The sequence below is a fragment of the Calypte anna genome, chromosome 2 (assembly GCF_003957555.1).
Source record: "Calypte anna isolate BGI_N300 chromosome 2, bCalAnn1_v1.p, whole genome shotgun sequence".
NCBI classification, from domain to species: domain Eukaryota; kingdom Metazoa; phylum Chordata; class Aves; order Apodiformes; family Trochilidae; genus Calypte; species Calypte anna.
In genome coordinates, this window is record NC_044245.1 from 122,315,326 (window position 1) to 122,603,683 (window position 288,358).

At 41.5% G+C, this 288,358-nt stretch overlaps 3 protein-coding genes across 5 annotated transcripts; 1 reads left to right on the plus strand and 2 right to left on the minus strand.

Moving 5' to 3' along the window:
- Window positions 1-30,860: 30,860 nt before the first annotated feature.
- MRPS28 (mitochondrial ribosomal protein S28) lies at window positions 30,861-118,298 on the minus strand. The gene is made up of 3 exons (XM_030445267.1): window positions 118,108-118,298; window positions 100,156-100,337; window positions 30,861-31,152 (listed from the first exon to the last, which is right to left on the minus strand). The coding sequence occupies exons 1-3, from the start codon at window positions 118,279-118,281 to the stop codon at window positions 31,002-31,004; spliced, it is 507 nt and encodes a 168-aa protein (XP_030301127.1). The 5' UTR covers window positions 118,282-118,298; the 3' UTR covers window positions 30,861-31,001.
- A 1,048-nt stretch (window positions 118,299-119,346) lies between these two features.
- Window positions 119,347-158,964, minus strand: TPD52 (tumor protein D52). Of its 3 annotated transcripts, none has more exons than XM_030445265.1 (6): window positions 158,853-158,964; window positions 131,783-131,898; window positions 130,037-130,185; window positions 128,976-129,077; window positions 121,834-121,882; window positions 119,347-120,806 (listed from the first exon to the last, which is right to left on the minus strand). In XM_030445265.1, exons 1-6 carry the CDS (start codon window positions 158,872-158,874, stop codon window positions 120,690-120,692), a joined length of 555 nt encoding a protein of 184 aa, XP_030301125.1. In that variant the 5' UTR covers window positions 158,875-158,964; the 3' UTR covers window positions 119,347-120,689. The 3 variants fall into 3 exon arrangements, with proteins under 3 accessions (XP_030301125.1, XP_008491736.1, XP_030301126.1); XM_008493514.2 differs by lacking the exon at window positions 158,853-158,964 and adding an exon at window positions 137,366-137,835; XM_030445266.1 differs by lacking the exons at window positions 119,347-120,806; window positions 121,834-121,882; window positions 158,853-158,964 and adding an exon at window positions 137,366-137,835 and having other exon boundaries at window positions 128,972-129,077.
- Window positions 158,965-245,474: 86,510 nt separating this feature from the next.
- ZBTB10 (zinc finger and BTB domain containing 10) lies at window positions 245,475-275,275 on the plus strand. The gene is made up of 5 exons (XM_030445940.1): window positions 245,475-246,425; window positions 253,511-254,408; window positions 267,806-267,979; window positions 270,062-270,237; window positions 272,531-275,275. The coding sequence occupies exons 1-5, from the start codon at window positions 245,475-245,477 to the stop codon at window positions 272,834-272,836; spliced, it is 2,505 nt and encodes an 834-aa protein (XP_030301800.1). The 3' UTR covers window positions 272,837-275,275.
- Window positions 275,276-288,358: the final 13,083 nt, after the last annotated feature.

Genomic DNA, 288,358 nt, shown 5'->3' on the forward strand with positions numbered 1-288,358 from the left:
TCAATCATGCTTTGTACAAAAGGCACAAATCAGTTTTCCTTGCGGAAGGTTTGGCTGAGCACTGTGATACTCACTACAGATAGCAGCAAAGACTTTCTTTTTGCTTTCTTCTCCTCTTCCTGCAGTCACCAACAGCACTAATTTCTAGAAGATCGTGGGGGCCATTTCTTGAGAGCTACACCAAAAAACAGAACCCACAGTAAGACCCATTCTGCATGTTGCATCTGTGGTCTGGGACACTGTCTGAGCTGCTGGAGAGCAGTGGTGGTTTCTGAGCTTCATTTTGGGAATCACCAGCCAGCATCACTTGGTTGACCCTTCAGCTGGAACCATCCAGCTTCTGTACTGCCCCATGGAAGTGATGGTGGCTCTTCAGCCCACTCACAACTCCAGTATCATTTTTTTTTATTTTTTAACAAGAATTTCTGAGTTTCACTGGTACCAGGAGAGGGTTTTTTTAAAAAGTGCTTTTCCTACTGTTCTCCTATAATGGAGGCTCAAAACAAAACAAACCTAGAAACACTACCATAAGAAGAGCCACGTCAATTATTTTCCTTCCATGAATAATGACTCATCATAGTTTTTTCACATTCTGAGCTTTGAAACCATCTGGAAGTGGTAAAGCCTATTTAATTTCTGTCATACAGGACTTCTTCTGAAACCCCTATGTTTTCTCTGTTTGGGGATGGAGATAAAAGAGGAAAGTCCTCTAACAGCAAAACAAAGAGTCTTCAACTTGTGGCTGTGCCTCCGCTCTCCCACGTATGCACCTGTGTTCCCAAGCCTCTAACAACAGCATCAGAGTTTTAAAAAGCTTTGCTGTGCTCAAAGGAAAATAAGAAATGTCACCATCCAGCCTGGAAGGGAGAAAACTTCTAACTAGAGGTCATGCCCCAAATCAATATTCATAGAGCACAAGCTACTGGAAAGGCCTCCAGAGAAGAAAAAAAACAGTGATAAAAAGTAGAAGTGTCATAAAATGGAAATGGAAGCCTCTATTTTTTCCCAGTTTTGTGACAGGCATTTTCTGCTGAACTTCCTCCCAGCACCTGACTCACACCCAGCAAGTGACTGCAGATGCCAGTATTTTACCCCACAGTTTGCACATACATGAGAGAATTCAACTTGAACCAAAGGGGCAGAAAAAACAAATGTTTCCCACAGCTGCCAGTGCTGTGGGTTCCTGTCCATCAACAAACACCCAGAACCAGTGAGAAAAGGCTTGGCATGCAGGCAGCTGCTCCCTGGTAGGACAGGGTACCCACCACACAGCCCCGTGTCCAGCAGCCACTGTGAGACTGGGGCTCAGCCCAGGTCTTGGCCCCTCCTGTCCTCATTTTGCTGAGGGGGCTGCAGCTCCTCTGGCTTTGTGCAGACAGCATCTCAGGGCCAAGAGCAAGGGGGCACAAGATTTTACTGCTTCTTCAGTGGGAGGCCAGGTAGAGCTCAGCCTAACTCCCTCTACTCCCATCATCTCTGCCTCAGCCTGCAGATTAACACCATCACCCTAAACCCACAAACTGAAAATAGTTTTTATTTTAAGGCAACATTAAAAAACCTATTAAAAAGGTTAAAGGCCCCATATTATTATCTTATATTATTTTCAGTCCCGTGTTATTAATTAAAAAAAAAATTTACCCAGCTTGAGAATTTGATTCCTCCTGCATGATAGGGGGAAGGAAAAGAATCTCTCTTGAGAAAGGTCTCCAGAGTCCTTAATCACCATTTAGGGGCCCTGCTCTTTGAAGGGCCATAGAGGAACAAAGTGGTTTGGGGATTAGCGCATGGCTTTTATTTCTTCCCTAATGATGAGAAAAGTGCAACGAATGCCTAGGGCAGATGATAAATTGAGTCAGAAAATGTTGCACGAGTGCCCTTTGCTAAGCTAGAGGATCAGTGTCAACAATATAAAAAAATGCCTCTGTTTGCTCATAAGAAATAATGTTTGAATCATTAAACAGTAGAGATGGTATTGGTCATATTTAACCTCCTGGTACCTGCAGCCCCTTTGCAAACAACCCCTTTGAAGTGACTTCAAAGGGTCTGTGCTCATAAGGAGAGGCTGCAGTATCAGTCACTTCATTGGTTACTCTGGGGACTGCCAAGCAGAGCACAACAGAGCTGAGCTGACTCTACCCAACAACCTCATTCAGAGATGGGAGTGAAAAGGAAGGCTATTCAAAAGCCCTTGAGAATATTTTACTCCAAAGAAGAGAGAGAAGAAAATACAGTATGTTCCCTTTGACATTGTCCCCCAAGCCACTTTGAGGTGGGATTTCCTTCAGCCGTGGGGGAAAAAATAAATAAAAAATTAGAAGCTAACTCCAGGTGGAAAAAAAAAAAGTTAAATAGAGTCATGAAGATTTGTAGAATGTGGTGAGAGTGAGGAATCCAGGATGGAGCCAACATCGTCAGAAATCACTGGAAGGACTCCCTGGTTTTAGATAGTGCCAAGGCAGGCTTGAGCCAAGGCTAGCAGGTAGCATGAGTCAGAAAGCTCTGCTGGCAAGAGAGGTACAGGTCAGGAGCTGACTTAAGAGAAAACAACCAAATCTGCAAACCAGACTAATTTTTTTTCCTTTCATATGGCTGAGTTACAGCTCCATCTCAGAGTGCTGGCTCTTCAATACATCAGGACTTGTGGACTTGCCTTTTCTTCTTTGCTTCTTCTTATAAACAATTTTTCCCTCTTTGAAAACACCACATGAGTCTTAGAATTCAGGCTGTCTGTGCCATAGGTAAAGATGCTATCATTGTGGTTTGTTTTTTTTTTTAACTTGGAAGAATGATCCAAGTAACTTGCTTAGTTCTGGAGCTCAGATCACCTTCTTTGAAAACTAGTGAGATTCTGACAGGAGGTGGATTTCATGGGCTCATTTTACCTACCCATTCACTAAAGAGGAAGCCTACAAAGATAAAATGTGCAAAAGTGCAGTGGTTTTATGTCTGCGGTTATATACTTCAGTGATACATGATGTCCTGCTGCTTATTATGTTTATTAAAAGGTTAAAGACACAAGGAAAAGGAGGAAGACACAATAGGAGGAAAGACACAATATATATTCATACTACATTATTTTATTCTCTGAGACATTCTTAGTAAGTAACTCTTACCAGAGATATGTAAACATTCTCCCCTTTCAAAATATCTGAATCCAGCTTTTAGGTTTTTATATTTAGAGGATTCTATAAAGATCTTGAGCAGGATGAGGACTTCAGCAAGAACTTCAGGATTTCTGAAATAATTGGTGTTTTTAATGATGAAACAGCACGAAAGAAAGTGCCAACAGTTTATCTCCATGGAGACAAATAAATTACCTGCTCCTACAGAAAAGCAACCTGGTTAGCACCTTAGATATTTGTGAGGAATGAAAAAATAATGATGGGGAAAGTGCTCCTCAGTTAGCAGTTGGCAGAGAAAGAAAATACGTTCCATGAAGAATGAAGACTAGCAGCATGCTTTACTACATGTTAGCTGAACATATAAAATAAATGCTGAGCTAGCACTATTGTCTTCCTTAAAATACCTACACTGTGGGGGTGACATAAATTGTTGAAGTGGCAAAATTACTGAGAATTTTTAAATATAAGGAGTCAGAGAGTTTGTGCTTGCCTCTCTTGTGTAAAAATAAACAGATGGGACAGAAATGGCTCTGTTAAGGTTGAAATCAGAAGAAAATACTTTTACTAAGTCAAGGAAGCACAGATATTAGGAAAACATTGTGGTCAAGAAATGTAAGGATGGATGTTACCTAGACCTCCGAAGAAGCTGAGGAAAGAAATTTAGGAGATGTTTTTCACATTTGCCAAGAATGTAACACTGCCAGCCTTTGCATCTGTGGAAAGGAAAAGTAGAAACATGTATCAGGTTTAAAAGGGTTGCTGAGAGAAAGAAAAAAAAAGGAATAAAATTAAAAAAAAAAAAACAACCACAACAAAAAACAACCAAACCAAACAAAACCAAACAAAAAAAAACAAAAACCAAACAAAAAACCCAGGTTCAAACTGCTGTGACTAGAGGGAGAAAGAGAGAAGCAGGAGTTCCAGATGAAAAACAGTGCCATGACTTGTGAAACCATTCAGTCAAGGGAGGGCAAGGAATGGAGACCTGATTCCCAGGGACCAGTTTCAGTGTGGTCTCCTCATGGGCCAAAAAAAGGGCCCTTAATCAGCAGCAAACTGGAGAATGTCTGTTTCAGACACAAGAGTGTTGGGCAGCCCAAGAGGCATAGCAAGAGACTGCTTCAGCTTTGGAGACAGTCTTATGACATGAGATCCTTCTGCAAGAGAAGAGTTAACACTTGTAAGCATGTTTGTGATGCTGGAAACTGCAAACACATTGTGAAGAGACAGAAGAGCCAAATACACAAAGAGAGAGCATCCACCAAAAAAAAAAAAAAAAAAAAAAAAAGCAAAATCAATTGTACTAAAGCAGAGAGAGAGGGAGGAGAGCAATAGGTTCTGAGTTGCTAAGTAAAGAAGCAAGAGATTAGGATGAGCAATAAGCAGGTCTCCCAACTGAAAATGAGCTGGGAAAGTTATACAAATAAGCAGAACTGACTTAAATAGGTATTTAGAGGAGCAAAAATTAGTCTTGAACATAGTCCTTCTGAGAGTACTTCACATCAGTGCTGTCAGGTGGCACCAGGAGCTCAGGGACAGGCACTGCCCCCCCAGCACACTCTCTCTGCCAGTGCTCTCCATGGGGCCAGGCTATGTCCTAGCATCCATACAGAGAAGAATGAGCTTTAGATCTCATTTCTGCAGATGCTGGAGGTTGTGTGAGCTCTTAAGGAATAAATACTGGAAACATTTGGCTAAAGAAGGATGGCGTAGGATAGAGAAGCTTCCTGAGCAGTCAGGTTTTTTTATTTCATCTGAATGGAAGGCAAGAGTGCAATAGAAAAAGTAGACAAACCAAATTTATATTTTATCAGTATTTTTGAATGTTTTTTATACTGAGTCAGTGAACAGCATAATAGATGACAAGCTGGGATATGAAGCTTTAATCTCTAGAAACCAGTATTTCACAGACAACTTTTCAGCTCTACAAGTAATGATATTTCATGTATTTCCATAAGTAAATATGAAGTAGAAAATCCTGGTAATTTTAATCTGCTTATAGCCTGAATTGCTACAGAGAGAGAGAAAAAAAGAAAAAAGAAAAGAAAAAAAAAGTTGCTTTTTCATTATTTCCTTTTGAGAGAAAATCAGATACCATATGGTCATAAATTGAAAGCGATAGATAACAAGTCCCCTTTCCCAAAGAGCTTACAATGTGGAGAGGAGAAAAAAAATGTGGTTCTGTGTGTAGAGAGGATAAATGGTCTTTTTATATCCAGAAATGCTTTATTTTACCATGAGTCATAGCGGGTTTGAGTAAGTCCTTCAAAATGCCTCACATTTTGGCTCTGAGCATGGAAAGCTTCTGTCAGAAATCAAGTTTCTCAAAGTCACTGGAGGGATGTATATGAGCCAGGGAAACTCAGAGCAGCTTCTGTCACTGCAGACCTTGTCCCAGGTCACTGTCTGTGGCCGTGCTGGTGACCCAGCAGCCACTGCCACCACAGGAGCTGCAACACGTGCATGAGAGCCTGACTAGAGCACATCAAAGTGATGTGGCTTTCAGATGTGAGCAGGAACATGCAAGCCCCTTTGTGAATGTGGAGGCTAACTGGTGCTAGCAATCAGTTTTGGGGTGTTTGGGTGTTTGGGTTTTTTTTCTGTCCGTTGTATTTTTGTCTAGAAAGCATCCCAGGGATGGTGAGGGTAGCTCCTATCAGGGAAGTCTTTTGTGAAAGCATTTAAACAGGATCTGTTCAGGATGCTCACACTTATTTCATTTTTTAGAGCATTTTTCAGTCCTTTCACCTAAGCCTGAAAGCTTCCAATTGTTCCCTCAGGGTTTCAAAATTGGAATCAGCTCAGGTCCCTGGGTGGAGATATCCTCTGGGCCACAGTATTGTTGCCCTGTCCCCTCACAAGTGTCCCTGTGCTCAGGCACCAAGCAGGCCTCCTGGAGCCACACAAGCGCCACCATAGATGTCCTGAACTTAGGTACATCCCACCATCTGAAGGCACTTCCCCAGACATGTCCCTCGAAGAGACAGGGAAAAGATGAGGGAAAAGGCTCCAGGAGCACAGGTATCTGCCACAGATCTCGTTAGAGAGTTTCTGGATCACTTCACTTGTTTCTCTTTGATCATCACCAGTGGCCATACCTGAGGCACGGAGAAGCCCCCACAGAAAACCTGCTCTGAGTGGCTTTCCTTCTTCAGTCGGGTTTGCTCTGATTTATTTGAGGGACAGGAGGGGGTTTTCAAGCAGAAACTTTGGACACAGCATTTCAGATGATGAAAATAATTTCCTTACCCACTGAAAGAACTTTGCACCTCCCTTTTGGCCTGTTTGGCCTCTTTAAAGGCTGAATAAGAGTCATTAAAACTTCTGGCAGTGTTCTGCGAGCCAGACCTAGTGTCTAAGCAAGGCTATCCCTGAGGATTTTATTGAACTACATATAAAAATAAGGGATACAGTCAGTACAATAGGCCTGCATGCCTGTTTTATACTAAAATCAGCTTTGTCCCTTTTGTCCCCAGTGCAGTTTGAATACATCTAATGAGAGATTTCCACCATGGAAATGATCCACAGAGGCTGTCCTGTTGCTCAGATACCTTTCTCTCATTGCAGCCTCCAGCTTATGGCTTGATTTGTTCCTGACATCTTTGGTGCCACGTTTACCACATATTCACAACCACTAATGAGCCTCTCTTCTATTCTGAATGTTACTTGTCACATGAAGAAGGTGAATCTATTATAAGGTGAGTCACAGAACAGTCAAGACCAAGAAGGAAAAGCCACAGACGTTCCCATTGCCTTAACAAGCCATGGTCACAGGACACAGCCAACAGAAGACAGTCTTCAGCAATTATAATGAAAAATCACAGCCAAGACACCACTCAGATCTGAATTTGTCTCTTCTTAACTCACTGCATGGCTCTGCAGCCATGTCATCACCTCATTTAGTTAAGTCCATCATCACCCTGCCATTGGGTGCTGGCAAGGAGCTACGAGCATGCTGCAGGGCTCAGTACAGCCAAGAAGGAAACCTCTGAGGTTGCATTTTCACTCCCCTCAATCAAACAACTTTGCTGCCAGATCAACATGTGACACACTTAAAACCCTTTCAACCTGCATGCCTTAAGAAAACAGCTCCTGAGTTTATAAAGACATGGCATGGCCCAGGCCTGCTGGGTTGCCAGCATCCTCTGCAGCTGCTGCACATACCACAGCCACTGTTCTCACCTGTCAGGATAATGCCAAAACAAACACCAGAGCTGCTCATCCCACAGGGCATCACACCAGAAAATGTCCAACCTGAGGAAGAAAACTGCAGTTCAAACTGGGGGCTCCTGTGGCTGCAGCTGGTAAGGAGCACTGCCCAATCTGCCTCTCTTGGTAAAGAAATTTCTCAGCCTCCAGACATGTCAGTAGGGTCAGGTAAGTCTCTAAATTGTTTCAGGAAACAAGAAATCTACTGCAATTTGGAGATGAGATTTGCCAGGAATACGAGAAGAAAAAAAGCAGCCTAAAAGAAGCTAGAACACCATCAGGTTTTAGAAATAGCCCAGCATGCTCTGAGCATCTGGTGGATCCTCAACAGCACAGGTAGTTTCCAACCCAACTCCCTCAAATGCCTTTTTCACAAAGATGCATGAAAATGTCAGTGCAAGCCATGACCTCAGGCTGCAAATGCCACTCTTTTGTCTTGGGCCCTTGTCAGAGTGCTGTGAAGGAATTTGCCCTTTCTCAGACTGTCTTCTGCTCATCTCACCATGATACAACTGAGGCTAAGGCTGGGCTGGGTTCAAAGCAGCGTGGCCAGGCATACTTAATTTTTTTATACCTTAGAAACATATCTTCTGATTTGAGTGCATCCTTGCATCTTTTGTTTTTGTTTTTTTTCTGTGTTAAAGAAAGATTTACTTGATCCAGCTCTAGAAATTTCTCATTTTGAAACCTTTCCAGTTGGTACTTCTGAAAATTATAGTCCTTGCTTTTTATCTCAAGAATAACCCTGACATGAAACCAGCATTCTGGGTTCCCCAAAGTAGGACCACATTGTACTCTTATTTAATTCCAGTGACCAGATCCAGATTTCCCTCCAAGAAGACTCAAGGATGTCTGTCATCCTTCACAAAGAAAACATCAGTAGATTACTTTTCTTCTGAGAACAATGTGTACTATTGACGTGCATGTTTGTATCTGCTCCAGTCTGTGTGTGTGTACAGCTGAGAGAAAGGGGAGGGCAGATCCAGAAGAAACCATGGAAGGCAGGGCAAGTCTGAGAGGACTCTCTCCCCCATAGCATCACCTTATCACATTAACATCACCTCCCTTGCATCTGCCTTAGCAACAGTACCTCACTCTCCACCTTTAAACACCCCCTTTGAATAAGAGACCACCAGCCAAAGCTGGAGTTTGAGGTAAAAAGTGGTGAGTAGGTTGTTTCAGCTCCTGCTGGACTGCTGTAGTCTGGAGATGTTGGCTGTGGTGGTGGCCATGGTGCAGGGCTGCATGCAGTTAGGCATGGTGAGATCCCAGGACTGGTGCAAATTCCAAAGGTGACAAGAAGTAGTGAAGTAACCAGCAAAGTCTGTGGGAGAGCTGGTCGCTCCTGTCATGTCTGAAGAGCAGCTGTGGGATTTGTTTTGGTGTCTGTAGAGAGGAAAAGACAAAGACAGCTATGTGAGAGCAGGATCAGCCACACCAAGGAGTGGGAAGGAGAAAGGGATGCTGCCTGAGCCAGGTCACTGCTGGAGCTTTTTGTACTTTCTTCCAGCTCTTGGGCACATCCAAGAGAAATCTTTCTCCAGATCCTGCAGGTTGCCATACAACTCAAGTTCCTTTCCATCCAGTTGCTGACATGCACAATTAGAAGTTTCAGAAACTTGATGTAGACCAGAGCCATATTTTCTACAAACCTCCCACAAAACTTTAACCTAAACTTAATGTTTCCAGTTCCCCTGAGATCTTTTTTTTTCTTGTCTTGTGAAAATGGGTGTTTTTTGTAAAGCCGCAGCTCCCAAATGGAAATCATTACGTGAGAATCTCAGCTTTCATTTAAAAGTACGTTTCTGTCCCTCAGGGCCATGAAAGAAAGCACAAAACTGAATGAAGCAAATCACACTAGCTTAGAAAACAGAAGACAAACAAAAATAAGCCTGTGATAACTGCCTTGCTCACAGCTCAACCTAGGCCCTGGTCTGAGGTGGCTGGAGAAGTCACAACAGGGCCATGATCCCACTCTAGGGTGAACTGCCCTATGCCACCATGCACTGCAAAATAAAGGTGTAAAAACTTTTGTTTGATAGTTGTTGGCTGATTGGATACCTTCACTATGTTTTACTTTGAAGTGCATAGTGGCAGAAAGAGATTCACCAGTGTAGTGCTCAGAATCATCATTTCAGTTACATCAATGTAAAACCCAGAAAAAATCATCAGACTGACAAGAATCCCACTCCAGATATCCTTCAGTTATGAGGTTGCAAAAATAGTCCAGATTCTTAGTTTTCTGATGACAATATTGGGAATAAATGTTACACAGAGAAAAAAGAAAAGTGCTTACATGTTGCTGCCTGACTTCTCTAACTAAACTCCTCTGAGTACAAAACAGGATAAAGAAAGAAACAATTAAATCCTTGTGCTTACGTGGAAACACATTCAAAAGAAGCAGGAAAATTAGGACCTGCATCTTTAGCTTGGCATCTCTGTTGGTCTTTTATATACAGATATCACTTCAATGGATCCTTAAAATGCAATATATTAATTTTGAGAACATAAATTATTTTCTGTACAAAAAGAGTTGATTGTTCCCAGTCATGAATACTTCAGTGATTCCTTTCTGCCAGTGAAGGACAGCATTTTTCAGAGCAAGTACATGACTGACTGCTGCCCAGACACAGCGAAATGCAGAGGTAGGTGCTGCACTCCTGCATTGGTATTGTTCTTTTCAGGACTGAAGAGAATGGTTAGAGAAAAGGAGCAGGGATAGAAATTTCAAATTGATTAAAAGGGCAAAATGTTCTGTGACCTTTGAAACAGCGCTGCAGCAATCCAGCCATCTCTTGAGCAAGCATTAACACAGCAGCATTAAGCTTTGCATCAGGGGGCTCAGTCTAAAGGTTTGCTTGGAGGGGAAAGTGCTGGTTTAAAGGTTTTTAAAAGCAGAGCTCAGATGTGTGCACACCCTGCTCAACAAAATATATTCTGAGCCTTTTCTCTTAACACTTCTTATTTTCTAACTAAGATAATTGAATGACTCAGTGAACACGGCTGGCATTAAAATCTCGGGGGAGGGAAAAGCAGAGGTAGCAAGCTCTAAATCCTCTGCCAAATCCCCTTTTCATAATTTATAGTCTGTCACCAGTTTATCACTGAGAACTGTCCCTCTTTTTCTCATTCTCCCGGCTCCTTTCCCAGTGGACAGTCCATGCCAGCTGTCTCGGCAGCAGGAACGTCCTTTTTTTCCCAAGCCCCGACCTGTGGGAAAATCTTCATTGGCCAGTAATTGATTCCACCCTGCCAGCTCCATTACTTTAGTCTACAGTCAAACTGCCAGCAAGCTGGAGACAGGCAGCCCCAGCCCTCCCCTGCTCCCACTATTGAAGTCCGCTCCTACCCGGCCCGTTGGCTACCAGGGCCCTGAGCTGATGTGTCAGCCTGCCCTGCAATTAGCACTAATCTGAAAATTGGCCTTTGCTAGCAAAGCCAAGCACCTGACAGCTAATTGTTGATGTCAGATTGATGTGTATTTAATATGGAAAGGTTATTTATCAAAGGGTACATTTTTTTTTTTCTTTTTTCCTTTTTTCCTGTTGGTTTTGGTTTGTCTCTGGATCGCCACAGGCGCTTACAGCCCACAAACGAATAAAGGTCTTATACTTCATTTAACTTAAGGAGCCTTCTAAATACCCCTTTCAAAATTTCAGTGTAGGGAATCACAGTACTCATCTATTTATATTGTTTATAAAGAAACTGCTGCTAACCAAGCAGTTATTGTTTTTGGTCTCTTTTTTGGGAATCAAAATATTGGGGGCCAAAGAAGGGTTGATAACAGAATTGCAACTGCCAGACGTCCCTGGGATTAAAAATGAATTAAGCTTTGACTCATCCCCAGAGTCTTGCCAGCCTTTCTTTGTGCCAGGCTACTGTATTACAGAATCACAGAATGGCAGGGCTTGGGAGAGACCTTTGGAGATCATCTAGTCCACCCTCCCTGCTAGAGCAGGATCCCCTAGAGCAGATTACACAGGAACATATCTGAGTGGATTTTGAATGCCTTCAGGGATGAAGACTCCACAGCCTCCCAGGGCAATTTGTTCCAGTGCTGTTACCCTCAGAGTAAAGAAGTATATTCTCACATTCAGGTTAAATTTCCTGTGTGCCAGTTTGTGACCATTACCCCTTGTTCTGTAACTGGACACTCCAAAGAAGAGTCTGGCCCCATTCTCCTGACATCTGCCCATTAGATATTTATAAACATCAATGAGATCTCCTCTCAGCCTTCTTTTCTGTTAGCTAAACAGCCCAAGCTCTCTTACCCTTTCCCCATAGGGCAGATGATCCAGTCCCTTAATAACCTTAGTGCCCCTGTTCTGGGCTCTCTTTGGTAGCTCCTTGTCCTTCTGGAACTGGGGAGCCCAGAACTGCACATGGGCAGAGTAGAGGGGGAGTATTATCTACATTTTTTCTCTCTGCATGCATCACAGAAAACACACAGGGAAAAATATTGGCTCTGTTAATTGTAACACAGGCTTTGCCAATCATTACAACAGAGCAGGGACTTCCCTGGTGCCCTTATGGAGATAAAAGGGGACATTCCTTCAGGTCCTCATCCTGTGATGGATGCCAGAAGGCAAAGACTTGCGTGCACGGAGACCCCTGCACACTATGCTAAAGTTGGCTGGCATCTATCTACCATAAAATGGGATCTCTTGCAGACAGTGGCCATATCTAAATGTTTTCCAAGAGCATAATGCAACCTCTAGACTGAAAACAGGCTGTCCTACCAGCATGAGCATTGGGAGCAGCTGCCTGGTGCTGCACAGGTTACCACGTAGCAACCTGTCATTAGTGAAATAAAAAAACAAAGCCACCACGTATTTAAACAGAATCAATGTTTGTGCAGATTTCAAGCTGTGCTGAAGTCCTGCAAAAAGAACAGTAAGGTTTTGCACTTGCTCTGAGGAAATTAATATATCCTACAAAGCCTAGGAGTGCAGCAAAGATAATTAGTGGCACACATAAAACTTTGGCACACAAGCTGCAGGAAGGAAAAAAGTTGATGGTTTTAAATGAAGCAGGAGAGAAGACAGTCTCCAGGATGGAAAGCATGTTATTAAAAGTGGTAAATCAGATAGGAAACAAATACAACAACTGTTTGATACAAATCATACCCTGACAGGGAAACAAAAAGTACCAGCTTGATATGTATGAAGCAGTTGCTCCTATTTATTCCACAGGTGGAGAAAAACATTTTTTCATGTATATTGAATGTATCTAATTTTTGAATGAGGGTGGTCAAATATTTCACAGAGCCCCTGTCCTCTAAATACCATGGGGTTTTTAAATGTAAAAGTATGTCACTTGTATTCCTGTACTAATTTTATACTGCAAAAATTTAAGTGGAAAATATCCAACTCTGCAAGATCTAGGAAAAAAAACTCCAAAAAAAAATTGAAAAGAAAGTATTAATCCACATTTCATCATTCGTTAGGCTTTGCCTGGATAACAACATCTGTGCATTACTTTCAGTATTAAATTTTATCCTCTGTAGTGAGGTGTTTAATAAATTTGACAAATTAAAAATTTGCAGATGAGTTTAAAACACAGTGGAGTTTACTCAGAGCAATGACTGGAGTGATGTGAGGAGAAGGTATCTGTCTTACTGGGGCTGGGAAGGATGGGAGCATCCATAAGACCTGATGGCAAAGTCCTGCGTGTCCCAGTGGTTGCCAGACAGCCAACAGAAAAAACTTCCCTGTGCATAAGGGCTGCCACTTCCTCAGCCCCACTGTGCTCCACTGAGATCAGAAAGCACACCACTTGCCCTGGCAGGTTCCAAGCACATTCATCCTCTTGGGCAGAAACTCCAGGCCACTGAGGTTTCTAGACAGAGCAGCCCAAGCCCCAGGCTGCACTTCTCAGCCACATGGGGCAATGAGCTGCTGGCAAAGGCTGGGTGCATCCTTCACAGGTTGTCTGTGGCTTTTCCTCCTGCCAGGTGTGCACCTACCCTGATTGTGTGACTCCCTGTCTGGCACCCTTGCAAGTATCATGTAAACTAATTAAATCCTTCATTTTACATACGTGCTTAAACCCCTCCGGGCTTGCCCTCGGCTGGGATTTTAAGTTGTGTTGGAAAGTTTTGGCAGCATTGGTTTCAACTTGGCCAGCAAGGAGATGTTGAAAGCTACTCAACTGCATCCACACTGGAGTTCTGAAATGTGTTAATTAAGACATTCTGTTACCAGCCCTTTCCTTCCTACACAAGACAGATCCCACTGGGTGATAAACGTGTCTGAAATTATTCGTATGTTTTAATGCTTTCCTGAATATGGATCAATTTTAACACTTTTTATAACACATGTATCCTGGCCAAGACAAAGCCGATGACTCCGCTCTGATCGGAGCAAACATTTAACACCCTCCACTGAGTAGGTCCTAGGAGAAGAGTGAGTTCAAGAAGTCACTGAGCTCACTCCCCTGCTCAGGGCCAGAGAGTGGCCAGGTAGATGTTCATCTGAGCTGTTGTATGAGATTTCCAGTTACAAAAGCTGCACAAATTTCCTCATGCAATTTCTCTTCCTCCTTCAGTCTTCTTGCTGATAGAAATTATTTTATGGAGTCTAATGCAATGTTCCCCTGCTGCAATTGCTTTCCTTTCCTGTCTTCCACAGACATGGAGAACACTGCTCCATGCAGTGGAAGCCCTCCATATTTGTCCAAACAATGCTAATTTTCCAGTGTTTCCTCAGAAACACATCCCAGGCTGTGAACACATCCCAGGAGAAAACAGATCACTTTTTTCTCCTGCATTCTCAACTACTGACTTGCCTTGTTTTTGCAGTACTGAAAATAAAACTGGAACAGGGAATCTGGTGCAAGCCACCAGTGTGAGCAGTGGAAGGATGATGTCATAGGCCCTGCCAAGCTATCCTCACATTACATATCCCAGTAGGACACTCACCTTCCCTGCTACAGCATGGAAATGCTGAACTGTTGCCCTTGGCAATGCTGGTTTTGCAAAACTGTTTTCTCCTCATTGCTTCACACATTAGGATTGCTGTTGGGCCCAGGTGCTTCCTCATCCCCTTTCTGTAGCACTGAGGTTTTTAGGCAGGATTCCTTCGAAACTCCTGTTTCTGAGGGGCAGCCTCTTCTCAGCAGTCATTCCCCAACCCAGACATCTCTTCACACATCATCTCTCATCACAGGGACCTCCTTCTCTCCTGCAAAAATGAAATTCCCACCCAGGCTGACCCCTTCTATAGAAGTGCCCCTGGCATCCTCCAGCTTCCAGGTTGCTCTCCCTCCTGGAAGGGCAGGATGGAGCTGATGCAGAGAGGATGTATGTGTGGTGTGGCAGTCCCACAAAGATGTCCTGCATGTGTCCAAGCATCCCTAATGCCACAGAGGGGTTCTTTGGGAAGGAGCAGCTCTGTGAAGGTATCAGTCCCTCCACTGATGACAGTACAGGAGCACTGTCTTGAAGAACATCCTCCTTATGCAGAGCTGAGACCCATGGGACAACCATCAGACTAGAGAGAACTTGTCTTCAATTTATGTAATATAAACATTATTTAGGTACCGATCAGCATGAATCCTGATATAGCACACAACAGATGCTAGTTCAGTAAAGAAAAAAATAAAGGGGGGGTGGGGAAAATTTAAATTATATAAAGTTCTCTCTTACTTAAGTATTAATATCACTAGATAATACAAATCTCTCTAATCTGGAACAAGGGTTTACTTCTTAGGATGTAAAAGCCTCTATCAGATTGGAACACATGTGTGTCTTGGTTAGCTTACAGCTTGGGTTACTTAAAAAAGAAAGGGAAAAAATGCAACCATTTCATCATCTAAAATGAGGAAAAGATCTTGACCTGTCCAACCAAAACAATGACCTGATGCAAAACTCAAGTCTATCAGGTAATGCTCAAGGGAACTTTTTAAATAAGGAAAAAAAGAGTGGAAGTGGGAAAAAAAAAGATCATCATTGTATTCTGATTCAGTAATGTTCCTCTACTAGCATTAACAGCTTATCTTGCCATCTAAGCACTTCTAGATAACAGACTGGGTTTTATGTTGAGTACAGGCTGTACCAAGTCACTAAACCCCTTCTATTGTTAAAGATTATGTAAAATGGTCAATCAAAGTGTCACTTCTTCCTGCCCATCCCCCAGGCTGTTGTGTTGCATAGTTCCTTATAAAAGCCAAGCATAAAGAGGGAAGGCTGGGAGCAAAGAGCTAAGACAGAAAATGGCACACTGCAGAGCTGGCAGGCACACTAGAGATCCCACCACCACAGGGAGAGACTTCAGAAGGTCACACTGCAAGGTCACCTAAGCAAAAAGAGAAATAATATCCAAATTCAACCTGTTGAGTGAATTTGTCCTTGTAAAAAGCATTTCTGTTTATCATCCTGTGCGCCTGCAGAGCTGCTGAGGAGCTTTCCATGCCTTGGCCAGTGGTACAACAGGTCCCAGCAGAATACAGACACAGATGAAGCTGAAATAGGCTTGAGAAAAGTTCATTTTTCCAGCATTTCAAATGAGATTTCTAGATATTAATGCCACGTCCATTGTTCTGAAATAAACTGTGTCAGATTAAAATTATGAGAAATTATGAAATTCGACAACTGAGTTCAGAAAAATGCTCGTGGCTGTTTTGCTGTTTGGTTGGTGTCTTTTTACACAAATAGCAAATTGCAATTCTGCAATTTTGAGGGTGCTTTCTGAGGAGGCATTAACTGATAAAAGGTGGTGGCTGCAGTTTGGAACTCCCTGGATAGTGTTTGTGTGATGGGAAACAGCTCCTCTGAGCCAGAGCAACCCCACAGGCATCACAAGCAGCAGGGATCTGGGGAATCACTCCTCCTCCAAGGGCAAAGCAATCACTTCAGCCATGGAAATACTTGCAGACCTTTGAGCAGCTTTGACTGAGGGAAGATTGCTCAGAAGAGATGTGATTACCAGGCCCCAGAGAGGTGGGAGGTCTAGGAAAACAGGACATCAAACTCAAATCTTACCTCTTTTTTTTTTTTTTAAAAAATCAGCCCCCTAGGTTAAACACAGGTAGGCACTGATAAATGCCTTGGAAGAGAGCCTATCCAGAGGAATGGTGGTGTTAGATCAATGTCATGGATGAAGCTCAGTTTTAGACAACCACAAATGGTCGTTGCAGCACATCGGATGTGACTCAGACACCTCATCCAAAAGCAGACCTCCTGTTTAGGTCAGATGACTGGAACAAGAACAGCTGGACTGGGTCAGACCAACATTGTCCAGCTTCCAACTGCTGGCAAATTTGCCTCAGCCAGCAGTGGCTTCCATGCATTTAGCAGCTCTTGACAGCTTTCCTCTTCTTTGTTTTGTGGAGTGTCCCCTTCAATCTGTGCATGTTTCCAGCCTCCCCACCATCTCCACAGCAAGGAGTCAGCTACTGTTTTGCTTCTTGTTATCACTGGATGTCCAGTGCACTGGAAGAACACTCAATCCCTACCATAAAATGAAGTTAGAGATCTCTATCTCACCTTCCCTCAGTAATCTCTTTTTGCCAGCAGCAGGACACAAACCAGTTGCATATCACCCCTAATTCTCATGTTCCGGGAACAGCTGAGTGGACAGGAGAGCTGCACACTTTATGCAGGCTTGAAATAAGACTTTGTTAAGTATTTGCTTCACATACAAATGCCTTTCAGGTTTCAAGGCAGATAAATCAAGCATACATTCTAGTTAAGGAAGAGATCAAATGATGAGTGTTCCACCCAGCAGAAATTTTCCGAAATTTTTTCCTGATTCAGCTGTATATTCTAAGCACATGCATTGACAGGGAGGGGACATGGATAACTGAGGGCTAGTGCTATTTATCATTTGTGCTAGAGAGTACATAAAGAAAAGGAACAAGAAGTGTAATTCCTTCTTCTCAAATGTCCAAGAACTGATCCAGTCTAAATACAGTTTGTATGAACAGAAGCAGCAAACCATGAGAACTTCTTATTTTTATCTGACACATGGGGGCCTGACATGATAACTCTAGAGGAAATCTGTATATCCCTGCACCAGGATATATGTTCCCTTATATACAGCATGCACACGCACCCAGGCATAGCTGTATCATGTGCTGGCAAGTAACAGAGACGTTCAGCAAACATACCTGAAATAGCTCACATACTTACAGATGTCAAACAGGCTCATTACACCATTTCCAGAGGGTTTTTTCCCTGGACCTCTCCACATCCCCCAGCCAGTCAAGCAACAGTTGTTCATGTGGGTCTGCACTCTCAGCAGTCATCAATTACAAGGCTTCAACTTGAAAAACTATCATTTGTCATTGCAAGGCAAAACAAACTGCCCTGCTCCTTCATGCCCAGCTCTGACAGGAGCTTTCCCAGGCCCAGGCTTGCTCTGGTCCAGTTCTGGTCCCTCAACTGCTTCCTCTTCCTTTTCTTCCTCCTCCTCTTCTTCCTCCTCCTCTTCCTCCTCCTCCTCTTCCTCCTCCTATGCTTCCTGTCTCCTACCCCTGTTGTCATCCACTCTCCCTTCTCTCCCAGGCTTTTGCAAGCAGTAAAGCTTTTTCTCCTCTTTTCTGACTCTCCCCCTTGCTCCAACAGAGGTGATGAAGCTGAGGGGCAGATCTATTTTGTAGAAGAACCTGAAGGCTTTGCAATTCAGAGAGGGTAACTGAGCAGTGCAGAGAGGGTGTCTGAGCAATTGTAGGGGATGGCCCAGCTAAAGATAGGCTGGAATCATAAAATCATAGAAAGTTAGGGGTTGGAAGGGGCCTTGCAATTTCCTCTAGTCCAACACCCCTGCCAAAGCAGGGTCACCTATAGCAGGTCACACAGGAACACATCCAGGTGGGCTTTGAATGTCTCCAGGGAAGGAGACTCCACAACCTCCCTGGGCAGCCTGCTCCAGTGCTCTGTCACCCTCATAGTGAAAAAATTCTTCCTAATGTTTATATAGAACTGCCTATGCTCCAGTTTATAACCATTGCCCCTTGTCCTACTGTTAGTCACCCCTGAGAAAAGCTTGACTCTGTCCTCTTGGCACTTGCCCCTTACATATTTATAAACATTGAAGAGGTTGCCCCTCATTCTCCTCTTCTCCAAGCTGAAGAGCCCCAGGTCCCTCAGCCTTTCCTCATAACGGGAGATGTTCCCATTCCCTCAGTCATTTTGGTCACTCTGCACTGGACTCTCTCAAGCAGTTCCCAGTCCTTCTGGAACTGAGGGGCCCAGAACAGGGCACAATATTCCAGATGTGACCTCACTGGGGAAGAGTACGGGGGGAGGACAACCTCTCTTGACCCATTAACCACCCTCCTTGGCCTTCTTGGCCACAAGGACACATTGTTGGCTCATGGTCATCCTTCCATCCACCAAATAGCAAAGAAAGGCTGGAAATGGCAAAGAAAAGAGGAAAATGGAAATTGGGCTGTAATGAAGCTTCTGGGTGAAAAAAGTGAAGAGACAAGGCAGGGAGGGGATGCTCCTTTGCTTTAGTTGTTAAAAACTGGGCTGAGGAGCGTGCTGGATGTTGCACTGCAAAGATGTGAGGAGACCCTGGAGGACAAATCCCCTGTGAGGCAAATGGGGCTGGTGGCTCTGACACCCTGCAGTGGGACTTGTGCAGGGGAACCTCTTCTCCTGCAAGTACACAGTGTCCTGCAAACCTCCGGGCAGCCCTGAAAACCCCCACAGGCACCAATTAGTCCTAAAGGCAACCAGAATCCCCTGGGGCCTTCTCCTGCACTGCTTGGGGGACACAGCATATGGGAGTCACTGGGTTTGGCTTTGCAGTTCAAAAAAATGGGGGGGAAAGAAGAAAAAAGAAAACAAAACCAAAAAGCAACCCACAAGAGAGATAAAAGACATATCCCCAGGAGGGTTGCAAGGAGGGGGGTGGCCTCATCACTCAGAGGGCCGGGGCCCTGCTCCTGTCAGCACAAGCCAGCAATTAGGATTAATGGGCTGTGGCAAACGGAGCCGGCACTAAGGGAGCCGGCAGGTCCCACCATTTGCATGCAGTAAATTATTCAGGCTGTCAGCTGCTGGGATGGGAGCCGGTAATGTCCCGGCTAAACGCTGGCCACATGGCTCATCTGAGGTGTGCCCACCAGCACCGGCACCAGGGAGAATTGGGTCTGGGCTGCGACAGGCAGAACAGCTGTGCCAGCGGCAGGGCCCCAGCCAGACACCGGCTGTCAGAGCACACACACGGGTAATGACAGCTCCTTCTGGGAGAAAAGAGCACCAGGAGAAGCCCAACGAGGCCTCGTTTAGTTTAAGTTTCAAACAACTGTGGGCTCAAGAAGATGGGGAGAGTTGGGTGCTGGAGAGGATGCCCCAGGGGCTACACCCACCTGTGCCTGTAGAGTTTGGTAGGAATCAGATACGTGTCTGGACTCAAAATCAGAGAACGTCTTCAATAAAAAGGAAGCATCCTATAAGAAACTCAGGGATTGCCAGCTAAACCTGATTTTTAAGAAGCCAAGGGTGGTACTCCAGAAGAGCCTTTGTTCAGGTGGGCCATCAGCAAGTACCAGGCATGAGCACCCACCCCTCACCCTGGGTGAGCTAGAAGTGCACTGCCAGCATCCCCTTCTGCCTATCCAGCTGTGAGAGATGTGCTTTAAGGTACCCACCCTCATGCAGAAAATAATTCTTTTGAACACTCTGAAGCTCAGCTACTATGTTTAAGGAGCATAGCACAAAGAATAGCAAACATGGGGCAGAAGGGAGAGAGAACTTTAGAAAGCAACAGGAAAAAAAAACAGGTGGGGGCATTTTGTCCGCTCATACATCCACCAAGTCCTTCATCACTCTTTTCCCACGATGAGAAGGGACAGTGAAAGATCTGACACAAGCACAAAACCAAGCTCAGAAAGACCAAGCCATGACTCCACTAGCACCTCAGTGTGGACAACTGAAGCAAAGTCCCAGAGTTGCCTTATACAGTGGTCTGCCCTCATTCACTGGTACACAGATTGAGGGGACCTATATTTCATGTCAGGACCTTGAAACACTTTAGAGTTGTCCCTCAGCACCCCGTAAGTCCCTGCACTCTTGCTAGGCATCATCCCCCAGCAGTACTGTCAGCTTTATTGGGAGTACTTGCTTCTCTTTTGCCAAATACACAAGCGGTTTAGTACAAAGGAAACTTTTGATTGAGAAGCATAATGAGTGACAGGCACTCTTCTGAGGACAAGAAAAAAACCCCATAGATCAATACTCCGAGTTTGAAATTAAAAATTAAGATAAATAAAAGTGGGATGGCAAATAGTAAAACTCAGTCTAAGCACAGTAGCAGAAATTGGTAGAAAGTCATGATAATGAATAGGAAAACATATATTTAAGGGCACAAGGTCACTTTGCTAAACAAGTACCTGCCTCTGAACAAATGGGCAGACCAAGGTGCCTGTGCTGGCCCAATCTCTTCAGTGCTGAGCTCACATCTATTTGAAAATGTCTGGGCATAGCCTGTTCAGGCTGTCTGCATTTAGGATAAGTAATTAAGGCAGTTTGATTGTCAGAAGGTCAAGCTATTTCAGATCTACAAAGACTTAAAATCCATTCATGTGCTCAGATGTATGCACTGAGTAGCTCCATCATGACCGAGGGCCACGTAGCAATGTGGAAATTTGGGCAGCAGTATGGGTTTTTTGCATGAGAGCCATATTTTTATCCTCATTGAGGCCCAAAGTACTTACGCACATATACACTAGCAGTAAAACAAAAGTGTTCTTTTATGACAGGATGCCCATACTTGACGAATGCAATTGTCAGCATCCCTGAAAGTAAATTGTAACTACACTCCTTTGGCTAAATCCTGAGCCCTTTCAAATAACAAAACAAAGAGCTCTCTCCCAAGAGTTGTGTTGTCTGCATTGTGTTTTCTGCCATGCTTTCTCACCATCAACCTTTCATCCCAGTGAACTTTCATTGTGAGTGGAGGAAGGCAGGGAGGATAACTCTTGGTAACTTCAGACTGGCAAAGCACACGCCTGCCCAGAGGAAAGGTGACAGAGGGAAACATCCTTGGGAGGGCCAGCTGCCAAGCCCTGTGCCAAAGAGCTTAAATGGGGTAATATGTACATACAACTGTGCTTTTCTACAAATACTGGGTAATGGGAGCTGGGGCAAATGTCTGGGAATTGGTGCTCGTCAGCTGCTCGTGTGGTTCCTCTGTGGGTTGCACCAGTGGAGCATCACAGTGAGTAGCTGCAGCCCTTCTAGCCTGGTGCTCTCACTGACACCAGCAAACAAGGCACCCAAAGCAAGGTCAGAGATGTTGCAATTGGTCCTTTTATAGGAGGGACTTGCCTGAGCTCTGGGTCTTACCACAAGACTGAAGGGAGATGCAGTGAGGTGCTGCCAGAAGCAGTGCTGCAGCACAGCCAGAAGCAAGCTTCTTTATTTCTGTGTCTGTTAAATGAAATATGCCTTTTTCTTTGTATTTTGTCCACCCAGCTTTTTTTTTTTTCATCTTATTTTCTCCAGGCCAGGCTTTGCTCTCCAGCAGGAGTGAAATGGCAGTGATGTTCTCAGGAAGATGCAGGTGCATTACTGCAGGGAGACTTCCTGTGCAACACTACACACCTGCAGGGAGAGCTGATAAAGCCTGAGTTGAGCAGGAGTTTTGTTTGCTGTTTTCACTTTGTTTTCTGTATTTTCTATACCCTAAAGGTTTTGGTTTTCACCTGTAAAAATCCAACTTTTGCTTCCCTTCTGTTCTGTGCGTCAGTCACAACAATGTGTGAAGCTGTATTGACATTAGTATAACTCACAGAAAATTTAGTTCCAGAGCCTAATGAAGGTTGTCTGGGCTGTCACAGCTTGGATGGATGGGCTACTTCAAGGAAAATCATTCTTATAAATTGGTGGTGGTAATTCATTAGGTGAATTCCCTTCTTACTGCACTAAAGCTGAGTCTCAGCCCCAGCCTGTGTGTGGTGAGTTTTAGGAAAGGAAAAGGCTTGCTGTCTTGCTCTCACATATAGCTTGCTTCAACAAGAGGAAGGCTGAACCTGCCAAACCCTAACCCTGAGATTTCAACCTGCCCTTAAGCTGTGCTTAGTGCCCAAGGCTGGGCATCCTCTGCCCCAGTGCTCAGCAGCACTGTTCTCTCAAAGGTGGAAAGGCAACTGCCCTTAAAACCTGCCTTAAAACTTTCCTCCTTCCCAGTTCCAGCCCCTCTGAACACATTTGCCTACACAAACAACCAGAAAGCCTTGAACTGTTCAAACAGCAGGGTCAGAGTTGGTTGGGAACTCACCCAGGAATGGATTTCAGGGGTGGGAAGTGGCAGAGCAGCTGCACAAGAGCAGCTTCCTCTCCAGAAGCTTCAGTGGGAGCCCAAGGAGGATATGTCCATGGCATTAGCAGACTGCATCTATCTTCAGGTATGTGTGTTGTGCATGCAGCTTTCAGCAACACAATAAAAATCCTGTTTATTAAATATCATCAAGTCATGCTTTGGTCCCTGCTGTACATGTCAGCCACTCCCATCACTTCCAAGAGACACCTTTAGAGAGTTTGTAAGTCCTCCAGCTTCCAGCATGGCCAACTGCTGGAGCCTGTGGTGAGAGCAAGGGTAGCACCCTGCTGCACTGTCTCCACAAGCACAGATCCCACCTGGAGGGGACGAGTAGGAGTCACCTGAAATCCTTCTTCTTTACCCTGCCAGCTGAGGCTAAATGTGCGTAGCCACTGCTGCCTTTCCCCTATCAGGGGTCTCAGATGGACAATATCCAGGCACAGAGAGGAGAACTTCACCATGTCGTCTAAACAGAGTCCAAAACAGAGATGTCAAAGACATAGACCACATCTAACTGGATGTAGTTAACTTGAGACTGAGCTCTGATCAAAGTCAGGAAGGATTCAACAGCTTGGCCTGATCCTGCACATCATCTCAGGTAACCTGGGATTGGTGGTGGCCACAGACACAGCGTGCTGTGGGGGGAAAGGTTTACACCTGCAAGGAAGATTCTGCTCCTTGCTGCTTTCAGTGCCTCAGCAGATAGAAAATAGCATAGAAAATAGCTCCAAGATAAGACCATAACACACTGTAAATTAAAATATGCTCAGCTCTCTGCATACAAACAAAGAATGAAGGCTGGAAAACGATGGGGGCTCACATTCATCTCTAGGTGATCATTCATGGGATGCACAACAATGCAATTTCACTCACAGAAATCAAAGAATCTCTGAAATGAAAGATGTGCTCTTTCCAAGTGCTGTTTTTTGGTGTGGGTTTTGTTGTTGTTGTTGTTTTTCAATAAAGATTTCCAGTGTGCTGAAACTGTTTATAACAATAATTGCGGAAAAAAAAAAAGTCTCTGGGAAATTATTGGCATGAACTTCCAGGGCTCTAAATTAAGGCCAGCCTAATTTTCCAATTAAGCAGCTTGATAGGCAAGATGACATGTGAGGAGTAGAAGAGCAGGCTTTAAATGGCATTTTTATGAACATTTCTCATGCCTGCAGCAGCCTTTCTATACCCAACAGCTGAGGAGAGCACTTTCCCATGCCGTCAGGGGTGAGGAGGTTACGACTCCAGCATTGTGCCCCTTGTTTTTCACACAAGAACCCGGCGCGACACAGATCGCTTGAAAGGGTCCAGCGCCCTGGAGAGGGGCGGCCGCCCCCAACCCTCCCCGACCCCCCCCAGGGCTGCTCTCTCGCCCCTGCGTGCTGCCCGCTCCCTGCCCGCTCCCAGCCAGATCCATGCCCGATCCATGCCCGCACATCCATCCCCCCTGCCCGCACCCCATCCCCCGAGCCCCGCGCCCACCCCTTGGGCAGGCAGCTGAGGCGGGCGGCTGGCAAGGCTAATTGGGACGGGGATGGAGGGATGGGGGAGGACGTTCCCCTTTTTCAGAGTCGTTCAGTCGGCAAATGAAACTTCAGCTCCCCGGAGATCCAGCGCCTGCACAGGAGCCGCATCCCGAGGTGCAAAGGGCACATGAGGGAGGCTGCGAGCCGCCGCTGCTCTTTCACAGCTCCGCCGGCCCCGGCACTCGCCGCCCGCGGCTCTCCAGAGCGGGAAACCTGGAGCACTGGGGCAACCCATCCATCCTGCCGGAGCTCGCCGAAGGCCCTGCCACTCCAAACGCCACTGGGAACGTGGCAGCGTGGCTTCTGGGAGCAAATGGGAACCCAAATTAAGTCCAAAGAAGGGCAACAAAGCTGGTGAAGGGTCTGGAGAACAAGTCTTGCATGGAGCAACTGAGGGAACCAGGGTTGCTTGGTGTGGAGAAAAGGAGGCTGAGGGGAGACCTTATCACTCTCTACAGCCACCTGAAGCTGTAGCAAGGTGGGTATTGGTCTCTTCTCCCATGTAACAAGTGATAGGATGAGACGGAACAGCCAGCAATGTGCTCAGGTGGCCAAGAAGGCCAATGGCATCCTGGTCTGTATCAGGAAAAGTGTGGCTAGCATGTCCAGGGAAGGGATTCTGCCCCTGTACTCAGCACTGGTGAGGCCACACCTTGAGTACTGTGTCCAGTTCTGGGCCCCTCAGTTCAGGAAGGAGATTGAGGTGCTGGAGCAGATCCAGAGAAGGGCAAGGAGGGTGTGAAGGGATCCAGCACAAGTCCTGTGAGGTAGGGCTGAGGGATCTGGGGCTGTTCAGCCTGGAGCAGAGGAGGCTGAGGGAGACCTCATCACTCTCTACAACTCCCTGAAAGGAGGTTGTAGCCAGGGGGGGTGTTGGTCTCTTCTCCCAGGCAGCCATCAGTAAGACAAGAGGGCATGGACTTAAGCTCTACCAGAGGAGGTTTAGGTTTGATATTAGGAAGAAATTATTCACAGAGAGGGTGATCAGGCATTGGAATGGGCTGCCCCGGGAAGTGGTGGATTCTCCAACCTTGGAGCTTTTTAAGATGAGACTGGATGTGGCACTCAGTGCCATGGTCTGGTAACCATGGCAGTAGGTCCTTGGAGTTCCTTTCCAACCCAGGGGATTCTTAAAAAAAAAAAAAAAAAAAAAAAGGACAGGTTTAGATCAGATATTAGAAGAAACTTTTTCACTGAAAGGGTTATCAAACACTGGAAGAGGCTGCCACAGATACGGTTGAATCACCATCCCTGAAGACCTTTCCAAACATGGAGATGTTGTGCTTAGGGAATATGGTTCAGCACTTCGGTAGAATTAGGTGAATGGCTGTAGTCTGTGATCTTAAAGGTTCTTTCTGACCAAAATAATTCTGTGATTCTATGATTGTAATCACAGACAGCAAAGTCTGGCCCTCAAGAGACACTGAAATCACATGCCAGTGCCTGCTCAGCACTTCCATGACCTGAGAAAACCATGCTAGGCCTATTTGAACACCCTTCTCTGGGTGAAACAATTGAACAGCTAGATCCATGCTATCTTGCAACAAGCCAGGGGACCTCACTCAAGGGCGCTAGGTTGAGGCAGGAGTTAGCAGGGACACTGGAGATAAGACATTTAAACACGGAGGTCCACGGACCACCAGCACTTTGGAAAACCTTCTTTGAAGAGCAGCTGTGCCAGCTGCAAGAAGCTTCTGGCAGCCACACTGCCAGAATTGCCCTTTAGCTTGGTGAGGCTGATACCAAACTCTGAGCATATGAACACCCTTACCAACCTGCACAGGAGCAGTACATGCACTGGGAATAAAGCAGCAGGAATGATACCTTTATCATTCAGTAGGAGAGGGCAGTAGCCACAAGCAGTAGCCAGTCTCCTTTCTACTGCAGGCTATGCTGAACAAAGAGTAAGCCAGCCTCAAGGATAGGGAGAAGGTACCAATTTCCACCTTTGCCACTTCTGGGGAACCTCAATTCCCTGCAGCCCTTAAGCAATTAGATTCTGAAATGAAGGCCATACCTACCCAGGTAGGGTAGATCTGCTCAGGAGCAGATCTACACATGGAAGAAGCTCTTAGCTTTCAAAAACTTAAAAAGAAGCAATGTTCAAACATAGTGGCATCTGAAATAAGATGCCAACATATATTGCAGAATCACAAGATGGCTGAAGTTGGAAAGGACCTCTGGAAGTTATCTGGTTTGACCCCTCTGCTCAAGCAGGACCACCTGCTCACTGACCAGTTCTATGTCCAAATGGCTTTTGAATGTCTCCAAGGAGGGAGGATCCACAACCTCTCTGGGCAACCAGTACCAGTGCTCAGTCACTCTCACTGTGAAAAAGTGTTTCCTGATGTTCAGAGGGAACCTCCTGTGTTTCAGTGTGTGCCCAGTGCCTCTGGTCCTGGCACTGGACACCACTGAGGTCCTCCTTCAGGCCCTTTTTGAAGATAGGAGTGACATTTACTTTCTTCCAGCCCTCAGAATTCTTTCGTGGTCACCATGACCATTCAAAGATGCTCAACCTGATGCCCATATGCTCATTTGTGTGGCAGATCAGGACGTATCCTGAACACTCATTTTTGATGTCTCTGTTTGCATTTTTTGATGATTGGCACATTAGTATGTGGCCTTCAACTTCAGTTATTTTAGTGTTTTATTTGTATTGATTTAGTAATTTTGACAAGAAAATGACAATTCCTTTCCCTGCAAAGAGAACTATTAAGCCCTTAAGTCTTCCCCATCCTACTGGACTGAGACCATGAAATGGTCCTAAGTTTAGGAAACACCTAAGTTTCCACACATCCTGGCTTAAGCACAAAGCAGGTTTGAAGCTGATAAGGAAAGACTGATCTAACTGAGCTGCTGTTATGTGAAGGAAAGGCAATCAAAGGGGAACTGCTATCTAACAGAGCTCATTATTTTAGCAGTTCTTTGATTTCTCATTAAAGTGTAGAGGAAAAAAAAATCAACAAAACAAAAAACAACCAACCAAAAAAAAACCCAAAAAACCCACAACAAATCCCCCAAGCCCCCAACCACTCCCCCCCCTTTTCCACTACTTTAAGTGTCAACATTTAAAAACTAATTTAAATAGATCTCCACTTTCAGAAGCTAACTCAAAGCTGTCGAGTGACTACAGCAGCTACACCAGAGGGTGCCTCGGATGGATTAACCAGTTTGGGAGGTGTAAGTCTTGGCTGCACTGGACACCCAGCCTGCTGCACTGGGGCACCAACACTAACAAGTGTTCAGTGGCCTCCTTATAGCTGCTGTGCAGAGAGACATCCATCCCATCAGACTGCTTAACTCTGCTGGAACAAGACACAACCCAGAAGGAAACAAGAACACTTAACTGATGTTAGTCTAATGCAGTCACACCAGGGATAATATTTCATTTGGGTTATGGCCAGATGACGATGTAACAGCCTCATTTGGGCAGTCTAGATCCCTACATAAGTGATAAACACTTCCCAAAATGCACAGTATTCTAAGAAACACATGTGAAGTACATGCTTGTACCTACCAGAAATGCTTTCTAGCCAAAACAGATTACTTGAAAAGATTTTCCAGTATAATGGAGGACACTAGGAAAAAAAAAAGCTTGAACAATAATTTGCCTGATCTACAAATGTAAAAGATTAAGAAATGAGGAAGAACCCAAACTTTCCAGAGTGCCTTGAAGAAAAATAAAATCCTAAGTATTCTTTTCTTTAGAAATGAGCTCAGTGCCAAAGCTTTGGTGGCAAGATGCTAATTTGCTCTTAATAGGCAAGCCTGATTTCTTCAGCATTTCCATTTTTCCCCTTCTCATCACCTAAAGGCCTGGAATATGAAAGGGCAGACAAGCCCAGGGGATTTACCAGGTCCTGTTATAGCACATCAGTCATCAAAGGAACACTGAACTATTTCCATTTTTCTTCCAACTCCACATCATGATAAAGCTATTTTGCTTTCCAAGTATGTAAGAAGTCGTCTTAACATTCTGTTTGTAAAATAAAAGGTAGAATTTTTGGAAAACTTAAAGCCTTCAAAACAGGAGCCAAGTAACACAAAAGCCAGCTACAACCCAAATCAGCTCTGATTCAGTTTTTAGGAAACTTTGGTTTGCTTATCAGCCCCTCTGTAAAAGTAGCAAGCACTACAGACATTCAGGTATGGTATTTGAGTGGAGTAAGAAGTGGAGATGGGGTAGGGTGAAGTTCATGGGCATTTCAGTTTCTGGCCTAGAAAGTATCCTTCAAGGAGAATGTGTGGAAATTCTTCTTGTTTGTAAAGAAGAAACAATTTTTACCTGCCCACAGGTACTTGCTAGTAAGCCACCCAGCAGAATAATTAGTATTCATTTGGTTAATATTAGTAACATATGTAGTACATGTAAGAGATGAAGAGCATTACAGGTGGTGGTGTGGGCCAGGTACAATGCTGCAAGAACTGGTGTGGTGGCTTTACCCCTCCTTTATATTCCCAGGAACAACCAACCCCCCACACAAATGGTCTTATGCTACCCCTAAGAGAGGCATGGAACAGCCCTTGTCTTAACAGTGTAGAGGTTCAACAAATAACTGCTTTGAAGGTCTCCAAAGATGAGATTGTTGGTTACAACTGGTTGGAACAACTGGTTCTCCTAAGGCCAGAACAGCAGCAGCAGCCTAAAGCCACTGAAGGTTCAACCACACAATTTGTAAGACTGTATTAGTTGGTGTGAACCTGTGGGTTTCCAAACAAAACACTAAGCTGGATTTGAAACAGCAAACACAACAGTCTCTAAAAGCCACTTCTCTTAAGGTTATCTAGGGGAAGATTTGAAAAAAATCAGTATTTGGTACTCTACTATGAAATAACTTCTAGCCTGCCCCCAAAACATTACTGCAGCTATTTTGTCCCAAATCACTTTTATTTAAGGTTTATCAAGTGTATAGGATGAGTTACATTCAACAGTCAGGAATTCTGTGCTATTTTAAATCCATTCTGGCTTCTTAAAATGGGCACCTTTTCCTACTCCAATGCTAGGTTAACTCTTGACCAGGAAGCTAACACCCAATCAAATTCCTGTTCAAACTCCCCTAATTAAGATCACTGAGATGAATGAAAAAACTAAAGCAACAAAATAAGCTCACATTGCTTATTTTATCCCTCTTGCTTAGATCCTCAATAATTTCAGAAAGAAAACTTCAGTTTGCAAAACTATGAAAGGATCTGCTAAAACATGCCCATTCCCTTCAGGAAGATTATGCCTTTTCCATGTGATTCCTCCCAGTATTTTGGGCAAATAAATACCATATAAAAAAAAATACTCTCCCTGACATATCATGCACAAGATGTATTTCGAAGACTACTTGTAGCAGCTGATGCCTGCACTATACCTCTTCTCTCAGTATTACAAAAGAACATAGGTAGGAAAGTTTTCTTTTACTTTTTTTTGTTAAATTTTAACAGAGGAGTAAGAAAGAACCAATCCATTATGTCACAGGGCTGTGGCTCCAGGGAAAAAGGTACTTCAGCTTTCCTTTCACATTTCTTTCTATAAGCTCTCAAACAAAGGAATAAAAGACAACCTCTAAAAGAGAAAGAAATGGCAATGGTTTTGGAAAAGACCTCAAAAAAGGTGAAAGCTTTTATATCCTGTTCAAAATTAATTTTGTTGGACCATATTTGGAGAATCGGGGTGGCAATCTGAGCCACCAGACAGCTGCAATCCAAGAGAACTGCTCACAGTTTCTGTTCTCTGATGCCATCTCACCCAAGTACCCCTCAGATGCTGGCAAGTAAAAGGATGTGTGAGCTGTGGCAGCCTGGAGCTGGCTCCCTGGTTCCCTGCTTGTTTGGGGTTCCTTGATCTCCTCTTCCCTCGCATGTCTGAAACAGCAACACAATTCCAGTCAGGAGAGGAAGAAGGAGCTATCCCATCCTTTGGTGGCTCCACCACTGCTCTCATGGGCTACTCTCTCCAGCAGAGAGGTGTCTGTAAGTTTGAGTAATTCATGCTTAAGCCTGTGCACATTTTGCTCAATTAGTACAAAAAGTGAGAAACACATAGTCACTGGACAGAGACTGCAAACAAACGAGGCACATCACCTTAAAAAAACTTTATTGCAACATTTTAAAAAGTATTTTAAGATTAAACAGGCTTCCTTTTGTAATTCTGTGGCATAATTGGCGAATTTCACCTGCCAGGCACTATGCAGACTGCAATGACAGTGCAGAATTCAGACTTGGATATATACCAAAAATCAAAATAAATGCTCAAAAAAGACACTGGAAACACCACAACATGATTCTTTGGTTGCTCACTCAAACACCCATGACATTTACTTTAAATGTACGATGATTTACACTTGGCCTGCTACATTGAAATAGTTTCTTTTGATTTATATTATCAACCAGAAAAAAATTTATTAACATGCATTGGAAATGAGAGATCATATTAAAGCAAAGAATAATCTCTAGTTTTTTGTGCAGATCGAGATAAGAGCATGATGTATTACAACAGAGATTAAAACATAAGCATTCTGAACTGCACCCTGGGGTATCAGGAACCCTGGAAGAAGCACCACAAGAGCAGGTTTTGGACTTCCCTTATGGAAGTATAATGTCTTAGATCAACCATCCTTTGGGATGGAAAGATGAACTCTGGAATTCATATGCAAATACTCAATATTACCTACAGATGGCCACTTTTCACATTTAAACCCAAAGGCAAAGAGCTAGAAGATGGGTGAATAAAAATAGAGAAAAAAATCAGGTATGATGTGCTTATTGTCTTTTATTCATCTCATTATTTCCATAACCAAGCAGACAGAAACTTTTCATTTATTTCCTGAGGAAATATTTCATTTGTGTAATTTGCTATAGAGCACAAAGTGCGTTTATTTACATGAAATTCACTCCTTTTGCTTTGTTTGCTTGTCCACCAGGCCTAGAAGCACTGCATCAGCATCCAGCAATGTTGTATCAGTTGTTGCACCCAAGAACCTGGATGTGAGTTCAAGGTCCAGCAGTTTCAGGCGTACACGGGTTCCTCTCTGGTATTTTCTGTGAAGGAAAAGGAAGAAGAAGGTAAGTTCTGTCAAGCCATGATCTTGCACCTCCTGAGGCTGCTCTCTTCTCTGCAGACAGAAGCAGCAGTCCCATAAAAACCAAGCTGCTGCAAGGGAAGTCCAACACTGCTGTAACATCAGCACTACAACTTCTGGGACATACTCTGTGACACCACAGAGCCAACCTCTGTTGATTGAATCCTGCCCACTGAAGAGCAGACACCACCAAGACTGCACCAAGGGAACGTGGGCTCTACAGAAAAGCAGTATATTATATAGGAAATTCCTTGTGTCTTCCACCAAAACATTTTATTGGGCCATCTGCTATGATGCACACAATTATCTGCAGGACAGCGTATCATTAAAGGGGAGGACAAGTTGTCATTAGATCGCTGGTGACATTGCTATTATCAAAAAAGTATAATGCCAGCTCACTATGGTTTGTATTTCCAAATCTGGGCCTCAGGCAAGGGAACTTGTCTTGTTCTACCCCCTCTTCCAAAGGGTACGGATCATCTGCTATTTTTTTACTACATATAATTAAAAGAAACCCCACAACTATTGTACTGAAACATTCTGACTGCAGGGCTGGGTTTTATTGTTTTATGCTCATTTTTGCTCTTTTTTCCTTTTAAGTCAGAAGAAGATGCCACTGTTCAAAATGTATTAAAAACAGACTTGTGTCAAGGTGACCATGCCAAATAAGCAAGAATTGTTAAAATACTTCTGCTTTTGAAATCTTCTATAATGCACCTGGAGAACTGCTCATCAAAGTCCAGCAATAAAACTGAGACTTATTCTTCCTTTGAAAGTTGAAGCCATTGAAGAAGAGAGTGGATCAGGCCAAACTGTTTGTGTGAATTTACTTTATGTAGAATTAGAACTTGTAATATGTTAATGAATTTGTGTTCATAACCAGTAGAATTCAGGGATAAACTAAGAAAGAAGTGACCAAAAGCAGATGAGACATGTCAAGACCCTAACAGGATTAACTTCTGTCTTGGAGATAATTAGAAGTGTAAGTCCTGGCACCACTGAGACAGCTGGGCACTGGGGGAGTGTAAACACCAGCACAAAAGGCAGGATGAGGCTGCCAGAACTAGCAGATAAGGGGAAGTTTTATTGCAAGGGTCCAATTATCCTCTATAACAAGGGGATGAAGTCATCAAGAGCAAGAAAGGTAAAAAGTTCAACCCTGAGGAAGACTTTGTTACTTCATCTGAAGACCCCCAAAGACCCCCGAACACATCCCCAAAAAGACAACTCCGCCCAGACTCCACCTGTTATGAATATGTATGTCAGGATGATGTAACCTACCCTTTTACTGTATAAATATCCTAACCCTTTCCCTTAACCCTTGGAACTCCTTGTCCAGCGTTAGCTGGGGTTTTCCCCGGATCCGAAAATAAATACCTTTGCTGTTTAAAGACTCAAACTCTGTCTCTAAACAGTTTTGCTTGGCCTTTTTCGGCTTCATTTTGGCGACCGCGGCAGGACTGGACTCCGTCGTGCCGTGATCCAGGGGGGCCCGGGGACGCTTTTGGGGCCCCCCGACGAATTCTGTCGGATAAGCCTCCCCTACTCCCTTGGCTCCACGCGCGGATGGACACCAGACCTACCTCATACTGAAAAGGTATTTATATATATTTGTTTGTTTGGGTTTCGAGGCCTCTAGGAAAGAGGGGGTTAGAGTCCCCCAGGGGGTTAGAGTCCCCCAGGGGGTTAGAGTCCCCCAGGAGGTTTGAGCTCTTAGGATTCACAGGGACGCGGGGGACGCCCCCAGGCTGACGGATTGGAGTCCTGTCTAGCGCTGAGTTCGTCCCTCTCCGGGGTGCAATTCCCCAGGAGAACTGAAGATCACAGCAGTGGGAAAATACACTTGGTGTTGTATTGTGTTGGTAAAGGGTTTTTGGTAAAGCTGTGGTTCATATGGTTATATGGTGATTGATGATCATGTTGTATTACTTGCGAGTAATATAGGTGTTTTGAGTGTTTGGTGTTAATTCTCTCTTTAAGAGAATTAAGTGTGTTGGGTAATTACGCGTCCCCATCAAAGAAAAGTTTTATAGCTTTATCTTTGGGGGGGGGGTCGCGGGGGCAGCCGCAACACCGGCAGGTATTCGAGGTTTATAGCGGCATTTTGTGATCGTAGGTGGTAAAGCAACATATGAGGTTTTGGTGTAAAAGTTTACCCGTGCAGAGTTCCGACTGAAAGTGTGTGTGTGTGCGTGAAAGTGAGTGACTGAGACGCAATTTAATTGCGAAGCGAGTGCGGAGTCCCGATTTGCGGTTCCGTGTCACCCGCGAGGGGGCCGGCCAGAGACGGACGAAGCGACTGGTGTGAATGTGGATTGTGGAAACAAAAATAAGAAGTGCGCTTGAATGCTAGAATAAGTTGAGTAAGGTTTTGAAATTGTAAGTTGCTGAAATTTGAATAGAATTTGGTAATCCAGAAAGGGTTCTAATAGTTGTAACCTCGTGATTAGGCATAATGGGGACTGAACAGAGTAAGGAAATTGATGCTAAAACCCCCTTGAGATGCATTTTAAAACATTGGAAAGAACTTGGTGGAATCCTGGGGGGAAATATAAGGAAAAAGACACTTGTGAAATATTGTCAGGATTGGTGGCCGTTGTATAAACTAAATGAGGGGGAAAGGTGGCCACAGGAGGGAAGTTTAAATTAAAATATCATTCAACAACTTATGTTGTTTCTCCATAGAAGAGGAAAGTGGGATGAAGTGATATATGCAGACATGTTTTTCATTTTAAGGGATAAGCCAGAATGGCAAAAGGATTGTGGAGCAAATGTATCACCCCAAGATCCCTTGGTTTTAGCCCTGTAACGGGATCAGAAGAACAGTGAAGTTAAGGAATGCTGTGGTGATGCTTGTAGTGCAGGGAAACGATGCCTTAAGTCGAAAGAAAAAGCAGTGATGCAGAAAGTACCATTAGCCTCCAAGAATATCAGCCTCTTGTGCTAGGATGTGGAGTACCGCTGCCAAAGTCACAACAAGAAAGCAGCAGTAGCTTTGCAGAATTGGAAAGTGAGAAAAGAAAGGAGTTGGAAAGTGAGGAGAGAGAGGAATTGGAATGTGTTCCGCAAAAATTGGCAGGGAAAGACAAAGACGAGGAGAAAGCCCCGAAGGAGACAGGGAAAAAGGTGAAGAAAGAGAATAGAGCAGGCACCGAAAACCTGAGAGATGATCCCGGAGAAGGAACTAGCCATTCATATTACACAAGGGCGACCGAGTGAAAGGAAAAGGAAAGGGAGGCAGAAATGGCAAAGATAGAAGAAAGAGCAAAATTGGAATTAGAGGAAGCGAGATTAGAAGCAAAGATAGCTAAGGTAGAAGCCAAAGCTGAGGCAGAGAGAGCAAGGCTAGAAGCAGCATGACTAGAAGCAGAGAAAGCTAGGATAGAGGCTAAAACTGAAGCAAATAGGGCAAAAATAGAAGCAGAGAAAGCGAGATTGAAGGCAGAAAAAGCTGAAGCAGAAAGAGCAAAAGCTCAGACCAGAGACGGTGAAAGAGAGGGAGAAAAAGAAATCCCAGAGGGCTATACAATAGCCCCTCTTCGGCAAGTAATGCCCAAATTAGGAGAACAAGCACGGATAAAAGTGCCATTTACCACAAGTGACCTTAATAATTGGAGAGAGGATGTGAAAAATTTAAGGAGAGACCCAGAAGGAGTAGCTAGGAGGTTTGAATTAACTGCAAAGAATTTAGACGTTGACTGGGGAGATATTGATCTAATGCTATCTGAATTATCAGAGACAGAAAAGGAACTTGTTTTAAAAACTGGAAGGGAACGGGCTGAACTGCTACAGGAGCCTGTGGATGTCGTATTTCCGACCAGTAATCCAAACTGGGATCCAAACAACCCACGCCAATATGATTTATTGCTGCAATACAGAAGGTTAGTTGCACAGGGCTTGCGAAGAGCAATACCGAAAGCAGTAAACTGGGCAGCCCTGTTTGAAGTGAGACAAGGACAGAATGAAACACCAACAGACTTTTTAGAAAGGCTTAGAGCGGCAATGAGACAATATACCCCCTTAGACCCTTACCTAAGATGTAGGTAAACAACAACTGCTGGGATTGGTAATGGGGCAGTGTTGTGCAGATATCAGAAAGAAATGCAAAAACTTGAATATCCTGCAAATAGAGATCTGAAAATGTTAATGAATGAGGCTTGGAATGTGTATAACAACAGGGAACAAGAAAGAGACAAGAAAGAGGGTAAGAAACTTGCCAGAATTATAGCAGCAGTAAACGCATGCCCAAAGCCTCCAAGTGCTAGAGGTAGAGGGCGTGGTTATTCTATGAGAGGAAGAGGAAGGTTTCAGCAAAATAAGGTGGACCCGAATAAATGCTTTTATTGCCACCAAATGGGACACTGGCAACGAGAATGCCCTAAACTAAAAAGAGAACTTGGAGGGGCATCTGTTCCAGTTGCTCATGACACTGATAACTGAAGAGGACCGGTGAGTCATTCCCTAGCAGACCCACTGGTTAAAATAGAGCTAGGGGAAGATAAAGAGGAACTGGATTTTTTAATTGACACTGGAGCTACCTATTCAGTCTTAAATCAGGAATTAATACCAAAATCTGATGAATTTGTACATGTTGTGGGGGCGACAGGCCAAGCAGAAAAGGCTTTCTTCCTGAAACCTCTTAAATACAAAATTGGGAAACAGATGGGGATTCATCAATTCTTATACTTACCTAATTCTCCAAAACTTCTGCTAGGGAGAGACCTATTAGAGAATTTAGGAGCTGTAATAAAATTTGATAAAAACAAACTTGAACTCCAGGTAAATGAAGAACAATTCATAACTGCCCTAAGTCTGACTATCAGTTGTGTTAAACCGGAATCTGATAATCATAACATCACCCGAATCACAAACGGAACATATCCGTCCGTGTGGGCAACTGATGTACCTGGAAAATCAAAACAGGCTGCTCCCGTCGTTATCGAATTAATACCAGGGGCTAAACCAGTAAATAGAAAGCAATACCCCCTGAGGCTAGAAGACAGGAAGGGAATAGAGCCATTGATAGAAAGGTTTTTAGAATTGGGGCTATTGATAGAATGTGAATCAGATTTCAATACACCAATATTACCAGTCAAGAAACCAAATGGGACTTACAGACTGGTACAGGATTTAAGGGCTGTAAATGATATTACAAAGACTCTACATCCAGTGGTAGCCAATCCTTATACACTTTTGACCAAACTCAAAGATAATCTGATCTGGTTTACAGTGTTAGATTTGAAAGATGCATTTTTCTGCCTTACCTTAGCCCCAGACAGCCAAAAGATTTTTGCCTTTGAATGGGAATCTGTTGGTAAAGGGAGGAAAACACAACTAACCTGGACGGTGTTACCTCAAGGTTATAAAAATAGCCCTACAATATTTGGAAATCAATTGGCCAAAGAACTGGAGCAGTGGGAGCGGCCACAGGGAGAAGGCACCCTTCTGCAATATGTGGATGATTTACTGATAGCAACTGAAACAGAAGAACAATGTGTTGAGTGGACAATCTCGTTGTTAAATTTCTTGGGTTTAAATGGTTATCGAGTCTCCCAACAGAAAGCACAGCTGGTGCAAGAAAAGGTGTTCTACCTTGGATACGAGATCTCTGGAGGACAGCGATCCCTAGGAACAGCGAGGAAAGAAGCCATCTGCCAGATGCCCAGGCCTGAAACGGTGAGAGACCTGCGAGCCTTCCTGGGAATGACAGGTTGGTGTCGCCAGTGGATATACCAGTACGGCATACTTGCTAAACCCCTCTATGGTTTGCTGAAAGAGTCTAAAAATATTCTAGTCTGGACTCCTGAGGCAGAAACAGCCTTTAAAAGACTGAAACAAGAACTAATGAAAGCCCCGGCATTAGGCCTACCCAATGTAACAAAACCATTTTGGCTGTTCTCACATGAGCGCCAGGGAATGGCCCTGGGAGTCCTAGCTCAACAATTGGGACCATACAAAAGGGCTGTGGCTTACTTCTCTAAGCAACTAGACGAAGTAAGTAAAGGATGGCCCACATGCTTGAAGGCAGTGGCTGCAGTAATCATAAACATAGAAGAGGCCAGAAAATTTACTATGGGCCAGAAAATGACTGTATTGGTGTCCCACACTGTATCAGTGGTGCTGGAACAGAAAGGTGGCCATTGGCTGTCACCTTCTCGGTTCCTGAAGTACCAGGCAATTTTAGTTGAATCAGATGACATAACCATTCAAGTCACTAATGTTGTCAACCCAGCATCATTCCTAGAAGGAAGAGTGTCAGCAGAGCTAATTGAGCATGATTGTCTAGAAACCATCGAGGCTGTGTATTCCAGTCGTCCTGATCTCAAGGAGGAGCCACTCGAAGGAGCAGATGACTGGTTCTCGGATGGCAGTAGCTTCATAAAGCAGGGAGTAAGGATGGCTGGCTACGCAGTAACTACAACAGAGCAGGTAATCGAATCAAATCCCTTGCCTGTGGGAACTTCAGCACAGAAGGCCGAACTAATAGCTCTTACCCGAGCTCTCGAGCTGGCAAAAGGGAAAAGAATTAATATATGGACGGACTCTAAGTATGCTTTCTCCATCGTACATGCCCATGGAGCGATCTGGAAGGAGAGAGGACTGCTGACTGCCCAGGGAAGACCCATAAAATATGCAACAGAAATCCTACAGTTGCTGGAGGCTGTTCAGCTCCCAACCCAAGTGGCCATAATGCATTGCAAGGGGCACCTGAAAGGTAACACTGTTCCAGAAATAGGTAATAGAGCAGCAGATGCAGAAGCTAAATTAGCTGCTGCAAGAGCCAATGATTTAGTATTGGCCCTGGTACCAGAAGAATTGGACACTAATTTTCAACCAGAGTACCAGGAATCAGACCATAAGTGGATACAAAGAAACAAAGGTAAAATGTTAGATAGTGGATGGGGTCAGCTAGAAACAGGACAACTATTGCTGCCAGAGAAATTAGTATGGCAATTTGTAAAGACAGAACATGACAAGGCCCATTGGGGATTGGATCCCCTTTATCAGCATTTAAAAGTTAGAATAGCAGGGCCAAAGCTGTTTACAGCAGTGAAACAGGTCACATCCCAATGTGAACGCTGTTTGAAAAATAATCCAAACACGGGAACAAAAGTACACCAGGGAGTAATTGGTAGAGGAAAATTCCCAGGGGAAGTGTGGCAGATTGATTTCTCTGAACTTCCAAGGAAAGGGGGGTATAAGTACCTCTTGGTTTTGACTGATACATTTTCTGGGTGGCCTGAAGCGTTCCCATGCAGAACAAACAAAGAAAGAGAAGTAACTAAAGTCTTGTTTAATGATATTATTCCGAGGTTTGGGGTGCCTAGGAGCATCTCCTCGGACAGGGGCTCGCACTTTTGTGCTAAGATTGTGCGAGCAATAAGTAAGGCACTGCAAATCAAATGGCAATTGCATACGCCCTATAGACTACAAGCTAGTGGGCAAGTGGAAAAGATGAATCATCTTATAAAACAACAAATTGCAAAAATATGCCAAGAAACTAATTTGCACTGGTACCAAGCCTTACCTATTGCTCTAATCAGACTAAGGGTGAAGCCCCGCTCAAAAGAAAAATTGAGCCCGTTTGAAATTTTATATGGGAGACCTTATGCCATGCAGACTGTACATAGTGAGGCTGTAGATCAAATAGGTAATCAATATGTGTATGATTATGTTATAGCTGTGGGGAAACACTTTGATAAAAATGCCACAGTGGTGGTGGATCACCAACCTAAGCAACCTGATTGTAAACTGCATCCTTTTAATCCTGGTGATTGGGTATATGTTCAGAATCTTTTAGGGATACCTCTGCAAGAGAAATGGGGAGGACCCTTTCGAGTGTTGCTCACCACCTTCACTGCAGTCCGAATTAAGGAGCGACCCACCTGGATCCACTACTCCCGAGTCAAGAGGACCCCTGAACAATGCCAAGAACATTCCTGAACATCCGAGTACTGTGGACAATGGTTCAAAGGCATGAGAACCTTCCCTTGGAACTTGACGAAGGATTTCGTAAGTTCTAAGGAAAGGGGGGAATGAAGAAGAGAGTGGATCAGGCCAAACTGTTTGTGTGAATTTACTTTATGTAGAATTAGAACTTGTAATATGTTAATGAATTTGTGTTCATAACCAGTAGAATTCAGGGATAAACTAAGAAAGAAGTGACCAAAAGCAGATGAGACATGTCAAGACCCTAACAGGATTAACTTCTGTCTTGGAGATAATTAGAAGTGTAAGTCCTGGCACCACTGAGACAGCTGGGCACTGGGGGAGTGTAAACACCAGCACAAAAGGCAGGATGAGGCTGCCAGAACTAGCAGATAAGGGGAAGTTTTATTGCAAGGGTCCAATTATCCTCTATAACAAGGGGATGAAGTCATCAAGAGCAAGAAAGGTAAAAAGTTCAACCCTGAGGAAGACTTTGTTACTTCATCTGAAGACCCCCAAAGACCCCCGAACACATCCCCAAAAAGACAACTCCGCCCAGACTCCACCTGTTATGAATATGTATGTCAGGATGATGTAACCTACCCTTTTACTGTATAAATATCCTAACCCTTTCCCTTAACCCTTGGAACTCCTTGTCCAGCGTTAGCTGGGGTTTTCCCCGGATCCGAAAATAAATACCTTTGCTGTTTAAAGACTCAAACTCTGTCTCTAAACAGTTTTGCTTGGCCTTTTTCGGCTTCATCATACCCATTTTTTTCTCTACTCAAAGAATAATGAGCTGAAGCTACCAAAGCTTGACCACTTTGAGCAAAAGCAAAAGATAACTGGAAACTTTCTAGTTACAGAACAGAGAAAACCTAACAGGGAAGTTTGGTTGGAGGCATTTCCACCTTGTTCATTTTCACCTTCAGCCTGTGCAGTCTCAGCTGACTGACAACTGTTGGCAAGCATGGAGCAAAACTGAGCTGGTTTTCAACTTTCTTTGGAGTATCAAACCAAAATCCTTTTGGAAAACTAAACATCTTAAGAATAAGATGCTGGACTTGCTTTTTTTTTTCTGTTTTCTGTCAGTTCTATCTTACATTAACTTCCTGTGGCTCTTGGTTAATCCTGGGTAGTAACTTGGTTATGTTCCAGGCTGCAAAGGAAGATGGAGGCGTCTGCTCTGAACAAGTTGCTCGCACAGGCTACTTCAGTGAGCAAGGCTTCTGCCAACACTTGTCCCAGTGAACCCTGTGATGAATGTGGGAATCAACACAGTGGAAACAGTGCACACTTCCTTAAAAACATGAAATTGAAGCCTTTCATCTGCCCCAAATGCAAGTCAGTGCTGTTGCAGTGAAGAGTCTGGCAGAGCTATCAAAGGAGAGAACAGTTCATGTGAGGCTGCTACCTGAGTAGTTGGAAAAGGTGAATTCTGCCACCTTCTATGGTAAATATTTGCATTTCAAAACACAACAGCTTCACAACTGATGATGGTAAAGCTAAGGTACAACACTTCAGAGGAGTGTGACGAGGGGAAAAAAAAAAATTAAAAGACAACGCATAAAACGGATGTTTCCTGGGATTTGTTAAGACTTTCTTAAATAAAAAAGTTCTCTAAAGAATCCAGTTCTCCAAAGTTTTAATATAAGAGGGGCAATGAAGAGGAAATCTCCTGACTCCTCCCAGCAGCCAACAGCTTAAATGAAGATGTCAGCTGACTAGGGATTGTAACCATTTTAACCATTAACCATTTGGGTATAATGGAGAAACCTACAAAAAATTCTTCAGCATGAACCCAACCTCTATATTGTTGACAGCTACAGTCTAGACAGGTTGCCTTAACATTCAGTCATAAAGGTTATCCTGATACCTAGTACTATCTTTGCCATAAATTATCAAACTTTTCTGCCTTAATATCAATGAGTGTGAGGTGTGGATGGGTGTGAGAAAAGATAAAATCTTTAAAAAACAGAGATAAATTAATTCTTGATAAAAGGCAAAAGAAAAGGCAGAGAAAGATATCTGAGAAGGAGAAGAGAGGGAGACGATACCTCACAAGGAGCAAAAAAAGGCTTGGGAATACACAAAAGAGATGATGACAAGAAAGCATTGAAAACACTGTGGGCAAATAATGTAGAAATTAAGGAAAGAGTATGGACTAAAGTCATAGAAGAGGAAGAAGTCACTGAAAAGTTAAGATTGCATTAAACAAATTCTGATGACACTAAACTCAGATCTGGGAACTAGCACATTTTGTGCTGTTGTTAAAAATATGTTTTTAACCTAATAAACTTCATACTACAAAAAAAGGTTCCATGATAAATTTTGAAGACCAGCAATCCCTCTGCCTTTTACTTCCCTCCTTTCTCCTGAATGGAAATGCAGCTGACCAGAAATGGAAAGCAGGATGCTACTGTGAAAACTGGGTTCAGAGTCCAACACTTCCCTACAGAAGATCCAACTGAACGAGGTTTATATTGATTCAGAACTCCTCTCCCAACTTGAGAGCACAGAGTCCTTTTGGACTACAGTGGTAAGAGTTTTGCAAGTGAGAACATGAAACTTATTTTTTTCTAATCAAACCCTTAAAAGTGCGATTTAGAACCAGGAAAACCCACAAGGAAAATCTGTGAAGAAAATGTACTTCTCATGATTAATACTCCTAATTTGATAACAAATCAATAATCCTAACCATTACTGCCCCCATTTTAGCATTATGAAGACCCTGTTCCTTGTATAACCTGCAGAGAGCTTTGCTCAAATTTCCAGACACCTCTATCATATACTTGTAAAACAAAATCTAAGCAATTGTATTTTCAGAAAAAGCACCACAATCTTGAATCCTGCTTCAGTAACTGAAAGAGATTCCAAGCACTTTAACAGTACTTAAACATTAAAGAAGGTTTTCCAGTCACAGCACATCTGCTTACAAAGAGATCCTGAAGAAAATCGCTTTAAGGAGCTGACACAACTGCCAATTTGTGTGAATATAAACCTTGGGGTTTGTGACAGATGTTTCCTAGAGCTAAAACACTTAAGAATAAATGAGAAGTGGAAGATGTAGAAAAAGTAGAAACATGAACACAACATGCAGCAGTGGTCTACCCACCACCTTCAGAGCAAGAGGCAGTGAGGTTGTTCTATGCATAGTAACCATATCCTTTCCACAAAGGTATTTATCCTTAAATTAAAACCATCCTGTGGTTAAAGAACCTTGAATCAGAAACAAAGCTGGCATTTTATTATTTTTAGGAATGGTGTCCTAGGAGACACAGAACACCAGTGTAGAAGGAAAGAAACCATCTACTCCATTTTGCATAAGGGCTTGCTTTATTTTTATGTAATAATGTGGGTATTCAAGATCATCCTGTCTCATGACTATCATCAGGAACCATTAACCCCCACTCAACACCCAACCTCTGTGTCTGCCAAGGATGCATGTGCTTTCCTCCTACTTCCTATTACCAGGTAAGAGAATTAAATTCACTTTAAAGTAGATGAAGGTAGTTTAAGTTGCATATGTAAGAGAAAGTATAGAAATATTCTACAGAACTTTGAAAACGTATTTTGCAAGTAGAGTCAAAGCTTTCCCCACTCTCTCGAATTTGTTTACAAGAGCTATCAATTTTATCCACTTGGGAAGAACATGGAAGGACTCCACCTAACACCCAGCTTCAGAGGTGGGGATTCACCAGCTGAGCTGTGACCCCATCTCAGGCCACTGTGAATGGAGCACCTACAGAAGTACCCACCAGAAACCTCTGCCTGAACTTCAGACGAGGTTCAATGGTCTTCAAAAAGCTTTCTCTAGTTTGAACATGACCTTTCAGGCTTCTCTGCATCTCTTCTGGAGTGGGCAAAGTGCCTGATACAGGTGCACTTAGCCTCAAATGTTTGCTTCCATCAGACGGCTTCAAGTTAGGTTGGTTGCAACCTGAATAATGGTTTCAGCACTCTGGTAATTTTTGGACTGCCTTGGAAAACAATTTGAAAAGAAGCAAAACGAAAATCTTTTTTCATATTTGAACCTTTACACAGTCTGTGAGAGCACAAAGAAATCATGCATTACAGCCCTGCTGATGTTGCTTCAAGAAATAAAGCAAATACAAAAATTACAGTTTATGTCCTCTTATTCCATTAAAATCAGGCATTTTATCTTTGCATGCAAACAGCAAACTGCTGTGTCAGTACTGACATGAAGTCAGCCTCCTCTGTGCTGAATGCACATAAATAGCACAGCTTCCAGTTCCAAAATTAAGGAACTTTGAAGCTTTCTTCTGATTGACAATATCCTTTTTACTGCAAGTTGGTCCCTGTCCCAATCATTTCACTTTTGCACTGGAGCTTTAAATCTCTCAGAATCTTAATGGTAAACTAAAGGAAATGGACCCAAACTCCAAAGCTCTTCAGTCAAAATTTTAAACCTGTTATTTTTTAAGAAGCAAGGAATTTTACTATATTCCCTTAAAACATGTATAAACAAAACCCTCCAGTATTCACTACATAAGAAAATTGGAGGGGGAGGATACAGAATGATGTTTTTCAGCTCTTGCTAACTTTTAAGAAAGCTGGGGCGGAAATGTTATTTTTTAATTTAAAAGTCATTTCAGGCTACAGCAAAAGGTTTGCAAAGGGAGTTAACCTGAAAAGCAATGAGCATGTAAAAAAAAAAAAAAAAGTTTTTTTGATCCTAATTATACCGTTTGCTAGCAAGAAAATAGGACAGTAGTTTTGCAGGTGTGCAGTTTCAAATATAGAGGAAGCATTCTGTATTATTACATGGCATAAAAAAATTATTCAAACTCTAAAATATAGATGTAAACATTAAAGCATTTTGGTAAACTATCCACTATTTAAAACTGCTTCTATTAAATCACAGATGAGGAAGTAGTCCTTTTTCTATTAAAACTGTTCAGGTTATTATCCTAAAATTTAAAGCTAGAAACCCTCAATTCTTGGAAACAGTGCTAAAAAAATATCAGTGTAATTACAGAAATAGCTGAGCCTCACCAGGTCTTGGCTGGTATCTCCCAATCATTTTAAAACTGCATTTGTAGGTTCTCTCTGTCCCATAATATAAAAATTCAGGACTTCTGTTTGAGACAAATGGAGTATTTTAGCTGACATTCCCTGGAGTTTGTCACTGGTTTTTAGTCTCCATTTTTTCCTTTGGAATGATGACCTCTGCAAGGCAAAGCTGCATGAACTGCCTACGGCTGACTATGAACACTCTCACCCAACATTCATTCCTCCATTCCATCAGTCCCACCCCTCAAAAACATGCATCGCTGAATGGAGGAGGAAGGCAACTATTAAACCTGAGTTTTAATTCCTATACTACTCAGGGTGACACTTAGAGAATTTAATTTTAAACACTTTTTGCAGCATATTTTTTAATGTCTCCCAAAACATTCTAGTGATGGTTTTCAAAACCTGCAATAAAAGCAATCCCTGGATTATGTCACATAAAAATACATTAATATAAGACACTTCAAAGAAAGGGTTAGAGCTGAGCCATGGTATGCTCAGAGAATGCCAGGAGAAATCTTAAGTTCTTCCATTTTTGTGCTGTGAGAACATCAAAGTGTGTGTTTCAAATCTATTATTCACAAGGTTTTGTTTTGGCCCCTAAACAGAGTTTAAGATTCTTAATGGTTTCATTTTCTTGATTTATTACGTGGAAGACATCACATTATCAACCTTGGGGAAAAAAATGCAACTCAAAACGTACTGAAGTAAATTTGACTATAACTTTTTCTCCATGCTTTTTGTTCACCACTCTCACCACCAAGCCCACCCCTTCTCAAAAGTGTTTTGAAGCATTCACAGATGCTGCCTGGGCCCACACTGGTCTCAACTGTCTCAGCAAAGAGAGGCCATACACCCCTCTTAAGCAGCTACAGATCTATACGATTTTGGTACAGGTCACCTTCTGATGCCCTACAGGGAAGGAGCACAGCAGAAGCACAACACTTCCCAACAACCCTCCACTCATTGCCAGTATGAATCAAATTCTCATTCAGAAAAAATACAGGTGAGAAGGAGAAGAGCAGATTGCTGGCAGGTTGGAGGCAGTGTGGTTTTACTCAATAATCTACACCTTGCTCAGGTGGCCTCTTCTAGCAGGGTACACACTGCACATCCAGTGATGGGGGAATGGTGATCTTGCTTCCAGCAGCTCAGTACAGCAGTCAGGACACACACTCCTCTCCCAGAAAGAGGTGTCAGGCAATGCTGGGCCAAAAAGATCAAATCCTAGTTTTTTAGGTACAAGCAAGATGGAGGCAAGTGGCAGTAAAAAGGAAGTGTGAATTCTGCACAGAGAACACAGGATGGTAAAGAGAGATACTAGGAGAGTGTGCAGTGTCCTGCTGCCTATCTTTCTTTAAAGATTATTAAAGAGAGGACAAAGAACATGCATAAAACTGAATAATCACATAAAGATCTTGACCTGTCAACTGATTAAAATGATTGGGTTGTCTATACCTTAACAGAATTAAAATACTGGTATTAAAAGGTGCTTGCATTTATCTGGGAAACGCATGTAACAGCAGGAAACTGAGGTCCAACAAATGCAAATGCAAACCACAATTTTGCCAATAATATTGATGAACATCTAGAAAAAATTTTAAAGCACTGAGACTTTTCAGCCATTGATGGCTTCACACAAAGAGATGTCAAAACAGACACGTTAGTTCAGCACAGGGTAACCTGCAGAAATGTCATGTCTTGTGACACAGTGAAGTCCTGAGAGATGACCTGAAGGTCCCTTTTAGCTTAAATTTTATCCATCCATTATTAATTATCACAGCACACAGTCATTTAAACGAAGGGTGGGTGTTCAAAATAGGAGTTTGAAAGCATCCCTATTCTCTAAAATCAAACATTCACAAAAAAACACTCCAAGGTTGCTCTATGCATTTTCCATCAGAAAATTCATTCTTTCTTCCTGTGACTCATCAACCCATGGCCACTTCAGCTGTATTTGTTTCCCACTCAATTTGTTTTTCCTCTCTTCATGAACCAATAAGCAAGAAAACATACTCTCATTTCCTCTGAACATTTGCTGTTTGAGACACCTGCTTAATAATTCTTCAGAATATTTTTGCTCCTTGTGTCAAAGCCATCCTTTTACAATGAAAAAGGCCATAATCTACTAGATACAAGCAAGGATCTAGACAGTCTGCTAGATAAAAGCAGATAAAAGCCTCTCCTGCTCTTGAAAGCATTAGCAGAATGCTGTAAACCTTTATGAAACAGCTTAGACAACAGTCATTGTCACCTTGATGTTTTCAGACAACAGTGGAGAAGTAGAGCCTATGGAAACCATTAAAACCAAGAGGTACTTTGTGCACCTGAGAAAAGTCCAAAGCCAACCACAATTCTGCTCTGACCAGTGCTAAAGAAGAAATTTGGCATGAATACCACTAAAAGTTTGGGAAAAGTAGCTCAATCCTGAGATGTGAAAACCATTCCTAAACACTTGGAAATACCCCAGTCCACCCGGAACTTACAGAAGCATTGCACACACAGGGATCTCACGGCATGTACTGACACCAGGCAGGAAGGTAACTGTGGGACAGCTTGGTAAGAGGAGCAGAACTTGAGGGCCACTTGAGGGTAAAATATTATCTCCAATGATCCTTACAGAGCAGCCCCCACCACCACATATTGGTGAAGCTCTGGCATCTTCATTCTTTGGGACTCAGTTTCAGGGACCTTGCCAACCTTCCCTGTTTCTGCACTGCTGGTGGCCACCTGAGAGTGGCACAGATGGAGGTGAGTGAAACATGGAAGTTTTCATTCCTGTAGCTAAAAGAAGGCAAAGGCTGAAAAGAATTGTTTGATGATTGTCTCCGTGACATGTCTCCAAGCAAACCACTGAGAAGACACTGTCAAACTCTGCTAATCCAATGATATCAATAATCAAAAGCCAAAGATGCCAAACATTTACATCTAATGATATTCCAGTCAGTACAGATATTTGGGCCCGCAGCAGAACTTCTCAGTTGTGAAACGTTCATAAGAAGCTGCTTGCCTTCAATTCCAACAAAATTCAAGGTTCCCAATATTTACAAGAAAAGACAAAAAAAATCTTGCTGTAATTTTTGCTACAGTCTCCACAAGAATCAATTTGCATTCACTAAGACTTGTGGGACAGGATCATTCTCTTAAAAAAGAAACCACAGAATAATCTACCTTTTAAAATGTACTTCATTTCATATCAAAGATGAACATTATAACCTTTTCTCTATGGCATGGTGAGGTAAGCTCTGACAAACGAAACCTGCAATAGGTGGCTCCTGTCACCTAAGAACTTGTTTCAGATATAGTTATGTCACCATACAGTAACTTATGCCAGTTCTTTTCTCAGTCTGTAACATAAAACATATCCCTTGAATTGAGAGGAAACGTGACTAAAAGGAAAGAAATAAACCAAAACCAAGTCTTTAGCACAAATTGTTATTTTTTTTTCTGCTGTTTAAGCTATGTAATGAATTATTTTGATTAAATATTGCTTTGTAACTTACAAAATGCTAAAAAATAGAGATTACATACTTCAACACAGAAAAAATTAGCAAATTAGACTATGAAACCCACAGCCCTCCATGGTGACGAAAACTGATTAAAAGATGAAAGAAACTGTACCCAGTTGAAAAAAAAAACCAAAACCAACAAACTCTGGCAAAGCATGTTTTAGCATATACTCTTCTGTCCATCTTTCCACAAGTGATCTCTATCTCTTTGACCACACTTATCTCAGTGAGGTGCTTTTCAAGTACATAGCCCTAAACCTTCAGCCCTCCAAATTTCCAACAGTTTATACAATACTGTTCTGCTGTTCTTCTTAATACATGTGGTCTCAGATTTTACTCTCTCTACACTTACTCCATTTCCCTTATCACAACTCCTCCTCTAATCTCTGTCACCCTCGGATCTCTTAGGAGGCATTTTCAGCTTTCTTTACTGTCCTAACAAAAAAAATTGACTTTTTTTTCTTGTCCTGTCTTTCTACCTCCTCACCTATCCCAGCCCCAGCCCATATATTCAGCCCATCTTACTTTTCCCATTCTCCTTTCAATTTCTTGCCCAATTTCAATTTCTTTTATCAGCACCAAATAAATTCAATTGGTTTGGGGTTGGTTTGGTTTGGTTTTTCTCAGTGCTTCTCAGTTCTGTCTCTCAGTCAGATCCATTCCCTTTGCACCAGCACATCTTTTGCACCACCCTTTGCACTCTGCCACATCTCTTATGAGCAATTCAAAAAAAGAGGCTATGATAATCCAGATAGTTATTATCAAAATCAGATTGTTTCTCCCCCTTTCTGCCTAGATAATGACACCAGCTATGGGAATAATGACAAGGCATTTAAAAACCTGCCCAGCTTTGGTGCTCAACCCTCAAGCTCTGTACAGCTTGGAGAAGCTGTCATACAGGAAAAACTTCAGCAAATCAGGATAATTCATGTTATGTCAGCAGGTTTTTGCAGACATATCCTCTAACCCTGCTCTGATGCTCCCATCTGTGCCAAGGGTAAGTACTGTCCATGTCCTTTCTTTGTCTTTAAACCCCATCATAGCTATAAACTGGGTTTATTCTTCTCTTGGGAGGGCTGGATGCATAAGATGGGTGGGGAGACCAGACTGGCTAACCCAGTGAGTGCTGGTAATCACATTAATGCAAGGGCTGGCATATACCAACAGACAGAAAACAGAGATGCTGAAGAGCTGAAGCAGATGCCTGAATTCTCAGCTGCACGTGAATCCAACAGGAAAGAGACAGGGAAGGTGTTAAAGACAGGGAAGGCTGGGAACTAATGGTTTGGGGTCTCAGTGAAAGAATGGGAGTGAGGAGTGGGGTCTAGAGGAGATGCAATACTGAGCTGGTGTAAGTGGGTGGGCTCTAAAAGAAGAGGAGCTGGAGGTACCAAATGGTTCCACTTTATCAATCAACTAAGGGTGAGGGAGGACTGCTGAACAGCACCAGTCTCTGCCTTGAACCTTCCTATTCCCCTGCCTTTTCCCAATGCTCCTTTTGGCTGTTGGTGCCCTCTGGCTTGCACAGTCACTGTTCACCTGTGACAAAAGTTGAGTCACGTCGCATCTAACAGTTGGTTTATAGGATGCACCATGTGCAGATGGCTCAGATAACTGCAAGACACTCAGTGAAGTAATCAAAAAATTCAGGTAAGGATGTCTGACAGTATCAGTGCTATGGCTGAAGTCTGGCAAAGCTAAAAGAGGGTAAAATAGGATCTTGCAGGGAAAAAGCACCACTGTAGCAACAGATTATAAAAATAACTCTCTCCAGTGTACATACATCATCTTGAAGCATCACTGAGAGTGCATATCTATAATATATATCTGCATTTAAACACCAGGGAACATTACCTAACATTTTAAGGTATGTCAAACACTCCTTCTTTACATTTCAGCTACTTGTTAGTGTCCATTTAAATCTGAATGCACCACGAACAATCTCAACTACTTACATTATGAGTGAACAATACAGACTAATAATGAACAGACTTACTGATGAAAAGGAGGTCATGGTGCTCCTTTACAGGGACATTTTCAGATTTGGTCAAGAACATTTCTTTGCAAGCTAACACTTGCATTATTCATTCAAATGGCTTTCACAGTTAATGAAAGCCTATTCAGAGACAACATGAAAATCTTACTGGGGAGTGGCATGTTAAAAATACAACTGGTTTGACATTGTCAGTTTGATTTCAAGAAATGGCAAGAAACTGGCAACTGTGAGGTCTGGGGAAGGCTCACTTCTCTGCAGAATACCATGCATCTGTCTTTAAGAAAACCCAGTATTTGATGCTTTCACTTTCTCCTAATAATAACTGACATGAAGAGATCATAGCTGGAGAAGGACAGTTTTGCAAAAGGTGTGTTTCAGATTAAAAAAAAAATGTGTTTCACAACACACATGAGACAGAACAGGAAAATGCATCAAGAATATCCATGAAGAACACAGTGTTCAGAGGCAAGGAGTTAACAGTGAGACAGCTCACCCAGCAATGTTCACAGAATGATCCTCAGACTGCTAGGGCAACTTTTAGGGACATTAAAGGAAAGGAAAAAGCACACACACCAGCATGAAACAAGGTATTAACAGACATTATTAACACATTAGAAATTCCAAAGGTTATCCTGATGCTTTAATACTTGAGCTTAACGAAACAGGGACTATCACTGAACGTAACTATCAGAAGGAACATAGAATGTCAGAAAATTTAGTTTTGGAAGCAATAAAGAAGAAATGAACAGTTTGATATAAATGAAAAGAGACATGCAGGCAAAAATGGCCATGGCAGGTTGAAAGTGGACAAGGAGGGACCTCCAGGGAAACCCCAGAAAGGAACCGCACTTCTGAGAACAGCAGCACAACACATCCTGGGTTCCTGAAACCAAAGGCAGCAGAAGGGTAGGATGAGTTTCCAAAGGAAATTCTAATCAACAGACAGGGATATAGAAACAGGAGTATGCTTATAATTTTAAAAGAAAGACTGAAAGAACAGGGGGAAAAAAACCTAGAGTAAGTATAATTTAAGTAATTCAGTGAATGTGGAGTAATAAACAAGAAATAGGCCTCAGGGCTGAAAAAGGTTTATTTAAGAATAGTAAAAAGTAGGTGCATTCATGACTGTAAATCTGCATCCAGTATGTGAAGAATACCTGGAAATGAACTGGCAACAACTGGCATGACCTGGAGAACAACCATCTTCCTGATCTACTTGATCAGCCTATACACTCTTTAATAACTACTTTATTGTCTTCTAGTCAATAGAGAAACCCTGGTAAGTTCTCATTAAACATAATATACAAATATGGAGTGAGAAAACACATATCACAGGAGACTGGTTCTTTTTTTCTGTAAATATGGAAAAATGAAAGTTCCACAGAAAATTAATCATCACATTACCATTTCTCCATGGTAAGGAAACTAGGCATAGATAAAAACATCTGGGCAAAAAGGAAAGAAGAAAGCTTCTGTCATCAGAAAAACAAATTCAGAAACTAATTAATGGTTATCACAGAGAGTCAGAGAACTTTCTCCTTCATAGTCTCAACTCCAAATTATCCATACAAGTGGCTTCCTCAAGGAATTTTTCATCTGTAAGCTCTTTCTTGAGCCATTCTGAAATTAAGCCATACCCCACTTTCTGTGCAAACTTAAAACTGTATCTACATAAGCAGACCTTTCACATCAGAACATATTTACTGCGGTGATATGAAACTGTCAGCCAAAGGAGTTAAGGTAATTACAAAATCTGTGTGTATTTCAGAAGTGAAGATAAAAAGAACCCACGATATGGATAAAAGGAACTTAGTCTAGACCCCAGTGTACAGATCTGTGTTTCTCTTGCTCAATACCATCAACAGAAGAGATGGATTCAAAGCTTTAGGTTGGCAACATCATCAGCTGTTCCCAAAGAAGCACCATGTTCTCTGACAGGCTGTAGCACAACAAACAGTTTGAAAGAGCCACTTGCTTTTTGGTATGAAAGCTCAGCCAAGTACTTAAAGCTATTAGTTTCTAATTTTAAACTGATTTCTTAGAACCATTATATAGCAATCCCTATCAGAAGGAGGATTTAGAAGGTGGCATGTACTGTATCAGATCTTCATACAGTTAAAAAAATAAGAGCTGGAAGTAGGACAGATCTATCTTCACAGTCAGACCACTTTTGTTGGCTCACCAAACATGACTGGCAAGACTTCCACTCAGAGCAGCAGAGCTGCTGCACATGTCTGGGACAAACCTCATGATCATCCAAACTATGCCAACCATACCTTGCACGACTGCTTGCCAAGGAAAAAGTGTTATTAGCCAGGCTTGGCTCAAACAATTCACTGCCCACAAAGCTACTTTAATGTACTGTCTCTACTGGGTAAAAAAAAAACAGTAATCCAACAATACATTACGATACTTTCCCATCACTGCAGCAATTCCCACCACAGGCAACACTTTGTCTCCAACAAAGAAGCCTCACATTCTGTGCCTGCAAAAAAACCTATCCATACTGTAGGGATGCCAAGAGGAACATCTGTGTGCTCAGAAGGACACAAAACTGGCTTTTTGTGTGCGTGTGTGTGTGTGCCTGGGTGAAAGGGATGGGGGCAGGGAACTCACAGACAATAGTTTGTGTGACTGCCTGGTAAGGAAATGCTCTTTCAGTCCCTTCCTCCTTCCTTTAAATTCTTTTTTCAGTTTGAACAAGGGATTCAAACAGCCACAACAGCTATCAACTACTTCTCCAAGTCTACTGAAAAGGGTTAAGATTCTCCCACATTACCAGTATTAACCTGGATTTATTTTTTACCGGAAATTATTTCTTTAGGTGTAAAGCACATGTATCTACTTTTCATCAAATAATCTGAGGATTCCAGTTCTACTTCTCCCCTTAGCACAAATTATTATGACTCTAATGTAGATCTCATTCATTAAATACTGTACCCCAGTTAGCAAATTATCTCCTACAAGATGGATGAATCGTGGGCTTTGATTAGAAACAAAGTGAAGACTGAAGAGGGTAAAAAATCAGACAAAAAAAGTAAAAATACTGCTGCCTTTCTGAATGTTGGGTCAATCCACTTGGAGAGCAGCATAAGAGAATGTGAAGCAGGAACGTGCACTACCATGAACTTAAAGCTGTAAAGCAGGGAAAACCAGTAAAATGCAAGCAGGTGATTACTGCGAAGGCAAAGAGCATTGCCTACCAATGAATACTTAAATTTTGGTTTTATAAGACCTACTTAATCAGCTATTTAAACAATCCAACAATTCTTTACTGGTAGATAGAAAAGTACTGTTTTCTTCTCCACTTTAGAAGGTACCTTGTTGTGGTGGGACTGCCCTGGCATTTGAATATGTTCAAGTTCCTGGCAACATGCAAAAATCAGAAGAAACTAAGTTTTTTTTCTGGAGCTGTGCTTACTAATGCCATATTCTGCTTTTATTCCCTACCCATTCTACAGATGCTCCTTCCCAACCTATGTGGTGCAATCTGATCATCTGACAGAGACCATTTACTCAGACTGCTTTCATGCCTCATCTTTAATACCAGCATTACCCCTGCAACTGGGAACAAGCTGCCCAGGGAGTCAATTAGCAGAAACGTATCTGTTTCCCTAAATATTTGTAACTCTTTAACCAAGAGTCTGAAATTACATCCCCTTCCTTTGGGGAAAAAGGAGCCAGGAGATGTAAATCTGGGCCAGAGCTCAGCCTTTCAATCAGTCTCTCAAGCACTCACCTTGCTGGGAACGTGGTCGAGCAAAACAGGCAGGTTTTGACATATCTTTTGCACATCAGACAAAGAGTATGACATTTGCTGCTCACAGCATGCAGTGTTACCTTTGTGTGCCTTCTCCAGAGAGGAAATGGGAGTTACAGGAGCTCCTGCAACTCCTGCATATTGGGAAAGGGAACAAACCAGCTGCATCAACTAGGAGAGGTGTCTCAAATATTTTACTCTGGATTTGGAGACCTCAGTCCAGCACTTGATGCAGAGGGATGAACTCAGGCATGCAGAATCCATCTTTAGCAGGGCTCTCTGGGTGTGGAAGCACCTTTACTGGGCAGATCTTGACTATCAAATCATTCAGATATAAATTGCTTCTCTATGGTGCCAGATCTGATACAGCTGAACTAGGCTCCAAATATTGAGCTCCATGGGGTAGAGTTAAAGTCACTTTGCAGGGAGTCAGCTAAGGACAAGAAGGGTTCTTTTAGCTCCTGTTTAGCCCAGACCTTGCCAAATCTAGTCTGATTGCACATTTCTGCATGAGACTCAGATTTCCAGAAGGTCTTATTGACCCAGGTCTAATGCTACCGAAATGGGAAGAGCCAGCTTTAGTTCAGTGTTGCAATTAAGCTGTTACGTCCTGCTGCAACAGAGGACGCTAAGGGCTACCACAGAGGGCTGCAAGAAACCAGCCCATGATGATCCAAGGGTCCAAGGTGAGCACATGCCAACATCTCCCACTGACAGGGTGGGACAACTCAGGTGTCCTTCCTAATCTGTCTGGCAATACCCACGAGATCCTGTCAAATGGGTTAAACTGAGTATCTCCAACCCAAACACCTTGGAAAAGAGGTGACAGAAAATAAAGAAGTCCTCATTTGGACTTATTTAGATAAAATACAACTGAGTAAGTGAGTAAAGTTTAAGAGTATTTACTTGAACTTAACATTGTGTGAAAGAATAATGTTCCACCTCTTCTATGCACGAGTAAAATTACCAACATAATCACTTTGTATATACAGACACTATTTTTGCTCTTATTTGACAGTCTGCAGTGAAATGAGTTGATTTGAATGCTCAGGAAAACAAGTTGAAGTCACTCAAATCTCAAATGTAAGAAACATTATTTTTAGAGAATTTTCCCTTTTTTTCTGTGTTGTTATTACCAAATCCTCAACTCAGATGGAGACTGCGACTGTGACGCATGCAAACGTGTACAGACAGCAAATCCTGAAATATTTGAAAAGTGCTTGGATTCTCTAAGAGCTCTTGTCCATGTCATGGAAATGGACAAGCTTATTGATTTCTCTGGATGTGTATATACATAGATGTGCAATGTTCCTGCACAAGTGGTTGCTGAATTGAGGCTAAAAAAATCCACACAAGACAGGCAGACATAATAATGAAGAACAGACAGAGCAAAATACAGGGGCACAACTTCATTTGCTGGTCTTCAGAGCAGTGAGTGCTGTTTATGAATGCAATACTTGCATTTCTACTCTACTTTCATATTTACCTTCAAACTTCAGGCAGTTAAACTGAGACACACCATCTAATTTCCTTCACATCTCCTTACCAGCATTTATTTGATTTAAAAAAGAATCACCAAAAGTTTCTACAGCTGATGTCAGAGGATACAAGCATTTAGTGAGAATCTTTACTCCCAGCTAATGCTTCTGTGAAATCCAAGAAGGCCAAGCACCTTGGCCTGTATCCTGGACTACTGGAGTGAAAAAGGGAAGCTGTTCAATGCTGTCTCATTTTCTCTGTCACTGTGCAAGGGTTTTATACTCAACACTTGATAGCATGCAAAAATATTCAAACTCTGTATCATGATCTCCTTAATTCATCACTGCAGCTCCTCTGTAGTGCCTTCAAGTTGTGATCCTCAAACCCTACTGCCAAACTACTAACTACTTAAGAAAATAAAAGTACTTTGTGTGCAGTAATTCTGCAAGGGTCTTCACTTTGTTCAATCAGAACTTAATTGCATTGAGACTCTGAAAGGCTTCCCCGGACTAACCACAAAATCACAGGAACAGACTTCAAGCCCCCTCTGCCATTTTTTTTTTTACTTGCAAAATATTCTTCTGACTGCTTATGCTTTTATTCTTAAAACCACTGAAAAGGTACTTGAAGACCCCAAGGATTTCAAACACTTACAAGATGCACTATGGCTTTCTATAAAAAAAGGAAAACATTCTACAACAAACTTAAATTGGATGTTTGGTATGTTCACCTTCAATATCTGATAATAAGAATGAGGTTTGCATTTTAATAGCTTTTAAAGCGCCTCAGAAATAAACTAAATACATCCTGCCAGTCAATTCCTGCAGAGTTAGAGTGGTGGCACATGTATGAAACAGAGTAGCTTTGGAAATATTTGCGAAACAGCCCAGCACATCTACACATCACCCTTCCATACACTTCTCCAGGTCACACATGCCTTTATTTTCCATTTTCACTCCCTTTCTGTTTACCCAAGTTGCCCTGAACCTCCTGACTGATTAACTTACCACCCTCAGACTCCTAGGAAATGCCATAGAAAGCTGTGGTAGAGCTGGGGCACGCACTGGCTTTGCTGCTGTGAATTATCTCAACAGAGCAGATGGAGAAGGTTGCACTCAGTTTTACTTCCTACTTTTGTTCTGCCCTGAATCACCATGGGGTCTATGATGCTGGGACTCCTGGCCATGCTCACCCTCTAAACCTGAGTTTCTGAAAGAGCAGTCTGAGCCTTCTTCTTTCAGTCTTACCCAACCACTCTTGATGCCATCATTGCAAAAAGGTAAGCCCTCTGGCTGCCAACCTGACAGGAACTGGATCCATTTGAAGATTAATCAAAACAAAACAAAAAAAAGGGCAGTTTTCTTCTGCACTGGCTTCCTGATGTAGCTCTAAATGCAGCTGCACAAGGGGGATGGCCAACATAAACAGCTGAGGATAATGGCAATGTAGACCCTGCCAGCTTCTGCTCTTAGCAGAAGACAAGGCCATAAAAAATTATTTGGGATCCCTCCATGCCTGTCTCTTGCTAACCCATGTCAAGAGTAGATGGAGATGGAGAATACAACAAAAGAAAACAGGCTTTGCCAGTGCTGGAGGGATTTTGTTAAAGGCAATTAAAACCAATGGAAAATTCATAGTTTATAAGAGTGGAATAAAAAAATGACACCCAAAATGTTAGAAACTAGTCTTGTGGTAAAGGTAGCCCTTGGTTCAAATACCAGCTTCATACTAAAGATTCAGTACTACTAATAAAACAAAGAATGTTTTTGTCCCAATCAATGTCCAAATAAGCTTGACCATTGAAAACTGACCTGCTTATCACTTCCATCTATCTCAGAAGTCAGAGCTTGTGGTTATATTTGCTATCAAAAGTAAGAGAGATCTGAAGCCTGCTTCCCTTCCTTTCACTTGTTTGGCTTTTCATTCAATCACTCAAGAATTTCAGCTCCTGCTACTGCTTACTTTCTGGTGGAGTATAGTAAGACAGAATTAATCACGATAACAAAATCCTATTCTGGTTTGTGAGTAAAACTAATTGTAGTACAGTATTTCTTTTCCACCACCTTAGAAGGTGCCTTGCAGCTTTCCCACAGTATCAAGTTCCCGATAGAGTCACACGCAGAGAGCGTCTAGATGACAACTCATTCCAGCTTAACCTACCTTTTCAAACAAACTTCTCCAAACAATGTATTATCTGCATTTTAAATGGAGGGTGAAATTCTACCACTCTCTCTATAAAAAGGACAGGGAGGTTTATTGTACTCCACAAAAGATTTAAGGAAACTATTGATGGTTCAAGCAATCCATAATACTCTTGGGGTGGAAAGAATCATTTGGAAAGTTTTCTCACACAGGAAAAACTAAGAAAAAAAAAAACTTACACATAAACAGTTTTGTCTATTAATGCCATTAGAATATTTTATCAGTTCTAGAAGAGTTTACTTCTGAAGCCAATGGTGCTGCTTATAATAATAATGACTATACAAGACAAAAACAGGCATTCAGTCACCCACGTCAAATTCAGCTTCTGTTATACTTGGGAATAAACTCAGATTACCTGGGTGATAAAACACCCACAGAGCCCAGGGCATGACTGAGCACTGGGAGGCAGCTACAATTTTACCTTGTTTCAGACCTGATCTCCAGTACCTGTTTGGCTGTTTATCACCTGAAGAAATTTAACCTGCAACCAGGATGCAAGGTGTACATCCTTCCACAGAGATGACTGTTCATCACTTCTACCACCCCTGTACCACTGTGCTTATGGACCAAAATCTTAAATTTAACCCCTTAATCTCAGCACCTCATCCATCTACCATATTCTTTAAGCACACTGGACTTAGACCCTTTCAGACCCTGTCTTAGGCACATCTCACACTGTTCCTTTACAGCATTAATCACACTTGTGAAATTAAATGAACTGTTAGAAGAAAATTAGAAGAAAGCATGCTGGTTGAGGTAAAGTTATTCAACCCCACTATTGATGGATGCACACAACTAACACACAAAGAAAAGTATTTCTGTCAAAAAGTCACTATTTACTCATTACTGTAATTAAAAAGTCTTAAATTGAAATGTTTAAGTGCTTGAATTAACTTTTCTTTCACAGTATGTGATTGATTTGATCAAATAAAATAATTCCAATAATATGCCATGACAAAATAGGATTAATTAACTAAACCCTAAAATACCACTTTTTACTATATGAAAAGTCATGTTGTTTAGAATAGATAAATAAAACATATAAGTATACATAAAATTTCATATATAAAAAGTCATTTATTTACCATAGGACTTAGGGAACAGGCAACACTTAACATCCAGTAGAACAGCAAATGAATGCAAGAATGACAGATTTGCTTCATCAGCTGCAGTAAAAATCAGAAACCACAGAAGTTTTACAGTTCAGCTAGCACAGCAATTACTGTTAGATGGGATTTGGAAATCCCTGGCAGGGGACTTGGATTTGTCTGTGCATTGGATTCTCTGCCCAAACAGCAATTTTTCTGGCCAAGAGAAGCACCAGCAGCATTTCTGAGAGGCATGGGGGGCAGCAGTCAGGCTGGGACGGTAACAAAAAGCAGCTACCATAACCTTGCTGCTGCAGTGGTGACAGTGAAGTGGCTCAGCAAAGTCCAAGGGTTCCCCTTCACTATGTGAACATTTAATTCCTCAGAGAACACACTGAGCTTGAAATAATTGTTTAAGTGGTTTTATTCCAGCTTTATCAGGTGCAATAACAATATTTCAGACTTACTTCAGATACCAAATTAATTTTGCTGGAGGGACTGGAAAAAACTTCGGGGAAGTATTTACTGAATGTTCCTGGAATACTATCATCATCATAACCTCCTTGTCAAATAAACACTTACCCATCTTTGTGACAGAAAAAAGGGCAATTCATAACACTTGTGTCATTTAATATTGACTCTAACTACAGCCTACATTTTTCATTCACGTGTAATGGTAACCCTTGATTTATATCAAAGTGTATCAATGATAACCTGTGATTTATAATACTAATATTTTGTAGAAATTTGGAGAAAGATTTTTTTTTTAAAAGGGGGATTAATAGTTATGGAATTTAATATTCAAATACATGGCTTTTTTCCTTAGTTCATGCCTTGGATGTTGCAAGAGGATGTTTCACAGCAAACTGCTTTGTGCTGTAATTGTGCAGGCTGTGCAGCAGTATCTAGGTTAGCAGTGTGATTTCAAATGCAGGTAACTAAACTGCAACCCCCAAGACCAAAAATACTTAGATTTTTTTGTATAGTAGCCTTGAAGAATACAAGGGAGTGAGACTGCAGTATCTCAGGCAGCTAGAGTTTGTCCTAAGTGACAGGAAAAAAACCAATATTAAGTTAATAACTCTTCAGAATTTTCAACACTTATTTCTTAATTTCAAAATCTAAGTAACTTCTGTGAAATGACTGATTAACACATACAGCACCTTCTTAAAGGGTTTCCCTTTTAGGAATCAACTGGTTTGTGCATGCAAGCACACGCACGCAGTCATGCAATGACTGAATTAATTAAACTGTAAATGGTGTGTGTAAACTTGTACTAAATACTGCTTTTTGATGGTGATTCTGGAGGCTGACGTGTTTGTGTTTTTCATTTATTTTTTCCTAACATTTTCTAGCTTAAGCAGAAAAAAAGCCCAGCTACAAAGCTGTAAGCAGTATATTCATTTTTCAGAAAAGGAAGCCCAAACCAGGACAGAAGCATATATGAAAATTCTTCACAACATATATAAGAAACACATGAAAACAGAGGGCCAGAACTCGAGGAGAATAATTGTAAGGTTATTTCTTGTCAAACAGTGCTCATGTTGAGCCAGAAAATATATATTTACCTAAGTTACAGTTCAGCAAAAACAGCTAGTAAATGTTTTCAGCAATTTTTTGAGGAACTGGTGCCATGGTCGAGCAGATGTGATAGTTTGGGACAAAGGCTGGGCTTGATAATCACAGAGGTCTTTTCCAGCCTCAATAATTCTGTGATAAGGCCATATGACTGACTACCTCAGCTTCTTCCAGCTATCACCTAGCAAATGGAAAAGCATAAGAGTTCAGAAAATGCACTAAATGAAATAGAAGTGGCAGAATCAATTCTGAGTAATAATTGTATCAGTATGTCAAAGCTTCCTATGTCACTCCTAATTATTTTATGGTCATTTAGAAAAAAAACTGAGTGAGTTACTTTGAGATTGTATTTATGAGTATTTGTCATCCATCTGCATCACTTGTATGGGAACATAAAACCTTGGAAATAAAGACAGTATTTTACATGCAGCATGCAGAAATATTTATTGCAAGAAGTGTTACTGGCACCTACTGTATTTGAAAGCTGGATTTTATACTGTACTTGCCTTGAAGTATCTCAAAAGCAAGTCTTCTTTAATGCCTAGCCATTTTTTAAATGCTTCACCAAAACCAGAAAAATTAAGTAATTAGAAGAGATTTCCACTCTTACCTTTTACACTGAAGGAGGTTACCCCTGACAAGTATTTATCTAACTAATTTTTAAGAAACCTCTGCAAAGGAAAGGTTCTTTTAAACAGCCCCCTGGGTAAGCCCTCTCAGAGTTTTACCATCCTAACAGTTGAACTTGTTTACCTACTATCTAAGCTAATTGTCTTAACCAAGCCAGCTTTTTCTGTTTTTCCTCTAGCAAAGATCAAAAGATATGACTGAATCATTTTCTATACTGGAAATAGGGTTTGAATACATGCACAAATTATTTTCATATTAAAATGATTTTAAAAGAAATAATGAAACAAGATGAGTTAGTTTGTTGTTATTTATGACATGGAGGAAAGCTGTAAGAAAGATGAGGTGGCAAAAATAAGCTTTCAAAAGTTAAATATTAAATTAAGTTTCTCCAACCATGTCAATTCAGTCCCTTAGGCATACATTCAAGTTTTATTCGACATTAAGCATTGTTAAGGTTGTAAGCATTTCATAGGGCAGGAAAATGAGCCTAATATCTTTTCAATCCAAGTTCAGTTTTCAGTCTTCTCTTCTTCCCCAAGGTGATCAGCACTACTACTGTTACTGTTGTCACTATGAGAAATCACCCCATGCAAACTGTCCATTAGCCAACACAAAAACCAATACTTGATTCTCTAGTCATAAGAGTGATGACTGGCACAGTGATCAAGGCACTGTGAAATGCAAATAATTATTTTCTTCTGTACGGCAGAAATAAAACAAGAAGTCTAGAAATCACCGTTTCTTCCTGATCCCTATTCATCCTCCTTCCCTGGGCTGCAGGACAGATGCCTGTGCTGTCAGTGCTTGTGTTGCCTTTGGCCTGGGAGAAGAACCAGTAGATACTAAAGGGTACACACTAAAGATTGTGGCACTCAGTGCCATGGTCTGGTAACCACAGTGGTAATGGATTACAGGTTGGACTTGATGATCTCAGAGGTCCTTTCCAACCTGGATGATTTTGTGTACCGAGAGTTGTCTGGAAATGACCACTGCTCAAAGAAGCTGATGCATTTGAACATCCTTACCAGAAGCACCTATGAAATGCCTGTGTGTGTCCAAACACTGACTATCTCAGCTCAGTCTATGTGGATTGCACATAGGCACCTCCCCAATGAAGGTTACCCCTCTGAAATTTCAAGGTTGCCCATAAGCAAGGCAGGATAAATACTCCATAAAAACCATCCACAGCAATGTACTTCCAGAAATGCTTGAAACATTCCTGCGATACAAAAAGTAAAATAAACAAGCAGCATACAGAAGGCAAAATGAGGATGGGTAATTTAATGCCAAGCATTCAAAATCCAACAGAATTGAGCACACTGAGTGACAGGAGATACAAAACACTATGTATGAGCAAGCTTGCTTAGGTAGCATCACGATCAGCTTTGCCAACATAGCATAAGCAAAAGTATACTTTTAACAATCCCTTGCTAATAATGAATTGTACTGAACAGTTGCTTTGCTATGGGAACAACTGCCCCACATCAAAAGAACTTCATTTGTACATCAAAGGAGAAATTACGCTCAATAAAATCTTTCTTTGAATTGTCACTTAAAAATAGCATAGGACAAACTCAACTTTTGGTCTGAAGACTTTTAAGAGGAGCAGAGATGTTCATTATGGCAAAAAAAAAACCTGCCCGAGAACGCTTTCACTCTGCATGCTTCAAATATCATAGGAAAGAACAGAAACTATGTGGTGTGAGGAGGTGGGTGTGAAAAAGAGGAAGACTATTTCTTCCATGTACTGCAAAGCCTCTCAGCAACATCAAAGGCAAGCACAGCACGTTCTTCTAAGAGGTGTTTGTTTATGCTCCAAGAGGAGCTTATGGTGCGTAGGACTCCCAGTTGGATGGTGGAATGCACTCCCATCAATACCAAGATCCTCTCACACTTCCTATTTACTCCTCAAACACCCCCTTTATTCCACTAGCCCTATGTGAAAACTTGCTAGAGACTCAAGAGGTGCCTAGTACTGTGCCTGTGAAGCCTGCTTTGCCCACTCACAACATAATATTAAATATTGCCTTGCTTGCTCTCTCCCTGCTGCTTTTCTCTTTCAAGAAATTCTTTGGTGCTCTCTGCAGAATTTTGCAACTTCATTCAACACTGTTCACAAAGTCTGAAGTAGCTTAGTGCTGGGGCTTTATGTCATTTACTGGTGATGGCATGGGTTTATGTCACACACAGCACTTTCAGGCTTTTCACTAATCCGCATTCTTCTTTTCTTCTAAGCCTTATGATACTTGAGAATTTGACAGGAGGAAGTTTCATATGGTCAAGGCCTTCCAAAACCAAGCTGCCACAGGCTGTTGTTGACCAGATGAAATGCAGCAGAGTGGAGCTTTCATCTGTCAAAGGCTGCACAAACCGCAATGCAAGCTCTTATTCTTTTTCTCTGCAGAAGGGCAGAAGTAAAAGCTGCAGGTTCAAACTCATTTGAGACTTTAAAGCCCACAGAAGTACTCAGAACAAAGGGCCAAGTGCTACAAGCAAGGATGGCCCTGCACTGCTTTTAATTTTAGCTCTGTAAGAAAATCTCCCCAAAATGTTAAACTTTTATGACTAGATCCTAATTGCAAAATGGAAAGAGATAATGTTAAAAGATTTTAAATTCAGTACAAAACTGAAACCAAACTAAACCACTACTGCTTTAAAAAAATAACCACATCACACAGTGGCTTTCTCATCAGTCTAAACCCATAAAATGCAGAAGAAAAACTGGTAGGTAACTTCGATGTACTCAATTACTTCCATTAATTGTTTACATTTCCTAATGAAATCAAACAGTTTCACTGCCCTAAGCAATGTAGCTTTGAGATGAAAAAGAAGGCCATATCCTCCTTGTTTTGAAGTCTCTCCACTCATGAGATGTTCCTAGTAGGAAACACCCTTCCTCCAGCTGTAAGGACAGTTGAGCAGCTGCCTTAATAACCAATGCCAGCTCCACATTAATACATAAAAGCAGCTGCCTGCCTGCCTATGCAGCTGAAGGAAAAGTGCTGTAGGCACAGGCCAGTATCTAATACTGGCACTGATTGCAAAGGCAGCTGCTTAGTTCATGCAGCTGCAGCAGGAGTGCTAGGTGTCAAAGTCACAATGAGAAATGGAAGATGGAATGGCTCAAAATATGTAATCAGAATTCCCAGACTTTATAACAGATACTTGCATCCTTAATCTCTGATCCTTAGATGCCCATTTGTGAACTGGGATAAATATGGGAGAAATATGCCTCTCTACTCATGGGATCTTGAAAAACGAAATTCACTTGTGACTGTGAAGCATATTAATATCATGATATCATATCAATGCCAAAACCAGGGAATTCTATCTTCTCTGCAAACTATTCAAAGCATGGCATAGCTGTTCCTTACATAAAAACAACTTGTTCTATCACATTAAACAATAGCAGAGACTTAGAAAAATTTAAAATTAAAATTAGGCACAGATAGGCAGCTTAAGCCCTCTTCAACTTCCAAGTACCTAGATTTTGTAAACAGCTGTAAGGATCTTTCCTCTTCGATTGCTTTTCAAGGAGTGCATGTACATACAGTGCATATATACCAGAGAAACACATCCTGGTTTCCTTGCTCTGACTCTGTAGGCATACCTAGCAATCTGTGTTTCACTGTGTAACATAAAAACTGTATGAAGCTTATGTCACTTTTGGAAAACACCATCTCTCTCCATGGATATTCTGCAGCTGACAAGAGACACTGACCAGGCCATATTCTCAAACTACTACAGAAATTGCCTGTAATTACTAGCACGAGATGCTTTCAGATCCCCTTCCATGCTGAAAGGGCAAAAACATGGCCAGCAGAATGGACCAGACACTTTGAGTTGGAAGTGGGAAGGAAAGTACAGAACAGGCAAATAGATGGAAGTCTTTTAGAAACAAGGACCTACACTGGAGAGGATCTCAGTACATGAGGCGTAAAGGAGGGACTAAACACTGGGCAATAATCAGAAGTGGAAGGAAATCTAGGGACAGAAGATGGGATGAGGAGCTTTGTAAAGCACAGGTTCTTGCCTATGCATCACCTCTTAACTTTGGGTTTTATTTCCAGAGATCAAGGGGATGCTCTTGGCTTAGAAAGCCCTGATTCAGACACAGAGAATCTCCAGAGCCTCTGTGGGAACCAGCTAAGGGCTGGCACAACTGAGAGGTTTCCATGCAGTTACCTCTAGTGCAGGCCCACAGTGCACTCCACAGTACTAACACCACCTCTCCTGTTCTCCAGAACATCCTAGACTTCATTTAGCTTAAGCTGAAATTACTTCCCTTCCTGTCATTCTGGCTTGATTTCTAACCAAATGTCTGGAAAAAGGAAAAAAATAAAAACCTCATCCATTTGGCTACTACCATTTCTATTTTCAACTAGTCATATATAGCTACTGGATATACAATGGTATAAATGCAATTAAATAGCTACTATGACTCCTAACAGCATAGAGTAATAGCAAATATCTGTATACTGACTTATAAGAAACTGTGCCTTTCAAAAGTTCACAGGAGAAAGAAATAGATGAGATCCAACAGAAACTGCTTACCTTTAAATCACCAGAAGTACTATATATCTTCTTGGATTATTCCACACAGCATTACTAAAAAAAACAATTTATCTAATAGATTTTCAGATGAAGCATCTAAAAGTTTCTGTTGGGACAGAAGTCATCTGTTTGGGTTTTTTTTTTCCTAACACATAACTAAAGAGAAGCAGAAGAAAAATATAAAGAAAATGAAATCTCAGGGTTCAACTAATTACCCCTCCTCAACCAGTGGGTACTTGATGACCCATCACGTAAGCTTTGGAATCCTCTTGCTCATCTGCTGACAGCAGTGTCCTCAGGTCAGGTCCCATGAGACAGTAGGTTTCTTCCCAGTGCTCCCAGCACAACTGTAAGGCTTCAGAGATGTGCTATTGCTGCAAGATGCCATATTTCAAAGGAAATATCACTATCCACTTGCCTACATCCTGCTCAAGATTACTGTTAATGCAGATGGATTGGCACTAACATATTAACAGCTGTATACAAGATGTTAGTAGGCAGATAACCATCTCATGAGCAGCCACTGCCCAAATGTGGTGCAATTCATCCCACTGAAAAGCACTCTCCATCAAAATCTCTCAAAGAACACAGACCAGGCAGAAGTAGCACACAACATAACCAGCACGTAGCACAATCAAAGAAGCTCAGGTGGGCTTTTTTGGTTTCAGTATCCTTCATCCATCTTTTGTCCCCCTCCTAATCTGAGGATGTAACTACGTATATATTGTATAAAATATACACTTAAATGAGGGACACAGTTATGCATGCCTGCAAATTGCTTGTCTTTTAATATCAAAAAAAGTTTTAACATTGGAACCAAACTGCATGAACTTATGAGGACAGCTCTTCAGTGTGCTGCTGTCTGGTTTTATACTTCAGAACTGAAGCATACAGTAAACAAATCACTCACACTTCTCATTATAGGTCCAATTATACATAAAACTCCAGCTGATAATTAGTGCTTCCTACTTAATTCCCTGTCATTCATGCAACACTTCTAGTGGGAGGGAGTACATCTGTGTGACATGCTGTATTTTTATCAATACCTTATTTATGCATAGGTAAAATTAATCCAGTACCAATACTGTTATCTTCCACTGCTCTATTAGTCATGAACTCCCTTGCCCCCTCTCCAAGTCTCTGCTAAATGAAGAGACTCTTGCAGTTTCTTCCCAAAATGATAACACCATTTGCCTATTTCTGGGAAACATCTGCTGTGTTGAATGCTAATGTGCAGTCAAATAGCTGAGGAAATCAAGCACAAACTTTCAGAATATCTTCAAAACCAAAGATTCAGCACGGAAGAGGAATGGTGGGCTATACAAGCTAAAAGACAACATCAACCATGGCCAGCAGGTCTAGGGAGGTAATTCTCCCCATCCCTTCTGCTCTCATAAGACTCTACCTGGAGCAGTACTACATTCAGCCCTGGGGTCCCCAGCACAAGACACATGGACCAGGTCCAAGTGAGGGCCATTATAATGATCAGAGGACTGGAACATTGCTTCTATGAAGACAGACTGAGAGAGTGGGAGTTGTTTAGACTGGAGAAGAGAAGGCTCAAGAGGGACCTTATTGCATCTTTCAACATATAAAGGGAACATACTAGAAAGATGGGGACTGGTTTTTTACCAAGGCCTGCAAGGGACAGAACAAAGGCCAATGGTTTAAAACTTAGAGTATAGATTTAGATTTAACATAAGGAACAAATGCTTTATGATAAGGGTGGTGAGACACTGGAATGGCTTGCCCAGAGAAACTGTGGGTGCACCATCACTGTAAATGTTCAAGGTAAGGCTGGATGGGGCTTTCAGTAACCTGAGCTGGTAAAAGATGTCCCTGCACACAGCATAGGGGTGGGATTAGGTGATATTTAAAGGCCCATTCTGTGATTCTCCTAGCTGAAACCAAACATGACAGCCAACACACACCAGTGCTATGAAAAAGATGACTTCCATCTTTAGCTCAGAGCAGCAGTGGATTTTTAGCACATTTTAGGATTTCTTTAGTTTAGTTAGATTTATAGAAATAATGGCTAACATCCTGCTGTTAGGCACTTTCCTTCTTGCCTAAAGACTAGGCATTTGATTGCTATCCCATAGGTCATGGACGATCTTACCTACAGTACCAGAGGCACATCAGGAAGAGTGGATGATGTGGAACTGAAGGATGTGCAGGACAGGGAAGAAAGAACAAAACTCTCTCCCACCTATTTCTGAAATTACTGCCAGCAGAACAGACAGCCCTAGACAGTAAAATCTCATCTAAGAAATACTTCCAGATGCACTGCAGACATGGCCCAAATCCCCAGCAACAGTGTACACAAGCAGTATGTGGAGAAGGTTGACAGCATTAAGCTGCTACTCCCCTGTTCATAGCATAATTCCTATGCAGTTTCATACAGGTTGTTTTTGTTATATTCTACAAGTGGCAAATCCAGTCTGTACACAGACTGGGAAAACAATCTTTCCCCATTTTCTTTCCCTGGATGCTGTGTGTTTCTACGTATCTCAGAGGAGTTCAATATTCATATTTAGCTTTCTCTTCACTGAAATGAAAGCAATTAAGGTTTAACAGGAATCTTTTCCCGTAAGCAAGTCTTAAATAGAAAAAGTCCACTAAAGAATTGCACTAGACAATGGACAATAAACACTGGGATTAAAGCAGAATCCATATTTTTTTTAAATGTGCAATCCTCTGTACATCTTTATCCATAACATAAGAAAACATCTGTTTACAGGACCATACACAGCATTTTTATCCTAGCATTCAAAAATATGTTATATCAAGCAAAACATCAATGTTTAGCAACTGGCTAAGGGATGATGATATGACTACATGTTTTTATGTAGCATGTTACACATATAAACCATTAGCCCTCCTAATTTATTCTTGCAAATCTCAAGTAAGTGAAATAGTAATCTCAGCATTAAGCAAGAGGCAGTGTTGAGTTTTTCTTTTTGCTGCAGAGAAAAATCCTACTGACAACCCCCATTAATGAGCTCTGAAACTGGCACAAGCAGAGGTAGAGGCTCCCTAGCTCCAAGCTGCTCTGTAGTCAGACTGCCAGAAAACAGAGGCTACGAAGCCATAGCAACATTTATGCCATGTACCAAAACAGTCCTTTTCAAATATGACGTGAATCAATGAATTTCAGCCAGGAAGAGTAACATCTCCTGGCTAAAACACAGAAATACTCAATTCAGTGACTTCCTACTCCTGCCAGTCCATTCATGCTCTCCATGCTCTAATTTTTTTTCTTTACTAAAATGGGGATAATAATTTATTATGGCAGTGGGATGCTGAAAATCATGTTTCATTAATATATACAACATTCTTCTGAAGGATTCCAATGCCAGTGGCAGAAATGGAGAGAAGGTTCCGAGGAGACCTTATTGCAGCCTCCTAGTATCTGAAGGGAAGAAAGCTACAAGAAAGCTGGAGATGGTCTTTTTAGGATGTCAGAGAGTGATAGGACTAAGGGGAATGGATTCAAACCAGAGGAGGTCAGATTTAGATTAGATATTAGGAAGAAGTTCTTCACCATGAGGGTAGTGAAATACTGGAACAGGTTGCCCAGAGAGGTGGTGGAAGCCCCATCCCTGAAGTTTTTAAGGCCAGGCTGGATGGGGCTCTGAGCAACCTGATCTAGTGGGAGGTGTCCCTGCACATGGCAGGGACGCTGGAAGATGATCTTAAAGGTCCCTTCCAACCCTGAAAATTCTAAATTAGTAATCTTGATAAAACAAACTGTTCAGAGACACATCTTATTAACACTTATTCATATTAGAGTTTGTACATGTAACAGGCTGTTTCCCTGTCAACTCTTCACATGAGCCTAAGATCGCAAATAGGAATGGGCATTTTATTACAGGGATGCACCAAACAGGCAAGATGGCACAATTCCTTCCCCAAAAAGCATGTAAATAAATTTTTAATGAAAAGCAATTGAGTTTAAAAGACCAGGAAGGAAGGACACATGAAAACGAAAAATGGAAATGAAAAAGAGCCTTGAGGTTACCCAGGACATATTTTTAAAAGTAAAGATCCTAATAATTCAGAAAAATCTTGCACAAAATAAACACAGACTGAGGTTTGTTGTAGGGATTATCCATACTACAAGGAGGTTACAATTAAAATTATAGGAAAAACCCCAAACATTCCTAAGACCAATCAGTAAAAGAAAAGCAGAAAACAGATGAGAGAGACAGGGACAAAAAAAAAAAGCAAGTTTATTCTCCAGTCAGGGTAGCTGGGCATATGTCTATAGGATCCTATGAATGTGTCCCTCATGGGAAGGGAACTTCTACAAGGGCATGTAGTGATAGGACAAGGGGTAATGGCTATAAACTGTAAGAGGGTAGGTTTAGCTTAGGCATTAGGAAGAAATTCTTCACTATCAGGGTGGTGAGACACTGGAACAGGCTACTCAGGGAAGCTGTGGCTGCTCCCTCCCTGCAAGTGTTCGAAGCCAGGTTGGATGGGGCTCTGAGCAACCTGATGTAATGCAAGGTGTCCTTGCCCATGCAGGGGTTTGGAACTAGATGATCTTTAAGGTCCCTTCTAACTCAAATCATTCTATGATTCAATGATATAATTCTGTACTGTAGTCTTTGCTGGTGTTACGTTACCAAAATATTCGGCAACTCTCCCTGTAGGCCAGTGCTCTGTCCTTAGCCCCCTCCCTATCTCCTGGTGGGAAAAAGACCTTGGACAGAAGCAGCACTCTCAGGGGGTTTGGCTGAGTGGAAGCAGTGGCTGCAGGTTCTATCTTGCACACAGACATGAAATCCAGAGAGTACTGCTGCCACATTCCCCCTTCCACTGAAAGGCACACAGCCAAACATTTAAGCAAGTGAAAAAGTTTTTATCTTTCAAATGTGGTTTGCATTCTTACAGAAAACCTACACAGAAGAGGATGCAGATATATTTAGTACTGTGTTGAAAGCTACTTGGAAAATAACTGGGTTTTCAGGAATTATTTCACGAGGGAGCCACAATTTACAGCGAGGCACCGGATGGTCCCAGGGGAAAGCAGAAGAGATCCAACACTTTTTTCTACAACAAAGAAACACTTTTTTCACTCAGTTTGGCTTGTGCTGGCAGCATGATGGCTCTCCTCACACAGCAGCACTTGTGTCCTCCCAAAGCTCCTCAAGTTCCCACCACCCTCTCACTCCTCAGGAGAGAGCAGCAGTGTACTTGTTCCCTCGGGTATGCTTTTTTATTAAGGAAGAAATGTTGATTTCAGAAGATGTCTCCAAAATAATTACATAGGACAAAAGCCTGTCTCCAGGTTGAGATTACTACCTATGGAAATTTTAAATTTTATTTCCACATGCCAAAACACAGACCATGCAGGTTATGGTAATACCAGATACAATGCTTAGATTACAATTCAAATCATAAAAATTACATCTCTGAAAACAGCAGTGGTTTGCTGCAAACTTTAATCCTGAAGAAGCTGAACTTTAATAAATCAATCAATCAATCAATCAATAAAGTACTAAAAGACACAATACCAAGTTCAGAATCAAAGTGTATCAGCCTATATAAAAAAATATTCATAATGTTTTGGATGCCACCCTTCACCAGCCCCTCTACTATGTCTTCTCCAATTCCAACATATGTTTGTGTCTCTGCTTGAGATAATTTTTGATAGCAGGCAAACTAATTAAACATTCTTTAGGAGCCATAGGGCTGAAGTCACTGCGCGGTGACTAAACTCTGCAGCTGTCAGGAGAGGCAAAGTGGGTTCCCATCCTAATCCCACCCTGACCTCGGAGCTGAGCCTGAGAACCTGTCAGAAAGGTGCTCTCACAACACAAGACAGCGAGCAGCAGCTGCTTATGCTCAGCAGGCTGCAGCCAGTCTTTTTTTTTTTTTTTCCCTTTCTGTTTTTTTTCTTTAATGTCACTCTGGATACACACTGCACAACATTCGTGCATGCACGTCCCAGCTCCCGGTAAGAAGGAGCTGCCTGTGAGCTCTGCTTTTCAGTGCTCAAAAGCTGCTCCAGCCCAAGTTGATCCAAACCCCAGTGTCCTCTGGTCAAAACACAGGCAGAAAACCCACCCTTGAGAGTGGCACAAGAAGCCTGAAAGATGTATTTAAAAATATTGCCAAATCCACTTAAATGAAGGTATTTTAATAATACCTTCATAATACCTTAATAATTAACAATGCTAATTCTTTAACATAATTAATGAAAGTATTAGAGTGAGATTTTTCCTTTAAAATAAAGGAAATTCATTTAAAGAGTACATGATATAAGCAAAAGTGGAAAAAAGCTTTTTTATTCATACTAAATTAGTCACTAAAACATAAATATGTGGCAGAGTATCTAACCTACCTTTATTCTGAAGGAGTGATTTATTTTTTAAAAAAGCACAAGGTAAAAGGCAGATAGAAAGCATACTTTTTAATGTAATTTAATTGAGATGCAATGAAGGCAGTAATCACAGAATCACAGAATTGCTCTGGCAAGAAAAGACCTTTAAGATCATTGAATCCATTCATTAACCTAACTCTACCAAGTCCAGCTCCATATTATCTCACAGTAAAAGTACTGACAAACAACAGACCCAAAAGAGATAGAAAACATGACTAATGCTTTTGATTTAGCCATTCATTCCAACAAATCAATCTCAGCAATTCAACCACATACAGTCTCAAAGACTCAAACTACTAAACTGACTGGAGGACAGCAGTACTTCAGAAAAGGAGGAGTTTATCAGTGGTGACAATGGACAACATGTTACTCATCCCAATGAACTCCTCGTGGCACCTTAGGGCAGTCTGATTTTCTAAAATAAAAAAGAATGTGATCACTGTTCATGGACTACTAATTCTAAAATCAAGGGACTGGAGAAGGACACTTTTTCTCATATTAATTACTAAAACACTGTTTAAAGAATTACTTAGCATCTCAGCATTATCCAGCACTGCCTCATCAGTTCTGCTTACAGCTCACTACAGGGTGTAGCCCAATGCATTGCAAAGACGTATCCTCATCACAGGTACCCAGAATCTTCCTTTGGTACCAGGAGCCCATCCTGCTACCACAAAGTAACCAATTTGCCAAACTGCCTCCAGTTTAATCCTTGCATGCATAAGGAAATACTGAACGATCCCTAAACAAGTGATTTCGATCCCAATTTTGCAAATTTGACCCATGTGTTTCCTGGTTTTGTACATGTGGTGCATTTCCCAGCTGGGAGAGTCAATATTGGTTTCAGTGAAGAAAAGCTTGATGACAGGTACAGAAGTCAAAAATCCACTAGGGTGTCCCACAGAATGTATCATAATATATAGTTATCTCCATGACCAGATATTTTTTTAAAAATGTCATGTTATGACATGTCAGGAAAAAACCCATCTTAAACTAGGAAAGTGGGATTACTGCTTTTTTCTGAAGTAATTTTCAGACACTTTTCTTTCTCACTGCTTCTCAAAGGTACCAGTGCTTAGATGACAAAATGGTTAGACTTTCTCTACGTGGTGGGAATTGAGAACACTTAAATTCCACCTTCTCCTGTGAAAAGCATTTTCCTGGTAATTTCTGAGACTGCATCAAAACACCCAAAGGCTCGGGTTCCCAGCTGTCAGGGCAACAGGAGAGAGGTGAGTATCAGGCATTTAGACAACAGCACTGTCACTTTTCCAGGCATCAAGCCACTCTTGAAGAAATAAAAGATAGAAGTTTCTCTGCAAAACAGGTTACCAGGAGCAGAGAGCACATCAAACCCCTCCTTTGATCAGCACACTGACTTATAAAAAACAACACTGTATTACAGGATTTTCATTCTTTGGACTTAGAGGTAGTTCAAGACATAAAGGTCCCAGAGACAGAAGATCTTCTAGAGGGCAGCTTTCTATTATTTAAAGATATTTTTGGCTCTGAAGCCTGTGAAATTATTTACTCACAAATTGAAACCTCAGCCTTCAAGACACAGGCTCTAAAAAGAGTGCTTGCCTACGTGAGAGCCACCTCATGGCACACCTTTGTGTTTCAAGTACACGCTGCATTCCTTCAGCTGGGGCACCTTCTAGGAAGCAAACTAAACAAATGAGATATGAATTAAAATCTGGAAAACAAAATTCCATATGAAACTTTACCCCTGGGAAAAGGAAAGAGAAACAAAGAGTGGATTGCAGGCAACAGATGTTAGCCATGCCTTTCACGGCATTGCTGGAACGTGCACGCATCCCTGGCAATGAGTGCAGGAGCAGGGACCTAACCAGAATAGAACTCCACTTTCCCTCATCTACAGAAGAACGTGGAGAAAACTTGGCTCATAATGTCCCAAATGCAGTTGGGATCATTACCCCACTGTACTTAACTAATACTCAAAGTCACTAAAACCTTAAAGGAACAGATTTATAAACTATAAGAGACTGAGCTGACTATATGACACAAGGTTCACTGCTAAGAACAGCCCATAAAATACTCATTAAAACCCTCTGTGAGAAGTTTGGTGATTGATAAGAAGGGTGAGCACAGATGAGCTCTGTGAAGTAAAAAATTGCTCTCATCATTAAGTGAGAACCTTGAATAAGTATATACACCATTTGTTTTCAACCAGGGATTTTTAACAGCCTCATTATTACCTGAATTAAACTATGTTTTTCTCATGAATTGAAGTTTTGACTGTAAAATTATACTTTTTTATTATCCCAGAAGTTCCCTCATCTATTGACACGAATAGTGGGGAAAGATTTTATAGTATTGTCAGTACATGTCACAGAACTGTCTATAATTAATGCTTTCTGCTGTGGCTAGTTAGCTTCAAAGCAACCTTCCACAAAATTACTAAAAGTGTACTTTCAAATCAAGGCAGAAGCAGTTCCAGAAGTGAAGATACTTTGTTAGAGATTGATTGATTGATTGATTGATTGATAAAATGGTGTATCTGCTATACTGCCAGCTGGTCCAGGTGATCGTCTTCAGAGAGAGGCTGTACCAGTATTCACATCAATGTAATAATTTGCCAATGCATACCTGACAGGTGCCAATTTCAAGCCCAGTTAAAACAAAAGCATTCTTATGATCATTCTTCTGCAATCACATCCTTCTACCAGCTGCAGGCCTGAAAAAGCTAAAACAAACTATTCAGGTAAAAGCCAGTCATATTGCTAGATTGCATGTTAGGTTCACTAACTCTAAACTTGCCAAGTCAGAAAGTTTTGAGTAGATTTCATATATGAAAGGGGAAATAACTAACTTGGAGGGGAAATGGAGCTGTGCAATACCAGAGGGGATGGTGTCTTTCTCAAACACAGCCTTCTGAAATCTGATTTTCTATTAATGGTATTGATTGGCCAATTAAATTTTACACACACACCCCTCCTTGTCAAATAGTGACTTCTTATTTCATATTCACATAAAAGTAGTGTTCTTGTTCTCCATCTGCTGGCTCTGCAGGAGCAATTGACCATGATTTCCAGAACCCTCCCACTGCTGATAAGGCAGCAGGAATAGAAAGGAACCAGATGCAAAGGTTTCATTCTACACCCCTTACTATTAATATTTGATGAAGCTGCATCTGTAGTGAAATGAAAATGGACATAACAAACCAGAAATAATCCAAGAACTAATCAGACTGAAAATATGAAGGTGATGACCTTGCGTTTATGACTTCAAAAAATTCACAGCTTTCATTGTACTCATTTCTTCCAAGTAATTCGCCTCACACCAGGGATCTCCTAAGAATTCTATTTATTTCTATTTACTACATCATTATAATTGTGATCATCATTGATTTATATCACTGATAGGACACTACTGATCTCACAGTTTATACTGTGCCATATCCTGGAGTCCTTCTCTTTATCCAACTGGCAATTTAATAGTTACCTTCAAAATAATCCCACACACAGAGCCCACCATGAGAGCTGGTATCTCATACTGCTCGTTTCTCATAACCAGTACACTAAGGTCAAGTTATTATTAAAAGCTACGAGCAAATTAAAAGTTGTAGATGTGTATTTGCACCCTTGCAAGTACATGAGAGAGAGGGATGTTCCAGCACATATGCTGGCACAGAGCAGGATGTTTGAGAATATGGACTTCTGGACAGACCAGTCTAAAATAGCAGCCAGCCCTTACGTAAGGTGGTTTCACTTACCCATCAGCCACTGATGTGCAGCATGATCAATCTTCCACTGGAGTAAACACGATTACACAAGAAAAAACCTTTCCAGCTTCCCCAAACATTCCTAGATCATGTAACACTGCTCAAACTGCAGACAAGAATGGTCCAGGTCCCATAATACTTTTAAAGAAGAATAAAAGAAATTGCCAGCATCCCATTTTTGTCCTTTTAAGTCCTCACATACCACACTTCCCACTTGTTGGATTTACCCCAAATTTTACTATCCTCTTCCCCTAGTCCAGGGTTACCCTGGAAAACTAGCACAGTCTGGTCTGGATGGGTACTCCAGCTTCCACAGGGAAGGAAAGGCAGTCCTTGGATTCTCTCCTGCCTCCCTTTTCAGTGGGAAACCCAAGAGAGACTAAGTAACTGGAAGGAGATGGTTCAGTGAGAAGCTGAAAAGAGCAAAACTACAGGCCTGAATTACTCCAAAAGAGTTTATTTTAATTTTTCAGGAGTTTTCAGAAGGTCTCTTCACAGAAGATCATAAAAACATCTCAGTAAAACTGTTCACTGTTACTTCTTACACAAAAATAATTGTGTGTTAAACAAAGCTGATGTGCCAGGCTAAGGAAAAGTAACTTAATTCATCACAAAGGCTCTGGCATAAGCTACTGCAGATGCTAAAACAGTTAAGAGAAGTTCAAGGGATGTTTTACTGAGGTGGAGATCAGTGAAGGGATGTTAGCCACGAGGATACCCACATCTTGCTCAAGAAAGCCCTGAACAAAAGCACCGCTCTGTTACTGCTCTGTCCTGAAAGCTTCCCCAGGCACTGGCTACTGCTGGAGACAGAGTACTGCAAGAGTCCTGCAAAACCTGCTGTTTTCTCAAAATAGCTGTTTTTACATTCTTGTTTCTGCCACCAGAAGCCACAGGCAACCACAACAAGAGACTCTGGGAGTAGATCATGCAGGCTGAAGAGAGGTGGATGCAAGAGGATTCTGGAGTCCTCAGCTGGGAAGTCATTTCAATGCCCTAAATTCTGTGTTCTGCATCCATTGAAAGCACCTTGAAAACCTCAATTAATTTCAAATATCCCCAGACATGAGTTTGATTAGAGGTGGTTAGAGGGAAGTTAAGTTTTCAAAAGCTGCTTTTATTCTTAAACCAAAATACTCAAAGGCGAGGAATCTCATAGCTTACCTGGAAGCAAAATTCAGCCACAAAAAAGGAAAACACAAGGTGACACGGAAACTTTATGCTGTTCAAACAAATACAAAAAGGTTTTTAAAATCATTGGTTTAAAAATTGATGCAAAAAATAAGTCTAAACCTAAACCTAAGGTAATTTTTCCTGAAAGTTGTCCTTACCAGGAATGAAACCTTGTTTTAATTGGTTTACATTCTTTACAATTTTTTATGCTTGTACCACCTCTTTCATTTGAAGTAATTAAAACCTAAGAAGTGACTGAAAATTGCACACTGAACTGTTAACCCTTTCATGTATGTATACCTACTAAAATGCAAGCAACTGCCTCAGCACTTGCATTAACATTGTTTTATCAAAACCAAGAGTTCTTGTATTAAAAATGTGTATTTTCCATCACTAAGTAGATGTAGACAAGAGTTTCTCCAGAGCTAATCCTTTTATATTGAGGGACACCCAGGACAAGATACTTCATCTACTGAAAAGGCAGCCACCTGACTTGGGAGGAGGTCACACATAGTGTCAGTGCTGCAATGAATTAAAAGCCACAAAGCAGCCTGAAAGCCACCAAAGTGACCAGTGACACTGCCTGTCCTACTCACTGGGTATGACAGGTATGCTATGATGATGGCAGCTCTGGGGCTCTCACTAACAAAGGCAGGATGATGCCACCTTCCCAATCCAATTTCCAGCATCCAGGGATCTGTCCCATCTCCAAGCTGAAGAAATCCTCTCAACCAAAGGAGAGACTCACAGGTTTCTCAGATGACTGGAGGTAGACGGGGAGGATGTTTAAAGGAAGCTGTATAGGTCAGCAATATGGAAGGGTGAAAAAAAGCACCATGGATTAAAATAATATTAACAAAAAAGACTTCCTTTTATTTATCTTGAAAACTTTTCCTTATTTTTTTTTTCCTAGAAGGGGGTAGGCAGATAGGGGGTGGAAGGAGAGAAAGACATGATTTTCTTGCTTCATATTTATCTACATCCAGATTTTGCTCTGCACAGCTACTGCCTAGCATTTGACCCCCATCTGCATAACCGGTTTCTGCCTATGTCCAACACTTCATAGCCAAACCTTTTGATGGCCATTTTTTTTTCTTTCAGACCTCTTCTCCAGCTTGTAAACTTAATTTTGAAACCTAAGGTCATATTACAGTCTAAAGGAATCTGAAAGACATGGATCTACTGGCCACAAAAAATGGCCATCCATCTGATGATGGATGGAACACCTCTCCTGTGAAGAGAGGCAGAGAAAAATGGAATTGTTCAGCCTACAGAAGAGAAGGTTCTGGGGAGACATTACTTTCAATACTTAAAGGGGGCTTATAAAAAAGGTATTGAGAGACATTTTACCAGGGCCTCTAAATGACAGGACAAGAGGCAATGAAGCAAGGCAGCATTAAAATCACAATACTAAGGCATGACTTCAAGTAATCAAGTTTGGTCAACCATGGTCTAGAGTGTTAAGTTACACTTCTAGACACACTTATGCCATTTGTCTCTGAACTTCATATAATAAAACACAATGTACAGAGGAACCATAAAATGCAAAAACACAATGCAGAAGATACAGAGGCTTTTTCCCAAGAAACATCTGCACACAGGATCTTCATCCCTGTTTCATTCTTGCAACCTGCTGGGCCCCATTTTACCATGTCAAAAGTAAAGATGTGTTCCTAACCCACCATCAAATTTCACAAACCCATATCACTGTACTTCTGTAAAAACAGAAATATGAAAATGTGCAGTGCCTATTACAAATTTATACTATAACTGACTTTCCTCTTAACAGGCAACAGTTTGACTGCCACCACTCTCTGTTTAACTAAGCTTAAAATAAAACACATTATCTAAGACACAGTATCTGAATTAAATACATTTATATATAAATATTAGTATTTTATATGTATATAGTACATGTATATATGTATACAGTACATGTACATATGTATACAATACATGTACATATGTATATAGTACATGTACATATTTATATGACAAGTATATGTAAAAAGCAAATACTTTTTGCAAACACTTCAGGACTTTTTTAAAAATTCAATCTCATTCTTTCACATATTTTACAAGATAAGGCTCAAATATGAACCTTTCTTCCTAGTTTAATCACAAGCAGAAGGGTTTTAATAAAGAAAACGACATTAAACACTGAAAGTATCAGTGAAATGTGCTATATACACCCAATTTTCAAATAATTTAGTTATGGAATTTTTTACATCCAGTATGTATTTTCTCATGGTAAACCTTAATGGTTCCTCAGCAGTTCTTTAAGGAAACAACTACTCTCTGATAACCACAAAGTTATTCTGACAAGTGTCTAAAGACAAATTTACACAGATCTGTTACATCCCTTAAAATAATCCAATACAAATGTAAACTGTCTACAGTAATATACGAGTACTGACTTTGCTTTTATATTTCTATTTCAAATAACTGCACAAACATTTGGTAAAGAGCAGCAGATTATTAACTACACAAATATTTATCCTAGAAAACATAAGAAAAAATGTAAACACAGAACTTCTTCAGTAAAATGAATCTGGCGGTACACAAGACCAGTCTGGTCAGAAAAAAATACTTCCATGCTCAAGGACATTGTCCATTTTCCTGTGTGGTTTCTTTGGAAGGAATAACCCATATCTTCACTAGGCAGGGAGACATTTCAACAACTACAACTACCCAACTTATACAACTAAGTGCCCACAAGAAGTGCTGGGTGTCTCAGAAGCATAATGCAGGCAGATAAATCCAAGAAGCTCAATTCCTTTGAGTCCCATCAGATACAATTATTGGGAAGTCTCCCATAGGACAGAGAAATTTTTGCTATAAATTAGGAGATACCACTTTTTCAAGCAGAAAGTAAAGCTTCTTCATGCAGAAAGACCTCAACAGGTGGTGTTCTGTGCAAAGAAGGTCCTTTTCTTCTGAAGCAGCCTGTGCTATGAGTGAGTGCTATGGGATCAAGTCCCTTTTTTCTGCTTTTCAAGGTGAACTTTCACGGCTGGCAGGTCCTGATGGATTCCTCTGAAGTGATGCATGGGCCCCAGGCAAAAAGTAGAAAGCATAAAACAGGAGACACTCTTTCTAGGGCCATTACTACCCTATTCCAAGTGAGTTTTTATCACAGCTAACAGCAGGTTGTAATTCAAAGCTGATTTTTCAGATTTGTGTCCATATAAACCTAGTCAAATCTAGCAGAACAGGACCATAACAGCACCCACCAGCCTGGAACACACAAATCCAACACTAGCACTGTCACTCTGCTGTCACTCAGTAGGCAAGAGGAGAGTTAAAAACTCTAGATAATGCTCCAGTCAGGGGTAAAAGTAACATATTGTTATGCCCACAACTGGCATGGATTAAATGACCATTCAGTGCCTTATTCATTAGCAGGATTTCCACACTGCAAGTCTCCTCTGATGAGATTTACTATGTAATGCAGAGTCCCACGGAAGTGATTAGGGTCTACCTCAGGATTTAAAGATACACACAAGTATGGTTTTGATTCGATCTTGTTACTTATTATTAAATCTTAATACTGGTAGAGACTATTTTTGGTACTGTGGTTCTGTAAAGTCAGACTGCAATGTATTATTCATGTTGTTGTACCTAAAAGGAGACGACTTTCAGGCCTTGACAGACTGGATTTAGGTGTTTAATTTCAACTGAAATTCAGTAAGACACACAAGAGCTTAACTAACTACTCATGGAGCCTCCAGAAACTGTCTCAAATTTACATCACATTTTTCTTCTCTTCAAATACAGGCATGGGACATTTTTGACATACACACAGACCCCAAGCTGCAGTCATACAAATACATTAATATTTGCCTCTATACATACAACATTAACAATTCAGTTTTATCACAAGTCTGTATCTCTGCATTTCACACTGCAAGATCCAGCAACCTAGTTCTGAAATTATAAGTAGTTTAATTGCTTCATTTTTAAGTAACAGCTTTGGTGTGTTTTACATTTAATCACTATCATCTATCCTGTGGCACTATTTGTTTCACTGGGCAACTTTATATCATATTTTTCCCACAAGGACTATAAACAGACCATAGTCTGGAGAAAGCAGTATCTATTAATAATTCTTACAAGTAAATCATTATAGTTCTTAAAATAAATGTAGTGATTCCCAGTTTAGAAAGCATCACCACAGGTCATCAATATTTTAGGGTCTTCTCAGCCTCAAAATTTTAAATTCTCCTATTTTCCCATTTTAAGGTAGATATTGCACTTATTCTCTACAGCAGGTAAATCCAGATTTACTCTGCAGTTTTAATTGCCCCTTCCTTCCACTGCAGGCCATGATGTGCAGCAAGCTGCTGCAAAAGCTACTTTTATTGACTTTATCCCCCTCTCTGCATCCCCACATCCTTTCTTTTTAAGGCTACAATGGTGAAGCTGGATGGGAAAATGTTTGGCTGCTTTGTCTGAGCTCTGGGCAGCATCTTGCTTTCCCACCACAGGTAGGCACAGGCTGAGAGTGCTGCTGAATGCAGGAGACTTCACCAGTGGCTGAAGCCACTGCTTATTGCTGCTATCTCAGGCACAGGGTATTTTCTACTGACTGTGGCTCTTTGCCAAGCTCTAATTAAGACACTTCAGTATGTCAGAGAGTTAACCCTCTGCTGCACCCACCTTCTCCTGAAGAAAGCAAAGGTATAAGCATCTTCTTTCTAGAAATATCCAAGCAGCTTTCCCAGTACCGGGTCTGTGAGGGGCTCCAAGCCCTCCACGTTTTTACTGCACCAATTCTATAAATTAAGATGAATTAATCAGGTAGTTGGCACTATAGATTTTAGAATTGCTGCTAAAAGTCAGTAAGTATTAGTCCTGCATCAACGTGGAGTGTGCTGCCATGTCTATTTGGCTTCAAAGAACAATGAATGGATCTCAAATTATCAAAGAGTAGAAATTCATTTAAAAAAATAAATGAGAAGAGGCTACTGAGAACTCTCAACTTTACAAACAGTTCGTTTCATTCTTGAGCAGCTATGATGTTATGAGGGAAATGAGGACTTCTGAAGGATACAGAGCTGCATTTTTGGTTTACAAGAGATCAAATATAAATGTAGTATTTGCTGATCTATCAATACTATTTATTGGTCTCACACAAAGAACAACCACCACCAAACTGAATGAGGGGAAGCTGTGACAATGGCCAAAGGGGGTAAAAGGAAGCCCACGTAGAGGCTGACTTGCAATCAATTGTAATCTGTATTTTCTTGTTCCAAAACCCTGTTAAACTGCTGCATCCTGTCAATACACAGAAATCTTCCCCAATGAAAAGCAACATAAGTAACAATGTGAGTGACTGATGAACCAAGTTACTTTCATCTAGTAACTGGGAAAGGGAAAACCCAACTTGAATAAGAGAAATTTCTGCATCCAATAAAACAGATAGGAAAAAGCAAATTGTTTGAACTTTTACAGTTACAAACCCAGAAAATGCAGTTTACTAGCCAACTGCCCTCATATTACAGAATATCACAGAGCATTTGTAATGGAGACTTTGATTACATTAGGGCAATAAATCTAGATTTTTGCACAGTCTAAATGAGGTAATTTGTAAACTAATCCCACTTCTTTGCTCTTACAGTGCATTAGCCCCCATGGAGGGAAAATCAGAGCTGCCTTCCAAAACAATTACTGATCTGATCTAGGTTGAGGACAGGTTTTCCTTTTTTAAAGTGAAATTCTCTGCTATAACATGCAAGGTTGCCCTCTGATTATATTGTTATTATTATTACTACCTTAATGCTCCAAACCACTGAGCACATAATTATTTCTACATCTAGTTTTCAACCTTTCAGTACCTTTCAGCACCACCTCCCAAAGGTACAAGAAAGCTGCAGTGGTTAATACCTATTTCACTAAGTTATGTGACATGTCTAAATACAGGAAGTCACCTTTGCCTCTTTGAAAAATATGTTCTTATGACTCCTTTTTAACTACCTAAAGGCAGAATTTCAGCTGAAATTTCACAGGATGCACATGGCATAAAAATAGGAGTACCCAAGTCAAAAATTTGCTCAAGTTTTACTTACTAGATAAAATCAGGGGAAAAAATCATTTAGCCAGGAAGCTTCTTGATCTCTGCTGGGAATTCCCATTTCAAGTTCTTCCTGACTTTTCTTATTTGCAGTGGAATAGTTCTCTTAGTTAAAGAACTAAAATTTTTAATGAATCTAAGGTATTTACACACTTCTATACGTTAAATCTTCACACTGATTTATCTCCTCTGCAGGTAACACAGTTGAGGAGAAAACACTGTTTTACATAACAGAGTCCTTTCAAAAAGTATTATTCTTTGCTATTCCCTTTACAGCAGAAAAACCAGCAGGTACTGAAGAGGATATACTCTGTTTGAATATTTTCTTTTTTTAAGCTGTGAACTGGACAGTTTAGGAGACAGCTACATAGGTGAGAAACAACAAATTTCTAAGACCACCTAGTACTGTTATGAAGTTAATAAATCTACAAGGCAATGCATGAATACAATTCTTTGCATATTTGGAAACAGTTGTATTGCTACATAGGCAAAGAGACTGTGTACAGCCCTGATACACCCTAGAGAAGTCCCCAAGTATATCTATTCCTTCTGACAGGAGTAAGTATGGATCTTACTGTATCTGATAACTGTGAAGATCTAATTTAACTGTCTTTTGTTGGTAGATGGACGTGGTCTTTCCTTGCTGTCCTCTGCCTGAAAAAAATGCTAATGCTAACACATTTCTAAATATATTTGAAAACTTTTGGGTTTGACTTTTTAACCCTTGCTTCTTGCATAATAGATTCAGTAAATTTTATCAAGGGCTGAAAGGTGTAGAGAAAGTCAGAAATCAAGCAAAAAAAAACTACAACCCACAGAAAAAGAGAAAAAACTAATTACATAACAGATGCCTGTATGAGACAATTTTAGAGTTCCACAACAGCAGCAGGTTCCCATGAGTCTGAGCAAACCAGCTTTTCTCCTTCCCAGCCTCTTCTCTGAAACAGCAGACGTGCCTTTGCAGGTGAAAGTTTCACACTTTCAGCAATTACAGTCCTCCCACAACTATGACGGAGTAACACATATTTTCCATACATAACACGTAGCACCTACTCTCCCTGTTGCATTACATTCCATGCTGCAACACCTCTTCAGAATAATGGGCTCCTACGGAGCAGCACTGGGATGCACGCGGAAGCAGCAGCGTGTAACCATTCATTCCTGCAAGAGATCCCTTAAAGCAAGGATGGATCAGCTGGATGCACTCCCCCCCTCCCACTCCCTGAGTGTGCTCCCGGCTCTGACACGCCATGGAAACCATCAAGGGCCATGTAACCTTCTCTCCTAATTTCCATAGTGGTTCCTTTCTACCTCATCACCGGCAGAAGCAGGTGGGTTTAATTATTATGTGTGTTATGCAGAAACCTCTCCCCTTCAAGCAGAAAAGGGGGGGGGCAGAGAGGGATGAGAGAGAGGATGTGTCAGACTAATTTACATGCTAATATTACACCTCAGTTCCAAAGTATATTAAAAGAAAAGGCAGTTGCCCTCAAATAATTTATGGATAGCAATATTTTACTATCCCTTTACAATCACCACTAAGTTTTGAAACACTGGGCTATTGATAATGAAGGTTTGTTCTCTGGAAGTCCTGGCAACCTGGCCTCTAGGGACCAGAGCCATTGTAAGCCGATTTGTATAGAAAAAAAGAAAAATATTAGTTAACGTGGTGGCTGTTTGCAGAGCTGTTCTGTGCAGACATTCTGCAAGACGGGTTGACAGAAGTATTTTGCAGCCTCTCCTGTCGAAAACTGCTAAATAATAACTGGATCTAGAGCCCAGCCAAGCCCGCAGCTAGGGGAAAAACGTGATGCATAAGGTAGAAGGAACACCCATGCAACCGCACTCGGACTTATCTCCTCCTAGACGGATGAAGTAACCACCTTGTTGACCTGTCAGTCTCGCTAATCCACCCTCTATTTTCAGTTAATATCATTAAAGTTCAGCGCCTGAGAGCCCGGAGGGAGAGGCAAGCGCCCCATCCCCTTTTTCCACGGGGCGGTAACCAGATGTCAATGGCTGCAGCTGTGACTACATAATTACCTGTTTGCATGAACGCCGACCGCAGTTTAGATTTAATAGGTCAGACGACAATGCAGCAAAACGCATTTAGCCCGCGATTACCCCTTTTCAAACATTCTCTCGCTCGCAACTTCGACCCTGGGAACATTGCGGGCACAGACTCGGGTCAATAAGAAACATTGGCCAGCACAATGGGGCTGGCCTCAAACAGCGCTGTTGACAGACACCGGCACAAAGGCGGTGAATAGAGTCCCCCTCAGTTCTCACACAGAGCGAAGAATGAGTCAGTGTACTGCCGCTTTGGTGCTCTGTTTGTACAGTGTATACAGCTTTTGTCCACCGCCACTGTTCCACCCTCAATGGGGGCTAAAGAGCCGAGGAAGTGAAGGCGGAAGAATGGCTCCGCGCTCGCCCCGGCAGCCAGTGGCGGATCCCCCTGCGCAGGAGGGCTCTGGTGGGAAGCCCCACGGTGGGAAGAAGTCCAAAGGGGGGAAGAAGCCCCGTGGTGGGAAGCCCTGTGCGGGGAAGAAGCCCCTTGGCTGGAAGAAGCCCCACGGTGGGAAGAAACTCCATGGGAGGGGAAGAAGCCCCTTGGCTGGAAGAAGCCCCACGGTGGCAAGAAACTCCATGGGGGGGGCAGAAGCCCCGTGGCTGGAAGAAGCCCAACAGCGGGAACAAGCCCCACGACAGGAAGAAGCCCCATGACGGGAAGAAGCCCCACAGTGGGAAGAAACTCCATGGGGGGGAAGAAGCCCCACGGCAGGAAAAAGCCCCATGGCAGGAAGAAGCCCCACGGCAGGAAGAAGCCCAAAGGGGGGAAGAAGCTCCACAATGGGAAGCCCCACATCAGGAAGAAGCCCCACAGTGGGAAGCAGCCCCACAGTGGGAAGCTGGTCAGGCAGCTCCCACCACCCAGTGCTGACACTTCCCATTTCTGTCTTCGTGTGACGACACTGCAGAGACCATGTGGTGGTTTTATGTAATATATTTCATCTCCTTCAAAACCAAAACCACAGTAAAGTGCTCCCCACACATAAGCCATCCCTCCCACCATGACCCAGTTCACGGCTGCGATTTAGGGGAAATGTTTTTAAACTGAAGAATAGGTTTAGATTGGATCTTGGGAAGAAATTCTTCAGTACGAGGGTGGTGAGACTCTGGAACAGACTGCCAGGGAAGCTGTGGATGCCCCCTCCCTGGAGGTGTTCAAGGCCTGGTTGGATGAGAGTTAGAGCAACCTTGTCTAGATGAAAGCATCCCTGCCCATGGCAGGGAGGCTGGAGTAGATGGTCTCTAAGGTCCCTTTCCAAACTAACTTAATCTATGATTCTGTGAACTTTGATCAGGAAGAAGAACTGAGCATGGGATATGGAATGACAATATCCTTATGTCCCTTCAAAAGGTACATCAACAATGATAACAATGTAGTCGACATTTTAAATCCCCAATACGAAGACTTTCAAAGGAATGGAGAAGAGTAACAGAAGACAACCACAGCTATACACCTGTATTTCACACAAAACATTTACACTGTGCAAATAAAGAGTCAAAGAAAAACCATCATATACACAACACTGCATTTGCAATTTTTATTAGTTACCTATAAGCAGAGAAAAAAATAAAAATACTTCATATAGACTACTACTACTCTTTAAGTAACTCTCCTCATCAAGTTTTCCTTTCTGGAAACCATACTTCTGCTATTTACATTATCATCCTTATACACACATTTTTTTTTAAAAAAAGTAGCCCCCCAGCATAAAAGCAAAACTGTTACCTTCACCTGCTTCACATACTGTGAGTACAAAACAAAATATACACTTTATTCTAAGGAGCAAAGTCTTTGCTTAAAAAGATATTTAGACTTTGGAATTATTGTCATAAAGGTAAAGAGCAGTTGCTAACTCCCTTATTAAATCCTGCATACTGTGTTACAGTCATACATGATAAAGATGAAGTGCAAGCACTTCTAACATGTTTTAAGACTGTGAATTGGTTTAAAAAACAGAAGGGAGAATAAGAAAATTGCCTTTTAGATTAAGCAAATCCCTAAGATTTTCATTAATGGAACACAAAGAACATTGTTTAGTTTATAACTAATAGCCAGGATACTATAAGCATGCTCTCTATTGCTTTTTCAATATTATTTTTAAGCTCAAAGTACTGGAATGTTATTAGAATCAAACACCTACAGAAAAAAATCTGCAAAATGCTAAAAAATTGATGTTTCATGCCAGAAAAAAATAATTCCAAAAAAATTTAAAGTTTCATTATGCTAAAGATTTGGGGTGTCTGAAGCCATGACTTTCACTCTTGGCAAATGAGTTGAGAGCACGTGGCTTAAAAGATATCACCTTATTCTCAGATACTTTATTTTAAAGGAGTACAGGAATTTCTACTCTTTATAGCTACGTGTGGCCTTATTTAAATAAAGCAGGCCTGTCTGCTTTGAACACTACCTATAAGACATATGACTTTACTTGAATATACTGGCACTTGGTATGTAAAGGAGGCAAACTTTTGCACAAATGCCAAAGGATGCCTGCGAGCCTGCCAAGGATCTGATCAATCACAATCCTAAACATACACTTCAAAGGAGGAAAATCCTCACCTTTCAACTACTATTAGGGTTATTACATACCCTGTGACTGGCATATCCATAGATCTAAAGGCTGAGCAACAAAGCTGGAAGTCTAGCACAATTTTTATTTTTTATTTTTTTAGAATAATGAATGGGAAATTCTGAGCAGAGAAAGACCTTCTAAGTTTGCTCTGTGATAAGAGAAAAAGTAAATGGAGAAATAAACTCTCCTCCGACAGAGTGATTTTAAATCACTGGAAAACTCCTTTTTCCTTTTTTCAAGCTTAAATCAGTGCTCAGCAAGTTAAACCTAGCCTCATCTACCCCAGCTATACATTATTCCTTTCCACTTTTAGCTTTAACTAAGCATACCAGTGGTGCATATGCAAGGCCAAAGCACACCATATTCTTGCAGAATCAGAGGAGTATTTCACAAATCTTCACATTACAGCAACGTGGGAGTCAAGTCACTGAAAGGCCCAGAAAGGGATATTGTATTTGCTGCCATGCATCACTGCTGCTCAGCATCCCCCCAAGGCAGGCAGTACTGCCTCCTGCCAAGCAGAGGATCACAGCTTGTTTACTGAGCTCTGTCTAAAGGAAGCAGAGTGGGATTCAGCCTCCTCTCCAGCAGCCCTGTCAAGCCAGCTGCCAAGAACAGTCTTGAAAAGCTTGGAAGAGAGCAAAATCCAGTAGTTAGGTGGTAAGTAGACCGGGCTGGCACTAGGGACCCAAAGACGAGTGAGGGGGAGCAGGCACTACCCAATCTGAAAGATTAAAACACTTTTAGGTAACTGCAAATGTCTAAAGTCATAGGAAAAGAAGTAACTGAACTCCCTAAGTGGAAAAGCAGATTAGTAATCATCTTATAATTACCACTCTGATTAAGATCTCTGTCTGAGTACTTGAAGTTAATTGAGTACAAATTGCAAATAAATTAAGCTGGTATGCTACTTACATTTCCTTGTGACATATGGGAAAGACCTGAAAAGTTTGATTTGGATTTCATGTTGCAGAAGACCATAATTTAAATATTTAAATTTTTTTATGTAAACACTCCATTACTTCCAGAAGATTTCAGAACATACGTGCTGTGCATTTCTTCAAATATACCCTTCCTATAGGTTTATACAAACCATTAACCTGGCTTATAAGATCTCATTGCCTTTGGAGGAGCCCGCTAACCACTAAGAAAACAAAGAACAAGAGGTATCACATAGAACAAGTAAGCAATCCTTCATTCCTTCGATTAAAATCATTAATCAAAGAAAAATTGCTTAAGCCCTTTTCCTCTTACCCTACTAGTGGGAAGTCACCAAAAACTAATAAGTGATAGGCATTTTTAATTGTACCCAATGGTTATTTCCCTGCCATCAGTCATCTCTCAATTTCTCGGTTAAGTGGGTACGTGCTCACACAGTGTGACCACATTATGTGGACTTTTCCATGTGATCAGAGCCTGCCAAGTCTCAAAGAAGATATTTTAAAATAGAGCTTCAGTATTTTTCAGAATAATCCCTGCAGGATTTGGAGGACTGAGGGGCAGTTATTATTTCTCACCCAAGCTGGGTGGTTGGATTTTGAGTTCTTTAGATAAAGTAATAAATTGTAAATGTTAAGACAGGAAAATAGAAAATGTGCCTTTCCTGACAGCTATCACAAAGAGAAAAAGTAAAAAGCTTTGGTTTTGTTAAAAAAAAAAAAAAAGCACCATGATTGACTATCATCATACTTCCTATTTCAGTGTCCACAAATCATGACTACTTTCAGCAAGTTCACAAAGCAAAAGACATCTGCAAACCCTGCTTGGCTGCTATCATGCCTAAAATGCTGACAGTGCCAAGGCAGCAGTGACCACACACAGGCTCCTAAATTTATTAAGGCAAGGTTTAACAGCTCTTAAAAGAGTAACACTTTTTTTTTCTTTTAAAATATATTAATTTTTATTTTCACTGCAGCTCTTCCAGCATAACAGCAATACCTGCCTAGGATTTAAAATTTAATCTTGAAAATGTAAAAAAAGATTAGGCCAGCAAATACAATAGCAAGGATTGCATGATCAGATGCTCCTTACTCAGTAAGGGCAATTATATACAATCCAAGTGATTTTTTTAGTTCTTTCTATTGCCTCTCCTTCTTCCTTCAAAACATTTGGTACAAAAATTCTACCCAATTGCTGCTCCCATCTTATTTCCCCACAAGCACATGTGAAAAGAGAGGTGGCAAGGTTGTTTTTGTTGGCACAGGAGTGAGCTGAAAAGGAAAGTAAATTACTCTTAAATAACAGACATGCAATAAAAAGTTATTTATTTTTGCCTCTTAACACCTTTTTTTTCTTTTTATTCAGATTTGCTAAGCTGCCTAATAACAGCAAAGCAGTTGAATCTTCTACACACAGCCTGAAAAAGCTCACCTTGCTGTGTAGGAATTTACCTGCTTTTGTGTCCTGGCTGGGTAACAGCATCTAAATAGGTTGAGGAATTACAGAAAGCGTCAGGGGAAGCAGAGCACACGTCAGGGGTTTGGTGTGTAGGAGTAACAGACCCAGTTTTATCAGTCTTTTGGGCCTATGCCAAGAGGCAGTCAACACCCACTCCTCCCTCTGATGAACCATCCCTCTCCACAGACAGTTGACTGCAAATACAAATGCGTGACTAAATCCTCAATGGCCACTGACAGCTTTTAAGTATCTCCAAGAAGAGAGATTCCACAACCTCCCTGGGCAACCAGTGCCAGTGCTCAGTAAAAAAATGTTTCCTTATGTTCAGGGGAGGCCTCCTGTGTCTCAGTGTGTGCTTTTTGCTGGTGGTCCTGTCACTGAGAAGAGCCTGACTGAATTCTCTTTGCAATCTCACTTCAGGTATTTCCATACATTGATGAGATCAAGATCAGCTCTCTCAGCCCTTCCTCACTGAAGAGATGCTGCAGCCTCTTTATTATCTTAGGGGCACCTTCACTGGACTGTCTGTTGAACTGGGGTGCCCAAAACTGGACACAGCACTTCAGGTCTGGCCTCACCAGTGCTGAGTAGAGAAGGATCACACCTTCCTCCAACTGCTGGCAATGCTTTGTTTCATGCAGCCCAAGACACCACCCATCTTCTTTGTCAGAAGGGCACATTGCTGACTCATGTTCAATTTGGTGTTCACCAGGACTCACAAGGCCTTTTCTGCCAAGCTGCTTTCTATCTGGGTGGCCCCAGCATGTAGTGGTGCCTGGGGTTACACCTCCCAGAGGGAAGGACTATGCACTTCTCCATTGAACTTCATGAGGTTCCTGTCAGCCCATTTCTCCAGTTTGTCAAGATCCCTCAATTGCCTTTTTAAAAAAGTTGGTTTAATTAAAAATTCCTATTCCGCCAAGTTTAAAAAAACTGATGTGAAGCACAATACTAAAGGATCCAACAATAAATATACACCAACTTTGTGAAAGGCTTGACCCATGCCTTGTGAAGAGCTTGAGATTGATATATGACCTGCAGAGTGTTTCCCTTGCTGTGTTAATTCTCTTCTAAGACTCGCTCACTGAAACTATTGCAGAGGGATGAATAATTACCACTCCAAGGTTATACGACAGCATTAATTCTCCTGAGTAAGATCTATGTTATATGAAGACTTGTAATTCACATTTGGTCCAAACCATCATTAATTCAGTTTCTCAGCCTAGAAACTAAATAGCTCCTGTCCCTGGGCAAGTCTACACCTCTCAGTGGATTGCCCACAAACTAGTTTAGACCAAGCTGGCTCCCAAACTGAAATTGGAGGCCACGTAAGCACAGCACTGCAGGTCAGCTCATTATGCTAAGGAGAGGGTTGAGCACTGTTACACCCAACCTAATAAAGCAATTATGCTGCTTCAGTAACCTGCACTGCTTTTTCACCCAGCCCTTACCTCTGTTACAGGAACAGGTCAAACTGCACAGACTAAGCCAGAAACACCTGCACCTTGCTCTGCTGTGTGGTTTGGTAAAGTCCAGTTCCCTGTACCCCATGAAAAGTACCTCAAACCTACACAAGTGGCATGTCCCTACCCCATCCACTGGCAGCCACAATCAGTGAAACACACTCATCAAGGTTTTCACTAAAAATCAGAATCTTCTGCATCTGGAATGGTTGAGATTCCTACAGCCTTTTCTAGCTATTACATAATTAATTATACTTTACTAGAAATACTTATGCAAGATAGCTCCTCCCCACATGCAAACCGCAAAGCTTTCTCCAAAAGAAGACGAAATTTCAAATATGGTGTATACAGAGATACAAGTCAATTATTCTCATTCTAAACAAAATACTGAAATTAATATTAACTCTTCTGCCAACTCAAGAGTTTATAACTCTAGTTTCTACAGTTCTTGACATCCCATATTTGAACTAGGGAGAAAGAATTAACCTTCCTCATCTTCGAAAGATAATACTCAAGCTTTTCAATGCAATAATAAGCTTCCCATGCCGTTTTTTTTTTTTTTTCTATCATGTATGTGTGCACGTCCACATATGAGAAAAAGTGTGGCTTAATGAGTATTTACAGACTTTGACACTGCCAAAAAAGCTCCAGGCCTCCTATGGACTGCTGTGTTTTCCCAAGACATTTGAAACAGCATATTCCATCTCCCATTTATCATGACACTCTGGGAAGACCGAGTTGGCACCAAAATTTCACTGGTAAGTGCTACTAGTTTCATGGGGTTTTTCTCCAAAGGCAATCAAATTTCACAACTCCCTGCTACTTTAAAATAATGAGAGAAATTAAAGAAAAAAGGATGAAAAAGTGACGTGCAGGCTTGCATGCACTGCCGCGGCTGTGATCCTAGGGCTACACTGGATACTTCATACTGAATACTGCATAGGGTACCTCATTAATATGGATTAATTGCACTTTTGATAACCAACACCTGTCCCCCAGGATTATTCTGTTCACTAAACCAAGGATCTATCTGTGATGAAAAATTTGCAGTGTAGTCCAAAAAAGTGTTTACAGACTTTGGGCTCCAGGAACTCTGGAAGCACAGCCTTGTGTATAACAGAACCACAAAAAGCCAACACCTTCATTTGTGGTTGAAAATAATCACTGAAGAACGATATACAGTGGGTGGCAAAAACAGTCACAATTGAAAAGTAACCAAGCAAATAATAAGCTGTGTCCATAGGGGATAAAAATGCTATAATTTCTAAAATGCACGGTGCTATAAATAAGTTAGAGGTTATTTGCTGAAGTACAAAGATTAAGTTTGCAATCACACAGCCATTCTGCATGCCTATTTAAAAAAAAAAAAAAAAAAAAAAGGGCTGAAATTGTTTGAGAGCAGACAGAGTGGCACCACGTGCATTGTTTGGGCTGGGAGCAATGGAGTTGTGCTATATGGAAGCTTTGTAGAAAAGGGAGTTTATGCCACACCTCCTTGAATTTAGCTGTCTTCAGTATAAACAGTAAGGCTTCCTTTTTAACTTGCAATGTTGGTATGTGGGAACATGAGGAGAAGATCAGTCCTGCTTTGATTTCTCCCAGGAATTTGGGCAGTTTGAGACCAAAGGTTGACCTGAGTGCCAAAACCCAAGTTTTCTGATGACTAGTGCAAACCACCTTAGTCCCCTGAGAATTTCAGCATGGCATTCTGGTAATTTTAATCACACAAAGAGACTGCTTTTACACTGCGTGGAGACCATTTGTCTGGTTATGTTTTCCATAAAAGTTACAAACTGGAAGATCTTCAAGGAAGCGTGGGTGCACACTTCGTTTCGCACTTCAGCAAAGTTGACCAGGTCATTAACTATTCAACAATTCAAAAATACTATGGTGTAAGTTAATCTTTCATAATGCAGAGGAATTTTTGCCCCCCCCCCCGCCCCGTAAATAGTTGCTTACCTTAATAGCACTACAACTTGGAAGCTAAAAAGGTTGAGGAAGGAGCAGGAAAGTACAAAGATTAATTTGATCTCAGAGAGCTCTTTAGTATTACAAACATTATTAGTCAGCAAAATGGCTCCTGATGGGCAGAAGCCATTTGAAGTTACAGGCACAAAGGAAATCATTGTCAGATACATTTCCCATATTCTCCCAGGTCACTTACTTATGCCACTACTTTTTTTTTTTTTTTTTTTTTTTTTTTTCCCCCCAAACAAAACTATTTAAAGCAGAGCTGATGACAAAAGAAAGGAACAGACCTTTTGTGTGAAAGGTCAAGTATGAGTCCATGCTGACTAAGATTACCTTAATAGGTATTTTTTGTACGTTATATATCTTCTGCTTTGATTATTTATAAGTGAGCAAAATTTATTTATAGAACTTTCCAAAAGCATTATTAGAAGAAACATATCATCTTTAAACCATGGTGACTGCTTAAAAACACACACAAATCTGCAAATTCTAATGGTTCTGCGACATAACATTGGCAAAGAGAAGAAAAATAATGTGACTTACTAACTCATATAATATCAAATAGATATATAGAAGTGTAATTAATTATAAAGTGTAATGAATGAAACCACACTATATTTATATTTAAAACATGTAGTAGCAATCAGTTTTGGTAAAAAAAGATAACAATCCTGGAAGGGGTATACATAGTTAATAGCAGAGCACATGAACAAGGCAATGGCAGCAAAATAAGATGAAAGGAAGGAAGATAACACATTCCAAGAGCCTGGTTACACATTTTCTCTGTCTTCCTTCCAAAGTTTTTCACAGTGTGGTTACTACTAGAAAGACTTGCAAGAAAAAGACTGATCTGTTGGTAATTAAAATTACAGAAGGCCATAAGCAGCAGAGGAAACCACTGATTTAATGCCAGTGAGCTATCAGCAACAGTTTTAACACATAAATAGAACGAAGAAATGCTGTTAATATAGTTACTGTGTTCATTCTCCTCATTTACCAAAAGTGAGTGCTAAAAACATTTTCCTCAGCAGAGTTTGGGCCTTTTCTAAGCAAGAACTACAGCCACAAAATCAAAAGCAATTTGCACAACAACTGAGCATGGTGGGCACTTTATCAGTACCTTCAACATGCATTAGTAGTCTTTAAAAGAGTAAGTTACTACAGGCTTTCAGCCTCTATTTCATACAACCCCTTTTCTGCATCTGCGTAAGTCTGAAAACTGTACTTGTAAAAGCATTATTTATCACTTGTACTGCTGGTTAGCAATTTCCTTCTTTCCCTTTGAGAACTACACAGTACAGAGAGATGTTATTTTGCTGTCAAGAGACAGTAAAAAGGAAGTAGACTGCTGGAAAAGCAAAGATGTAAAACTAAATTCAACATTACTACAGCAAGAAGTGTTCCCTTTACATATCACAACACTGCAGTCAGCAGCAGCACAGGATGGGAAATACAGAGCTACTCTACTAAGGTAAACGGCATTAGGTCTCTCCACTGCCAGCAGATCTGTATCCTAAAGGTCCAAACTACTACCCAGAGACCTTGCTCTGAGTTAGTCACAGACCACAGGTTAAGCATTAATTTAATTCATTGTGATTCCCCCAGCAATGAAAGAGAGAAGGCTCTGGGAAAAAGGAGTGAGGTGCTGGATGTCTCTATTACACCAAGCTCCTACAAGTTGTCTGGGCTTCATTTAATTTTTAAAGAGTTAGGAAGGTTATGTCTTTACCACCATCCCTCTAAACCTTTCCATAGTAGTCTTTCATCATTATATATACAACAGTCAAGGAAACGGGTTCAGTAAGCAAAGGGTGATTCACCACAGTCTGACATCTTCCCTTGTGCAAGCATTTTTGCCTAGAACAAGGTAGCTTGCTCTGTGTGAGGTAGCTCATTCTGGTTGAAGGATGCACTTACTGTTCAAAAAGCATTCAACTGGCACCAAAATGGAGTAGTTAACTCCAAACTTACCCTCCAGGTTAAAGCACAGGGACTCTGTTTAACACACAGACTGGAAATAAACCAAATGATTTCTTACTGAAATCCTCCTACCTACAGAGCGTCTCTCCTCCACAGGCCTCTGGGTTCTTTTTTTTCAGAAATTGATTTTTTTTAATCTTACAAGATCTTTTAAATAGTTTCACTTAAGACTGTTAACTTAAGACAGTCTGGTATGTGCTAGAAAATAACCACCCTTACTCACATTACCTAGTTAAAAAGATAGATTATTTTAATTGGATTACATTCTGACCTTATCTGTAGAACATTTTAAAAATACAACAAAAAGAGAAGAATTTGAAGTGTTTCCCCAATAAAATCCATCCTGGCAATGATTCAAACAGCATAAATATTTTGATAGAAGTTACAGAAACAGCATTAGGTAATGCTTTATAATGCTCATTAAGCTGTCATGTTCTAAATTACAATCAGCATCAAATGATTTCTTCCTTTCTCTACTATTTAAGTTTGGCAAATATGCACTTTATAAAAGGTGTCAAGTAAAATCACCACAGGATATACTGGAAATCCCTGCACCAGCTGCAAACTCAAACATAAAGGAAGTGTCTTTCTGATCCTACAGCCTGATAATACTGGAGTTGCTGGAGGGTTACAGCAGTCTTTGAAAAAAAGGTTCATTACACTGGCTTGGAGAGGTGCAGTTTAATCCTCTTTGGAAGCTGGTCCCACAATCCTACATTTCAGAAAATTGCTGAAAGCCATTGTGTTTTTGATGAGAATTGGTCATTAAGAGTACAGGTGCAGAACACACAACAGGCAGTGTCAGCACAACCCCTTCCCACATTTTCTAGTTCTTAGGAATTTCATCTGATAAAGGCAGAAGCAGGTTGTAACAGCACCTTTGTGCCATGGATTAAGTTGATGCTCGTTTGGGACCTAAGACAGACACTTTTTTTCCTCTTTAGGACTTCGTATCCTCTACATGTTAAAAGAAAGAAAGAAAAAAACCCAACCACTTTCTTCCTATAGCTGAAAACTTACTTTACTTTCCTACAAACCCTTTCTTATTTGTACAAACTCTGGGTGCTTTACAGAATTGCCATATGTTGTTGGCATAAAACATAAATTTAACACACCATTTAAGTCAGTGTATCAGGAAACATGTTTTTACTCATTATAGTATATACTAAGTAAGTACAGAACATATTGAATAAGACTCTGAAATCATAAGGATAATAAATGGTCCTGTAACATTAAATAAAATCCAAATAACAAAATTCTGTTGATATTTATAATACATTATTGTCTGACCCCAGTGAGATTGTACTAACATCATCTCATAAACTGATACATGCTTCCTATCTCAACACCATCTACATTGATAATGAAATGTATTTTTTACAGTCCTATGAAACAGCCTTCCCAAAGAGGATAGGAGTGAAAACCAACTGAAAACAGCTGGCAAGTTCTTCAAATGTTTATCCAATAAATTTTGTCTCATTACTGTTCTAAGGTTTATTTTTTCTTAAGGGTTTGTGGTGGTATATTTGGTTTTGGTTTGTGGTGTTGGGTTGGTTTTTTTTTCCAAACATTGATGTTTACTTTAGAAGGACTGATGGAAAAAAGTGCATTTTTGCAGCTACTTCAAATTTTCCAAGTGAAGGACACCTTTCTTGGTAGCTGCTCTTTACCAAAGAGTCTTGAGGGTGGAATTCCTTTCTTATGGCCACATGGTGGTAGCACTACAGGGTCTTTCACTTGGACATGCCAAGAAATTACAACTGTTAGGATAAGGACTGAGAAGCTTAAGAGAACCAGCTTTACAGCTAAGAACCTCTTGTAGGATTTTGGTTTCTTTTCAAGCAACTTCTAGTACTTCCAAAAGACCAAAGAACATTATATAAAGAAAAAGACAACTGTATTTCAGCATCACGAAAATAGTTGAGAAAAAAAGCCAAATTACCAAGGAAATATCAAAAGCACATGTCCTCATGGAGATATCTCTTTGCATAAATAGCAGGAGGAAGATTTTTTTTGTCTAAAGATGCTGAATTAATATTTTTGAGGAGCTGCCAAATACCTGAAGAGAAAATCACAGTAAAACCAAAGATAAACATCAGAATACAGGTATTAGGAGAGCCATGCTCTCAAAACTGACTTCATAAAATGGTATAATGGTTTTTAATGTCTGAAGGTCGATACAGTAAGTTTTGTCAGAAAGTGAATTAACATAAATAACAGTAACAGTCTTACTGCAATCAGCAGTGTAAGCTGGTACAGATCTAAATACACATTGCAAATTTGATAAGGCAAACTTTATAAAGCAATGTAAGCAGATCAAAGCAATTGTACAAGTAAAGGCATGTCTTCCCACTACTTCTTAATAATCTAAGAGATACAAACTCCACAGCACCTGAATGCTATCGATGACATACTCAGCTAGCTAAGATAGCAGCTTTCTATGTTCATTTTTCATTTCACAAGTACTTTGCAAATTTTGTGTTACAAATCCCAGATAGAAATGAACTGGTGTAACTATATTAAATGACACTGCACCTTATGACAAGCTAAACAACAAAATAAAGATTGCCTGTGACTGCAATTTTTTGAAAATGCAAGTAGGGTTTAGAAATTCCATGGAATTTCAAACTGAATTGGAAAAAAAATGGCATGATTTATTTAAATTATCTTTTTTCTTAAGCAAAAATTTTTATTTAGCAGACTAGGATCATGTATCATTTAAACACTTAAGAAGTCTGAGACAAATTCAGGTTTCTGGACTTAACTGAGGAGAAAGGGAATTTGAATTGGTAACCTACATCTCAAATGAATTCTTGAAGTTCATTAGATCTGAAGTATCCACACTACTACTTCCACTGCCCCTACAGCCTCAATGCTGTAAATGCTGTCTGTATCATTTTGTGAACTACAGCCTTCTTTTTTTAACAATGCCCAGGCTGTTAACTTCCATCTCTCCACTCCCACTCAAAAGCAGTGAGAAGGAAGTATAAACAAGCCTTATGTGGATCTGCTTGTTTTTATCATTGCAACAGGCAGCCAAAAGTGTAACTGGCCTAGATTCTCTCAGCCCCAGGCTCATGCTCCCAGCATTCAATGGACAACTAACTCACTCTGATGCATCTGTCCCAACACTCATTTCCTTGGGTCTCATTTCCTACTGTACAACCAAGACACGCACCAGAAGACAAGACATACAGTATTAGATGAAAGATGAGAGAAGGAGTGGACAGACATTTGTCTGCCTGTCAGTTTTTTCAGGAACAAGTATTTCATTACTTTCTCCCCCTCTCCATTGCCACTCAAGTATTCCAGAGTGGAATTGCCCACACAAGGACACGGCAAACGATGAGCTCAGCATTCCCAAGGTGAAAGAATCAGAGATTTGAAGGCAATACATGAAGTTGCCTGCTTCCCAAACCTGGCAGTAAGCACACAAGCAAACACAGGGCAAGCTAAAGAGGACTGCGCTGCAAGCAAGGAAGGGCATGAGTGCATGGAGCCTCCCTATGAACCATGCAAGGAGAGTGTTGAGAGCTACAGGTGAGAATCAGAGAGAAGATCAACAAAGACAGCATCACAGTAGATGTCTGCTAGGGGCTGTCTGGTCAGGAAGAAGCAGCCTCATTTGAACAAGAAGCCATCTCATGATTGCAGACCTTGATTCTCATGGGGGGCTTCAAATGTCCTGATGTCTGCTCAAGTAGAAACAAACATGATGGGAGTAAGCAATCCAGAGCAAGTGCCCTGGTGGCATTTTTTCTCCAGAGGTGCCAGGGCAGGTCTTCTGCTGGACATGTTACCCACAGGTAGGAAAGTACTGTTTGGGAACACAGTAGCTGATGGCAGCCTCAGCTTCAGTGACCACCGGTGTCAGAGCTTAAACACTGGAGGAAAGTCACAGAGGAGAGACCTGGGCTTCAGTACTGTGGCATTTAATTTATTTGGCGTAGACAAGAAGCTGTTCTGCAGTGAAAAGGTGTCTGGAAGGTCTCTAAGATCAAACTCTTAAATGCTCTAGAAAGCTCTTCCCCAGTGCACAGAAGTCACTGTCTGGAAAAAGGCAAGCTCAGCTGAACAGGTCTGACCTCCACCACAAAAACAAAATGAATGGTCATAGATTGAAATTAATATAGAAACACTCCTCAGGCATGCAAGGATGGGAGGGGGAGAGGCAAAGCTCACCTCCATTTTGAATCAGCAAGGGTTTCAAAGAGAAAGAAGGGCTTTATCATTGCACCAGCAGCAAAACACTAAGAAAATCTCTACGTGCTGCCAAATGTGATGGGCATAAAGGACACAGTTTACCCTGGGCCATCAATTACGTTTGGTTTCAAAGTCATAGGCCTGCCAATGGAAGTTGACTACACAATCTCTTGGATAAGATACTGTCACAAACTTGGATACAAACATGCAATTATTGCCGTTATTTCTTTTAAAAATCTATTATTTCAGAACTACTTATCACTGGAAATTAATTTAATCATTTAGAAATAATGATATTGCAGATTAACAAAGATGCTTCTCCTCTGTCAAGGAAAAAAGAGGGAAGAAAGATGGACAAAAATATTCTGATATCATGAATTCAAAAACTTTTTTTGCCTACATATAAAAAACTAAGTGTTAAAGCAACCTGGACACAAGTTAATTAGGAGAGATGTTTTCTGATAATATAGAATCATGAGATGCTAGAGGCTGGAAAGCTCATAGTGCAACTTCCACTGGAATTTGCTATTTGCTTATCTTTTTGCTCTTTAACTACTGCATTCCCTAGCACAAATGTCATAGTTCCACCACAGATCTAGTCCAGAACACAGAGTGAAACTTCCCACTGGAATATGTACAACATCTTCTTCTACAATATGAAATATTCAACATCAGCACTGATCTTCTATTCCTAACTTTATTATCACCAATAATGTGTAAACTCCTCAATATATCATCTCATGTATACACATGTAGCAGAGATAGGTTCCTGCCTGAGAAAGTTCACAGATTACTTAGGATTAAAGTACCCCATTCACAAAACTCCCAAGTATTTCCATAAATAGTGCTTGTTTTAACAACTCGGATTACTTCCCCTTTCCTCAGTGACAAAACAGTAACTTTGGTCATCAAAAGCTGATATAATATAGACAGCAATAGTGCATACCCATACCCTGCATTCAAGACAACAATGTCTGAGCTACATAGATCTGTTTGCAAACATACTTTCATTCTGCACAATATGGTAATTTCTACATTTTAAACTACAACATTCACACAAACCATCCAAGCTCCGTCCAGAAGATGGTCAAGTCCCATCAGCTAAGCATTTTAGTATGGCATTCATACATGTTAATTGCTTACCATAAGTTTATTACTTACTTTCCATCTACTTCTGGTCTTTTGCACACACAGTGAAACTTGCCACCAAAATCTATATACAGATCATCTTCTACGATATGGAATATTTGACCAATGACAATTTTATCTTTGGCAGGTCCCATCTGAATTAAAGGAGAGCGTCTCAACATGGATGCAAAGGATTCAGATTTTCCTGAAGCAACCTACAGATAAAGGAGAAAAAAAAAAAAGGATTTTACAAAACACGCTGTCTCAAGGATTTTATCTTGTAACACACAAAAAAAGCTTAATTCACTAAATTACAAGATTTTATGTGTTTGGTGCATTTTTAATGAGACTTTTAAGGAAGCATCTTATATTTCTCCAACCCCAAATATTGTACACATTAAGGGTAAAGCTTTCAGTAATTCAGTCACAGAAAACCACAACACACTCCATCTGTCAGTTATACTATACTACTACAGATATAAAAATGCATTTGCAGTATTAGAAGATACTCCAGAAAAAAACATTTCTCATCTCTTTGTTATCTCCTTGGTGAAATCCAAACCAGAATTACCACCTTGTAGCTACTTGTGCCACTATTTAATAATGAATAATAATTAAATCTTTATTTTAAAGGAAAAACAAACAAACAAAACATTTTGCAAAAGCATCAAAAGCAGAAAGCATGCACAGGACTGCTATAACACACTAAAAAAAGTGAACCACCACTTCTCTCATTTTTGACTCTACAGTATCAAAGTAAATATTTTAATTCAGCCACAAAATAAACAAAATACCAGTTTCCTCTCATAAAGCATTTGGAAAACAGGAAAACAAATCCTCCCATTCTTCATGGAAACATCTCTGGTTTGTGATCCAAGACACCTACCACAGGCTTCCCCATCATATGCCAGGTGAAGATACACAGCTACATTAAAGCAAAATTCATTCTAACACACACATTTTCCCTGACATACTAAGTTTGAGCCCTATTTAAGATTACTACCTTTGAAACACAATTGCTAAGAAAAGCCTTTTAGCCAGTAGTGAATGAAAAGGGAGATGCATTTTGGAAGCAATATGTTCCTGGAATCTGAAAGTAAATCTAAGGAAATAATATATAGATGGATAAACAGATTTTTAAAAGTGTGTTATTTCACATACCCCCATTTATCAGTAATTAACAGATACAATTATAACTTCATGCAAGATTTCTTTCTGACTACTTTTAAGCCAGCAAAAGAACTAAACAGAATATTCAAGCAATTAAAGGTTTACAGATCTCTTGGCTCAACAACACTTTCCCATTGACTACAAGTGGATACTCAAAATCATCTATATGTTATATGAAGAGAGAATAATGCCATTTTCCACTTGTACGTTTGAAACCTCTATTCTTGGGGAAGTCAAAAGAAGAAACTGTTTTGAATTTCAGCCCAATTGGAAGGCACAAACAGCACAGCTTGTTCTGAAGTGACAGAACCTCAGGAATTATAAACTAAAGATCTGACACCTGGTAAGTTCACCTCTTCAGAAAGAGAATCCTGTAAATGTAGCATCCCTAGGACAGGGGCTGAACCAATTGCAACACACACACACAGAAAGTGCACACACACCACAAAAAGACAGCAGGTGGTGATGGCAAACCACAAACAGAGCAGCAGGATTTTATATAGGAAAACTGGTATCAGATAAGGTTCCAAATACAGGACTGCTTAAATTGCACAATTCAAACTAAATTCAAATAGATGAAAATTAATTGCACAGGATGCATTTGTTGGTGTTCCAAGAATAAATGTGAAACAGTGGAAGAAATAAGAGAAAGTATTTAAATGAGATTGTATGAACTGAGAGGGCAGCACCAATATAGATGCAACTTCAAATTAAGGTGTAAGTCTAGAAGTAAACATTTCAAACATTTCAAAACTAATACTCCCTCAAAATGAATCCATCTGGACAGAAGATTATAAATTAATCCTCATACTGAAATGCCATAACCTGTTTCAGGGAACCTGAGATGCAATGAAGTGCAAAATCAGTGGTGTTCCACTGCCTGACTTACTATGGAATAGTTTGCAGAATCATTGGCCTTGGAATTCAACTACTTATCCCTGTAAAGTAACAAACACTTTTCCATCAATCCTGTATGCTCATATACATTGATCTCACAGATGACAGAGATGTCATCTTAGTTGTATGTTGTCACTCAATATGAAGTTAAAGCGGTCAAACACAAAACTCCAGAGTCAACTACTCTATCCATTGGGCTGACCATTTAATTCCCTACTTCACTGGATGGAGAAATGGGATTTCTCCATCCTTCATTCCTGACCTAAATAACTTGCCATGTCTGGGGAAGAAGATACCAATAGGAAAAAAACCCCAAACAACAGTATGTAGAATGTGATCGTAGAAACCCTCAGAGCAGAGTATTTCCAGCATGTGTTGAGTCTCTCAGACTGGTGCAGAGAAGTGCTATAAATGAAAACAATTTACCCAAGTAAGAATTAATATTACATCAAGGGTAGATGCCTACAGGGGCACATGATGCAAATACTCGGCAGCATTTATGACACTAAAGAGACAGACACAGTACCATCAATTGGCAGAGATGCTGGCTGTTCAGAAACCAGTGTTTTTGAATAGATCATCCTGCCAAATATTTTACTTGCTCCATCTGTGAGACTGAACAGCTGACAAAAATGTTTCTGGGGTCATCCAAAAACTGTTAAGTCTTCTTAATTTAGGATGCAGGTCTGTAAGTGTTAAAAATAACCAAGCTAGCACTACCATGCCTCACCCTGCCTTCTCCACTGCCCTCGAGTCTGAACTCCTGTCCCCTTATGCCACCATTTCAAGATGTGTAAGCCTGTTTCAGGAACATAAAAAAAAAAACTATTTACTTTCTTCTAAGGACAGTTTTCTGTTGTTCTAGTTACCAAACTAGATCACCAAAGGACTAAGTGAGTATAAGGATGAAAAAACAAGAGCTTCAGAGTGCCCACAGCCAAGGGCAAATATAAGACCCTGGCAGCAATATATAAACTCAAAATTTTAAGAACTCCTATAATTTCATCCCAGAATTATTTTGTTATCCTTCATAGTAATGCAAGCTAATGAGAAATCTGGACTAGGAAAAAACCCCACAAAACAACAAACAAACCACAGAGAAAGGCAGATGTTATCACTTGCAGGCTAACACATATATACTCCACAGCTAACTTCAAGTCTCGAGTAAAGAACAAGAATTCTTTTCATATTTCAACAGGATTTGAGGAGGTCCACCTATAGTTTGGCTTAATTTAATGAACAGCAGTGGAATCAGACAAAACATGTGATCCACTTCCAAAAGCTGAACTGCCTTTTCTTATATGCAGATCATCTGGAAAAAGCCTGAGCTCATAAAGGATCAAGAGAACTTCTGAGACTGGCTTGAAGGAGATTTTCATAAGTTATCTAGAAAGATGGCATTAGTTATGGCTATCAAACACACTGAGCAATATTGAGCTTTTTCTAAGAAGTAGTACTATTCACAGTAAAATCATAGAATGGTTTGGGTTGGAAGAAACCTTACCGACTAATTCCAGCCCCCTGCCATGAGCAGGGATACCTAACACCAGACCAGGTTGCATAAAGCCCAATCCAATCTGGCCTTCCTTTTTCCCTTGGCAAGTACACTCATTAAATAGTATTCACCTCATTCTTGTTGCCTTCATATGATGTCACACACAGTAGGCTACCTTAAAAAACATCTTGCATTGGAAATTTTCATCTCCACTTCATGAAGATGAGTACATCCTGGTTTCCTGTTTTTATCACCTATGAGTCATCCACTCCAGTTAATAACATCCTTCTGTTTTACCTCCATGGCAGGAATAGAAAAATTCTCCCATGTGCAATCTTGTCTGTGAAATTATCTCTGGAACATGACACATAAGTACTATCTTCACACACTGACAAAAGTGCTCATTCCTTACTAGGACAAAGATTAAACTCACTAAGATACAGATGCAAATGTACAAAGAAATCCTTGCCATTCTTTATTCTTGATAGTTTTCCAAGAAGCCACCAGGAGTCTGCACTGCAAAAAATATCTAATTTACATACTGGAAAATCCTCAGAACTTTCCTCTGCAATTTCAAAATCTCCTTAACTGGATTTACCACAATCACACTACAGAAAAACAGTCAGGCAAAAAGATAACAGGGCAACATGCTTTATTAAGCACTCTACATATTTGATTCTCAAGAAGTGTTGGCCATGCAGTTGTGATCAATAATTTATCAATAACATGTCAAGTTGCAAAAACTGGATAATATTACAAAATCCAGAAGCACAAAACACTTTTTTTTCCAAGTACCTGAAGTATAAGTTTTTTTCCTCCTCCTTCTTAAATGTCTAACCTGTTTGATTTTCCGTCTAATTTCTAGATTTAAAAGATTTTCAGATATATGGATGCCTTTCACTTCTCTGCATGTAGTTCAATGAAAAAACAGTAGCTCTTCCAATAACAGAATACTCTGCAAGATGATAATTATCAACCACGGAGGAGAAAAAGGCATAGATTTAAAAGCCTGTTACAAAAGAAGTAATTCCAGTACTGTTTCTAGAGCCCAGGCTATGACTATACAAGCAGGGTGGTCCAATCCCACCCACTGAGCAGTATGTCTTTCAAATCCTAGCTACATGTTTTATGTTTGCATGTAAAGGCAAGTAGCATGCATGTTGGAATATGAAAGATCCAAATGAAACATGGAGAAGTGAGATGGGATATTGGTAATTTGACTGCTAGAATAAAGGGGTGAATGACATATTACAATCAAGTAGCATGCAAAGGTTGCAATCCTCCTTAACTATCAAATTCAATTTCTTCAGCACTAGGTTGCATAGCTAGAAAGATTTTTCTATCCAAAGTTAGTTACATGAAACAACGAAGTGGGAAAATTAATTTGCAACAAGTTACTACGATGCCACAATAGCTAAAGGCCCAACTGCCTGAAGATACTCAAAATTTGACTGGAAAAGACCCTGAGCAACCTGACTAAGTCTGTTCTACTTGGAGCAGGAGTCTGAACAGATTACATCTTGAGATCACTTTCAGCATGCTGAGAAAGAGGGAAGACTAGAAGCCCACTATAAAGAATATTAAAGGACAACTCAATATGTTAAGCTAATGTCTGACCCAATGTATATTGATAAGGCACTTATTTCAACCAGCAACCTAAAAAATGTTAGCACTATCTACTAGCCCACCTGCCTTTAATTCTCCATACCTTGTAACTACTAAGAGTGTGCACTGTTGCTCAGATACAAACATAAAATCAAGGATTTTTTTTAAGTTGTTGTAGACATCACTTGGATAAGAGGTCATAGAGCTTCACACAGTTCATTTACCAAACTCCTCTCTAGTGTGCTTTTACTATTTTTTTACTCAGATGAATGCAAGAAGCTCTATTTAAGTCAGAACTCCATTGTGCAGAAGCACATCACCTTAAAGGCAGCTGAGACAACACACCACATAACCTGACATACAACAGTTAATGACTTTCTACTTATGAGTAGTGTAACGAGCACTACCAGTTCAAGACTTCTCCTAAATTTATCAGAGAACAAGCACTGAGATTGGCTTTCACCATTACAGATTCCCTGCACATTGAAGTTTTTCCTAGAAAAAAGGATGAAGACTCAGGCGGAGTGTGGAGAGGACTGATACACGACTACAGTGACTGAAATGTCACCATACAAGCAACCACAGCTCAAAGTAACTTCTCTGGGTGCCACTTTTTTTTAATACATTGAACTACTTGGTCTGAAGCTCTTTACTGAGTTTAATATATCTTATCCTGAACATAATCCCAGAATATAATCACTCAAATTTTATGCCTCATGCCTTTAACTCATCTCAGAGACACACAGCTCTAAGTCTCCCCTTGAACAAATACATTCAAATGCTTTCTACACATCCAACTTTGAATATGTTCATGATTTTGTGTGTTCAGTGACTTTTGAGCTTTCTCAAACCAAAAGCTTTGCTCCCTGTATTAGTAGAAATGTTTAGGAAAAAAATGTTTTAAAAGAGCTGACAATAACATTTATTAGTTATTTACTCATAAAATATTGTCATAGCCTCTATTGAGTACCTAATCTAGATTACTTAAAAACCAATCCAGGCTGACACCTTCAGGCTGATTTCACTGGACAGCTATTGCCTACCAAGATATCATTCCCACTAAACTTATAGAGCCCTCAAAACCTCCTTCAGTCACAGACTTCTTGTCTCCTCTTCTAAAGCAGCTCTGCACTAGGCAAAAAGCCCTGCACTGCCTGCCTAGGGTCTCTACCACTCACATCTCCACCCAAATGGGCAAACTGACAAAGAATTGTTCCTTTTCCTCCTTCAAGTTTTTCAAACACTGTCCCAGAGTTTATAGACACCCCAAGATGCAGAAAACACCATCAGTAATTGCTTCAATATATAGCCCTAACTACAATATTATGCATCCTACTCATTTGCAGAAGTCTTGTGCCTACCATTGTTTTTTCAGACAGCACAAACTGTAGCTCTGCAGGCCAGGGGATCACCTACTTGTTTATTAACAACAGAGATGTACACAATAAATAGAAACAAGATCTGATAAATACTTGTACTTGGCATATACAGTGTATAGCTTGCTTACATTTTGTAGTACTGGGAAAAGTCAGAAGTCTAAGACAAAACATGACCATGGAGCATCACCTGGACTTCCATGTGAACAGTACTGCAAAGACAGGAACCATCTCTGCAGTATGACAAATAACTCTTTTCCATCTCTTTTCTACTATTTGAGAAACATTTGCAAAAATTGACATTTGCAAAAAAAAAAAAAAACAAACACAAAAAAATCAAATTACTTGTTATTCTCTTATTTGCAAATAGCATTCATCTCAAGTAATATTAAAGCAGAAAATTTGCAAATTGCTACCTAATGTATTATTCACATATGGAGAATACATACTATAGACATCAGCTTGATGCTTCAGTGTCTAAGAGATGTACAAGGCTCTTTGACCCTTTTTTGAAGGCCAATAATTTATTCTGCAATGTGTACAAAGATAAATATTTAAATGCTGCTACTGGGAAAACCAAAAATGTTTATGGATAAAGCTGGGAAACTACACACAAAGTAGAAAACATGGAGACTATTCATATACAGCTCTGTACAAGGAAACCTAGGACATGAGTTTTAGCTAGAATATATAGATTTTCTATGGTTTCTTTCTATGAATTTCTATGATTCAATGGAATTCTATGATTCTATGAATTAAATAGTTGAATTTTGTGGCAGTTGTGTTAGGTCTCAAAGGAACAGCACTCCACCATTCCATCTAGGACACACAGTTACAACTGTCACGGTTTAACACTGGCCCGGCGATTAAACCGAATAACAGATGCTCTCTATTAATCTCTCTCTCCTTGATAGAGAAAGGAGAGAGAATAAGGGAGAGAGACTTATGGGTTGGAAACTAAACTACACAACTTTAATGAAACAGTAATGGTAAATAGGTAAAATTACTAAATATATACAAATATACAGGAAAATGGAAACCACATTCCTCCCCCCTCTCCCCCAATAACTCTCACGTCACCCCCGAGGCTGTAGGGCAGCCCTGGGAAAGTCCAGGCTGGACTCCTGGAGTCGGCAGCAGTCGGGAACCGGAGGCAGGAACACACAGATATGGGCTGGCACGGATCAGGACCACAGGCAGACGAACGGACGGGATCCTTCCAGGATGCCGAGAAGGAAGGGAAGCAGGAAATCAGGAAAAGATCTGGCTCGGCCCTCGTGATGCCTCAAATTTATACTGAGTGTGACGTATATGGGATGGAATACTCTGTTTGGTCAATTCTGGCATCTATCTTGTCCGTTCCTCCCTAAAGGAGGGCTCAGGTGGGACCTCTTTATCCTCCTGGACAGTAAAATGTTTTCTTCAGAGCTGAGCAGTGTCCTTGGCTCTGCATACCAGTCTCTAGCAGTAACTATAAACATCAAGTGTTATCAATCCTAGAAGCACACACTGTCTGAGAAACTTGCTGTTAATTTCAGCAAATGCAACTACTTACAAGAGACTTAGCTAAAAGTAAAAGTACAAAACAGAAAATCACCTTTATCCTGGCCCAAACCAGGACAACAACCAAAGTCAGTATGAACTCAGTTTGTTCTTCTGAAGTCCACCATCTGTTTTGCATTTTTTCCCCACCATAATATAACTTTCCTCCACAATTATTGGCCTGATGATTTGTCCTATTAAAAAAAATATCAAAAACTGAAGTTCATACTGTTCCCCAGCAGATTCAATTTACAATCCATGTGGGTTACCACGAAGATGCTCCTTATCTCTTCAGTTTCCTTTAAACAAAAGACTTTCACATTTTATTCCATGCCAACATACAGAAGTCAAAAACTAATATAAACTTCTTGCTAACAAAGGATTTTGAAAATTAATTACTGTATAAAGCTAAACAAAAGCAAGATTCGCATTATTTAATAAAACTACTGAAGGAAAAATGTGCAAAGAGAAAGCATAAAAGGAGGTTCTGTGATTCACAGGAGAAATAAAAACAGTTATTTAGGGAAAAATCTAACATTAATTACTGCAAAGACACAAAGTTGAGCCCTGAAAGCAGTCAAGGAGAAAACTGGAAGCTCTCCTGCTGGTAAGCAAGAAGTTATTTATAAGAAGCTCCATGTGAATCCATTCCTATGTGAAGATTGTCACAAGGTCCAATTTCTGTAAAGACAACACTTGCACATCAGCTTCCACTGGTGTGACTTGCATTCTTCATGGACATTGTTTTAGCTTTAAGGACTCTAATATGAATTATTTAACACCTGCAGTCCAGTAGAAAAAATATCTAAAAATTTCTACAGGTATTATATTCATCTTTGTCGGTCCATACCCAAGTAATGATTTGAAATGCACATTCAACAGCAGAAAACTCCAAATTATATAGTTCTGAAATAAACATAAATAGTGTACATACCCATTTTTTTTCCCAAGTTAAAACTTTAAAATTTGGAGGGAAAAACCTCTGATTTTAGAATCAGAAAACACAAAGGAAAACAGCTCCTTTTACCTAGAAAAGGATGCGTGAAATGGACAGCTATGTTTTCATTCTTACTTTTATTAAATCTTTATTAACTTTCATAAACCTTGCGTACTTCAGTGTTTAACTGTCCTGAGTTATTTCCCATCACAACCTTAAAACTACAAGCATCCCCAAAGAACTGACAGAAATTAAATCAAACTTCTGCTGTTCCAATCAGAAGGAACTTTCATACGTCCTTCTCAGCTCAGTGAAGAAATGGTTTCATTTTAGAAAGCAAACAAACAAAACTCTTCAGCCAAAAAGGCTGTAAGTAAAAAGCTGAAATTAGGCAGTTAAGCATCCCTTGGTGAGAAGCAGCTAGTAAGTGCTTGGCAAAGCATCATTTACATTTCTCTGTAGATATTAAGATTTCTGGTGACTAATTTCCTGTGCAGGTTTAATAATATTTTGTAAAGATCTCTTCATTACAACTCTGACTCTTGGGGTTTTTTTTCTTTTTTCTTTTATTAATACTGTAGGATTAGAATTTATGGAGCACAGGTACAGGAGTTGAGGTATCTCCATACCCACTTCTAACCTGAAGGTACAATCTTGCAGTGACTTTGCTGCATACAATGTGCTGGAAGCCTCAGTGTCCCTCTGTGACTTGGGAGCACACCTGAACCCAAGTCTCTAGAGAACAGCACCCCCTCCCCTATGAAATAACTGAGAGAGCATCATCTACTCTGTAAACCTTCTATGCAGCTTGGACAAAATTCCAGTACAATTCCTATTTACCAATCTTTCTCATCCCAAAATGAGAAAACCAAAGAAGGACTAAACTTTAGTTTTACTGAGAATAGCACTATTCATATCTTGTAGCATTATCCACAGGGAAACATAGTTACAGGAAGTTAAAACATCAATAGCTCTGCAAGAAGCACTGAAAGTCTGGTTGACTACAGTTAGTTTTTTAAGCCAACTTCACATGTTGAAACTACCCTTTTTTTAAAGTGTTTTAAGTCATATTTTAACTGAAGATGCGTTAAGGATTACACCTGTATGTTAAAAAACAATTAAATATTTGTCCCATGCTACTTGATATCAGTTTATAATCAACATCCTTCCATCGAGCTCCACATTCTGGTAGTCACTGCAACACTGACTGATGAATACAGTATACTTGAAACCTAATTTTGCATACAAAAAAAGTTTTGCATACAGAGTAACTTTTAATTAGAAGTATCTCTGCTGTGCAGAGAACATGTAACATACTTGTATGTATATGTTTGTATCTATATTGTCCCTGTAATAATGAACAATGTAATACTGGGAACTAAGCATAGTTTTTAAAAATGCAAGTAACAGCTAACCAAGAATTTAACCAGTAAAATCTGATGGTGAAAACAATCTTTGTCTCTCATAATTACATTTTTCAAGTAAGACCATGCAGACACTAAATAAAAAACCACAACCAAAACCCCCAAATCAACCACACCAAAAAACCCAGAAAACCCCACAGGACAGGATTTGAATGCTGTGCATAATAGGCACCAGGTTTTCTTGAACTGCACTTTTAACATCTAGAAGTCTTTCTATGTTGTTGTTAAGGCTATTTGAAGCTTTTTTCTAATAGAAGATGGATACTTCTTAGATTGTCACAGGAAAGCTGGGGATGGAACTTTTACAAGGGCATGGAGTGACAGGACAAGGGATAATGGCTTTAAACTGGAAGAGAGTTGATTTAGGTTAGACATTAGGAAGAAATTCTTTAGTATGAGGGTGGTGAGACACTGGAACAGGTGGACAAGGGAAATTATGGTTTCCCCTCCCTGGAAATGTTCAAAGCCAGGCTGGATGGGGCTCTGAGCAACATGGAATAGTTGGATGTATCCCTGCCCATGCAGAGGAGTTGGAACTAGATGATATTTAAGGTCCCTTCAAGCATAGCAACTTCAAAATTATTCTGTTGACTGAGCTAAGAATTTATTTCATAACATAAAATAGTACATAATTTGTTCAAAATAAAGCTGATTAATTTTCTTGACTTTATTTAATTTCTACATATAATTTAAAACAGAGTATTTATCTATAACTTTCTTTCAAGAATTATAGACAAGGAAACAAATTCAGATCTTACAGTTACCTCAGTATTCTTACTACTCTATGCAATGCAAGGAGAGAGACAAAAATAGCATAATTCTGAACAGAAAGCCCCTAGATTCTAAACTGGGGAAGCTGAACCTACTGCACACACCATGTCAAAACCAAAATTGTAAGAGATGAGCACACACAATCCTAAAAAAACCCACAATGCTCTGAGCCCAGCACCTGCCTGTGCACCTACACTACTTAGAACTCAGTATCATTTCCCTGAGCATCTCTGCCTGCATCCTCACATTTCAGGTTGCTGTATGGGGTTGCCATGCTTAAGTGGGACACAAGCAATCCCACACAACAGCACTGTCTGACCCCCAGCCTGACAGTTTCTCCATTTATCACCACCCTGCATTCCCAGGCTCTTTTTTCCAGGCTCTTGGAGGACAGGACACTGTTTCAACAGCCGTAGTTAAGAGAGTAACTGGGATCTCCCACAGCAACAGTGGATGTAAATATCCTGTTGGTAACAATAAGCACCAGGAAGGATTTCCATTCCTATTTTACATTATGGTTCCATGCACCTTCTTCCAAGCAGCCTGATCATGAGCAAGGAGCTGGCATTCATTTGCTTTTCTCCATGAAACTGGTGGTGCCAAGGCAGTCTGAATTTTGGGATTCCACCCTGACAGCCAGTCATCCAAGGTGTATCACATTAAGTCTACCACTCACAGACCTCCACCAATGCCAAAGCAATCACTTGCTGGCCCAGAACCATATGAAGGGGCAAACTGGAGAAGATAATTGAATCCTGATGCTCCTTGAGCACTGAGGCCTTCCACACACCAAGGACAGAGGACAGATTTCTTCCCACAGAAATCTGTGTTCCAGAGACACCACCACCTATCACAACCATGTACAATTTCACTTTACTGTAATGACTTCCTCGCAGGGGCAGCATGCATAGCTTGTCTGTTGTTGACCAAAACAATTCAAAATCCTGCCTACTTCATACCACGAGAGGGTTGCTCCACCACTACACAAATTCTAGAAAATCCCATCATGTGAAGCACTTTTGCCATAAGCAAAGCAGGTCATCCAACAGACCCAGCAGGGCTGACAGCTGGGGCAGGCCCAAGTCAGGGGAATCAAGTTTGGTGCCCCAGCAGAGTGTTATCAGGCTTAAACTGCTTCTTTGCAGAGGTGTCAAGGACAAAGGAGTTCATTCCCACTGTAATGGAATCCAGCTTTTCAAGCAGATCCAGCTGAGAGGATGCTAAAGAAGCCTGTGATACAGTCCTTATTTAGCACAAACATGGAAAGCACCAGGAGCTGTTCACAGTGCACCAGGAGCAAACACAACCCAAGTTTATCAAATGCAGCTGTACAAGATGGCAAAGTAAGCCAAGAGAAACTTTCAGGTAGAGAAAATTCCTTCCAGCTCATGCAAACCCCACAACTGGCCAGTCTGCTCCCAGTTACTCAGCAGTTCCTAGTACTTCAAAGCAGGACAGGAAAAGAGGACCTGAAAGAGTAACCCCTATGATTAAGGTACAGGTTTTATAAAATGCTGTTACATTTGTAATCAAGCAAAATAAGTTTTAAAGTCACTTATTAACACTTATGAACACTGGAAAAGCACCCCATCCACACAAATATAACAAGTGTTTGAAGAAACACTACACTATGAAAATTATAAGTGAAAATAGCACTAAATATAAATAAGCATTTTTGCTTTCAAGTAACTTCAGTAACAGTCTTCTAAATGTTAACCTAGGCGGGAAGACAGATTGGGAGAAATACTTCACATCAATAATTACATTAACAATAAATCTGACTTTTTTTCTAACGCTTGATTTCAAAACATTCAGTGCTACACATTATTTTACACTGGGGCTTTCAAGCAAGATAGATATACATCCCTTATCAAAGAATGCATGTACTTTTCAGAAGAAAAATGTAATACATTGCTTTAAAATTATCACTTCTGTGTTTTAGTTTTTAATCTCTCCTCTAAAACATCAATAGATGTGGCAACTCTGTATCCCATCTATTAAAACAGTTCTTATTTTACTATCTTTATTAATAGTGATATTTTATTTTTTAAAATAGTGACAAAAAATTTAAATACTCAGACATCCTCCTCAAATTTCTAAATCCTTTCACAAAAGAACCTCTGTCTCACTAAGCAAATTTTATTCTTCCAGAAACATATGTTTTAATTTCTAATATATTTTAGGCATTGGTTGCTATGATGTACAGATACCCACCCGGTCCCTTCCATCTGAACTTCAGAGACAGTCAATTATTTTTCTTCTTAACAAATGCCTTGCCTTAAAACGCATTATCCAAGGAACTAACTAGGAAATTCCTCAAATGTGCTCCTTTTCCTGTGACATCTAGAAACGAGCATTGCCCTCTGCTGTGCCGGGTGTGGAGGTTCACCCAAACTCCAGGGCAGGCTCCCTGCCTTGCTGCCCGGGGTGGATCCACACCTGGAGTTCTGAACACAGATTGTGCTTCTGCTCACACCACTGATGTCTGACACCCACCAGATGGTTTGAGCCCTGGGACTATCAAGTAAAAAGGTACTAACAGAAAAGTTTTCTCACATTGTGACACACACTGCAGCCCAGTAGCAAAGCTAATGTAGCAATAACCCATTTCTACCTAAAAATGTATTTGACCAACTTCACCAATCATTTAAAAAAAAAAAAAACTTTTAGACCATTTAGTTCACAATGCACTGAAGTATCCAATTTATTCTTTATCAGTCACTTCACTCTTATATTTTCTTCAAATATTGGTAACATAGCTCAACAACCACTTCTCTATCCATATGAACAATAATTATCACATCCTTCCTAAAAGGCAGGTGGCTTCAATCTGCAAATAACCCATTTCCTGTCCATTTAAAAGATTTCTTCATGCAATTCCACAGAGAAGAACAGAACTTGAAACTTGTCTTCAGTACATTTAAGAATGTAAAACTGAAATGTCGTAAAAACACAGAAGTAAAAAGCAGCAAGAAGCTGCCTGCTGCAGACAAGGTTATAGTCTACAGCTCAGAATACTTTCCTTAACATGTTGCCAACTTTTTAAAAATTTTAAGTAACATTTAAGTGCCTGCTCTGTAAGTTTCACTATTTGCAAAACAGTAAAAACACAACAGTGAACTGCAGGTGAAAAATAAAACATAAGCCCCTAAAAATTACCAAACACAGCCAAGAAGTACACCAAGCCACTACAAAGGAAGGTCAGCAGCACACATTTGCTGCTGGGCCCCAAAAAACTTAGAAAATTGCCTAGGAAAAATACAATCATTCTTTTTGAATGATATGCATGTCAGCACACTCATTTATCTATTTTCCTGCCATTCATACAAAAAAACCACTGCCTCATGCAGTTTCAAAACTGAGGGGAAAACAGCTGACATGGGAGACCAGTGCAGAAAATGAAACCTCCATATTTTTTTCTCCTAAAGAAACAGGAACTCTAAAGACCCAAATAACATCTCTACTCTCACAGGGCATAAGCACACCAGAAGCCTGACAACACTTTGCCCCTGTCTTTTTCCTGTCTTTTTGGCAGCAGAGATAAGAAATACAAGCTTTCCTCTGGCTGCAGCTCGGACAGGAGTCAGCATGACCACATCCCTCCTGCTTCTAAGTCCAGGTCCCAGACAGGAACAGCAGTTAGGGCCTTCGCACCCTCTCCTGAGGAGAGCACAGATTATTCCCCTTTGAAAGCTTTTCTCAAAAGGTCTTCTAATGCTTTGTGGTTTTGCAGCCACATCCAGTGTCTTTTCCCATGAGCATCACCCAGTTCAGGGCCGCTGCCAGTTCTGCAAAGTTTATTTATCAAATAACACACCTCTAACAATCAAAAATTAGTTAAAACTGTTGAAAATGTCATTTCAATAAAACTACACAGACCCAACAGATGACACTGCAAATCAGCCCCCTTTCATTTTCCTTCTTCCAGTAGCCCATCTTCCACTGCTAACTCGTTCTCACCAAAACCCATTTCCTCTTTGGCACACTCTTAAGAGCAAACAGAGAAGAACCATTGATCACACCTGGGCTCACAAAGTGCTGTGACAACTGGGACAAGAGCAGCATGAAAGCAGATGCATGACAATCTTACTTCACCTCATTGTTATGCTTTTAACATGACTGTGACACTGCCAAGCAAGCTACTGATCTTCTTCCTGTTGAAGTGAGAAAGTAAGTGAGCAGCGTGTAGAGAAATCCAGAGCTGTAGTCCAGTACTTCAGCTTACATTCCTAGTTTGATTTCTGTGTTGTGTTATTTACATTAGCATATACAATTCCACATGGAAATGATCTTGTGAATACTACATAACATTTGAGTTAATTAAGAATCTTTAAAGGCCTGAAGAACAAACAGGGAAAAAATTCTTTTCTAGCTTCTTACTTCAACAGAAAGAAAAAAAAAAAAAGCAACACCCCAGATCCCTGAAGCAGCATTCAGTATCTTCTACAGCCAGATCAAGTGAATCCACTTTTATGTGGACACTTCTCTTGGACAGCATCTGAGGCAGCAACTTCAGTTAGGCATCGCCCTGATCTCTGCACAGGCAGCCTTGCTACTGGGGATATTCAATGGAAAACAGTGTTAGAGATTATGATTTGGGATACCACATCTTAAATTCAGTAAGAGACATTTCTAGTTCTATGCTCCTGGTACTAAACCAGCTCTGCAATATTAACTCACAGCATTAATCTCTACATCATATGGGGCACACTCCAAATAATCCCAGCCCCCAATGTTGTTCAGCAGAATTTGACAAGCTAGAAAAAGAGCAGTGACAAGGATGAAGAACTGCAAAGAATCACTTCCACCTGAGGAAAAGTCAGAAATCATAGTTTTCCAGCCTAGAAGAGATATTCTGGAATACACTGCTAGATACACATACTGCATTTTTTTTGTGATTCCCTAGAAGTCCATTAAAGGCCATTGTAACAACAGACACTAGAAGAAAATCAGCAAAAATTACAAAAATCAACAAATGCAATACCCAGAGAAGATGATTTTAACAAAAGCTCCATATACATTTTACCCACTCACATTCATTCTTTCCCAAGTTTCATTCATTCACATTCTCATCCCCACAGGCTCACAAGAAGCACACAGCAGAGCAGTCTGGGCAGAACCATTTGAGTACAACACTAGCGACAAAGGATGGACCTCTCACCACACCTCTGAGATTCATCCTGTTTGACAACGATGAAACAGGTTTTGGAAAAGCCTTCTACATCCGTCAGGAATAAACAGTTGTTTAGAGAGTGGTTCTTTACTCCAAAAATCTCACTTACTGCAGCCTCAATATATAGCAGACTGCTGCTTGCTACCTGTCTCCCCGTTTACTTCCATGATGGAGTACAGGAAAACAAATGGCACATAAGATATGATACAAGCCTGTTGCCCTATTCCTGCTGTTCAGAAGCAGGATCTGCTCTTGACAAATCATCTATGCTCCAGGCTTATTCACAAAATCACAGAATGTTAGAGGTTGGAAGAAACCTCCAAGATGATCCAGTCCAACCTTTGATTAAACCCCACAGTCAGCTACTAAACCATGTCCTTAAGTACCAGGTCCAAACGCCTTTTAAATGCCTCCAGAGATGGTGACTCCACCACTGTCCTGGGCAGGACATTCCAATGCCTGACAGCCCTCTCAGTGAAAAAATGTTTCCTAAAATTATTAGAGCACAGGCCTTGACAAGAACATCATGATCCTCAACTTTACTCCCAAGACAAGTGTCACAGAATCATAGAACCATTTAGAGGTTAGAAAAGACCTTTAAGATCATCATGTCACACCATTATCCTAGCACCACCAAGTCCACCACTAAACCATGTCCCTAAGCACCACATCTACACCGCTTTTAAGCACCTCCAGGGATGGTGACTCCACCACTTCCCTGGGCAGCCTCTTCCAATGTTTAACAACCCTTCTTGTGAACAAATTTTTCCAAATATCCAACCTAAACCTCCCCTGGCACAACTCAAGGCCTCTTCCTCTCATCTTACCACTTGTTACTTGGGAGAAAAGCCCAACCCTCATTTAAATCCTCACTTTAACCTCCTTTCAGGTGGTTGTAGAGTGATAAGGTCTCCCTTCAAGCCTCCTTTTCTCCAAACTAAACCACCCCAGTTCCTTCAGGTGCTCCTCACAAGACTTGCTATGAGTTTTTGCACATTAATATACACAACTCTTTCAACCTTTGTCCTACTGTTTCTTCTGACACCTTCACACAGGTGCCTTTCAGTGTTTCACCAGAACAGCCTCCCACTACAAATCTCTGGAACACTGTCCAACAAACAGGTCTTTGATCTGAAATGTGAAAACTGTTTTAAAAGCTTTTCCACATACTCCCTGCTAGCCTGTGAACGCCAGAAAACAATTTTACCGGAAGGGTTGCACCATGCATACTACACATAAAAAACTATTTGCACATTTTTCATATTTTTGTAGGAATATGTTAAAAAAAAAATAAAAAAAGGCATGAAAACTGTCCGCATTTCTGCTGGGCATTTGCTACACGGGGTGCAGCGGTGAGACAAGCGACAGACACACCGGAGCAGCCCGGCTGCCAGACCCGGGGGCTGCGCGCGGAGCCGCCGCCTCATCAAGGCCAAAGCGATGCCGGCGGGCAGCTCCCCGCCCGCACCCGCCAAGCGGCAGAGGACGGCGGGGGCGTCACTGTGGAGCCGTTCCTGCCCGGGCATCCGGGTCAGAACCGCCCCCGGACACCACCCCGGCCCGGCCCCCGGCCCGGCCCCCCGCCTCGCCCTCACCTGCCGCTGGCTGGTGGCCGCCGTACCGCTGCCCGGCCGCTTCTCCGTCTGCTGCGTGAGGCTGCCGGCATCCCGCGCTTCGGCCGACGGGGCACCGCTGCACCGCCTCACCGCCAGCCGCCAAGGCCGAGCTGCCAGCCGGGCGGCGGCCACGGCCCAGCTCGGCGCCGCCATCGTTCCCGGGGGCGTGGGGGGGGAGGAGCGTCAACCCTGACCCCGCGACACGGGCGGGCGCAAGCGCCCCGGGCCCGGCTGAGGCGGGACCGCCATCTTGGCTGAGGGACTCGAGGTTCCACTTTGCGGGGCGGCTGTGCCTCGTCCCGCCGCCCCCAGGGGCCAGGCACAGCCGGACAGCTCTTGCTTGCCTCCTGGCAAAGCCGTCCACGGGCGTCCGCTCTGTCCCGGGCGGGCTCGGAGACGCTGTTCTGGCCGGTATGCGCCATGTGCCCGGTGACCGGGAAAGGCGAGCTCGGAGAAGGAGCGAGCCCAGCGCCTCGGGGCGGTGAGGAATGGGATGCGCAGCGGCCGGGGGAGGCGGCCGGGCAGGCCGGGCCTTAGGGAACTGGAAACAGGTGCAGCTTTCGACAGCAAAACGCCCTGCCCTGGAAATAAAGCTAAGATTGTGACAGGCACCCTAAGGATACGGGCGCTGGAGGAGAGAGTGCAGGCCCAGAGATGTTGCCACTTAGACTTAAAATCTTCCTTTATAACCCAGAAAGCCTAGGTAGCCCTTCTTGCTCTTCATTAGTTAGATAAAAAACCTGCACAACAAGGATCAGATCTCATCCCTGGAGATACTCAGGGTGAGGCTTGAGGAGGCTCTGAGCAACCTGATCGAGTTAAAGGAGTCTCTAATACTGCAGGGGGTTGGACCAGAGGATGTTTAGAAGTCCCTTCCAAGCTCAATTATTCCATTATTCTATTCCAGAAGGGCCTGTCCTACCTGCTGTTGACCCTACAGAGGAAGAGCCCGCTGTCAGTTCAGCCCACCATGCCTGTCAAGAGGCTGAGGGTGCATCTCAGCCCATTTTCTGAACTTCCCAATGCGAACAGGGTGGTTTAAGTTGTCAGCCACTGCAAATCAACCTCGGCCTTCCCCTCAGTAGAAATGCCAAGCTCATCCCTGCAGATTGCCCCCTAGAACAGTAGTATGTATCAGCACTGCTACTACTGTTTCAATTAGAAATAAATTTCTTACATAAATAATCTTCTCTATTCACAAGACAATAATTTCCTCACAGGTTTTTATTAAGTTTCTCACATGTAATTAAGCATATATACTACATCTGACATGCGAACAAGGTTGTCAGGAGCCAACTTTTTTTCCATCCAGACATCTGTGGCAGTTGAAGTTTCAGGAATTCACACTGATGATTCAAAACTTGTTTCCAGTTCTAAGCACGGTGATAAAATACTTGCCAAAAGCTCTAACCACACTGACACCATGTGCCATAAGCATACAAAATACAAGAAATTTGAAGCATACATCAGATAAAGCAAGATGTAGGAAAACAGATCTTGTACGAGAGCTATGACACTGTGCACCTCTCAAAACAGATTTCTGGGGTCTTAGACAGGAATAGGTATGCGAGTGATACAGGCCTTGGAACACTTAGAAAAAAAAGGTAAGGTGGTATAGCAGATGTTTTTGATGGTCAGCCTATAAGGGAAACAACATTAGCATTTGAGAGCAATTCTCTTGCTGCCTAAAGAAGAACCAATTTCATCCTCCAGCTTGTTATAGTCCATGCTTTGTTAGTGTAAATGTGTGTGAACTAAGACAAACCTATTTCACGACTGACTAGAAGTTCAGAAGAGTGTATCTTAGCCATTAACATCATGTGCAGAAAAACAAACTGCAAAATGTTACTGTAACTGAACCCAACCAGCAGTACTAGGCATCTTGCTTCCATTTGTGATGGGTCACAAGTTTCCTAGGTGGATAATCCACAGACAAAGCAGTAACTTTTAGATGTTATGTATTGCCTATCCACATCTGTTGAACAAGGAACATGGTAATAAAGCGATATACTTCTTAACCATATGTAATGCTGCTATGAGTAACTTTACAACCTGCTGAAACAGAAGTCCTTTCTTGAGCTGGGACTGATCCTCCTACTCCAGTGTCCCATGCAGGCAACACTTAAGCTGAAATGATCACAAGGGAGCGAAGTAGCAAGCTTCAGTTTGGCAGCAGCAGTATATTCACAACCATTAAGTTGAGCAGTAGTTATAGATTCAAAAGAAATTATGTATCCACAGTATATGTACAGTATAATTAACTTCTCAAAAGAGTTTTCTTCATTGCTATATTTTAAAGGTTGCCTTCAAATTACAGATAAGTCCTTCAAATGCTTGAAAGGCATAAAAATTCCCCTTCCCACATAAAACCCCAAACAATGTATTTTAGTTTCAAAAATATTTTGAACCCACAAACAAGCCTGGTATCAGTTAACCTGGTAAAACAGCTACGTGCTAAATAAAAGCACATCTGGTGGAGAGAGCGCAAAGAATGTTACAAGTGTGCTTAGTTCTTGCTTGCAGCATCTGGCAGTGGGTACAGCAGGACAGAGGCACGAATCTCAGTGGGTCTCCTCCTGTGTCTGTTCTGCAATAGTTTCTGTGGCACTGGCATTGGCAGCAGAGTTGAGAACTTCTCCAAAGTCTCCTCCAGCAGGTTTGCTTCCCCCAACTTTAGACTAGAACACAGAGAGAGCCTCAACATGAAATGGCAATTACTTGGCATGCCAAGTATGATTAACTGTATAAAACCAGAACTTCTGCATTAAAAAGTTTAATAACTTTTCAAAAGAGCAGCTTTTCCAGGACTGAGCAACCTCCACAATACTCAAAGACAAGTCTTGAGTATCATGCAGAAAACAATCACCAGCAGAATCTTAATGTAGCAGTCTCCCTTTGACTTCCAGGTACACACAGCATGAAGCAACCCTGATTCCAGGGAGCCTGGAGGTTGATACACCCTCAGTTCAAAATGGGTACAGATATGCTGCCCTCCCAGACATTTAGGCTTTCAAAGATCCAGAGAACCTTGAAAAGTTTCCAGTCTGAGCAGCAATTCTTGAGCTCTTCAGTGAAGCATAGCAACTATTTTGCTTTCTCCAGGAAAGGTATTTGCCTTTTCACTTTCCCCTATAGCATATATCCTGTGGGATGGCAGAAGTGTTAATGCCAATTAGTTTGCCTAGTTCCCCATGCTATCGCTCATGTGGTTTTCATCCAACCCAGTGTTCCCACAAAAACTGGCTCCAGTTCCATGTATTAGTTATTTTTTAAAGTGATTTTTTTACCTGGAGAAGCTATTAATGTTTGGTTCCGCACTTTAGGCTTTGATGAGCACATTTGAAATTAAGGTAGATAGACCTTGTCGCTTCTGTACCAAAATAAGAAACCTCACAAGCTATACTCCTGTGTAGAATACCAGTCCTTATGAAGGTATGGTAGTAAAAGCTTAGAGCATTTTGGGTATGTAATACTAGCTGTTAGTCCTTCTAGTTAAAGGCATCCTCTTCTAAGAGGTGCAGAAAGCCCATTTTTTACTCTCAAATCATTAGGCAGAGAAACCATTTCCGCAATACTTAGCAAGATGTCATCTAAGCACCATCAACAGTTTACTAGTAAGTAAAACACAGGCTACCCAGAGTCCACTTCAGTCTTCTCTCCACATCCACACTTCCCCAATCACCAAGGCATTTTAGTAATGCTTACCTTTAAGCTTTCAACTTTTTCCTCAAAGGATTTGAAAGTAGGAGAATTTCTATGAAAATAAAAAACAGAACCACAGAATTAAAACCGTATCTGTTTACTTTATAAATACCAGAAAACAGACAGACAGTTGTTTCTTCCAGTGTCAAGATGAATTTCTTTTCTTTGGGGCTCTTTCTTTGTTTTAAAAAAACAGTCTAAAAGTCGTTTATATCTCCCCAAGTACTACAAAACTAAAATTCAAACACACTCAAGTTGCAGCTCATTTGTATCCCTGGCAATGATTTTACAAGGCTCAGCAAGAGGATCTTTCATCACAACATGGAAGGGATAGCTAGCAGGTATTTTAAGTTTAGCTTATTACTCCCAGTGATTTCAAACACGTTCTGATTTAAAGGATTTGTTTAAAAAGCTTTAGTCATCACTTCTGGATAGCCTAGTACATTATTGCTGAAGAAAGCTTGCCATTAGAGTTTTTTCATCACAGGAAAACAAGTTTAATTTAATAGGCTACGTGTTCCATTAGCAAAACATTGTTTGCAGTGGCATTTTCTAGGAACATGTTAAATTTAAGGGAAACTGCCCCTTGCCTTTTAGGTGCTGGAGACAGCTACGATTACAAATCATTTTCCTGCATATGAAGAGCCAGACAGCTTGGGATTTTCAGTGCTGATGGCCAGTGTATTATTTATTAGGGTTTGAAGAGTGGCTTAATACTCTATCTGTCACTGCCATTTGAAAATTTGTGCAATAGCTTGTACCTGTTTCTGCCTTTAGGCAGGATAAAAAATGCTTGACTACAGTGGACCAGGACTGAGGATTCTTAGCAGGCTAAAAAAATAAATAAATTATATATTTATGATGAAAGACAGGAGTTTTTTTCCAAAAGAGATGTTAAGCTTCCTTTCCTCCTTTGCTTGGTATTTTTGTAAGTTACCCACATTTAGCAGCACTCTTTCATTTGGGAAAGCACACAGTGACATACATATATATATATATATATATATGTATATGTATCAAACCAGACTCTCTCAGGAGATGGAGGGACACAATGGCAAGCAAGAGCAGAGAAAAGGCAAGCACTCCCAGTCAGCAAGGGACTTTTTGAGAAACCACCTTCATTGCTCTAAACCAGATGCCAAGCTATTGTCTTTTGGCATCCTGGGGTGCATTAGAAAGGGTGTGGTTAGTAGGTCAAGAGAGGTTCTCCTCCCCCTCTATTCTGCATTGGTGAGGCTGCACCTGGAGTATTGTGTCCAGTTCTGGGCCCCTCAGTTCAAGAAGGACAGGGAAGTGCTTGAAAGAGTCCAGCGCAGAGCTACTAAGATGATTAAGGGAGTGGAACATCTCCCTTATGAGGAAAGGCTGAGGGAGCTGGGGCTCTTTAGTTTGGAGAAAAGGAGACTGAGGGGTGACCTCATCAATGTTTTCAAATATGTAAGGGGTGAGTGTCAGGGAGATGGAGTTAGGCTCTTCTCAGTAGTGACCAGTGATAGGACAAGGGGTAATGGGTGTAAATTGGAGCATAGGAGGTTCAAGTTGAATATCCGGAAAATTTTTTTTCCTGTAAGGGTGACAGAGCCCTGGAACAGGCTGCCCAGGGGGGTCGTGGAGTCTCCTTCACTGGAGACATTCAAAACCCGCCTGGACACGTTCCTATGCGAGGTTCTCTAAGTGGCCCTGCTCTGGCAGGGGGGGCTGGACTAGGTGATCTTTCGAGGTCCCTTCCAACCCCAAGGATTCTGTGATTCTATGATTCTTTTAAACTTGGAACCATTTAGTAGCATTACATTTCTAATGGCAGGGAAACTGTTATAGCTCTCCAAACAGCAGAAAAGTGCACTTGGTCACATTTCAGATGTGTGACAACCACTACCATAAAGCAGAAAAAGAAACCAAATTTTATACTGTATATGAGTACAGGAAACATTACAACATTATAAAGCTAGGTGAGGGCTTTTTTGTTGTTCTTTTCTTTTAAATCTACTTTAGTTGACTTAAGTTCAATTTTACTTGATTTCACACATGAAAATAAATAAACCCAACCATACATTACCTCATAATAGGCATGCTAATTGAATGTTGTATGGAGCGTATACTAAATGCCAGCATTAAGAGAAAAGAAAGCAAGAAGTTAGTTTAAGTGAAAGACTGAGAACAAATTGGCTTAGAAAGCTGACTTCTGGACACTATCCCTGAAGAAAAGCAAAACAGCCTTCTACGGTCTTACACAGTAACTGCTTGGTTTTGTTTTTTAAGTTGCTTAGCCATGCACACACACACACACCAATAAAACAGAGCAAAAGCTGCAACAACTTTTTTCCTTTTTAGAAAGGATCCAGTGCCATGCTTGTTAGTATTTATTTTGCTTAGCTGCAATAGTCTGTTTACTCATTAAGTTTCACAAGCAATGAGAATCATACTGCAATTAGTTTTGAGAATATCAAGTAGCAAGTGAACACTCAGGAGTCCTACCAATTAGTTCATCTCCCTACTGAAAGAGTTATAGCTCATCAATATAAGTTATCTAGCAAGAGCAGTCATATCAACCTATATTCAAGGTCAGGCTTATGCTGGGGACAGGGTCCTAATCTCAACCCTGTTCTGAAATTCACAGTGGACTTCTGTAATGTGACAGTGTTGCTGTACAGTTACTGTTTGTTGAGTGACAACACACACCTAATCCTAGAAGATAACCAGGCATAGGTTAAGGAGTTCCCAAAATAACTTTAAGACCATCTGGAGTCTAATTTAATTCCATATTCTAGAAAATCCCTGTTTACTCTTAACACAAACAAGGATGTTTCTTGTGAAATACCACAATAGTAAGTTAGGAAAAATTATCAACACAGCTTTTCCTAACTATCATTGGAATGTCAAATTTTGACTGGGCTTTATGTTGTCTTTTAATCAAGACTTTCAGACAACTGATTGGTGGGTGGCGCAAATCTCCCACATTTGATGCACCTTTAAAACTCCACTTAATATTTCAGCATAACGGAAGATACATTCCAAGAAGCAAAAAGGTTACATACTCATTGCAGAACAAGTTAAGAGAATCTTTCAGGAGGTTCATCAACAGAATACAGTGATAGGAAAAAAATCTCCATTTGCAAAATGTTCCCTTATGGATCCATTAAGGTGCACAACAGAAGGTTGGTTTGAAGGTACAGTGTACTGGAAATCAGATATGAAAAGGCCCAACATTGTCATAACACACATCAGTAATGGCCTTGCTTCATTCCCTTCCCAAGCCCCAGTTCTGTTTGGTTTGATCTTCATGGATGGTTTGGCTTCCACAAGCTCTTCCAGAGCACATAGGAGCCGATCATCTTCTGGATCTCTGTGGATTACCACAAGTCCTGGCCTTGCTCTGTGTCCAGTTTTATTGCAGAACTAGGATGACACTAACTGGTTCTCTTTGTCTGGTCATGCTCAGCTACTTCCCCTCATACTGCAAGAAGTTTATGGGTTAAAGAGTGTGAAAGTTACCTTCTTAGTCCTATATTTATTTACAAACTGTAGATTCTGCTCACACTGAAAAGCACCCATCTGTGGTGTATTGCAGATCTTTTAGAAGGTGTCTAGGGAAGTTTAGTTTAATCACATAGAGATCATTTAATGGAAGAGCTTTCTGTACATTTCTGAAGGATTTACTTGCTGTTCTATAATACACATACATATACTAAGTATCCATTTTGTAAAGTGTCACCATAAAATGGTATAGATTTTTGGCACAGTGCACAAGAGAACTGAATTAGATAAATCCAGTTGATGCTTTAATATCAAATTACCTTTTCTTCAAGTAGTGCAAATAAACCAAACTAAAAAAGAGATACAATAACTTGCTCTCCAGATTTCCACATATTTTGTGGTGCATTAAAAGCTTGATTATCATTTACATGATTTTTTTGTACAGCTACTACAGTGCCTCATGTTTTGAAAATGCACAAGGAGGTATGCCAGAGTCCCTACCAGGAAAATGTAACTGCATAAGCACTGGTTCCTTGCTTTTGATATTAGTTAGGTTTCCAGATGATATATTGATAAGCCATGATATTTATGAGTCTATGATCATAACAGATTTCCAATGCAAGTGAAGAAAGTTATTCTACTATCTCAGAACAGGGCAAAGAGAGGGACCTCTGCTCTACAATTTGAATGCAGTGCAAGAGGAGCTGAGTGGGAAGTCATGACTGCTCAGGAATTTTGCAGAACATTACATCTTGGTACTCTCCTGTTTTGCCAAAATACTGATGTTGCCCACACAAGGTTGGCTCATTGAAAATTCAAAACAACCTTATAAGGAAAATGAAGGTATTAAATCAGACCTAAAAAGGAATCAAGTTTATTTTCAGCACAACAAAAAGCAAACAAACACAAAAAGGAAGCAACAATACACTGACTTCACACTCCTAAGTCCTCTCTCTTCCACTCTGATTTTGTACTTTCCAAGTTCACAGCTCCACCAACTGCATTACTCCCTTTCACAACTCTCTCCAAAATCACTCTGCAGTGTAAGAATGAAATCATGCACGTGGTAGTTGCTGCACGGAACGTGGAAATAGTCCAACACAGATAAAGTAACACAATTACATCTGTGAAGTCCCTAAGCTAAAACAGTACAAGAAAAGCAAAACCACAATGAAGAAGCCATCTAAGAGTTTAAAAATAAAAATGTGCCTGCATATTCAGTATTTGTTCGAGTAAGTATCAGGTGCATCAGTTCTCAATTCCAGGAAAGAACTTGGGCATCGAAAACTTTCTCCAAAGTAGTCACATAACCCTGAGATCTGAATTCACTGATTGAATCCAAGATGAACTTGATACTCGTGAAAGCAAAAAACTCAAATGTTTCTAATCTCCATTCAAGTGCAACTAAGATCTTGAACAGCACTAATTCTTCTCATCTTCATTTTTTTAAACTCAACTGTTCCTGAATTTATAACTATACCTTGAATTTTCACTGCCATAATTCTCCCCAGGATGCACACCAACAGTGTGGACTCCTCTGGCCATATTACATTCCCTCCCAGTGGCACCATTTCTGATACAGAGCACTCAACATCCACTTAGTCACTAACAATTCATCAGGACACTCTTATTTTGAGGTATTAAATTCCTGAAGTGAGCTACAATGTGTGCTTGTCTTTATAAGTGGTCTAATAGTAGTAGGGGAGCACTATAGCCCAAAGGAAGAAAGGAGAACCTTGTGAAGTGAGCTGCTGAGCTCTGCATCAGAAAGGTATGGAGACATTTTCTAGGCTCATTTTGTCTTACTAATGCTAAGGGGGAGGGAGGTATTTCAGACAGGCTGCTGCTATTCTTAGACTTTAGCAAACTGAGGTCACTTCAGTCTGAGTTCTGGTAGCACCCTGTGCCACTCCCCATCTCCTTCCCAGGCATTCATTGCTCCTGGGGCTATAGCTCAGTCAGATCCCAAGCTCTATAGAGAGATCCTACAGATTCCCTTAGCTACTTGGTGGGAAAGTAAAGAAAAGATGAAGACTCAAGAGGTGTACATAGATGGGATGAGAGGCAATGGACAGAAGTTGCTACACAGGAATTCCTACTACTGAGGACTTAACATTGATTATTTGCTTAGACTGGGCAGATAAAAGGCAATGCAGACAAGGTAACTAAATACTCTGTCTGGAGTCACTGCTCATAAGGACTGTTTCACTGGACAAACTATGAACAGAGATGTAGAAATCATTTCAAATTTAAACTCCAGTGATTTGATTAGAGTCACAATGCTAAACAACTGTAATGGACACAAAAAAGGGAAAATTTCTACTCTCTCAGGGCATAGACACTGTACAGACAAAGAGAAGGAGGAATTCTGCATGCCATTGACCTCAAAACTATGTCCTGTCTCTTCAGAAAAAAACCTTTCAGAATCATTTTAACAGATTTCTTTCTTACAAGGAAAAGAAACTGATTGTTAAGTATTCTCAAGATTGCATGTTCTAGAATAGTTATCAGGTGAGCATGAAGAAACATCTTCCCTGACATTAAGCGAGCTTCAGTTTTACATTAACTAACACTGGAGAAAAAAAGAAATTACCTTTTACAGAGAAAACTTAAAAGATTTTAATGGAGACAGTCTGGCTACATGCTTAGTTTCACAAAAAATTCTTAAGCCCACCTTACCTAAAGGAATGTGAAAATGCCTGTAGTCTGCACAATGCCAGAGTAAGCATTAAAGAAAGAAAGGAAGTTCTGATAAATCTAAAGAAAAATATTTAACTGTGTGCCTACAGCTCAAAATGTTTTCTCACTAAACTTCAAAAAGCAAGAAAGAGGTTAATGGCAGCACTTTGAAACAGAGGGCTGATTTTATTACACTGGTTTCCAATGCAGCGATAATGCTGTGAGAATGTGTGAATTTTTATTTGTCCAATAATTGAAAAATAAGTTTGATTAACTATTCACAACAAGTTATAAGCAGAGATGAGTAGCTGTATACGTTCCAGTAGTAAAAATTATATAATCAAAGAATTTTAAGATGAGGATATGATTGTATTTTTGCACACAGCTCACAATGGAGCTTAAAATGACCAAACTTACCTAATTTGCATGAAGGGCTGTGTCATTTGACAAAAAGTCAAAATATGTTGTATTCCAGTATTTAAGAAATAAAAAGTGCCAATAGTCTGTTAAAAAGGTAATAAAACCAAGCCACTGCTATAAGGTAGAACAGCTTACAAAGAAATAAAACATAAAAGGATACACACACAAGACATTAAAAAAACAAACAAAAAACAAACCAAACAAACAACAACAAAGAAACAAACCACAAGCAGTTAAAGACATTACTTGTTTAAAGGTAGCATTCTAAAAGCTGAGAAAGTCAGAGAACAGAAAGAAAAATGCTGTGTGCAGACATGCTGCCACCTCCAACCTTACCAGAAAATTAAGAGTAGCAGTGGAGGTAAAAGCATATATTACTTCTCTTGCATATATAAAATACACACTACAGAACTCTTCTGCACCACTGAGGACATACAAGCAGATTTTGCAGCATCACTCATTACTCCCAAAACAGACACTTAAAGAGTTCTTGATAGACTTTTAGAAAGGCTGGCTGTGCTAACTGCTTAAATCATAAATGCAACTACTTGGGAAAAGCTGAAGAAACCTACCTGACATCCTCAAACTTCTTGGTTATGACTGAACCAACAGATGAAAACGCAGCAGAAGCCTTCTGGCCAGCCTGAGACAGGGTTTCTGATGTCCTCTTGTATCTGTGTTCAAAAAAAATTAAGTTTGTAGTTATTTTAATAGGAAACATAAGGAAATCTCTGGTGTGTGTAAATTTGTATTAAACCCAGAGGTATAATTCAACTTTGGAGTCAAATGGACAAGCTACTGAAGAGATTATTTATCACTGCAGTCTCTTCTGGCTACACCATCTCTGTGACCTCAGACTTCACATCAGGTTCACAAATATGCACCTACTGCCCCATCTCCAGAACAGATGCTCCCTGATTTTGTAGGACTTAAAAAAACAAACAAACAAAAAAACCACACAAACACACACACACACACACACACAAAAGAAACCAAACAAAAGAAAAAAAAAAAAAAGAAAAAAACCCAAAACAAGAAACACAAAAACCTAAGAAAAACACCACCAGGCAGACATCCTGAAAAAAAAAGAAAAGAGGTCTGGTTTTTAGTGCCAATCATCTAAGATCTTGTACTAAATGGTTTTATCAATAAACTTCACCATGAAATTTTTGAGGTACATCCTGTTACATTCTGCATAGTCATTAATCACGGAAAGCAGTTTGCTCTAAACCTGAAGCTAAAACTTGTTTGGCAAGAACATTTACTGTGAATTTGCATTCCTTCTGCATGATCTTAGTTTAGAACAACTTTTCAAACTGGAAAGGAAGAGGATTTTGTCAGATGTAGGACACCTGGGAATCTCAGTAATATATCTCAGGTAAAGTATCTCAGGTCTGTCAGACAAAAAGTGTATGAATTGCCCATATTATGGTCAAATCATTCTTATTTTGCACAAACACTATTTCCTAATAGTGACATTCTTGAAAGAGATCTATGATGATTTATCCACAGATTTTAGTGCAACTTAACTTTGTGTTATCTAACTCTTCTCATTTCACAAGAACAAAGATGATATAAGAACTACATGGTTTTTGTTTCAAAGTTGAGAGCATTATCATGAACTGGTACATACGCTGTGGTTGATGTAACATCTTGCCAGCCTTTGGTGATGTTCTGCTTTAGTTCCTGTAATGAGTTAATTCCCAGCTTTCTCTTTATTTCTGCCAGATGCTTCTCTTTGGCAGCTAGCACCTGTGAGAGTGTCTGGATTTCCTCTTCTACCTGTGGCAGGAGAGTTGATGAGATCAGTAATGGGAGGGCTGATGAGTTTTTAACACAGTTGTCTAAATGCTAAAAGGGAAATGCAACATAGTCTACAACAAGACTTAATGAGACAGTAATCTACCTGCAGCTTGCTCTATTACTGGAATAGACACAAAGAAGTTTGTAACTAAAACACTGCATATTTAGAAATCATTACCTTTAGACAACATTAACTTATGTGGAGCTTGAAGATTAGTCCAGCCTGGGACAACTGCCAAACCTGTATTCTCCTTCCACATCAGAAGAAGTATCAATGTATGACTAGTGTCAGAAAGCTCAAAGCATGTCTGCACCATACCCAAGTTTTGTCTTCTTGCTTGAACAGAAAGATTCTTTAGTGGCTTAAGCCAGCAGCTGCAAGCTGGATCCAGACACCGAAGTGCTCTCCAGAGAACAGAGTGGAAATGGTAGCAGACTGAACAGTTAATAACAAAACAACCAAAAAACCACCACTACAAAAATGCAGCACTTGTTCAGCAACTATTGAAAACTATTGTTTGTATACTTCCCTCTTTACACAGATGGTCACTTAAGCCTCTCAACAGAACCATGACCAGACCACAATCAGAGATGTCAAAACAGTTGTAGGATGCCATTCTGTGGGCTGTACAGATGTGGCAGAGACACTAAGGCCCTACATACAAAGGTGAAGGAATACACCCAACCCTACTTCCTCATCCAGACCTCACTCACCACCCTACTTGAGTGTCAGGCTGCCCACTCATTTAAGCTCCCTTGAGGAAATACCAACATCTTCAATGCACCTTTGTTCTGGATACCTGTCTGAAGTCCAGCATGGTAACACCCTAGCAGGATCAGATTTCATCACCATCTTCAGCTGGTGGGTTTGCCATGAAATAATATCCAAGACTACCAGAACTGATACTATATTAAATGTGCTTATTTTGTAGTTAATCTTCACCTGCCAATTCTAGGCTTATTCACCAGTGTCTTTTATTAGGGTTCTAAAGCCACAAAGAGCTACAAAAGAAAAAAGACTGGCAACTCAATAAAGCTTGATTTGATAAATTTTAAAATACATGTATCAGGCTTGAATATTTGGCTGTCCTTTAAACAGCCTTTATCTGGCTGTTAAAAAAAAGTTCTGCTGTATCAAGTATGGACAAGACCAGTTACATGGTTATCCATTAGCTAACCTACAGGACCTACATGGATATTACTGTGAAGCAGGAAAACAAGAGCTTTAGTTACTCCACACTATCTGAGACAATACTTGATTTTGGCTGCCAAACGTGTTCTCTTTGACAATTTATTTACCCCCCTTCTCACTTCTACTAAAATGAAGGGTCAGGCATTTATGCATCTTGGTTTAAGATCTGTACACTCAGCACTTCTAGCTTAGTTCCACGTAGCTAGAACTGGATGTTCTTTTCTCCTCAATGCCTTCCCTTTCCCTCCCCAGAACACATGGGAGTGCCCTGCACAGCTTTAGATACTCACAGAATAAATATGCAAAGCATTAACATTCAAAGACAGCATTATCCTAGATTTTCATTCGCAAAACCAGTTTAAGAGCTGTTTTCAAGAGATTTACCTTAGCAAGCTCTTTTCTTAGCTCATCCTGTTCTTCTTCTGAGAGTGTTTCTGCCATACCAACTGAAGCAGCAGCATCCTCTCCAACCTCAGGTATAGAGTCACTTCTCAGCAGCCCTAGAGGTAAATAAAACATTAAAAGTCAGATCATCAGATGTCTGCCCAGATAGAAGCTAAGATTAATATACAGCACTTTTGTGCTAGTGCATCAGGAAAACATGAAAGGACAACAAAGTCATGGTCCCTGAGTCCCTAACTATGATGTCTAGGAAACCAGAAGCATTTTACTGGCTGTTTCATTCTATCAACTTGTATTAAAGCTCAGTATGATTGCATTTGTGGATAGAATAGGACAACAATTTGCTGGGACAGAATTCTACAATAATTCTTCTGTTCAGAGAAACTGGAGTTTTAAGAGCTGCAGAATCCATCTCTGTGAGGACAAAAGGGATAAGATGCTCTGGTATGCAGGTTTCTGTAGTGACCAAGGGCAGTTTGAACCCTGCAGGTGCAGTGGGCTGGGAGTGGTGAAGCCCAGAGCAGCTGGCCCAAGCTGGCCAACCCATATATTCCATACCATGAACATTCTCCTGACTACAAATTTACAGGGGTGATTTTTATTCCTCTACCATGGCTGCCTTCTCAAGGGGGTCCTGTTCATCTCATTGGCATCCCATGCCTCAGCTCTACTCTGCTCACCATGAAAATCAAGATCCCCCTGGAGCTGCTGTGCTGGCAGGGTTGAGCCTTCAGCCCATACTGGTGGATGTACACAGCTTGTCACTTCTATCTGGGGCTGAGTATAACTTTGTATCTTGTTAGCACAGGGGTTAAGATTAGTTTGTTATTATTATTCTTTTAAATATGTTTTCACTTTAATGCACAGGTCTTCTTCCCTTTTCCCAACTCCCCACCTGGCAGGGCTGGTGATAGAGCAATATCCAAACCAGGACAAGGTGCCCCATTGACAGAATCCAAGGCATGGAACCCTAAACCACAACCAGTCCTTCCTACACAGCCTCTGCCCAAGAACCCTCTGCTCTCTTTTTCTTATGCAGCACAGAAATTCTGGAAGTGCTGCAGGAGCTCAAGACCAACTCAGAGCAAGAAGCTCTTTCCCTGCTCTGTACATCAGATCATGGCAACAAGCAAGCTCAGCAACAGCAGAGAAAAAGATCACACTGCAAATACAAACCCTTCCCCTTTAACCCTGCTCACCTCCTATGGACTGGGACATAGGAGATACTGTGGAACTAGAAGTATGCTGATGTTTTGTGCCTGCACTCTTACAAAAATGAGCAGCTCAGTGAAGGAACTTGGGAATAAAAGGCTTTCATTCTCATCTCAGAGGTAATGAGGGGGTGCATCCACTCACACTGATGCCTCTTCCCTTTCCAAAGCCAATAACCAAAACTCTGCCAAATTCCTCTGAATAGATGCTGAACATCCCTATGGTCTTTCTCAACTTTCACCTTCATAGTTTTAGGAAAGACAGTGACATTATTTACAATGTATTTATTGTAAAGTAAATTGTATTAATATCGTAGATTTTATTGTAAATATTAATATTGTAAAATAATATTGCAAATACAATACATTCTATTATTTACAATACAATGACATTGTATTATTATGATGCTCTCACTTTAAAGATTCATTTATTCTTAGACCTTAGTGCTTGCACTAATATAACTTCAAGCACTTCTAATGCAACAGTTTTACCAGCAAAATATTTCTCATTTTGGATCTTTGTGGCTAACACTTAAACATTGTTTGCCAGAAGTAAAGACTTCTGTTTTAATTTACAAAGAGATCAGTTTGCAAAGACACTACTTGCTAGAATTGTTGCAGTTCTGGAACTTTTTCTCTACGTAAGAGGTAAAATGGCTTACTACATAATAAAAAATAAATAAAGTAAAACTCTTAAAATATTTTTCTTTTAATGGGAGGGACTGTTTGTTTGTAAAGAAGTGTATATAAATACAAAATTTAGAAAGCTGAAGACATACTAAGTAATGTTTCCTTACTGGTCACTGTAGTAATTAACCAGATAAAAGTCCATTCTCATTTCAGCAGCTTCTGATGGCATTGCATAATACCATTTAATCTGGAATCCAAAAACTCATTTATGTGCAATCAGACCACCACAATTTCACCATGAGGCTTAATATATCAAATAGATAATCAACAGAAAAGTCAGGGGAAAAAGATCCTGCAAGTCTATAATTAGCTGTGGTATTCTATGAAATGTGCTCCTAAGAGCTGTCAAGCCTAAGAAAAGGAGAGGCCTTGTCCTCAGTCAAGTTACTGAACTCAGGTGAAGACCAATTCCACAAATTCTTTCCAAATCAGTAGGTTTTCTGCATGTATTTGTCTCCAGAACACTTGTCCTCCAATACAGTTACATGGGCAGAACATTTGTAAATTACAAGTTATATGAAGTACCCTAAGAAAGAAGCACACAGAAATGCAGAATGGGGTTTTTATTTATGAAATCTATAGCAAGTCTTCCCAGAGATTTACATCTATGTTCTACACAAACATAATGTAGTTCTTTCAAGTTTCTCAGCGAACCATTTTCTGTCAGGATATCTACAACAGAAAAAAAGTTCACCTCTAGTGCCCAAACCAAAGCACAGCACTACAGCACCACTAAAAAATTATGGCTCGTGTCTCACTATAAGATTTATGTGTTACACATCAACATACCTTTCTTTTTTAATATCAGATGGTTAAGAATGCCATGCCTTTTTGTTAACTTGCTATTTATCCTATTAATTACATACACCTATACTGAAAGAAAACTGACAATTTAAACTGCATTTTTCCTTGACACTCTATGACCCCCAAAACATTGTCTTCCTACTCCTGACCTTGTTCTCCATCTGTGGTGCATTCAGGGACTACAGAGCTTGCCACTGCAAAAGCCATTTCAGAAAGTTTACAAGCTCCAAACACTGACTGCAAGAGCATTAGCACATCTAGCTGAAAGTCTGTTCAATCTGGTTATGAAAAGTCATCTGGATTATCTCACCAAAAATAGCTCAAATGAATCCAGCAGTAGGAAAACATGCTGGATTGTCTCCTGCAGCAATAGCTTATGTTTGAGGAATACACTTTGTGGGAATCTGGTGTTGTAAGGGGGTCTGGGCTGCTTGTTGCCTACATTGAACTTCAGACACAACGCTAAGAAGTAAGGGAATGATCTCTCCTCCCCCTTTGCATTTCAAGATCTTTTGGGAAGACAGGAAATCTCACCTTCCCATCAGTCTTTATTCTGACACCACCTCTCACCCCCTGCTACTTATCACCTCTGTGCTCACTTTTGTCCCATCCCTCAGTTCCCTTCGATACCCACAGGACACAGGGTTCACCTCTGCTACAGGGAGGCCGTGCTGGGAAGCCTGACCAAGCAGCAGTTGTCTACAGTTACAACCACAGATCTCCAAAACCCAAATATACCCCATAAATTAGGGCTGGCAGACAGATCCTGGCTTTGAGCCAGCTTTGTAAGGAAAGGTGCACAGCCCACTTTAGATATTTTTGTGGGGTGCAGGCCACGAAACGAGGGAAGTCGTAGACAGCCAAGAGATGGAAATACTTTGGCTCTATCTGTTATTAAAAACACGTTTCTTGCTTTTGGTCTTCTCTGCTCACCAGCAGAACTGTTTTTTGGCTTCCAACTTGTTACCTGTCAATTGTATTAGTTCACTTGCATCTTCAGAGCTGCAAAGGACTTAAATCCCAGTCATTTAGTACTCTGGCTGCTATAACCAAGTTTAGGAGAGAACTGCATGTCTCTTAAACACAGTAAAAATTCTTCCAGGGGAAAAAAAATGTGAAGACCTATCTAGTATTGGGAAACCTTTTAAGTATTAAGGTCAATTTTTAGGTGTATTTCTAAGATTGAAATATGATCCCAGCAGTTTATTAGATCTACTGCAATGAAAAAAATAAAGACAAAAGCAAGTTAGTTGATTCAGGCTCCAGGGATCCTGTTCAGGATTTAAGTCCCTTTTATTGTGCCAGGGTGGGCAAAGCATTAGAGTCACTCAAGTTACACTCAGGTTTCCTGGCTTGGGGTTTGCTTTGGTTGGTTTCAACCCAAGTTCATGCCCTTTTTTTGCCCCAAAGTGCCAACCTTGTTCTGGCCTGAATTCAGAGATGAGCTGTAAACATGAGCTGGTTAAGGAAGTACTGTTCATTTTGGATGAGCAGGCTTTGGGCTGGGGGAGGGTTAGACTTCACAAAGCATTATCTTTAGACAGATATATTCTGTGTGACACTCAGAATGGGCATTTTGGCTACCACTATGTGTCTGGCAAAACTAAAGAAAAAAGGCACTTGTTAGAGCTCAGAACAAGATGTTACAAGATTTTAAGATCACTCCAATGTTTGACTAATATACAGCACAACAGAGAATACTTATTTTGATATGTATATGTGTGTCAATATATAGATAGACTTATATATAAATATATAAATCAGATTTAAGTGCTTCCCATTTATCGCAGTGGAAAAGCCAAAGCAAGGCATATTTCTTCAACCTGGGGAAGGAAGCTCTTGGGCTTCTCCCAAACACTAATCATACAATAATTCAAAGTGAATGAAAAAGAAAAAAAACCACAGCAAAGGCTGGTGCTGATGGTGATGCATCACTACCAGATACAAAGGACTGCTCCCCCCTGTTAGAAGAGGTGGGAGATGCAATAATTGCAGAAGTGAAAGCTGACCCCTGCACCCCAGAAGTCCCTACCCCATGTAGATCACAGAGGGGTTTGTTTTAGGTCACATGGAGGTTCCCCAAGGGATGCACATTTATAAGGTTGTAGAAAATAAGCCCCAAAAAAAAGTCAGCATTTTGTAACTTTTCCTTGCTCTGTCACACCTGAAGTAGGGCTAAGCTTTCCACATTTTAAATTACACTGGATGATTACATCTGGCAGGAAAGGTGGTAAAACCAGGTTAAGATGTGGTGGTAGGCATGGCTGTAGGTGTTCTGTACAACAGGTTATCAGCTAGAAATTAGTAGGATTAATCACTGGACAGATGCCACTACAACACACAACAGCTGCTTCCTCAGGGGAGTGCAAGTACATTAATTATCTACAGATGTAAGATCTACAGAAATCTAAATGCTAGATGGCACAGAGTAAAGGTTTTAGAAGGCATTTTTGCTAATCAGTGGTATTTTCTGCACTACAGCAAGAGCAGATGTTAGTATGACTTCAGAAGTCAGTGCCTGCCTTCGCCCTCCAACCCCTCCACAAAAAAACCCCAAACAAACAAAACAACTAATAGTCAACCTAGGCCATTTTTTTCCTCATTTTTTGCTCATTTAATTTTCTCACAAACTGCCTTTCTGCTGAGGTAAGAGTTACTCATATCTGCTGGTAAATGCATAGCACATGAGGTACATGACACACCAAAGCTAATACACTACCAGAGTCAACAGCAGGTCAGCTTCTGCCTTCATTTCAGGCAAATCTTACAAATACTTAAATTAGGATATTTTTTTTTTTACAGATATGCATCACTAAACTATCCACATAAAGGTTTTTAAAAAGAAAGAGCAGGATATTACCAGACTTTGCCAGTGTAGGAGATCCAGGTGGAGAAAGGTTTATGCTAGGCGACAGGTAAAGATAATTTCTGTTCACTCCAGCATTGAAATCAAAAGGTGATTTGTAATCCTCATACAGATCCATGCCAGAAAATTCAGAGTGTGCAGCCACCCTCTTCTTCCACCAAAGCATTCATCTTCACTTTCTGAGGCAACCCAGACAGCAGGATTCGGAAACCCTTCATTTCTTCACATGACATTTTCTGTACCTCCTCATAAAATTCAGCTCTCTTACTCCTCTGTTAGATTTGATAGAGCTGTCTGGCAAGTGATTTCTTAGCCATCTTGTAGCTGCTGCTGTTTACATGGCACAAAGTTAAGATCCTGTAAATTTATAACTGGGGCTGGACTTAAACAAACCCTTCCTTTAACAAACATTCACAGCTCACCATTTCGTGGTTTCTGGAAGAGCCTTGGTCCTCTGCAGAACTGCATCAAGATTTTTCAACCATTTAAATAAAAAAAGGTCAGCTGACTGCAGCTACACCAGGATATCCTTAAGCTTCTAGGACACAAAAGGATTACTAGCCATAATCTATCCTATACACCATCTGTGTAGGACTTTTTCCTCTGATTAATGGAAAATTCTGCGTATGTTAACTATTTCTCCAGCTGTTTGGACCAGTGCAAAAACCAGTAGCCAGAACCCAATCCCTGCTGCCCAGGTACCACACTGTAGAGTGGGCTTAGGATTTAAGAAAGCAGAACACCTAGTTTATTTATGAAAGGATGATGTGCATTATAATTTTTGCCCAGAGAGCTAAACATACCGGGGCATAAGGGTGGGTTTTGTTGGGGGTTTTTTAATTTAATAAAACAAAACAAAACCAGGTTTTTGAAGTGCTAGTGCTCAGTGCTATGTCATTGGTGCTTCAGAGAGAGTCATCTAGAGCAGTGAGTTATGCCAGGAATCATGGCATAACTGGAATGCATGGACCTTATGAAATGTTTAGGATTTATGTTTTGACACGTATACCACGAAGAAAGACCAACTTACGTCAGCCACCTGACTTAGCTCTGGGGGTTTTAAGACCTAGCTGTGGGAAGCAGAAGTGTTTCTTACCTAAGAGACACACTCAGCACAGTTCCTCCACGGTCAGCTTCTTTCACTGAAAAAACAAGCTCTCTGCCACTGTAAACCATCTTTACAGCTGAGCTGTAAACTCACACACCAACATCACACTTTCACCTGGGCTCTTCACTGCAGCCTGCACCCAGAGGAGCTTAATCAAATGGAAGTTAATCTTTCCCACCACCATAAGAATGATGCTTAAAGACAAAGCTGCTCAGATACATACACCACCTTCTGCATAAATCTGTAAAAAAGTGAAGGAGCATTGCAGCAAACCCAAGTCAAGCCTGGACAATGTATTCCCTGGGGACAGCAGAAAAGAGCGTACTGAAGTTTTAATTTTCCCTTTCCACTGCATTCAGGGGGTGGAGGAACAGACCTTCCAGCTAATTAAAGAGCAGTTCCTTTGGACTGTAAGACCTACATTGGTTTCTGGTGCAGACTACCTGCAGGCTCTTAACAATGAGTATGCTGAAACACAGATCTCTGCTATTTTCCAGACCCACTTAACAGTGGAAAATAAAGTGTCTCTCTGCAGTTCTGACACGTGGCTGTGGCCATCAGCCAGAAACACCGTGAAGTTCACCTGACAAAGGTCAAAGCTTTCGTCACAGACTCTAAAGCATCCAGAGGGTGCAGGGAACTGTAACATGGCTACAGCAATAATATGCTCTCTATCAGCTAAGCACCAACAGGAATAGCAGCTTTCTCCCTCCTGTAACTTCAGACAAGGGCTGCAACTGTACCAAGGCTCAGGCAGGAGTTGCACTGACTGGATTAGAATGACAAGTGACCAGATGTGGCACACTGGAAGAGCTGGGTGTTTTCTACCACCACTCTCCCAACACAGAAAAAGGAAATAAAGAGGAGGCTACCGCCTAGGACTTTTTCCCAACCCCAGAGTCATTCCATGTAACACTGATAGCACAACAACCAAAGGCTATTACAGGAAAAGAACCCCTTAGGAAGATGTGTTTATCTCTGCTGACGATCAGGAATACCATTTCCTGGCCAAGGGCACTTACTGGAGTGAACACTTTATTATCTTATCATTTACAGGAAACTCCCTCCAGTAAATTATGCCCCATATCCATCCAAAAATCCAATGCTCTTCCCGCATATTTACTGTGTAACAGTTAGCTTTATGGTCCTAGAAACACCTGCAGTCAGCCTAAGGCCTTGCCTTGCATCACCACAGATGGAAGTGTGCACGGGCCAAGATCTTCAAACCTTCAGTGTAGGCAGAGACAAGTAGATTGTTCTAATCCCTCACTATCACATACATTAAGGGCTTTGCAGAGTTACAAAACTGAGCCTCCATGTGAGAGGCTGATTTCTGCTTTTTGCCCTGGCTTATATGCACAGCCTAAGCACAAGCCCAGAAGTCACCCGATACAATTCTTTAGCTTTTATAACTACTGTCCTAAGGTCATTGCTATGAGAGGGGCTGTACAAGCACTCCCTGTTTCAAACTTCCCTCTTTGCTCAGATTAGTGCATCTTGTTATGTGGCTTAAAGTAGCTGTGCATGCTCGAGGATCTTTTTCCTTTGCCCTGCATAGCAAATTCAATTGCTTCAAATATACCTTGGTTGTTACTGCAGTTATCCACTGCAAACCAGTACCTGAAGAGATCTTGAAGCCTAAGGACACACCTGGTCCAGAGACGAAGTGCAGTGAGGTTTTTTTCATTATGCAAGAGATTAAAACTCAAGATTTTGCTGTTCCAGAACAAGTATTCATTCATCCTTAACAAGTCAGGATAACCAAAAGTCTGGAACTGAAGTCATCTCTACCATTTTAGAAGCTGAAGTCTCCGGGACTGGCGTGAAGGAAGGCAACTTCTATCAAGGATGCTTGAACCAATTATCAGCAAGTTCAACTGAATGTCACAGAGCAGCTCAGGAAGGCTCAACAAGCCTCAGCAAGGCATTACCGTCACAACTCCTACCATTAATCACATTGTAATCTCCTCTGTTAAGGTTAGATGAGTGTGCTTAAAGCTTTTCCAGGTAACTATTCAGCATCAACAGTCAGCACAGTTGGTGCACAGATGGGAGGGAACTTCCTACACAGCTAGAAAAGCTTTTAAGTTTGAACAAACACTGTTAACCAGATATTTGCCTGCCTTGTCTCAGGCATGGTTCTTTCTACAGATACCACCTGCTACATAGGTCTGCAGCTGACACCTTAGCCCAAGGAGCTAGCAGCAATGTAAGTAAGATAAAATAGTATTAAGGTTTTTCTTTCTTGTGGGTAACTAAGCAAGGGAAAAATGTCAAGATAGCCTTGCAGTGAAGCTCCTTTTCCCACTTTTAGATCTAGCAGAACATTAGTTTGCTTATACATGAAAAAGGTATGGCCTCCTTTCCCTAAAGAACCCCAACCCAGCTCAAGTACGACTGAGTACTACCTCTGGGCTTTGAAGAACCTAAAGAGTATTCATCAGTAGTGTTTCAGACAAAGAGTTAAATCCAAAAGGGAAAGGCTACCACTAATGCCTTGGGATTGGAGGAATACTCTAGGACAAGAGGCTGCCCCAGGACAAGAGCCAAACAATATCTTGGATAAATCTTCCTAAATAAGCAATCCACAAGAAGATCTGTGCCTAATCAGAGTTCTGCTGTTCCACAGGCATCTTCACTATCTTGGAGGCCCTGCATTTGTCTCCTGTTTGAGCAAAGAGATGCCAAACTTGTGCACCACAGCCCATACTTTTCGGAAGCCTACCATGCTTCCCAGCACTTAATTCAGCAAGCAAAAGAGGGGAAGACAAGGGGAAGAGCTTGTGGACAAAGACAGGGTTGAGTTGCTTGCTATTTTGGGGACATAGCAAAAAGATTCAGCCTTACTTCAAGGTTGATTGTTAATATTCAACTGCCTGCTCAGCCTATACCTGGTTTGAATTAGCATCTTCTGCAGTCTGCTAGCAGGCAAGGCTGACTGAAGGTCTTCGAGTAACTGCAGCTGGGGTAAAGACTTCCAGCCCCATCTTTCCCAGATAAATCTCAATCAGGCAGCAGCAGTCAGGGCTTCTCTTCCTACTCCAGCTGAGTTTTATAGGCCATAAGCCATTTTAAGAGCTATAAAGCTACTTAACCATCTTAAGCCAATCTAAGTTCTGAAGCATCAGTATGATCTTCAAAGCCTTACCAGTTTACAGACAAGTAAAGCCTTTCAGCATCTGATCCAAGGCCTTAAAACTGAATTAAGAAAGATGCTGTTAAGCAATACAGCAGAAGCCCAAACACTAAGCAAGCCTTCAATGAGTACATTTTTGCTCCTATTTCCAAGTCTTGCTCTCTCTTCTCCCTCTCATAGAAGATACCTCTCTCAGACCCTAAGATTTGTACATTACATGAACAGGGCTGCACAGTTATATCAGTTGCTGAAGACTATGAATGCAGCTTCTGCAGCCTTCAGTAATGGTCAGAAGACTGGCTTAAGGGTTCAGGCATTTGCTGCCTTTTAGCAAAGTCCAACTCACCGCTACTCCCAGGTTAATCTCATTACTTCAGCCTCCTCCCATGTGCTTTCTCTGGACTACCTCTCCCTGATGCAACAGCACTGCCCAGTATGGTTCTACCTATACAAATAACACTTTCTGAAGACTAAATGCTGCCTTCACTTATCATATTAAAAAAGAAGAAAAGAAAAAAACAACCAAGCAAACAAACAAACAAAATCAAAAGCAAACAAAAAACCCCACAAACCTCAGAAAAGACCTCTTACAATTATCAGTATTCTCCCAAGATGTATCAACCTGCAACACACTTTTGAGGATTATGGGGTTGCTAGTATTGTTCTTAAACCCAAGTTTCAGCCCACAGCATTTCAGACAGCTGATATATTGTCTTAAGTGAAGGCAACAGTTCTCTACTCCCCCCAATCCAATTACAAACTCAAATTAATTTCCTGACATCTTGTGAGGGAGTAGATCCACACTCTTATGTTTTGCCACAAGAAAAGCAGATACTACAGTAAGACTGTTAACCCATTCATATCAGACAGGAGTCTCTGTATTTGCACAGGTTTTCCACTATCTTTTGAAGGTACTGCTCCAGCCCTAGCAAGTTTTGTGGGGTTTTTTTGGCAGAAATCCCTGATTTACAGCAGAATTTTCTGTCTCAAACCCTGGTCAAAAACAGCCACAATTGTCTGCTCCAGCAATAACAAGTGAAAAGCATTTCCACCATGAAAATCTATGGGAAAAGGACAGAGCAGTCAGCAATCAAGTAGGGCATTGCATTGACTTTGGAGAAGTCAGGCCAAACTCTGAAAATACAAAGGAACATTTCCAAGTGAGATTAACAGAGTCAAAACACTGTCAGGTAGATTCTAAAGGAATATATTTAGTTCTTTGGCTTTAGCTGCTTATCTCAGTTATGCTGCCATTCTCTGGGGACACTGATCCCTGGTAAGAGACTAAACTTGTCAAAATTGCTGTAGAAAAAGTGCTAAGCTGCAGCCAGATGACAGTTCAAAAAGATTAGGAAGAAAAGGCTGTACTACAGGATTGTTTTAAACAAAGTTTTAGTATGTAACCCTGCAATCAAATTAAAAGCCTTACTTGAGTGAGCTTGGAGCAACTCCCAATCTTCCTCATAAGACAGATCTGTCCTTTTGCACTCTTAAAGCCAATCTCCCTCTTCCAACACTGTGCTCCAGAGCTTCCATTCCTGAAAAGGAGTTCCAGAAAAGCCCACCAGTCTCACTCCACAGTATCAGGTCCCACCAAGAAAATGATACTGAACTTTTAAGAACAAAGCAGATTTGATTAAATATCTGAATCACATACTCTGATATCTGAAAAGATAATCACCAAAACAAGCACCATCTGTAATCTTAGCAATACCATAATAATACCAACAAACACTGTTCAGTGCTTAAGGTACACACCAGCTCTCACCGCATAATTATCAAGTTTGTGCCTGGAACAATTTGATGCAAGCAATGGCACTTGAGAAGCACCTCAGAAAATCCCTCTGGACATGGTCCTGAGCAAGCAGCTTTAGGTGGCTCTGCCCGAGCAGGGGAAGTTGGACCTGATGACCTCCAGGAGTCACCTCAATCATTCTGTGGTTTAGAAAATGGCTAAACACAGTTCCAAGCTGCTCACCCACATACTCCAAGGTCTGCAACCCTGGAGAGGCCACCCAGGAACAAGAGGAGTTCTTGGTGCCCTGCCCCACAGGAGCTCTGTGGCCACCCTTTCATCCTGTGCAGTAGATTGGCAAATACCTGCCTGCTGATAAAAGTTCTATTTTCTCCTATACTTTCTAAACTGAAGTATGGACCAGAGGCTTCACAGAAAATATGACACTTCCACACAGCTCCCCAGTGTCCAGGAGTGTTATGCCAGCTGAAAAGTCAGGCAAGAGCCCTTACAGAATTAGACTCTGCAGGACAACATAGCTGACCAGTCCAGTTGGGCCAGATTCTGGGGAACAGTCCTGTGCTTACCTGAAAGGGACTTACTTACATTTCATTCACAAGAGGAATGAGCAAGCAACTCTGCGGGCCTGACATGTGATTCTAGACCTTTAAAACACAAGAAGCTCTTAGCAAATCTGTTTTAGAAAGTCATCCACTTCTCCTTGAACCCCCTTTCCCCAGAAAGGAAGTGAATGCATGTCTGCAGCAGGAAGAGCTCATTCTTGTATACAAAGAAAAACATGAAGGAGACAAATGAGCTGGCAGTGTCCCTATAGTGTCCCTGTCTCTCCTTTTAAGATTTAATCTATAGATTAAACAGAACCCAGGGAAACCAGATTGAAATTAGGTCTTTCAATTCCCCTCTCAGAATCCTCCATTTATTCTTCATCCACTCCAGAGCAGCATCCTTCATTCCTCCAGCAACTTTCCTTTGCGCATGCTTTCAGGTTCTCCTAGCAAAGTTCCTCAGTCCAGACAAAAGCTGGCAGAAAAGCTTCCAGACATGGTTCAGCTACGTATGTTAGCTTGCCCTTCAAAAGCACTCAGCCACTTCTGTGTTCAAGATACAGTAGTTATTAAGGTTGTCATACAAATTGCCCCAAAACAGAGTACAAGAATCTGCAGGTGGACTACCATAAACGATGCACAGACTACCAGCTGGAATGAAATTTGTTAGAAGCACTGCTAAGAGTATCACTAGAAGACAACTAAGTATGGAAAGCTCCAGTTTGTGAAAACAGCCTTCTCCTATTCACATAACTGCACTCCAAGTATCCCTAACACTAATGAAGAAAACAGGGCTAGCTGGCTGTGCTCTCCTCTAAGATCCCACCCAATTTCTAAATGCAGGCAGTGTTCAAATACCTCCACTCCTGGCAATCTCACTGCAGATTTGATGGGACTTAATGGAAACATCATTTTGACTTCTGTTGTTACTCATACACACACTGCTCCATGACTGCCTTCACATGAAACTCTGGCAGCCAACTTCTGGGGGGTTGTTTGGATAACTTACTTTGTCTTCTATGTTTTCTGCCTGATCCCCTCACTGGGTTACACTGCCCTCCTGCAGGCTCACAGCATTAGACAGCTTAAAACAGACTCTAACAATATACCAGAAGTCAAGTGAAGGTACTTGATGCTAGCCTGGAGCTGCTTTAGTAAGCTATAAAAGTGAGAAAAAGCCTGAGCCTCTAACTTGTGCTTTTTGTCTTCAAACCCAGCTTTAAGCTTACTGCAGACTGGGAGAGAATTACACCCTTCCAAGAAATGCATATTAAAATGTGGAAATTAATTTGAACATTTACAGCTGCACCTAGCTGTACACACTCTAACCAGAGGTAGCTACACCAAAGTGCCAGGGACATCAGTTTGTGCCCTCTCGGGAGGCACAAACCTGTCCAATTTCTCAAGTCTCACTGCTCTTTGCAGTCACATCATGTTCTTAAAAACTGCAAAGCTGTAAAACTGTACAATTTTTTTGCCAGAACTACCACACACAAATTACTGGTTGCACAGTGAAGCTGCACTTCTGCTGTAGTCTGGCACCTTATTAAGTTAAGCTTAATAAGATAAGCTTTTTGCTCAATAATTCAACCACCAGGTTGATTCTCTCTTCCCTTCTCAGGCCTTGACTAAGCAAGTTTAAGAGTTAGACAGGTGCTGTCTAACAAATATATAACACAACCTATAGTTTCTCCAATGCAAGCAACTGCAAGTAGCAAGCTGTGTAGAAGTGGCAGTAACATTTTTGCTCTTGGCTTACCTGAGAACACAGACTGCCATGAAACAGTAAAACCTCATCTTGGCAGCAGTAGAAATGCACTGGCACAATAAATATGCAATCATATATGCCCCAGAAAACTCTCAGATCTTAAGAACAAGCTCCTGATCCCCCTTTCCCAATGGGACCAAATCATCTTAGTCTAGTAGTGGCTTTTTTTTCCACAAACCCTTCAGAGAACCATGAGGCACATAAAAACTGACAACAGCCACTGAGCCAGTTCCATAGCTTATACAAGCAGATGAGCCCATGACAAAGGTAAGCTCATATTATTCATCTACATCTCTCATCCACCTCAGAATTTTGGTGAGCTCACCCAAGCTTAAGAAAATGAGACCTAACACAAGGACTAATGGCACCACCAGATTCTGGAATGAAGTACCCTTGCACACAGATGCAGCATCTCACTGTTACTGGGTTTATCTCATTTTAAATAAGTTGTGTTGCTTTCTCTGCAGCATCAAACAATATACACCAAGTATTCCTTTACAGTCCACCATTTTACCATCCACCCACTCTAAGTCTCCTACTCCAGAGAGAGTTGGGCTGCTACTTGCCTGTATCACTTCCCACCATACCCACCTGGGAAGCATTAATTCCTGCAGTGCTTCCAAGCTGATCTGAAGCAGTGGCTGCTGCTCCCAAAGGGAACTTGGACCACATTCTGCCAGAGCTGCAAAATGGTCACATTCAAAATGTGGGGCCTGGATTTCTCTGCACTGCTCTTAATCTCATTTAAGAGACAAGGGGGAGAATGCTGCAGCTAAACAATCCAGTGAACCAGCAGTAATTCACTAATAATCCAACTGCACTGACTGGCTTCTTTGTTTCTAATACAATGCAGAAAATGCATTACCTTTAAAGTATTACTATAAAGTGTTATTAAAGTATTATGACCACTGAAGTTCCCATTATATTAATAAGTATTCTGATATTTTAGCTGATTGATATGTCCTTGAATTACTTTTAATGCTGCTCAAAACGAGTAAATCCTGTTAAGAGACATTTGTTCCTACTCTTAAGTCAGAATAGGACAGTAGTCTACAGGGATACTGCTGTCACACAAATCAACAGGCAGACACAAAACACTTCATCATTCCAAAACTGGAGTAAGGTAAAGAAAAGGGTCAAGAAATTTTGTCCAGATATTATTCCCCACAAGGAAATAAAAGTTCTCAAGGATTTCCAGACCCTAGAAAAATTTGAGTATACCCCCTCCCATCAGATCAGACTTTGGACACAAGACATCACTTTTAGTCTCTGGGTGACATGATAAGCAATCTATATTTGATTTTTTACAACCTTCCCAGGCTCAGATCAGGGAAGTACTTCTCTCTGCTTATAACATTATTAATCTCTCAAGATTTCCAAGCAGTATTAATATATATATATGTGTGATCTAGTTGTGCCCCAGTCCATTCCACACAAACCTAAGTTTTCCTAAATATCAGCATGCTTGGATAACCTGATCATAGAATAGAATCACACAATGGTTTGGGTTAGAAGGGACCATAAATACCACTTAGTTCCAACCCCTCTGCATGGGCAGGGACACCATCTACTAGACCAGGTTGCTCAAAGTCCCATCCAACCTGACCTTGAACACTTCCAGGGAGGGGGCAGCCACAACTTCCCTGTTCCAGTCTCACTATCCTCACAGTGAAGAATTTCTTCCTGATGCCTAACCTAAAGCTATCCTCTTTCAGCTCAAAACCATTACCTCTCATCCTATCACTACATGCCCTTTTACAAAGTCCCTCTCTAGCTTTCTTTCTCAGGTCTCCTCCAGGTACTGGAAGGCCACTCCAAGGCCCTTTTTCTTACAGCTACGGATCTCAATCCATTCTCCTTCCAGCCTGTAATTGTGCTTGGGACTGCCCCAACCCATGTGCAGGACCTTACACTTGGCCTTGCTGAACTCCATCTCCAGGCTCCTCACTCAAATTTCACTGACAAGTAAGAAGAGCAAGTTAAACCATGTAGTGAAGTATATGAGAGTGGACAAAACCGGAAAGACTAGTTAGTCTAGTCTAATATCTAGATTAACACAAAGTTGAGCAGACATATTCCCTGATTCTGCTACAACTGACTTGATGGAAGCAACAGGATGAAGTGCAGTGGATTTGAAGGATGTGTATTGAAGGACATTGGGCTTCAGCTCTAAAGAGTTGGGAGAGGAAGAAAGGAGGAGGATTTTGTTTTATGGTTTTTGGTTGTTTGTTTTGGTTTATTGTTTTATTTTTTTAAAAAGCATAGTTCCACTACTTTTAATGTACAGTTGGTTCAGAACACACTCCTTTCCTCCAGTTGTCTCTTCACGGTATTTGACCTGGAACTGAAGGTCACTGCAAGCCCTAAGAATAAAGCTTTGCACTGCTAAGTCTTGGTTTAGCATTGTTCCCTGTTGCACAAGCTAACCCATCACACATTTCACAACTGTAAACAAATAAACCCACATATATTTGTAGCCACTCTAAGTAATGGTCATGCCCTAAACTGAATTTAATGGATCAGTTCTGTCTAACAGATTGGCCTGATAAACTTTCCAAACTTAATGCTTAAGTATTGGTCCAGCTGATATCCACCAGGTTACTGTTACATTTCATCAGGTTTGGCACATCATAGCTTGGCCATCAGCACAGAAACCCCCCCGAATACTTCAGGACTTAAACACCTATTAATGCAATTCCCAGTTTTTAGTTCTGCATGGCCATATAAAAACTTAATCAGGATACTGAAGAGGGGAAAGTCCAAGCACTGACTTGCACACTGCTTGTTTCCAGTTTTAAATCCCCAACTGTGCACTTTAGTTAGGGAGCTGTGACATGGCATTATTATTATTAAGGTGTCATCACACCCCTCAGAAATGCTGCTGCCACCAACCTGAATGAAGGGGAAACAAAACTTCTCCAGTGACATTGCCTTGGAACAGGCAGACTACTGTAGCTATTTTACTTGATTCCTGCTTTGCTCTCAATTTATCAGTTCTCCCCCACAAAGGGCTTAATAAGTCTACTCAACTCCTCTTGATGACACACAGAGTTCTCCCTTTGACTTCTATATCCCTCTTCCCATTCCATATTTCCACTTTCTCAGAAGATGCTTCTTGAGTAGGAAGAGACCTTTCTGTGATTCGCCACGGTGAAGTTTGCTCTTGAATTGTAAATAAGAAGCATATTAGAGACTCCACATAGCAGTGTGCTAGAACAGAATGAAAGCTGACTGAATTTATTCCAGTAAAGGTCTCCCTTTTGCTGTGTACTCCCAAAGCACATCCTTACCAGCGCAGGAAGCACTCAGACTCCTCTGCAGATTCCACTGACACTTGCTTTCCTTCTTATACAATCTACAAAAAACTTTTCACACCAAAAAACCTGCTCAGTGACAGGCATGCAAGCCAACCAAAACCATCCAGCTTCAGCTGTTAATTCCAACACACTTGCAACTATTTAGAAATATGCAGAAACTAACTCTCCCTGCTCATCACTGCTCTTGTCAACCATAGCAGTCATGTTTGTTCATCTGCAATCCACAGAGAAAGCTATCAGAGGAGGATGCCTCTAATGCTCCTTAAGGGTAGCATAAGCTTCCCAATTAGACTAAGTAAGGTGCCAACATGTTTTCAAGCAAGGCATAAACCCAGAAAGGACCATTCTTTAGACTGATCTTCAGTCCTGGCAAAGCGCAGGGTCATCAAGGTCAGTATACAAAGCTCAAGGTCTCAAATTCAGAAGACAGAGACAGGTCTCACTTGCTGTACCTCAGGTTTTGCTAGAAGCATGCTAAGAAATGCAAATGTATTTTAGAAAAGACTAATATTTAAGAATGATTCCTAGAAACAGTACTTTAAATGGTAGCAGCAACTGTTTATTCCTTTCTCAAAAATCTTCAAATAAGGAGGCTTAAAGTGTGTGTCCAGAACACACTTTTAGTGCAGTTAAGGATTGATTTCTAGGAGAAAACAACAATAAATCTTCCAAATTACTGCATTTAAATCATAAAACAGAAGTAGTCTGATAGAAGATGCAGTAGAGTTTCTGGCATTTAATCTATGTAAATTAAAGGCCAGCTTCTGTGGAGCACAGGATCACACACACATCCTTACCTTGGGTTTGGGGTGTGTGTCCCCAGCCCAAGACTGGGGATGAGGTCCCCATGCACCCTGGAGCAGGAGCTGGTGGGTAGGGTAGCATGAAGGGGCCCAAACACAGCCTGAGATGTGGGAGAAGTGGGGAGCAGGACCAATATTGTGCTCAGCCTTACTCAGTAAGAAGATGAGAAATGAGCAGCTGCTTGTTGGGAACAGCACAACCCCCCCTTGCCATTTCAGACACATCACTCTACTTTCTTCAGATATCCAGACAGTTATCCCTTTGGGATCCTTCGGCTTCCTGGTCCTTCAGGTAGCTCTGGAGGTGGTGACAGGCCACATGGCAATGCTCTAGATAAAGCAGGTGGATGCATCCACACCACATCCCTCGCTTGAGGGCACTAAATTTGCATGGCACCTGAAAAGTCTGCCTAGGCAGTGGACACAAAAGATTGTCACAACCCAGAGGACTAGAAAACAATACAAATACCTGCCAGGCAGGTGCCAGAGCAATCCTGGGAGAAGAGAAAGACAAGACTTCAGTGCAGGTCTATCCTTTTTCTCAAGACCAAATCCCCACTAAAAAAAAAACATTTTAACAATAAAATAAAAAACCTTTTGGATCACAGTGTTGCAAGTGGCTTTTTAAGGAGATGAAACACACAGTGTGAATGGTGCTTCTAAGAGCTCATGACTCAAATCAAAGCACACTGCAGTAAAACAGCTTGTTTCTCCTCTCTGCCAAGACAGTGACATCCAGCAACAGGAAAGTCAGTATCTATATAAGGTTCCTTCCCCCCACCCACACACTAGTCTGATACTCCCAATGCTCCTCATCCCTAAACACCTCAGATGCTCAGCAAGTCTCTCCAGGGACCTCTGAGCCCAATCTGAGTGGTGCTATGGAAACAGCCTGCAGCAGCCTGTGATCCTCTCCTGAGGACTGGAGCCTGTCTGTCTTCAGGCATAAAACTAAGCTTTGCAAAGAGTAATCAAAACTCACAAAAGAGTCAGTAGCTTAGTTAAAAATGGTGAATGATTTGGGGGCTTCTGCTCTGCCTTCAGCCTGCTCCTGGAGATCCCAGAGATGCAGGCAAAACACTTGAGCTGTGCTGAAGGAACTGTCTTCTACAGAACAATACTGCAACCAGAGAGCAAAACACACTCCAGTCTGTGTGTGCTGTGCCCATTTCATACCACTGACTCCTCTTTTGGGATGCAAGTGTTGGCTCCTACTTACAGGACAACTTTAAAGATGCCTATGGCCAAGTCCTTGTACAGCTCCATACCTGGGATCCTGTGTGAGAAAAAACAGAACACATCAGGACCCTTGACTGCTCTGCAGAGACTACAGGCAACCAGAAGCTGCAATTTTAGAGAAATGGCCTTCTTCAAAGGCAGCCTTTCCTGCCAGTGGTTGCAGATATCCATTATTATCCAAGTATTCCCAGAGACTGGACTGCTATAGAGCACAACAATGAACATCAGACAGCAATGACTCAAGTGGAAGCACCAAGGAGGTCTTTTAAATTCTGCTATTCTGATCAAAATCAAGACTTTCTAATGCCATGATGTGATACATGTTCAGGTGGAACACAGTCAAAGAGAGAGGAATGAGTAGGGCTGCTTTTTGCTCACCCTAGGACTCCTGCAAGAATTAAAGTGCTTCAGAAAAAAAAAAAGTAAACAAAGCAAAACAGACATGAGCCACATCCCCAGTGCTCACAGCTGAAACACAGTTTTGCCATACTAAAGACCAGCTAAGAAGCATTACCTACAAAGCATCTTTTCAACATTTTTTAATTTTTCCTCATGAACCGAGATGATGCCAAGCACGGGCTCTGATTGCAGTGAAGCACAGGAGAAGGAACAGTCTGAGAACACCAACTCCATCCCAGGTTGCCTCCCTTGGCACATCTCTTCATCGGGCTTAGGGGGCTCTGGTGAAACTCCACTCCCCTCTAGCTGCTACGTAAGGGAAAGCAGCACAGGAAAAACGCTGTTCTGCCCGTCCCACCCCCCCCTCAGCATGCTGCAGCTGCTCACCAGGCTGCTACCCCAGGGGACAGTATTGCCATGGCTAGAAACAGGCCATAAGCTTTGAACCAAGCTTGCAAGGCCTCAGGACTAGAGGCTTGTCAGGCTTGCTCTGTCTGAACGCTTTGATTTGCCTGCAGCTTTGTTTTACTTGGTGCATCTCTGAGAGCAGAGACACAGGATGTGGCAGCCCAGGCATGGTATGATAAGTAATAGGGCACAGGGCTGACACTGGAGACCCCACAGCTGTAAGAAAGTCACCAATTGCCAGTGGAGACCTGCAGCTAGGCAGAACTATTTTAGAGGTAACAGAGCAAAGAAATAATATCTAAAATACAGAAACAGTACTTTAGATAATAGATTTGGATGCTTGCTGAGGAATGAAAGGATGAATAAATGTGTAAAAAGCAAACATAAGCAGAAGGACCCCAGTGGATCCTACAGCGAGAAAGAAACAGCCATCAACATCCTATTCCTTCCAGCAAAGGAGTCAAAATACTGATAGCTTGCTGTAATACCCCTGCCACCACCAAAGTGACACTACCAGCCTCAGAAGGTTGCTAAGTTGGGAAGGACGAGAGTAACACCAGGAAAAGGTGCAGAAACTAAGTGCATACAACATTACTTTTATCATTTTTAAGACTTCATCAGAATAAGTCTTTTTCTGTAAGAAGATTTAAACCAATAAATCTCAAATTAGGCTGTTAAATTTTCTATTACACTAAATTATTTTATTTCTTTTTAATATATACTTATACACACACACAAAGCATGCTTCCTCTTTGTCTATGAGGTTTTTAAGCTCAGCACACATTTGTTGTGCTGCTGGTAGGCAGGAGGGGCAGTTCAGAAGCCTCTCATTCTGAAGTGTGTGTGGCACTCTAGCATGTCCCTAGCGATCTCAGTTCTGCAGAAACCACTGGAGCACCCCAGGCTCGGCCAAGGCAGTGTATACATTTTCTGGAGCACTCCCCTGTCAGCAAGCATCCGAGGATGTTTTTTTGCTCTGCTCTGTGCAATAGCGAAGTCAGCTTGTGAAACAGGAAAGCTGCCTCTTTCAGTGACAGTATCCACACCACAACAGTAGCACTGGCTCCTAGTTAGATAGCATCAATCCAACCCTTTCTGTTCGGGGGCAAGTAACAGTACAATGAGCATTTTTCTGCACAGCAGCATTTGCTTGCAGTCCGTGTACTCTCTGCTGCACTGCCCGCACCCCCAGGGGCAAATGGCTGCAGACTCATCTGAATGAAGGCTGCCACCACTTGTAGCTGCAACAGCAGAAAAATCCATACAGCTGTCTACACCTCTGCCAGAGAAAAGTGATATCATAGCAGGGCTATTAATTTTTTTTTCATATTTGTTATCCTAGCTCTTGGTAGCACTGCCACTATCAACAACACAGCTACACGTTCTTTCAGCTCCCTTGACCAAGGGCAGAGGAGAAGGTGGAGCAAGAGGAAGTGGCCAGAGTGTCACTGAACCTTCAGAAGAGATCCAGAAAGTTATGGGTAGCTGCTCTAATACTACAGCTCCTTCCATGAGAAGGTTTGTGATAGAAATCTCACCCTCCGAGACAAATTTTTTAATGAAAGCTCCCATACACACTCAAATATAAGGAACCTAAAATGCTTGCTACCTTTAACAGGAGAGAAAGCTGTCCCCCTGGAATCTTAATTGAAGCTGACACAGAAAGACAGTTTTGGCTCAACAAGACCATTTCAATTTAGTGCTTAATCTCACATAATGCATGCTTTCCCTTTCAGTCACCCTTTGTTTGACATTTTTTCTGCTTACTCACTGCAGGATATTAAAAGGACAATGGCAAACAACTCCTTTCCTCTATATAGCAAAACTCAAATCAGAAGTGTCAACACAGAGACTCCAGTGGAGGCAACAGCAGGGTCATAGTTATCCTACCTGGAGGTGAGCTTCTTTTAAAAGCATGGAAAAACCCCCACACCCACCAGACACCTGCTGCTGAGTTCAGTAACACTGTTGTTCCTTCCTATTAAACTAAGAATGGAGTTGTTTGGGCATTTTTCTTCTGAGAGCTGGTCAAGAAAACATTTGCTTTCAAGAAGACTCTCTGCACTGTACCTGCTGCCATGGAAACATCACTTTTTGAAGAGATAATGCTAACATCCTCCTTGTCTCTAGTCATGTCCAGCACCCTCAGGAATCAGCAATCCCCAGACTCACTGATTTTACATGGCAAACCTAGTCCCTTCACTTCACACAGGACTCCTCTGTCCTGGCTGAGGTGTTCCCTCCCCCGGAAAATTGTCATGACCCCTTCCTATTAAAGGAGCAGACAGTTGTGAGGGAAGAGGACAAAGCCTACCCGGCTGTCCACAGCCTTTACTACAGGCAGGGCAGCCAAAGCAGCTTTTGGGGTGCCCTCATCCCGCGGAGTCACTGTATGGCAGAAAGCTTCAGAAGCTCCACCAACTGTTTCCCTCGCCAGGCAGCTCCTCCCAGGACTATGCTGAGATCTGGTTCACCAAGCAGAGGCTTGTCAATGTCACCAAGCTTGTCACTCTGCTTGTCACCAAGCAGAGTTAGTCAATGGCTACTGTATTTCTATTTAGCAGCTGCAGAAGACAAGAGAAGTGCACATAGTAGATGGGAGCAAGAAAATTAATACAAATAAGATTTCCAAGGCAGACTAGTGCACTACATGGTTATTGCCAGCCCCTGCAGATGGAAGGTGTCATTCTCTGGAGTCTCCAGGCTCAGCTGAGAGCATCAGTAGTGCTGGTACCCAGGCCAGCTTTAGGAGAGGTGTTAACATATGGCAGCCAACCTCAGCCATAAAAACCAGCTGTTCCCACTTTACCCACAAAGAAATTGGATCAAGCAGAGCACCAGCACAGTTCTTAAACCACAGCTGAGGCACAGGGCTTTGTTTTGAGCCAGCAAGGTCAGAGCGAGCCTCCCAGGCCTGCTGTTGCTTAAACGGGCAATTGCAGTGGGAGAAGGGGAAACCCATGGGCTGCTTTGCAGGGCTTCAAAGTGCAGGAAACTGGAACAAACAGAACATGCAACAGTTTAATGTCACTGGGATTTTAAAAGCCCCGAGCACTTAGAGCTTGGAGGATCAAAGGAAGCAGATCCTTAGCTAAGCTTGCCCTACCCCAAAAGTTCTGAGCTCAGGCTTTACTCGAGCTGGGTGAAGGATTTTCTTGCCTGCATGTGACAGTTGTGGTTGCAGCCAACAGGGACAGAAGATCCATCCACATCACAAACAAGCAAGAGACTCCTTCCACTGCTGGAAGAGTCAGGCAGGCTCCCTCCATCCCCTCTCAAAGCGGGTGCAAGCATGGATGAAGTGTTCAAGTGACCTTCCAATGCCCAACCACCGGAGGGGAAAGGAAGAGGTGACAGTGACCCATCCTCCGGGTGATGCTTGTGCATCAGCTGCTCCAGCCTCCCTCCAACACAGCACACCAATCCCCTGGGCTCCAGCATCTCATTTCAGTTGTGCACTGGCTGAGGGAGGAGAGCAATGCCATTAAATAACTCACATAACGTCACCCTGTCAAGGCAGTACCCTCAGCCTGAGACAGAACAATGAGATTTCCCCCCTTGTTCCAGAGTTTTTCATGCAAGACAGCAGAAGCCTTGCTTCTATTCAAGGGACCTACTGGTGTAACTGTTCTCCTTTCTTTTTCCCTTTCATCTTCATGTCACTGCTACAGACACTCAGTTCAGTGAAATCACTCTTCCTTTGCAGTTCTGACAAGAGCTGTCTGCTCTTATTTACTTAAGAGTGTTTGATTTCATAATTGCATGGTAAGGAAAAAAATTCTTACCTACAGTTACTGCAAGCACCTAGAGATAAAGAAAACAAATAACGCAGTAGAAAAAGGTGCAGCTTCATCCACTAGGACAACTGAGGAAATCTTATACTGCTCCCAGCAACAAGTTCTTTTCTGCACAAAAGGAACATTAAAGTCCATTTTGTCAGGCCCAGAAACCCAAGTGAAGGCTCCAGGAAAAGAAAGCCTGACATACTCTGTCAAGAAATCAGGGGTAGCGTTTTGGGATTCCTGAGTCCCACAAAGGTTTTGAAATACACCATGTTATGTAAGTAAAGAATCAAGACTAAGAGGAATCCCCCAAACACACTGTTGGAGATGTAGTGTTACCAGATGACTGTGCTGAACATCTTCATGAGAGTGTTCAGTAGCATGGTCTCCTCATTCAGAGCACATCAGCATGTTGCTTCTACTGTTGGGGTGGTTTCATCCTTTTTTGTCCAGTGGTGAACCATACCAGCACTAACAGTAACAGTGGCAAGCCACAGAGACTCTTATTGCAAGCAGAAACAGGTACATTATTTTTTGGGTGCAAGAGAAGCCAGAATCTTTGTGAAAACACAACTGCAATTATCAGTCCATTCACTGAGTCCACACAGTGGAAAGCCCAAATTTTTGTTCATGCTGATTTAACACTAAGCAGTAAAAGAAGGGACTCCTCACCTCAGGAGAGTATTATATCCCTTTAGCTTGAGTGAACATTACTGCTTTGGTGCTTGAAATCACAAGCAAGAGACCCTAAACACTTGCAGCCTAAGCTTTCCAAAGCTCTTGGAGCACAGTGAGCACCATGCAGAGCAATACAGCCAGGCCAAATATCCCTTTCCTGAAAACAAAGACACCTCAAGTGAAAAACTACTCAGTGGTTCTAATTCTGCTTATGGTAATCTGATAACCGCTGTTTAAGGACTGCTACCATACCAGACTGCTCAATAGAGAGGGAAGACTTAAACACAGAACACATCTGGAGGATTTGCCTCATCTAGTTTGGCTGAAGTCTTAACTGTAATCTAGATTTTTTTTTCCCCACGCCCTAACTTTCTCTAGCTGAGAAAGCTGTCATTGTAACAATGAAACTGCAACCTCTGACTCACACTTTCAGGCAAATAATTTTCTAGTTAAGGGGGTGAATTCAGGATGTTTAAGCCAGCCCCAGAGACAGGACCTGACAACCTGGATTTTAGCAAAGTAGGTGACTTTCATAATACCACATCATCAAGCACAATGCCCAATGCAAGCACTTCAGTTTGCCAGGGAAATGGGTCTTTGAGGGCTAACTAGCAGGGTATTAGAAGCCATTGACAGAATAGGCACAAGTGTCTTGGCTATACTAGGTTTTCCTGCTGTACCTGCAGGTCTTCACCTCACACAAAAGAGAAAATAGCAAAATCACTTACAAAAATAAGGCAGTGGAAGAAGGTGCTGCACTTTGCACCGTAAAAGTCACATAGGTCATGGTTGATACACTATTCTGATACACAATATGGGGTACAGTACCCTCTTCATAACAGTATTTATGCAAAAAATTAATACAATAGCAAAATAAGCCTCTAGAAAGCATCAACATTGTCACTAAAGTTTTTCAGAAGACCAGAGTATCTTACTTTCCTTTTTCACTAGAAGTTGTTCACAACCCCACAGTTTTAAAATGGTGTTTGTCTTTTAATAGGCTCAAACAAAGAAAGAACTTCAGGACAAATACTGAAATCTTTGTTAATGCTCTTGCAGTTGGAACTGAAATCCTGATCAAACTGACAGTTGCGTTGTTTTCTGGCTGACTGGTTCTGTTTGTCAGTCCCCAACAATAGGGTGTGGGGCTTTGCTTATTTTTTTTTAATTTGTATATACTGGACCTCAAAATGGTTGAAGGAACCGCCCTGAGGAGGTACAGCCCCACCCCAAATTACCTTATCCGAATAAGCCATTGCTACTTGCACAAGCATACTACAGCAGCCTTGGAACACTTAAAAGAGGGCAAAGATAGATCAAGGTTGGTGCCTTAACCAGCTCACCTGGCAGAGGAGAGAGCTTGACTGCCTGGAGCCAAGGGTTACACCCCCCAGCACCCCCTGTGCCTCTCACACTGCTGCCACCACAAGCCCACGCTCCCGACCCTCCCGAGCACACTGAGCGGAATCGGTCCAAGGGCACCGATGCTGAGCTGGGCCGAGCACACTCAGAGTAGGTTGCTGACCCTGGCCTGCATCACCCCCAACAGTGGAAAGCAGGTGGTGCGCAGTTCAGTAACACCATCATGGGATAGACTCCGACTGCCGCCTGGATCAGCAGGATATGTGCATTACACCTTCATGGGAGATGCCCTCAGAGCAAGGCGTCCTGCTCTGCCCGCAGGTCAGCCGCCATCAAGGCACCAACTACGCTCTTGGGCAGCAGTCCCAAGGTTTTATTGTTTTAAATAAACCACAAAGTTTTAAAGAGAGCATTGTAACAGCAGCAGCGGTAAGAGCCTTTCCCGGGCAAAAGGCACACCGGGGAAGCACGGTCGCCTTTCGCAGCCGACGGAGCCACGCAGGCGACCGCCCGGAGGTGCCACCCCCTGGTACCGCTCAGGAGCCATAAGGCAGCTGCCAGCTGCTGGGACAGAGCGAATGAAGAGGGAATAAGCTAACCACTAACAGTGCTGCTTATTCATAAAAAGTTACGCACTGCTAAAAAGGAAGCGCTCTACTTTTACTCCTGGCTCAAACCAGAAAGTTTATTGTCCCCTCCGGGAAGGCCGGGATGTATCGCCTGTGCCCGGGGACTGGTGGCACTCATGGCGGAGCGAGCCCCAGGCTCTGCCGCCCGCCCCGGCCGGCAGCCATCACCCGTCCCCCGGTTCCGCATTTTCTGAGCTGAGGGAGCGGCGGCAGCCGCAGCCTTGCGACAGGCCGGGGGACCCCTCCCGGGATCCAGCGGAGCCACCTCGGCGGGCTCAGTCAGCTCCCACGCCGGCCACGGGAGTTACCTCGCGAGGGGATCCGCCGGGAACGCGGAGGGGGACACAAGGTGCGCCGAGCCTGGCCCGAGGCGGGCTGGGCTGGGCTAGGCAGGTCCGGGTCGGGCGTGCCGCCGGCGGAAGGGCAGCGAGGAGCCGCCGTCCCCCCGCCGCACGGTATCCCGGCCGCACGCCCGCCACCGCCACCCGCCGCACGGGGCCGCCGAGGGGGGGGGCCGAGGTGCGAAGGCAGCGCCCGCCCCCACACCCTACCTTGGTCCCTGGGGGGCTCCATAGCAGCCCCGGCGCCGGTCCCAGCTCTCCTCGCCTCGGCTCAGCAGCAGCCGCCTGCCCCCCCGCTTCCCGCCGGCGGCTGCTTGGCAGCGGAGGCACCGCCCGCGCTCCGGGAGGCGGAGCGGCACCACGTCAGTCAGGGGGTCGCCCCGCCCCGCCCAGGTGAGGCATCCCGGAGAGCCGAGCCCGGCCCGGCCCGGTCACCCTGCTAGAGAGGTATTGCGGACCCCCACCCGATCCCCCGACCCGGCGCTGTTTACGTTTGGAGCGCTGAGGATCTCAGAACCGGCCAGAGGATTTGATGGGGTATGACGTCTTGGCGACGGCAGCGCTTGCAATCCAGTACGAGGAGTCCCAAAGCCGGACCTCGGGGCCGGTGCCGCCACAGCCGCAGTTTCTCCAGCGTGTTGCTGTACCCCCGGCCCAGCCCTGTTCGGTAGGCAGCTTTCCTCGGTGCAGGCAGGAAGGGGCTGTGGAGCCCCAGGGAGAGATGCCCTGGTGGTGCTGCCGAAGCCCCCGTTGTCAGCGATGCTCCCTCCTGCGTATTACGTGTCCGCTTGCAAAGCATGACCCCCCCCCTCAAACGGCACCGCGTTGCAGAAATTAAACTCTGAATTTGTTTTTGGCTTCTGAGGTTTCCCCCGCGAGACTAACTCTAAGACTTTCAGCAGCTGAAAACCACCGGGTGTCCTAGCTGCAAGCTCTACGCTTTCTATTAGAATACTGCTAAGTGCAAAGTTTTCATTTTGGAGTTTGCCCGGCAAGCTGCTTTACCGGGAAGACTACCGGGAATATTGAGCTATCAAGTCGATCTTTTACTCCACCCTTTTCAAAACCCTGGCCGTGACATCTATGGATTCGTTTGTTGGAAAAGATCAATGTTTGTGCAGGGCGAGCAGCAAGGCCTCCACAGCGTGGGGCTGTGTGAAAGGCCAAATTGTCACCAGCCTTCAGCATGCGTGGTCACATGCTGAAACAGAGCACAATAGCGAGCCAGGAGGTGCCAACTCAGGATGCCCTTGCTTTGGATAGCAAACAGCTGCAGCAAATCCAGGTATTTTTCAATCTGTGAAGTAGCTGAGGAATGCCAGCTTTTGGGTGCCCTCCCTTTGGGGTAAAGGAATGCTTGCTTGTATGCTTTAATCAGCATAGCTGCAGCAGGATGTTGTTGCAACAGCGCTGTAAAAACAGCAAGCAGGTCTGAATATTTCCCTGCATGTTTATACCTTGTTTTATCTCCTAGCACAGAAATTAATTTGCTCAAATATACAAGTCTCACCACAAGCTCAAGCCACATATCTCAATTATGTTTTATGAGGGTTTCAAAAAATAAACTCAAATGGATGTCTGAGAAGGTATTCCTGCTTTTTTTTAAGGAAAAAAATTATAGCTTTTTTTCCCCCCACAGTACTCCATTTGAAGTCCCAAGCTTTCCCACTGAGTAGCTGATATGTGATACATGATCTGTAATCACAGTGATAGAATATCAACAGCATTAAAATTTGCCTCCCTTTGCAGCTACTTCCCACTAGCAGCAGCCTTGGGAGCCCTAAAATGCCTGTCAGGAACCAACTTGCAGAGCAGTGAAGCTGTCAGCATCTCACTACTTCTTTTAGGGTCAGGGATAATTCACCAGCACATCCCAAAAAGCAAGAGATAGTGATCAGTATCTGGAGACCTGATTCAGTATTCTCTGCCAGTGCAACTCCCACCAGCCCAGGTGAGTCCGTGGCACTGCCCTGACTTGGTCATCACCCACCCTGCTGAGGAATGCCATGTTCAGTACAGGTGTAGCCTTAATGTGTACAACCTTGCACCAGTTTTGCTGAACTCAGTAAGTTTATTAATCCCCACATCCCAGTTCCCTTACACACACTGTAGTTGTTTCCCCAACAGTTCTGTCTCACCCAGAGTGGTAATGGGGCAACTTGTGGGATCAGAGCTCAGCCAAGTCCCCAGCTGTCTGGTGTGAAAAGATTTAACCTAAGAAGACACTCAAAACCCACCATCTCCAAATAGGGTGACATATTCCCTTTTTACACACAGCCTCAACTAGAGAGGAGATGGAATTGTTGTAATGAGCATCTGTTACTCAAACCAATGCCTGTTAAAAGCAGTCTGAGTGTTGTCTCCAATTGTCATCTAGAATATAAACACATGATCTGAGAAGAAAAGACTGAATCTGTCCTGAAGGTCTTCTTGTATTTACAAAAAAGGACAAAAGTGAAGGACAAAAGTAGGGGTGTACTGAGCTACTGAGCTCTGTGCCCATGACTTCCTGTTTCCTTCAGTCACTTATAAAAATAAATGTACATGTATAGAAGGCAAGACTTTTTGGCCTTCAGATTGCCTGCCTAAATACAGGACTTCAAAATACTTTGTCTTGAGGGGGACTGGGCCTGTCCCATGCAAGGGACATCTATCTTATGGAAATACAAGTAAGAGTGGCAAGTGCAGAAAGAGCTCGCATTATAGCTGTGTGTCACGTTCCATTTCACACTGAAACACTTGAGCCTTCTTGTCCTCTGCCATACAGATAGGTCAGATCTCCTGCTGTGTAGCAGAGCCCCCTTTTTAAAATATATTCCCTGTAGATCAGCTGTTTATTGCAAATAACAGGCAAGGCAGTCAGAAGTGAATAAAAGTCAAGGTTTCAAATAATACTGCCAAGGTCATTGAGGAATCCAGATTTAAGACAATTAATTATTTTTCAGAGAACCTTGATGCTCTTTAGCTTTCCGGCCATAGTTACAAATGCAATTACCTCCAAATTACACTGAGCTGAATGAGACAATGATAGTTTATACTAGTCCAGGGTAGCTGTTTTGCTTATCTAATGGCAAACACAGACAAGACTATACAACTAGGAATGTGCTAGGTGGGCTGTGTCTACTGAGAAACCCAAGTCCTGAAGCACTTTAGACCTGCGTCATGTAGGCTGCATAACCTCAAGAGCAGAAAGTACTAAGGAAATCAGTCCCCAATTACTTTGCCTCACTAGAGCTGTAGTACTTTACTTGACACAGAATGTCCTCCATTACTTCACAGCTTTGAGTCATTTTCCAACTTAAACCTGTGTTCAAGTCCCTTTTCTACGTGGGGAATGAATCCCTTGTCTCCCATAAAGCTGTCCCAACCTCAGGGGGAACCACCCTGCTGAGGGGTAGGAAGGGAGTTCAGTTCTTTCAGTGGAAATGGTTCCACTGCACATAAAAAATTCACAGGGTCGAGAGTCTGACATTAAATTTTAGTGAGAGAAAAGCCTAGTCACTCAGCTACATCCCACTAACATTGTTACTTGTTCAGTGTGACATAGCTAAACACACAGAAGCCATTTTTTCCTCCCTGCATGACAGTCCTGATGGCAGGGCAGTATTCAGCTGCTCACTGGCTCACCTGGTGGCTCCTTACTCATCACCTGCTGGCTTGGGCACTCTCCAGCAAGGTGCAAATTCAAAATCCCTTCAGTGGGGTAGACAGGTACATACTGAACCAACAGTGTCACAGGTAAGTAAAAACTGTAGCTACTCACTTAACCTGTATTTGCCATATCCTAGATGAGTATGAGTGGGGTATTAAAGGAAGGAAAACAGACAGCACACTCCCTCTATGCTATTGCCTGATGTTTTAGGCATACCCTGAAAGCACTTACTGGATCAAAGTCCTGACAGCCAAAGAGGGATGTACTTTAAGTCAGAAATCCTATGCAACACGTCCCACCTGAGGCAGTACTAGAAACCCCTAAAAGCAGCATTGCCTGTGCCAAATTAACTCTACTATGAAAAAGAGGCGCCGAGTACCTCTTTGAGGCTGGGTATCAGCTGACAAGCAAGTCAAAGAGTCTATAGTTTTGACTCAGGTCCTGCTAAAGCCCATTGTGGAAAATAAATCATTCACACCTCACAGTGTCTACAGGTCAAGATCATACCAAAGTACACTCTGGGATAGATAAGCAGATGCCTAGTGGGATTCCAAAATCCCACCTCACCACGGGCGAAGTGCAGCACACTGCTGAAAATATCTGCAGATGCCTTTCTACCCCTTTAAATACCCAAGTGTCAAGTCCAAGGTCACTTTTGCAAGTGGGAGTTAAACTGGTTAGGTTAAAGGCTGTAGAAAACGATTAGTCCACAGTTCTAATAATTTGGTTGTTTATATATTTAGGGCAGGGCAGTTAGAGATGGCTCCAAAAGGAGCTGGAGATGTGGGATAAATAGATTCGTGCGGGGAGGAAGGTAAAAAAATCAAAATAAATAAATAAATAAAATCAAGCCCTGTGTTAAATCTCTTGCAGAGGCACTAGAGGGAGAGCTAGAGCACCTCATGGGGTTGCATTTGGGCTGTGTCCTGGTTATTTCATCATTTCCCGGTGGAGGAAGAGTACCTACGTGTTTATTTTAATTAAGACCCAAAACTCATAACAAGGCTTATTTTATATGAAGGAGAAGAAGTTTGGCATAGATACACATACAGGTGCACGAATGCTGTAAGCTTCAGAACATGAAGGCAATGATATAATGAAACTATAAATTAAATGTTAATGTCACTATTTTTCCCTTTTGCAAAGTTCCTAAAACTCGTGTATATCTAGGAAGACTTTGTGTTTCTCCTTTTCTTCCCCCCTTTCTAACCCCTGCTCTTTACTTTCTCTTGCGAGCAGAATAAATGTTTCTAACTTCTCATTACATACTTAGTTTTGTACCACAGCTTCCTCTGACAGCATTTGCTCAACAACAACTCAAGGAATTATGTGTTAAAGTATATTCAAGACATAAACATTACTGGGAGCACAGTCCTTTCTTTGTCACATGCATTACCATCTGCAGCAAGTACCTTTATTGCTGTAGTAAGTAAACTGTGCATAAAGCTTGAGCTAAACTACATCCATGGCAACTAATTGCTGCTAATTAGTTACAAAAGCTGTATTTCTGAAAATGTATTAAACAGAATATTTTCACGTTCTAAAAATTGATACTAGAAATAGAATGAGGTCATGTCTGCAGTAACAACTATTTTAAGGCTGCAGTGCTGTACAGTCACTACATAGTAATTAAGAAACAGAGGATCTACAATTGCTTTTCAAATTGTAGTTAACTATCAGTATACTCATGTGAGATGACTAGGTACTACCAAGATGGCTTTATTATTGGTAAACTGAAACACAAAAATTATAAATAATTTGCTAGACACAGACAAAAAAAAACCAAACCAAAACTCCAGAACCAAAAGACCAAAAGGAATATATAGGAGTCCAGCTAAAAGGTTACAAAAGGGAAAAAAAGAGCTGGCACAGTTAACTAAAACTGCTGCAAATTGTTTACAGATTTTGAAAGCAGAAAAAGACGATTGCGAAAGGCTGCTCACTTGCATAATGCAAGCTGTAGAACTGTAGAACTCCAGCCTTTAAATTCCCTCAGTAGACATTTTTTCCTTCCCTATTTTTCAAACAAGAAGTCAAGCCTTGTAGTTCCCTGATATTGTGGCATCCAGCCTCTTAGAAAGAGATGATCTTTGTTTCAGGATTCTAAGTATATCACTGTTTTCATTGATAAGGCCTTTCACTGAGCTAGCCAGTGTAAAGGGAACATAAGAGCAGCAAATTAAACTACAAACACTGAGCTTAAAGATTCATTCATCTCATTAATCTTTTACAAGTAACACTGTCTGCTGCCAGAACCCAGTCCGTAGGTGGTTCCAGCACAAGCTCATTTAGAAATACATTTCCAACATGAGATGCACAAAGCAGATATAACTCGTGTAAATTATTTTTTCCTTCAGACTGTTGTGAAGCCAACTACTCTACATCTCTTAACATCGTTCCTACCTGAGCTTACCAAGCTTGTTTTGAAACTCCTTGCAAAATCCTGCCTTGAAATTTCACCAAAGCAGAGAGGCTGTACTTCCAGTTTCAGCCACAACGAAGCATATAAACCAGACCGCCTCAGTTCCTTTCCCACCATGTATGTATTTGTTTAAAACCAGCTAATTGCTCAGCGAGCCTAAACTCCTACCAGAAGATCTCAGAAAAGAAGTCAGCCACCTCCCCCCAGCAGCAGCAAGGAGGCACAGAGGTGGTTCTGCAAAGTCAACCGCCTGCTGTCCCCAGCCTGAGTGGGTTTTGGTTTTACTTCTTCTCCCATCAAAGAGAAAATCCAGGCGCTTGCTTCATTTGCAAAACCCTCTATATTTTGCACCTGAATTATGCATCAGTGTCTGTGCTAAATTCAAAGATGATGGTGCTTGTACTTGTCCACACCATCACTGGGCTGTGCGTGTGCAAGCTACAATCAAGCAACACCTCTGGATGATTGCAAGCAGTGTATGTGGAGTTACCTCAACAGTAACCTAAGGGAGGAAATTTGCCTCTTAGAGTAGTATCCTGCCCTTCTACAGCACGAGCAAGGCCACATCTAGATGTCCAAACCCTCATTCCAAATTTTTGCAGCTCTCAGCTCTCTCTTGCAGCTCAAGAGCTCTAGCATCAGTCCTCACGACAGCAGCAGCTCTACAGATGGATAAACAAATATGTGAATTGGGTCAATAGCTGTGAAACCTCTGTGCCTGAAAAAATTCCCCTACTCTCCTGAAACTGTACTTCTGCATCATATACTTTTCATTCCTATTACTTCATTAAATAAACAGTCTGAGTTTCTAGTATGAATCTGATAAATAGCCAGACTTGGTTTCAGTACAGTTTCTGCTCCCTTCACAGCAGCAGAGGCTGCTGAGCATTCTTAGTGTGCTGTCAGCAGGGTGGCTTTCCTTTTTGATGACTTTGGAGGGAAGTCCTTGCAGGCGTGTTGATGTACCACACTGCAAGAGGCTGGCTGCCTCTTGGTGCTAGCTGGAAGTGGCTGGAAATTAAATAACTTAAAGCTCCTTCTAGAAGTCATGGTGTGCAGTACAGCAGGGGACGGAGCTACAATCTGGATTTGCTAAACCTCCACATCTCCTGCTGCAATGTAACCATTCACACACCTGTCCCAGCCCCTCCTGTGCACAGTTATTTTTCCAGGCATCAAGTCCCAGCTGCTCCATTTTTCCCTCACACAGCCATGAGTGCAAAGTCAGTGCAACTCACGTTACTCTTATTTCCCACATCCTCAGAGTTAAGTATGGCAGCAATGGGACTTTGGTCAGGTTTCCAGAGACAGGACCCAGCAATGCAAGCCTGAACTTGGGTCACAGCCTTGTCCTTTTAAACCTCTGCCTGGTGGGTACATTGGGCTCCTGCCTTGGAGCAGTGATGTGGTACCCTTAATGCACTCACTTTGCACTGTGGTAAGGGACTGCTGCCAAGGAAAAATTTATACTCCATTCTGAAAAGTGCCCCTCAGCACCAGTAAGGAGGTCTTAGAAGATGGACGGGTGCCTGTTATTTTTCTTCCTTTGAAAACCTTTGTAGGTATCCCTTTCCACACAAAGATGAAAAATCAATGCATCACAGCCCAGCTACCCACACAGCTCTTGAGGTGTTGTAGTTTGAGGGTATAAAAGAGTGTGTGAGTCCAAAAGCCATAAGGCAACATGTCCTGCAACTCACCTCCCAACACCTCCATGATAATTAATCATTTAATCAAGTACCTGCTTACCTAGGTGAAGAACTACTGTTTGCAGCTGTACTCTCTGAACACTGAACTCTGGATTTTTATTTCTCTTGCAATGGCAGTACACAATGGTGCCTCCAGTGTGCTTTCCACTGAATGTATTATCCACTGCTGTCAACTTAAAATAGCCTAGGACAAAGTCTATGATTTCTTTTGCAGGTCTTCTATGCTTTATCCTTTGGGCTTATGAAGTAAAACATTAGATGGCTTTGTGTTTTCAGTCAATTTCAGCATTAAATGAAAATATCACAGATAACACACCTCATTCTCTTCTTCTGTATACCAAGATACAGTCCAAGTCAACAAACTGGTGTGAAGTATTCTCTGCTATCAAAAGAGAAAATGAGAGGGTAATTGGGCTATCCATATAACACGTCTTGAAGAAATTAAAAACATGCTGCACATTATTTTTTCCTTATCGAACAGAGCTGTGACAAAGAGGTTTATTTAATTGTGAAAAATCAATTAAGTTTTGAAGATATTTCCTTCTCCTGTGACGAAGCTTGATTTTGTGCAGAGTATTTCTTTCAAACCAAGGTCCTCAAGGGCCTTGCAGCGTTAAATACATCAGCTGAGGAACTAAATAATAAATAAGAACAGGAAAAGGCAGACCTTTTAGCAAAGCTTCCCTCATATATAAGTAGTCGTTTCTTTCATTTTTAAAGAGGATGTATACTCCTCTCCCGCCCCCCCAAAAAAATAAATAAAATAAAATAAAACAAAAAAATAAAATAAATTAAAAAGTAACTTCTTAAGCTGGCTGATGATAAATACTCCACCTATTAATATGCTCTATGTATCTGCACACAAATGTATACAATAAGAGGAGGTGTGGGTGCTTAGGAAATCAGTTTACACATGGATGATTGCCATGGTTTTTACTTGCCTAATTGCTTGGCTCTCCCAGCACCGGTTTCTGTAGCAACTGCCACCTCATGCTGCAATTATGCTGTCTCGCAGTCACCTGGCACCCTCCGGAAGGGACATATGCACATTTATCAGAGCTGGGGGAAATGCTGGCTCCTTCCATGTGATGTTTGTGTGCTTCACCCCAGAAGACCCCCAGGTGCTGTGCAATTAATGTTTAGAGGGGCTGTAGGTCAGCAGCCTGGTCTGTTGACAGTGAATTCCCTTCTCGCTGCTCATTATACAGTGCTTGCAGCCTCCCAGCCTGCAAACCAGATGGATCCCTCACCCAGGACAGAGCAGGAGGAAAGGAGAGGACAGCAGACCAGAGAGCAGAGACCTGTGGGACCAGCAGCCAGAGGGAAGCATCCCAAGATGGCTCTGGAGGGGGAGAATAAAAGATACAGCTCCAGCAGTCTTCCTTTCTCACAGGACTTCATACATAGCTTTTCTTTATTTACCTGGTCTTTTCTTCTTCAGGACAACAGGACAATAAACGCTGAAAGGAATTGGCAAAAGCTTCCCCTTTCACAGCTTTAGTGCACTTGTGTGTGCTGGGGAAGTGAGCAGTGCAAAAGTGGCCAGGCTGATGTGAGTGTCTGTGATGTGAGGCTGATGTGCTGTGTGTCCTAAATAGCCACCTTCTTATTACCACTGTTGAAGACAGGATAAAACCTCCAAAATTGTGAAAATGGCTACAATAAAACGGTATTTCACATCATTGTGACACAGTGCTGGCCTTGTCTAGATTGCATGCACATTAGACTCAAAACAGCTTGACTCTATAAAGAAAAGAAAAAGAAAAATCAAGGTGACTGTCAATTCATAATCAAGAACTGGGAGGCAGTGGGGCTTGGTGGAAAAACACCAAATACTATGGCTCACACATCAAGCTGCATGACCTGCTTACCACAAATCTCATGCCTTATGCTCAAAATTAATTTTCCAAGCCTGTTAGTTTTGATTTCCAGATCACTCCTACAATCTTATTGCTATTACCTCCACTCTAGTGCTGTCACCCTGTTGTGCCATGGCAGCCTGAAGGACCTGCTGTGCCACACCACTGTGGTGAGCCCAGGTAAGCTCTCCAGCACCAAGCTTTCAGATTTTCAGTAATGTAGCTGTAGAGCAAGGAATTGAATGCAGGCTGTAAAATCAACCCAAGGAACAGCATAAATACAGAGAACAGTGTGAGTCCCAGGCTTGCACAGCTACACGTGGTCAGTCCCTGAACTAGTCAGGGTGTGCCTCCTTGAGACACAGCTTTGGTGGTGTTTCCATTATGCAGAGAGGTGTGTTTGCTTTCTGTGAGGTACATGCTGCAACAGGAGATGTCAAAGTGATCTCCACACAATACATCACAACTGAGTTCAAAATTGAGTTTTATAAAGCGGGTCAATCTGAGAGTGTTTATTCACAAGAGAAATGGACTGACACTGATGGCTCTAAAATATCTGTTTATTATTTGATATCTGGAAGGGTCACCCACAAACCTGGAGGGGTGGCTTTGAGCTTCATGGGCCCCACTTTCCTTCTCTCTCCACTGGTGTTCTGTCCTTACAACCACTGCACAGGCCACAGTGGAAGCAGAGACCATTTGCATACATGACATTGTTTCACTGGAAACTCGTGGGTATATTTACACGTGACATTACATGACAGATGAATAATACTTCAAATAAAAACATAACCCAGTCAGTGTCTTCAGCCTGCTGTTTTTTGTAACACACTTTATCTATGTCATGAAGCTGTCAAAAGCTATAAAAGGTGTTGAAGGAAAACACAAAAGCCATTTCCCCAAGTCTCTGATCTACATAATGGGAAGATATTAACACAGAGATATTAGCCCAAGATATTGCTTGTTCTAAAGGTACAGGGATTTTAACTTGACTGAAGTGTTTAGAAAACACTTAGTGGACATTTTTTTTAGCCACTATGAACAAACATAATTTATATTGACTTCAGCTTAAGCAGGCTGACTTACTGAGGATGCAGGATAAATACTGGCAATTCTGCTCTTATGCAGTGGAAATAACAAGCTGGGCAGAAACAGCTTCATTGCATGGCCACACAAGGCCAATCCAATCTCACTTGAGTTTTTAATTGGAGGGAATATTAATGAATAGAGTTAAATCCTTCTCTGGAAAGCCAAAAGTGGCTCAGGGTGCTGTGAGGACCGCGATGCTGCTTCATGAGAAGACAGCCCTCACTGACATGGAACCAGGATGCTGAGCAACCTGGGGCAGGATCAGGTCCAGGGCAGTGACTGTGGACAGACACAGCCTGGTGATCATCTATCTAGCAAGTCTCCAGTGGCAGGACATGTCCTAGGGCAGGCCGGGAAGCTGTGCCTGTGGATCTGGGTCAGGGCCAGCACTGTGGGAGCAGGAACTGGGGTGCAGGCACCTCTGTGGCACAGCAGTGATGCAGCACAGGCAGCAGGTAGGGATAGAACCTCAGCTAAAAAGCAGCTCCCACAGTGCAGGAGGAGCAGGTCCTGGCTTCTGTGCTTCTTCCCAACAGCCCTTATCAGAGGAGGAGCTGACCTTGGATGCAGCCAGCTACGGTCCAGAAGGCGATGTGCCCAGTGCCCCATCAAGGAGGTTCAGTGTTTGCATTCCCATTTTGAAACATAATTTTCCCCATCTTCTCCTAATCTCCTTGGACAGACAGCAGCAGTCAGAAGAGAACTGTATCTCATTAGTGTCAATTTTCCAAACCTTCATCAGGCTAATTGCTGAGTGACTTTGTGATAAAAGAAGAAAGAAAGAACATTTTAATTTTAAGACTAAAACTGAGAGATTAGGAGAAAATAAACTTAGATAAACTATCATTAAGATCTTTGTAACACTCTGCTCTTTCTTCTTTGCAGGGAACATGAAAACTGAGGGAGTTATTCTTGTAGATTAAAGTAATCCATTTAGATGAGCTGGTCTGCCCCTGGCAAAAAAAAAAAAAAAAAAAAAAAAAAAAAAAAAGGGAAAAAACCCCAAAACCCATGAAATACATGTTATTGCTACTTTGCTCCCACTACTAATCCCATCTGCCACCTTATCTGAACTATGTCAAGGACCATGCTGTTATTGTGGCTTTAATACTGAGTGAGGACAAGTATCTGAAAGAAGCTTGAAGGGATGGGCAGCCCTGCAGCTTCCCTCACCCCTTTGAAGTTCCCTGCACATAGACCCCAAGGAACAGCTCTGCACAGCAGCACTGGACCAGACCCAGGAACACTGTATGGAAATATGTATGGAACAAGCTCTCTTTCCCCATTCTTCTACACAAATGGTAGCACCTATGGAAAGAGGAAGAAATCTCTGTTTAATGGCATTGCTTTCATTTTATTAATTTTATGCTTTGTGCTGGCAGAAATGTGTGTGGTGATAAAAAATAGTAATGGGGAAGACAACAAGCACATTGAGAGACAGAGAGGGGACATATGTCTCAATTATAATATTAAATATCCTAATTTTTCAGTTCCTGTTGAATTATATGAATATCAGCATTTTACACGTGAGCAGTAATATGATGTACATGAGACAGAGCCTAAGGTAGGTCTGAAGACAGGAGGAATTAGGGAGCGTGCAGAATCAGACAAGAAAATCCTGAGCCAGAAGTTAACTTTGATATTTTTCAGGACTCCTGACTACCCTAAGCACCACCTACAGTTTCCCAGTGACTGCCTTGGGAAGAAGGAGAAACCTGACAGGTTGTGGAGGGTAGTGATTCCCTCCTGAGCCAGAAGGAATCTGATATCACTTATGTGTCTCTGAGAGACACTTATGAACCAACCAGTGAGAAGTTTTTTCAGCCATGGTGCCCTGAAAAGCTTTAGGAGCTTCTGCCACAGACACAGGTGGGGTCCTAGGGGTGGATGGACCACATTTTGCACGGGAGTGTATGAAACAATCACTGTCAGAACATGGACATGACATGATGGAATAATCAGAGCTCTTTACTAAATATAGAAGTAGACATGTGGTTTGTAGTGGAATTCAGTAACAGGAAAACTGAGGGTATTTTCCCCCCATCCTCATTCCACATGTTGCTAAGATCTAACAGCAGAGACCCATAATCAACTCTTTCTTAGCACCAGTTGGTACCACCTGAAGCCTGGATATTGCCATTTGATGTACAGGCCCTACAGAGATCCTACATCTGTTGGGGGAGGCATTTGGTCTGTGCTAACTTGTTACATGATATAGGAGAGAACCACAAATTTTCAGATCAGAAATATTTCAGGAATGTGCATTTGACAAGTTACATGAAATGATCAATGTGAATGTGTCCAACTACTCAGCTTTCAAGCAATCACTGAGCTAGACCTCTATTTCTGTGTGCAAAACTTAAAACCATGACTGTATATGTACTTACCTAGCAGTTTACATGTTCCATGAGTTGGTGAATTTCTGTGGGAAATGAGCAGTTTGAGCTCTTATGTATTGGTCACGCTGAGCAAGATTCAGGTATGGCAAAAAGGCATTTCACTGCTTCAGTCTCACATAGAGAATATCTGAAACAAAAAGAGACAAAAGTGTCTGTGGAGGGAATTTTGCAGTTAGGTACCATTGAAAGAGACTGTGCTGGCCCTGCATATGCCAGAATGGAAGATCATATGGATTTAATGAAAAGAAATAAATCACAATAATCTGTGCCCTATGTTTCCATTTTCTCCCATAACAGATTTTTTTTCAACCTATAGCAGGAAATAATGGTCTGAAGAGGAGAGGAGAGAAGAGGAGAGGAGAGGAGAGGAGAGGAGAGGAGAGGAGAGGAGAGGAGAGGAGAGGAGAGGAGAGGAGAGGAGAGGAGAGGAGAGGAGAGGAGAGGAGAGGAGAGGAGAGGAGAGGAGAGGAGAGGAGAGGAGAGGAGAGGAGAGGAGAGGAGAGGAGAGGAGAGGAGAGGAGAGGAGAGGAGAGGAGAGGAGAGGAGAGGAGAGGAGAGGAGAGGAGAGGAGAGGAGAGGAGAAGAGAAGAGAAGAAGAGAAGAGAAGAGAAGAGAAGAGAAGAGAAGAGAAGAGAAGAGAAGAGAAGAGAAGAGAAGAGAAGAGAAGAGAAGAGAAGAGAAGAGAAGAGAAGAGAAGAGAAGAGAAGAGAAGAGAAGAGAAGAGAAGAGAAGAGAAGAGAAGAGAAGAGAAGAGAAGAGAAGAGAAGAGAGAAAGGAGGAAAAAAGAAGAGGGGAAAGCTCTTGAGGGGAAAGCTGTTGTGGACGCTGCTCTGATCTGCAAATGGACTCACCTCCCCAAAGCTTTCAGAGCTAATCTAAAAAGAGCTAAAACTCTGAAAAAGTTCACTTTGATTAACTCATGGGGAATTCCAAAGAAATCAAGAAACAGTTCCTAATTAAATCCAGGGGGAATTGGGTAAATTGATGCTTTAAAGCTGATCTATTCCACTCTGGGCATCCTGCAAGTCTTATAACAAGTTACAACAGGCTAAGGTTGCTTCCTCAAGCTGCTGGAAAGAGGATTGGTGTGAGATGATGGCTGATCACATGGAAAAGATTCCAGGGACCAAATGCCAGGCCACCAACTCTTCAGCTGAGAAGAGATAAAAGAGGTCTCAGAAAAAAAATTACTAAGGAGTAGCAATGTGCTCAAGTCACAGAAAAGAAGTGACAGTCACAGAAAGGAAGTGACTGCAGGGACCCTCGTTTTACTTGACCTGAATACACATGTATTCATTCTTTGAATATTTTATATATACTCTGGCTTGTAGCACACATTCCACTCCTGTGCCCTGGTTTGAATGTTGCATTTCATATGTTGTTTGCAGCAGTCTCAAGAAAGAAAATACATGGAAAACATTAAAAAAAATATATGATCTCCTGAAAGAAAAATGAGCAAAATGGGCATTTCCCTCCCTAGTATCTGGGGCAACAGATGGGGTGGTGAAAAATGTGCCTGCAGGGTGAAGTTCTGCTCCAATCACCCTCCTGCCCACAACAGACAGTTTTAATTTAAAGCAGTAGGGAGTATGCACTTTGGAGCTACACTTTGTTAATTTATTATCCTTAATGTTAATCTGCTGTGTAAATCATCACAACAGGCGTAAGTAAGTAGCAGAAAGTGTAGACTGCTTTGTCAGCAAGCAAGTAGAGTTAGATTAGGAGGTTCAAATATGAAGAAACATTTGCATGTCATTTTAGGGTAGAAAAGTAGTGAGAATTAAAGGAAAAATTATGGAGACCCACTTTTTAAACAGTAGCCATGAGTCAAAAGAAAACTGTTTTTCTTTTTTTTTTTTCAGTAATTCCATGTTGTATTGACATGCACAGTGATGAAGCTTTTCCTTTGCTATTCAACACACCAATGAAGTTTCATACATTTCTGGATTAGGTTTGCTTCGTAGATTAGTTGGCTTAATCCTTTGTAAGTGTATCATTCTTCCTGCTGATTGAGTAAAACAAAGTAAAATATATGACCTACTTGTGACCAGGTCATTGAACTCGGTGATGTCTAAACCTAAATGTGACATATTAGAGCATTAATCATTTACGTTAAGCAGCTAAAATAAGCAACATAAGTTCCCCTCAAGTAGTTCCCTATTTGAATACTGTCTGCAGACACATACTTTTCACTAGAGCAGGAGTTTTACACCTGATTTCAAGATAGGTGTATCTTCAGACATGACAAATAGGCTGAAAAATCACATGGAGATTTCAGAAAAGTCTGCAAAACCTGTTAGTCAAGATGCTTACTTGGAGATAATGAAACTATGGAATCATAAGTTAAAGCATAAACAAGTTACTGTGTCTACAAATGAAATGATACTGTAAGAAAACACTGCCTTGCTGGAGGAAAAGTTCCTGAATGTTTCCTGCAATCTGTGAAGAATCAAAAGGAAACACTAAAAACTGTAGGAACATCTTTGTGGACAACTGGTGCAACCATGTACTGACATTTCTATCAGCTTTACTAGACTGTAGTAATGTTTGTGTCCATCTATATGTGGACATACAGTCCACCCATGTGGTGTCCATATTATGATGCATATTTAAAAGACTCTTTTCCTTGTTTGCACAAGATGAAAGCAGGAGCTCCTGCAACACAATGTGCACATGGGAAGTATTCCACAGAGGTGGCAATCAATAAAAGATGAATTGCTCTGGGCACATCTCAACTCTAACAGCTCTGCTTATCTGAGAGGAAGACTTTGCTTTAGGATACATCAGTGAAAGCTGCATGCACAGAATTAGTGGGATCCATACCAAAAAGCTGGGGGGGAGCATGTAGTAGAGAGCAGGCAAAAATAATTAGAGATCTGAGAAGCTTTTGAAAATGAAGTTTGCACATCAATATAATAAAATAAAAAAATAAAAATAGAAATTAAAAAAAAAATAACAAAAAGAAATTTTAAGAGATTGCTTACATGTAAGGCTTATTAATTGTTCAAGGGGAGGTGAATTAAAGAGTAGAATGCAGCACAAATGGTTGAAGGTATCAAAGAATGTAGCTTATTCCTGGGCTTTGTGCATTACTAGTATAATAAATGCAAAATCCTTTTATTGTCTTGGGCCATGTGCTAGAATTCCCAAACCTAATAGTTTAAAAAAACACTTCTTTCTTTGTTACTAAAATCTCAGTCCAGTACCATTAATTCAGTAATTTGTTTGAATGTTGCTGAAAGCAGGCATTCTCTTACATCTGTATAAAAACTTTCTAGCTCTAGAAAGGCAGTAAGTAGGTGAACCACCTCGCCATAGGTCACTGTCTGATTTAGCTATGTTCAAGGATAAATAATTAGAAGATTGCATTGCCCAGCATGCCCCTGAAGATGTTTGGAGCAACAGTAGCATCCAGTGGTCAAAATGTTAATTACATTATATGAGGGCACTGCATGCTGGCAGCATCTTATGACTGCATTTTCCTTGCATAAAAAAAACAGATGAGAGCAAACCTTGAAAACTTAGGATGGTGGCAAAACTGCACAAAAGTAAACACATACAGTAACAAGTAAATTTTCCTACAAAGTTGGTATTTCCTGCTGGTGCCAAATGAGATGTACTGCCCTCTAGGTTTATAAATACTAAACACTTTCTGGTCAGAGGGATGTCAGGACACAGGGTAGCCATGCACGAAGTCATGTCACAAAATAAGAGGGAGAAGGTTCCATGGCCTTGGGCTGGTGTCTGGGGATGAACCTCTGAGCAGAGGACACTACAGTGTAGCTGTGCTGCAGTGCTCTGATTCATCCTTGGCTCAGGGGCCTCAGCCACCAGGCACAGCTCAGAGCAGCACAGAAGCTGCAGCTCTGTTCTAGAAATAGGATGCCAACCCTGCAGGGTGGCACAGGTGGAGCTTGACTCTTATAGTCAGGGAGGTAGCAGAGGTGATGTCCTCAGAGGAAGCAGACACCTATCTGTCCATTGGTGAGGGCACACATTTTGGGGAGAGGGAATCTGCGTTCGTCCTCCCCAAATGCCCCTTTTCTTCACTTGGGCTGGGGAGTGAGAAGTAGAGGCAAAATATGAGTTCCATGCTGAGGACAATCCTTACTTGTCCCTTTTGTACTACAAGAAGCAAGTGACCTCAGGTAAAGAGTGTGTACTCAAGGACATGAGGAAAGGAGGTGACTTTCTACTGTCATCCAGGAAAAGAGATCTCATTAATTGCACTGCAAGAGAGGGAGCTGCCAGGTGTGTATGGGAGAGCTCAGTTTAATCTTCCCAGCCTAGAGAGCAAGGACTACATTGTCCAGCTAGCAAAATGAGACCATGAAAACACTGTGATTAGAGCTGGGATGTCAGAAAGTTATCAAGTGGTAACTACAGTTAAGACATATTGGGCTAATTTTTCACTGGAACTGCAATGGAGAAAAAAAAAAACATAATGAAAAAAAATTAAAATTAAATAAATTTTTGGAGGTTCAACATTCATGTGCTTATGCTGTGTCAGCCTCAGGGATGAAGAAACCCAGGAGCAAACTTGGTTATAGCTTTACAGGTGTTCACAGAGCACTGCCTTCCATGGACAAGGTGCTGTGGGTCTCTCAGAACCAACAGGGTTTTTATGCTCCACTCCTGTAGTCTTCCAGTGCACCACTGCTCTGTGATTCTGAGGGCACAAAACCTGACAGGGGCAGTTAATGATTCTCTGAGCCCCACTGACATCTCCCTGCTCCCTAGCAAATTTTAGCCAAGGTAGAGGGGGATCATCTGTGAAGGCTGCCTCATTTTCTTTTCCCTCCTCCTTTTATAACTTTAACAGCAGAAATTTTGCAGGTCTTGTGCAGAACCATGCTTGCCCAAAGTGCTGGAGAGAGCAATTCTCCCTCACCATCTTTCCTGATGTGTATTCCTCCCCACAAATATATTGTGAAAGGGTCAGATATTGAGGACATATGGAGAGAGAGCTTGCCCAGAGGGCAGCTATGTTATTTAGACTCCAGTCTGCCTCACATGCCTGTGTGGATGTGCTTTCAAAATTATTTCCTTTAGATTCACACTACCTGACATGAAATGGAACATTTCCACAAACAACAACCTTCTACAGAAGAGCTTTCCCCAGGAAAGTATTGGGAGTTTTCCACCATGTATGTGCTCAGTGCTGTGATGCTCGCTATGTTGGTGCTGAGCATCTTATGCCATGGGGTCACTGGGTGAGCCTTGGTGGGATGCATGGCACTGCTGGGTACAGGCTGGATTTGGGACAAATCAAAGGGTTCTTCTCTTCCCACCCCAGCCAACTGCTCACATAGGCTGCAGCATTTGCAAGCTGCCAGCAGACAGCTATGAGCATGGCAGCTCTTCATGCCATGTTGGTGTTAGGGCAGTGAATGCCATTGCTTTGTGTCTCAAAATCTCTCAGGTGTTTCTTCCAAAGGACAATGTTGTAGCTCCATGAGCACAGACTCACATGAACCCCTGACACGTGGGCTCATCCACTTTGGGTGGCAGCACCAGAACCTCTTCTTCTGTCTGATGCATGTTACCAGAATCAGCCTTCTTGCTCTTATCCTGAGGCACCCCATCCCCTCCTGCAGCAAGCAATGAAGCTGCCAGCTGCCTCACAGAGCAAAACTTGTTTAACTGAAGCCAAGCCGGAAAGTGGCTGGGAAAATGAGCTGTGCATAGTAGCTATTAAAAGGAAGATCAAAGCAGCAGAGCAATGTTTGTTTCATATCATAATTGTGCACTGTATCCTCCACAGAACCTGGGAAAGCAAAGGAGAGAGCTCAGTTAGGACATGAAGGATCAGGAACTTTCCAGAGGTTTCGATTTTCCTTGTGAAAACCTGACCATGTAGGGCACATTATATGGGATGCATACATCCTATGGTACACATACACCACATTTGGCTGACTTATGAATCATCAGTGGCCTGCTTTTGGACACTGGGGTACAAGGCCAAAGTAGGTACATGGTCCATACAAAGGCTGTCCTGCTAAAGCTTTATGAATACTGTGTGGGAATCCCATAGTGCTCACAAAAATACTCCCACAGAAATATTCTTACACTTAAACAGAACTTCAGAGCAAACAGCAGTAAATGCCCAAATACTGATAGCATGTGTATTGTGGAATCAGAGATTTAAGTTAATACATAAAAGCTATTTACAGTGAGATTATGGAAGTGGCTCACAGCTACGCTGGACACTTTCTCTTTGAGACTGTGCAGCAGTCTCTTGTGCCTGGAGGTCTGAGTTGGCTCCTTCCAGGTTGCTTAGTTTCCATAGTAACAATGCTAAAAATCATATCACATCCAGTTCTGGAAAGCCATGTCTGAAGGACACTGCACAGATATGCAAAACCCTAGAGGTACGGAGCCCTTTTCTGATATTCCTCTCAGGTTTCTTGGTATATATATATTTCTTGGTATATATAGAAAAACACCCTAGCATGAGCATCTGGTACTTAATGGGCTGCATACAGGCTGCCTGCTGCTTTGCATTTTATTGATTCTTGGCAGAGGCTGCATTGGTTCTGGGGCTGTAGGACTCAAAGTCTAATTACCAGGATAAGAAAGAGAGGTCTAAGAGATCATCTGGGTGAGGACTGAATATAAGGATAGGCAAATGGGTGTTACGTGTTTATACTTTGTAAGCTTTCTTGCCTGTTAGGCACCATATTCTGAACCACATAACAAATAGCAAATAAAGAGCACTTGGAAACAGTCATCAGAACCAGGCACAGTGGGGTGCTGGTGCTCATCACACCAGGGTGCTCAGCATCTCTCCCAATCTACCAACAATGAAAATCTGACCAGCAATATGCTCATAACTGAGCCTCCTATGACTTTGAAATACCATATATTGTGTGGCCACAATCATCGTAGTTCTTTATCTGGTCATTAGTCCTGTTTTGCAAGAAGTTCCAGAGTCAGAGAAGTTTGTGGCTTGGCTTTGCAACATGTTCCTTCCCTGTTACCAAAATAAGACTAGCAGTAAATCTAGTGCTACACAGGAAAGGCTCTGCTATCAAAAGCTTTTTAGCACAATAATACTTTAACAGAACACAAAACAACTTCCCAGGATTTGTGAAGGTAATAAACTCAGCCAGGCTTCCTACACTGATTTCCTTCTGAATTCCCAGCACAAGCAAAGAGAACAATTCACAGCTCTTTTATCTGTAAACACTTCTCAAGGCCATTGGGATAGAATGAGGTGTGGGTGTTCAGGCTCATTTGTTTAGTGTTTCCCAGCTGGTCCCATCCTCCTTTCTGTCCTTGAGCTTCTCTGCTATGAGATAAAGTGGGATTCCATTCCAGGATCTCCCACCAGAGTCCTGTTGCAAGGCACCAAGGGTTGGTTTTGTCTTGCAATGCACCTGTGAGCCATTTTCCGGAACTTTCTCAAGCACTTGCAGATGTAATGAGAAAAGTCTGGGAGTGCAAAGTGATGTAGGAAAACACTTGTAGCCCAACCAAACATTGTGGCTTAGAGTTGCCAGATAAATGTTTTCTCCCATGTAAAATTGTTCCCAAACTGAATAGCACTAAAATCTCTTACCAGGTCTCCACTTCCACTGGTGTCAAGACATGTATGTATATTTACATCACACCTCTGTCTCCAAAATGCAGAAGTCTTTGATCCAAAGGGCATTTAAAGATAAGCCCCAGGCCTGCAGGTGGAGCAGTAGAGACATTGCTTATCAGCATCAGACACTTTTGACCTTCAAATTCCTCTCCAAATCCAGCTGCAAAGTCGAGCCTCTCAAACTGGAGGGCAGCTGCGGATAGTTGGGAAGCATGATACAATTAATGCTAAAGGAAAAAGAACCAAAGAGGAGAAAGACTAGCTGCAAAATTTTACAATTCTTTCCTAAAGTCGATCCTTTATCTGAAAGCCTTGAAAGTAACATTTTATTTCTCCAAAGTTTAAAACTATTGCTTAAGCAGTCATAAGAATGCAACACAAAGGTTTTGTTGCTGCTTGTGATTCCAAAAGATGCGTAGCTGTTCAAAAGCTTTGTACAAGCCTAGGATTTATGACACTTGTAAAGCTGATTTAACTAGACTGGCAAAAGGTCGAGGTCTTGCTTTCAGAACTGAAATTTGAGTGTTATCCTGCACTAAGACATTCCTTCAAGAAAGCAGGATCTGCAGTGCAGACTAAGTCTGTTGCTTTTGCTTCTATGAACAGATGTTTCGTGACTCCGTGTTCTGTTAAAGGATTTCATACACTTCTATTTTCCAGGTCAGATGTTCCTCAGGGAAAAGAAATTAAAGGGGCAGGGGACTTACAGCAGAGGCTGATAAAATCATGGTTGGCATGAAAAATAAAAGCAAAGAATAACTTTCTTTTTAAACACAAAAAAATCAGAAGGCATTAAAAAAAATTAAAATAGAGGGAAATACTTCTTAGCACAGTATGACATGGCTGTCACAGGACACTGGAAGTGTAGGAAGTTCATGTTAGTCCAAGGAATAATTGGATAAAAAAGGAATAAAAATCCATTAAGCCCTGCTTAATACAAATTGTCCCTTCTGTCTAAGTTGTAAATAGTTACAGACCAGGAGCTTATTTTAATTTTGCATTTTCCCTCTTCTTTAATGCTTCCTTAAGTATCCACTATTGTTCAGTGTTCAGCTTTCTGTAAAGGAGGGATGGAGATAGGGGTCAAAAGAGCAATTCTTTAAAATTATAAAACCACAGAACTTGAAAGTGAGCATCCTCATCAGTGACTGCTGCTCCCTAACAGAGCCCAGTCAGCTGCTGGAAACCACCTGTTGGTGTTCTGGCCATTGCTATCAGTGGTGCTATCCCCTTTTAGAATGACAAGACCTAGCAACATTAAATGCACTATCCTTATCTCATTCCACCCAAAAGGGGGAAAAGCTGAATAATAACCATCCACAGTAGTTGTCAAAGACTGGGAATTCTTTAGTTTCTCTTCTACTTTTAATTTCCCAATTGACTGAATTTCCCAGTTTCCTGAAACCTGTTTCTATGGCTCCCAGTAATATACATTTTTTATTTGTGATTTGGTTCCTCTGGAAGACAGGAAAAGGTTCATTGTAATGGCCTCTACATTTCCCCATCCTCCACCTTTTCCTTGCTTCTGTGTTCACTGAGATCTGGACTTGAGAACAAAAGTACATAGGGATGGGATGTTTTCATTGTAATGTGTACAGGACTTTTTATCTGCCTCTTAAAAAAGGGGGGAAAGCAATACAAATCTTTAAGATTTTACTAACCTTTACTAATCCTATGCCTTTTCCAAGACTAGGCCTTGGCTGCTTTGCAGAATAGCTATGCACTACCTGGGAACGTGTTCCACACGTGTCTGGGTTGCAGAGGTACCCCAAGACCAAGCAAGAATGGGCCCTTATGAGGCAAAAGCTTCATTGGAACACTAAATTACAAGACAACTCCTAGCCTATTGGTCCTTGAGGTCCTTGGCTCATGTAGTTACCTCCAAGAGAAGAATTAAATATTCAGACCAACTATGGGTGCCAGAACTGGAGAAGAGATATGTGGACTGTTCACACTCAGTTCAAGGTGCAAAACCCACGGTGTGTTTTATCACACTGGTGATTTCACCTCAGTTCCTACCAATGCAGTTGCTCTCCCTGCTCTCTGCAGTCATTCACAGCTGGTTTGTGGTGTGCCCAGGGAGCCTCCCTGGCATGAGGGGGGCACCATGCACAGGGTACATTCCCCAGCCTCTCCCCTTGGCGTGGGCAGAGGTTGGAGCTGGCAGACAAGCAGACTAAAGGCTATTTTTTTCAAGCTGTCCCAGAAAGGTTATCAGCTCCTCTCCCAGGCCTGCAGATCTGTAATGTACCCACCAGAGCCTCCGTGGGTTTTCAGGGATCCACTCCCAAGCATGGCTCTGGCAGAGCTTAAGATTGCAAGATGTAGCTAAAGACAGAACTTGGCTCAGGATCTGGTTTTGGTCCTCTTGCCTTACAAGAATATAGTATGTTAAATTAAATCAAACATTTCCTTCTGAGTAAAGAAACCACTACATATTTTCCTTTTTTTTTTTTTCTGTTTGTACCATTTAATTACAACAGAAGAGGGTTTAGCAACTTCGGCTAAAGACTGGCCCCCAAGCAAACAAACAAGCAAGCAAGTAAATAAAAGAATTCTTCAGAAGGCCATCTTTATCTAAAGGACTATATTTTGGCCTAATTTATGTACAAAGTATCAAAACAACAGAGCAGACAATAACGAAGATTCTGAGGGTAGCAACACCACACTCAGAAATTTCAGTTCAGAGCTAAAACACAGCGGGGAAAAACTTCAAAGGATCTGATGAAGCCCACTGCACAAACCCCTGGTCTTTAAAATACCCCCAGATCAATAGATGTGTGAGAAGAATATCAGTGTTGTCTCAGAATGCAGGGATATTTTCAGGTCCACCATTTTTTTCCCCGAAAGAACAGATGTAGATATAGATACTTTTTAAAAGTAATTTTCAATACATTTCTTAAAATGCATTTTTAAAAATCTATACAATATTTTCCAGTGTCTAGTACTTTCTTTCAAGATCAACTTCCAGGAATTTATTCAAATTAATTTTAATTTAAACCTCTGCTTTACAATGAGAATTTAAAGAAAATTCTCCTTTACAGTTGAGAAAGCCTGAAAATGGGAAGTCACAGACACTAGAGTTAAAAATTTAAAGCTTACAGTCAGATAAAGACCCAATATCTCCTTTCATCCCTCAAAATATATGTGTTAATTTTGGTAGCAATGGCTTTGAAGGTTCAGCCATAGTTTATATGAACTGAAAAATAAGGTATTTACCAGCTCTGCTCAAAAATTACTTTATACTTTTTCAAAATAGGAACCTATTAAAAATTATAAAAATAAGCAACATGTTTCAGAAAATAATGAAGGAAAATTTACAATTTAAATGTGTGTTACAGAGTCTATGATGCAACTCTTCCAGTATGATGGGTTCCTAAGCACTGAATGATTTTCAAAGGCAATAAAAACTCAATAGCTTTGCTGTTATAGAGGACAATATTCTAAACTTTTTCAACAGGCCTTGTTTGGAAAGTCTTTTTAGCAGTTTCAGCTCAATCCTGCACACCACTGACTCAGTGGATCTCAGCCCTTTTTGGAAAAATAAACCAAATCACCACTGGCTCCAGTTGCCATCACTTCCCCAAAATTCTTACTGGGTAAAAAGTCTTGAAATTACAGCACTGTGTTGCAGTAAAGTTGCTTTTCTTTAATTGTTCAGATCAAATCGTTTGCATTGCATGGATAAGGCTTTTTGTTTTGTAAAGTAGGTAACAGAAACCAAAAGGATGATTATGCCTGGTAATCTAAGCAGTAACAGAGGAGGAAAGAAGGAAGGAAATTATCTTACATTCCAAAATGCTGAGACAGAATTGGTATGATCAGACACAAGATACACCAAAAAGTAACACAAGCTCCTTTAAAACTGGAAACAATGAGTGCTTTAAAATGCTGGGCTTTGTGTGAAAAAAAAAGAAAACGAGGAGAGAACAAGAACTGAAGTTCTTTTGCTTTCAAATACTTCCAGTAAAGGTGACTCCCTAATTTTGCCTGCCAGAGATAAGAAAGTATTTAGTGAGCTAATTAACCCACCCTTCCCAGGAAAGCTATCACCAAGTAAAATTTCCACCACTGACTCCCAAGCTTTTCCCCAGCCCCGGGAGCAGGGGGATGGAGAGCCCAGGGACCCCATCCCAGCCCTGCCAGGCCAGGCAGGAGCAGGAAGAGAGCTGGGCAGGAGGGGAAGGAGAGCCCTGCAGGCAGGGAGAGACAGGAGGGGCAAATGTAGCAAGCTCAAATGCATAAATAAATTAAATGGGCAGATATTAGGAGGAGAAGGGCACACATGGGATTGATGTTGCTCCAGTTCCTTGTTTACTCTTTCGTACAAAGTAACTGCTTTTATTATGGCTTTGACATGACTGGGAGAATAATCAGCCTTCTGTTCCAGAATTATCCCTCTCACCCACAGACACCACCCCTGATCCATTTCCACAGTACTTACAGCTACATGACTGGGCAGCAGGAGCTGGCTCTGTGCTCACCGAGGCCCTGGGAAAATCCCCCCATCCCAGGGGCCGGAGGTGGCTGGGTCACAGAGGGGCTTTGGCCAAGTCCCCCAGGACAATCTGAAATTCAGCAGCTGAGCTCCTGTCCTGCCTCTTCCCTCCCTTTCTGCTGCTCTCAGTCCTCGACAAACCCCTTCTCCCTTGGATCTTTCCTCTGGCAAAAATGAAGGTTAAAAGTCTGTCCCTTCTGGGTTTGTTTTTAATTTGCAGAGCTGGAATTGCACTTTAGCTGCAGCAGTGGGACCCTACATGGTTTTTATTTTTTTCCTCCTTGCGTAGCCCAAAAAAGTGCTTGCTGCTATCATTAACCACCCTAAAGGGCACACCAAAGGAGGTTTGAATATTCTTCACGACTTGGAAGGAGTGATGTGAGATTTTGTTCAAATGAAAGTGCTAGTAAATACTTCAGATTATCCATTCTAGCTGCCTTTTCTTTGTTTACAGGGTTTTTTAATAACAGGTAGAAGGTTTATAACGGTGGTTGTCACCTGAGGAATAGGCAGGCTCTTGTCTCTGTATTCTCAGTCCCTAATAAACACATTCAGTCATAGAAGGATCATGTTTCCACCCTGGATTCTGTGTCCCATTTATCCCATCAAAGCTGAGCCAGCAGAGCACACCTGAGAGATTTGGAAAGTGCTCAGTGATGAAGTCTGAGAGAGGATGAAAGATCAGGGATATCTGAGTGAGCACAAACACCTCCCCAAATGAGGGTCTGGACACCTCAGCAGAGGCTTCTAAAGGAACCTAAGAATGCTGTTCCCTTCTATCTCTTCTCCCTTGTTTGAGTTGTTCCTCTCTTTCATCAACAGTATCTCTATTCCAAATATTTTTCTTCTTAACAACACCCTTTCCTTGGGCGTTTGTTTTCTAAAACCACAGTATTATTTCTTTGAGAACAAAAGCCCTTAGCTTCTTCAGGCAGGATTAGTAGCAATGCAGCTTAAATTATCAAAGGTGCTATTAGTACAGCTAATACCAATTTCTCTGTTCCGCTATACAAGATAACTTTTGTTACCCCTGTGTAAGTCCACACTGAACTTAATGCAAATGCAAGTAGGTAATTAATACAGTTAGGGTCTGGTTTTTTTACACTTTCAGCCATAGCTGCCAATCAACCCATATTTCATGTCATTTGTAGCATCACTTTGCTACTCTGTCCTCATCATTTTTTTTTTAATTCCTTTTTCCCAGAAGCATGTGAAGCCTGGTGCTCTAGCCATCCTTTCACTATGAAGTGAGGCCCTTTCCATGTCGTTGTGCTCTAAAAGTAAATTTTTACAATATTCAAAGTAAAACTCTCAGCCTACAACCTCCTCTCCAGCTCTAACTAAACTCTGGAGTAGACATTTCCTAAGAAATTACGAGATAGTGCAAGATCAGACCTGGTGAGTACAAAGGAGTCTCAGTTAAGATTGAATGAGCAATGGAAAGGTGCTGGGTGTTTTTTATGATATCCAGCACCTGGGGGAAGGTGGACAACTCTGATAGTTGTATCTCCAGCTGTACTGTTAGGACTAATGTAAATTCTTTTCTTTCTTGTGTCTACTGTAGATCTGGTCTATACTTGAGACACCATGTCAGTTCCCTTTGCAGCCCAAGCTCTAAAGAGCTCCAACTCTACAGCAAGCTGCAGGGTGTAGTAGGGACATAGTACCTGCTGCCCAGCTTGGTTGCAGTGGGGTTTCACCCTGCAGATGATGTCTTAACACAGCTGAAGCTTCATGCTCTTTTGCAGGCAGCTCTGTTAATTTTCAGCTCCACATGCTGTCAAGCCTGTTTCTATCTGCTTTTCCCTTACCATCTCCCTGTGCTCCATTTCAGAATATCCATGGAAAAAGATGACCAAGAGCAGCAGGTACCCTGCAGAAATCAGAGGGAAAAGTTAAAAAAGAAATAAGCTATACTCCATATATTTTGCATCCATAGTGTACTCAAGTTTTTATAAGACTGGTTTTGATATGGGATGAAGTTTAAAGGCTGACTTGTTAGGGTATGGGGCTTCCAAGCAACAAGAGATGTAGTTAAATTTGAGCTGTATCTCTAGTTTTCTAAAGCTGAAGAGATCCTCTCAGAACTCTGTGTTTGCAGAGGCTTTTGGCTTGGCACAGTGATTTCACTATATTTGTCCATGTAAGTTTTATCTTAGTGATTGCGTGTGCTTAATTTTAATGGCTTTGACTTTGTGACTTTGTGGTGCCTGAAGTGCTGCAGCAGACGAGTGCAACAATATTTTTATTAGAAAGCCTCTCTAATTTGTATTTTAATTCAGACTTCTCCAGCTGCCGATCAGTGACTGAAATTGAAGTCCAGTGTATTTTCTTTTATATGACTGAAAGCAAGAGGACAAAACTTTCTGTGGGGGCCCAAATGGTGCCTTTGAGAGCCCATGTAGAACCTCTAGAAACATAGCTCCTGTTTAAGGTGATGATCTGCCCACCAGTGTGCCTGCTTCACAAAGGATACCAGCACCCAAGCTTTACGTCTGCCTCTCAGCTTGCAGGTTAGGATACAATGAGCTTTGCTGTATCATCACTATAAAGTTTCCTAGCCTTAATCCTGAAGCCTCTAAAGTGGACACTGGAGCAGGGACTGTGCAGGGATTTGCACCATTCCCATACTGACCTGGTATAAATGGTGAATAAATGCTAAGCAGCTTGAAGCTCTCGTACTGGGTTTATGCATGCTTTGTTTGCTAGAAATACTCTTCTTAAGCAGGATCCCAAGCTGGCTTGATACCACTCTGGCCTTGGTTGCCAGAGTTTGAGGTGAGAGAAAGGAAACCCAGTGCTGGATTACTTCAGCTGCTGTAATTAATTTTGAAGAGATTCAGGTTAAATTGTCTCCAGTTCTACATCACAAGTCCAGCTTCCAGGAGGTATCCTTAACCTCAAGTTTCATTCAGGCCTCACTTTGGCTTCTACACTTCAAAAAAAGTTTACTGAGCTCATTTACTGTTAATTGATCAAGGCTAGCAAGTCCCTCTTTGTGTAAGCAAGGGATTAGGCAGTTATCTCATGAGCATAGCTGCTTCTGGTTTTCCAAACAAAACATGTTACTTCAATCAAAGTACTTTTTTGGCTAATATAACCTCAAAAATTACAAAGTACCCTAGCTTCACTACCCAATATACTGGATGTATTATTTGTCCACATCCCTACCAGTACCATAACAGGAACAAACATGGCAATGATAAAACCAAACTTCTATCAAGTCTTGCTGCCTTTAGCAAAATGTCTGCAAATTCTTCCCATTCATTACAGCAGAAGGGGAGAATAGTGAACCAGGTGAACATGTTAAGATATTCATCTCTTTGTGCTTGACAACCTGGGTACCATATAGCATTCTTTTTTTTTTTTTTTTTTTTCTTTTAGCTGATAGCTAATATTCTCACACAATCAGGTAGCCTGGTAAATTTTTTTATGGGTGATAGTAAAACATCCCTTTATCCTTTGAATTTTTTTTCTTTTTTTTTTTTTTCCTAGAGGCAAATGATTGCTTAATAACAACTCTTTACAAGAAGACACATTTTTAGCACAGGTTAGCATGTCACAAATACAGAAGTGCAGAGATTCCCCCCTAAAATTTCCACCTGAAAGGGAGCAAGTTAAAATCATTTAGCTGGAGACAATAGCAAATCTAGGACTCAAGCTAAGGGAACAGCAGGAAATAAACAGAACATCATGGTCAGCATATTCCTCAGCATTGTTGTACAATGTTACAGTGCTGTAGTAAACCTGGCCCTGGCATTTGTCAATGTTCTTTTTTTGCTTTGTCCCATATTCTGTGGCAATATTTGCTAGTAATGCATTAACAGAATTCACATTCTCAAGGCATAGGAAGTCTTTTTTTTTTTAGCTCCTGACATTATAGACCTATCTAGAATCAATAGAGCTGCCCACTTACTGTGATAATCAGAAACACTGTGGAAGATAATTGCTTCACAGCAAATGACTTTACATAACTTGTGAATCACTAGGTCACAGGCATTATTCTCTTAATTCATTGTGATTTATTTCTACTCTATTTATCAGCACATTATTGTTGATAAAGGTTCTTCTTGATCTTTGGCTCTCAGACCCCAGATGCATATTTTGTTGCTGGCAGTTTAAAAAAAAAAATGTTCAGATTGAAATACTGTGCTCAAAGAAAATGTTTCATTTGTACTGTGTCTGGAGGGTTTTCAGGGCAGTCCTCAGTTATCTTTCAATTTTGCAGTCCTTGTGGTAATGCAAAGGGTAAAACTCCCTTGTCTGGACTAATAGTGATTAGCTTATACTTCACTTCCAAGTCTGGATGCAACTGCTAGCACTGCACCTCTTCATTGTGAAGCTGAGGTATATTGAACATGTGTCAAAATGTTTTGAAAATATACTGTTATTTGATGCTTGTGTTTTCCCTGCTTTTTATGTTTAAAGGGTTGTCAGATTCTGGGGTTTTGGAGAGTGGTTAAAGCCAGAGATAACTGGCATGCATTTTGTAGAATCACAAAATCATAGAATACATGGCCAGGGACACATCCTGCTAGACCAGGTTGCTCCAAGCCCCATCCAACCTGGCCTTGAACACTCCCAGGGAGGGGGCATCCACAGCTTCCCTGGGCAACCTCTTACAGTGTTTCACCACCACCACTAAAGACTTTCTTCTTAGTGTCTAACCTAAATCTACCCTCATCCAGCTTAAAACCATTACCCCTTGTGCTATCTACAGGTGTTTGAAAAAAATCCCTCTTCTGTTAATATTGCCCAAGTGAGAGTTAAGCCCTGGAGATGCAGGTGGGAGCCCTCCAGTCCTGGTGCAGATGAGGAGAGGGAAGAGTGACGCCAGAGCAGGTTCCTACATGGCTTGCCCGGAGCTGGAAGTGGGCTCTGTGCACACACCTGGGGAGCAGGCAATGACTTTTTGCTTGTGGCTTTCCTCCCAGAATTCCTGTGACATACTCTCACTATTGTTATGGCTGTATATGGAATTAAACTTTGCATGAACAGGGAAGAGAGAGGGCTTCCCCCCAGCAAGGTGACAAGGATCAGCAATAAGGCCTTGAGTAATGCTCTTTTTTCACCCCAAAGGCTACAGTACTTTTGTTGGATTGTTTCACAAGCAGTAAGGCAGGAGGTGCAGGTGACAGAACAGTGCTAAGCAACCACTGATGAGGCTTCTCCTATTGGCTTCTAAGTAAACCTGAAGTATCTGGAGCTGTGCTGCATAAGGGTTCAGAACTGGAGGCAGCTTTTTTACCAGGTTGGAATAAATAACCCTTGAAGATGTAAAAATACACTCTCCATCAATATCAAGGTTGAAGCAGAACTCTATCCTGGGAGTGACTTCAATAGCAATGATCATTCACTATCCCAGATGGTGATGTAGTAATTGGATTGCTCACTAAGTTACTTGGCCAGTTGTAACCTCTGAAGTTACAAGAAGAGAAGGAATATCCTCCCTCATGCCTTCAGAGCAGCAGGTTTATCAGACTGATGCTGTATTTCCCTTTCTAGTGAATGCAATTTTCTTTGTGTTTTACACAGACTCCTGGCCTATGGTTAGAAATGTGTGGCCATTAAACATACTCAGCAAGATGAGTAAAACTGTAGGCATTTGTTCTGACAGAGATGCTTCCTGCCTAAGTGAGATCTTTGTTTCAGCTGACAGTCCAACAGAAGACTTGCTAGTGCTTCCCACCCTTAACATTTTTTGCTAAACCCCATTTGATGTGGTAGCAATAGACCATCAGGAGAAGAGCACTGAGCTGTTTGCCTTGACCTTCTGTAGTTCCTGTTCCCATTTCTATAAGTCATTTCAAATGCTGCTGATGGTTATGTTCCATTTATATTCAATCTGATCCTTGCATCACTTGTTGTCATTTATACTGGATAACTATGAAACTGAGAATCAAGATTTTTCTTTTTCAATGCAAATGCATTTTGAGCCTCCTTATCTAACACTTATTCATTGGAAATTCACCATTAGCTGTAACACATAGTTCCTTTTTCTGTCTTTACTCATTACATGGTATAAGCAAGCTGTAAGCTACTGCTTAAGAAGCAATTTTTCTGCAATGCATCCAATGATATTTTGTGACTTTGATAATTTGTGACAGTGTATTTTAGGTTAAGCTTATATTTCTTTCTGGCAAAATGGTGACATAATGATTAACAAGAGCGATGAAGTTGCATCCATAGCCTCAGATGTCCCTTTGGCTTTGTTTTCTGTCCCTTTTTGAAGTAAATGTTGTTACAGTCATGGTGTCACCACTTTCTGGTAGGATGGGCAGAATTTCCTCTCTCCTTCTGCCTTCATTCCTAAGCCAGAAATGTGAGGCTGCTGGAAGAACTCTTGAACTCTTCCTCCAGGCCTGCCTGCCAAGAGCTGGTCTTGTCACTACTTGTTGTCTGCAGGCTCAAAGCAATTGCCCATTTGCCTGGGGGATAAGAGTCTAAACGTGACACTTGCATTATCCAGAGACCTCCCACTGGCAGGCAAGTCTGTCACTAAATATAACATTTTATTTCCTCTGCCACAGTTATTCCAATTTTTTTTTACATAAATGTGCCATTAAAGAGGGTGTTAAAAAATGGACATAATTTATATTATAAATTGAAAGATTTATTGCTTTCTGGAGCAGTGGACACTATCACTGTCCTTGTGGACACCATCTGAAAAATCAGTGAGTCTCTGCACAGGACTCTTTAGGAATCAAGACCTCCATCAACTATGTTCAAACATATCTGCTTCCTCATAGCTCATTTACGTGAAAGAGGAACACCCTCCTTGAAGGTGTGTATATTCCTCCTTCCTTCTTCAACCCTCATTTCATTTGTTCCCCTTCCAGGTGGTGAACAGGCTTGGAGGCTGTTGTGGCACTGGTGACTAAAAGCTCATCCCATTTCTAGCAGACAGCAGTTTGTTACTAAGTTCTCTTTCCCTTTGGATTTACACTGTCTAGGTGAGCAGAGCACAAAGCTTAAAATCACCACACTAAGGTTTGAGGATAAGAGTTTGACCCAGCTGATGAGCAGTGTTGTGAGGAACCATAAGTCATGTCTATAGTGCTCAGGTAAGTCACACCTGAGCCCACCCCTTTGAGTGCTGCATGAAGAAGCACAGAACTTATGTAGAAGCTGCAGATCCTGGGCACATCCTCTTTGGCATGACACCTTTCTCATAAATTTTTGCAGCGTGCCCTGCAATACTCTTCTAGTGTCTTCTCCACCACTCTGACTTACTCAGACCATTCAGATGGAGGGATGCAAGGGTGCACTAAGTCCTTACAGCAATAAAAGGGAAGAAGGAGGTCACCCGTAATGACAAGGAGCTGGGGTGGCACCTTGCCAGTCCAGTGACCTCAAAACCTGAATGCATTTGTGTTGACCTGCATGTAAGCTGCAGAGGGCACCCACTACAGAAGTTCAGCCTATATAAGAGTCTGGATAGGTCAGAGAGCTCCAGATTTCCTGTTTGGGACAGAATCTTATCTCAAGCATTCACAGGTATGTGGTACAGGTACGTACAGGAACAGGAATGTTTGCAGTACAGCTTTGGAATGGCATAGCTCTCCCTCACCACCTCCAGTTGTGGATAAGTGCTCCCAGGTTGCTGAGAAATCTTTTTTTATTATTATTTTCTAAGAATGTAAGGCTTTGGCTAAAGAGACCACAGCATGAGCTTCTTACAGAGATCGCAACACAAGAGTGAGCAAATAAGCAGCAAGGAGTGGGTGCCCTGTGGCAGTAATGCTGGCTGGGCTGGCAGTGACAGGGAGCTAGCAGCCAGCTGGCAGGCAGAGTGCCACCTTGGCAGGCATGAGGACAACAGAGAAGGCAGAAAAACATTCTGTGAGGGCTGTCCCAACCAGTTCATTTCTGCCTTGACCGCTTTCTTGGCACAGTGGTCCAGCCACAGCTTCTATGCCTGGAAGCCCACCTGAAAGAATGCAGTGCCAGCTTTGCTACCTGCTTTCAAAATCTGCCTGTGCAGGAATGAAGGCTCAGAGGACTGAGGCTTTCCAATGACTGAGAGGCAGCCAAGGATGGCCCCTGGTAGGAGGCAGGAACTGCTGAATGGACAGGGGATGGCTGGTCATGGACCCCCAAGTATCCTACTTTGTTTATCCTTGAGACATGACCTTGGCATCCTGTCTGCCCTGGGCTGTGCTTCTGATGTGTGCCCACAGCCCCAGCTGGGGAGCCAAGCAGCTCCACATGGGTGGTGTGGGACCACTCCAACATCACAGCTTGGGGCTGGTGGGGATGGAGGACAGGGCCAGAGTATAAACACATGGAGCAGCAGGACTACCTCGGGTCTACATACTACAACAAAGGGTTGGAAGGCAAGTGAAAATCCCTGCTTCTGATGCCTTCTTTGCTTGTGCACAGTGTGCCTGGGAATTCTGGTTCACAGCTGTCCTGGTGACTGTACAAAAATAAGGAGCACACCAGGAATGCCTCCTGTGCTGGGCAGGGAATGGGAAGAGTGGGAAAAACAGCAGAGCAGGCACAAGCCTCAGTGTATATGGTAGATGCAGAGGAACAAAATGGAATTAAGCCTATGTAAGCATGAAGTGCTTGTCATCTAGGGGAACTAACTGGCTGGTGTCAACACCAAGTATTAACACAGCCCAAATCTGTCTAACTGCCATCTGTCAGAAAATCAGCATTTTGGAGCTGTTATAAATGTTGGAGTAAGGAAATGCATATCGTGTTTGATAGCCATGGAGGATGCATGAGCTATAGACATTGCAGATGAGCCACAGTGTGTTCAGCAAACAATTTTTTGCTTACCAGTGCACAGGATTGAGCTAAATTTAAGGGGTGACCACATTTTACAGCTTTTCCATGATGACTTTGGTGTGAGGTTTTCATGCCCAGCTCAGGACACTCACTAATATAGTGCTAGTGCATCCTACTGCTAGAGAAGTAATGAGGTTATATCTGGGGGAGAGCCCAGTCTGCTGCCTGTGCCACGAAGAGCACCTAAAGGTGCTCTTTAGGTTTATTACTGCACCTAAAAATGGTGAACTTCAAGTGATCTTAAAGGTCAAGACCACTTAACCTGTCCGAAAGCTTAGCCTCAAAGGCCCTGGAGCAGGAGGGTTGTGGGGGCTGTCTCCAGCCCTCTGCTATCATCACAACCACATCGTGTAAGTCCCTGCACAAATTCAGCAAGCCTACTCCTAAATTAGATGGATTTTTGTTCCCACCCTTCTGCTGTAAAAGGCTGTTGTAAAATACGTTAAATGTCATGCACCCTAACAAACCCAGCCAAACAAACTCATCTTCCAACAGGAAATCATGTGTATCTCCCACGGTTTTGCTGAAAGTAACATTTAGAAGGACTACACCTCCAGTATCCTGTCTGACCAGCAAAACGTCCCATTTGTGAGGAGCTACAGGGAGGATCATTGTCACAGACAGTTTCCCTCTTGGCTTCACTTCAGAACTTCAAACAGAGATCTACAGTTGGCTCAGTGACACTGTAGGAACACACACTTGGCTTGCAAGGTAGCAGACTCCAGGAGAAGCAGTGGGCAGGGTGCTCAGTAGCTGACCCCATAACTGCAGTACAGCTGCCTCTGAGCTTGCTGCTCAGCTGCTTCCTGCCCACTGAAGATAAATGTGGAGCTGGATATGCGATCAGAAGCCACCAATTCAAGAGCTAAGATGCTGCTCTAGAGGTGGGTTGGCCACTTGCCAAAGGTGTCTGCTCTGGGTCCCTGCTCCACCTGTATCCCTGTGGATGAGGGGTCAGGTACAACAACACAGCTGATGCAGCAGGACCCAGCTTTCCAGTGCAGTCCTCTTATAGGACTATTTTGTTTCAGTCAGACAATATTCAATGGCACTGTGGGCTTATTTCTGGCTAGAGGAGAAAATTATTGTATGAGTAAAGGGCACCCCTGAGTCCTGTTTGTTTACAAGGAAATGCATGCAGGCCTCTATCCTCCAAACAACCTGGAAATGAACAGCACACAGTTGTGTTGCTCACTCTTTCCAAAACTGTTTTTCCTCTTAGCTCCGTTTGTCCAGATTTTCTGGCTCCAAGAGATCTGTCCCACGGCAACTTTCTCCATTACTTTTTCTCATTTTTCCTGGCTTCCAGCCTCTAATATGCTTTCAACAGCCAACCTGCTTTCCTCAGCATTTGCAACTCATTCCATCAGGATGGGTTTTAGTTCCTGATATTTTTTCATGCCATGTATTATGTAAGTTCCTACTCTTTTTAGCTATCATGGCTTTTAGAGGCTATTTTTCTCTTTCCATTTCACTTGGAGAAACCCTGCACAGACTACCAATATGTTCTTAATGGGGTCTCTGCCTTTTGTCTCTAGAAAGCTATTTGATTTCACATTGAAATAGCCTTGTTAGAGTAGCAACATACACTTTTCATCACTTGTGAGAATGGTAACTAAAGGCCAGATCCAACAGGACTCTGGAGAAAGTTTACAGAGGAAAATTCTTGTGAAATAAGCAGAATCGCTGCACACTATTTATTCTGTACTTCCTCCTCCATTGTTGACATCCAGTGAGTTTGAAGAGGTTTCAGTTTGGAAACTCCAGGTGCCCTAAAATTATATTAATTGCAACCTGTTCCACCTCCATAGCTCCAGCTAAGCCAGGAAATTTCTAATTTCAGGAGCTGCTTCCATTTTCTTTCCTACTTTATCCTGTCACAAAATCCCTAAAATTCTGCTTCCAAGCATGCCTTGGTGCAGCCCTGCCTTGACAGTGGAAAGAGAACAACTCAACACCTACCTAATGCTGAAGTGCCTGAGTTTGAGAAACCAGGTTCTTCACACCCATACCCACAGCAAGGGCCACCATCTGCTCCCAGCACACCTCACACATCCATAGGATGGCCTCTCTACAAAGGCATCTCACATCTCTCTTGCCTAATGCATTTATCTGTACAGAAAATGATGGCTGGGCCAGGGAGAGCACGCCAAGATGGGTGACTGGAGCACTTTGAGACCCAAATTTTCTATGTAAATCTGACTCTGAGCTAATCAGAATAATTTGGTTATGTAGCTTATTGATACTGCTGATGATACACAGGTGTATAGGCCTGGCTGTAGTGATTCAAGGTAGCTGGAATTTGCCAGAAATATGCTTTTCCATCTACTCCTGTGTCAAAGTGACAGTGATGATGCAACTAAGGGGAAGTGAAGCAGACACATATTAAGCTTTATTAAGATGTGTTTCTTACCAATCAATAAAGTGGTGATTCTCACTGTCTTTTCCAAAGCCAGGAAACCAAGTTATTCACTACCTGTCAGATATCTGCTAATATTTGATTTACGCTTTACCCATATTTTTTTTTTTAATCTTTATTTTTTGTGCGGCAATTTAGTGATTCCTGAAAAGGCAACTGGATACTGGTGAAGGTGAGAGCTAGCTGGAGGCCAGTGGTAAATGGGAAGCAGAAAAAAAATTCAGCTGAAGTAGCCTGCAGTGACCTGAGAAAAGGGCTCTGTCTACATGAGGAGTAATGCAGCGTAACGGGAGCGGATCAGCAGAGAGAAACAGTTCATGCTGAAAACCTGACATCTACATTACATGCCTTTTAGAAGGGTTACTTAAGATGAGCTCTTGTCTGGTCCAATGGACTAAACATGCATTTGTGGCTCAAGCACACCAGACGTGCTCCTGGAGCACATCTCCTGGTTTGATTTAATCTGAAAGGAGCCTCGCTGACAGACCCCAAGCACACTGCACCAGGTGCAGTAAGTGGGGGTAACTGGACAGCTTGTTTCAAAAGCACATTCCTCAACTAAAACACTCATGTAGATAAGGTGAAAGACTGCTTGATATAGATTAAATTTAAACTAAATGAAGGAGGGTTTGCCCTGCATAATGCCTAAGAACAATGAAGCTGCAGGCTCACAATAAATTGCAGCTGCAAAAAAAATCCCTAATGAATATGCAGTTTCTTCTTCTTTATCCCTTTTCTTCTTGCCTGGTACACCACAAAAGAAGCTTGTGTGCTTAACTTTGCATTCTGGATCTCACTGAAGAAGCCATTCGTCTAGAAGTCAGATATTGCAATGTAAACATACAGCATCTAATAATAAGCATTTTGGGGTTAAATTAAATATTACTCACCTCATATTTTAAACAGGGGAGAGTCACATTTTTGCTTCCAGTTACTCTGAATGCATACTGGAGCAAGATTTATTCAATAAATATTTAAACAAATCATATTCATTAAATTAGCTTCCCTCCCATACTTTCAATTTACTTCCATTTGATATAAAAAGTTCCATTCTGAATTCAGCTCAGTTTTTCCCTAGAGGCTGTAGCCACAATAATACTGTTTGATGTAAATAGGTTGTGGTGACTAAATTTTTTACTCTGGTAAGCATATTGCTTGGAACATGCTGCTCACTCCTGTGGTCCAAAAAACTGTGAAGGGATGACTCATACCTGACAACTGCTACTGATCTCATTTCCCTTACTCAAACTCCACAGTTTATGTACAGCTCTATTTTGAATAGTAGGATGTGTGAACGTGTCTCCAGTCTTTATTCAGCCTCAGGAGCAAAGAGGGAACCACTCCTTTAGTGGGCATGTGCTCATCTCACTAATGTTGGGTCCATTTACAGAACATAAACATAGAATTATTTGGGTTGGAAGGGACCTTAAAGGTCATCTTGTTCCAACTGCCCTGCAAAGGCAAGGACACCTTTCACTAGATCACCTTGCTCAAAGCCCCATCAACCCTGGCCTTGAACACTTTCAGGGAAGGGGCATCCACAGCTGCTCTAGATAACCTGTTTCAGTGTCTCACCACCCTCATAGTGAAGAATTTTTTCATAATATCTCATCTAAATCTGCCCTCTTTCAGCTTAAAACCACTACCCCTCATCCTATCACTACCTACCCTTGTAAAACATCTTGCTTCAGCTTTCCTGTAGGCCCTATTCAGGTTCTGGAGGCCACTTTAAGGTCTCCCCAGAGCATTCTCTTCTCTATGCTGAACACCCCAACTCTCTCAGCCTGTCTCCATAGAAGAAGTGCTCCATCCCTGTGATCATCTTCATGACCCACCTATTGACTTGGTCCAAAAGCTCTATGCCCTTCCTGTGTTGGAGGCTCCAGAACCGGACACAGTACTCCAGGTGGGGTCTCACAAGAGAGGAGTAGAGAGGGAGAATCACCTCCCTCAATCTTCTGGTCATGCTTCTTTTGATGCAGCCCAGGATATTGTTGGCTTTTTGTGCTGCAAGTGCACATTGCTCAGTCCCCCATTACAAAGAGTCTTTGGGGACATCTGGTACAAAGTCACCCACCCTACATGCTGCCAGAAGCCACACACCCCACCAATCCTTGCTTTTACACTCCCTGAGCAGCACCACTTACAAGCTGTGACCCTACCTTAGCACCTGGCTTCACTCTTGCAATTTTTTACCCTTTGTCTGGAGTGGAAAGGGTAGAGACACAGGTCAGGGCATGGAGCTGACCCAACGCCTGGAGCTAACAACACTACCCTGCTCTGCCCATTAGGTGAGAAAATGGGGAACAGGGAGCTCCTTTGGTCAAACTGCTCATTGCATTGGCTTTACTACCTGAAATCACCTCAGGAGGATCCCAGCTCCCTTTCAGCCCAGCCAACAGAGCAGGTGCTAATTAGAAAGTGCAATTTAACCATGAGCTGCATGTGCCACACACTCTGCATGGACCTGCACTTAAAGGTCCTTGGCAGCCCCAAAAGATTTAACTTCAATTTATCCCACAGGAACTGCATGTGGTATTTTTAGAACTCCTTCCTCAGCATTTTTGAGATAGGTGGCCAGGTGGTCTTGCATTAGCCTAGATTTAAAGAGTTATTTACAGGTATGCAGTACCCACTCTGAGCTGCTTATCTCTGTACATGAACATCTATATGTACATGACATGTTTCCTTCCCGGGATGTAACAAGGTTACTGTTGTGGTCCTCCCCTGCTAAAAGCAGTCACAAAGATTTTTATGCTGCAATAATCCTTCACTGGTCATGTTTATTTTAGTGGTTCCCCTGTTGTCTTCCCACATGGCCTTTGCACTGGGTTTCCACCTGGAGCCATTCAGAAGGCTTCAGATAAGGAGGTGGCGCAGAGAGTTGCATGGTCCCTACTAGAGAAGCTGGTGATTTTGAGAGAAGGGCTGAAGAGACTGGCCAAGCAAGATTGTAACTGGGCTCCTATATGGTGCCTTAATAACCCAAGGCTATGAAGATGACTTCAAAATCTGAAGGGAAAACTGTTTCTCGTTGAACATGTGTTATGCACTGGATTGGACTTACTGACATGAGTCACACACACTAATCCTCACTTCAAGACATTTAGCACCAAGCATTTATTTTTCAATCTTCACTGTCATCCTAAGCAGTTATTTTCTATCAAGATTTCAGTGAAATCTTTCGCAAAAGTTTTCAACATCTGAGGTAAACAAATTCTCTCAGAATAAGACAGGGTCAGCTGGTGCTCCTTATCCCACATTGTTCACCATGCTAGCAAAGTCAGCCATTAGAGGAAAGAAATAAGAATTCATGCATTTTCCAGACAAGTTGCCTGGAATATTACTATTATTGCCAATATTATTAAATCCACAAGAGGGCTAACTAGGCTTTGGTTGAAAGAAAAAGTTTTGGAAGTCCAAGGTTTTTTACAGGAAAAAAGTAATCAAAATACAGTTTCAAAAAGCTATTCCACATAAGCAAATGCCATAAATAGCCTCATGAGGAAGTCACAGACCTTATTAATGTAATGACATTTCTTATTTCATAGAACCATAGCAGAGTTAGGGTTGGAAGGGACCTTTAAAGGTCACCTAGTCCAAGCCTCCTGCAATAAGCATGGACATCATCAACTAGATCAGGTTGCTCAGAGCCCCATCCAACCTGACCTTAAATCACAGGGATGAGGCATCTACCACCCCTCTGGGCAACCTGTTCCAGTGCTTCACTACCCTCATTGTAAAAAAAATTCTTACTTATACCTACTCTGAATCTACCTTCCTATAGTTTAAAACCATTGCCCTTTTTTCAAAAGCCAAGTGCACACCCATTTGGAGGGCACCCTAGGTTGAGAACTCTGGTTAAAGCTGTAAATGAAAGATTCCAGGAACTGCATCTTCAGACAGAGGTTAGCTGTGCAGGAGGATGACTTACCACCATGTTGTAATGTCTCTTACCCAGATCAGGGTAGCCAAAGAGAAATGCCACTGGGAATTTGCAGCAGTTCCTGACATGTTCAAGAAACTGAACATGAGCCAGCAGTGTGCCCAGGTGGCCAAGAAGGCCAATGGCATCCTGGCCTGTATCAAAAACAGCGTCACCAGCAGGTCCAGGGAGGTGATTCTTCCCCTGTACTCAGCACTGGTTAGGCCACACCTTGAGTACTGTGTCCAGTTCTGGGCCCCTCAGTTTAAGAAGGACGTAGAGGTCCTGGAACAGGTCCAAAGGAGGGCAACCAGGCTGGTGAAGGGACTCGAGCACAGGCCCTATGAGGAGAGGCTGAGAGAGCTGGGGCTGTTCAGCCTGAAGAAGAGGAAGCTCAGGGGAGACCTCATTGCTGTCTACAACTACCTGAAAGGAGGCTGTAGCGAGGTGGGAACTGGACTCTTTTCACAGACCTTCAACAAGACAAGAGGACACAGTCTTAAGTTGTGCCAGGGGAGGTTTAGGTTAGATATTAGAAAGAATTTCTTCACGGAGAGGGTGATTAGGCTATGGAATGGACTGCCCGGTGAGGTGGTAGATTCTCCGTCCCTGGAAACATTTAAAAAAAGACTGGATGTGGCACTCAGTGCCATGGTCTAGCAACTGCTCCGGTGGGTCAAGGGTTGGACTAGATGATCTCTGAGGTCCCTTCCAACCCGGCTAATTCTATGATTCTATGATTCTATGGTCCCAGGAACCAGTTGGGATAGCACAAACTGGCCTGGCCCAAACCACGCCTGCACCATGCTCCCAGTGTAAGGGTGCAGGCAGTCATGCTCCAGTGCCCAGAAAAATGCTCTTTTTCTCTTGATGATGTAGCCACTGTGTCCAACAAATTTCCCACTCACCTGATCTTTTGCAACACGGTTCTGAGCCCAGCATCTGGCAGACAGGTTATGAAGTGTTTTTCAGAAAAGTGTTGATGTTGTGTATCAGAGGGATCACTGTGTGTTTAGGCAGCCCGTGGTTGGTTTGCCCTCCTAAGTGTGGCCACAGGCATCCTATAGCAAGCAATGTGGACATGTAGAGCACCCAGCAGTGAGCAAGCTCTCTACCAGCTTGCCCCTTCTGCGTGGACCAGGAAATAGAAAGATAGTGATGGGCAAGGCCTTCTGAGGAAAAGTAAAATGAAAGGCTAAACTGGAAAAAAGAAGAAGAGAGAAGAAATTAAGAGGGCACCAGGAGGATCTAAAGAAGACAATGCACTGAAAAATGTTCTACAAGCAACATTAAAATGATTAAAGAGAACTGATATGAAGTTCAGGCTATAGATAAATACCTGCAGAGGTTGTGGTGAGAGATCATTGCAGGAAATGGAGCAGGGGAAAGACACTTTAAAGATTCATGATGCTATTAGAAGAGATTTCCCTGTCTCATATGTTTATTAAATATCCAATTTTAGACTAGTGATAAGGTCAGACATTAGTACCCAGTTCCTGTGTTAATATTTAATACTTATTGACCCCCATTCTCATGTTTCAGGGGAACATGCTGGAAACTGACATAAAAATTACATGGGGATGGAGTACATAAATATATGGAAAGACCAACTGTAGTACTAATTTCTTTGTTGCCTGAAACTAGATTCATTTGCCTCTCATCTGCAGTTTAGTAGGCCCTGTAGGATATGAAAAATATTTATGCTCAGTGTAGCTTGTTGCTGCACACAGAAAGGTTGTGGCTGTTTCTTGTTGCTCCCTGGCTGCTCCCTGGCATCCGTGGTGATGCCATTCAGTGCAGACAAAGACATGAGCAGGGGACCATTCATTTTGGCCAATGCCTCCAGAGAACAGCATTGCATTTTTTTCTCTGAACTACAATAGCCCAATGCCAAACACTGATCTCATGATCTCCTTTAAACTGTTCTGTAGCCAAAAAAAAAAAAATAATAATAAAAAAATAATTATAATGCTGTCTGGCAGAACAGCTTCAGTTACCAATGAATTAATGAATACAGAATTACAGTGATCTGATTATTGTTTGATAAATGTGATAGTGACAAGGTGTTGTACACATAATCTGTCCCATGATACTGCCATGTGCTGAAGTTAACCCCAAAATGTGGATACTAGATGACCATCAGTGCATGTGATGCTGGTTAAAATCAATACCTTTTAAAAACATGGAAAAAAAAAAATTGTTCAATACCTATATTTTAAGGAGGAACATACCTGAAGATCATGCACATCAGCTGGTCATAAGCGAGCAGCTTCTGAGTCAAGACCTCAGTCTCTCATTTGTGAAAAAGGCCACAAAGTCAAGAGCATCAAGAAACTATAAAGATGAGAAAAATGAATTATTACAGTATCCGTGTATTGTTACACATGCTAACCTCAGAAAGACAGAATGAAGCAGAATAAGTAGTGAGCATTACCATGTCATTATGAGCTCAGAGGTGCCACATATGTTATCAGTGATCTGCTGCAGAAGGTCATGCACAACAGCTGAGGTGCCAACATTTGGCACTGTTAGATAGGTTGACAGAATTCTAAATGAGCTGGGAGACCCACATGAGTCACAGTGTGATGAAAAAACTGGAAAGGCCAGCTTGATCCATTTCCAAAACTGTAATAAAGTGCAAGTATTCAGCTGAATGTGCTGTTTAGAATGAAGGCATACTGGTAGGTTTTCAGAACAACATCCTCTCTCTGCAGGACAGATGCCTTGTAGTTGTGGGCATTTCTGGGGTGGGACAGTTTCTTTCTAATGTTTATTTAGCACAGGATTAAAGGAGGCTATGATCTGTGTTTGAAGTTCCAAATCATCATGATGAGATAGGGCATGACAGAAGGGAGGACATTTTCCCTGCACACCTTATGAATTTCTCACTATTCTTGGATCTGAGGTGGCCCATAGAATTTTTTCAGGCACAGAGTTTTTCTGCATTATACAAATAAATGTAATAATAATGATACTAGTTATATAATAATCAACTAAAATATATTATTATAACAGAATAAACAACTAAATAGAATAGTAATGATGTATGTTAATGTGTTATAATATATGTTAATGATACTACTATTAAGATATTATAACAGTACTAATAATAGTAATACTAATGCAAATAAGTGTCGCAGGAACAACAAAGCAAGAATACTTTTCTCTCAGGTATGGGAATACCTGGAACATGTATCTGTAGGCAGTGCAGCTCTGGGTCCAGCCTGGTGTGTGCATGCACAATTTGGAGGGCAGTGAGCTGCCCACCTGGCTTTAGACAATGCCCATTGTCACTCTCTGAAGGCCTGCAAAGTGCTCCTGGACTTTCCCATTCCACTGGGCCTCCTCCTCCTTCAGGGCTGCCTGCTGCCTGCAGGATGGGAGGGAGCTCCCAGTTCCTTTTCTTTCAGGTGAGTGCTGATAACACTTTGTGGGGAATTCCAAGTTAAACACTTGTAAGAGAAAAAGACAAGGGAAGCCTACCACTGATAAAAGATAAAACCACCACATACACTTCACTGGGCTAACCTTATCTTGTTATCTCTTAAATTAGCAGAGCTCAATCTAATTAAAGGTTCACATGGAAGAAACCCAAGTTGTGATGTGACTAATCAGCTTGAAGGCTTCTTCTAACCACAGGGCTGATAGGGCTCTGCTGGCTGGGTGCTGAGAGAAGACACAATTCATGCCTTTAATAGTTTGCAAGGTAAAGCCTGCTCTCCTCTCAAAAGGGTGAGCAGGCTGGTGTTCTGTAGGTGTGGTTTGTAATTCTGCTGGCTTCTTGCAGGTCCTAGAACAAGATGAGTGTATGCCTGTGCCTTTTTTGCTGTTATCAGCTGCATTTACTGTGCCAGGCCTATTGCCTATACACTTAAACTGGTAAGTTATATTACATCTATAGCAGAAACTCCTAAGGTAGATAAGGCCTAGGAAATAAAACTCTATCGAGGTTTATACCTCAATTTATTTATTTACACTCGAAGCTTATCAGTAGCAGAGTAGTTGATCATTTGCTGTCACAGGCTTTTCAAAAATGCCTCAAGAACCACTCAAAAATGTAATATTAGGAGCAGATTTGGATCCCAAAGCCACGACACAATAGATTCAACACCCAAGGGAACAATGTGTCTACTATTTGCATCTGATGGTTTATTACTTCCCATTTCATAACCCCTCACATATTTGCACAGCTGGATCTCACAGTAAATTGGAAGCATGTCCCAGTTAATAGATTTATACCTGTACAGCTGGATATATCAAGTCTTTGTATACAGTCACATTTCATTTTATCAGTGAAGCTCCCTGTTGGTTACTGGGTTTTGGTACACTCTTCTAAAAATCACCTGAAGCCTCTTGGGCAAAGCACAGGTCTCTGGTTCTTGTGTCTGAAGATGCTGTAGATGCTGAGAAGCAGCAGAAAGTGTAACAGAGCATTTCTAGAGCAGAGCAAAGTATGTGAGATAGATCCAGGCTGCTGCTGCTGAACATCATCCATGATGCAGGACCAGACCCTGGCCGACAGGTTGCTGGTCCGTGCAGATTACAGACCCTGGGGAGGCTGAGAATCAGTGCACTCAGCTGGAAGGAGAATCGGCTGGGAAGGAGGGCAAGCTCTTGTATTTCACTCTGCCTGAAGGAGCGTAAGCCTGCAAATGAAAATGTCAACTGGCCCTTTCATTTGAATGAAATAAAAAAACAAAAAACAAACAAACAAACAAACAAAACCACCACGAAACTACAGCTATCATAGCAGCTACGGCCGCCCAGGCTAAGAAAGGGGAAGGGGGTGGGGGAATTGGGAAAAGAAACAAATATCTGGTCTTTCTGATTATAGTGTGACCCGTGAGTTTAAAACCCTGTGAAATTCAGAGGTGGGAGGGGTTCTCTCAGGGAGCTGTGCAGCATTCCTGGGAACAAAGGACTGCCCAACAGCCAAAGCAGCTCACCTGCAGAACAGCTCAGCTATTCATGTCCTTAAGTAGGTGAGAAGATGACAGCTCCTTTCTGCCCCTTTTACCCCTCATTTGGCCTGTCACAGTCCAAAGCCCTCTTGCCTGCAGTCCAGTTTACAAATCCCATTCACACACCCCCTGCCATGGCTGGCTCCTGTCCTGCTGATAAGCCTCATGTGCTGTCTGAGAGGACAGCTCTACAGAAATGATCTGCCAGAGCCCAACCATCCCTATTGTAGGTCTGCTGCTGGAGTATCTGCTGCATAGCTGCAGTGGGCTTCATCTACCCCACTGAGCAATCTGCTACTGAAGCCAGCGTAGTGCATGCTGCAGGGATGTGGAAATTGGTGATGTGGGTGCATGGAGTTGTTTTCATTTGAGCTGCAGGAGAAAGGGAAGGGGGGCAGCCAGGAGAAAGGCACAGCAGACAGAGCTAGTAATGCTTAATCACAATTAGCCCAACCCCAGCTGCTGCCCCTGCAGAAGGTAGACAGGACCTCTCTCATCATGTATTGAAAGCTGGAAGAAAGAGATATTGCCACTATTCACAGTGTCCTAATAGCTGTTTCTAGCCTGGGAGTACCAGGGACAACAGACATCTGCATCATGGCAGCTTTTGTCTGTCAGGAGGCAAGGGAGAGATGGAGGAGTGGATGGTCAAGAGCTGGGCCTCCATCTTCCCTCGTTTATTTGTTGCCTTCTTCCCTCACCTCCCCAAGTGAGAACAAGGCATTTAGGTAGTCATGGAGCAGGATGGTGTTAACAGATGGTGAGAAAAGAGTTTTGAGTAAAGAGAAGAAAGAATACACTGGAAAACTGCTGCTGTGGCTGCAGCATATAGCATGGACATAGACACCACCCCACACCCATGCACACACCTCACTTTTTTTTTTTTCTTTGTATTTAAGAGACTAGACCTCCTCCTAAAAAGAGGAGAGGAAACAGGGTGTAGTAACATGTTAAGGAAGGGACCCCGTGTAGCATCAGCTGGAGGTTGTATACCCAGATCCCTTTCCAGTGGGCATACAGTTACATGGGCTCTCCACCACTGTCTCTGCTGTATTTAAAGCAAAACAGGATGGTGAAATTTTTCACCCTAAAATGCCCACCTTCCCCAGACATTGGAATGGACTGCCCATGGAAGTGATGGAGTCACCATCCCTGGAAGTGTTTAAGGAAAAGCTGGATGTGGCACTTAGTGCCAGGGTCTAGCTGATGTGGCAGTGTTAGGTCTTAGGCTGGACTTGATGTTCTCAGAGATCTTTTCCAGCCTCAGTAATTCTGTGATTCTGTGAAATAGATTACTGGTAAAAACTGCCTAAGACATATCTGTGCCACCAGTCTTTTTTGGATACGGACAGAACTGGTCAGACACAGACTGCTGGCTTTGCTGCCAGCACCCAGCATCACCAGCACTCAGCACTCACCCAGCATCGCTGGCACCAGTCACTGCTGACACCCACCATCTCCAGCTCTGTGTGCTTCCTGAGAGCTGTTCAACTAGAGAGATACGTGTCCCTTACCTGTGAAAAACTGACCACAGACACAAGCTGAAAGATATACTTTTGCTCTGGGGCACAGACCATACAAACAGGCATTATTAGATCCTGATGAGCTTTAAAGCAGATGCTGTCACTGTAGCTTCTCAAGCACACAGCACTGTTTCAGATAAAAAAGCATGTCATGAGTGAGCTGCCATGGTGTTTCAGAAATTTGTAGGTTTCAGTTTTTAAAATAGCAGTGCCATTACTTTTAGATCCACCAGACCACGGTAAAAACAAGTAGTGCAAATACTCAATAAATTAACATATTTTATGTTCCATTTTTAAACATAATGAACCATAAGCTGTTGGCACTGGATAGGTCCACAGTCTTGACAGAGGAAAATTAAACGTGCTGTGAAGAGGAAGCTGATAACCCACAGGCAAGTGTCAGAAGCAAGAGTCTCAGAAACTCTCCATCCCTTGGCCATGTGTGAGCACAGAGCTGGGGCTCTGGGCAGGGCTTCCATCTCACCTGAGTGTCACACAAAAGGCTGCCTTCAGACACGTGTGTCCTCTTAAGACCTCAGCGACACGAGGGTCCCTGGTATTTCCAACAGCTGACAACTTATCATGGGTGAGCATTGCTGAGATCACAGGCTCTGGTTGCCTCTCAGACCTGTGGGGCTGAGCAGGATCATGCGCTGGCAAAGCAGCAAATATGTTGGAGAGTAAGAAATGGAGGCAGACCCTTTGCAAGCCGGAGGAAGGCAAGAAACCCCGCAGCGTACTGCAGAGCAGCTGCTTTGTCTGGCACCAGGTAACCGGATAAATCCTCAGAAACTGTAGTACCTCACAGAAGATTCCAGGGGGAGCAAGAACCTAGATAAATCAGGCTGACGTTAAAGCAGTTTTACCCCCAAACAGAAGCAGATCAAGCGCTGGCAGAAAGCCTGGGACTACCTGTGCCAGCCTCAAAAAGCCAGGTGTCTTCAGCAGATGCTGCCTGACTTTGTATCCAGAAAGCACAGCAGTGATACTCAGTGTATAGTGCTGCAAAGCCTGAACTGATTTCTAGGGGGAATTATTTCCATCCCCCATCACCAAAAGAGTGACAAAAATTACTGGCCCAGAACATGTCGGTAGGTAACTCTCAATGTAACTTTACTGAAAAGTAGAAAATAGAACCAAACCCAAAGGTTATTATGGGCAAGGAAATAATACAAGTCTAGTAGGGAAATGTCGTGTAATATAAGTGGATTAGACAAAAACTGGAGATTTACAGTCTAACTCCAGACACACTACTGAAGTTTTCTTTGAAAAGCCTGTTACAGTTGGATGTAAAAACATGTGGGTTCTTCCTCTGCCTTCCCCAGGGCAGATAAGCAATCAAAACAAACACATTTAGCTGAGGGATCCGTTAATCCTCTGCATAAACAACATTTCACCATGGAAGTTATAGTGGGCTTAGTGTTTCTTGAGCATTGAGAAGCTTAACTCTGCACTTCAGTCCTTATCCTGTAAGCACAACCAGCAAATCCAAGCCACGTTTGCACGTCCTAAGGTTACCCAGGGCAGGAGGCAGGGATAAGGGCCATGTATTTGGTCTCTCTCTGTACAGAATACAGAACTCCAGTCCCCCAAAATGCCTGCTTTACGGTAAAGTAGGTGGGAAGGAGCCTGGCACAGGGTTGGAGGCAGACAAAGGATGTATATTCGCTTAGGTTAGCAGGAATATTCATGAAGATCTCTTTGCCCCAAAGCAAAGGAGCTCTTTAGCTTGTTCTTCGGGGCTCTAAGATTGGAGCAGCAGATCCCAGCATAGCTGCCGGGCAGAGAAGGATGAACTCTGGCCCAGGGAGAGCATTTACCCTTAAGGGCTCCAGGCTGGGGTCTGAGAGGAAAAGCTTCACTGGGGAAAGGTAAGCTAAACCCTTTCAGAAATGCTGCCAAACCTGAAAGCTCAGGGTATCCTCTACCGAATATTCCTGTCAGGCACAAGCTGCTGCTCACACTGGCTGAAGAGTTTTAAAGGTGAATAAGGAGGGTGGCCCTGCTGGGAAATGAAAGCATCTCCCCTCAACAGCCTTTCCAGAGGATGTCTGCACATTGGCCACCTTGGCTCCTTGGACCTGCAGACATTCCTGGCTCTTGTCCTGATATTTTCTGTGTGGTTTCTTCCAGATACAGGACTTAACCAAGGAAGAAAAGGTCACTGGTTGAATCTTTGGCTGTCCAGACACAAGCAGGTTCTATTTAGGAGCTTGTTTCTCCACTCTGGGTCTGACCATGTCAGTCATTTTTGAACTTTGCCTCAGAGGGGGCTGGTTTTGCAAGTTAAGCTGCAAAGCACTGGAAGGAAAAGGAGCTGCCAGAGTATAGAAGTGCTCCCCCAAATGCAAAAGTTTGAGTTCTGAAAAAGGAACTTGATAAGGCTGGTAGGAAAGCTGGGGAAAAGGAAGAAAATAAGAGGTATTCCCTATATGCCACATTGTAAGATAATAAACCCTCAGGTGCTATCCAGAAAGGAGGACTTGAATAGTCATTCATTGCATTGTGAACATGAAATCCCAAAAGAATGCTGGCTTAAGGCCATGTCACTGGTGATGTTGGCTGCTGGAGGCAGGGTAGAGGCATAGACAGACCCTTTGCTGATACCACCATGCCTTAGGTACCGTCTATGCACTTATACACCACTGTACCCATCACAAAATGCTTGCAGTCTTTGTGAGGAATGGTATCGCGGAGAAAGCGCTGGAGGGAAAAAGGGGAAAGAAAGAGCAAAGTAGCTGTGAAAACTCATCTCCTGAGCTGTCCCTGAGCCACATGAGTTGCATGTGATTGATGCCTGTGACAGGCTGAATCAGCTTTAAGCAGCTGTTAGGTAAATCTCATCTCCCCTGAGGGCACACTCAGCAATCATAGTGGTGATTCTGGCAGTCAGAGGATGCTCTCCTCCCTTGGTTGAGGGCCTTATCATCAGCATCTCAGTAGGGAGTGGATCTTCCTCTGAATAAAAAAGAAGACTTGGCTTTAATCATATAGTCTGGACTAATCTTCCTCTGTCAGGCAATTGGTTTTATTTATCCATGCCTTCTCAAATGCCATTATCACAACCACAGCAATGTTACATGTCATTGTTTTGAATGCCCACACAGAAAGGCAAATTGTTTTTCAAAAGCAGGAATCTGATACAGTTTGGGAAAAGACGTGATCAAAAGTTTTTGAGATCCTATGTACTTGGCACTGATTAAGAAATCTTATTCCAAGATTACCAAACATATTGGTTCTCAAAGGTATCTTAATTGGAGTTTTATAAATGGTAATATAAAGGTAACTGAGGCTTGGAAAAATTAAGTGGCTTGTTCAAGGCTGTATAGAAAGCCTCGGACACGGCTTGGAGCAGACACATTACTAACTCCAGTCCCAAACCTTTTTAGTGTCTTTTCTACCTGTTCCTGACAAAAACTCTGATGGGACAATTCTGTAACAATGACTTCACAAAAATGTCCTGTAAGCAGCAAACCCATGAATCCTACTTTTCCTGTTGATTTGCATCCTGAAAGCCAAACTTCTCGTCCTCAGCAGACTCCCATGATACCAACACCTTCCACCCTACCTACCTCTCTCTGCTTGTCTCCCTGGCCCCAGACACAGCCCCATGGCAGCTGTGATGCTGCAGGAGAGTGGGTAGTGGCAGCCATCCTTCTTCTTCTCTTGGGGAAGAAGGTGACTTCAGGTCTCTCACTTCTATGCAGTATCTGACTTGATGGAAAACTCATAAGGAGTGTTGTCTCTTTGCAAGCCCTTCTTTGAAATGCAGTTGTATAGGCTGAGTGGTAACTGGGAGATCCCAGTTGCTTCAGGAGAGGAGGCTAAAGCACGATCAGGACTGAGCTAATAATGTGCCTTCCTGCTGTCTGAAGCTGTGGGGAGCACTACAAACCTTCTTGTTAAGCAAGCTGCTGAGCAGAGTGTTTTGGAAATATAATGTAGTTTATTAATGCTGATCCTGTTTATCTTCCAGGAAACTGCAGCAGGGATCGACCTCTGCTAAGGTTCTGCTTTGTGGATGCTCCTCGGCACCGTGGTAGCTCCCAAGCATTTGTGTCACTGCCAGAAGGCCACAAAGCAATGACTACACTCTGCCACAGCCTGGTGGACATTTGTGTCACCTTAAGTGCCATCTTATCCCAGCACAGCCCGTGGGGCAAGACTCCAGCTGCTTTGAGGTTTACCTCTCAAGTTTGCAGGAGCGATGCAAGAGTAAAGTGCACTGACAATCAGGATTTATAAAAGTCATTAAAAGGCTGCTAATTGTAGTGTTGTTTGCACTGCTTTTCATATGCTGGGGTTTGGGTTTTTTTGCTTGTTTGATTAGTTTTTTTCATATGCTGGTTTTTGTTTTTGTTTTTGTTTTTGTTTTGTTTTGTTTTTTTCCCATCATCCTCACTGGCTTCCTTTAAATCACATACATGTAAGGTAACCATTTCCAAGTCTCAGGCAGGTAAACAGTCATATCCTCCTGTAAAGAGGATGAAAACCACACAGGGTCACTGGCAAATGGCACTCAGCATTTTGCTGTAAGAGGTGATTCCAGCACAGCATTTATTAGTGGGTAACACTCACTTTACCTGAGAATGACCAGATTTATTCATGAAATTTGCCAGAAACCTCAAGTGTACCTTCAAAGGCTTGTTAATGGCCTGCTCTGCTATCCAGCCCACTGCCCTGGAGTTTCTTCATCTCAGAAATCAATGAATCTAATGTCTTTCCATGTTGAAAAGGAGCCTTCTAGAAGTAGAAGACAAATGCTTAAAATCATGTTTCCAGTTGCTATTTCAACATACTATTGTTCGGTTTTTCATAAAACTTTTACCAGATGTGGTTTCTTTCTTAGATATTCCTTTCTCACATTTCCTCTTTAGAAACTGAAGTGACACTTTAGCCACTCTTTGTTGGCAAGTATTTGCTTCCATTTCCTTTTCTTTCATAAATACTAACATGGGTTTGTAATCCAATTTGGTTTGTTTGTTTCTTTATTAAAACAAAGTCAAAAGAAGCAGAGAGCCCCAGATGATCTTGAAATGCATTTCTTTGTGACTGTTTCTTTTCCTGAATACTCCATTTCTCCAGTTTATGTACCTTCCTAAGCATTTAACAAAGCAGAGATAAGGTGGTTATTTGCACACCTTTTGTGTGTGGTTTTTTTCTGTTCTATGCTTCCTCACCACTCACATGAGACATGGGGAAAAGACATCACCAAAAAGCCAAACAGATCAGCTTTTGGCTTTTGGCTTTGGGTTTAGGCAGCTTCAGCTCTTTCAAACTGAAAAAAGAAATTATTTTTGCTAAAGCATCTTGTGAATTGAGGTGGTTCTAGTTGTTGGGAGGTTACAAGCAAGTTCTTTAGGAAGGTTAGCAAGTGTGGAGACTGCACAGCTCTCCTTTCTCTTTCACTCACTGTAGTCAGGTACCAAAATCCATTACTTTTGTCATTCACTGGTCAAAGATTCACTGGCTAACAATTTCCTGTTGATGAATCTTTAAGCCATTTGCTGCCACTTGCTGGATAACTAGATATCCTGCTTCATAACAAGAGAAAAAAGAATCAGAAATGGGCTTCTGATGAAATTTACAGTATGCATCACCTTCAGCCTGTGTCAGTGTAGGAAAAATGTCAAGGGTGAAATGAACATTAAAGTTGTTCCACTCATTGGAGACTGAGTTCCTTGTTAATGAGTTACAGCTATAAAATATTGCCCTGTTTCTCTTAGTCCTTCTCTGCTCTGCTCCATACTGGCTGTGTGAAGCTCTTGGAAGTGGGAGCAGGCAACCAAAATATTTAAGTGAAAGAAAATATAATCCCCTTGCATAAAAGTTAAAGTAACACCTACCAAGCATGAAGCAAGAGTACATTTTCCTACCTTTTTCCATTTTATTTCCACACAACTTTATATCCTGAAGATTCCCGTACTGATAAAATTGCCATTTCCTTAATGAAATAGGAAGTTAATTTTATCTTGGTGTTTCCGAAAAGTTTTAATCCCAGCTGCCATTAAAAATGAGATAGTTAAAAGAACATTACAGGCTGTAATTAGAACATTACAACATTACAACAAATATTTACAAATAGTAGCCAGCACTAAGAAAATAGAAATAAAAGAGTGCATTTACACTACATCCCAGTCTTTAGTCATACAAGAACATACTGTTTTGATGGAATTGCTGCCTAACTGGGAATGGATGGCAAGGTACAGCCCATGGGTATTTGGTTCATCCCACCTTTTCAAGCCCTCTTCCATTGCTTGCTACACACTACTGAAACCCTGATCTGAAGTCAGAATTATTAGTTTCTTCACAGGCTGTCCCACAGAAATGTTATCATCTTATCCAAGCATATGGCAGCCACAAATTAATTTATTTTTCACCATGCTTCTGGGGAAAGAAGAGAATTGTGTCTATTTCTCATTTCACAGCTGACAGTTGAGACTTAACCAGCAATGCCCACAATATTTTCATAAATCAAGAAGCCAGACTTCAAGCAGGCAGTCTGGAAGAGAGAAACACAACCAGCCGCCATTTCTGAAAAATCTGATTTTAGCAGCATGTATGAGGTTTCTGTGACAGAGCCAAGGACAGACCACAGTTCTGCAACACAACATTGGTTTTCTTGGCTATGTCTCTTTCAGCTCAACTACTACGGGCAGGGTTCAACAGCTTCCCACACTCAATATACCTGATCCATCCCCAAAAGAAGTCCATGATCTCCATCAAATGAGCTGGGCTCTCAGGACAATACCAAGTCATCACATACTTAAAACTTATGGGCTGAAAAGAGAGCTGGTGTATGATTTTCCCTTCTGTATAGCAACCCATGGGCTATAGACTTTGGCACATCCTGGGACCTCAAGAGACAGATTTTGAGGATGACCTTTTCTATTTCAGCTCCTGATAGATCAGGAAATGCCAGATCTTTTTTCCTGATGACACAAACCTGTTGGACCAGGCAAGCAGGGAAGAACTTGCATCAGTTCAGAGTGTCCCCCAAGTCATTCCCATGTATGACCACTCCCATTGAACTACAAAGCACAATAAATTAATAATTAATTAATTAATTAATTAATTGTTTCATGTCTTCATTGTATGGCCTTATTTAAAAACAAACCAAACAAATAGACAAACAAACAAAAAAACCCACCCCAACCTAAACCACAAAACAAACAAACAAAATCAACCAACCAAACAAGAACCAAAATCCACAAAACAAGCAAACAAACAAACAAAAAAAACCCCAAACCCAGCTGCATGGTGTTCTGCTGGCACTGTGCATGCAGCTGCCTATGGCCCAGCTGAGGAGCAATGCTGTGCTCTTCCACTATGAAGAAATTCAGACCTTTAGCCTTCTTAAACTGTCTGGTCTTTACCTTTTTTCGTTCTTTTAAAAGTAAACTTGTGTTCAAAATTAATTGCTGCAGCTCCAATGAGCTTCATCTTTTCCTCCTGCTAGAGATGTAATGGAAAAATGACTCTTAGTGGGGAGAGGCCATGGTGTCCAAGGGGAACAATATGTCCCTTGCAACTCCCTCTTTGAGATACCCTCAAGAAGTTTGTTCTGCCAGCAGATGCCAAGGGTAAACTGTACCATATGTCCACGTACCTGGTTAATGTATTAGGATCAAAACAGAAGGGACAACACATACTAAAATACATACACACAGAGAAAGAAAATGTCACTGGGAACAACTGAACTGGTTAAGGGTATCTCCCTGAATAAGCTATATATTAATTTCATATTAATAAGCAATTGCAGCAACATACAGGCTGGGGGGGCTGTAGGAAGGATGCATTACCCGCAGATATCACACAAAATACTGGATGTTTACAAGAAAATTGAGGGAGTCAGGTTCTGCAGTGATATTGTATGCACCACATGAAACTATTTCAAAACCACAGGGGACCTGAAAACAACAGCCTGTCCTGCAGCTCATGCACTGGCAGGAGAGTCTGGCTGTTACTAAAAATGCAGACATCAAACTGGATGCCATGTCTGGCAGACTGTATTTTAAAAACTTGACAGAGAAAGGTCAGTATGAACGAGGCTGGATACAGATCTGGTTAAGGATGTGCTGGGACCACCATATGGAAGTGGCTGTAAAGCTAGAAGCAGAATCAGTCTTTACCAAGGCTGAGTTTAGAAGCCAGATTAAAAAAGAGATTCAGCCATTTAGCTGCTCCGTCTTAGTGTGGACTCAGACACAAACCTCTAGGCTGAAAGGGGTTCCACTGGTCCTGTGCAGGGCTGTCTGCACACACCAGCACATCCATCCATCCATCCATAGCCAGGAGACCGTAAATACCATGGATAGTAGGAGCAAGGAGCAAGTAGGAGCACAGACATGTGCTGTTGCCAAGACTTCCAGATGTCCTAAGATGGCCCTGTTTTTTTCTGTACCTGGGACATTATGTGAAGGAGAAGTTTTACAGAAATGGGACAGCAATGTGTTTTGTTAACCTGTATGACTGAGGCTGTCATGTTTGTCTTATATTTTCTACTTGAGATAACAGCTTCCCTCCAGCAACTACTTTCCTTTAGTTCTAGGTGGATTGGTTTGTCTGTAATAAGCAAAATAGAAACAGAATTTATCATTTCTCAAAACAGTTTTCTTCTGCCTTGTTTGCACTCTGGGTTTCTGCCTTTTAAACAACTTTTCCACTCCAGCTGGTGCAGACTGCAGATTCTCTCTCTCTTTTCCTTTTTTTTTTTGGCAAAGGTATGTGCATATATTTGTGTGCAAATACACAAATACTACTGCACACATACATATATCCGTGCAAATTCTCTGTAGTATTCACTGAACTGCAAACACAAGTGCTTTAATACTTCCGTATGTACCCTCCAGTATACTTTTTAAGTGGAGCTGAGGGGAGTAATTTATTACTGATAGTATAGTAATCTTTATTTTCTTAGATTAGATTTTCAAATTCCTCTTCTTTGCAATTTCTGACTAGTTTTAAAATACTAGGAAATGTCCAAAATGTAATAGGAACTTGGCATGGCTCTTCCTCTCTTCTTTTCAGAGGGATAAAATATCTTTGAAAGGCTTGAAAATTTTCAGGTGTGATTGCTATTTGTTACTCTCCTCCTTCTTGTCTTTGCCAAAGACTAATTCTATTTCTATAATCTTCCATAAATTTAAACCTAGTGGAACTAACACTTCAAAGAAAAAAATTGATGTATGAGTTTGCATATTTCCTCTTCAAATTAATTCCTAATAATTCATTCATAGAGTATTCCTACAAATCATCAATTAGTGAGAAATTTTTGCTAGTATTAAAAATCTGGGAGGTAATATTTTGATTGATCAACAGGTCACACATCATTTCAGTATTATTCTCTCTCAGCCGTTAGACTCAGAAACAGATTTATACTGTAGATTTTCTACCTTAGATTTCATAGGGAGAGATTCAAGAAGAGCATATAGCTATTCATTTAGGAATTGTCTTTTCTCATTTTTATTTTAAAAGAATTTCCATTTCAAAATTAGGGCAAAAGAGGAGCAAATCTAACTAAATGTATGCTAGAACTCAGATACATATGCATGTTTTGTGCATTCCTTTAATTCTGAGTTCAGAACATGACCACGGCAATTTTTTGTACTTTTGTGTCTCTAAATCTCTTCACAAACAGGCTATAACACAGAACATTTGGCTGATCACCACTGACTTGCATTCCCTTGTGTCTTTGATCTTGGTGTTTCCCATTGCTAAAACATCTCAGAAAGCTCAGTGACTCAGGTGGCCTTTGAGCCACCAGCACATAAGCCACCTTTGCTTCTCTGCTCTCTCTCTTCTTTGCTTCTCACCTTTGCTTCTCTGCTGCTCTGAAATTGCAGGATTACTGTAAGGTAAACTTGAGAGCTCCTGAGAAATGCATTTGTTCAGCAGGAACAACAGGGCATGGAAGGTGAATCCTGGAGATTACCTATCCTGGCTGCTGTTTCAGCTGAACAGTGCCTGAAATATTATTACAGCATATTCCTGGGCCTTGGTTCTCCAGGTATCCAGACTGAGAACTTGCTAAAGCAGGCCACAGATCACTTTTAGTCCCCAGCAGGACATGGCTGAGAAGCAGAACTCTGGAAGCAGGCGTGGGTGCTCCAGCTCAGGTGGAGCCTCTGAGGCCACAGAAGGGTAAAGAGAGGTGACTGGGGTGACCTGATGCCTTGGCAAGTCCCAGCTGCTTCCTTTCATGCCAGGCAGCTACCTGTAAGTTCTGCAAGGCACAAGGACTCCTTGAATTCCTCCTTCTGTGGGTGACTCAGATGACAGGAACTCAGCCTCACCGTAATTCATGCTCAGTTGCCTTTATAACTTGCCCTTTAACTCCCTGATGCATGCAAGAAACCTGTTCTCCTAGCTATTCAAAATGTGGCTATTCAACATTAATCCACAGTCTTTTACTACATCAACAGTCACCAGCACAAATTATTGCAGCTACCTGACTTGATCACTTTGGACAGAAGTAAACTCCCTGTAAATAAAGGAGCTTTGTTTCAGACCATCAGCTCCAATGAGCACATTTATAGATTTAAGGCCAGTTCCCAGAGTGTCACGGGATACTGAGGTCTGCTAATTCCATGCACCCTGAGCTGATGGGACTGGTTATCTTAGAAACAAGCAGGTCTTTTTACTTGAGCTGAAATTCTGTAGGAGTATTTGCCAAAACACACAGCCCCGACCCAAATGAGTGAAGAGAAATGCATCTAAATAGGAGACCTGAGTCCCTCTTGTCAGAATTAGTCAGACTTTTCCTTTCCTCTTAAATTCTGCTTTTGTACAGCTAGTGAATATTGGTCACTGCTCATTGCATTTAACTTAAATTTAATTATATATAATTTCAATAATTAAATATTTTTACATATATATGTGTGTATATATATGTGTGTATGTATATATATATACATATATATAAAATAACATATAATTTAAATGTGATTAATGATCACATTTCACTTATGGGTGAAACCCAAAGGATGTTAGAGCTTCACCTTGTATTTTCTTCTCCTACAAAGGGGGCTGACAGTCCTGTCCAGAGCTTCTTGTTCCCACCCCTGTGCTGTTACCACGCTGCCCTCCCAGCTCTGCCAACACTGTCTGTGTGCAGGGCTGCCCCTAAACTGGATCACTGAACTCATCTCTTAACTGGGTTCAAAAATCTCCAAAAAGAAACCCCAAAACAAAACACATCCAGGGCTGTGCTGCTCACAGAGAAAATGTAACATGAAACTAATGCCTCCCTCGACCTCTCCCTCAAAATATTCTTGGTTCTTTGATGAATAAAATACATTTTTTCCTCACTCTGGCTGGTTTAATTCTAATGCAGGATGGAAAATGTCAGCACATCAGGTTTTTATAAAAACCAGAAATTATATTTCCTTATTGGGGTCAATTAAACAACTGGGGTTCTTTCAAAGCAGGAAAAACTATTTTTAATGGCAAAAAATCAAAATGGCAAGACTTGGAGGTAGTTTTGAACCCTATACATTTTTTTTCATTCAAGACTTTTTTCCTTCCCTTCATTTATTTTGAGGGTGGAAAGAAAATCTTGAAAACATGCAAGGGTATGCTCCCTACCAGACCTGCCTTATCTCATCTTGAGGATTTCCTCATCCTTGGCAGATGGGGAGGAAGCCATGTGCCTCCAGATGCCCCCTGCTGCCTCCTGAGCAGTCAGGGAGAGGGATGCTGACACCTCAAAACCAAGAACCAACTCCAGATAGACATGCAAACCTTCTCACCTGCTGTCAGTGTGACCCCGCTCATCAGAGGAACCCCACTCTCCCTTTTTCCACAAAAAAGTGTCCTTCAGCTTTCTCATTCTCCTAAAATAATAACAGGTTGACTCTATATCTCCATCCTCCAGAGTGACCCAGCTACAGCCCTCTCTCCCGGCACATTTTACCTCTTGCCAGAATTGCATCTCCCTCCATCCATCCACCTGAGACCACCAGGCACCAGGACTTCCACTCACCCACTCCACCTACAGCCAGACCCTGGCCATTCTTCACCCAGGCAGCAAACAGAAAATGCAGGAACATCAGATGCTGCACCTACCCATGCACATCTATCCATCCATCCATCCATCCATCCATCCTTCAAGCAGCATATCTTGCATCCGTGACTAAAACCCATTCCCATTCCCACTCTGCTTCCCCCAAGCTTCACAACTTTGGGCAGCCAGTTGCCTGTCGTGGCTCTGAAAAGATACACTTACTGCAAGCAGAGCATCAATTCATATAAATTATTTGCAAATCTGCACATTAGTTCATGTGACATCAGCCTGGCTCTGTGGACAGCTGAAGCAATAGGTTCAAGTGAATTTCTTCGTCCACCTTTATTCTGACACCTGCTGCCTCCTCAGGGATGGGCAAAGCCCTTAAGGGGAGAGTGAAGTGAAGCACAGGCAAGGGGCAAGGAGGGTACCTCAAAGTCCAAAGCAGGGAGTGCACTGGTCTTTGTTTTGCTTTAATTTAGACTTGCTGAGCTTGGTTTTCCACAAGTCCTATTCCTTCAAAAATGCCTTAACTCCACCTAGTTCTGGGTAAGGAAAAAAACAGATCCAAAGGCTTAAGCATTTCAATGTGTATTGCAGAACAGGGATTTCTGCATGAAGAGGACTGACAAAATTTGGAAGTACATCAACATGGAAACAAGAACCTTTTACCTTCCCGCAAGAGAAAACATCTCCCAGAGAAATATTTAACTGCCTCTGTCTTTAGACAGACAGTACAATGTGGGTGAGGATTTGCTTATTTTGGCAAGATGCTCCCAAACTGAGCTGTTTTGTGTGTGGTTAGGAGTGCTGGATGCAAGCTCAGTAATTTGCTAGTGGCATCTTGTGGTAAGTTGTTCTTGTGAGGAGCTTGACTAGACAGCCAAAATATATCGGTCATTGGTGGGTGGAGTCCACAACCTCCCAGTTCTGCTGAAGTCAAGATGCAAAAATTAGTTCTCCCACAGAAACTGAAATTAAATATGAAACCTGAAAGCTTAGCTACTAAATGTAAGCTTATAGGATGATAATTTAATTGGTCATACAATGCCCAGGGTTGTTTGCTATTTAAGAGACCTTCAAGCCCTGTGTAAAGACATGGTCCTTCTCTAGAGGGTTTAAAGGTGCATGAGCATTTGCAGTTAGTAAATAAAACAAATTTTGATCATTAATCATATTTCCAAAGTGTGTCATTCCTATTACATTCATGGCAGTTCAGAGCAATACTCTGTCTCCTAAGCTCCAATGGCCATTTAACTGGAAGGCCTTTGCAGCAGTGGTGAGTGACAGCCAAGAGGTTCTCCATCCATGCCTGTCTCTCAGTTGCCTGACCATAAGGGCAGTCAGGGAAGAGCACAGTAGCTTCTTATATGACCATTTAAATTAAGTTCTATGGAGCAACATGCCAGTCTTTATTCTTCCCGCTGCATGTGTTTGAGAAAGAAAAAAAAAGAAAAACAAAACAAAACAAAATAAAAAAACCTTAATAACTTTTCTAAACAAAGAAGCCAAAACAACACACCCTTCATGGCTGCCTTAACTCCAGGCTAAACCACTTCCGTATATCTGCATAATCTTAAACCTTAGCAAATTAGAAAATAAATATATATGCATGCATTAGAAATAGCTCCAGGCTTTCTCTCTCTGTAACTGCTGAAGTTGTCTGACAGCAATATTCCTTGGAGTCCCATCACATGGATCTGTATTGAAAAGGTTTCAGCAGTTTGCAGTGCAAATGTCCCATCAGGATTGTCACTGGGATGATGCTTCAGGGGCATTTATAAAAACCAGATGCCCCTGGAGAAGGTGGCTGCATGTGAGCAGCACTGGCTGCAAACACTGGCTCTGCAAACACTGGCTGCACAGACATGGAATTACTGCCTATAGCTCCTCTGATACACCAAATATCAGACTTAATGCTTAAACCCAGTAGTTTCAGTTGTCTCTGCCAATTGGAAAGCTGACCAGGACAGTTCAAAAGTGGCCTGTGTGATGTCTGTGTGAGAGGTACTGGTGGGATTGATGAACCAAAGCCGGTGAGGAGACGTGGTGCTTAAGGTTTTAACCTGGCAGGATTTTTATTCTGGGTAACATAAACAGTAGTTTTTGCTATGGGGCTTCATGTTTGTTGTCTGCTACCCTGTGGGCAAAGGATTAACTGTAGTCAAAGGTGTTTCATGTAAAGGAAGCACCACTGGCTCTGACACCAGCCCGATATTAGAATATGTTTTAATGGGAATGCCCATCCTTGCTGCTGACTCCCGGGATTAGACATATGCACCCATCAGACTGGCCCCTTCCAAGGGCAGGGGTGCTCAGTTCACGAGCCCAAAACTGGGAATAAAATAGCAACAAAAAACCTAGCACAGACTAGCCAAGGGGGGACTCAGGAAATAAGAAGTTATTAGGCACCTAAGAAACTTTAGAGGTGTCAGATGTCCCAGGAGAGATAGGAAATGTAGGACAAGGCAGGTTTGCTGTCCCTTGAGTCTAGATACCCAGATTCTACCTATGTCGAACATTAAGCATCTGATTGCTTTTCTGGATCAGGCTGTATATTGAATTTACACAGGAAATCTGTGGTGAAGTAGGATATTGATCTCTGTTTTTCTAAATCTCAGGCCAGCACCTTAACCACAGGCTCCTCATCCTCCTATGGCTCCGATCTCATACAGATACTAAAATGCTGTTGCTATTTATTTCACTGGAATGCTTCCAAATTAGCATTGATACCAGAACAGAAATAGGCCCATTCAGCACAAAATAAACATGAATAGTCCATAAAGGTTAATGACAATATTTAAGTGTCACTGTGTTTGGGATGTACAGACTCCCTTCCCCCTAATGCTGGCAGCTGGAGTTTCTTTTGTCTAAGATCAAACACTGATTATCTTAATGGACTTTGTCTCAGTAATGTTTTTAAGATTATGGTTAATATCTGACAATTACTGTAGATTAACATCCAAGAGTGATGGAAAGACTGAGGTAAATATATTCAGAACAGAGTCACCATGCAGTTCAACATAAAGATGTTTGTTCTCAAAGAAAATGTTTTTATTATAAACAAATATGTTAGTATTAATACTGAACTATAGCTAGGAGTAGCAAATGAGTCATTTTCCACTTCCAATTATAAGTAACAAAATAATGCAAAAGTTAAGGCTTTAAGTATAAAAAGTATTGGTGCTTTTCGTAGCAAACCCAAAAGTGGATAAAAGAACAAAAACCTGCAGTGCTCTGCCTCTTCTTGCCTTCCCATCGTGATCCCAGCCTTTATTGTTGCCTTGCCTGTCCATTCAGTATGTACATGCTCAAAGATTGAAACCAAGAGAATCAGATTTCATAGGATGCTCTGGTATCTAAGGAATGGTGCAAGGGTGAGACAAAGTACAGAAAGGAATTTAAACCTCATTGAAAAATAACAAGAAAGAAAATCTTCAACCTGAGAACATGTGGTGCAAGAAAAACAAGGATACACAGATTTTATTTATATATTGGTGCTCCATTAAACAGATAATCACTGAAGTACTTCATGAAAAATATCCCCAAAGGTTCCATGTTCTTTAACTTCACAACCATTCTGGGCAACCTGTGCCAGTGTTTGGTCACCTTCATGTTAAAAAAAAAATGTTATTTTCTAAATTTAAACAGAACTTATTGTATTTTAATTTGTATCTCTTTCCTCTTATCTTTTCACTAGATACCCCTAAGAGGAGTCTGATTTGGTCTTTATTGGTTATTCAGTCTTTTTATTATGTCTTATGTCATATTATAATATGTCATAAAGTTATTAGGTGATTAGTAGGCATGTTATTATACCTTACATAATAGTATTATGTCTTTGCTATTAAGTCCTTGTTATAACCAATCATCAAGTATTTCTCTTCATGATACCACAAAAACCTATTCTCACAGTTTGCTTTCTCTTTGTGAACTTGGTGGTTTTCTAAGTACTGACCCTAACTTCAGCATGTATTTGAGCTCAAGCACTGCCCTTCTCCTTAAAGTTACTTGGATATATTATTGCGTGATGGGACAGCAATAAACACATTGCAGGATCAAACATCAGGAACTACATAATGAATAAGAAGACCCTGTTTTAACTAAGTTTTTCTCCCTTCTCATGCTGAAGCCCAGATGTCTTTTGAATAAAGAAAAGGAAAACTGCCTTCTCCTTTTGGCAAATCCTGTGAAAAAGGCTCTGTGAGAAGAAAAAAAATCAAGAGATGGCATATAGATGCCACTTCATCATACATTTAAGCACTTGGCCCTGGGATGCAATCCAATTGCATGTACCATACTGCTCAGACTCTAAGCAATCACTGGAGAGAAATCAAGTTCCAACACTTCCCCCTCTCCTCTGGCAACATCCCACAGGGACTGTGTGCACCCCAGCAGCAGCTCAGCCTGCTCAGGTGTGGTGTTTGCCTCCTCCACTAACAAGACATGGAGCTGGGGGAAAAGTTATGCCCCTCCATCCACCTGGCATCATGACTGCAAAGCCTACTTCAAAGCCAGAGGCCAGAAAGGTCTCAACTGAATCTTACACAGTTGTTCTTTGAGGTCTGGGAGTTAGAGGCTGTGTTTTGAAGCATCTACGTAGCCCACAGAATGAACCCCGTGTCAGAAGAGAGCTTTAACTACCTGGGTAGGACACTCTGGGTGAACATGCTGGTGTCCCAGCCCACCACTGAAATTTGGCAGAGAGATGGTCAGAGGGATCCTTGTGACAGCCTGGCAATTGGGTTGCTTTGCAGTTCCAATGCTGCTTTCTGCATCAGACTACCTACCCCAGGATAGATTATTTCTCTTCTGCCACTGACATGATTTCCTATTCTCCAAAGGCATCAATCTTTTATAAACTGAAAGCAGCCTCAAGTTCCAACTTCCAGCTGTCACTGCTTCACCTATGAAGCTTCCTGGCACTGTACTTGAGAGGCTTCTCTGCCTTTTTCTGATCCTAAGAGCTTCATAAGCTGCATTGACTCAGTAAAACACAAGCTATTTTTAAAAAAACATTGTTTGCGTGGCAAATTCAGGCACTTAGAGGCCAGGAAATACTAGGTCTGAGCAATTGCTGCTTTGTTCCCTTTTAAATTCATTTTTTGCTGTCCTGTCAGTGAGTATGTGACCTACTTACTTTATTACATTAATGTCAGCCCCATCCTAAGGATGCACAGAGGGGAAATAATTACAGTGGCACAAGCAGTCAAATAATTTCCTCTTCTAAGCACTTGCCTTTGTAACCCAAATAACAGTGAAGCAGCCTTCCTCCTGCCCTTCCTCTTTCCCTCTCCTCCCTTCTCTCCTCCTTCCTTCCCAGCCCTAGTAGCCCTCTCCACTGAAGTATCAGCAGCACTTGGAGATCTGAACTTTGTATATTGAATATTGAACAGAGATTCAGGACATTTAGCAAGAAGGAAACAGCAGTTAGCAAGAAGGAAAGCTGCAGTCTTCGGTCTAGTTTGCAAGACTGAAGAAGTGTCAGTGTAAAGCCTGACCTGGTAGTCTTCTCCCTTGTGCAAACTCAGGGAACTGATGCTGTATGTGTTGCTACTGATGTAGACAATAAATGGGTACTTGGGCCTACATGTCCACTTTATGTTAGTCTATCCAATTCTTTCTGCTTTTGGGGTTGAAGAGTGAGCAGGAGGATTGGTGTCCCCAGTACCATGTTATTCCTGGGGAAACCCTAAAATAGGAACATGTGTGGTGCATGAAGGAAGGTACTACCTTTCTCAACCTTCAGTTTTGTTCCCCTCAAAATACAGTCTTAGTGTCTTTGTTCTGCAGAAAAAGAATTCAGCTCTTTACACTTGGAGAAGAAACATATACTCAGTTGACAAGACATTACTTCTACCATCAAAGTTCTTCCTGAGTAACTAGGTTAGTGAGTTTGGCTTACAATTAAGTACATGCAGTTGGGTGTTTTAAACACATTCCTATATCAAAATCTCTGGGGGAATACTACAGGTCAAAACCAAAGATCTGTGGAAAACCAGCAGTTTCTAAAAGTTAATTATATTATTTTTAAAAATATTATTTTAAAAAATATTATTTTAAAAATGTGGATTTAGCATCCACTGTTCATTACATTCATTATCTCACTTCTTCCCCTACAAGTTCCTTTTGTAGTGTAATTACTGAAGCCCTTTATACTGAGGACTTTTGTTTCTTGACTGGCAGATAAAATCTTAACACAGCTCATGGTGCACATGGTTGCCAGACACGTGCTCTCTGCCAGGCTCAGCCTAGCAACCCAGACATTGGGATCCAAAGTTGCTAGGACAGAACTTGGGCTCAGTCAAACTTAGTTTCTCTTCTCCCTGGTAATTTATTTAAACTAGACATGCAGGAACATAATTTCATAATGAGACATGTACGCTTGTATTAAATGTGATCAAAGCTGCTAGTAGACTGGAATGTGTTGGTGGGAGGGACACAGATGCAAAGGTGATTACACAGTTTTATTCCCCTAGAAATGGTGGTGAGATGCATGTTGCATGCTGGTGGAGAAACAGATGGGAAACACCATCAGAGGGGCTGCATATTTGATTACTCCTTTGCTTCCAGGGGTGTCACACCCAGTACTGACCCCATGGGGTGCTAATTCCCCAGGGAAGGCTCCTGCTACCAGCTCAAGTGCATCACAGCCATCTGACAAAAGCTGTTGAAGTGCTGCAAAATCTTTCTTCCAGTTCAAATGTGTTCAAAGGAAATTCGAAGAAGCAGTCTTGTCCCTAAATACTTTTTTTTTTTTTTTTTTTTAATTCCCTGATCAGGTGTACTCTCTTCTTGTCCAGATGGCATTAACATTACTGTTCTGGGTAATTCAACAACAATACAATAATGAGTTCACATCAGACCTGCTTTGGGGTGGTTAATGGGTGGTTATACATGGTTTTAAAAAGAGCCATGTCCCAAGATACAGGAGAGTGCCTGTATGTGCAAAGGACTAAGAAGTCTTGAGAAATAAGATGTCAAGTTCTTTCAACAACTGTCAGGTTCACCTTTGGCAGGTCACTGAATCTCTTTGTCTCATTTTTCTTAGCTGCAAAATAATTACTTTCCCATGTAATGAGATAGGGATGACAAATGGGAAGCATGGCTATTGTACAAACAAGTCTTAACTCCTCAGTATTTATTCACATCTATTAGTCTGTACAGGAGCACCTTGTTAGGCTCACGAGTTGAAAAAATCTTTGCTTCTGCTGTCAAGTGCGTGGGAGTAGATCAGGATTAACTCTACTGAAGTTAATAATAAAGCCAGGCTGGGTAAATACAAAATCAAACCCTCCCAGTAATGGAACAGCCCAGACCTGCTTGCTGAACTTTCTCTTGGCCATTTTTAGCATCTTTACAATCTCCTGTGACAACAGACACCTGTTTCACACTTTCACTCCTCCAGGAACGCATACAGGTCTAAAGTTTCTTAATCTGACCTGTCTCTCCAGTCAAGAGTTTAATTTTGTCTCCTGGAGAACAGTTAGGTCACTGATCCTGGTGTTTTACTTTTACAAAACATTTGCAACAAGAAGCTTTTAAAACTTTTACCAGTGATGAAGCCCACCCACTGAATAAATCCAGCCACTTAATCTCTACAGTATCTATTTTATTGAACGATGATGACTGTTTCAAATGGACAGTCCATGACAGTATAAAGGACAGTGAGCACCTCCCAAAATACAGAAAATTCTCTTCGTAATAGTTTTTTTGTCTTTTGTAGACTTCCAGCTCAGTCTCAAGTTCAGTAAAAATGCCTCTGCTTTGGTGTAAGGTGGGTTTCTTTTTAAGGCATGCATTATTTTCTGTGAAGAAACCAGGTAGTCTGTAGCTCTGGACTCTGTACCTCAGACAGGAGTCCTCAGGACATGCAAGAAGAGGGAGGCTGCTCCAGAGCACTGATGCATGCAAAGCAGCTGTGCCCCCCCCACCAGGGACATCAAACTCGCTGGGTGACTGGCACCAAACACTTCTGAAAAAAGACAATAGCTTCTGGTTGCTGGGACCACTCCAAGTTTGTCAGTGCCAAAAATGGCTCCAAGAGTGCCCTACCCCCTTACTTAAGCAGCCACAGCACAGGCTAAGGGCAGAAGACAGCAAACCAGTTGTGTAGGAAGAATTTAACTCCAAATGTTCTGGGGATCCTGGTGTCCCTGCAGCTCAGAGACCACCATGGTAGCAATGCTGATACCATTTCATCCAGCCTCTGCTGCTGCCAAGAACTTAGGCTGCAAATGACTTCCCTCTCTTTCTCCCTCAGCTATGCTCCAGCCCTGCTGCCTTCTGCAGGATGCTGAGCTGCAGGACCCCAAGCTTCCCCCAGCTTCCAGCAGTCTCACCTGGCTCCAATGTCTACAGGGGGCATCTCACAACAGTCATCTCACCCAGTCCCCTACCTTATTTTACCAGGAGGAGGGGGAAATGAGTGTGGGGGAGTATGAGGCTTCTCATCCCTGCCAGCACTGCCGTGGCTGCGTCCATATCACTGCCTTATAAAGCCCGTTTTGTCTATGGTTCACACCCATGCCCTGTATAAATAAAGAGAAACTGAAATGTTCCAGACTCCACTGTCATCTTATGAACAAAGTGGTAATATGTAGCCCCATGTTTCCTTTTCACCAAATCAGTTGCTTCAGTTGGGCTCCTATTGCCACATGTGGCTGCAGTGGGACAGCCAGAGAGCCACCGCGTTGGCCACGGTGACACCAGCCTGGTGAGACAGCTGCCACCAGATACACCCCAGCATGGCTTTCCTCAGCCCTTACAGTTCTCACAGGTAGTTTTTCCTAACATAATTGTTGGTCTAGGGTCATTATAAGAAAAGGTCTCCAATTCCAAGTACCAGCAATAGTCCACATTGCCTTTGCTGCACACAAGACCATTCGTACAGCTGGGGTAACAACCACCCCTACTTTTTCAGTTACCTGGTAATAAAGCTGTACAAATTGCTGGAGGCAAATGTAGTGGAAGATTACCTCAAAATCTCATCCAGGACAGCTCGCATCTTTCCACTTAAAAACCTGAAAGAGCAGAGGAGATCAACATTCCTTCTGCAGACCCTTCATTTTGTATTTCATGGCAAGAGAAGGGCAGCATGTCCAGAGGTTGGATACACTGGCCCTCAAATTACAACTCATTAAAACAGCTCAGAGGACTAAAAGGGCTACTGCTACCAAGAGGAATGAATTGGGCCTAATTTCTGTTCAAAATAGTGTCACAGCTGAGGCTGTGGCATAGGGAGAGGGGACAACTGTTTCTTGGTCTCTCTCCTTCCTCCTCTGCAATTAAAGGGACTTGAAGGGAAAATCAGGCTCCAAGGGCTTTACATGGTGCTTTATGTTGAAAGCCCAGCTTTACCTTCAGGCTTATGTTAACTGATACCTATTGAAGCCCTTCTCGATGGCCCATCAGTGCTGCAGTTCCTCGAGAAAGATGTTTCACAGCAAAACACTGCTGCAACTTCCCATAGGATCCCTTCCTTCTGTCCCTCCCAGGAAGGGCTCTGCTCCAGGATGGATGCCTGCAATATAAGTAAGTGGGAGACCAGAGGCCACCACAGCTCACCAGACTTTGATGGTTTGTTTTTGCTTTACAGGGTATCAGGGGCTTTTTAGTGCCTTTCCTCAGTCAGGCTGGGGATTGGCCATCATCTAACTAGAAGAGGGTAGATTTAGGTTCAATATTAGGAAGAAATTCTTTAGTGTGAGGATGGTGAGACACTGGCACAGGTTGCCCAGGGAAGTTGTGGATGCCTCTTCCCTGGAAGTGTTCAAGACCAGGTTAGATGGGGCTCTTGAGCAACCTGGTCTAGTGGGATTGGAAACAGATGATTTTTAAGGTCCCTTCCAATCCAAACCATTTTATGATTCTGTGATTCTATGATCTTGCACCCATTTCCCAGTGTAAGAGAGATATGTGGGCAGGCCAGGCCAGAAGGGTCCAGCTCTTCTTGGGTCACAGATGGCAAGGAGATAGGATAGACCTCATGTGCAGCAATAGGAAAATAAGATTTTGACATTTCACACCCTCAAATACACTGCAGCCCTACACAGACTGAACTTGGGACAAAATCATATATATTTTTATATATAATATTTCTATAACATATAATATTACTATAACGTATCTATAAACACATACAAGAGGCACTTTCAGGTCATTTACAACAGATAAGCTACTTCTTGGCTCAGTGCACTCAGAAGATCTATGTTATCTATAGAAACAGAAAGGAAAGAATCAAGACAAAGAAAAACCTCCTGTCTTAAACTTGAATTATTATTATTTTTATCCCCACCACAAAATAGGCATGTGTGTTCTACACCCTGGCAAAAGACCAAGAGCAGATTCTGGAGAACAAAGGAGGCAAACAAACAGTGGTTTAGATTTGCAAACCACAGAGAGATAGACAGAGTACACAGCTAGAGCAAAAGTGAAAGCTTTGGGAGAGGCTTCAAAGGCAAGGAGACTTTTTGCCAAAAGCAGGATAGTCTTGCCTGCAGCCTGGAAACAAGCTTGGATCAAGAACACCCAGCTCTCCACAACTGCTGTATTTGCTTGCAAGACTCAAATTATTTTCTTCGAAAACTTCAGCCAGGCTGATGTGCTGTCTGAGTCACAGTTCAGACTTCACAGAGAAAATCCCCCTCTCAAATTTACAAGAAGTTGATGAACAGCAACTGAACAAAATCTTGCTACTACCAAGGTGATTTGAAAATGTTAGCACAAAACCCAGAATCCAACATTGTACTAATGTACTAAAAACAGTATTTGCATGGATGGATGCAGATTTGTCCCTTGGACACAGCCTGGGCTCAGAGGGCTGTGATGGGAGGCACAATCCCCAGCTGGAGGCTTAGCACTGGGGGTGTACCCCAGGGCTCCTGGGTCAACCTGCTCTAGCTGACCTGGCTTTGAGTGGGGGATTTAATCACACAATATGCAAACGTGCCATCTGTTAGATAGAAAAAAGTTCCATGCTGCCTCTAAGTTACAGTTTTGTCTGTCTGGAAATATAATGCATCTGATGAGCTTATAATCGATGTCACAGTCAAGGTATTTGCTAGGAAAAGCAGACTGATAGTAGCAGTGGCAGACAATGGACCACAACTTGATTCTTACAAGTTTAAAAATCTAAGTTTTTGCAAATAATTCAAACATTTTACAGGACATTATGGCATGCAGATTTTAGGGAAGTCAGATGTTTCGTGAAACGTAACTAGAAAGATACAGAAGAGCTCATGTGAAAGACAGAAAGGAAAGGAATACCCAAGTGCCAGCAGCCTGTAAAATAGCCTAAGGAAAATCTGTGGTGAGTTATACCAGAAGAATGTGTGTGAAGGGAGGAAAAGAGAGGGAACATAACCACACAGAGAAAACTTTACCAGTACAGGCCATTCAGAAAGACCATTCAGAAATGTAAGATGGGATCTGTGAGAAAAAACAAAAGATGATTATCCAGCGAAGGAAAAGGTGGACATAAGCAACCCATAGCAGATGGTAGCAGCTGAAAGATTGAGAAGGATATGGGTAAACGACAAGGGAAATTTATTTAAGGAAGAAAATTTATTTAAGGAAGAAATGTAAAGGGAATGGAATCACATCTTCAGAAATAAGTTTTGAAAGAAAGTCTTGCTCAAGGGTATCTCCAAGAGGAAATGGCATGGAAGAAAGGCTGAAAATTGTGATGCCTCTAACCTGAAAAGGAAGGAAGGAAGGAAGGAAGGAAGCAAGCAAGCAAGCAAGCAAGCAAGCAAGCAAGCTCAGGCAATGATTTTTGAGTCTACAACAGATTCTTGGAGAATGGAAAAAGACATCATCTCACTCTGTGAAAAAGATTCAGAAATTAAGGTATTAACATGGAGATAGAAAATAGTTTCAATTTTATAAAGGGCAAGACTGGGGAAAAGAAAAAAGGTGTATAAGCATTTGCTTCTGTGGAGAGGAAAAACCTGATAGAGGCCACATGGCCACTTTCATCTTTGAATTTGTACGGAGCTCACCACAAAGCTGAGGGGGTGTCTGGGCAGTCTCTTAAGAAGCTGAGAGACTTCTGGAAGCTGGGACACAGTAACCGCACCCTGACAAAGGTTTTTGTGCTTGAATCCTTTGCAAGGGACAGCCCGTTACCAAGACAGTTACATTGACTCTGCCAGCTGAAGACTTTATTGAAAGTATTTCTTAGGCAATGTAGCTGTTTTATGATTACTTTACTCACACAGTAACTTTGGATATGGGGCAAGGACAATTCTATAAAATACCATGTAGCACAGACCATAAACAGAACATGAGATCAGACAGTGAAGGATGAATAACAGTTAAAAATGCAGCAAAACAAAACTGGAAAAAAAAACAAAAAACCTTGGAAAAGAGTGGAAGAAAGATAGAAAAAGTCTTGCAAAGAAAGGAAGTATCACCATTAGCAATGCTGGTGCCACTATCTTCATTAGCCAAAAATAAAAGCCAAAACCAAACATGCAAAAGACGGATTTGACTTGAAGAATTAGGTACTTGAGAGAAGTCTGGATTTTCTCCAGCTCCGTTCAACAGCTGAAGGTGTGAGCAAGATGAAAGGCAGAAACCAGTCAATGATAAAGAGTGCCACAGATGCCAGAATTTGAAACAAGAAGGGCAAAGACAAAGAACTTCAGCTGTAAGACACACCATGTCCACATTTCTCTACCCCAAATCACCACACTGTTTGCAGGAAATGCTACCACAATGAGGCTGATGAAGTATTTCATACAGAAGTTTGGTGTGGTTGTCACCTAAAAGGAGCTGAAACAAATGTGGTCTGATTCAATATCCAAAACTTTTCTTGAAGAGATAAGGCATTTTGCTTGTGACCATGCAGGCCACACGACCCCAGTGCATATCATAAGCCGATGCCACAGGTAAAAAATAATTTACCAATTTCTCTGAAGACCTTTTGCAAGAGCCTACAGTGAAAAAAAGAAAGGAGTGGGGAAGAAATTTTCTTCTGAGATGAGCTCCTGCCTCCTTCCTACACAGAATTACTCCTTCCCACTCCACAGCAGTGTGCCCAGGTGGCCAAGAAGGCCAATGGCATCCTGGCCTGGATCAGGAACAGTGTGGCCAACAGGTCCAGGGAAGGGATTCTTCCCCTGTACTCAGCCCTGGTGAGGCCACACCTCGAGTCCTGTGTCCAGTTCTGGGCCCCTCAGTTCAGGAAGGAGACTGAGGTGCTGGAGCAGGTCCAGAGAAGAGCAAGGAGGCTGTGAAGGGATCCAGCACAAGTCCTGTGAGGAAGGGCTGAGGGAGCTGGGGGTGTTCAGTCTGGAGAAGAGGAGGCTCAGGGGAGACCTCATCACTCTCTACAACTCCCCGAAAGGAGGGTGTAGCCAGGGGGGGTCGGTCTCTTCTCCCAGGCAGCCATCAGTAAGACAAGAGGGCATGGGCTTACGCTCTGCCAGGGGAGGTTTAGGTTAGATATTAGGAAGAAATACTTTCCAGAGAGGGTGATCAGGTACTGGAATGGGCTGTCCAGGGAGGTGGTGGATTCTCCATCCCTGAAGGTTTTTAAGAAGAGAGTGAATGTGGCACTCAGTGCCATGATCAAGGGTTGGACTTGATGATCTGAGGTCCTTTCCAACCCAGCTGATTCTGTTATCCCATAATTTTCTGAAAAAAAGATCTGACTGAGGGAACCTTCTCTTTGCAGAGTGCATCAGGACAGGCTAACAAACACCTGCCCTAGCTGAACCTTAGAGCAGCTAGAGTCTGCTGCAAGCTGTGGTATATTCTGGGACTTCTGGAGAAAATATCCAACTAGTGCTGGCTCACTAGAACTAAGGTAGTGCATGTTAGGCATTGTGAGAGCTCACCTCCCCTTGCTGAACACAGGGCAGAAGTCTCTTAGTCCACTCACATTTGCTGACATGCTCTGCAGGCTCATCACATCTCTCTCATCTCCCTGTTGCCCGACACAAATCCAGAAAATTAATCTGATCTGGTCGTGCATTTAGATACCCTCTTAGGTCAGAAGGATTTAAGTCAGACATACAGACATGAACCAATGATACATGATCTCTGAAGGCAGGCTTTTATGATCAGTCATACTGGTCTGTTGGTGATGTGACAGACTGAAAACCTCTGATGCAGGTTCTGAGATTGCTGTAAATGCTAACTTTCAACTTCGGTGCATGTTTGTAACCTCTTCTGAGACCTCTAAAGAGTTAACAACATCTTCAGAACTGCCCAGTGAAGCATGTAACCCAATTATTCAACACCAGAGCATGCTATGAGGAGCATCCTCTCAACTCAGAGGCAGGTTGCTGCTGCTGCTGCCTGGAACCTTGCTGACCTGAACAGCCACAGCTCGGTGGGTACCCAGTCCTGTGCTGCCCACTCAGCTGTGGATACTGTGCTGGAACAGCATGGTCACTTCTTAAAGTACAGACATGGAAACAATAATGTAAACTATGTAAAAACAGCAGCATGTGTGCTTCCTCCTACGATACAGAATAGAACATTGAGTAACAACATCAGAGTAACTGCGGGAGTCCACATCCTAAGTGATAATATCTTTATATCTCTGCAGTAACATGAACATCTGCCTATACTTCGTGCCACTGAACGTATAATCAGAACAGGAAACTTAAATTTGCAAATTATTTCTCCTGAACACGTTGGTAGAGCCCTACAAATAAGATTTAATATTAGTCTCATCATCATCAACATTCAGGAATAGATGTATTTGGGAAAGGTGAGCAGGGAGTAGCTGCAAGGTCTGTGTTCCTCCCCATTAGCAGACCCTGGTTTAATGTGTGCTCCAGGCCATGTAATACCAGAACATTCTCTTGCCTGTGCTGCCAGGTCCAACAGCAGCTGCATTCAGCCTCACTTCAAAGGACTGAGTCTGCATCTGTGTTTATTGGGTTGCACGCATTGGCCAAAAGCCTTCTGGTAATAAATGTGAAACCACCATTTCTGGTAGGTGAGAGAGTGGGGAGGAAACCTTGTATATTTTAATTTCCTATATAACTTGACAATATAATTATTATTTTTTTTAAGATGAAGGCAAAACCAAAATTACATTAGATTTGCAATAACATTTGGCAATTATTCTCTTCCAGAAGCCAAAAGCAAAATTTGCACTGCGTAAAGTCCTACAGCTATTGACTGTAATTTGCAGATTAGTTATGCCAAATGTAATTTTTATTAGATTTTCAGAAGCAGTCATGGCTTACTGTATGTAGTTCACAGTAGGTAGTTCTGTCTTGAAAGCACTACACAAACATGAATTAATTAATTCCCTCAAAAGAGCAGAAAAATTAATCTAGTGCATTTATTAATTGAGACAGGTACCAAAAGAAGGCTAATGGTGATGTTTTGGACAAGAATTTCAGAAAAAAAGAGAAATGTTTCTGTAACAGCAATTTGAGCAATATGGTAATTCTGAAAAATATTCACTGGTTTCTTCAGACACACTTTTAGAAATACTAGAAAGTCATACTTCTAGTCACAAGTCTTTAGTCTACTTGCCATCACACCATGCTCACTTTTTACTTTAACCTCTTACTTTCAAAGTTAACAGTTGTTGAGAAATAAGGTTTAATATATTCAAGATCCAAATAGTTCATACTAACAGAATTAATCTTGCATCTTTATTTCCCCACATGAATGTTTGTTTGTGACTTCTATGACTGTTATAAATGTAAAATAAATGCTTTGATGCAAAACATGCATTATTCATGAAAGACTGGACAAGAGGCAAGTTGATAGTATACTTACTGAGCTCTTAGACAAAATGTTATGCAAGTGTTACTAAAATGCCCAATGTCACACTCAGATCAGCTTCAGAAGAAGCATTTCATACCTGTGGAAAGTTAAGTTACATGGTTATGCAAAACTCTCCAATGAAGAACTTGTTTTACATCAAGTTAAATTCAGAATCCCCTTCCTTTGGGAAACTAGAAAGTGTCAATGTTTGTTTCCATCCTTTTTTATCATCTCAAAGAAAGTTGATGTTTCTTATGTGAAACCAGCACTTAGTGATCACCAGAAATCAGAATTCAGCAATAGGAAAGACATGAGCATATTAAAATAGGTCCAGTGGAAGGCCACAAAATGGTCCAAAGGAACATTTGGATTTGGAACATCTCTCCTATGAAGGCAGCTGAGAGAGTTGCAATTGTTCAGGCTGAGAAGCCTCTAGGAAGACCTTATTGTGGCCTTTCAGTACTTGAATGGGGCTTATAAGAAAGGTGGAAACTTCATACCAGAGCCTGTACGTAAGTGACAGGAAAACGGCAACATGTTTAAACTGAAAGAAGCTGGTTTTAGTTTGGCTATAAGGAAGCAATCTTTTAAAAATGAGGGTGTTAAGACACTGGAAAGGGTTCCCCAGGGGAGTTGTGGATTCCCCACCATCAGAAGTGTTCAAGGTCAGGCTGGATGGGGCTTTGTGCAACCTGAGCTAGCTAAAGATGTCCCTGCACACTCTGGGGAGGGGAACGTGGGGAGACGGTGTTTGACTAGATGATCTTTGAAGGTCCTTTCCAACCAAAATAATTCTCTGATTTTATGAATCTATGAATAGATTTACATTCTGCTGCAGTTTTGTTTATTGCTATACTAGTCAACCAAATTGTTTGCATCCTTCACCAATAGCTATATTCCCACACTCAAAGATATCAATGCCTGCATTTGACTGTTTAAAAGTACTTTTTCAAGGTACATCCTGGAGAAGCACAGAACATAAAATTTAAAGCTTTTGATTAGGAAACATCACGGTTAAGAATCACATTGAAACAGGGCTTCGAGTCATCGCAATGTTAAACATTAATTTCCCACTGTGGTGCAACTCCATAGCTTAGAAGAAGTGGTTTCAAGTAAAGATGCCCCATTCCTTCCCACAGACACAGCAAGCTGGCCAAGCTACATCTTCCATAACATACCAGCCAGGGTGATCAGAGGGAGAGCACTGTCCCACAGTGAGGGGTGTAATGTCCCAAGAGCATCAGCCAAAAAGGAATTATCATGATAAATACAAAACTGCCTATAAAAATTCAATTTTTTTTCCAGAAAGAACATTTTCCAAAATAAACCACAAGGTTCTAGCCATATAAACTTAGGCTGCTCTCTTGTCATCATCAGGAAAGCACTGAATGAATATGAAGGTATTATCTTCCAATTCCTACACGTTTCTGGAAACTACAGCCTGTGTGAATGACTTGTTACATAAGAGGTGGGAGCGTGCAGCCTGTCTTTTCTAGTAATTTGCCTTGTGCAAAAGATATAGGAGTGGAGAAAGTCTTGACTCCATGTCTGAATTAATGCAGTGACTAGGAGAGTTAGCCAAGCACCAAGGATGAAATAAACTTCACCCTTCAGGTAAAACAGGACTGTACCTCCAAGAAGGCTGGGATTCACTGTCCTGTGTATTAACTGGATTTCTGACTCACAGGAGTTCTTTGAAATAACTTTGGAAACAAGTACTTTAAAAGCCAATCTATATTTAGAGTCCTGCCAACCAAGCAATACAGCTTTCCTGAAATATGACCCAAGAAAGTCTTTTGAAGTGAGCTCAAGAAATTAGCTTACTATACAGCCAGACACAGACAGAGTCAATGATTTACAGTAATTTACTCATGGTTCCATAGTCACTGCGGAAGGAAGAAAACAATAGAAGAAACCTAAACAAGCAGTATCCAATTAAAAAATGAATATATAATGCTTGCTGACCTGAAATGAACATTTAATTCACATTGGTGCAGCTTTTTAATTGAGTAGACCCAGTAATAAATGCAGTTTTCTACCACACGCCAGTCTGTTCACGTTTCACCCCATTGCAGCACTCCCCAGTTGCTTTCCAGTAGTGCATTAAGCAACACATCCTTTGTTCTCCCTTCCTCTGCCTCAGGGGATAGGTTTGTAGAATGATTTGCTTTGGTAATTTGGGAGCTTTTCTTTAATGTATATGTTGCAATGTGTTTATGTCATAAAGGCAGGTTAAAGAAATCTTGTTTACATTTGGATGATGATGTTTGTGATAGTCTTAGCTCCTGAGGGAATCCATTCTGGCATCTGAGTCTTTAACCTCCTGCACAGAGTAGAATGAGGCTGAGAAGTAAATAGTTTTTTCTTTATTTCTTTCTTGTTTTTTCACCTTTAGCTTTAGCCCACCTTTTAGATCACTGCTTTTAAAAGAGACAACCCACCAGGATGCTACAAGAATATACACTGTGTGGTGTTAATAAATAAATAATATTTTGAAGTCTTTATCTCTAGCTTATTCATTTTTATTTCTATTTTTGTGTATGTTTTTTACTGTCTATAGTATACTAGGATGTTACTACACCTATATAATTTCTAAATTTAAAAATATACGTATGTTATAGGGGCACACTCAAAATTTTTTTGTGATATGGGCACACTATCAACAAAGCTTTGAGATCACTGTTCTAGGTAGTAGTTCTCTGATGATACTCCACCCTAACAACACAGACTTGAGATCCTGAGTTTCAGTCAATATTCGGAAGTCAATGCAAAAATCCTCCCAAATATCTGTCAAGCATGGTTAAAAGAACTGCTGCTGTTATACAGCGTTGCTCCAACCTCCCCATACTGCACAGATTTTCCTGGTGCCAAGAATCTCCTACAGAAATAATGCGTAGCTGCTGTCTAACTCAGAGGTGGAAGGAATATGAGAATCGGGTACAAAACAGAGAAGATTAAACAGTGCCAACTTCATGAGCTCCTCTTTGAGTATCAGGAAGTGACCCAGAATTACTCCCAAAATGTGGGCTGAACAGACTGTACATTCATGCGAAGGGAAGTACAATGGATTTGTAAATTCTTTAAAAAATCTTCTGTGAGCACCTCTTCTGTTTTGCTGAGATTTCTGACCCAAGAGCTGATACCATTCTGTCGTGCTCTCAAAAAGCCAACTGAACTGTTAAAATGAGTGTGGTGATGTAGTTGGGTGACCAGTGCTAAGTGCTTTAACATTAGCATCTCATTTTGAAAATGTAGCTTCCCTAGATTAAATCAAAATATTACAAAGGTGCCAACTGTAATTTTTAAAATCCATGTGCATAGATGTGCCTGCAGGGTTTTTATTCTACTTTAACATAATTAACTCAGCCATAAAATATGCCTGATTTCTAGGAACACTTACAGAATACACTTAGAGCAATTCAAGTAGCCACTTTGATTTAATGTCAATAGTACTATACCTTTCTCCATTCTCTCACACAGAAAAACAATTAAACGGTTTACAGGTTACTTACAACTTCCAGAGAAGCCTTGGTAGTTACTCTGAAGTAAGCCTGAAGTTTTTGTGATTAAAACAGGATTTTACAAAGCATTAGAATTTCCATTTTAGCAATATTTAAAAATGGTATTTAAAAATGGGGGGCATTTTTTTCCTAGTGGCAATAGACATGCTTTCCTGAAACACCCCTTAGATAACAACAACGTTCTCTACAGCAACATAAGGCTGTTAAGATTTAGCATATTATAACAACAGCTTGTCCATACCCCAAAGAGTAAGAAGAGGAGGAAAATAAAGGATGTTGAGCAAGAATACTTCAGACAGGCAGCAGAGCTGCTGATGCTTCCGGGACCTGCTCCAGATCCATGCCATGGAGAAGGCAACACTTTTCCAGGGTCTGAACAGGGTATCCAAGATGGCTGTAGGTATTACTACTATTATTATATCTTGCATAATATAACTATTATTATAACTTATGCAACAGGTATAAGGTCATAACACTGGATGTGGGAACCCATACAGCACTCTGCATGGAAAGGAGCTTTGATGGTTTGGGGAAATGTCCACCAGGGAGAAGAATAGCTGGAAGGCAGTGCAAAGGCAGTCAGCATTGCCACAGACTCCTTCCCTTGCTTGCAGTACCCTACTTTGGGACACAGAGCTGGTGAAGTGGGCAGAAGACTTCAGTAAGGACAAACTGGGGTGTCAGGGCCCTGAGCTCACCCCCATCCTCACAGGGCTTTTGTCTGCCTGACCTCGGAGGCAACTTGGAGATAATGCAGCTGATGACCTTGGGAAAAGCTCTTCCTAAAAGCAATGCAGGAAGGATTCATTCACCCAAGCCTGTCCCTCCTTCCCTTGGGCTCTGAAGCTGAGTCTCCTCCCTTTATTCCATGCCCAAATCCCACTGCAGCTGCCCTGCAGCCATGCCTGCACACTGCTGGCCAAGGATTGCCAGCAGGAAAGATCTGCATCATCATGTCAGGCATTGGCAACACCAAAAAACTGCAGCATCTTATAAAGAGTACATCAGTAGTAAGGCTGGAGAATGCTAACCCTGTTCATACTGACAGATTTCACTCAGCTTTAGGAATTTCATTTTCTGAGTGATTAACAGTCTCCTGTAAACGTATTTTTAGGAATCACTTGAATTCCCTCCAAAAAACTACAGGTGTAATTGTGGCTGCTGTATAGAATTGCAGGATTAGCAAAGTGTGCCACAGAAAATTAGTTTGTGATTTAACTAACTGAAGACAGTTTTTTTTCGTATCTCCTCCCAAAACAGGGATTCACATACATTGTCCTACCAAGACAATTTTAGTAATTTTTTAGTAATTTTGCATTTTAGTAAGCAAAAATTTTCACTCCTGTTCACCACTGTGCGGACTAACTCCACTCAGCTGAGATTCTGCAGCTGTGGTAACTGCTTGGTAGTCAAGATGAGGAAGGTTTAATGGAGAAAGATTCTTTCTATGAACTTTGATAACTTTAGATGAAGCCTGTCAGCCTACTGGCAGACATTGGATAAGAAAAACATAAAAGATCATCTAGAAAAACATGAGTTGGAAAGTAGGCTAAGAAGAGAGGGCTAAATTGGATTACCTGAGGTCAGCAGTCAAGAGTGTTAGGAGTAGGCTGTAACCTGACAGAACAGGCATTGATGAAAATCAGAGGGAAAGTGCAGTTGTTCAAGTACCTAGAAGAGGAGCTTCATTCCATTCCTGAATAGAATGTATCTTTTACAGCTCATTCACACACTGGTAAAGCACATCTGTCCTAGCTGCAGACTGAAGAACACAGGACTGCTATGGAGGACCATCAAAGAAACAAAAGACACAAAAGAAAAATACCAAGAATGTACTATTTTTTCAACCAAGAAAAGGTTTTAATATAGCAGCTTTTAGAGCTGACCTCCATTCAAAGTAGGCACCTAACCCAAAGACAGATAAAAGAATCAAAAAGATGTGAATAAGAAAGACAACAAATCTTAGGTGAAAAGAGGCTATGTTACGTTAAAAGACAGCTAGAGCTAAGAGGAAATATCTTGCGTTTGCTAAGGCTAAACTGGTCATAGCTGTAGCCAAAGGAATACAAAAGAAAATCCCTTCAGATTAGCTTTTCAAGTACTGCTTCAGAAAAATAAACCCCATCTCTTTAGCAAAACTATGCCTGTCCCTCATGGAAGCACATGAAAACACACTTATCTACAGGTAAAAACATGCCTAAGTGCTTTGCTGGAAAACAAAAAGTATTTTTCATTTAGACTGCAGGTGACTGAGTGAAACAAATAGCAGTGCTGCCCATGTGTAGAAGTAAAAAAGGAAACAAAAGAAGCAACAAAAAAACAAAACAAAAAAACCCCAAAACCCTGTGTGAAGCTACTTTAAGAGGACTGGACTAGGCAGAACTTTCCAAAAGAAGCAATATAGTTAAGTAGTCATAACAGCAACAATAGCAGTGGATAAAGCACAATCTATTGGATGTCTAGGATGTCTAGAAGCTCCAATCTGAACAGAAACCTCAAGAAAATATGAGGTAAAGAGATTAGGAAAATACTGAAAAGAAGAGGAAAACAAGGCATAAGGTTGGCTCTGCAGTGAATCTGCCACACAACACTTCACCAAAGACAACAAGGAGATCCATGGAGGGAAACAACTACAGATTCCATGGGCCTTTCAGGCAAGGCGATGGTAGAACCACAGGACAAGGCTCTGCAACAGGATGGACACACCTGGAGAGTGGGTAACAAGGACAAAACTCCTTCCAGAGGCCTGTGTGCAACTCGACCTCTCCAGGCTTAGAATCAATGAGAGTCACACACACAGCGACCATAAGAGAATGTGCAAACTGGGAATGAAGGTTGGACCCTACTCAATGTGAACTCCCCCCAGGAGTGTAAAATCAGTGTGACACAGCCCCAGAGCAAACCCATCTGACTGAGGGGCAGCAGTGACACCCTCCATTCAGGGCTCTCCATGCCTCTGGCACCCTTTAAAGGTCTAGTTCAGGTTCTAGATAAGAAAATTACAGGTTTGTATCTGCAAAACTGGCCACTGATATTCACCTGTTAGACCTTTTCACATACTGTTCTGAAGAAGAAGGCTACAAAACCTCTGGATGCTTTCAAATTGTTTTGTATTGCCAGAGCAATATTAAGCACTTTGTACAAAAGAGAATTAAGCCAGCAAAGTGTAACAGAAAAGAAAAAGCACAAATGTGTTTGGAAGAGGTAGAATACCCACAGCACATGCAAGACGAAGTCATGCACTGGCACTGAGTTCACAGACAGGTGTGTGAGTCAGGGACACCATCCTTCTTCCAGTTGTTTCCTACCACTCCTCTGCTGAGAAGTTCCACCCCCGCAGCTCTGTTGGCAGAAGGAATTAATTTAGCACTCCCTCGTGTGCTTCCAACAAGTCAGATGGATTAGTCAACAAAGAGGGTTTAAACTAACCTGCTCATTTTGCCTGAAGCAAATGAAAGCACTCTTAAGCAAACCCCTTTTACCAGCAGAGGTATGGTAGCATTAACTACAGCATCAAAGGGGCAGTGTGTAGGTGCAAATAGGCAAAATCTCCAAACGGCAGAGTTAGATCTGGAGCACATACTCTGTCCAGAGCTTTTTAAGTATGCACAAGCCATAGCATCTTACATACACACCACCAGTCCACGTGTGTATTTTATCAGGCAGCAAATACAAAGTTAATGCAATTATGCTAAAAATCCTCCCACCACGCGTTAGGTTAAGGCACTTTGTCTCATACTCGCTGTGTGCTAACAGCATGCAAGGGAATGGCTATTAGAGATGATGGATGATAAATTCTAATTCATGATACCTTCCTAACTTGCCTAAGGTCACAAGGTTTGATTGTGCAAAATTAGGCAATTGACCCGAAAAGGTTGCAATTTACTTTTCCAAATAGTATTTCAAGACTAATAGCAGCACAAGCTCAGTTTGAATTCAATTTCCCACAAAAAAGAGCTCCTGATTGTAATCCAAACACTCTGCTGACACTTCACAAACACATGAGTTCCTGTTATTGGGAATCCCACTTTCAAAAGTCTTCTCTAATTGTGATCTGAGAGCAAGGGCTGTGACATTAACAGATGTGCCTCTGTCAGGCTGGACAGCAATGAACTCTCAGCACACAGGTCTTCCTGACACACTCAGTGCTCCCCAGGCAGATGAACCCATGCCATAAACATCTCCTTTGTCTACTTCAGCAGTCCCTGCATGCAACAAAAGCATGAGTAGGGATGTCATCAAGTTTTTTTGAGTCCTTTCTCATGAGCTTTGTCTTCTCTTCCTGGTACTCGTGCTGTGGAGCAGCACAGTTTGTACCACAAATGGACAGCGTATGCCTTTTATTTTATTTTATGCTATGATCTATTTGATCTATAGGTTTTTATGATCTATACACTTTGGGCATAGCAGGACACATGTGCTCTTCCTGCCCCAACAATAAGGGTCTGATTCCAATGAACTCACTTTGCTGTGTGATGCCCACAGCAGATCAGCCTATTCTGTAATGTTTTTGCTTGAGAGACAAGAGCCTCTTCTCCTTTCACAGAACTTCTAGCTTCCAAAATCCCTCAATATGCAGGAGTATTTGAACTGAAACTCTTGTATGACCAGGAATACCGATTTTCAGTAACACAAAAAAACATGAAACTGCCTTGGAAAAAAACCTCCTGAATCTTCCTTAGCATCGAGCACTGAGTCTTGCTCTAAGGACAGGAGGACAACCCATTGGTTTGGAAAGCCAGCCTTACCACAGAAGTATTTCATAAGTCCCAACAAAAATTTTGGGGCATAAGTTTTTCCAGATAAAATGTGCTGTTTCAGCAGGATTTTGCTGAAAATGCAGTAATTGGTATACACTGGAATTGCACTGTGTTTCTAATGGCATGATCAATTTCTCACTCATTTCTTTAAGAGATCAGACTTTAAGGACTCTCCTCAGGTGCAATAAAGGGAGACATTGTATGTGTCTAACAAGTTTAGTACACCTGTGGATAACACAATGTCTATAAGTAACAGCATATTACACATCATGCACCACCCAAGTGTGAGAATTTAATCCTCAGTCTTGCACAAGGGGTTTTATCACCTAAAAGGTCCTATTTCTTGTGTAGGAGCTTGCACTTTGTTCATTGAAATTCTAATTCAGCAGAATATGCAAAACTACATTTAAATGTTTTGGTAGAATGGAATTTAAGTAGTACTAAATATGAAATTTATTGGTGATTATATAAATCCGCAAAGTACTGTTATAAATCATTCTCCCCAGACCATTATTTTCGAAGTATCAGACTTTTAGATCCTGGAAAACAAAAACGAGTGGTAAGTGATGCTTTCCTAGGATATGTACACTGCACAAAGCACTACCTGTGACTGCATAGTTTAGATTTAGGTTATTCTAGATTTGGAGCAAAACACCACATCTCCCTCATCTGAGGCACTAGCTTTTGATTTGCAGGAAGCTGAATCAGTTTATGATTCCTTTCCAATGGACAGTGGGAGATTTATACGCCTTTCTCTAATGTGGGAGAACAAAGCACAAAGAACCAAATGATTATCAGAGAAAAAAGGAAGCTACCTTTGGTCTCTGGAGAATTAGATTTCAGATTGAATAAACCTGCATTTGCTCCCCCCAGGACTAGGACAGTTAACAAACGAAGACTTCTTTCCCACACTGTTCCATCAAAGAATGGAAAAGAGATTTCAGTCATCCAAATGTATGAACTTTGGCAGTAAACACTACTGACTCTCAAGAGACCATGGGTAAAAAAGGTATGTTAAAAAACTTCTGTGAAGTGTACATCCCTTTTTAATTTTTAATTATGAACCACAGAAGCACGTGGTTTTGACAGAGAAACTCAAAACCAGTTTATGAAGAAACAGTGAATTAATATTTCTACAGAATGAATGCATTTGTACTACAGCATCTCAGAATGATTTCTGAAATATTTAGTGCCATCATTAATATAATATGAACCCTCATTTGCAACAAAGCAGGGACCTATGTCCAGGAGGACACGCAGTAAAATGGCATTATCAAATACACCAATACAACCTCAGCTCTGGTGTAACAGAGCCATTATAGACCAATTAAACTGGCTGCACTGATTTGGTTAAGTTTGCCTTTCTTGACTGAGCTGCACAGCAGTGGAGTCTCTTTGCAGCAAGCTGACAAAGCAACAGTGTGATGAAGTGGTTTGGGAGGAGCTATTATCAAAGGTCTTCCCAGCAAACAGTCCAGGAGAGTCTGAGCTGCTGTCCTTGAACAACCTACTGTAACTCTCAGGTTGGCTCTGCTTTGAACTGAGTGAACACCAAAGGCTTCCTCCAGTCTAAATTATTTTATGATTCTGTATTGATCGGTTAGCACTCTAGATTATCTGCTGCAATCAAACAACACTTCTTTGCTCTCCAAAACAGAGGCTCTGTAACTCCTTATCCTACCTTTCCTCCTATGTATCTTACCCCAGCTCAGTCCTGAATGTTCACTGGGAAGTTTTTTAGGTTTTAAAGAGATCAGTCCTGGGTGCAGGTTATGTTCTGCAAGATCACAAGCAGACAGCTCCGTAAATATGAATCCCAGCAGGGATTCTTAATGTGAACTTCCTGCACACACACAGTAGTTTGCATGAGTCTAAACATACAGTGAGAAATAATCTACAACATCAGTAACTAAAAAAACACACTATAAAATAGGTAAGAAGGGCCATAGTGAGGCACTAGTCAGCTGGCAAAACGCGACAGCCAAGAATCAAGAGCCACAGGAATCCAAAATCATCACAAAGCTAAAACATCCTTAAACAGGACTCTATTTTGCATTTTACAGAGGCTGTGTCATGGGAATGTTTTGCTCTGATGGACCCAGATCTGAATCGCTATCTCCACCCTGTGCCCCAGAGAGGCACAGCAAATTTCAGAATTCATCCCCCACCACTCCTCTGCCCTCTTGCCTAAATTTAGACTGTCTTTGCTCAGCTCTTGGAAACCACATACTATGCTTTGCATCTTCTCTGGTTCTCCATGGCCAACTCTCCTCTCCCTTCCGGAATTTTAGAAAGATTAAGAAAATCTATCCAGAATAAAAAACAATTTTCTACCAAAGGTCTAAATTCCCAAGTAAAATTGGAGGAGGCAAGTATTCTGGTTTACAGCATACACAGCATTTATAGTATTCTCACAAAGGCTTTTCAAAAGTATAAGTTGAAGTCAGCTTTCCAAGACCCCTGCGTATTTCCAGGCAAGGACAGAGGGGCGTGTATCTGAACATTTCTATCTGCATTACACAGCAGTGACACCACCACACTCCATCACCCCTAAGACCCCACAGCCCTCCCTCACCGACATCTTTTCTTGCACCGGGTCTGGCAGAGACGGAGTTCACGTCCTTCACAGCAGGACATGTAGGGCTGTGGTTTGGAGTTGTGATTGCCCAACAGTGTTTGAACAGCACAGAGACCTTTTCTGACTCTTTTCTCCCCCCATCCCCGCCCCAAGAGATGAGATCTGGGAGGTGACACAACTGGGCAGATGACCTTGAGCAACCAAAGAGATGATCCGATACTCCGCGTTGTACAAGACCACACTGTTCATCAGAGTGGAGATGAGAGACTTAGGGACGTTACCATCTCCTCAGGACTCATGGGACCCGCGTCTGCCCATGCGAGTTGGAAAGCGACAGCCGGGTCACCACCTGCGCATTCCTTCCTTCTTCTCCCGCTCCTTCACTCACTCACTCACTCACTCACTCACTCACTCCCTATCTCGACATCCGCGGGGTTTTGCTTTCCCCCTTCGCCTCCCCGGGTCGCTCACCCTGCGGGGTCACCCTCCCCTCCTCCCTGCCCCACACCCGGGCCCCCGGCGGCCCCGGCGCTGCCTCCCACTGCGCGCACCGCGCACACCACACACGCACCGCGTACCCCGCGCGCTCCCGCCCATCCCCCTCCCCCGCCGCGCCTCGAGCCGTCGCCGGCGGGAGGGCCCCGCCCCGCCGGCACGTGCGGGCAGCACGCACGCCGCACGCGCCGCCGGGCAGACAGCCCGCGCGTGCGCCGCCTCGCTGCGCGCCTAACGGTACCGCCGCGCTGACCTCCCGCCGGGAGGCTCCGCTGCCCCGATCGCCCCTCGGGACCCACAGGGACCCTTCCTCCCCCACCCCTTTCCCCCTTCTTGCGCGTGCGCGGGGGGTGAAGGAAAGGGTGGTGGTGGGGGGGAAAACAAGACGGGAGGGAGGGGGTCGCCTGCCCCCTCCCCCCGCCCCCATCCCCCGTGGTGCCCCGTCGCGAGCGGGGCGGGGCGGGGCGCGCGCGGCGCGGGGCGGCGGGGCGGTCGGGCGGTGCAGGGGCTCGTGACGCGCCCCAGCTGTCGCGCCCGCCCCGCCGGCCCCCCGGCTGCCCGCCCCCCGCTCGCGCTCCCCCTCCCCTGCGGTGGCTCTCCCGGTGCATTGTGGGAGCAGTCCGTTGTTCATTTGCCATTCGACCTGATCCGGGGCCTGTTGGGACGGAAGCGCCGCCGAGCCGGATCCATTGTGGGGAGCCTGCGGCGGCGATCTTAGGCCGGAGCCGGGGGTGGGGAAAGCGGCCGGACTCCGTTTCTCGCGGCCGCCACCCCCGCCCTTCCCGCACGGCAGCCGGCGCCTCCTTCCCCCTTCCCGCGGGCAGAGCCCTCGGCCGGGCGGGGAGCGGCGGGCCAGGGGCGCGAGGCGGCGGCGGGCGGGGGGCGCGCGCGCCATGTTCGCGGAGATGAACCGGCGGACGCTGGCGTTCCGGGGCGGCGGCCTGGTCACCGCCGCGGCGGCGACGGCGGCGGCCGGTGGCGGAGGCGGCGGCGCGGCCGAGGCCTGGGACCGGCAGGACCCCGAACCGCTGAACGGGCGCGGGGCGGACGAGGAAGTGGAGCTGGAGGGGCTGGAGGCCGAGGAGCTGGAGGCCGCCGCCGACGAGAAAGAGGAGTTGCTCCTGCCGCAGGACGCGGTCTCGCCCCCCGCCGCCGGCCCCATGTACGCCGAGAGAAACCGCCGGACACTGGCCTTTCGGGGCGGCGGGGGGCTCCTCGCCGCCCCTTCCGCCGCGAACAATGGCTGTGAGGCTTCGGCCTGGCCGCGGAAGCACTTCAATGGGCGGGGGGCGGACGAGGAGATGGAGCTGGAGGGCGCGGAGGGCCTGGAACCGGAGGGCCTGTTGGAGGGGAAGGAACTGGTCCAGGACGGGGGCTCCCTGAGTGACAGCAGCGACGACGAGGAGGACGGCGAAGGGGGCAGCTTGGGCGACGGCAGCGGCGCCGAGGGCGGCAGCTGCAGTAGCAGCAGGCGGTCTGGGGGCGACGGAGGGGACGAGGCGGAGGGCAGCAGCGTGGGCGCGGGGGAGGGGGAGAGCATCAAGCATTTCCCGCTAGCCAGGCCCAAGTCGCTGCTGCAGAAGCTGCACATCTCCTTCCAGGGCTCCTGGCTCAAGGAGTTCCCATGGCTCTACTACTGCCAGGAGACCGGCCTCATGTCCTGCGCCTGGTGCACCGCCGCCGCGGCCGCCGCCGCCCCTCCCGAGCTGATTATGGCCGGCGGGGCCCTGCCCGGGGGGCACGACGAGCTCTGCAAGGGCACCCGCAATTACAAGCGGGCCCTGCTCCTGCGGCACCACCTTTCCGCCGAGCATCGTCTCAACGAGCCCGTCAGCGCCGAGCAGGTAGGAGAGGCGACGGGGCGGCCGCTGGGTCGGGGTGGGGGGGAAGGCGGGAGCGGGTCGCGGGGAGAAGCCGGCCGGCCTCCCTTTTCGCATAGGTGGGGCGGTGGTTTTCAGAGCCCACGTGCGTGAACTTCTTTAAATGGTTTCCAGTGTTTGTTGTTGCCCAGGCGGCTGGTCACGCCGCGCTGTTTTCGCACGCCGTCTCCGAAGCGGGAGGCGAGTCCGCTTTCTGATTCGGGGCGAGTCCCGCTGCATTCGGGCAGGTACAGCGTTGTCAGCGGTGCCGTCGTGCAGCCCGGGAGCCTTGGCTGCTGTTGTTTATGGCTGCACCGGGACAACGTCGCGTGGTCGGAGGTAGCGAGTGCCGTTTGCATTAGTTTATCTCTTTCTCTGGTGAAGATAAACAGGCGATGTGGGAGAAAGTTGAGTACGGATACCAGTGATGCAGCACTGATTTAAAAACACCCGTTACAACTTCCTCCTGCGGTATCGGAGAAGGGAGGGTAGTGTCCGGCTAACGACTGCTTGTGAAACTGGTCACTGCCAGCCTGCGTAGGGAGTTAGCCTGCCGTTCTTAACCGTGTAGTTCCTGTGCACTAATCGGATCGCTTTATGTAGTCAAGACCTTTTCGTTTAAATCTTTTCCCCGATTGTATAGCTTCAGATTGAGTTAGTGAGCGAGAAGCCTGCAGTTGCTTGCTGCATGTTGGAGATAAACATGTGGTTTCCTGAAAGCCATGTTAGTATGCCAGCGCTCCTCTAATGCTTTAGGAGTAGTGAGACTCTTGTTCCCCGCTAAACGTAAAATTACTGTTTTTCTTGGCTGCGCTTACGAATAAGGCTGGGTTAGCACTAGTACATATGTGGAAAAAAAGCTTCTAAGGAATACTCGTATTGAATCCCCAGCACGCTGCAGCGCTTCCTCCTAAGGATGCGTGCGCTGCAGAAGTTTCACTTGGATCCCCTGGCTGGCCTTGAACTGCCAGCGGAGTGCAAGCCAGTTTGCTTCAGGTTAGGCTAGTACTGGAACTGCCAGGCTGAACTCGAGCTGGTAGCTGGATTTTAATCCTCGACCACTTCATTTTTCACTCTTTAAAGCTCAGTTTTTATTAAAACACCCGTCTCGGTTGTACAGGTGTGTCTGTAGTACAAACTGTAGTGCGGTAGTTCATTGAGCTTATTGCTTGAGTATTTTAAAGAACTCGGGGTACCTTGGGCAGGAGTTGCTATTGTAATGGTTGGGAAAGGATGTAAGGATGACAGATAAAATGCGAGCTGAACATGGTTTTCTTACAGCTAGATGAAAAAGGTTTGCAAGTTTTATATGAAACTACTGCAAGGAAAACCTTACAGTGCATAAATACCAGTGTTATCCAAAATATTATTTTTGGATTTACAAGTGCAACGTTCACTTTAAGGATGAGTAATTCTACCTTTTCAGTAAGTGTATTTCTAGGGCAACCATTGTTACAGACATTTCATGGCAGTAGGTCATTCTAGGTTCCTCCAATCCGGGGTTTGCCTTTCACTCTGAGGTATTTTAGCTAAAAGTGCTTTAAATAACTTGCTTCTAATTTTGGAACTTTCATTCTCAATTTTGTTTTACCTCTCTGTATGTTTAAAAATGTCCTTTTTGTTTGATATTATTGCAGTATGTTCCCTAGCATCTTGTTGCCTAGTTTCTAACTTCAAATTGTGACTGATGGATGACCTTGTAAAGGTGTGTTCAGTCTGTGCATAGCTTCCTGTGTCATTAGGTGTTGCTAATTCATTCCACACTGAGAAGGTTCTCTCACTCCCCTTAAACTAAGCATAAATAAGACCTATTCCAAGCAGTTTCTCTGCTGAAAATTGCTCCTTTTTTCCTTTGTGTTCCTAACCCCAGTCTCCTGTAAGACTGCTAAATACTGTCAGGATGGAAGAGAGGGATAGAATATTGGCTTGTGTGTCACAGCCTAAAAGTGAGCACAAGCATTTATTTGAAGAGTAACCTTTTATTTCATGGGAATCTTTATGAAAACAAGCTTCTGCTTGGTTTTTGCTACCACTGTTTGTTCAAGAAAAAATATTCGTAGTAACTCAAGAGTAAGATAGATGAGATGTGTCAGTGGTTCTTTTGTGCTCCATTAAAGATAAGGTGTAGACAAAGTAAGCTTCTATAAGGTAGCTGTACAGAGATTGGTGTTTTCAAGTGGATAACTGCTGGATGCATCCTTGTGCAATTACATCTAACTTAAGAACTCACAAGGGAAGGAACAAGGCAGTATTTCAAGAATCAAGTGTAGTTTTACTTGTGGTATGCTGTCAGATTACACTTGCTTTATCAAAAATCTGATTAAGCCTCTCTGTTTTCTTTCTGCTTTTATGTTTAATTTCTCTATCCTTTCACACTTTTAATAGCACTTGAATTTCTTTGAATACATGTGTTTAAATTAATACCAAAACAATAGCCTCATTTTTTTCATGGTTAATGCCATGATACCAGATACTTGGAACAAAAGTAGGTAATTTGTACCCTGACCATATTTCCAAACATACTTAATGAGGCTGCAAAGCCATTTAGATTTAATGAAACTTGGGAGAGATCTTTCAGCCTTTGTCTTAGAGACAACACATGCATTCTTGACATGACGAGCTTCAACTGCAGGGCATGTTTAGCAGCTGCTAATAAACATATGGCATAGTGCCACTGCTCAAGTGCAAAAAGGAAATTATAGGTGTTTAGACAGCAGAGCAGTGGAAATTTCTATAGGTCTGTTGGATATTGGAAAGGAGTGATGATTTCAGTTTATTTTTGGGGTATATTTAATTTGGAATGCCAAAATACATCACAAGTGGTTGCAGCTGCTGTAATTTCAAGAGTATTGAGCTGTCAGTGCTTCTTTCTGAGACAAATATTTTCTAGTTTTAAAAAAACACAAAACTGTCTCCATATAAAGCTTAAGGAAAGATGTAGTCGGCTTGAAACACTTTTTTTTGTTTTTAATAAAAGGACTATGATGTGGCAGAAACCTTAAGAAATAGGCACTTAGTGTGACATTATTGCTAAAATATTTTAATCCTGTGATGAACTAAAACCCATAAAATGCAGATTTATTGGCTGTTGGGGGTTCTTCTCCTTAAAGCGGGTCTTAAAACATATTCTCTCTAGACAGAATTCAAAACTTTGGAAATACTGCCAGAAAAGCTTTCTCCAGCCTAAATAGACATGTTGGTTTAAAGCAGAAGCTCTCTAAAAGGAGGAAGGCCTTTGATGTGTTATTTTTTCCATGTGAACTGTAATTGTTTGCTTTATGTGAGCAGTGATGAATAGAAGTCGTGCTTCAGATGTCAGAGTTACATTATTCCGTTCTAAGTTAACTTCTTGAATTACTCTTAGCAGAGCAAAGAAGTTGAGGGCTAAGTCAGGCACTTAAAAGTATGGGCTATATTTTACTGTATTGTTAGATAGTGTTTTTACCAGACTTCAAACTACACCAGTGAATGTTGAGTCCTTAATGGATCAGTTGAAAATTTCTGAGTTTTCTGTTAGCAATGCCAAATGTCAGGGGGGCACCTTCAGTGCAGCTGATAGGACCATATTTCAAAATATTTTTTCCTCTGTAGCTGCACATGCTTAAGAAGTTCCTGATAGCTCATTTCTGTAAGTGCTTTTTAAAATCTGGATGAGAATGAATTTGGGGGCATAGGGAACTGTTGTAGAGTAAGGTGTGGTAGTGGGGAAGGGATTAATGCTACAGCTGAGATAGAATCTATGGTTAGACTGGTTTGGTTTGGTTATTGCTTTGGTGTTTTTTTGTTATCCCCCTCACCATTCTTGTTCCTGGGACACAAGAGTATGTTGATGATACAGGAGCAAAAAGAAAAGCAAGTAGCTGTTCTTGGTCATCTGTTTCTGCTTCTATTAGCTTTTAGGCAAGTTTAATTAGTGAATTTTACATATGAAAGTAATTTATCTTGGAATGTATTCAAACAAATCTAATTGAAACTGAGCACAGTATTAGTTTCCCTGAGGAGTCCCTGTTAGACCACTTCTAATGTCACCTATAGAAAGCAGCTTTCCAGACTTGGAATTCTGTAGATTCCCCAGATGTAACTGAAGTAGCCCTGATTTTTATTCCAGATTTCTTATCAGTTTTTATTAAAGTATGAGATGTTTTGGTGTTGAGATAACTTCACTGATGTGAGCATTTGGTCTGTATTTTGAAAATACGATCAACATTTAAGCAGGTATCTCTAGTTTGTGGTTCTGTTGGAAAAACAGTACCCTGAGAATGATGTGCCATGAACTCAACTCAAGTAACTGAAGTTTGAAAATATATTACTTCGATCTTTCATAATTAATTTCTGCACCTCACGTCCTATTGGACAGAAACAGTACAATACAGTTCAAATGGAAAATGTTTAAAACTCTCTGCGTGGTCCTAATTTTTTTTCATTTTTCCCACAGTAAATGTTAATTCTACTTGTCACACTTGGTGTACAGAGGCTCACTAACTGTTCAGATGTCAGGGCATTTATTTAATTTGAGGTGTGGCAATATAGTGAGCTGCTTCCATACCAGCAGCTGGACAGCTGTTTGCAATATCATAGTTTTTAAAATCTCTATGCACCCATTTCTCTGTAAAGCTGTAATACCGATGTCTTTCCCCTCAACACACATCCCTCTAACTTGGACATCAACTGCATTATATATATCTTATTTTCAACATTATGATCTTCTCTTAAAGAGGACTTAAGTTTTGTATTCCTGTAGCACGTATGTGATCTGCAGCTCTTTTTTACCATAATGGTTTGCAGTTTTCTTAGGAAAGTTAAAAAAAAACTCTGTAATTTTTTTTACCAGCTCTTTTGGATACGTACACATGCTTAGCTATAATATACTTTGCCTGCATTCTTCAATCACACATTTGTAAAAAGAAAGTAGATTATTTTTAAAATTCATGTGTTTAACGTTCTCAGATAATGAAATTGTTAGGTAGATGCTATGATATCTGATATGTGCTGTGTAAAATGTACTTCACTGATGATTGACTTTGATTAGAGTGACAACACTTTCAGGTATGATAATTTCTGTCTTAATCTAATTGAAAGTCAGTGAAATTGGTGTTTTGAAACTATGCAGTGCTCCAGTGCTGGAGTGACAGGAAACTAGCCTAGATCCAAAATTCCCTGAGAAAGAGTGACAGACTTAGCTGTCACACGTTTGGGAAATACTTTCTGTTTCAAGAGCTCTGATCTGAGGGAGTACCTAGGTATGTCAGAGAGTACACACATGCAAAAAAAAATGAGCCAAGGTGGAACAAAGATCTGTTTCTTGTTCTCACATGAAAGCTTAATTGCTTTTATTTCTAGCTCTTTTTTTTTTCCCCCCACTGAAGTGTTTTTCTAATGGGTAGAGATGTAGAAGCAACTTGAATGTGACAGCAAAGTGAAATTTCCCTGCAGGAGCTGCTGAAATGTTACAGTTTCTATTTTTGGTTATGCTGGGCATTATTTGTGGCTTATGGATGTACACATCATTTGGGAGGATGTAGTTGCAGCCTCAGTTGTCACCCCAGTGGTCCACACTGAGGTTATAACTAGAGGTGGTTTTGGATAGAATGCACCAATTGCTGTGTGGTAGAAAGTGGCATTATAAATAGCTGGTTTCTGCCATAGTCCCAAATTAAAGGTGGTATTTTCTGCAACTTGTGTTTTAACCCCACTGGAGATGATGGGTGCATTAGCATTACCTTGTTAATGTTGATTTTGAACTGTAATGTTGAAGGAGTTAAGCTTTAACAATACTACCAGCCCCCCAAATTGAGTTGTTTTAGAGCAAAAATTATATAATATACAAAAAAAAATCTGATTTTCTCTTAATGTAAACCATATTTAAGCCAGACAGATTTGAACTGTCCTTATATGCTGGGGAAGAAGTGCAAATCTTAGATATCCAGTATAAACCAGACAGTCGTCATCACTTATCTTGATGACAGCACATTTCAGTCAATAGAAACATGGTTTCAAATGTCAGTCTGTGTTGTTTTCTGCTTCCTTCTGGCTGCTGCTTTGTAACAGCTGAGTCAGCACTGTCTAAACGTCGTAAAGTTACAAGTTTTCTACATGATCTAAAATGAAGTTCAGATCTGTTATATTGATCAGCCTCTTAGTATTGTAACTAATACTTAAAACCAAATAATTTCTTGGTGTTGGATAATCTGATACTACTTTTAGCAACATTTTCAAGCCATATTTAAGGTCAGATCTTAAAAAGATTGTAGAGAGAGAAATAAGTTCAATACTGGCTGTATAGTAAGTTTGTACAGGTTAAGGTTGTTGCTACCAGAAAGTTTCTGTGAACCTCTATTCAAGAAAGTGTTAGTTCAGTAACAATAGTGGAAGCTTAAGTTTTGTCACTTGCAGTATTCTGTCCTCTTGCTATTTAATGTTTAGCCTGCCACAATTAGAAAATAAGAAATAGCTGTAGAAAGTAAGGAATAATTTGTAGAACTGTGTAAAAAAATAACTGCTGTTTATAATAACTGTAGTAAAAACATATAGTTTGGAAGATACAAACCTATTCTGTATACAGTCATCTCTCAGCACCTGAAAATGTTGAATTCAAGGTTCTACATAGCTCTGTTTCAGTGGAGATTTCCTAGCTAAGGACACGGGGTGTGTGTGTGTTTGTGTGTGTGTGTGAATATGTGACAATTATCTAGTAAATCTTTTGAAAGGATTCCCGAATCTTTAATGTATGTGGGTTAAGATAAACAAGTACTCCACACTCAATTAAATCTTTCCTTACTTCTGTCTGAAAAATTCATTTCCTTTGCCCTCAAGCAATTCTCCTAAGTTCTGGTTTTGTTTCAATTTTGGGGTCAGAGGGTGCAGAATGAGTGACTCTTAGTTTTCAGAAATATTTTAAAATTATACATTTCTGCCTGCCTTTATGACTAAGAACAAAAAATTAAGAAAACCAGCCACGTTTGAATAACATTATCTTGTGAAGTTTATTTTCATATCCTTATTATAGTATTGGAGGGCTAAGAACAGCATTCATTAAGAGCTAATTATGGTTGTGGTTTTTTTAATTGCAGGAGTCAGAGTTACCATCAGAACTGAATAATGAAGGATACTGTGATTTTAACAGCAGGCCAAATGAGAACTCTTACTGCTATCAGCTCCTGCAAGAGCTCAACGAGCAGAGGAAGAAAGGCATTCTTTGTGATGTTAATATTGTGGTGAGTGGGAGGGTCTTCAGAGCTCACAAGAATATCCTGGTTGCAGGCAGCCGCTTCTTTAAAACTCTGTATTGCTTTACAAACAAAGAAAGCCGTAACCAAACCACTGTTACCTATTTAGACGTTGTTGCTGTTCAAGGTTTTTCTGTCATCTTGGACTTCTTATATTCTGGTAACCTCGTGCTCACGAGCCAAAATGCCATTGAAGTGATGTCGGTGGCCAGCTACCTTCAGATGACAGAGGTTGTCCAGTCCTGCCGCAACTTCATTAAAGATGCCTTAAACATAAGTATAAAATCTGAAGCTCCAGAGACCGTTGTGGTGGATTACAACAGAAGATCTGTTAGTAGGGATGGTTTGTCTCCAAGGGATCAGAAGGTTGCCAGCTTCTGGGCAACACGAAACCTTACCAACTTGGCAAGTAGCATAAAAACTGAGAATGATGCATACTCTATTGATGAGGGCCAAATGGAAGGCTACCAAATGAATGACTGCAGTTGGGTCCAGGACAGCTCTCCTGAAATGGCTGAAAATGAATCTCAAGGTGAGGGAAAAGTTTTTGTATGGAATGACATGGGCACACAGGGACAATCAGTTCAAGAACCTGGAAAAGCAAGAAGGAAAAATCAAACTGCAAAGAGATTTATTTATAATATACCACCTAATACTGAAGAGAACTCAGAAGATTGCTCAGTGTTGCAACCGTCAGTCCCATATCCAGAAGAAGATTTGTCATTTATTAAAGAAGAAGCAGGTAAATATTGCTTAATGTCAATCACATATTTTGGAAACTAAATTATTGAATAAAGTGCATGACATTTATAAATGGGATATGTATGGGGTAGGTAGGATCTTTTAGTGAAGTCAGCACACCAGTCAGATAACTAAATCAGTAATCTGATTCTCTACCCTGGAGCACAGCAGTATGGCTTCAGCTAGAGAAAGGAATGACAGCACCATGCCATGCTGTATGTAATGTGACAGTGCTGTGCATGCAGTATTTAATGTGCTGTTTGCATTTGATGCTTGAGTTGGGAATCTTTACCAGCCTGTAGAAACTGAAGTGCGTAGATTTATGTCAAGGAGTGATAACTGGTGGTTAACCATGTTAACTGGTTGCACAGAGGGGAGGGGACTTTACAATTTATTTCCCTACATTAGTAAAAGATTTTCCTGTGAATCTCCCTCACCTGAGTGTCACCTAGAAACACAGACAACTTTCCCCTGCTGTTTGTTATAGGGTTATTTGCAAAGCTACAAAATCGAGTAATCCCAGGCTAGTGTAACAGAGACACTTAAAGCAGATTTGTGAAATAGATAGGAAAGAGATTCCACAAGGACATACTATAAAGAGAAAATCTGTTTCTTACTGTTCTTTACATTCTTTAAACAAATCCTGAGAGCAACTGAATTCACAGGATTTATTTTCCTTAAGGGTCTATGGTTAATGTGAGTGCTATAATAAGATCAAATATCTGTTTGCTAAACAAATACAGTCACACAAAGGATTATAAGCAGAGTGTTCATAGTGTAATTGGTACTTGGGACAATGTAATTAAGTTCAGGTTTTTATTTCTAAACATACTATTATACTACATTAATAGCTGAAGTATATATTTGAAGTACTGCCAGTTACCTGCATCGCTTTTAGATGAGTTAGTGGTTTTGAAAACTTAGCCTTTTGGAGTCAAAGGTGGCTTCAAGGCAGCTGGAACAAAGCTCTTTAGATCTGTTTCTAAAATATTTTAAAACGTATGTTCCCTTCAGACATCAACAGACACTGAATATCCTCTGCTTCCCTGGTTCAAGGGGTGAATTAGGAGGGAAAATTAGGGCATTCACACTGATGAGTATAGGGTATTTCTGGATATGTTTGAATTCCAGTGACAAAACAAAATTGAAAGGAACCTGAGTTCTGAGAGGGTCTAGGAACTTGTATTTATTTTGGTAGAAGGAAGGATGGCTTTGGTTTCCTCCTGTACACCCAGATGTGTTTTAAACAAGACTGAAATAAATCCATACAGTAGTGTCAGGGACAAGCCATTTTTCCAGGGCTCCCAGAATGCCTCTGCCTGCATCGTTCTGGATGCTTATCTGCTTGTCTGGCAGCTACTCCCACCTAGGGAGGCAGTAGGTGAATAGTAGTGCAGCAAGAGGGCACGTGGTGACATTCTGCTGTACCGTGCCAGTACACATTCATGAGCACCACAACAACATATAACAATATAGAGTAATGCAGAATGGGTCTACGGACGTACATCTGGTACGTGAGCAGCCAGTAAAAGGTGTGTTCATAGTTAGCAAGTAGTGTGGCACAACAGGAGCAGCCCTGGAGAAGCAGCTGTGCTGAGGAGCTGACATTGATTCTGTATGCTTCAGGAGGTTCAGTTATCTCTGCTCTTCATTTCTGAACTCAGTGGGTAGGTCTGCTTCAGCTTTGCAGTTCAGCTCGGGAGCGGAGCAGCTTACAGAGGAAATTTTCCAATACTCTGTTACTGTCTAAGCTTTCTTAGATCACACAGGGTTTCTTCTGGCTGAAATGAAAAAAGAAGCTGTGTTTCAGCAACATGCCTATTGTTTGCCAACTGCCAGCAGGCATTGAGTCTCCAGCAGGCATTTAGACACAACCTTAAATAGAGCTCCTTCAGATGAATCTTCAGCACCCACTGGGGAACTGTGCCTGTGCTGAGCTGCGCTACTTGTGAATACATCATTAGTTGGAGTGCCATGAAAAAGGGCAGCACAGGATCTGGAGCAGGAGCTGAGGACCTGTATATTAATTGATTAAACATAAAATTTCTGGCTCAATTGGGTATGTGATTTCTAATTCTGATTTATATGGTATCACGGCTTAGCAGTTTGGGTGAACCAAAAACCAGGGGACAGAGGTATTCTCTTATTATTCCCCCTCTCCCACCCTCTCAAAGGGAAGATAAAAAGGGGAATAAAAGTAAGAGACTTAAAGTTGAAACTAGAAGCAGATTTAGTAGAACAGGGGAAAGGCAGTAACATACGGGTTAAAGAACAAAAATTAAAATGTGTACAAATATATATACAAATACATATACAATCTGATCTCCATGCTGGCAGGTGTAGGTGCCTGAGGGCCCCGTGTGGCAGGGCCAGCTCAGGAGAGGGCTCCACGGCTCTTCCCAGCACCCGATGAATGTGGATTCTGAGCTGCTGGTAAAGGAACTCAGGGGAAGAGCAGTGAATCAAGGAGCGGGCGAAAGACAGGAGGGGCTGCGGTCTGCCTGAGCTTTATGGTGGAGTATATGCAGGAAAGGAAGGAAATAGACCCCTCTGTGTTCTGACCCCTCCCAGAGTCTGAAAGTCCTCCTTCCCTAGTTCCTCGTACTCAAACTGTGACATGGGATAGGTATTCAACCTCTTTTACTGTTGGCAATACCATGGAGAGCATGTCTGCTAGGTGGTGTCCTCAGCAACAGAAGTAAATACTTATTTGCATTCTGCAGAAATTAAATATGTGCAGTGGACCTTTCTTGAAATACTGGAGGAAGCTGCAGTGCAGTAGTGATCAAGCAAGTTGAGTTCTTATTTGGTGTTTGGGGTTTTTTTAAACAGAAGCACCAAGGGTTCCAGTAACTCATTTTGCTTAAGTTTTCAATTATGAAATACATAGATGCAATATCTTGATGAGAAGAGCTGTGAGGCTAGGGGTGCTGTCTGTCCAAAGCCATTGAAAGTTCTGTGATGGCAGGGAGGAGTTTATTTTACTGAACTGTAATACAGCATCAACTAATCTCCTTGGTACTTTCAGGACATAAGTGGTGCCAAGTAAATAATTATATTTTCTGTCAGTGTTAGAACTATTTTGGAAGCCATATCTAATATTTTTATAAGATGACCTTTACTGTTACAAAGTTATGTACATGCACATTGTTTGAAACAAGAAGAGATACTTGAAGTAGGGCTTGATAAAGGCTTAGACCCAGGCTTTAACACACAGCCTGTGCTTCAGCATTTGGTGTTCTTTCTCCTCTACTGCTGGCTAGATTTTTCTTTGCTCTGCTGGTATATTCCATTCTTAAAGTCTCATTTCAGTTACTTCCTTTATGGCCAAGAAGAGATGGTAGAGGGTGGAGTAGAGAATTGGAAGAATGACAAGAATGAGTTGTAGAGTAACCTTCAGGTTATATGGTAACTTTCTAGTTGTGGATTAAATATCTTGTGGGGGTGAAAACCTACCAAAAATAATAGGCACTGGGAGTTAAAAATGCATAAGAAAATGTCTGTTGGAATAGAAATAAGACAATGTTGTGAGAAGAAAAAGAGTGCATAGTGCGTTCTTAAGATGAATCTCTGTAGAATTATTCTAATGTTATGCTTTGTCATGTGCCCAATGGGAATAGCCACAACCAGCTGTGGTCATGAGGTGTTTAGTTATATGCAGAGGGAGTTGCTGTGTCCTTAATTGTGGTTTTCTGTTGTCTCTTGTTTTTGTGAGGGGAAAGAAATACCATAGATATGGTGGATGGGAAGCCTATTTAGGAACACTCTTCCCACTACAAAAATTTACCCCAAAAGCCACTGCCTTGAATTCCATAGTAAATCAGCTTCCAGTTGGGTATTGCTAGGTAAGTATTAGGTTATCAACAGTTAAAGCTTTCGGAACAATCCACTGCCCCTTTTGTTCTAGTAAAGCAAACATATTAAACTGGTCCTTGCCAAATGTTTTTCCACAGTTAGGCATATGGATATGTGTCAGCTTCTCTTTCCTCTAATCCCATGTTGCCAATGAGTTTGTATTTAACACCTTCCCTGTAAAAGTAGCACTTCACTGAACTTCAAAAAAATGCATGAAGTTGGGATGGATTTTAAATTGCATGTGCCAGTTTACTTCATTTACCTACTTGTACTGAAGTTTTCAAACCTCTTCCAGTTCTAGTTGTATTAATTAAAACAGCTGTGTTTGTTCACACTGAATGTTATTGCCTACTTCACTATTTTCTTTTCTAGTTGATAATCTGCTAAAAGTGTCTTTACTGTTTACAGCTGTGGTGCATCCTACAATTAACCATTTACCACTGTGAAAATAACAGTGCAATCAGTCAGCATCTCTTAGTTTCCAGTTCATAAAAGCTGAGTAGCTCTAATTAATCATACTCTTAATGTCTTGTTAGTAATTTTTCAATATAATGGCCCAAAGCAGGACTTTTTAAAAATCTCTTGGAGTTTATTTTTCATGTGTGCCAGTTTTTTTAAGTGCAAGTCATAGAACGCAACTGTGAAGTATTGCTTCTGCTTTCCAGAGTTCCCTGTGTTGATTCTTTAGGAGAGTTGTATGTACTATCCCAAAAGCTTAATGAAGCTATCACAGGATTGTTTGTTACTATGATTTTTAGGCTAGAATATACTGTGTCATTCAGTGTGTTGGGGATGGGGGCGAGGGAAAGATAAGAAGGGCAGAATGAAAGAAGGCCATGAAAGGGTATCTGAATGATTTTATGGGGGTTCTTAAGTGATTTATTTCAGCTTGCTGTAGAAGCAACTACTTTTTTCAGCTAAACTTGCATACAGAATTTGTAGTGCTGACCACAGTTCTTGTGATGTGATGAAACACAACTTAGGCCGTTACTGTAGAGTCAGGTAACTTTGTATTTACAGAAATCAAGACTGATGGGCTTTTTTTTGTTGTTAAGAAGTCCTCCTAAGAGTGTACAGCATCTGGGGATCAACGTCTTCCCCATTGTCCTGGTTTGGGTAGACAGTTCATTTAAATAAGTGGGTATCATGGTTTAACTCTTCATTTAAATTTGCCTCTCCCCAGGAATGATCCCAAAGACAAGTAGATGTCTTTGGCATAAGATAAGATGTTCTTATGGCATAGAAGCCACACAACTTTAATTCATGTTCCATGTATTACTGTAAAAATAGGAGAAAACAAAAGAAAGGTGAATGGTTTGGGAAAGAAGGTTAGGTAGTGTTTACAGACATTTTCTGCCTGAAAAACTTCAGTTAAAAGTGCAATTGAAGCACAGGCAATATATTCACTTGTAAAAAAATTGTCAATCTGAAGTGCTGATTAAAATTTTCTGCTCCCTTATTTATGAGATGGTAAAGATGATGACTTGATGCACAAATGTATCTTCATATGGGGGGCATAACTCCAACCACTGAAGTTCACTGTGCTGTATCTTCAGCTGGCTTCCCTTCTGTGTCGCAAAGATGCAGCTCAGTAAGTCAAACCTAATTAATAAACACATACTAAGCAGTGAAAGTGTTTTTACTCCAGATGTTTCAGATTCTTTTGGATTGTAGCTGATTTTTCAGAGTAGCGTGGGGCTTTTTTTAACCAGCATTAAGATTAGAACGCAACTTCCTTTAAAAAGGAAGTTTCCAGATAGTAATTACTCTAGAAAATCTTTTTATCTACAGCTCTCTTGTCTCCTACATGCTTGCCTTCACATTCCAGTGCATTCCCATATGGTATGTCTGAATTTAAAGACCACTAAAGGACTGTTTAAAAATAGCTTTTATGCCAAAATTAACATATGGTACAGAAAAATATTTTTACGTTTCCTGTTTAACTTGTGGATTTTATGTGTTGGTTGGCCTGTTCAGTTACACCACCATTCATATCCTAGAGTGAGTTTGTCATGTAAGTCCATATAGAAGTATAAGTTGATCAATTGCTGTTCAGTTACTCCAAGCTAGCAAGTCTAAGTGTGTTGTGTGGTTTTGGGCTGGTTTTATTTGTTTTTCTAAATTTGAGGGAAGGGATAGGTCATCTTCAGTGTTGGTAGCTGAGTGGAATAGGTTTTCAGTAGTGTGTAATTTGTAAAAGACAATTCTTCAGCTTTCCTTTTTCTGGTTATCTTTCCTTGATGAGTTGTTTTGCTCAATGCCAACCATTTATTCTCTGTGTACATACACGGCTTTGGAGTTGGTTTTGGGGGTAGAGGAGGGAGGCAAACATAATTTCTTACTTGTGCCAGTTCTGGCAGATATCTGTAAATATATCTATTTGGAAATGTGTTAACAGTGTTAGAAAGCTTATACAAGATGTAGAATACTATAGCATAGCAAGCTTATACTATATATTTACCCTAACATTCATTGTAGTACATGCAGTAGATGTGTTGGTAGGAGTACAATTTTAGCACAGAGTTTCACTTTACCACTACCTTTTATTGGTGCAGCTTTTTTAGTTGCAAGCTTCATTCTGTCATACTGGGAACAGTGGAACAATGTTAGCATGATCTGTAAAAATGTAAACACAATTGCAGAATTCAGTCACTTCTGGTATTGCCAAGGCTAGGGAGAATTTGAGGGGACATGATCTTCAAAGCTGGGAAAAAAAGTCCCCCTTTGTTAAGCAGCTGTTGTCTTTCATGGTCTGATCATGTTCATGGAAAGTATGAGCTGCGTAAAATTTCCACTCTTTTACACATTTGTTTGCTTGTTAGTTGAGTTGTTCCCCTTTCTTTAGAGTGTAGCGTTGCACATTGCTTTGGAAGGAAAGCATGATACTCGTCTAGCAATCTTAGTTTGCTCCAGGTCTTGTTATGCACAGCTCCCAAGGAAGTATCTAGATTTGGTTGGGTATTTTTCTGTCGGAAGGGTAGGTTTTTTTGTATTTTTACAGATTTGTGTCTCTGACTTGGGCCTTTTTTCTTCAAAGTCCAGTATGAAGACAATCCCTCAGTGTATGTCAACAGAGGTAGGTTTTGGCTTAGTAAATCGGGGATGAATGATGCTGAGGTACCAGTTCATCACAGGGGTTTGGGTTAATTATACTACTGCTTGGAAGACTGCCTGCAGATAGAGAAGCTGACATGGAGATCTCAGCATTTCTTTTCACCTGTTTTAGCATAAAAAGTTGTTTAGACCAAAACTTTCTCTACACAGTAATGGTATCTGTGCTTGCATTCTTACATATGAATAAATACAAATAAATGCCTGTATCCGTTCTTTGTGTATTTGTCTCTACTGCAGTGACATTAAGTGGTTTTGACCAAGAAGTATGGCCTTAATTAGTTCTTATTTTAACAAAAGAGGTTTACAAGCCACAGTGTGTAGCTGACAAAACAGTAGCAATAGGAGTTCTTTGATTCAGGAATAAAGTAAGGATTTTACTGTGTAGACAAACCTTGTAGTGGGAATGGAAATAAACACTTTTTTTTTTTTTCTTCCAGTAGGATACTTTTTTACCCCCTCACTGGGGGGAAACTTGCAGTTTTGAGAACAAGTCAAATTTATTTCCTTGAATTTTTTCTAGTCACTTTTTCAAAGAGTTTGCAAGCACATAGAACGTAACACCAAGACATACTGTGGTTACCAGAGTATTGAGAATGGTTGTTGTTTTTTACTGTATCAAAGGATCTTCACCCTCAATGTCAGGCAGTCTTCAGGACTTTCAGGCAGCCTTCCAGGTCTTATATCTCCTTGAAAACACTAATTTACACCTCAAATATCACCTTAATGAACAGGTGATATGAAATGTTTATGTTGTAAAATCTTTTGAGTTGTCTCTCAAATACTTTGCTTGAGAAAGCTCTTGAGGTACATTCTTAAATTGACTTGTTTGCAGTGTTAGTGGTCTGGCCCATGAGCTTAAAACATAGCCCAGAAGTTAATGGATGAAGGAATTTTCCTACAGTGAAATCAAGAAAGGCTGTTTTCCTGAAAATAGCTTACCAAGTCTCATACTGTTGAATATTTTCATCAGTGATCAGGATAGCAGTGCAGTTGAAATGAAATTGGTGGTCGTGGTCGATAATGCTGGATGACAGGGCTGGGCTGGACTGTTGTTCAGATGGACCTCAACAATCTGTAGGAATTGGCCAGCAGAGATTCTGTGCAAAGATAAATGTCAGGTCCTGCATCTGGAAGAAACAAACCTGTGCATCACTGCAATCAGAATGCTGTGTGGTGACTGAAGAAAAGAACCAGGGCATCCCTGTGGACAGCAAGCTTAGCATAAGTTGGTGCATTCTAGAAGCAGTGATGGCTCCTAGGTGATATTAGCTAGAAATATTAGGACTTCCCTCAAATGGCTGAGGGAAGTGATTTGAATACTCCTGTAGAAATAATGTTCCCAGTTTAGAGTAGTCCAGTACTAGAATGGTGCCAGCAAGCTGGAGGGTGGTAGTCCACTGGACTTTAAGGTGGCTGGGGGGATGGAGAACATGTTACTGAAGGAGAGGAACTGAATTTATTTAGTATGGAAAAGGTGGTGGACTCTACCTGCTGTCTTCTACCATATTAAGGAGATTATAGAGCAAAAGAACCCAAATGTTTTTCAGAGGTGCACAGTGAAAGGGTGAGTGAGTGTCTGTTGTTAAAAGTTATAGCTAAGGGAATCCCAGCTGTTACACAAAGTTGTTCATCATGAGCGTGGCTGTGTTGGAACAGATTGTTTAGAGGGTTTATGGAATCTCTCATCCTTGTAGATACTTAAAACTTGGCAAGATGCAACCCACCATCTAGTCCAGCGTTGAAGTGCCCTGCTGTGAGCAGGAGATTCAGCTACCAGCGTTCAGAGGTCCCTTCAGACCTAAGTTTTTATTTTAGTCTGTGATAGTCCCCAAGAGTAACAACTGCCCCGTAAATTACCTGGATGAGAAAAGCTCTTACTATCTCATATTTCATTGATGTAGTCTCTATGGAGAGATCAGCAAAATAGTTTTCTGATGTGAATGGCATCCCTTTCTCAGGGAGAAGGTTTTCAGGAAACATGACAAGCCAGTTGGAAAGCAAGTGGGCTATGTATTTGGCTCCAGTCAATGGTCATCTGGCAGGGTTAGTTGGTGATAGATGAGACTCCATAGTCAAGGCCATAAACTTTTTTTATGAATGAGAACCAGTAAAAATTAATTTGGGGCAGTACATAGAGTATGATTAAGATTTCACTGGCAAAATGTCTTAAATTTGAGCCTTCTGTTGCAAGAGGCAGATGAGAAGTAACATGTTTGACCCCTTTTCAGAAGGAAGGTTAAAGATGTGAATAATACTCTGGGAGCAAATAAATGGAGTGCAATATATTTTCTTTCACTTACCTTCTCTGTATATATCAGTCTTGGCTGTTACTGCTGTTCTTAGCCAATGTTAGGCAACAAATCCAGCCCTCTGATAGCAATCCAGATTGTATCAGATTATCATAGTTGCCTTTACAGTCCTTGAAAGCTCTGGACTAATTGATGATCCCATCTACTGTGTCCTTTTTTAGTTGATTTGAATGAACAGTCAGTATCAAGAAAACTTAATTGAAAAATAGTAGTATTCTTTATCTCCTCTTTTGGACCTGTTTTTAGTGGTAATATATATATAAAGAACACAATTTAGTTCATTGCATACAACTCTGTCTGATACAGAGTTTTGTATATTCTCGCCCAATGCACCCTACTTCCATATGCCTTTCTCTAATGACCTGTTCAATAACTTCTGTCACTGATCTTTCTCACTAATCTCCTCTTTTATCCCCTACTCAGTAAAGACTTCTGTTTTCCCCAAAAAGCAGCATATGTATGGTTACAGAAAAAGAGCAGAACTTGTCAAGCTAAGGATATTTCTACTTTCTTTCTGGTGATGCCCCATTGTTGTTGCCTTTAAAAGTGAAAATCTGTCTGACATCTGCATATCCTTTTTTTCTGACAACAAACACAACAGAAAATAAAATCCTTCCCTACAGCTTTTGTTCTATAAAAACCTGCACAGCCCTTTCATTGTGTTTTGGGCTGTCTTGGTATCTTCTGAAATTGACATCTTGAGAATGTTAATGCTAGTAGTTAATTTTATCTGTATTCTGCTTTTTTGTTGTTTATTTGGTTTCAGGTTTTTTGTTTTGTTTTTTGTTTTTTCTTGCCTTTGTTCTTTCTTGTTTTGGGTTTTTTTCTTGGATTTTTTTTCTTGCTTTTGGTTTTTTCTTGTTGGGTTTTGTTTGGTTGGCTTTTTGGTTGGTTGTGGTTTTTTTGTTATTTTGGGTTTGTTTTGTTTCATTATTTAGATCAGATTACTGATAAAAAACTTACCCATGCAGGGCAGAAGAATGGGTAGGTATTGAAGGCAAATTGACATTTGAATTACTAACTTACATGCCTTACGAATCAACTAAACTGTAAAAAGATCAGAAAAACTTGGGGTCAGACTTGGGTTCTGGTGATACAGAATATTATTTTTTCTAATTACTGTCTGTGGGCTTTTTGTTGGTTTTTGGTTTGGGGTTTCTCAATACCTTTCCCACTACTGTCTGTGTTACCCTCCTTCCACCCTACCTGCTGTCTGCCAGGACAACTGCATATGTAGTTGCTTTCAGTCTCCTGTCAGAATGATCTGGGTTTAAGTTGACAGGAGCAGGTTTGGGGGGCAGTAGCCTGGGTGGGAGGAGAAATGGGAGATGTTAAGAGCCACAGAGGGCTGTAACATCTTGTATTTGGCTCAGCTACAGTCAGTATCTTACCTGGCTGCAGGCCACCTGTGGAAACTAGCAGGAACTAGGTATTGTACTTCCAGTTCCCAGTCAATATGCAGTTTGTGTCTTTGCTGTGTGGATGAGCTATTAGACATTAAAAATGCCTTTTTTCTTACTTTGAACACATTAATCTAGAAAGCAGATTTTCTAGGTCAGTGAATTTTTCTAAGAATAAGCATTAGATTTAATTATGATCTGCTTAGTCCTGTACTGTGCAGAGGCTGAAGTGTCTGTAGCAACTTCTTATCTCTTGTGGTATCTGTGCCAGTGTTCTTTCATGTTACAGCAGGTCTTCTCTTCAAACTGGGAGTAGAAAGGTTTAGTAGCTTTTATCTACACTATAGACTACAGCTCTTAAGTCTGTTTGGCTCTCTGCCAAGTCTTATACTTAGCTCTAGACCTGTGCAGGGATTTGAACTCCTAAGTACCCTTGAACTTCAATACCAATTAGGAACTTCAGTGTTCCTAATAAACCTCAATTTGTGTTCTCTTAGATGCAGAAAAACTGTGTCAGTGACGGTGTTGTAAATGTGTTCAGCTGGGTAGAGCTCATACTTAGGGTCTGTCTTCCTGTGTGCTTGGCTTGGAGGAAGTTACAAAGTTATTTGTTGCCTATACACAGCATATATGTTATATCTGTGAGCAGTAAAGGCTTGCTATGTTGTTCTTACAGATGTTCCTTCCATGGGGGGGGAAGTGATTAAAATAAATACTTCAATCACTGATCTTGCACTGGTCAATGAGATACAGGACTGTTCTGTTAGAGGGGTAAAAAAGTCTAGTATTTTAATCAGATTATTAAAATAGTTTTATTTTTTTCTCTGCTAGATCCTGGTCTGCTTCAATTTGGAGGCTTTTAGCTTTGATAACATGTCATCTTTGCTCTTGTCCAGAGCTGTACAGCACTACTTCCTCACTAATCCTTTCTTGTGTATTACAGAAAGAAGTTTTACTGCTCACCTCAAAGGAATTTGTAGTTGGCATGTCTGTAGGGTATCTGTCTTCTATTCCTTGAGCTCTTGTGAGATGCCATTGCTGGAGTCCATAGCTCCAAATTAGTGTAAGGAGTTATGTCTTTTGGACACAACAACAGCGATTAGAGTCAGTAATTTAAAAAAATAATCTAAAAACTATTTTCCTCACTACTTTGTTTCTTCAAAGAGAGGAAGATTTACTCCCTTTCCCTTCTTTTCTTTCTGTATCAAAGTAGTTAGGTGGATGGGTTTTCTTGTTCTTTGGCTGCTCAAACTCTGGAAGACCTGGGAGGGCAGTCGTGATCCAGCTTTGCTTACCATTCTCCATTGTGTGTTGGATAGAATAGAATTATAAGCTTCCTATCTATTAATTCCCTTTTGAACTGTTGTCTTATTTGCAGATGAAACCACTGCTACTAACTGTAATACTGCCTGAGCTGTAAATTAAACTACTGTAAATGTCTAATGCTGTGAGGATTTGTAATCTGTACTTTGTTCCAGTAAAACTGTAGGTCACAAGTGTTTCAGTATGCAGCTTATCACTAGCTGAATGAAATTCTGGTGTACTCTGAAAGGATTTTCTTTCCTGAAAAAAAATCTTAAAAAGCAATATAGGGATAAAGTAAAAAGTTTTTAGACTATAAAAAATAGTACAGTACAGACTGTAAAAATGTACCTATTAGCTAGGAAGTCCTTCTCAGACTTTTCACAACAGTGACATTAGGAATCAAGTGTGAATACCTGAGCAATATCCAGACAAATAAAAGGAAATCTGCCTTTTTTCCAGTGCAGCTTGTTTAAAAACTGTGCCTTTGAGGAAAGTAATAGATCTATGACTTCGTGTTTTCTAACAAACTCCTATCTTGGGGATTGAGGGGAAGATTTTTGCCCCACAAATGCAATTTTTGTCAAATGCCTAGCGTGGGTTTCAGGTGTACAATTTATAGTTCTCTGTGATGTGTAAAAATAGCATGGGGTTCACTCATGCAATGCTTACTTTTTACAAAATTACAGAATTTAACAAGCAAGGATCTTTTTAAGGCATTGTTCAGTTTTGAATTACTTTTTTCTTCTAAACTGGAAAAAAGCTGCAAAGACAGCACAAACTGCACAGTTTGTGTAAAGACCAAATGTAAATACAGAAACCAGCCTTTTAAGCTGGTATATTCCATGTAATTATGGTCTCTTGATTTGATGTGGTTATTATAGAGTAATGGAGATGATTGTTCAAAAAAGGATTTAGACACAGCTATAAGATACTTCATATAAATAAGGCTATTCGAAGCACTTAATATACCATTGAGGTATTTTAAGTCAATAAAGAAAATTACACCTTCAGTAGAAAATGTTAGCTCTTGTACCAGCTCGACTGCCTGTAGTGGACCAAGTCAAGTCACTGCACAAAGCAGTTGTGAAGAGAATCCAGTGAAAAATCTTTTAGCCCTGTCATGGAGAGTGAGGGAATAAATGTCCTTACCATAGTAGTTCCTGTAGTATGGAAAAAGGCTTTGAATTTTTGCAGGATGGCGAGAAGAAATGGTGCTGTGAATATTAGTTCAGAGGTCTAATTTCATTGAAATTACGAATGTAGTTTTTTCTTCATTTCAGTAGTTAAAAAATACAAAACTATTTTAAGATCTGAAACTTCTTTTGTCACAGTTTTAAAAAGGATATAGATTTTGCTAAAAAAAAAAAACATGACAGAGAACCCAGGAAGCTAAAGTAGGACTGTGTCTGTACTAGGTACTTCAAGTGACTTCAAGTATGGACTGCTGCCGGGTACTTCAAGTGACTTCAAGTATGGACTGTTGCCAGGTGCTTCAAGTGACTTCAAGTATGGACTGCTGCCAGGTGCTTCAAGTGACTTCAAGTATGGACTGCTACCAGAATCTTGGCCAAAAGAAGCTTGGGAAAATGGCAAGTATATCTGTTGGAGAGGAGGTTGTTTTTTGCCTCTGATAGGGGTTCTTCAACTTCTGTGTCAGTGATGGTAATACTTGATTAATTTGTAAAGATTTATAAGATTAAGTGTTTACATAATCTTCTTCCATATCATTTGCCTTTCTGGGTAATGTAAATAGGATCACTTCCTTCGAGGAAAAAAAAGGAAATAAAATGTATGTAAAAGTGAAACATGGATTATATCAGCTCTTGTATTGTGCCTAAATATGAATATACCAGAGCTCTTTAATCATCTAATAGCTTTTTTTTTCTCCATTTAGTTAGCTTAACTAAACATATAAGTGGGCTTTGAAATTGAACCCTTTGAAGACATGGAGTTAAATATAATTTTTAAAGTGGATCTCGGAGCATACTTGTTGTTATTAAAAATTAAAATTATGTTGCAATAAAGCTTTTTAATTCAGTGCAGTCACAGCTAAAGGCCTCTTCAGTCAAATTGTGTTAGATAGCCTACCCTTTCACACCATGCCTTTTGTAATGGTTCAGGCAAGCAATTATCTGTAATTATTTTTCTGTCTGAAAATGTACCAAAAAACCCATTACATCTAAAATAATTATTGCTAGATCCTTAAAATACATGTTCAATAAACAGACGATCTTAACAACTGGGTGGTAGTAAATGCCTGCCTCTTCTCTCTAATAGTTTGAGCTATTAGTGGGTTGTGGTTTATGGTTTAATTTAAATGTTTTGGGGTTTACAGTGAAAGAAATTGAGTCATCAGAAGGTGAAATTCACTAGCAGGGAAGAGATTAGAACTCAGGTTTTAGGAGACCTGCCTGTTCCTGTGACAGTAAATTCCTTTATGTCATACAGTACTGATGTCTACCTGTCTGTTATATCCTGTTGATGTGCATACAACTGCCGTTTAAAACCTTTTTTTGGGCTTATTTTTGTTCATGTAAGCCATTACATGACACTTTGACATGCAGCTTGTGCGAGTGCTCTGATACACCAAGGCAAACTTCAGAATATTAACAAAATTTAACTTCCATGCTCTGATGGATTTTGAAGCTGGGAGGAGATGTCTTAGATAAGGTGTGCATGGCTGTGCACGTAACACAATTATTCTTGCTTTCTTCCTGCCAGCATGAACATATAATAATAACATGAACGTATAATCATGTAACCTTACCCAGTCCTTTTTCGGTACTTCTAGATGGTAACAATAATGTTTATAAGCTAGCACACCTGTAATAAATTGAGTCAATACCCTATTCTCAAAATAATCCTTTTATACCTGTGCAGCCTTCATGCTGTCACAGCACCCTCTACTTTTTTAATTTTGCAAATAGGCAACTGTATTAAACCTGTTCTGCACTTACTCTTTGAGCAAGCTATGCTACCCTTGGTCCATCAATACGTAAATAGCTTTCTTCCATCATAAGGAAAACGTGCTATTTGTCTGCTTTCAGAAGGTTTTTTTTCTGCTCTTTATTTTTCTTCCTGTCAGATGAAAATAGATTTTGGGTAGAAAATAGCTGTTCATAACCAAGAACTTCCCTTTTTAGCTATTTCAGAATTATGCCATCTCCAACTGCCCTACTGCTTTTGTCAATATTCGTTCTTGCTTAATTAAACTTCCTTTTTTAAATTTGTACATCTTGGCAGGCAATTCCTGCACATGATTTTAAATAGAATATTAAGAGAGAAGATTGTAATTTTCTAAATGCCACAGAGCTAGAGGGTTTCTAATCCAGAGTAAGTGTTTTCCAGTACAGATGACCTCTAGAAAATGGATTACTGCTAACTTACTCTGTTTCATGAAATAACTTATTTTCAAAGAATTGATTCATACTTCTGTAGTAAAAATACCTTGGTTACAAGTAGGTATTTTTCTAGAAGATCATACATGCAGAACCTTCCAGTATTTGTGGTTTCTGCAGGCAGGCATTGTTCCAGTTTGCGTGACAAAAAGTCATGTGAGTGCTTTATTTCTTTTGCACCAGTTTATTTTTGAGCACCAGGCAGAACATATTTCAGTGTTTTTTCTTTTTGTGTTTCATCATATTTTCTCTTGATGGCTTATTTTCTCATAGGTGATTCCTCTGCTTTAATCATGAACAAGTTGAAGTGTCCACACTGTAATTATGTAGCCAAATACAGAAGAACACTAAAGAGACACTTGCTCATTCACACAGGAGTGAGATCTTTCAGTTGTGACATCTGTGGGAAGCTGTTTACTCGAAGAGAGCATGTAAAGAGACATTCCTTGGTAGGTAACTTCAAGAGTGTATGGGTCTTTATGCACTTGTATGAGTGGGTTTTGGTATTTTTCAGATGTTTTGGTAGCTGAGAGAAACACTGTTCTCTGATTTGCCGTAATGTAAATGGTTTTATATTAACCTGAAATTAATGAAGATAACTAACCCTTTGTGATAACTGTATAGCTTATAAATTCTTAATGGAAAATACAGTATCAATTAAGACAGTTGCTGGAAAAGATGATTTGGAAAGTGATGTGATAAAGAGATCACAGAATGGTTTGTGTTGGAAGGGACCTTAAATACCACTTAGTTCCAATCCCTCTGCCATGGGCTGTTACACCTTCCATTAGACCAGGTTGCTCAAAGCCCCATCCAGCATGGCCTTGAACACTTTCCCGGAGGGAGGGGGCAGCCACAGCTTCTCTTAGAGTGTCTCACCACATGTAATAGCATATCTGCTGGTTCTGTAATGCTGCATCCCTGTTTTCTGAGGATACTCTATCATCAGTGGCACAAGAAATACTTTACAACTAGACAAAGCTATAGTATGGTATCTGCTATAAGATTTAGGAAAGAACGAAAAATATCTGAGATGCAGAAAGTAAGCATCCTTCTGAGTTGCATTATAGCAATACCATAATCAGCATTTAAGCTTACCCTGCCCTGTGCTTGTTGCATAACTTGGGATTTGATTTGAGTGCTGTTTATCTGAGGATCCCAAAAGAGTATTATCAGTCTTGTGTATTTTGCAGGTGCTTTGTATCTTGTCTGTAAGGAAATTGAGACTTCGTTGTAATATTTACTATAGGATATCTAAGGTGTGTTTTAGGGGAGTAATAAAAGACAGACCACATTTGTGATGATAAGGTAGTAGCATTTAGCAGCCTTCAGTACCTGAAGGGAGGCTACAAGAAAGCTGGAGAGGAACTTTTTACAATGGCGTGTAGTGACAGAGCAAGAGGTGAAGGCTTCAAACTGTAAGAGGGTGGATTTAGATTAGACATTAGGAGGTGTTGAGGGTGGTGAGACATTGAAACAGGGTCCCCAGCTAAGTTGTGGATGTCCCTTCCTTGAAGTGTTCAGGTCCAGGTTGGATGGGGCTTTGAGCAACCTAGCTCTAGTGGGAGGTGTCTCTGCACATGGCTGGGGGATTGGAACTGGGTGATCTTTACGGTCCCTTCTATCTCAAAGCATTCTGTTTTCTCCAAGCTGTAATATTTAAAAACTCATTTTGGGGCATGCTTTGCAGATACTCAGAAAAGGTTAGCACATGGAATGGAGTAAATTGCACTTCTCCATATTGGTAGCTTTCCTCTGCCCTTTGAGAATCAGTGGAAGTTCCCTTTCCAGCCCTCATGAAGGTGTTTGATAAGTCTCCATAACATCCTACAGTTGGCTCTTCGTTCCTTACTGAGTAGAAAGTGTGGTTGTACGCTACCAAGTTTTAATATGGATGTAGAAAAAAAACTCGTGGTATAAGTTTTCCTAACTTTCCTTTCTAGCTTGTGCTGTCATGAAATAGACATTGTTAGTACTGTGTTAAGAGTAAATAATAACCTGAGGCTATTGTTCAGGTCATATCCTGAAGGGACAGGAGTAGCTATGATACAACCAAGTCTGAAGGACATTTTGTTTTGTAGTGTTGTGTTGTTTAATGCAGTGGTGGAGGTGCTGATGGTATAAGGAAGCTCAGTGACATGGTAGCAGTTAGGTCATGATCACCTTACTGGTGGTGGTACTGGGTGGTACTGTTCAGCATCTCCCAGCAGCTACTCTACTTCTTCCTTTGTGGCTCACAAGAAAAGATGGCAACAGTGGGCTGTAGTCAGTCTGCCAAAAAGGGCATTAGATTTCTGCCCTGTACCTGTTTCTGCTACTGACCAAGTCTTGTAGCTGAAGATTTTTTTCTTCCAGGAAAGGAGATGAAATCGGGCAGAGTGTAACAGAGTGCAACTAACCCTTGCGCTTCAGTTATAGTGTGCCCTTCTTGATGGATTTTTTTTTTCTTTTTATGTTCAGTCAACACCTCAAACATTGTGTTTTGTGTGAAACGTTATCATAAAATGTTTTACTAACAGGCAGCTACTCTGCAACCTGCTGAATAGTAAGCAGGTTGCTTTGTGGGCAGTATCATAAGCAGTCAAAATCCATCTCTATTAGTATTTCTTTGTATTGGAGTATTTTTCAGAGAAGTTAAAAAACAAATTTTTGTTGTAGTAATATTATTAATAGCTCTTTCGTACTATACTCAAATGCAGCCTGGTATGGATATTTTCATCTGTTAATATTTCTCTTCCATAGGTGCATAAAAAGGATAAAAAGTATAAATGTATGGTGTGTAAGAAGATCTTCATGCTAGCAGCCAGCGTTGGAATAAGACACGGATCCCGGCGCTACGGAGTTTGTGTAGACTGTGCAGATAAATCTCAGCCTGGAGGGCAAGAGGGAGCAGACCAGGTGCAGGACACAGATTTCCCTAGGGATGAAGAATATGAGGAAAACGAAGTGGGAGAAGGTGATGAGGAGCTTGGTGATGATGTAGAAGAACAGAATGACCAGACTCGCTGGGATGAATCTGGGGAAGTTTGTATGCCTTTAGATGACTGACAGAGCATATGGCTTCAGGGTGCTGCAGATGGACACTACATGGATTGACTCTTCCACATTTTTGGACTGAAGGCTTGCAAAATATGGTACAGGCTGGGTGGTAGTTACATTGCTGTGAAAAATGTAGGGTCAAAGCCTTATAGTAAAAAAGGATTATTAATTTTTTATGATATTTGCACAGGACTGTACAGCATACAACCATTTGGTTGAATTATACAGAGTCCTCACATCTACAGTCAGTTATCAAAAGAAAAATGTATTTTTTATTATTTATAGGTTATAGCTACTTGGGTCCTATTCAGACATAGTAGTAACTGTACTTATGTTACACATTCATGTATCTGTTAACATGAATGAAGAAAATTGCAACTCTAGTATGGAAAACAAAGACAGCTTTACCAAGTCCACTTATACTTTGTCAGTGAACCAATGAAGCTAATTTGGGCTAATGGCTCTTATTTCTATAAGCATGTCTTTGCCATACAAAACTTACCTCTCCCATACTCTGATAGGTGAAAGCCAATCATTTAAATAAATATGCATTACAGATAATGACAACACCGTAATGAAATTTGATTTTAAAACTTTTGGCTCTGTGCTGGCAGGTGGAATAAGTGAAAAGCACTGGAGAAGTTTAATGATGGCATTAATTTAGTGTCTGTTTCTTCAGTTTTGACTTTTCAATAAAGTTTTTATTGATTCATCAGTTCCAAAACGATCTTGCAGAAGAAATGACCAATAATGACAATAATAAACTGATCAGAGCATGGGTAACTCTTCTCCCAGTTAGTCAAAAGAGATAGTAATACTAAAAGGTATCTGATGTAATAATGTTTCCTCCCTCCTCCTCTAAGGCCCCACTCCTCAAACTTTTTGACTTCCGTGGTGTATACCTCAGTCCCACAGAATAAAAATACAAGGAATGGAGAAAGTGTCATATTAAAACAACTTTCTGGTTGGTAATTTCTTACTTGTCCAGTTTTTGGCTAGTTTATGTGATGTGAGTTGGACACTAGGCCATTGTGCCCATCGTTCGTCATTAAAATGAACATAGACTGTTTTCTATTCTTTTGTACTTAATGGGTTGTTGCTAGTGTTTATTATAAACCAATTATATTTGTCTTGTTGACTTAATTTGCTGGAATTATTTTTTTTTAAGAAAAACAAAAAGTCCAAAGCAAAATAATTCTCTTTGAGTTGTCTGCTTTTCAGGGTGATGTGCTCCTTACACTCTCTATTTCAAATTTTCCAAGAGGCATTGGAACTTGAACTTTTGTAGCCATGTGGATTTTTTTCCTAAGCTTGTAATCTCATACCAATGATTTCAACCTCTTGCATAGGGAGGGGAGGGCATTACACATTCATCTTAAACTCCTCTGTTGTCTAGCCTAAGGCAAATTAATTCAGGCAATTATTGGAACAATACAGCTGATGTACTATCATGTCACTAGTAAATAAGCAGAGCATTTATCATGACACATAGCTAGGCCAGTGTGACAGTACTGTACAAAAAACAAGCGAGGGTCACCATATTTTTCAGCTTTGTTTAATTTTAAAATGAGTATATTTTTCCTATTTTATATCAGGTAACTAAATTATGCTAGTTGTTGTGGGTAACTTTGAACTATGCTTTGACGGACAGACTATTAATGGTGCTCCATCTGATCAAAGTTGGTATGTTTTTAAAGAGACAAGCTTTACTGTTGTCCTTTACATCAGTAGAACAGTAACATAATGTTAAGACATTGTTTTCGCTGACTGAAGATGAGAAAAATTTGAACTACAGTTATATGGGAATTAAAATGCTTTTTTTTATCATCCACTCGTTTCATTGGTAGTTTCCACATCATTGTAAAGCTGACAGACAATTAGTTTTTTGCGGGAGGGTGGGGTGCCTTTTTTTACACTGAAGAATACATCTTATTGTTCTAGACTGAAATGAGTAATGTGTATTTCTGGTGGGGTCCAAAGTAGAAATTAGTTGGGCAAAGATGATATGAATGAAAAAGTATTTTAAACATTAAAGTAATGGTCTGCTTTGTGAATATGTAAGTATAGCATAAAGATTTTTCCATCCCATTTATCCCCTTTTAAAACCATAGTTTACAATTGGTAGATCTGTTCTATATATATAAATATATATATATATCTGAAATTCACCTAAATCTGCTTTATTAGAATACTGTTCACTTAATGCTTAGAAACTGGACCTGGCTCTACATTTTTAATGTATTTTCTCTTTTGTTTTTGTTTTTGTTTTGTTTTTTTTTCGAGGGGAAGGGGGAGTTTGTTTTGTTTTGTTTTTCCTCAAGGTATGAATTTATTCTCTTGGAACTGAATCTTCTTTTACTACTTAAATCATTTATGTATATCTGGTAAATTATGACCAAATTTGTTGTTAGACTGCATACAGTAAATTGAAATATACACTTGGTACACTACAGAATTGTTGTGCTTTTGTTCTGGTTAATTTTGGAAAAGCAGGCTTTAATAGAAATTAGTGTTATTTATAAATATTCAGTTATTATTCACTGGCCTTAATATTAATTTGCAATGTGACAATCATTTCCTTGGTAATACTTAACAGCTTGCCTTTAGAAGTTTGGAGGGATTGGAGGGAGGGGGATGACCACTGAAAGGTCATCCTAGCTCTTTAGCAAGTGATGTTGAAATAGTTTAATGGAATTCCACTGTTCTTGCGTTGGAGAACCAAAATAATCTGTTTAGGAGTTCTGAGCTGTTTATTCAGAAATTATTTTAAATACATTGCTTTAATTGGGAAGCTCTAAATTAATAAATTTCCTAAGAATTACCTTAAAAGGGACAACTCAAGTTTCTTTACTGTTATAAAATGCAGGAAAATATTTGTTTGCACTTCAAGTTGTTTTCCTCTTAAGAAATGCTGCAGCTATGCTGTAGTAACATGGCAGTGAAGTTTAGCTTGTCTAGTTAGGAGTTGGGGTTATTTTTTTGTTTGGGTTTTTTCTTCTTTCAAAAGAAAAAAGATGACTGAATGTCTTCAAACAGTTAAAAGATAGCCAGAGTTATCTTGGGAGTAATGCTACAGGAGTAGCTTTACGAAGAGAATAATGTACATTATGAAAACAGACAAACAGAATTCTAATGCTGGGATTCCACCTTTCTGCTCTTCAAGCAGTGGCAGCTGTCTTTCATAAATAAACACAGAGCATTTCTCTGGCAAGGAACTGTGATGCTGCACAAAATTAATAAATAAATTTATTTTGATTAGAAGTCCCTGTCAAAATAGGTGTGATAAAAAGAAGAGGTTGTCTTGTGCCAGTGTTACTACAGTGCAGTAGCAGGCATTTTCCAAATGTAATGTCAGAAGCATCTTGCAGTAAAAATGCCTTTTTTTTTTTTTTTTTTTCCCTCCAATTGTGTGGAAAATGTTTATAGTTCAGTGTGCAAACAAGTATTGTAGTGAAAGCATTTTCTGAAACGAAACCAGTTCTTTAAGCCAGAAATGGTACCTGGTTGCCAACACAGAGGTGCACCCTAAGAGTTGAAATTGCTGTTCCCCCTGGTATAACCCAAGGTTCTTGAGACATGCAGATGCACTCAGGTATTACTGCCTGCCCCTCTTCTGTAAAGAATGAGTCTAACCAGGTGAAGAGAAGTTTGAGGCCAGGACACTGGCATGTGGTAGGCATTTGGTTGTGGGTCACAGCAGTAATGCTGTTAGTAGAAGATGCTTTCTTTGCCTGGCTTTAAGTTGGTAATGCTTTTTAAGAAGATTTCTTTAAGGAGGCCAGTTCTCTGTGGTTTGCTTGCTTTAAGTTTTGTTTCACTTGACTTTCCTCGTTCTTGCCACCCAGTAACACAAGTCTCCACCTATTCTAAAGTATTTCTCCAGTCTGCTCACGCCACACAGATGCAGGATTCACTTTGCAAGAACTGCACATTATTGGGTGTTTTGTTTCACTTTGCCATATTTAAATGGCTTCAGAAGAGAGAGAGAGAAATAAAGTGTGTTAATTGACAGAACCATGAGCCTGAAAATCTCGTTGTGCCAAAAGGTGGAGAAAAAAAAGAAAAATGTCAGGCTTTTGGATTTGAATTGTTACAGGTGGTCTGTTTTGCTTCTTGAATGCTTTGGGCAGTTGTCACTGTATTTCTCTCTAGCAGAATTTGGTGACCACCTTCTGATGAAGCAACTGTGTAAGAAACACAGTTTTTAATTTACTCAGTGTCTCCAACATTATGGTTCAGGCTCTGCAGAGGTAGTACCACTGAGTAGTTTTCTGTATATGTTTTGCCATTATGTTTCTGTATATGATGCCTTTTTTTGGCATCCTTCTTCACTGTGATCTGTTACCCACTTTTTATTTGATACATGTTTGTTCCTTAGAACTGAGGTTTGCTTTTTATATATTTTCATAGCACATTAATGTGTTTCATTAAACAGTATGGTACAGGTCAAATATTGACACGGGATAAAAAAATGCTTTCACATAGCATCCTTCAACAAACCTGATAAAATAAGTCTTCTGTAATAAAGAAAATACAGGTTTGAAGTCCAGAGGTGGGGGTGTTGTTGAGCTGAACCTGTTGAGATGTTGGAGATCCCACATGTAATTCACTATGGGGTTTTATAATACTTTTATGTGGGAAGAAAAAAAAAAAGTTATAAGGATCCTATGACTTAAATTGGGGAAAAAATACTTAAGTACATTGTATTTAACATTGCAACTTGAAGCAAATGTTTAAAATAAGTTACACATGTTTGGCTTACCTGAATTGATTTGGATTAGCTACTTCAGAATACAGACATAAGTAATTCCTCAGTAACATATTGGCATGTAAACTTAATTTCAATACTTCTAATACTATGTGCACCAGTTTTTAAGTTACCATACTGCAAATAAATTTTTAAAAATAATTAATTCTACCTATCTACCTATTTTTATATGTGCCCTGGCTTCTCCTCTGCAGAGAGATTTCTTCAGATGGGTAACTATTAAGATACAATCTCTTGCTGTAAATTACTTAATTTCTACTATGGTCTTAGAATTTATAGAAAATTGAACCTTTGTTTGTTTGAAGTTTGTATTTTAAACTTCACTCATAATAAGATCATTGTTAAGATAAAGTTTCTGAAAACCAGCAACCTAGATAAGATGTGTATACCTAAAACTGGACTTTAGACAAACCTTAGCACAACGTTTTGCTGATCACTTAGGAGATACTTTCAACACAGTCTGGTCTGTACCAGAAGGATTGGATCCCCTCTGAGTTGCACAGTGTGAACCCAAAGCTTTTGTACTTTGTTTCCTCTGGTTGGTGCAACCAATATGAACTGTTCTGGAAAAATGCTTTCACCTGGATTTCTTAAAAAGCTGTTTGAGTGAACAGTGCTGGACCTGGGTTTGAACTGATCCGTTGGCTTCTGTTCTCCTCCTAAATGAGTGCTGTTATTGGTGGGTTATGCACAAGTGGGTTTCTTCCATTAATGATGATCAGACCCATCAGCTCTTTTCAAGGATTTGAAAACTTTTGAAATTTTGCCTTGTAGAGAAAATATTTAATTCCTTACCCTGGATAGGCAAGTCTGCTTGTACATCTTGACTTGGATTCTAGGAGATGCTGAGGCCTCTGTCTGATCAGCTTTTCCTATTAGCTTGCTCTGCATAGCTTTCTGTCTGGTACCTGGGTAAAGAACATAAGAAAATTGTCTTGTGGGGAACAGTAGCTCTGGCTTTGGGGGAGCCTAGAAGATTAACTTGTAGGCCTATTGAAAGAACTTATGCACTGTTAAATTTATCTGAATGGTGTTTCTCAGAGAATTCATTCAAGACTTGAATCTATTTTCAGCTTGTTAATAAAGTGCTGTGTAATGTTTTCTCATTAAGTGTATGTAATTACCATGTTTGGTCTAAATATATTAGCAAAAGAGCTTAAGATTCCACAGAGTAGTGTTAACTTTGTAGCTAGAAAGCAGCAGGAAAAGAAAAATGTTTGTTAAAATTGAGCAAATTTGATCTAATTAGGTAAGAATTAACATTGGCAACCAGTTGGAGAAGGGTAACTGCAAAGCTTGTAATTAAAAAAGCCAGTGCTGAATGAAATGGTCAGTAGCTGCTTTTTAGTGGACCTGAAGTCTTAGCTGCATTCATCAAGGACCAGAAAAGATCCTTATCTTTGCTGCATGGTTGAGCTGATGTTGCTGTAAAACCCTTAACTCTTGAAATGCTGACCTTCAAAGGGTAGCCTGACCATCAGGTCAGCCTCTTTCTAGCCCTTCAGCTTGAGAACACCAGGGGAGAAGACAGCCCCAGTCACTTTCAAGTCAAGGGGTTTTTGAGCATGTAAGTGATTATACAACCTCAATCCATTTCTTTCCCAAATTCATGCAGTAGAGGCATTTTATTTTCATTTTATTCCAATATTTTATGGATACTAGATACCAAAATTGTCAACCTCCAACTCTGAACACACTAGTAACTCTTAAACTCCCTAGTCTGGAAGGCTTGCTTTTATCAGTCGTTATGTGCTGTGTTCTCCTGCGATCCTGTCTCCCTGGCTTACATCTTGCTCAAACAAAGTCTGAAGCTCCAGCTCCTGGGTATAGATTGCAAAATGCTATCAGTGAAGTTTTTTTGCTGTGTTTCTCTGCTGAAATGATCTATTAAGTAGATATTTTTCTCAAGGAATACTGATTAGTGAGTGACCTGCAGTGGTGTTCATACCATCTTTCTGCAAGTTCTCTGCATCCACTCGAAAAATCAGACTGCTGAGGTAAAAAAATACAGTATCAGTGTCTATGCATTTTTCTGATTTTTCTCAGAAATCCAGGTTAACCGGGAAGAGCGGGAAGGTTTATCTTTAACCTCTGCATAATTGGAATTTAGCAAGTTAATTGCTTTTAAACCTTACAGAAACTTGGATGGCATGATGTTTAGAGCTGCGTGGGATATGTAACATTCTGGCTGAGCTTGCAAAAGTTACCACTGCTGTTTAGTTGTGTTCTTTCAGAACTATTCAAGTTGTAATCTCAAAGTCATCTGTACTGTCATACTTCTAACATAATTTACACCTTCAGAGTACTGGCCCACTTTCAAAAAACAGCAAGATACAAACATGTATGATGCACACAGAGAAGTTATAGCTTCCATCAGGAAAGAGTTACTGATTACTTTCTCCTAGAGTCCTGAAATGATCATTTTTACACCCTGGAAGATGTGGAAAGGAGCCCGCTGTATACTCGGAGTGGAAAAAAACCTGTAAATCTGCAGTAAACGGGTGTATATTCATACTGGGAACAGACTTCCCCCCCCCCCCTTTTAATTTCGTGCACCTTCCTCTGAAGCATTTTAGTTTTGAACGCTGAATAGAAGTATAAAGAGACCACTAGTTGGTCTCAACTCATAGGGTAATTTTGGTGCTTATAAACCATTTAAGTTAATGAAAACGTGATTTCACTGTAGTGCTGCACACCTTCAAGTTGTCTTTACTTTCAAGTTGTTTCTGTTTGCACTGCTTTAATAATGGCACCTATTAGAGTGGTGATTACACTGATCACACTGCTTGATAGGGCTTTTTAAAAGCTCTTTTGTTCTACATTTGTGGTGTGTCCCGCTGGGTAATCTCAGGGAGTTTATATTGTCCAACATATGTCCTGTAATTTATTTTTTTCCCCCTTTTTGCTGAGATACTTCACAAAGCTCTCCTGAAGCACTGTGAAGAACGCTATTCCAGAGCCAAAGTACTGATTACTTGTGTAAATCTGTGGTGGTTAATGAGAAATATTGGAAGTTCCTCTTCTTTGATGTAGGTTTAAAAAAGAATCTAAAAGTGAATGTGGTTTTAAGTTACCACATCAGATGATTTAACTTTAGCATATACTCATTGTGATGGATGGTGACTCATTTCTTTATCATCACAGGCTAAATCTGAAAACAACTGTTCTCTGAGAAGCATTTGTACCTCTTTATCTTGCACAAGATCCACTTGTTTCTCTTCACAGGCTGGAATGTGCTTCAGGTGAGCTTGTCATTATCTTATTCTGTTACTGGCTCTGAAGTGATTGTTCCTCTGGGTCCATGGATGACTTTGCTGGAGATGGAAAAGCTCTGCAAAGGAGTTCTGTAAGAACTTAATGGAAAAGAGGCACTGGGTCTGCTCAACCTGAGTGAACAGTTGCAGAGCACACTTGATCTTTCTTGGTGCACTCATCATAAATAAGAATTAAACAATGGGAAAGGAATCATGAAGGTACATAACACTACTGTCTTCTGCTGGGCTTGGTGGAGCTTTTTTGTGATGCTGCCTTGCTTTTACTGATGGTGATTGGCTTTCCCCACAGCTACTGAAGGTGGAACAGTTACAGTCAATATTCAGAGTGAATGCATCACAGACATAAGCCAAACAACTCTAACAGTAGATTGCCTGCAAATTTGCTGTGTCCTTGTGGTGTGTCCTGAAAACTGCTAGCAGGCCTGAATATTTAATAAACTATTTGTAAGCAAGTAAACAATAGTTTTTAATTTTAGATTTTTATGCCATTCTTAAAATATTTAGGTGAAGTGTCTTTAAATGTAGTTCAGGGGGTTTTATGTAACCAGTATTTGGAACTATGTCTCACTAACTGTAAATTACTGCGAGCCATTTGTATTTCTGTAACTTGACAGGGGGCTCTCAAAGCAACATGTTTAAGATCAACAAGTAACCATGTGGTTGCTGGAGCTGAGATGGAACCTGCCAGTCAGCTCTGGAGCAGGGAATGGCAGGAAACAACGGAAAATATCATGCGGGGGGACCCTCAGCTTTGGCACAGCAGGGAGGAGGACCCCTGCTTTTAAGAATTCCTTTCCCAGGAATTAGATTTATGTACTTTGGAAGGCGGAAGGACTGAGTCAGCCCTGCTGGAATTTGAACTTTTGTGCTAGGGCGCTCAGATACTTCTAGTCTTAGTTTACACCGCATCCCTTTTAAGAGGAATAAGTTTTTTATAGTATGTTGGAGCATTAAGGCTGCAACCTGTTGTTACCATGTGAAGGTCAGATTTAACTGGCCCTTAATTTGATGTTTAATTATTCTCTTGAAAACTGCTTCTACATAAGAATTTGAGAATCCCCTACTTGACACCCTGTGTGTGTAGTCAGTATTTTAAGCAATTGATACATAAAAGATAAAATAGGCCATACCTTTTCACATGCAAGAAGGGTGTTATCTTTCATCTTGCAGTTGTTGCTTCAGACAAGGAAGCTTGAGCTCATGTTGCCTTCCCTTGTTCCTGTATGGAGCCTGGTTAAGAAATTCACTTTGAAATGCAGCCTCCCTCAGCTGCATTTCCTGTATCATCTGAAACATCAAACTCCTCACACCATGTTTAGCTGATCTGCTAAGCACGTAAGTTTAAACTTTATATTTTTTCTTTCAAAAAAAAAACCCTAAAAACCAGCCCAACTGCTCTGTGTTTTTCAGATGCTAGAATAAAGGTTGTTCCTGACCATTTCACTTCTATGTTCAGGATGGTGAAAGCAATATCTTATTAATGCATTTAATATTAATATAATATCACCTTTGCCTTGAAGCAGTCTCTGGTGGTTTCATGCTGAGGGAGTGCCTTCAGGCACAACTGTAACTATGAATAAAACATGGTACAGAGCACAGCTGAGTTAAGGAAATGCCATAGATCTTTCAGGCAAGTAAAGAGGAAGAAATGAAGGAATGGCTAAAGCTCAAGCTGCTAAGTGGCAAACCTTGCCAGGCAGCCTTGTGCCATGAAAAGCTTTTCTCACAACACAGTCGTGTCCTTTCCTATTTGCTCTCTTCCAAGAAGCAATGCTCCTCTGCCTCTGTAGCATGTGGTTTTTGCCTTAGTGTCATCTCTGAGGGACAAAATTCAAGCATATCAGGTGTCCCACTTTCTCACCAGGGAAAGGGTTTTTCTGTTGAGCTTGCTGTGATTTAATTTGCACCTTTATTTAAACAGTTGAGGGAAGAGTGTGATGATTGTTGAAGCCTCGGCTATTTAGTAAACTGCTACAAGAAATTGTGTGTGTTCAGCTTTTCAAATTTTGATACCAAGCTCTCTCTCACCTTTTAACAGAGGTCACATGTTATGTAGGTGATGCAGATGACAGGCTCAATATTGACAGATTTTGTGTTAAGTTTGTACTCTCACTCTGTGTTGGTTTGCGAGGAGTTGGTGACTGACACGACTGATTCACAGTCTCCCCTATCATCCACTGTCATCAGCTCCAAAGCAAAGGGTGGGGATTCAATTTCTGACTCAAATCCTTTTTATGATGTTTGCCAGCTAAGCTGCCGGTGCTAGTAAGCTACTTTACACTTAAGCTTTATCAGTTTGCTACTACTGTTGTTTAATCTAAGTAAACTACAAATCAGCCTTGTCGGATCAACGTGATTTAGCAGAAATAACGAGGGAATCAGCACAGATGCTATGCAAAGGACAAGTCTGCTTTTTCTCAGGTCTAGCTTGTTTAGAAATTACTGTACTCTGACAGGTATTTTCAGAATAATAAAAAATATTTTCTGAAAATTTATCCATGTCCAGTTTCTCACATGGTGGTGATAATATTTTCTTGTTTTCCAGCAAACTATAAAACTAATCAAAACATTTTGACTTAGTGTTCCCTTGTCCCATTCATCCTTACTTCAGGCTGAGTGAACATGCTTTTAAAAAGGACTCCTGTTGAGTTGCCTTATAGCTTGCAGCACTTCAGACAGTGAAGGACCAGTGCCCTTTGTTAGGCGTCTACAATCCTTTCCCATTCTGTTGCATAGATGTTTTTCATCAGCAGAACATTGTTTTTTGGCCTTTTTTCTGGTTATTTAGTTTTGGTTTGGGGTTTTTATGGCTTTCTAGCTAAATATGTAAACATAATTAAGAACAATAAGGTATTGTTCTGAAGTATTGCATGAATTGCTCTCATTAAACTATAAAGTTTGGATCAGTTTTTTTCACCTTGTTGAAGCAGGGAAGTGCCATTCATTACTCAGCACAGTAAAAACAAACAAAAAACCAAACCGAACAAACCAAAAAAACAGAAAAAAACATGAAACAAGCAAACCCTGGGCTTGGGCATTTTCCTAGTATTTTCTAATGTTTTGGTCTGTATCTGCATGTTAATAGGACACAAACCCAGAGCTGACAGAAGAGATGACAGAGCAAAGGCAATTCAGTTTTCCAGGTGTCTTTGGTCACTGGAAAAAAACATGACACTGAGACTGGCACTGGGACAAACAGCAAGGGTTTTCAGTCCAGTTCCTATTAGAACTCCACACCCTACAAGACAGTCATCTTTGCATTATTCTGGGCTGTTTCTGTGCTGACAAGACCAGAAGACTTGAGCTATCTTGTGTCTCCTGAGGTGCAAACATTTCAACTTAAGCTGATGAAGTAAATTCATCTGAGTCCTTGAATTAGTTTGGATCAGAAGATCAGTTCTGAAGCAGAACTTTCCACCATCCCCACTTGCCTGTCTTTAGTTTATATTGCTGAGTACTCTGAATGCATGGAGTTACTTTTTGGATGAAATTAGAAGACATACTTCAGGAGTGCTCCTCATGTGCTTCAGCCACTCAAGCCTCACTGTCTGTGGGACCAAATTAGAGCTAATTCAAAGGAAACTTTTGTTGAAATGTGTCAATTCTGGACAACAGTTCTCAGATCTGCTTTTATGGAATGATGGAACTTAAAGACTTGGCCAAAGCAGTGTTACCCCCCAGCTGCAGTGCTTTTGCCTGGAGCAGTTCTACCAAAGACCAAAATAAGGGGACACAGAATTTTTTGGCTTCTAAAGTAATTACTGAAAAAAAGTGATTTGCAAACCATGACAATTGCTGGCAGTTTTTCCTACCCAGGGTCTTTAGCAGTGTGATGTTGCACAGGATGGGAGCTAGAGTTTTCCTCTCCTGCTGATGAAGCAGTATCTGCAATCTTGAACATTTGTATTTGTTTTCTGTGTTGCTTCAGTATTCTGCTGTTGCTTCATTATATTTTTATGAAGCTGAAACCAGCAAAGTTTCTTTACATCATAAAATCTTTAAGTTCCCTTTTAAAACTGTTCTGGTGCAGCATAGTGTGTTTACTGGAAGTGCCAGTGCTGACAGCAGGATTGGTTTTCTGTAATTCGTGGATGTGATTATTGTGACCTTTTTCTAATATGGTAGAGGGGAAAAGGACAGCCTAGAGCTTCCCAGGTGCAACCCTGTTCGTGGGGTATTGTGATGGTTGCTGAACATCTTGCTGAAAAAAAGCTGTACAGGCACTGGCTAGCACCACAATGCGAATACTTAGGTAGCCATTCTCCATTGCTGCATGTTAAAACACTTCATGAAACTGCTCTGACTGAACACAGGACCAAATTATGGTACTTCCCTTTGCCCTGCCATCATTTTTGGTTTGAGGTTTTTTTCTGGTTTTGCTTCTGCCAGCTGTGGAAGCTGTGTCCAGGCGAGTTGTGCACACACAGATCTGCCTGATGTGACTTGAGCTCCTGCTTTGCTGTTTAGCACAGGACAGTTTGGGGGGGAAGGGGAACAGAAATAATTGCACAATAAATTGTAGGTAGAGAGCTAAAGCTGACTGAACTCAGCAGCTTTTTAGTCCTCTACTTTTGACTGAACCTGCCTAGAATCATTTTATATATATATATATATATTTTAATCTCTTTAAGAAAAGACAAGTAACCACTGCTTTTTATATAATTTCCGTTGGAAAAAATAGCACTTTTAAAACAAAACTTGTTTCTTCATATTCTACGAGTTTCAATAGCTAGGTACTTAAAGTATTCTGATAAGTCACCACCTAACAAGACTGCATTTACATATGGCAAAACTCACTCAGAAGCATTTTACTGTCTATCGTTCTACCACATTAAGTGCTTGATCAATAGCATTGATTTTGATCACAACTTTACATTTGTAAAAGTTACAGTTTGACATGCACTCGTTACTGTTTATGAAGCATATTCAGAGTGGAAAGTGGTAATGTGAGAAACTAAGCTATACTTATTTTTTGTGTGTGCCCAACTGCTTCAAATGTAATTGCATGTGCACATAACAAGGATTAGCTTGGAAATCAGCTTTCTAATTATTCTGTTATTCAAATAAATCACTAAACTTTGGTCATGCAAAGTGACAAACTTCGTCAACCAGATTTTCCAAACATGTTTTAAATGTGTAGCAACAAATTAGCACTTGGGAAAATGAGAGTGAGGGGTAGAAAAATATCCCATGTTTGCAATTGTATTAGAATGTGTCAAAGAATGTTAGAGAGTCTTTTTTTAATTCACATTTAAGAGTGAATTCTATTTTAACAACTAGCTTATTTCAGAGAGAACTATCTTCCTGAAATCCCACTTAATTCCCTTTCAAGCATCTCCTTAGAACCCACTTGATTTAGATCCTTGTCAGGAAGTAGGTGCATTAGATTTGATTTGCAGCAATCTGCATAGCCCCAGTTACACATGTCAAAATGAAGTAGCAGCAAGATCCCATTCTTTGTCCACCTTTTTTTGTGTTTGTTTTTGTAAATGACCTTGGTGAAATTACAAAAAAGTTTATAGTCTGCTTTTCCACCCAGAGCCAATATTGACTTTAAAGCTCCCTATGTCATTGAATCACACTATTGTAGTCCTCTGTTCTGTGCTGTCTCGTACTCTTCCGCCCCTGAACCCCTAAGCTCTTTCAGGGAAGTTTGGTGTATAACGTGTTGCTCTTATGCTCATATTTATGCAGCTGCCTTTGGTCACTCTTGGAGAGCAAGTTTCTAGGTAAGATCTGTCCCTTCAGCCTGAACCAGGATGGCAGGGTTTACTCTCACAGCACTTGGCATGACTTTGAGTGTCATCAGCACTTCTGTCTTGTGACAGACTCTTTCCAAATAGTTTCACCTCTCTGTACTTAATTATCTTACTTAATACACACATTCATATTAATAAAAAATTGATCCTCTGATAAATAAAATGCCTTTGTGGTGGCCCCATGTCTGCAGAATTATGTATGAGTCCTTGGCAGAGTTGGCAGATGCTCTCACACGTTTGATTGTCCCTAAAACTGTAGCAAATTTTAGCTGGACATTATTTATCTCTGACTGCTATGGAGAATAAAAATGCTGTGTGTTTCTCTGAGTTGTGCTGCTAGGAGAGGCATCAAAGCTTCCTTCTGGAAAGAGGCAAGGGTTCTTGACAAACAGTAAACTTAAGTAAAATGAAGGATGGAAAGTACGCAGGCAACATTTTTAAGTAAAGGTAAAAGAACTAACTGCTTGCACTAGGAAGACTGAAGTAGTCACTTTTCATTAGAACTAAGGAATGTGGCTTCTAGTTTTAATTTACAATGAGGTATATGAAACATTCACAATCTCTACCCTTAACACTGGTGTGTTTTTCTACCCAAACAAAGGCAAATGTGCAAGATTTATGCCAGCACCAGCTTGCATCCCATTTTTACTGTCTATATTCATCCTACCCATTTCACACATCTGCTTTAGAACAAGATGAACTTAAATCAGGAGGTGCTTATACTTTTTTAGTAAAGATAAAAGAAACCTCTTCCAGAGGAAGGGAGTTGGGTGCAATTTAACAACCCAGAAATGGCTAATTCATATGATTTTAGATGATTTAGGGTATCTGACTTGGCCTTCTGAAAACTGGATGGGTGACTTATATATCCTGCATGGGAACTGCCAGCCCCATATGGATGCTTTGAAGAACTGAAGTACTGAATTATTTCCATAGGATGGAGTTAGGTTTGATGCAAGGAAACAGTGCAGGCATCTACACCTGAGGTATATGTCCATTAGTCAGTGGAGAGCTGGCCACCACACCAACTGCACTGGAAGTTCAGCTCAGACATAGACTAAAAAGCCACTTAAGGGACAAGTTCCTGAGCATCTCTCTGAGAGTAAACAGAATCACTCTGCAGACTGCACGGAGCCTATACAGACAGACAGATATCTGAACCTATGTGCCTTGGTCTGGAGGAAAAGCTCAACTTGTATTTGGCCATATAGCAGTTTCACTTGATGCATCTATTGCTTATTGAATGTTTGTGAGGAAAAAAACAAAAACCAAAACAGAGGACCTTTAAGCTAAAAGAGCCCTAGGTAAGACTTGGCAATATTGGGTATTCAGCCTTGAGAAAGGCCAGGGAAATGTTTGTTGCTGGCTAAATGCTGGTTTGTACAGTGATGTTCCCTCCTCTGCTGAGGGAAACAGGGTTTGTTAAATGAAAAGGGATGCATGGAACAGCCACTTGGCAATTGTCTTCAGCAATTCAGAGGAGTCAAGGCTTTTGTTAGCTACTTGAGCCAAAGAGTAACACTTACCTTTCCTTTATTCTTCATTTCACAAAGCAATGTGGTATGGCAACTTTCACCTGTGTGTGAGTCAGCCATGGCAAAGAGCACCACAGCCAGGCAATGCCGTCTGCCAAGGAAATCCTCAGTTTGGAATCCAATTCTTTAGATCAGAATGTCTTTAGAAGTAGCTGTTGCTCATTATTAGATTCTTAAGACCACAATGTGCAGAA

Bases quoted from the DNA above. Each gene is read 5' to 3' on its own strand.
- MRPS28 (XM_030445267.1), bottom strand. From the start codon at position 118,281: ATGGCGGCGCCGAGCTGGGCCGTGGCCGCCGCCCGGCTGGCAGCTCGG. The intron at 100,338-118,107 runs GTGAGGGCGAGG...CTTTATCTGTAG, and splicing joins CGGCCACCAGCCAGCGGCAG to GTTGCTTCAGGAAAATCTGA. The intron at 31,153-100,155 runs GTAAGTAATAAA...TTTCCTTCACAG, and splicing joins AGACCAGAAGTAGATGGAAA to AAAATACCAGAGAGGAACCC.
- TPD52 (XM_008493514.2), bottom strand. From the start codon at position 137,537: ATGCTTTGGTGGAAGAAGAGGGTGGCTGCACACTCTGAATTTTCTGGC. The intron at 121,883-128,975 runs GTAGGTTTCTTC...TTATTTTCATAG, and splicing joins AAGAAGTTTGAGGATGTCAG to AAATTCTCCTACTTTCAAAT. The intron at 120,807-121,833 runs GTAAGCATTACT...TCTGTGTTCTAG, and splicing joins AAAAAGTTGAAAGCTTAAAG to TCTAAAGTTGGGGGAAGCAA.
- ZBTB10 (XM_030445940.1), top strand. From the start codon at position 245,475: ATGTTCGCGGAGATGAACCGGCGGACGCTGGCGTTCCGGGGCGGCGGC. The intron at 254,409-267,805 runs GTAAATATTGCT...TGTCTGTACTAG, and splicing joins ATTTATTAAAGAAGAAGCAG to GTACTTCAAGTGACTTCAAG. The intron at 267,980-270,061 runs GCAAGTATATCT...ATTTTCTCATAG, and splicing joins AAAAGAAGCTTGGGAAAATG to GTGATTCCTCTGCTTTAATC.